Consider the following 254,405-nt stretch of genomic DNA (forward strand, 5'->3'; position numbering starts at 1 on the left):
TGAAATTAATATTAAATTTAGAAACAATGCGTTAATTTTTATGTAATCGAATTTTATGTAATGTAAACAAATATTTTAAATGGAATTTATAAAAAATAAAATTTTCAAATGAATTACACGGTGTTTACCAAACTGAAAGAATTCCCATTCATTAACTTAAATAAATAAATATAGACTAACGGTTAGCTGGTAAACAATCGTTAAATAACTATTTACCGTATTTCGAAAGAACTATTAGTATTTTTTATTAGTATTAGTAACGGCCGTATGGTGCAAGAAAGCCTATGGCTTATGCTGCACCAGCCAAAAAAAAAAAAAAAAAAAAAAAATCCGAACAAAACAATGATAAAAACAAAAATTAAATAAATAAATATTAATAATTAATAAAGAAATAAAAATAATAAAATGAAATTAAAAATTAAATAAAAAGGAAATTAATCCTATCATCCTATGCGCTTCCCTTACCCGAAAGTACTATCCAGATGACCTTTGAATTTCCCCAAACTGTCGGCCTCTACCACCCATGAAGGCAACTTATTCCAGTAATTTATAACTCGCTGGCTAAAATAAAACTTCCTGCAGTCCAATCTAAACATTTCCCCGCGTAACTTGAATTTATGTCCCCTAGTTCTAGCATCATTTATAATCTTGAAAATTTTGTCCTCATTCAGTTTACTGATGCCTCTCAGAGCCTTAAACACCTCAATCAAATCTCCTCTAAGGTGTCTAGTTTCCAAACTCTGCAACCCACATATTCGAAGTCTTTCTTCATAAGGACGCCCTTTTGCCGATCTCACCAGGCGAGTTACCCTTCTTTGCACCCTTTCAAGAAGCTCGATGTCTTTCTTTAGGTGCGGTCTCCATACTTGAACACAGTATTCCAAGTGTGGTCTAACATAGGCCTTATATAATGGGATTATCACGTCCCTATCTCTACTTGCAAAAGTTCGATAGATCATCGATAGGACACCATGGGCCTTCCTTGCAACCTGTTTACAATGCTCAGAGAATTTCATGTCTGACCGTATCGTAACACCCAAGTCCCTTTCCTCCAGTACTGGGTTTAGTTGAACTCCACCAAGTGAATAAGTTATTTTGGGATTACTGTTTCCCAGGTGTAATACCTTACACTTTGTTGGATTAAAGCACAGCTGCCATTTTTCTGACCATTCTTGAAGTCTATCTAGGTCTCTCTGAAGAAGCTCAGCTTGACAGTGATCATTAACTACTCTACCAATTTTAACATCATCTGCAAATTTAGACATCACGCCCTCTATCCCTTCATCAATGTCGTTTATGAAAATTAAAAACAACAGTGGTCCTAATACTGATCCTTGGGGAACCCCACTTCTTACATCAACCCAATCTGAGGAATAGCCATTTATCACAACCCTCTGCCTCCTGCCCTGAAGCCATCCTTCTATCCATCTAAGGATTTTCCCAGTGATTCCGACCTGTTCCAGCTTATAAAGCAACCGCTCATGTGGGACTGAGTCAAAAGCTTTGCTGAAATCTAAATAAACAATGTCGAAATTATTCCCTAAATCCAGCTCGTGAGTGACCCTTTCGAAATAGCGAACCAGATTTGTTAAACATGATTTTCCCTTTACAAAACCATGCTGAGTATCCTTGAGAATTTCAATTCTATCCAAATGATCCTGAATTCCACCCTTGATCAATGCCTCCATGATTTTCCCTACTACTGAAGTCAGACTGACAGGTCGATAATTTCCCACTTCACTTTTGGAGCCACCCTTATGTATGGGTGATACATTTGCACTTTTCCAATCCAAGGGAATCTCCCCAGAGTCTAGTGATGCTCGCATAACCAGCCTCAGTGGTTCAATGCACTCGCTTGCCGCCTCTCTCAAGATTATAGGGATCAACTATATCAACTATATTGGCTATTCACAAGTTTATTTTTTATAGCAGTATAAAATATTTATAAAATTGTCGATTTGATGCCAGTAGTGATAGAAGTGCCGTGTGCAAGAATCCCTCACAATCAGATGTAAGACTGGACAAATTCAGCTTGATTTTGACTAAAGATTCCTACAGTGTAATTCAATTTAGAATAAAAAGAATAGTGCAGAAATCTTAGAAGTGCCTCATAAAAACTAGAAATCTAACGGTCCTGAGAAAAATCTTGTTTGAAGATTTTTCTCGAAATTTCAAAATTTCAGAGGTATCAAAGGAATACTTTATTGACTTTTAGAGTTAGTAGACAGTAACTTGAAAACAAAAGAAAGAAAGAAAGGATCAATAACGTGCTTCGTGGTTGCGATTTTTGCAATCAATATTATTGATATGAAAGTTTAAGCGATAGTTTTGAAACAGTGGAGTATGAAATTAACACCAGATTTTAAAAAAATAGTAATAATAATAATAATAATAATAATAATAATAGTTATAATAATAAATTTAATAAAATAAGTAATAAATAAATTACTCTTTGTGGAGTCATTCATGGAATTATCTGTGTTAACTCGTGTTAATGATCCACGTTAGTATAGTGGAGTATACTGAATGGAGCGAGAAATAATTAATTCAAACAATACATACTCTTTGAAATGAAAATAATATATTTCGTTAAACCATGGGTAGTTCGAAGGGTGAAGTTGGTACTGTACCTAGAAACCTGTGAGTTTGATCTCTGTGTCATGTAAAATAATGGACTCAATAGTTAAAGAAGTAATGCAAGGTCATCTTGATAGGAGTGGAGCTATAAGGCGATCCCAGTGGGTTAGTTATAGCTAAATCGTGCCTGATCAATTTTATTAACTACTATGAGGTAGTCACAAAAGAACTAGATGCAAAGGGTAATTCTAACATTATAGATTTAAGTAAAGCTTTGACTGCGCCAAATGTACGATTGTTGTATAAATTAGAGCAATATGAAATTAGGGAAAAGAATCTATTGTGGAAAAATGGATCGTTAAATGGTAGGATACAAAGAGTTGTTTTAAATGGTCACTTGTCTTCATGGACTAATATGATGAGTGGTGTGCGACAGATGTTGGTGTTGCGTCTCTTGCTCTTTTTTTTAATATTTATTAATGATATTTAATATTTATGCATGTATTTCAAGTTTGATATCTAAATTTGCTGACAATACAAAGGTGGGCAGAATTTTTAATGACAGTAATCAGATATTACTTCAAAACGATCTGAATATACTTGGTAGATAGGCTGAAAAATGGCAATTAAAGTTTAACAATGCATTTGGGTAGAAGTAACTCCAGAATAACCTATCATTTCGTTAGCATTAAACTCAAGGTAGTTGTTAAGGAAAAAGACCTAGGGGTAATTGTACAGTGCGGTATGACATTCTCTAACCAGTGAAAACAGACAGCCGATGGCGTTCGGTCAATGATATACAAGAAGCTTCACATCATCCCATTATATAAGGCAATGGTTAGGCAGCATCTGGAATACTGCATACAAGTTTAGAAACTTCATTTTAGAAAGGATTTAGATCTGTCAGAAAAGGTGCAGAAATGAGCAGCAAGAATAAGACACAAAATTATATTCTTACCAAGAAAGACTGGGATTCTGTAAATTGCAAACTTTAGTAAATAGGCACCTGCGTGGTAACCTAGTTCTGAGGTGCGAAGTCTTTGAAAGGGCTGAGTAGATTAAATGATGATACATCTTTGCTCTTTCTCAGATTACGCACACAAGGGGACATAAATTAAAATTAAGAATGAATGTTTGCAGGATAGATGTACGGAAATTTGCATTCAGCCAGAGAGTAATTGATTTTGGAATAAACTCCCTCCTAGTATGGTGGAAGTAGGTGGTTTGAATAGGTTGAAAGACGGTGTGGACAAAGTATGCGAAGGAATAGGCAAATGAAGTTTATTTTTTAGGCTTTACTTCCTTACACCTTGTTGCCACTACTAATACTAATACGAATTTGCTTTGTAAATTCCCTCTACAATTTATGTGCAGCAGAGTGAAAGTAACTGAAAGATTGTGTTTATTCTAAAATTAAGCATCTCAATTAGTATATACTGAAAGCTAAGGAGGATTTTTGATGTGAAAACATCTTTGGGGGGGGGGGGTACCTACTAAATTTCGGACTTAAGTAAAACCAATTTGTCACGATTTTGCTACACGGAAATGAAGTCATTTGGAGTCACTTCCCGTTCGGCGATCAAATTGGCAAACCAGAAATGACGATTTTGCGACACGGAATGACGTGTAGAAAAATCGTGACAATTGACATAATTTCTAATTTTCTATCATTGACACCTCTCGTTTGTCCGGTGTTATTTTCTTGTAAAATGTGAATGTATGTTTGTGAGTTTGAAATGACGTGTCGCAAAATTGTGACAGAATAGTGAATTCCAAGGGGATGAAAGAGGTGTTAATAACGGAAAAAACGTCATTTGACTGTATTTACGATCTGCCACTACAAATCGCAAACCGGAAATAATGATTTTGAATGGAAATGATGTCAATTTTGCGACACGGAAATGACGAATAAATCGTGACATAATAGTGAATTCCATGGGGACGAAAGAGGCGTCAATGAGGAAAATTGCGTAATTTGGCACCATTTTCGGGTTTGGAAATGACGTGCCACAAAATTGTGTCGACACAATTTTGCCGATTTTAAGCACCATTCATGCGACAAAGCATGAATGGTGCTTCAAATCGACACGTCTGTCATTTATCTGACAGTATTTTCTCGTAATAGATGCTTCACAGAACCTATCAGGGTGTATCCTAAATTTATTGAAGATTCGAAGACAATTGGCTGGAAACATGTCCCTCAGGGAATCAATGCTTGACAGCGTAAGACGCAGAGCGAGACAAGAGTCGAGGTGTCCCCTCTTGCCTTCTTCGGGCCAGAGATTACTGTGGATACCGATTGATGCTCCGTCGGTATCCACATTAACTCTGGCTCGAAATTAATCTCCCAAAAGAACTGGCCCGAATTGCTGAGTCGATTCAACAAAGTACTAGGGAAATGGAGATGAGTGTGCGCTACAGCTTCATTGAGAGGGAGAGTGCTTGTTGTCAACCAGATGGCAGCAAAGCGTTCTCTGGCACACCTTCAAAGTTCTCACTCCACCTATTGAGTTCCTTCACCAAATCCAAGCATCTATCCGAAGCTTCCTATGGAAGAAAACTAACTGAATGTCCTGCTCTAAACTCTGCCAGCCGCTCACTCACGGGGGACAGGGGTTGATCTCTCTCTTGATGACAAAATAAATTCCTTCCGGATCAAAACAACTAACTTCCGAATTCTATCAACAATATTAAGAATGGGCATGGCGCCAGCACCACTCAAACTATCCTCCTTCTATAGAGACGCATTGCATCACTGGAGGAGGCTTAACCTTCACCACACTCTTCAGGGACCGTCACTTCCCACAATACTTTCAGAACGGCTCTTCTACTTTAAGAAGATGACAGAGCCTGCAACTAATGATAATCTCCTCTTTCCTACGTGGAACTGGCTGGAATAAGAACCATAGGCGACCTCCTGCCCACTAAAACCATAAATGCAAAGCACCAACACAGACGTCTAAAATCAGCGATCGCACAAGCTTTTCCAGACATCACTACAGCTAAAGGATTGGAAATGTCACCGGATTCTCACCTGCACTGTAAAGCATATTCGTGTCTGAAGGCACCAAGGGTGTCTCCCATCTCCGCGTTGCTTTCATTGTGAGTGTAACAGTTCACTGCAAAGGCCAGAGATTTAAAACTGTATGGATTTTTTAACTGTAGTGTTATTGTATTGTTGTTCTTCTGGCCATTTAGCCACTAGATCCCTGCTGGGGCCCAACGTTTCCCACACTCACTTGGCCTCATGGAGGCAGACCAGGTATACAGTAGTTTGAAATTTTTACTATGGCGGGCCCTGCCACCTAGTTTCCTGGAATTTCAGTGGCTAGGGCCTTAAAAAAAAAAGCATCGTGTGGGTAGACACTAGATTCTGTAAGGCCTAAAAGTTTGCGTACTTAGTCTAATTTAGACTATTGTAAGAGTTTTACAGTGTGGGACATGCGCAGGCGTATAGATAGAGCAAGGGGCTGAAGGCTTGGGGGTGAAAGGTAGAAGTATGGGGACGATAGAGAAGGCGTCCCCAGATTGCCAGTGAGGCAGGCCCATTCCTCACCAGGCGAAGAACGGGGAGGCAGCGGGGGAGGGAGGAGACCGCGGAAACTATCTCCTCCCCCTGCCAGGGGGAGAAAAAAGATAGGACCACACAAGGGAGCACGGTCAGGAAAGCCAATTTGGCCATGCAGGCGCAGATGTGGGAAACCACAGGTGGCACCTGACCCTAACACTATGCACAGCAACGCTACTTCTCTCTTTTGCTGTTATGTTATTCCTATCCGGGTCACCAGAATTTCATGGGAACAGATTCCCGTTCGGTGTGGTCAGGACCGTATAGGCCCTGGTTGCACTTGTGGTGCAGTCTCATCCATTTTCCATTTGTAGGTGGAGTCATCTTCATCTGGGAGGTTCTTTGTTCTCATGTTGGTTTCCCGCCCCAATCCGGTTGTCAATTGAGAGTGGGTGGAGGTCAGAGCTCTGATATAGTTCAGTGAAAGACAAAGTTCAGTGAGAGTCAGTCTTGCGGTCGCTCGTGCGACCTTTGTCTTTTCAGTTGGTTGGTGTATTGTCAACGAGGTGGGTACACTTTAATCCTTAGTCCTTGGGTTTATAGTTCTGCTTTGTGGTTCTCTGCGTCATCAGGTAGCAGCTTTTGTCAGCTCCGCAGTTCTGTCTCCTTTACTTGACTGTGTCCGTCCGTGTGCTGGTAGTGCATTCCGCGTGTTGTTTTACGAAGCCGCTCGCTATCTTCTTCTTGCAAATAGTTTTTGTGCATATTTTCTGAAGGCTTTATATTCATCCTCGGATTCAAGGAGTTAGTGTTTCCGGTTTTTAGGAAAATACATGATTTGCGTAATAAATATACATCTTAGGTGGCTGTATGGTGTGCATTCGTACATCAAGTGTTTCCATGATTCTTCTTCGCCGCAGGTGCATGCCCCATCGTCAATAATAATCCCAAGCGCTGTAAGTTTGGCCTTTATAGGTCTGTGCCCCGTCAGCAAGAAAGTTGCATTTAACCCTGAGGAAAACCAGGATCTGCAAGGCGTGCGTGCTCACTGTTCTGCAGGCTCTTGTTTTGGTAAGGAGTATGTTCACTGTCAAGAAGTTTTCTATTAACCACTGTGATCACTTTCTTGTACTAGATGGGTGCTCCATAGGATATTGGTGGTGGACTCTATCCATTGTCTTCGTTATTGTGCCTTGCGGCGTCTTCGTAGCATTGTTCACCCCCCTGGGAACTTGTTCGTGGTGATTTTGTACACCATTCTCCACAGATCAGTGTTGCCTGTTGTGGAGACAAGATTCTCCCAGGATTGCTACTTATTTCTCTCGATTTTTTCAGTGTATGCATTTCCCTTTTCTCGGTAGCTAGCGCTGTCGCATCACTCACATTCATTATTATTTTTTAATATACAATGATAATGATACATAAAGGCTATTTACAATGATAATAATACATAAAGGCTATTTACAATGATAATGATACATAAAGGCTATTTACAATGATAACGATACAAAATAAATACTGGGCTTCGCAGTCCAGCAGACTGATCAATACATCAGGTAAGAGAATCAAAAAACGAAAACACCTACACCAACCTTCGTCATTACATCACCAGAAGACACGGTACTTCTCTCTCCTGCACCCCCCCAAAAAAGTCTATCAACTAATCACGTCTCCCACGACGCAGCCACGATTTTCCCGTCATCCACCTGCCAAGCGGTCCCTGTATCCTTCTCTACTCACCACAAGTCACCATCTAACTTTCAATAGAACCTTCAGTACAGAACTAAATGTTCCAAATCGGACGCAGACATCCAGTGGAGACTGTGACACAACATCCTTCCTATCCCAGTCAAGCTGCAAATCTTCGGTTACGCACCTCAAACTACTGCCTCTTCTGCGCCATTCCAGGTACCCTGGAACACACACACACGTACCTGGCGTGCCCCGTGAACCAGGAACTGATCAAATACGCTTTTGATGCAGCAAAGCTTGCCTGCAACTACGCCCATACTCCGGAAGGCTACTGGTACCTGTTCCACTCAGAACAGACCGCACACACACCACCACTTGCAACTTCTTATTTATTGCCGCCAAGGCCTTCATTTACAACTTCTACTTGAAGAACACAAGAAGCAGGGACGAAGTGCCTCCTGTCGACACGTCAGCGCAACATCTCAAGTGGAGCCTACTGCGGAAGTTGCAGAGCAGACTTCTACTACTGGATCATCTCAACAGCGAATGGAACAGTGGCGGTCGCATCTTCACCATCACTAAAGAGTCCATCACCTTCAACTTGTGAAATATAAGACTGATCCAATGCCAAGAATCTGTGTTCTTAATTCTTGAAGTTGAAATGTTGAAACGTTTTTTTTTTTTTCCCTCTCCAAAGTTTCTTTATTTCTCCTTTTTTCCCTTTTGTACATAGAATATAAACAGTTTTCGTTGAAAATGTATCCATTGTCCATGTTTAAATAAAAACAAATATATCTATCTATCCATCGGCCCTGGTTTCTATATCAAGTCACCTGTACAAATAAGAAATGGCAACTGTAATGGATTAATCCTAATCCTAGTAAGATATTTTATGGTGTGTTCATCACTCTTAGAAGGGAACAATGTAACCTTGAAAGTGCAAGACGAATGTTTCCAATGAAACTATGGCTGGTTGCCAAGGCAATTAATTGGATAATAGCTCCCGCCTGCTACCGCTATCTTCCATTTGACATACGCAGTCATCAAATGTTCCATGTCTTTTTGCTACTGGACTGCAGAAACATAAAGGATACATTTTTTGTGTGTGATGATTAATACTGTTTGTTTCCACATCACTCACTGCTATAAATTATTTTCCGCAGACAGAACGACTTCGTCTGTAATTATTTATTCTATAAGAAATGAATAATTGTAGTTCATAGTTTTAAAAAAATCAAATTTACAAAAATACAAAGCATCGTGGAAGTAAAGTAATAAAATAATTGTTTCTCTAGATAATTTAAAGAGTTAGAATAGCTTAACAAGTAGTGGGTCTCAGGCGAGGGTAGCATGGTTTTTCTCCCGGAAACTCGGACTTTTCATCCAGTAAACAGAAAATCGACCTTGCAAATTACAGACAGTATATACGGAGCAATATGGCCTTAGTTGCTGATGCTCCTAACACCCAACAACAATCCCTCTTTTTCTCAATGCTGTGTATTATCGTGTGTCTTTATCAAAACTCATTCGTAAATATAAACATCTTTACTTTTTTATCACATGTGTTTCACCTTGAACTGGAGATCAGATACCATACCATAATAAACACGTGATAGAAGCACAGCCAAGATGCGTAGTATCCTTTTACGCCTCATCCCTTGTGTTGATCGTAATGCCGAAGAATTACAATATTCCGATATAACTTGGACAGCAATGTAATTCTTAGTTATGGTCATTATATGAACGTTACAGCGAACTTTGGCATTCGCATCAGCGCATCTATAAAGCTTAAACTACATGCCATCGGATCCTTTGCTTCTTCTCCCCACCCCGGCTCAAAGGATATTTCATAGTGAATTAACTCCTTTGTTCATCTAATTACTTCAACATGACCACAACTGGAATTTAGGAGCTGCGCATTGTGCCACCCGTCGTAAATTAACTAAAGAGCACGTTTGTCGAATACTTGGCTTTGTGATGAAGCCGTGGTCTAGTTTACTACGGATCCCTGTCTCTCAGGGAACTATTGTCCATAATAGTCTCGCAGTTCAATTATCCAGTAACGAATTCTATTGAATAAATGATTAGATTGTGCTATTATCACCTCAGAGGTCATAATGATCTGGAATGCCAGCTTTTATTGGTGATAAACCAGTAAAAAAGTAGCCCCTGATCTTCAGACATGAAGTCATATCATTTTAGAAACCTTATTTATTAAGAATATTTGTAGTGTCTTAGTTAAATATGCACATTTATTTTGTAAATACGTAAAGAACACTTTAAAATTATATATGGAGAAGGTTATTAAATGCGTGTGTTATTTATTTGTTAAAAAAATTTCTGTGTTCACAGCAAAAAATTATTTGTTTCCTTTTGTCATTAACTTGATTAACAACATACTTAAAATTAGCACGTGTGTATGCCACATCTCAAAGAAATATTTTTATAATATATTTATGAAATTTGTGTGTAAAATTTTTCTGAAAGAAATATGTCATTTTCTTAAACATATATGTTACTGTTTCTTTATAAATTATTTCTGTTATGCTTTTGCAAATGATTATTATAATATAATTATTAAATACTTCTATTTCTTTAGTAAGTACTGTTGTAATATTTTTGTCAAATGCTTTTGTTATATTTTTGTTACGTATATTTATTATTATTTAATTAAATATTTACGCTCTTTATTTGTTAAAAATATTTGTTACTACTGTGTTAAGTATTTTTATAATTTTTATGTAAAATGTTTATGTTATGTCTTTGTTAAGTATTATTGTTATTTATTTGTTAAATACTTTTGTTCTGTTTTTGTTAAATACTTTTGTTCTGTTTTTGTTAAATATTTTTGTTCTGTTTTTGTTAAATATTTTTGTTATTTCTTTGTAAAATATATTTCTTATTTTATTGTTAAATATTTTTGTTACTTATTTGTAAATTACTATTGTCATTACTTTGTTAATTATTTTTGCTATTTTATTGTCAAATACTACCCTCGTTACTTTAAGTATTTCTGCTGTTTCCTTTTTAAGTACTACTGTTATTATTTTGTTAAATATGCACCTTACTTATTCGTCAAGTACTGTTATTTATTCGCTACGTATATTTCTTACTTTTACGTTAAGTGCTGTTATTTGTTTGTTGACTGCTATTTATTTATGTGTTAAATATTTTTGTTAGCCTTGTTGTTAAATATGATTGTCATTTTATTGTCGATTGGATTTCGTTGGAAAAAGCGCTTACGAATAAAAAGTTATCAAACTAGAGCCAGAATGAGAAAGCTATTCAGAATTGTAAACTCTTCCATTTACTAACTATATCATACAGTAACTGATCAAATAATTAGACACCTTTTGTAATTGGCATCAACATATAATTGAACGTACGGTATGAAAATGTAAATTATCACATGGTATGACCACAAGTTCTAGGTATCCTTGGTAAATCCTGTATGATTTCTTGGGTCTTCTTGATCGATCCGGTCAAGAAACAGGTGGTCATCCCGATTTTCCAGAAAGGTGTTATTGTTGGAGAACTTTTATCAGGAGTCACAAATGAGAAAATAAGGAAATCACCGGAGTGTCGGAAGCAACCATCTTAAAGTATATTGATATGAAGTATATACAATGAATGGAAGACGAAATTAAATGCAGCCAATAGTCCGTATTCCAAGAATGAGACCGCAGGAATTTAAAGTGAATGTGTAGCAACTAGATTGGTGAAGTGCAAGAGTACAATTCACCAATCTAGTTACCTTCTATGCACCCGTTCTTGTCCTTCCTAAAATGAAGACTGCAGATCTGTATGCGGTACTTAAGATATGATCTAACCATTGTCTTGCATAATGGAACGAACAATCACCTCATTCCTGCTAACAAAATTCCTGTATATCATTGACAAAAACCCCATGACCTGACTACATTGCTCAGAAAACTTCATATCTGACTGCATAATTATCCCCAGATATTTTTTATTTTTCAACACCCTGAGTGTAGTATCAAATGGTGGGTATGTTAATCTGGGGCTACTGTTATCCGTATGAATTTCTCGTCCCAGCTGGCTCATTTTTCGAGAATTCGTTGCAAGAGCACATCTTGATTACCATTGTTAACCACCCTGCCAACCTTCGTATCATGTGCAAACTTAGTCATCTTCAACAATAATATTAATAAATATAGAAAGCAACAATGGGCCAGCACTGAAACCTAAAGGACTCCAATACTAACATTAGTCCGTGAAGAGCAGTGTTCATTAACAACCACCCCCTGTCTTCTCCTTCTCAACCATCCCTTTATCCATAGCAGTAACTTTCCTTAAGGCCCCACTGTTCCAATTTGTACAGCAGCCTTTTATGAGCAGCAAACAAAAGCTTTCTTGAAACCCAAGTATATCATATCGAATTAATTTTTCATCCACTTCCTTTGTGACTGCATCATAGTATCCAATTGGTCAGACGAGATCTCCCCTAAATAAATCTATGCTGCGACAGCAGTATAATTGCATTCCTTCCTAGATGGTCCTGCGTTACTTCCTTAACCAGTGACTGTATTATTTTCCCTGGAACAGAAGTCAAGATAACATTCTGTAATTACTGACGTCACCCTTTGAATTGGGGATGCAGTTGCACATCTCTGGTCTACAGAGACCTCCCTGAATTCAAAGTAGGGGTAATTGTGCCGTCAGATATGAAATTCTCTGAGCGGTGCAGACATGCTACTAGAACAGCTCATGGAATTTTGTCAGTGACATACAGAAACTTTGCTAGTAGGGATAAGGAGGTGATTATTCCTTTGTACAAATGTCATGATTATGCCGCATCGTGAGTATTGGGTCTGGAGGCCTCACTTGAGGAAGGATGTAGATCTGCTGAAACGGGTGCAGAGAAGGGAAACCAGATTGGCAAGGGGAACAAAAGGGTGCACCTACCAAGAAAAGTTTCGGTTCTGCAAATCGCAGAGCTTGGATACTAGGCACCTACGGCGTGATCTGACTGAAGTGTTTAAAGCCATGAATGAATTGAGTAAACTGAATGTGAATGGCATTCTTCTCTTACTGAGTCTACATACATGAATTACTTTCGACCACACAGCAAACTGGACTCCTAGTATCTACGGTAGGGACACTGTCCCAAGATTGACATCCACATGACAAAGTGACAGCAGAATTTTCTGCACAAGCCTGATTAGCAATCTGAGCCGGCGATCTTGCCTGGCGCACCTTTCTTTCCCTCTCCCCGGCGGGGGGGGGGGGAGACGGTCTCCCCTTTTTCTTCTCCTTCTCGCCACCCCCAAGTTTCCTCTTGGAGGGGCATAAGCATGCACCACTGACACCAAACTGGGGTTGCCTTCCCTATTGACCCCATACTTCTGTCTCTCTTCCCCCAGTCTTCAGTCTTCCCCCTCTCTATCTGCATACTAGCGAATGCCTCACACATCTAAATTTAAATTTCCAAATTATGATTTTGTCCACTCTTTCGGCCTTTCAAATTCAAGAGACGCTCCTTCCCATGCCATGCAATCGATCAACAAAGTGTGTGTTGTTTTTTTTTTTTTTTTGGTTCTAGCCACCGAAATCCTAGGAAACTTAGTTGCAGAACCTGCCGGAGTAAAATTCAAACTACTGGGTACCAGGTCTGCCTCCACGGGGCGAAGTGTGGGCAACGTCGGGCCTCAGCAGTGATCTGGCGGCTAAACGGCCAGAAGAACAACGGCACACGACATTACACCTCTCAAGATCCATACATTTTTAAATCTCTAGCCTTTACAGCGAACTGTATCAATCACAATGAAAACTACGCAGAGATCGAGGAAACCCCTGGTGCCGTTTGACCCTAAACAGACTTTACATTTTACTTTACACATGAGAGGCAAGAATAAATTTAGGTTGAAGAAGGATGGTAGCTTTAGTTTGCTTTAGCCAGCGGGTGGTTGATTGTTGTAATAGGCTTCCATCTACTGTTGTGGAAGTCGATGGTGGTTTGAATAAATTCAAGGAAGAACCAGACAAATTCTTGGTGGGTATGGATGGGAGAAGTGGTTTTTTTTTGGCTGATGCTATTTAATATTGCTCTCTTGCATCATTTGCCACTACGACTACTACTACTACTACTTCCTTTGTGACTTGATTATTCATATTTACCGTAGGCTTCTGTATTAACTGATAATTTGTATGATTGCATTTTTCGTCTCTACCATGAACGAATCTCGTTATTCATCTTACATCCATCTTAAATAGTAACGCGCTTGTTTCGAAGGCGCCTCCGTAGCCAGGTGGGCAGGAGCAGTAGTGCGTAGCACTCGCTTCTTGATTAGACCGGGGTTCGAGCCCGTGACCACCAAATACGGAGGATGCGGAAAGGTCAGGAGCAATATGGCCTTAGTTGCTAATGCTCCTACAACAACAAACAGCTTGTTTCGATCGACAAGAGCATGCTCATGTCGTTTGATATGGGGAGGCTCTGTTTTTTTGCCACCACAGTCATCTACTTCCGGTGGTGATCATTTTAAGAACCTAGTAAGATACTGAAGTCTAAAATAATCTTGTATAGTTAACTATCTCAAAGTTATAGAGGGACACTATATAAAAGGATATTCGTATTTGTATAGTGTAGTTTGCATGGTGTAGTTTATTAAATCATTAAGCTACTATGGTGATTGCTCACATAAAATGCCAATTAACTCTCAATTTCTTTTTTTATAATGGGCCAGTATAATGAATTATCTAACGATGGACAATCGGAAAGCAAGCCAAAGTCTGATAAGTTCGCGCTAATTCGGCAAAGTTCTTGCCAGCCCATTCCTGCCACCAAGTAACGATGTTAATTGCCATCAAGGCTGTATTTACTGCGATGCAGTTGCTCTAGAGCCCAAGGTCTCAGGGAGTATCGAACCAACGCAAATACTGTTGGTCCAGGAGACAACTCCCACCAGCGACCACCTTATTTTTAGGAACTTCCAAAAAATATGTGTGCCACAGCCCCAGACTACCTAAATCCATTATTGCCGGCGGAAAGGGAAACTTTAACAGGAAACTTTTGACAATTCACGACCTGAGGTGCCAATTATTTAACAAAAGTTTGGAAATAATACTTATAAATTTCCTATTTTCCATTCTGTATTTAACTGTTACTATTTTTGCTTCTGTCTTTGGGTGTTAAAGCGTTACACATTGTTCCTCCTTTACTTCAGTAGGTTGTCCTCTAAATATTAACTGGAAGTTCACTTTAGCGATGCGTTTATGGCCGTCAACATCATTAACTAATGCCATTTACTTGTAGCTAAGTAAATTATCGTGCCATGCATTAAACCCTTGCCAGTTTTGACAATAGCTTGCGCTCGTTTGACTCCTTCCTTCCTTCTCTCTCCCAAAGGGCTGAAATCCGTTTTAACGACCACTCCACAATTAGATTACATTTGTGTCTAAATTATCGTTTCTCTTACAACTGCATTTTCGCTACTTAGTTAAATCATTAAAAAAAATACCAATAAAGAAAAAACACAATTTAGTTCTTCCAGATTCTTAGCAGATGGCTTCTTTAATATGTTTTTATACGTCAATCCACGCTCTTCTATTTTTCCTAGTCTTGACCATATCATTATAATTATTTTTTTTCTTTTGAAGTAATTAAAAAATGTAATTAGGTGTTTAATAATATCGGTTTAATCTATCTTTACTAGAATGGCGACATCTGGTGAGAAATATGGATATCTTAAAAGACTAATGTAGTCATTGGCGATTATGAAATTCCTGACAATATTTAAATAAAATTTTGGTTTACTTATATTTGCCCTCTGTTGTATTTATTAATAAGGATATTAAGATTATATTAGTCCAGCTTAATTCAAGTTTTATATACAATGTTTTTCAATAAAAAAATTTTAATTTTGAAGAGTAGTAATGAAAGTGAAAGGTTTTTACTGAATAAACATAGAGGCAAATGAGATATTTATGTTATTACGCATTATAGATGTTTCTCTAAAAATGCTTCCTGAACTGAACAGAAAACTTAAAAAAAAGAAAAAAAAAAACATAGGTGATAAGAAGATAATTGAAGTTCAACTTGCTGCAGTCAAGATAAGGCACGAGAATTTGCTACGTGTATCAAATGGAACCCCTGTTTATCATAAACTTATGGGAAATAGCAGCTGTTGAGGCAGACTACACTTCATTATAAGCAAAGGATAACTTTTGAAGGTTTAAACGAGACTGAAGGTTATTTTGAAATATGTAAGAAAAGTGATCTCGCTCTCTCTTTTTTTTAATGTACACACAACACACATGCATGCACACGTACACACTCTTACATTGAGCGGAAAAGCTTAGGTTCGAACCCTGACAAGACGAGATGAATTTTATGGGTCTTTTCTTTCCATAGCTGAGTTAGTCGGTCTCTGAAGGATATTTCGCGATTCTCCCTAGGTTTTAGTCCGACAAAACTCGAAAATAAATGCAATTCACAGTCACAATACACTAGTCCCTCACAGCCTTAGTTTCCTTGGCACAAAAGACAATAAAAGTAACAAACACGCGTACAACGCTACAACTTCTCTATAAATCGTTTTATGCTTAAAACAGAGGAAAATACGAAGTGGGAATCAGTAAGCAAGTCACAAACATGCAACAGAACACGACGTAGCCGAGTGGTCAAGAGCGCTAGTGCAGTAACACACGCTCTTTGGGTGGACCGGGGTCCAAGCCCGTGACTGCTAAATACGAATTAAAATTCGTATTGATTTATTGCAAACTCCATTGACATTTTTTTTTTTTAATTCTACGGTGACAAAAAGGCACTACTTTGTCAGTAAACCATTAGTAAGAGTGAAGGTAACGGTGTGTCTCATCCACAGGTGCCTCATCCACCGTCTCATCCACAGGTGCTCAATTAAATTGAGATCTGGTGATTGGGGAGGCCTCTGTACTAGATTGAATTCACTCTCTTGTTCTTGGTATAAGTTCTGTACCATTCTATCCTCGTGACGTGAGTCGTTATCCTGTTGGAGGAATCTATTCACAGATGGATGCACCGCAGTCACGAAGGGCAAACACTCATCACACCATTATACCACCACCATTGTTGACACATGGCAAGATGGGTCCATTGACTGTATATTCCAGGATATAAATCCGACAGCAAAATGTTGCAACCAAAACATAAAGAAACTGCACACATAAAACATCCCTACGTATTATCTGCCCACCTGCTTTAAGGTGGTTGCAACTAATAAAGTAACCACTCAGTGTAAATAACGAGATAAAAAAACGTCATGTAGTGTACGTGTGCGTTCCCATTCGTTAAAAACATTTAATGGAACACTTGTAAACTTCTTGAGGCACAAAGGGGTGCCGCGGCATCCCTGTGAAAATACACTTTTCTAACGACAGGGAATTCCATCGTTGAATCATCACGAACATAAGAACAGGCTACTAGAAAAATCAACTATTTTAATATCATAAAAAACAAATTTATTTCATTTTATAAATAAATTTAAATTTTTTTAAAAAGTACTGTTTTTGAACCTGGAGAGATTTGGGATTTTTACGTAATACGAAACATTAAAATACATCTATACTGTTCTCCACTGGGAAATTCTGTATATGGGCCTACCGTCAAATACGAGAATCCTTTGAAGGTCGCTATGGGAGGTGACGCTCTCGTAAACCTAGGTAAAATGGGTCAAGTTTGCGTTGTTCCAGGTCGCAAGTGACGAACTCAAGGACGTGCAGCACCCTTTTAGGTCACGAGGGTAACTCTGTGTTAAACGGGCACAGTTTTTCTGCGGAAAGTATCGACCTTCGTTAGAAACACGTACATTTCCACAAGTTAACCTTGACCATGACCCAATTGTCGGGGTTTGCAGCTAGTAGAAACTGGGTAGCGGTGAGGGAGGCTAATGAAGGTTGCTTGATGTCGCACAGGAGCACCCAACCAAAGCCTCTCTATGAAACACGTGGATAAAAACGCCTGACGCTCGCTCGATACTCATACATCGATAGTTACTCCGGAAATAACAGTCATACAGCGAAAATATTGCAAAACTATATACCCGGAATTATCCAAGCTGCATTTCGTTGCTATGGAAATTAAAACATTCGGATTAAAGCATTATCGGTGATAAGCACACTAGCTGGCTAAGCCTAAATCGGATAAACGTTAGATTAATAGGAGGTTTGGCAATTTCATCGAGTCTAAGAGGAAATTTTAAAAATATCAAAAACATCCTCATAGTCAAGAATATTGCAATATAGTAAAACGTTTTTGTTTAATAATAAAAACAAAAAAAAAACATTGTATTTGTTTACATATATTAACTACTAACTGCTTTTCTTGTAAATCTAATGCCATTGTAATATACAAAGAGAGACATCATGTTCGTTTTTATTAATTTATTTTTATAAATTAAAAATATTTTGTAATCTTTAATTTAATTTTTGCTCTTCCTAAATTTATTAGTTAATAAATTCAAATTTATTTAAACACCTTATAACACAATGAAGTATTTTTTTTTAAATAAGAAAAATATAGTGAATAAAGTCATTTGCCGCTCAGCATAATTACCGTCTTACCCACAAGGTATGGAAAAGGCCTGACCTAGAACTCTGCCACTAAAGCGAACTAAAGCGAGTAATTTTTATGGACTCTTTTCACAACGGCTGAGTTTGTTGGTCCCAGGTGAGAGTTGCAAGTTTTTTTTTTTTTCTAACCAGCTCAGTTTTCCTTTCAGCAAACTGGAAAATAGACCTGAGAATACAAGCAATTTACAGCCACAAAAAACAGTGATGCCTCACAGCCTTAGTTTCTTTGGCCTTTAACGCACAGTCAAACAATAATGAAGTTGATTTGATTGAATAACCTGATATATATGCAAAGTTATTCAATTAAGTTCGTTATCCTAGACGTTGATAGAAATGGAAAATGGGATATTGACAAAAAAAAAAAATATACACAAATATATTTGTGTATTTTCAATTTGAATTAATTTTTTTAATTTTATTCAAAATACATGTGAATTAAAAGCAATAGAAAATGCTGATCTGTGATTATAGCATTTTGTCCTATTAGACAGGGAGCAAAGTCTGACGGAAAGCAGGATGTGTACTTGGCTTCTATATTGCATTACAACGACCTTGGCTTGCTAACCTAGGTTGGACAGTGCTGACTACTCTTGAGGTGGGGAAGACATACCCTGTGCCCAACCCCTCAGTGCCTCTTGATGGCATCTTCCTACCACCTCTGAACAGTGAAAGCTTCGGGTGTTCACCTCCATAGCTCGCCTGTAACACTTAAATGTGGAGCAGAATACCGTGTAATTGTATTCATTGACATCTGTAGTAAGCAAGATCGTTGTACCAAAGTGGTATTTAGTTCGTTGACGTTTTCTTTGTCCTCCGCATAACCTGACCTTCTTCGCTATTGCGCAATTACTGAGGGTTGGGCGAAAGTTAATGCCACGCCATCTTATGCAACGTAGGTTAGTTACTTGTTCCACTGGATGTTTATTTTGCTTCCCAGTCGTGCACCGCGTGCCCTTGACAAGTCTGTAATGATCAGAAGCTGTCTTCTTGTGACCTGAGATGTCTCGCTAGCCTTTCGTTCACCTGGTCACGACCCTATGAAATGTCCTTCACCTGCAATTGAACTGGGCGGACATTAAACTGAAAACAGCTGACATTAACTTGAACTGAGTTATAAACTTAAATACATGAATGAAAACTTACTCTAGAATGCTTCGTAAATGAAGAAAATAAATTAAATCATTTCCAATTAATATTCATTTAATTTATTATTTTTTTATTACAAAATTAATTTTATAATTTCTAAAAAATATAATTAGAAACCGAATATCACAGTTTAAGTAAAATTCAAGTTATTAAAGGCAGCTATTTCTAGTTATATTTCTATGTATACACTGCATTAACAAAATAATGATAACCCATATGTTTAACGAAAAGGAATAAGTCCTTGTTTTTCATGGTTCGTAACTGTAAGGAATTCTCGTGTGAAAATTCGGCCGGTCATGCCCAAATGTCGATCACTCCAAACTAGAGTGAAAGAATGTGTAGAAAACTGGCACAGATTCGTTATCTGGGCCATCTGTAGGCCACGAATGGGTCGTCAAGGATACACTGAAGGGATATATATGTCGGCATGGTGCCATTCGGCATGAGAAGTGGGACTTTTAGGGTCGATAGAGACACTTGGAGGACAAACAGGGGCCTACATGCCAGATTCATCAAAAGCAGGTCATTGATGCGAAAAGCAGCAAGCCATTGACCTTAACCCACTCGTAATGATAGCAATATGAATAGAGAGAAAGAGAGATGGGTATTTTGATACACTAACCTAATTAGCAAAACTCTAACAGCTGACGTACTTATGGAGTGAACGGACAACCTGTTTTCTGCTTGGTTACATCTGTGTGAAAATATGCCAAAAGAAGATTGCTAAACGCATGACAAAATTACTAAACTTATGAAATATTTTAGTTATCCTTAATTACTCCACTTTCTCAAGAAATTAACCTCTTTGGTTAACATGCCACGATAATTGTGCCTTCTATATATGACACGATTTAATAATAGATCTCAACCGATAAAAATATGGCTAAAGTTGTTGAAATAAACGGAGAGAATGAATGTATAGATGGATGTTTGGTGAGGAGTATTATCAAGCAAGGGATTCTGATTCGTGATATCCACAAAACGGCAACGCCTCCTTAATCATTGGTCTGTAAATAGAGAACTAACTTGTGAGAAGCACAGCCTCCAATTATGTTGCTTTTTATTTACATATTTGTTATTCGTCAGGAAAAGGGACCCGAAACAGATGGGAATAGTTTAATGGCTCTGTTTCTAGCGTTTCTTAGCCTTAAGCATGTTACAAATATCGCTACATCACTCTGACAGTCTTTCTTTAACAATAGCGACGTTTCGAACTCAACTTTTGAGTTCATTATCAAGTCTAGAAGTAAAAGAGAAGCAAACAATGAAATTAACTGTTCGGGAAGTTTGAGTTTTTTAACGTTTTTATAACTGAAGATGCGTATGCCGAAAGTGAAAGAAAAAAATCTTAATAGTATTTGGTGAAAATAATTATTTGATTTCGAATTTAGGGCTTCTTGAAAACAAGAAAAAAAATTGAGTTAATGTACTTTGATAAAATTGTATACTGGTGCTCGATAAATTTACTTGATGGGTATGAGGCTATTTCAATATTAAGGTATAAACCCCTCCAAAATAAGGTATACCCCACCCCAAAAATAATATAAACTCCTCCGTTCTAAAATTCTATTTAATTAAATAAAAAAAATTTAAATTTAAATTTAAATTTAACCTTTCAGAAAATCGTCTTTGAAATCTTTGATTTTCGACTCTTTTTTTTTTTTTTTTTTTCGAAAAACCTTTTTTGTTTTTGAAAACCAAAACCTTTGGAAAAAGCCAGTTTTTTCTTGAAGCTGGCACGTACCTGGTTGGAAAATATGAATGAAAAAATGTTCTCTAATTATTTTTACGAAGTACTTTTAAGTAAAAAAAAAAATACTTTCCGTGTGAAGCATCTTAAGTTAAAGAAACATCACAACACTCATAATTCCTCAGCTTTTAATTTAATTTTAAATTCTTTATTTTTCTTTTTCTTCAGCACTTGATGACCACCAACTCTTGGTGGTCATCAGGTGCTGAAGAAAACGTTGTCACTGTTAAAGAAAAGTTATCAGAATGGCTAAATCTGCTTTATTTAAATTAATAAAATTTCTGTTTATACTGTGGGATGGTACATAGGGTGAGAAGAATGCACAGGATAGAGAGAATACAATAACAGCACTGTGTTTAGCAGTCACGACAACTATGGTCAATTCAAATGCGTGTACTACTGCACCCTCGCATTTGACCACTCCATTACGGCGGTTTATTAAAGCTATAATTAGTAACCGAAATTTTATTAAAGCACCATTTAGTATTTTTAAGATAATCTATATAATAGAATATTCATATGTTGGAAATAAGGGATGAAATTAATCAAGATCAGGTAGTTTGAGAAGATGACGTAATCATTTTCTTTTGTTTCACATTCACTTATATTAGTGTGTCTTTTTAAAGTTTCGTCTTTCATTTTGCCTCTCCTGACAGGCGCGCGCGCGCATACCAACTTTCAAAGAGGGATCAGATGCCTGCCAACGACAGTGTGCACAGCTGTTTACATTTGTAATTTAATTGTTGGCCTCCTGAGCAGCGCGTGATGTGACGCATGTCTGCATCTGCACCAGTTTCACGAGGCCTTGTAGCTAAGGAGGCGCGCAAGGCAGTAACGTACACCTGCTCGTACGGCTAGTACTGAGCCTCCAAAAGGCCTCCACTAGCTGGGTAAAGAGGTAAAGGGTCCATTTTCACGTGCACTTGAAGGTCGTCTGTAGGTCGAACGAGGGATAACTGGGTCAACAGATGTCACCTTACTCCTTCTCCCCAAGTCTGTTACAACTTCAGGGTCACAGAGGAAGTTTCAAGGACGAAGTGGATTCATCCTTTAACTCACCTATGTAAACGACCTTGCTACACGAAAGGCTTCTCCTAGCTACGATCGTTGACCTTCAATTTTGTTTTTGTTAGTTGGTTTTTGTGGTAAGAACGCACGACAGAGGAAGAGAGCGGTTCCTTGCTAAGAAGTAAAATTTTGTATGTTGACACAAGCGGAAGTAATTTCGCAGTTACTCAGGAAACCAAACAAATAGTTCCTTAACACATTCACAAAGAGGCTTTTACACACTTCCTGTTTAGCCAAATGAAATATGCACTACATTAAAACGATTTTTTAAAATTAACAATGGTACATACATTTATTTAAAAAATAAACAAACTTTCCTGTAAATAATAGTTTATTTTTATATAAAAAAGCTGGAATATTTAAATTAATTTTGAATTTCTAAATTTAAATTAAATTTATATTATAAGTAAGGAAATTTAATGTAAATTTATTCGGACACCTTTTAGAATTTTTAAGAAAATTCACGTTATTACCGTATTTGCTGGACAATAGGATGCATTTTTTTTTTTTTTTCTTAAATCCAGAAATATGTTGCTTAACAATCCCCTACGTCTGAAGGAGTTCTGGGTGCACGTGAGTTTCTGTTCTTTAATTTCATTTCCAGTTTTGGATTTTTTATAAGTATTTCTAGGGAAAAAAACCAAAAAGCTAGCTCTTTTAGGGTGTGACCATTTTAGGTTAGACATAACAGAGTCAGCAGGCCTTATCCAAATCAGCCACTGGGAATCTTAATTAATAAATCCTTTAAAAAGGATTCATGCATGAAAACTGGACAGAAGCACAAAATCATGATTTGACAGGACGATTAAAGCGACCACTTCGCTCTGTGTTGACATTTGAATCAGTAAGCACTTTTTAATTTGTGTTTCAGTTATATGTAAAAATAATAAATTTTTATCCAAAATTTGTATTGGATTTCTAAAATAGGTGCGTCCTATCGTCAGAGAAATACGGTAATTGTACAGTTTTTCTAGTGAGGGCTGGATACTGGAGACAGTACACTAATAACACTACGCTTGCATTATTTGTTTTGATGCATTCTAAAGAACATGTCTGGTTCTTTAAATCATTGAAAACATTTTTATATTCTTAAATAATTAATTAATAAATACAAATTTATTCAGCTACTTTTTACTATTTACAAGAAAAATTATACTAATTAATAGTTATATAATTTAAAAATAATCTGCTAATTAAGAGCATAAGACGATTTTGGTTTTCAAATTGTTTATTTTTAAAAAAAATATTTTACAGTTTTTGTTTATTACGAGACTGTGATTCGTTGGTGTTTTTGGCACCATTTGCTTCCTTCATACTTCCTTCTGTGATATTTTCTTAGATAAATCTTTATACTGTTATTCTGAATCAACAATTTTACGTACTTTTCCTTTCTACTTAAGAAACACAAATTCCTTTCAGGGTACCCATATGAGGGTAAGTACGTGTGTGTGAGATATAAGAGGCCATCTGGCCTGGTTCACACACGCTTCAAGACTAAAGTAATGTTTCTTGCACAAAAGTATTCGCTTAAGAGATTTTTAAGGATTACATCTTTCACTGGGTACTATAAGGCACATTTAAAACACGCATTGTATTTATATTCTTTGTGGAAGATGGTAACCTGTTCTAGCTGATCGCTGACTTTGATTCAACAATGTTTCTTCGGCAGAAAATAGGATTAAAAAAAGGAAGAAGAAAAAGAAAGAAAGAAATCAATGCCAAGGAAAGAAAGCTCACCGTAGGGATTTATTTCTGAAATTCCTATTTTTGGAACCACAATAGTCACAAAAGAAATTTGTGTTTCTTAGAAAAGAAAAATAAGTAAAATTTGCTGTAATATACAAGGGACATTTTTCATGAACTACAATTTGCGCGAGTGAACTACCGTTATTTGTGGCACAAGTACCAACTGTTCATTTTAATCAATAACGCGGGTAAATCGTACATTTTCACAGACAATTGTTTCTTCAAGTGACACGAAGCGCAGTTAAACAAATGTTCATGGTCATGTATTTATACATAAATAAATAAATCTTGCATACATGACCATGTTCGCAGCTATTTTCAGGATTAACAAGTTCTTTTAAGAAAAAAAAAATCAACATATTTACTGAGTTGTAACAGAGGGCGTTTCCAAGGGTCATTCATCCTGAGGCACCTCATGTGGAATATTGTACTTAATGACTGGTGATTGCCTTTTGTTTTCGAAATCAAATATTTAGGTAATTTCAAGACACATCTTAACAATCTATCTATCAAGACCAAAAGTTTTACTCATGCCTTAATGAAGATCCCATGTCACGACAGAGGTTTGTCTTTTACTCGATGACAACTTTCAGCGCTGGTGGTTGGTTTCGTTGACCAGTTAACAAGAAATTTCAGTAAAGCTATTCTCCCTCCAACTCAATACGTTCTTAGTTTCCATCACAGCCTGCAGGACATTTTCAACAGCTGCTCTACATATGCTCTTTGGTACATTACCTCTGGACTCACATGTGGTCTTTAGAGGATTCTGTTACAAGCTGCGCGAAAAAATTTCAACGAAATTTCTTGGTATCAGAATTAATTTACACAATGATATTAAAAAGGAGAAGCAAATAATCTGGAATGAATGTTGGCAGACAAGATGGGACATGTTATGAGGTCTTTTATTCCCGATGTCATCTTCCTGCTCGAAAAGAAAATCTTGGTACTCCCTCGATCTATATATTTCATTTATTTTAACGGAACATGGCCCGATTAACAACAAACTGTTCACCATACGGATTTATGTTCATGTGGAGCTAAAGAAGACTGGAAGCACATTTTATACAACTGCAGCTTATACAGTGATTTAAGAACATCGTTAAGCTACTCGATTGCAAACTTTGCTCCTGGTAACGAAGTATCTCTTCTTGCCAACTACCTTCCTTTAAGATTGTACAACAAATATTCTCAACCGACGAAGTACTCTACAGACTACAAATCAGCGAAGTACTTCAACTGCTTAAATACAGTACTTCATGAATAATATTTCTGGCCATTCCATTTGCATTACTCCACTTATAAAATTAAAGCAATCCCTACTAGACTGGACTCACGAACTGACCTTCATGAATTCAACAAACTTTTATGGTCTGCTAGTCGTTACTGGGTTAGCTTTTCTGGACGACTGGACTTGTCTACCTTTATACTTTGTTGTGTCGTTCTTTTCTGCGCTTGACCCGACAGGTTTGCCTTATGAAGTTCCTGCTGTTCTTAGCAGAACATGTCCTCTTACCTTCTACATTTTTTCCCCACTTCTGCTAGTTCTCGAGATTGGAGTCTCTAGGTGCGAGACTCCAATCTCGATTCCAGTGGATGCGGAATTTATCATTATTATTTACTTCAAAATTATTTATTTATTTATTATTATTGTTTTATTTATTTTTTTAAAATTTAATTTAAAAAGTTTAATTAATTTATTGTTTATTTTATTTTATTATATAGAATGATCCCAAACATTTTGGACATTCCTTATGTTTCCAAGACCACGATCCAAAGAACCCTCCTTGGTATGAGCCATTGGAGTAGCACCTGGTCAAGGTACCCATGCTTACGGCCACCCATCGCCAACGACGCCTAAAGTTTACATCTGAGAGGCGACATTGGACCAATGACGACTGGAAAATAAATTGCCTTTCCGATGAGTCACGTTTCGTGTGTACAGTAGACGGAGAGTACGACGACAAACTACCGAGAGGAATCATTCCGATGTCCTGGTCCAACAGAAACAGGCAGTGTGGCGGCACCCTTATACCGCACCCTGAATGCTAAAAGACAGCACCCCTTCATGGTGACTGTCTTCGCAGCTGGCACACGGGCGTTTCGGCACATGTCCAGCATGTAAGGCGGCTCCTAAACGTTAGTTCAACTCCATCGTGGTTCTCTCTGGTGATATACAAAACTCTGTACAATTTCCAGAAATGAATGCCGTGCTATTTTTGTGCACTGTGTGTTGTTTATGGCCACTTTTCTACTAGGAAGGCGGCCTCCCAGAGCCCGTCCGCACCACCAGGAGGCGGGCCACAACTATGCGCAATATATTATTACTAGCACCCATAGGAAGATGCGCGCAGTGGTCTCCTATATTCACATACGGTGGTGAAGACCACAAAGAATCTCGAATCCACTGGAGATAGTGTAATACGAGCAGTTCGTGTAGCCATGAAGCCCAAATCTGGGTACGATCAGATTAAATCCTGTCTCTAATAAACTACAAACCAGAGAATCCTGCCTCCGAAGGGGATAATATTAAAATAAAATAATAATAACAAATAAGAAAATAATAATTAATAAAAGAAACCGTGTCCCCAAAGGAACTAGCATAATTAGCAATTAATTTTGAATTAAAAAATATTTAAATAGATAAAATAATAATAATAATTATTATTATTAAAGAAAAAGAAATAAAAGTAATTAAGAAAAAAAAAAAAAGAAAAGGAGAGAGATAATAATAAAGCTTAACACTACCCTAAGATAAGAATGAAGTCCGTGTAAATAAAGCTGAACTTCAAAACCGGAGGGTTTTCAAGTCAGAGTAGTTTTGTTGAGTACAGAAGTCAATTCAGTAATCCTCGTCGTCTGCTAAAAGCCTGTGGAGAAGGCATTTTGATTTGCAATAAGATATCTTTCATTTCCAGGAGAAACATTATGTACAGTACTAGATAATGTTTGTCTTAAATCTTGGTAAGCTGGGCAAAAGAATAAGACATGACTCCAATCTTCAGAGGCGCCACAGAAACATCTGACTTAGCTAGATTGAATTTAAGAAGATGAGCCTTCAAAGAACCACGGCCAGTTAAAATGTATAATGTAAGAAGGTTTGGGTAGAACCAAAGCTGATTACTTTTTGAAGTAGTGAATTTAATATCAGATCTAAAACATTTGGTCACTGCTCCATTCGTCGAAGAATTCCACCCCACTTGGCATCTTTTATGTAGCTCAGTCCAACATTTCACTCTTTCATTCTTTGAATCTGCAGTTGGGTTGTAGTTCAAATCAGAAAGAGTTAGAGGATATCCTTTACGAATATAGTAAGCAAAACCTTTGTAAGTGAGATATAGATCCAGAGTTCGCCGGATATGAATCCCATAGAAGATCTCTGGGATTAAGTGGATCAACAAGTCGTGCGATTGGATCCTCCACCACAGACTATCACAGGTCTACGGGATGTAATTCTGGCGACATGGTACAACAAACTCCCTTCAACATTGAGAGTTCTTAGAGTCCATATCTCGCCGTGTGGGGCTGTACTGGAGGAGAGGACATATCCACTATTAGGTAGGTGGTCATAATGTTTTGACCAGAGAGTATATATTGAAAACAAAATCTTTCATTTGAAGATCGATTATCTATTGTGTAAAAAGAAATAATTATTTTATGAAATCATTAGTCGAAATCATCAGTTTGTATTCTTACCTCTACGTATTAATTTCGAAAACGCAGTGTATACGTCTGCAAAAGACATGTCGTTTGTAGACATATATACACTCCTTCCTAAAAGTTTGGAATCATAATTAATTTTTTTTAATTTTCAAATTATTAAAATAGAACCAGCTTTACCAATGTTTATTGAAATATTATCTATATATATAAAAATCAAAAAACTTAAAAATAATATTTAAGAAATTTCTAGAACATTCGAGAAAGGTGTAGCTGATGAATGTGACAGAGAATTGCAGAAGATTCTTGAACGTTGTAGATGATTCCAGAATATTCTGAAAAGTGGACGTATTGTTTCAATATTATAGAAGATTGTAGATGATCTCGAGTATTTTTCAATAATATAAATTGAGGAGTAAGAACTGTAATTTATAAAATAGAACACTTACCTGTAATTTAGAAAGAGTGTTTTATGCGTTTTTCGTGAAAAACATGGCAAGAAACAAGGAACTGAGCATTGAAAAAAATAAGTGCTGTTATATATCTGTGTGTAAAAAAGATTTTTCATGAGAAGTATTGACAGAAAACTAGGTGTTTCTTTTTGGTATACAAACTACCATTCGACGAGTCAAAGAGACTGGTATTTTAAAGGACAAACTACGATTAGGACGACAATGGAAGTTCAAGATAAGACCATAACACTAATTTCCAAACGCAATCGATGACACTGCTCCTGAAATCCGAGCTCAGTTCATTACGAACAGAGAAACTCCACTGTAAAACTTCCTCTTAAACAAGCAAGTTTTCATGGTCGTTTAGCGTTCCGACCCTTATTAAAACTGGAAAATCGAAAGAAAAGGTTGGTTTCGGCTAAGAGCCATCAACGTTGGACAATTAAAGTGGACTGACGAATCCAAATTAGAAATTTTTGGATGCTAGCGTAGAGTTTATATGAGATGATCAACTGAAGGAAAAATGGTGCCACATTGTTTAGTGATTGCAGCCAAGCATAGTGGTGGTTCCATTACTATCTGGGGTTGCTTGTCTTTTTCTGGAGTGGGTGACATTGTCTGAATTGAAGGAATTTTAAGAAAAGAAGGCTGTAAAAACATTCCTAAACATAATGCAATATCCTCTGGACTTCGACTTTGTGGAAGAAATTTTATATTACAACAAGATAATGATCCGAAGCACAGCTCTAAGCTGTGCAGGGACTTTCTAGCAACTAAACAACAGGAAGGGATATTGAAAATTATGGTATGGCCACCTTCCCAATCGCCTGACTTAAACGCAATAGAGCTTTTATGGGATCATCTAGACCGTCAAGTTCGCCCATCTTCACAAAATTTATGGGGAAACCTTGCAGATCGCTTGGAATAATGTTAGTGAAAGCACTATTATAAAATTAATAGCCAGAGTGCCAAGTCTGCGTAAGGCAGTGATAAAATCTCGTGGAGGATATATTGATGAAAACCCGGTATGATTTTTATCTTGTCCTTTCATGTGTTTTTGCTGGAAACAGGATTTAAACTATATGGATAATGCAATGGTCTTAATTTCCAAAGAAGAACAAACTTTCCTTTGTAATGAGTTGCCTGGTATTGAACTACTTTCAACGGAAAGAGAAGTAGAAGGGAATCAACAAGAAAGATGATATCCAGCTCAGGACCCTGGGTGTGCCAAGCCCATACTCACCAGATGTGAGCCCCTGGGATATTGATACAATGGAAGAAACAAATTGTAAGTTTAATGAATTAATTTTGATATGTATTATTTGACTGTATTATATGATTTTATTCTGAGTTTCTATACGTTAATTTAGAAATTTTAAATACGCTAACTACTAACCCTTGTTAAACTTTTGGAAATTATCCGAACCCTTTGTTAAAAATATAGTTTTATAAAATGCAAGAGACTGTTTTAATCGGGAATGATTCTTATCTGAAATTCTTCTTGAACGAGCCCTTGTTAACAAACTGATAGCACACCTCTACCTCCAGCATATTCTGTTTAAATTTTTTTACAATTTTCCAAGTTAAACTTTTAATTATTTAAACTTTAAATTGCTTCCATTGCTTTTAGTAAAATAATTTCACACGCTAAAGTATACTTTTCGTGAAATTTCCGAGAAAATTTGCTGATTCCCATATATCTGCAGACTTCCAAGTTAAGAAATTCTTAAGGAGATGACATTAAACAATGCCCCTTTTCATTTTCAAATTGTTCATGTAAAAAAAAAATTAACTGCTTTCACTCCAAAAAACATAAAATAAAGATAATCGATTTTAAAGCTTTTTATCTTGCATATCTAAATGAGCTAAACGACACCGCTTCACTGAAAATTGCATTTCAATAGATCTATTTCAACTTTTCAAAAATATCTGACACACTCATTCATTTTTAATGAATCGATTAGAAAAAACTTATGATTATCTATTCGACAGATTTTTCCTTCAGTTTTCAGAATATGATTGAAGTACATACAATAGTATCGCAAAACTTGCAATATGGCTACAAACCACGATCGACTGACACTACGCTTTCACGCACTGTGTATGTTCACTTCTAATCTACATTTTAAATAAAGTGAAAAATCTAACCCAAAAGCCTATCGCAATATATACGTTATTACTCATATCATAAAGGGGATAAAACGTAAGTTTCTACAACTTTTGAACAGCAGCGTATACATCTAAAACGGTAACATTGACTTCATTTATTAAGACTGTTTAGCTCTCTTTATAAACCGATCGGATTGCGTTAATTTTTACACGAAGAGAACAAAACATAAAAAAGCACTCAGTTATAAAAGTGTTCCTTCTATTCGATCGAAAAGACTAACTTTTAAAAGTATTAGAAGTATGGAGTATGGTAAAGAGGAACAAAAAAATAGAAAAAGCCACGTCCCGTACACATTTCAGCCTTAATGAAAGGAGGTCTTGGTTCTCTCATTCAATTACGCCTCGCAGCGATTGGAATAAAGTCTATGCAGCACCTAGTAATAGCTGCGAATACCAGACAAAGACGAAAGAGGGGGGGAAAGATGTAACAGAATCTATTGAACAAAGAACTGAACCTCTTTGTAACGTCAGAGACATAGTCAAGGAAAAGAGAATTGATCTGAGCGTAAGAGAGGTTCCGGTTGGGTTCTCATTAATTAAATATCAAAAACTTCCTTTCCTAGGTAGGAAGTAAAGATATCTTTCGAAAGAAAACAATTCTTTTATCACCCAAGTAAAATGTTCAATGCAAATATAAAAACTGTTTTGTGAACATTCATTATTTTATAGTACTACTGGCTTAATATTGTTTAGTGTTATTTTACAGTATTAATTTTTGAAAATATTGCAATTTTGAGATATAACGTATCCCTGCAAGTAAATAAATCTCGTTTTCATGTGGCTCATCCACCTAGTTTATTGCTCCATTAACCGTGGATCGATCTTCCAAGATGTATTTTTATGGATATCCGAACTTTTAGATTATCATCCATCATAACAATCTTCTGAAAGATTCTTTTGCAATATTTTTGTTAACGAAAAGCTGTGTTACTTACAGCAACGAAAAAAACTAAGTTGCCGCAGGAGCCTTTGAAGATCTAGTCAGTGGAATCAATAAATGGTAATGTAGTGAATCGGTCGACTTTAGAAATTTGCCTAAGTTCTTTTGACTACTGGATTTCGACTTCTCGTTCATACAATAGCAAATAATCGAATCTCTCTGAGTCTCAAGTGTCGTATAGCTAATGAAGAACTTGCAGGAGAATGCTTTTAGGAGAAAATATCAATAAAATTAGATTTGCACTTGCTTCGAATTAGGAAAAAGACTAGTAAATGTGAATCTTGTATTCATCACGAGGATTGCTACAAAGAAAAATGCTGGCTTTCAAGAAAAAAATTTACATTTTGATGTTAGGTTTAGAACTAAAAATTTTAGTAAAAGAAAACAAATATAATTAAGGCACTGTAATCGTATTTTTATTTTAGATGCCTGTATAAATCCTCACGTTCTAAAATTTATTAAAATGTTTTTAATGTTATCTCAAAAACAACTGTAGGTTTACATTTGTTTAAAATGCATATGCCATTGTCAAATTCTATAAATTGACAGAAGCTTTCTCCATTATCTAAAATACATTTAAAATTATTTAATAGTTTAATCTTATTTAATGAAATTTATTTTAAAAAACTAAATTTTAAAACCCTGAAATATTTAATATTAAAATACATTGTTTGATTTATAAATAAGAATAAAAAGGAAAAAATAAAGAATGAAAGAATAAAATTAATATATTACTTAGAAGTGCAATTATTATTAAATTATAGTGCGTTTTAAAAAAGATTTTTTTATTATTAAAGAAAGGAAAAGTGTTTGCTATAACAAAAGCTTTATAAAGGCAACCTTTATAACAAAATCTTAATAAAGGTAACCTATATAACAAAACTTTTAAAACATAAAGGTAATCTTTATAACAAAACCTTTAAAAACAATTATAAAGGTAACCTTTATAATAAAATCTTTATAAAGTTATTAAAAGATATTTCAAATACATTTTTAACGTAATTCTTACATTTCGAAATTATTTTTATTTTCTACATTAGTTATTATAAACGTTTGTAGTTTTCATTTAACACCTACAGACTTTTTAATAATAATTTAATAACTATAAAGTAAAATAGCTAATGCTATAAACAATTAAGAGAATTATCCTATCCTATGTTTTGATTTACTGCTAGTAGGATTTAAAGTGCCCACTTAATATTCGCAGAAGAACATTTGCCTTCACAACGAGTTGCCCTAGTACTGCACGGCTTTCAAACATATATTTTTGATATTATAGGATTGCAGGATTTGAAATCAAATAAATTTTGGATGTCGTTCTGTATTAGGTATACGATGTCATTTAGCCATTGCTTCATCTTTTAAAATAAATGGCTAATTAACCTTTTGGCTATGTTATTTACTTAAAAGTAGTGCAATATCGAGGCAACTTGTTGTGAAGCCAAAATTTTTCTGCTATGAGAATTAAAAGACTATTTCATTAACTAAATAATCTAAATCTGCTGGCCACAGTGAAAAAAAAAAAACAAAAAACAGAGAACTAGCCATCCAAAATACAAATAATAAATTTATAATATAAATAAGTTAATTATTATTATTATTATTTAATTTTGTACACCTTTTGTTATATCTTTCGAATATTGTCTCTGTTGAAGCCTTTTAGGTTTTGCAGGATTAAAATGATCTCCATAGCTACCGATAGATGTCTCTTCCTTCCATAGGTTTTTTTTTAATTAATGAAGGTTGTTTATTTGTTTTGTTTGAATTATAACGCATATCTTTTAAAAAACTATATCTTTTAAATTTTTAATTTGGAGTAAATGTTCCTTAAAATATACCATAACTCTGCTTGATGAAATTGGTTCTAAGTAGGAGTCTGCGCTGGTTTAAAATATGAAAACTTTTCAAACGTTTCTTTGAGGAATAAAAGGGAAATGAACCATTATTAAATCCACTATGAAGGCCATTTTATGGAACGTTAGGTAGACTGGCGTGAACGTAGCTACACCATTGAGAAATTAATGTATGAGTGAGACAGGATACGTGCATCATGTATCATAAGCTGCTGAGAGATCGTTTATCTTCCCCTTTTCTACAAGATTAAGGGAAAACTAATTCTCCAGGCATGTGATTCTTAAGCGCATAGAGATGGTGTATTGTAGCAAAGCCATCTGTTGGTCCACAGTTCTCTTTTGTTAGTTAAAATGGCTAATACACAGCGACATTAATGTCTATTTAACACCAACGTTCTGCTGTCCAATGCTTAGCCAAGCAAGACTCGTTCTATGAGGAATATTTGTTAAAATTATAAACGTACTAGGCTATTGTGTAATAAAAGCTAATTCACTATAATTAAGAAACAAATATTGGGCGCCAATACTGAGTTGTTGGAAACAAACGCAATTGTCATCTAGAAAATATTTGGCCAAAGAACATTGGACGATTTCCAGATCTGTTTTCGATAGCCCTGCCAAATTGAAATCACAGATGCAAGAGAAGAAACTGTGATGTAAAATACACAGACGAAGTCCCTGCCAAAATACACTGCTTTGACAATCAGTTTCGAAAGTTATTACGTACTACGTGCAAGATTTCTGTTAGATAGAAATATATTTCATATAATATCATATCCAGATTACATTTCAAAAATCTCTACTTGTAACCATTGCATAAATACCGTTTAGTATATACAACTTTCTACAAAATTAATAGAATACGTAGAAAACGTTGTGTAACTCGTGCAGCTTGCGATGAAGAGGACAAATTTTGGTATGGTGGTGTACCATAGAATAACGATGAAATCAGGAGACAGTGAGAAACTTCGGACAGGTATAAGCGACATTTACAGGGGTTGTATAAGAATTACCAAAAAGGTCACATTATAGGTGGATGGAGGATGCTCGAAAATATGATCACATGACATCAGTACTGCGTATGAACTCCTCAAACGGCGAAACAGGTCTGACAGTGGTGAACCATGCTCAATATAAGGGTATCTATAAGATTCTGTGGTAACAAATCCCATTCTTCCACCAGCTCAGACCTTAGCTCACTAAGTGACCGAGGAGTTTTCTGTCGGCGTGCAATGCGATGTCCAAGGGTGTCCTGCACATGTTTCCTCGGATTTAAGTGTGGTGATCGTCTGGCCATGGCAGTAGTTCAATATCTTCGGTTTAAAGATATTCCTCCACCACTTCAGTTCTATGTGCAGTGGCGTTGTCTTGCATGAAAAGAAAATCTGGGCCAACCACACCCTAAAAAGTCGCACATAAGGTTCGAGGATCTGTTCTCGGTACCTCTGCGCAGTTATGGTACTCCCTATCAAAAATATGAAGAGGGATTCGGCCGATTCCGCCCCACACGAGAACCCCGTGAACAGTGTCTTCTGCGACACTGTTCACAATAAAATATTCATGAAAAATATTTTTTTCTGTTAATTTTGTTGAGAAGTGTAGTATATATCTTTTTTTTTTTTGTGAATGGATCAAGTTGTACTCTATTGTTCTGTAAACTATGGAACTTTGAGAGTGCTGAATTTTTATTAAGTTCTCCGGTAATGTACAGAAACATAATAGAAAAAAAAAATACTAAACTTTTATTATTTAACAAACTCAAAAGAAATTTTATGGCCATTTAGAGAAGTATTTAAAATTCAAAACTGCTGTCCTTTAACTCAAATGCATGACAGCAGTCTTTTTGGCAAACTTTTGAACATAGCATCACCAGTTTTAGCGAATTTGCAATTATGACTGTTTTTAGGTTCTCTACGGAAAAAAAAATGGCACAACAATCCTTTCAGAGCAACATCTGGTGAGTTTAATTAGATATTAAGTTTGGATATTAAAGAGATTTTCGATTTGAATATTAAGGTTCTCAGCTGTTTGGGCTAGCATGTCCATTGACCATTAAAATCTCATCAAGTCCTTCCTGACAGCATGTAGTGGTTTTGCCATTTTTCGCTCGTTTGGAGGTCTAGGTTCGAATCCAGTCCGAGATCGGCGGAATTCTTAAAGTCTCCTTCAGTCAGGACTGTAGTTAATCAATAATAGTCTGAGAGAGTAGGGTCTCTGCCATGAGTTATTCGGCATGTACAGTTGTTAGTTCGTCAAGAACACACATTTATATAAACATGTTTTGTCTGAACATTGTCACTAAACACTACCTCCTATCTGATGAGGCACCAGTTAGTCCTGAAATAAGCTGTTATAGCAGTTTATCTTTTAAAGTTTAAACAAATGGCCACTTGACCTTTTATAGAAGCTATCTGTTTGAAATTAGTGCAATACCAAGGCAACTCTTTGCAAAAGCAAATTTGAATTATGACCTTTCGTTATCTGTGCAGCTTAAACCGCGCTAGCTGCAAAAACAGATGAAAGAATAAGATAGTTCTGCAAACATCTTATGTTTCTGATATAGCTTTAGCTATAACTTTCAATTTCTCTCTTTTATTACAAACATTCAAGTGTCTATGTGTAATAAAGTTGCACTAAAAAATTGCTGTTTCTACCATGATCTATAAAAAAACTTTACCTCCTTCCAGCCACAAAAAGCAAAAATGTTCATCATTAGAAATTTAAATCAAAAGATGCAAAAAATTCAGAAAGGCGTACAGAGCGAAACAATTTATAAAACAATACACTTTATATTTATTTTAATTATTATTAGAATTATTAAGGTAAAATACTAACATACTTTTGTATTTTAAGAAAAAAATCTCCAATAAACTCAAATGTTGCTGTTTGAAAGGAATTTAAAAATACTAAAAAGTCATTATAAAATAGTAATAAACAATATACAGTAATATATATGTCATAAATTTACATAACATGCAATAAAATGAACAAGTTTATAACGAAGATTTAATATAAAAATAAATTTTTATATTAAATGAAATGTTTGCTAGTACTTACCTAGCAAACAGTTATTAAGTGAACAGTTCATTAAAGAAGAACAGGTTTATAACGAAGGATTCAATAAAAAATAACAGGTTTGATAGCAAACAGTTATAAACTGAACAGTCATTAAAAAAGAACAGGTTTGATAGCAAACAGTTCATTAAAAGAGAACAGGTTTGACAACGAACAGTTCATTAAAAAAGAACAGGTTTGATAAGGAACAGTTCAATAAAAAGAACAGGTTTGAAAACTTCTTATTGTATATATCTGATCTTTTAATATTTTACCTGAAAAGAAAATAATGACAGATTGTTGCAGGAATAGCTTTTATTGCGTGTACATAATTTGTAAACAGCTATGTTACTCTAATCGAATTTTTTATCAATTACTTAAATGGAGAGTGCTCCAAAAGATCCAGTGATTTGATAGCACGTAAGAAAAAAAAATTCCACAATAACATACGAATTTTTCGAGATGAATGCACGCTATAATGTAGTTTATATTAAAAAAAATCATAATTATTCATGACTTACGTCAAAAGATGAAGTTCCTGGACTCATTGTATGTAATATTAAAATGTCATCTATCATGTCGTACTAGAACACATAAATAATGGATGGTCGCATGATATTCATATTTTCGACATTAGTGTCCTTCAAAACATCAACTATGCTAAAAGAAAAAAAAATCCAGGAGCATAAAATGGATAGGCCACATTGTTATTTTTTACATAGAAGAATATCGTTGTTCCTTTGTGGGGGAAAGGGCAACCGGCCTTCACAAGGGATGTGGCGAAAAATCACACCGTTGTTATGGACATTTTTCAAAGGGATGAGGGGCATGGTATATTCGAATAATGTCTCCCTCATTTAAAATATGCACTACTTAAAAAAGGACCAAAATGAAATATAAGTGTAGTTTTCAAAAGAGAGCAAAACATAAACGAGTTTGATGCAAACAGAATTCGAAACATCAACAAACGTTTTCTCAGTCCATAAATAAATTTTCATATAAACGAAAGTGTAAAATTTATTTTAGCCTTGATTGCCCTCTGTTTCAGAAATACAGAATAATTGAGGTGTTGACATTAATTTTGCATCATTGGTATGGTATGGGACATGTTCTGTTAGTGTACGGACTGGGCCCGCTCCTACCTTTAGAAGATGTCACTACCAACAACACCTGTCATATCAAACCAACTTCAGCCTGGAATGCATTATTTTTACCTAGATTGGGATGGATCCTTTCAAGACGACAACGCAACCATCCCTCGTACAAAAATTGTATCTGAATGGTTCGAGGAGCATTCCCAAGATTTCCAACATCTACCCTGGCCGCCTAATTATCTAAATCTGAATCCAATTGAGAAAGTCTGCGATATGTTGGAAAGAGAAGTTCGACTTCGCAGTTCTCCACCGACCACAATATAGCAGCTGACAAATATCTATGGAATAATGGTGAAATCTGAAGTTAGATTCCCTCAGACACCTAATGTAGTCCATGCCACCAAGTGTGCGCGCTATAATTCGGGCAAAAGGTGGGCATATACTATATATTAAATAGAGGTTTCTAATTTTATGGCCAGTGAGTATATATTACGTCCATAAGTCTATGAACTGGAAAAGTCGACTTCGAATTACAAAGAATTTATAAAGTATTTTGTTGCCTTGGAAGTAACTCGAAACATTTGAACCTCAACTCCAACAATTCCCTTAATGTGATATTTAAAATTAGGTTTAGTGTGGGAATATTTTTGTGCAATTCGGGTACGCTGAATAAAATGCTAAGTGCAAAGTAAACTCTTCTCTAGAGTTCATTTCTTAATAAAATTAAAGGTCTTCATGCGAATTTTTCAACCTTAAGATTTAGGAACTTTTAGTTTTAGACCATTTACTTGTTTACTTTGTAGTTTAAGTTCTCAACAGAATTTCTATTTTTAACTTAAGGATGTTTACTTAGGTCTTCACTAAGTTGTTATACGTGTCAGTCATTACTAATTCTAAATTAAATTCAAGGTTCAGTTAGGTTATCATCAATACCTGTTTGAAGAAATGAATTTCAAAATTCAAATGATAATGCTGTAGTTTCTGGCAGGATTATTATATTCAGTCTAAGGATACTTTGATAGCTTGTAAAGAAACATATAAGTAAAAATTATGGGCTCCAAGCTAGAAGCAAGTTTGAAGAACGTTTATATCTCCATTACTCTATTAAATACGTGAACTTGGTGGCTAAAGGGGAAGAGCGAATTTTTTTAAAATTCCAAACTATGTAGAAGAAGTCGCTATCTGTAATTAGTGGAAACTGGACTGATGAAAGAACTTTTTGTACCTGAATCGAGTATCCTGAACTTTAACGGAGTAATTTGCACCTAAATTAACACGCGCATGTAATTAGCACCTTACGGATACAGCAACCGTTCACACCTTTAACCCGATAATGTTAAAATCGATGTCCTTTTTTTTTTTCTTTTTTTTTGGTTTGTGTAATGGGAGCAAGTGTCTACATCTGGGCACATTAGGGGTTTGTCGAGATTAATTGGACTCGTTTAAGACATCTTCGACAGTATGGGGAATGATGTTCGTCTGTAAGAGTAAAAATTTATTAGTAGAAGATGAAAGTGGAAAACAATTCTGGGGAGAACATTTCTATTACTTACCTAGAAAACCAGATTTGAAATAAAATTGCTCATTTCCAAGGAAGTGATATTTGATATTAAAAACGTTTTCCGCTTTATAACTGCTTTTAATAAGAAAAAGGGTAAGTTATATTGAGTATTTCATGCTAAAGGGTAGCTTTTTTACAATGCTACACTAACATACATTAATGCCCTACTCTCAGGAGGCAATTTATACATATACTGTACTGATAGTCAATTGCTGTGTTCTCTCTCTCTTTCTCTCTCTCTCTCTCGCGCTTTGAAACCACATTTCATTAAATATAAACCACAAACAACTGAATTTATTTGCATCTCTAGGCATTTATAATGATTATTTTATTGTTTAATCTGTGTTTTAAAGGCCAGAAAATTTCAACCATATGGATAATACAATAGCTTTAATTCTCGCAGCAGAAGAAACTTGCTTTGTAAAGAGTTGCATCGGTATTGTACTGCTTCCAAAATATGATATATTACAACTTTGAAAACTGATTTCATCTACCTCATGGCAGCTCACATCAAACAACTTCTTTACAACTATTTTGTCTGCTTGTCACTTTAGTGGCCATTCGCTATCTGATTAGAAACCAGTTAGTCCTGAAATAGTCTCATAGTAGCCTGATCTTCTAAACAAATGGCCAGTTAAACTGTTCGAGAGGCTATGTATTCGAAAGTAGTGCGATACCAAGGCAACTCATTGCAAAGGCAAGCTTCTTCTGCTGTGAGGATTAAGACCAATGGATTATCTATGTATACTGGTCGACAAAATTAACAGAACACGTAGAAAACGTGATGTAACTCGTGCAGCTTGCGATGAAGCGAGACAAAATTTGGTATGGTGGTGTACCATAGAATGATGATGAAATGAGGAGATAGTAAGAAACTTCGAACAGGTATAAGGGACATTTATAGGGGCTGTATAAGAATTACCAAAAAAGGTCACGTTACAGAAGTCGATATAAGATGCTCGAAATATGATCACATGACATCATTACTGCGCATGAACCCCTCCAACGGCGAAACAGGTCTGACAGTGGTGAACCATGCTCAATATAAAGGTGTCTATAAGATTCTATGGTAACAAATGCCATTCTTCCAGGTATTTCAAAGACTATTGAAGCGCATTTCCCGTGTTAGGCTGCAATTTTGAGAGAAAGGCAGCCGGTTATTGTTCCACGACAATGCCCCCACCATTCCGCACTTGTTATGAAGACATTTCTGAAGAAATATGTTATTATACTGATCAACCATCGACCTACTCTCTCGATCTAGCGCCAGAAGACTTCGTCTTCTTTTCCAAGGTGAAAACTGTTCTCAAAAGAAAGAGATTTCAGGATGTTGAGAACTTAAAGGAGACCATAACTGCCGAACTGAAGATTTTTTTTTGTTAGTTGTTGGCGCATCAGCTTCTGTGGCCATAATGCACCTCCCAAGGTTTTTGCATTTTACTGTGATCCAAGCCCGAGGCGGGATTCGAACCCGCGACCAAGCTGTTTGGTTTCGGACTCGTTGAGGACCCAAACTGTATTTGTGGGGAAAGCGAAAGCTGGAGCCACATAGTCTATGATTGTGAACACTATGAAGACCTCAGAGGGCTACTAATAACAAGGTTGAGATACTTCCCAAAAGGACTGGAGCACCACTTCCTGGACACTGAGGATGAATATAGGGCACTCTCCCAGTATGCGCAAGACCTATTCACCAGGAGAAAAACACTAATAGCTATCTACAGCAACGTACACAGAGATTGACAAAAATCGCGCCAAATGTGACAGAAAACTGAAACCCCGCAGAGGACCAGTACTTGGACAAGAAGAGTGCTGATCACACGGAAAAGAAAAGCAAGGAAGGGGCTCGCCCCATGTGTGACAAAACAGAACAGAATGCAGCACAGACAGTAGAGAACAGACTAAACGCAGCACAGCTGCAAACAGCCTGATGGCGATTTGAAGAGGACACCCTAGCCCTCTTCACCTATTATTCCCATTCCTTGGGGGGGGACGTTTTTTGTTTCCTCTCCTCCACCCCCAAACTTCTACTCTGGTGGGCATGGGCATGCCCCACTGAAAACTGGGGCTATCTACTCTATTGGCCCCATATTTCTGTCTTTTCCCCCCAATCTCCAGTCTTCCTCCCCTCTCTACCTTTATCATAGCGAAAGTCCCACATCAAAAACTTAACATGATAAAATTACCTTACGCCCAAAACTCGGCCTAACAAACCAAAGCGATATTACCCCTACGATAGCGCAGATTTTTCACTTATTCATATTTTTCCTTTCTTTATTTATTTTATTTTTATATATTTTTTATTTTATTTATTTATTTATTTTTATTTTTTTAAATTTTTTATTTTATTTATTTGTTTTTATTATTATTTATTATTATTATTTATTTATTAGTATTTTTTTTAATTTTTTTATTTATTTATTTTTTTAAGGTCCTAGCCGCCGAAATCCCAGGAAATTAAGCGGCAGGCAGGACCTGCCAGAGTGAATCTACAGCTACTGAGTTTCTGGTCTGCCTCCACGGGGCGTAAGTGGGACAACGTTGGGCCTCAATAGTGGTCCAACGGCTAAATGACCAGATGAACAACGGTACAGAACACAATATGCACATGAACACATGAACAATTCCCACACACTTTTAAATCTCTGGCATTTTCCAGTGAACTGGTTCACCACAATGAAAGCAACGCGGAGATGGGGGAAACCCCTGGTGCCGTAAGACAACAACACACACTTACACTTACCTTTGGGTTGCCAGGCAGGCACTTTACCCACCTGGCTAGTCCGGTCGGCACAACTGAAGATCATTTCTTTGAACTCCTTCACTAATAAATGCATTCAATCAAGTGGGTTTATTTTGAATTAAAATAAAACTACTTTGAGCTCCTTTTTGTTCTTTTTTTTTTTACATTAGTCCTGGAACTTAATTGGAATAACATAAATAAATACCAGCTTAACATACGTGTCACATGTACCATGAGTATCTAAGAGGTATTTATCCTCTTCTGTTTGTCCTACCAGCTTTTACAAGTTGTCATTCTAAGAGAGGTCTAGATTTAAATTCTGTCAGAAGAAATGGTTAGATGCATCTTCACTAGCGATCATAGATAGTTGATCTTATTGAGTAGGGATTGGAACCAAAGTTGCTTAGTTTCTGGGAAACTCGAGTTTTTCATTCCACAATACCTTGTTGATATAGAATACAGGAAATTTCGGTAATATATTGACGTCCCATGGCCTTAGTTACCTTGGCGGAAATTCAAAATACTACCTTATCCTTCTTGTGTCTGCAAATAACCATTTAGAATTTGGCAGTCTGTGAAATGAATCAAAATTTCCAATTATTCCAGAGGAATGAAATCTGGGTCATAAGCTTCCTAAAAAAAAAAATGATATGCAAATGAATTGATTTATTTGGAACATCTACAGATAATTTTTCCTCAAATGCTAATATTGAAATATTATTTTTTTATATAACGAAATTTTGAGACCGCCGCTAAAATCCGAAGAAGAAATTTAAAATATATCGAATTCTAATATTTTTCGGTAACTATAATTTTTTATGCAGCAATATGTATGAGAATATAATTAAATTGTTAATCTTTAATATCATTTTTCATTTAAAAAACGGAATAATTCAAGATCTAAGTAAATTTCTCTTTTCCCCGGCAGGTGGCAGTAAGTGTCATTCTAAGTGATGGAATTGCGCGATATCTTATAACTAATATGTTACTATCGAATTCTGTGTTTATATCGATGTTTAACATCGAAATAAATGCCTAAAAAATATTTTTTAGCAACGAATAATAAATTAGATTATTTATCGCAATTACTAAAGTTTATTAAAATCAAAAACACGAAATTTAAATCTCTGGAAAGCTTGTGTGAAATGAACATTAAAGGAAACTCGCGGGATGTGACGTAATCTCTCGAGCAAACAACAATTAACTACCACAATGCAGTCTATTATTACGTGCTGACACGTGAAGGAAATTTACAAGATAGTCACGTGATTTAAAATTCAAATTGATGCACATTTCATAAGTGCGCCATATTTTACAGGCAGTTAACGCAGTTTCCAAATACTGTAAATAAATATTTTAAATCCAAATAGGACAAGGGAAAATATGAATTAATTATTTTAATTAATGTATTTATTTCTCCCCTGCATAGGCTGTTTTACCGCTTATATTAAATCGTTGAAAAAAAAATTCATAATTTATAACACTATAACTGATGTTTACGATGCATATTTTTTATTCTATTGCCGAAATAACTTCGAAACTGGGTTGTTAATGTCAAAGAAACTGCTGGTTACCTCCAGGACATAGAAAGTATCTGCCATCGATCAAATAAGAAATTTTTCCTCCGTTCGAAAGGCATGTAGAATGCTTGCTTCCGGCTGTTGAATAAAAAAAAAAAAAAAAAAAAACTACGTTGAAATAGATACAGAGAGAGGGAGTGAAAGAACGACTGAAAGAATTTCTTCGTTTATTCTACTGGAGACGTAATTTCCACGCCAAATTAAACCGACACTTCTCGAAGCGTCGACTGGTTCTCGACAATTTCAGTAATGTTGTCAGTCTTTTTTGGTTGATAGCTAATCGATCTTAGGATGAAAAGTTTTTGCCACCATCTGTCACATCCAGTCAGCTCTTGTGAATTCCAATCCAAGAAAGAAACAACAAGAACCGTAAAAGTACCGCATCCTCGATTATCAGTAGAGATTTCGATTTCTAATGGCATGATGTACTTTGACTGGAAAACTTCATTCGCCTATGGTGTCTACACTTATTTGAATTTACTAAAATTTCAACTCTGACCAACGAGTAAGATGTTTTTATTCTGCTTATTTTTAATTGTTGCCCTGTGTCGCAGAGTATCTTACGAATTCATAATTGTTTTCATAAGTGCGTTCTAAAGATTGGTTTGTCAGTTTTGCGAGGAGAAAAAATATAGATGGAAAACCTTTTTTAGTAACATTCCTTCTGGGTGTTTTTACACAAGTTTTCCACCTATATTTTAAAACAAGCAATGCTTTTAAACTGAATAATAATTATTTATTTTTTTTTATTTTTGTGGTAAAAGATAAAAAAATATTACGGTTTACATTTTTTTATGTACCGTTATTATGCAAATTATGGTACTGACAGTTCGAAATCTCTTATTCGTGGATCTAAGTTATAAGAGATTTTTTAAAAATTATTTAAAAAATATAAAAGTTTTTCTATCGGAATATTTGTACATTATACATATTTTTAAAAGTATGTAATTTACGTGGTATTTAAGAAATATTTCTTATTAAAAATACCTTTAATTAAAAGATATTTTAATAAATATTTCAATTTACATATTTTAAATATGTGAATTAATAGGAGATTTACGATTAAGAGATTTAAAAAAATGTAAAGGTAATTTAAAAGTTTATTTTTTATTTTTTTTTTATAAAAGACCATTAAAATAACCATTTCTTCCTCTGAAAAACAAAATTCGCGTAGTGGACGTCAATCACAGGTAGATAAAAGAAAACTCTCCTTGTATAGACAATGTAATTATAAATTAAACTTTCGAATTTCGTAGAAACACCATCCTTTTCATCTTTAAGTTAACGTCTGAAGCATAATCTTTATCATTTAATGTCTTCATCGATCCAATGAAGCATGTCAAATTAGAATTTCATCGTCCGCTGCCTTACATTCCCCTGCCGCTTCGATTAAAGCTAACATCATCTCAGTAATTTTTCTCAAACAACCCTCCACCTCACAAAAAAAAAGGGATTTTCCTCATTTAGTCTTTACTAACAGAGACACACACGTGACAAAGTAGCACACTTCATCTTTATCACCCTTTAAAAGATTTAAAGAGACAGAATTTCATCCCGCTAGGTGGCGAGTGAAGTGTGCAAACCGAAGAGTGAGAAAGAGAGAGAGCGAGAGAGAAAGAGTGAGAGAGCGAGCGGGATAGACAGAGAGAAAGAGAGATGCGTCCGTTCTCTCTCTACGTTCCCAGGATGTGTAGTGGATGTTGCAGGAGCCGAGAACACGCTCCTTGTATTGGTCATTAAAATTCTCACTACAAAACGTACGGCACCTATGGAAAGATGCGAAGGATGGATTTGCTTAGCATCGAAAGGAGGTTGTGAGTTGTAGGACTTTTATTTCTTCTATTTGGATTTATTATCGCTCCACATGAAGACTGGGATCGGCGTTTATTCCTTTATTATGACCTTGGGTCAAGAGAATACGGTTGAAAGAAGTGTCAGCGTAGTGCACGGATGAAACACAAAGGTAAGTGGATTTTTTTAAGACACTAAAGCAGTATACGCATAAAGAATGAGTAACGTGTTAAAGTAATGAGTTTGGTTGGACGCATATGCAGATAAACGGGACCACTAGCTCATATCCATTATTGTCAATACGGTATTAACTTACATTAGATTACATAACCTAAATTATCCAGTAGTAAGCGGTTACGAAATCTCGTTGGATATTCTTGAATATGACTAATAGTTAGCATGGTTCTTTGTGAAGAAGTTTTCCGAAGTTTGAGAACTAAGGTAAGATCCTAATAGTAAGTTTGGTACAAATTCTTCTTGTTTTGATGCCGTCTCCTATTGGAGGTTGGCGATCACCACGCTGTACTTCTCTCTGTCTTGGGCGACATGAAAAAGATCCTCAGCTGATCTGCTAGTCCAGTTGCAGACCTAGCCACATTTGCCAGTTTCTTAGCTTCGTATTAGGTTCTAACGTTCCATGGTACAAATAAATAGTTCAAAAACTGAAATTCCAGCTAGCGAATTGATGAAATATGCTTACAAAGTATTCAATCTGAAATACTTCGGACGCTTTAATGATAAAAATTGCGTCAATAGTTTAGTCCGGTACTAGATCCGCTTACAATGGATGCATTTGCGATACCCAAAAAATAGATATTTTTACTTCTTTTATCATTTGTCCTTGTTAAATTCGATACTAGATCTGTACGAAATAAAAATGGAGAACTCAGAAAAAATCGACCTCTAATCCATTCATCAGTGTCAACGTTTTAAATATAGGGCTTGTTTTTCTTTCTTTTTGACATTTGCGAAAAGGATGTTCGGAATTTTTAAAAAGAAAGTTCGGCCTGTCGTTGTATTTTTTTCTAGAATTTATTTTTACATGTTTATCGTCTTTAAATTTAAAATGTTACAGTGTAGCATTTATAGCTGTAATTATACAGTAACATTTTCGATAAATAATCTTGGTTACCAAAATATTTCTAGATCCTTATCGGTGCTTTTGTATTTTTGAAAACAAATAGAAGTCACTGGGATTTAGATCGGAAAATAAGAGTCGAATCAGTTCAATTGTTTTTGCAAATGACAATAGTGAATATTTCTTAAGTAAGATATTGTTTGATATCTCATATAACTAGAAAGATGGAGATCAAGATTATACTCGTTTCGGTAACTAATTCTAGTACCAAATAGGCAAGCAATAAATTTATGATTAATTGCAAGTGATCAAACGGTGACATCCTTGTATCAGCAATGGTTCCATGTCATAAAAAGGAATCGTTCGTTCCACCCCACAAGACATCAACTACACGTTCAGGGGTTCTTCAGTTTGATTGATGTAATCTTCTCTACGTAGTGCTTGCACTAACACAAAGAAACTTCAACTTAAAGGACGTACTTGACCCCTTTTGTTCGCACTCCACTACTACGACAGAAAGCAGATCGTGCGCTACATTGTCCCCCACCAGTTATTCGATCTTGCAGGAGATGTGACAAGAACAATCGATTTAATAATAAAATTTTACTCTTGTGCTAAAGTTAATGTTTCCATTCACCAACAGTGACTGGAAGGATCGCATAAAATTTCTGATGTTAAGCACTAAAATGTTTCTTAGGGCGTAAATTTGTATTGTTTGTCTCTTCCCCTCCCTACTTTCAATGTGTCTGGGATTTATGTGAGTCCATTGACTAAAAATAAAAACTTTTGATTTCACCAACACAAGTAATACAAAGCAGCATAATAAACAGCCACACCAGCTCCATCTAGTGTCACATTAGCCGACAGCATATTGAAATAAAAATAATAAATTATTAAATATATTATATTACGATCGCGAAAAGAAAGATAATTTCAGAGGAAAATAACTGGAAATACTTTTATCAAGACAATATTTAAGATAAGCATAGTACGTCAAACATCTAATTACTTTATTGAGTTTAGAAATTAAGCCTTTTAATTTCTATGTGAGTCCATTCATTAAAGATAAAAACTTTTGATTTCACCAGAACAAGGAATACAAAGCAGCATAATAAACAGCAACACTAGCTCCATCTAGTGGCACATTATCCGACATCATATTGAAATAAAAATAATAAATTATTAAATGTATATTTTTTATATTACGATCGCGAAAAGAAAGATAATTTCAGAGAAAAATAACTGGAAATACTTTTATCAAGACAATATTTAAGATAAGCATAGTACGCCAAATATCTAATTACTTCATTGAGTTTAGAAATTAAACCTTTTAATTTCTATGTGAGTCCATTCATTAAAGATAAAAACTTTTGATTTCACCAGAACATGAAATACACAGCAGCATAATAAACAGCAACACCAGCTCCATCTAGTGTCACATTATCCGACATCATATTGAAATAAAAATAATAAATTATTAAATGTATATTATATTACGATCGCGAAAAGAAAGATAATTTCAGAGGAAAATAACTAGAAATACTTTTATCTAAGACAATATTTAAGATAAGCATAGATTGAGTTTATAAATTAAATCTTTAATTTAATGGCAAATAAAATAAGTTGGTTGTTGGTTGGGAAATTCTTTTAGACACGTCACATCTTTTTCCTGATATTCACCCTAATCTATTGACTTGCAGTTTATGGCCGCCTGCTTTTAGATGACAGAAAATCAATAGTGCAGGACTCAAACTTATTTCTTAGAGGGATACGCTCATGGCTTGACTTCTTGATTTGAAATCTGCACACATACACAACGAGTTCTCTCCCAATCTTTTCATTTCCCTTGTTTTCCCTTGCGATGGGAAGATCAGATACAAACTTTGAAATAAAAAGTAATCTGGAGGTTCTTTTCCACTTGTATTATTAAAAAACAAAACAAAACGACACTTATGGTATTCTTTTAAGCAAGAATTCTTCGGAGAATCTGTAAGAATGCAGAAAGGGATAAATAAAAATGGAGAATATCTATTTTTACAATTTTGTCAGTCGAAATTTCTTGATAAAGTTCCAAAGCGAAGAGTTTTCGTAGTAAATGATGACATTATATGATATATTACAGTCCACAGCTATAATTGATGTTGGTCTTCATAAAAACTCTATGGATGAGCTTGATTCAGGCAGAATTAATGACACTGTCGAAAGAAAGATATATGATGTTATTTCAACTAAAAAGCACTGTATCCAAATGACAGTCTTTTCCGGACAAAATCTTTAGGAGCATTAGCAACTAAGGCCATATCGCTCCGTGTATACTGTCTGTAAATTGCGCATGTGTTTTCTGTGGTCGATTTTCTGTTTGCTGGATGAAAAACCCGAGTTTGAGGGAGAGAAAACCATGCCGCCCTTGCTTGAGACCGATTAGCTCATCCACGTTGTGAAAAAGACCAATAAAAATTCCTCACGTCATCGAGGGGACTCGAACTCAGGTCTTTTTCCAGCTGCTGTGGGGAGGACGGTGATCCTACCAACTATGCTACCCACGAGGACCTTTGCTACCGCTTGTAAATCATTAATTAAAGTAATAAAATCCCTAAGATGCAATTAATTATTTCGTTTGGTGTCCATCCATGCCAAAGTTTCATTCGTTTTATCAACCCCTTAGAAAGCAACAAAAAATTGAAAAGTTTGAAAATTTCTTTCTATTACATTAACTTTAATTATGTCTTATGTAATTAAAATCTTTCATTAATATATTTTGAAAAATGCGGTAACTTAATGCCTAATTATATTGATTAGTTAGCTCTGTAGGAAGGAAGATGATTTCGGGTTTTTTGTGTTTCCATCTTTGGGAGGTAACTTTTCTGATTTAATAAAGAATTTGTTGTCTCTAACGAAGGTTTAACATTTTTCTGTAGGATTACGGGACATTTAGATCTTAATTGGAGTTGACTTGCAATATTTAAACGTGTATTCAAACAAAATTACCGTTTTGTTTTTTGTACGTCAGAAAGCGCTGGTGATCTTTATTGTACACTATATTACCAAACGTATTGGGACATTAAGTTAGCATCCGATGTAAGTTGAGGTCTTTTGTAACATTTTTTGGCTTTTAATTTTGTATTAAAGCTATTTATAATGAAATACTGATGAAATTTATGAAAGCAATTATTCTTTTGTTAAGAAGAATCAAAAACTTGTTTTGGTAAAATTGTTATAATGTAACAATGATTTTTTCAAAAATCATCGTTACAATTGTCCCCACGTGTGGGTTAATTGTAATACCTAACGAGGTGTGTGAATTGAGCGCCGAAGCAAATAAGAATATGAGGCGTTAGTATATAATCTGTAATTTCGTGTATTCTTCGGTCTGTTAGTTGTTTGCTAGACGAAAAACTCAAGTTTTCAGGAGGGGATAACCATGCGACTCTCGACTGAGACCAACTAACTCAGCTACGTTGTGAAAAAGCCATAAAATTTCCTCACGTCACTGACAGGATTCTAACCCAGGCGCTTCCCACCCAGTGTGAGAAGACGATAATTATATCCACTGTGCTAACCGCTAGGGCAATAATAAATACCTAAGAGGGAAAATTGAAACATGATTATGAGGGTCGATTTAACAGACATAAACGGATGAGAAAATTAATAGACCACGCAGATTTTGTTAGTATAACATATGTATTTTTTAAAGGATTCTTGTTGTAGAATTTTAGGTGCATCAACTACTTACACCATAGTACGCAGTACATATTTTGCCTATAAATTGCATGCGTTCTATGGTCGATTTTTCTGTTTGCTGGATGAAAAACTCGAGTTTCCGGAGGAGGGAGGAACCATGCTTAAGATAGACTAATTTAGCCACGTTTAAAAAAGACCCATAAAACTTTTTCGCGTCATTGATGATATTCTAGTTCAGGTCTTTTCCACCCAGGATGGGAAGGATAGTGCTTATATCCACTGCGCTACTCGCGAGGACCGAAGGATTTTGCAATTGGAGCAACAGCAGAATCATGTCAGCGCTCAATATTCTACTGTTCTGATGCCACCTACCTGCTACCTCCTTTTACAAGAAATGTAATTTTTTCTCTTCCTGTTCTAACCATTTTGGTCAACTATTTTCTTCATTGTAGTTGTTATCTGGTTCATGCTCATATATTTCCGCTTTATCAAAAAGGGAGGTAGAACTTCCCCATTAGTTACCACTCCATGACAGTATTCAACACTATTGCCAAAACCATTAAAATCTTAATTTCACTCTGTTCATCCCTATTTCTGTTTATGGTATATGTTTCTCTTTCTTGAATAGTAATCATCATTTATCTGTTGCTAATAGTGAAAATTCAATTTTACTGTATTACACGGTGTCCCACAAGGTTCTTCTTTAGGCTGCCATCTGTTTATACTATATCTAATTGATCTGGCAACAGTATTGCAGTCTGATTGCATCGAGTAACTGTTGACACATCATCTGAATCTTTACGAAGTTATTAATTCATTCCTTGAATTTAACATAAAACCAATTTAAATTGCTAAGTATTTAAAGAGAAAAAAATTGCGCGTGTACCAAAAAGAAGTGAAACTTCTTTTGACTGCAACAATACATATGTCTGCATTGTTGCAGTCATATGGCAAATATTTGTATTGTTGCAATTATACTATTCAACAAATGGCTACAATTAAATAGGCTATTGGCTTGGATTTCGCTAACCACTTCCTAAGGATATCGTACCGGTCATGAAAAATGCGTCACGCATTCTAATCCTACTACTAGTGAATGCTCTGCACAGAGTAGTGGTGGGAGCATGGGAAACATCTCTGGAGGAAGCCGCTGTTGATGACGTCACTTCCGTTACTCATTTTTTCGTGACCAATCAGGTTTATTGGCTTGATGCCCCCAAGGACGTTTCCCCTCAATAAATTCAACATGTTTTTATGTAATGGGAAAATAAACTTTTTTTTTTTTTTAGGGAAATCTACAAGTTTAGTTAAACAAACAGACAAGAGTATTGTTACGTAATCATGTCGCTTGGTACTTAACTGCATTCTGTCAATTGCACTAAGCAAGGTTTTAATTGTTGACTTAGGCTCAGATTGGATGTGTACAGTTTCCACAAAGCTAATAATGTTTACTTTAATGTAGCGACTGCAAGCGTTTCACTTATCTGTCTTTCTCTCGTAGTATTGAAACAAGCTTTACGTAATTAACCTTAAGCAAAATCCAATAGAAAACAAATGTTTTATATTATCTTACACTCTGCAAGCAGATGGAAAATTAAGATTGGTTTTATATCATACTATTGACTGAAAGAACGAAAAATATTTAATACACTTGAATGGAGAAGTGATGTTGGTTTTTAGACTGCGTTAAAGACAGTTAAAGACTTTTAGAGACAAAAATAAGGAAAGCGAAGGACATTTGGTGTATACAGATGTCTGTGGTGCTCTATTGACACTTTTATAGCTGCTTCTACCTTTCTGTATACCTTCACTCGGGGTGTCCGATACTTTTAAGAGTGCAGTGTATCCTCTATGTCAGACAGCCATCCTATAAAAAGAAAATATTTGTATAATGTGACGTCATACGTGTCAAGTATGACGTCATATCATTGTCGCGTTATAGAACCGTCAGAGGATCGAAAGCAAATGCATACTTTTCCATTAAGCGCTCGAATATCCCCCTTCTTCACCCCCTTAAAAGTGAAAGAGAAAAGTGAAGTGTTTATTCTCTAACCATACGACCGGAAATTTAATCCCACTGTTATTACTCAAGGAAAACCAATCTGTCAGCGGTATAATTAGGTCCACGTGTTCACTAAAGACCCCCCAAGAGCCAAATGAGATTTGCGTGTTCATAGATAAGGCACAGACTCGACCCGAAACCATCAATCCATCAAAGTATTCGAACCATTTCACTGCATCACTTCAAAACAACCCACGCTTTGTGAACTACACCACATTACTAATAATTCAGATTCCCCTCCCCCTAAATAATCCGAATTATTGGTAATGTGGAGGTGGTGTGAGTGTTCCAAATTAAGAAATTTTTGGTGAGTACATTCTGAATTCTTGCTTCTGTCAAATGCTAAAGAAAACTAAAACTGATCGGGACATGCGCATATTTCAACAAACTCTAAAGCCTTGGACCCCTTTCACCTAAACATCTTGCATCGATTATAAATACTTCCGAAGGGATGTTGAACGATGTGGCTAAACATAGGAACACTCATGGTGGCTTCATCGGCTGCGTATACGTACAAGGTCACTGTTGTCACACTACTATAACAGCGTCCGTCAAGACGCAACTGACACGTGAAGAAAAAGAAGCACAATGTGTCAAAGGAAGTCAGAAACAAAACCAAAAAAGAAAAGAAAAGGAAACAAGTTAGTTAAGGTGTTCAGTAAGCTACATTTCAGGCGCGTTAGCAAATAGTAATAATTCATGATTCGTTTCTGAGCATTCGCCACATTACCCATTCATTCTTCCAACAGTAACAAACATCCAGGTCTTATGGGTAGCCTATGTGATATGCATGAAAAAAAAAAATAATAATAAACAGCGGATTTCTATTGATTAATTAAATTTGGAATAGTATTCTTTTTTATGAGGCCCAAATGTAAAATTTCATGAAAATCCATTCACTAGGAACCGAGTTATTACATGCGAACGGACGGACGGACGAACAGAGAAGACAATAGAGTTAAAAAGACAAAAATGAGATTTTCTCCACAGCAGCGAAGTAATGTGGAGGGAATATAGATTATTTTTTAAAAAGTTTTTTTACACTAATTTCTACAGTTCTTTTCTTCTGAAAAAACCCTTGCAGTATACAATGAGCTATTTGTAATACTAACACTAAAGTGTTTTGTTCTTTAAGTGCTTTTATATGGTTGTCACTGCCGGTTCAACTGTGAATAGCGCAAGCCATTAGATTTTTATCCCGATTTCTATTCTCTGTCTCTTTTTTAAGAGCTGATTTTGCATACATTTAATGGATTTGTTCAGTATGACAAGAAAACAAAATAAAAAAAACTAAACACAACACCGAAACGTCATTCCAAAACAGTTGGCAAAACGCCAGAATGCAAAAATGGCGACTTTGAAAAGATATTTGTGGTTAGGTTGATGAATCCGATGAAAAGTATGTTTGTAGTGAAAAATTACAATTCACCTTTCGTATGTGAGTGTGTGTGAACGTTAGTAACGTTCACTGAAGACGTAGATCGCTACTGTCTGCAACATTCCTCCTAGTTCTGTAATTGCAAGTCGCCTAGAGGAACAACACGTCCTGGTCCAATAAAAAATTTACCATTATCATTTCTACGTCTCCAATTGCAATAAGTAACTCTCTGCACTATTTAGCTCGTTCGAAGAGAAATTCCCATGTCACGTGACCAAAAAAACCCCCCGACAGAAAGTAGCCGAGCAAACGATATTTTCTCTCTAAAACTTTTCTCCATAAAAACAAACCTCTTTATAGTTGTATTCCCATAACGATAAACTTTCAAACTGAACTGAGCCGTGAACGAAATCTTTTATTTTCTGGTTTATATATTTGTCTTTCCAAAATGTGCTTCAGTATAAACTGTATGAACAATGCCATAAGTTTAGAGAAGTCAGAGGTGAGATCTGCTGAAGAATCTAAACGAAAAACAAACTTCATCGTGAAAGTTTAGAATTCAATGTGTATTCGAACCACGCATGTGTATATTTGAACTTAAAAGACTTGACAGTTTGCAATGTAGTGGGTATTATTGTCATCTGTCGATCCACTCCAATATTTTGGTCCCAATCAAGATTTGGCTCAATCATCCACAAAATGAAAAATAAAAAATGCACTAAAATATTGCCAAACACATTGACTCTCTTCGGATTTGGTAAAAATGAACCATGTTGAATCAAAATGAACAATCCAAGTCAAGAATAGATATAAAAGTAACCGAGTTCATTCTATTAGACAGCAGATCAACGAATTACAGTAGATGGATCAAATCCGACGGGGAGTCATCAAAGGATGCCATATCAGCAATCAGTCTGTTGGTGCTATTGGAGTAAACTTGCAAGATCCTAGATGAATGGTGGCAGGGAACTCAGTAGTACATTGACATTCTGATCTTTGTATACTACAGTATGGAAAGTCCCTTTTCTGTTTTAACACAGCCTGTAGGGGTCTTTTGACGACGGTAAAAACATGCAGGTGTCCGGTTACTCGTGGCAATATACACTTAAGGCCAAAAAAATCAGAAACTTTTTCAAGTGGCGTCAACAGATAATTCAAAATATGCCATGCAAATATAAATGCCACATGGTATCATAAATGTACGCTTTTCTGGGATTTCTTAAGCCACGGGGAAAGACGGGTGATGTTTCCGATTTTCAGAAAGGTGTTGTTGTTAGAGCATGTTTAGCAGGAGCCACAATTGAAAAGCAAAGGAAATCGCTGGTGAATTTGCAACCAGACAGCCTATTGGACAATCTCTCTACCACTCTATTGGGGAAAGTAAGTTTGAACTACAACATACCACCTCCGTTTATTTTCAAACTCGGAACATGACCGCAACAGTGCTAGTCTGGGAACTTTATTGACACACCTCGTATGATAAATTGGTAGGCAGTGTATAAATGGCATATTACAGTTTTTTATTTGTTCCTGAATTGTTTTAGACAGCGTATTATCTACCTTACACAGAAAATCTTAAAAGAATGGCACGGCTTTAACTTATACGCAACTTCCCGAAGCTCCCATTTCATCTGTGGATGTGATTATCTTTTCGGAAGTGTTTACCGACATCTCTTCCGATTGCTTGCTATTCGCCCGATGTTGTCATGGTGATCAGAAAAATAAATCACCCCACACGCGAGCACTAACTTCTAAACAAGGCCTAGAAATAGAGAGCGGATCTTGGAGAGCGAAAACAATCCCAGAGGATGTTAGCGAGACACTCTTTACAAGGTTGACCAACTTTTACAGCAGAAATCATGGCCGTGTTATAACTCACCTTTCACAGTTGATTTTGAAAGAACAATGCGAATTTTATAGCCCGCATCTTAGGAATTTCTAAATTATGAGTAAGTTTAATCACAGGCCGATACGTCTTTGCTTTTTTTCTTCCTTTCTTTCTTTTTTAAACTTCCAGCAAATTTAAGATTCGGGAAATTCAACTCTGCTATAATTAGGCAGCTACACGCCTTCGAATGTAAACTGGAAGCGAACACCCCAGGGCTTTTTGTAATCAAATCTGAAACCAAAGAAGCTAGCAAGGTGACACCAAACATTAGCCCTAGGGATTATACGCGTATAGAATTGTTCCACCCTCTACCAACGAATCAAATTAGATTTTGCTACCAAGCACTAAAAAGAAAACTCTACACCAGGGACGTGGAAGCGAGTTTAATTGTTTTTAATGTTGGCGCTTGGAAGTAATAGAAAATCCACAGGGGACGTTGAAGAAATATATATTTTTTTCAGATTTCAGGGACTGACATCAGATCCTTATTCGGAATTACATGTGGAGAATACGAACGCTTTAGTATCGTTTCTGAGAATTAGAAAGGTGTGGAGAGGGGGGAATCTTCAGTTCATGCAAAAAGTTTGATATACAAACCACACCACTAAAGAATACGAGATACTCGTACTTATGAATCAATGCATTTGTTTCCTACCACGCAATATGACCTTTCGATAGAGCGTTGAATTTTTTTTGGCTCATCCCTTCGTACTTCCAGAAAGGACCAATCTATTCGTCCCTTAACTTTCGCTCTAGACCATCTTGGAAAGCAGTCAAGGATGATCATTTATAAGAACCCTTTGCCTCGTGATCTTCACTATCCTTCAATTTCCCATCACTCTCAATCTTTCTTCTATTTTATTAAGCTCCATAAATCCTCTTTCATCCATCTTGGTGTCTTTCTTATCTCCTTAATAGAATAAATGCACTCATGGTTTCGATTTTAGTTGTCTTGAAAGGTTCCCTCTTGTATAATTCGTTCCAATCGATACAAAATCAGAAACAAAAGTCCAAGAAAGGCCTTAGTCCACAATAATCAGTTTCAACATATTTGTGTTCTCGTAGGTAGCCCAGTTGGTATAGTCATCGTTCTCCCCACACCGGGTGGAAAAGACCTGCGTTTGGATCCCGTTGATGACGCGAGGACTTTTTATGGGTCTTTTTTCACAACGTGGCTGAGTTAGTTGGTCTCGGGCGAAGGTAGCATGGCTTTTCCTCCCGAAAACTGTGATTTTTCGGGAGGAAAAATCGATTTTGCAAACAGAAAATCGACCACAGAACAATTTACAGACATGTTATATTCGGCGCAATATGGCCTGATGCTGATGTGCCTAATAACCTTACAACCAACCAACCATCATATTTGCGATATTACCCGGATCGCTAGCGAGGATCCAATCAAAGATTTCATATATCCAGACTACTGAAAGATTGGGAGTACATGTACAAATGACAATACCTAACCTTTTTTCCAGTAGCAGGAATGGTTGCTGTAGGGTTTTAGGCGCATCAGCAACTTAGGCTATATTGCGTTTGTTCTATGGTCGATTTGCTATTCGCTGGACAAAAAAACCCAAGTTTCAGGGAGAAAAAACCACGTTACCCTCGCCTGAGACCGACTAACTCAGCCTCGAAGTCAGGTCTTTTCCATCCCTCTGCGGAGAAGACGGTGGTTATACCAACTGCGCTACCCATGAGGGCAGCAGGTATGCATCCAATTCTTTCCTTATAGCATTAAAGTTTGAATATTCTGGCAACATTATATACATATACTATAATTAAGTACGTACAATAACGGGTACCACAATAATTTGTTCTTTTTTTTTAAAAAATCAAAAGTTTTATTAAAAACTTTTTGTGACATAGAATATTGTCGCGTTGAAAAGTGTAAGGCCTCTTTATACACTGCCCTACCATTAATAGGTGGTCATTGGGTAGCACTGGTACCGTGCTACCCAATGACCACCTATCAGACAACACAACTGTAAATATGCTCGTAGGTCTTCGAGAAGATATTACGATTGTGAATGCAAGATGCCGTGATCGACGCAGTCACCAGACTTTCTGCGCAGAAAGATAATAGGGTGCCACACAAGCAATCTATTTGTAGATGACATTTCAACGGTACTAAAGATCCATAGGTTGACAGTTGATGTGATTTGCAAATGGAAGCTGTCGATACTGAAATTGTCCCAGCAAACGACCCAGAAAACCTCTGAAGCTGATGGAACGTGACAGGAGAGCCTTGCAAAAAATCAACCGCTCGGAACGCAGGTCCATGTTGTCGCAGCACACACACAGGTCATTGGTGAAATGATTGGGACAGATGTTAGCACCAGTACTGTGTGCAGGGCGCTGCATGGCTTTGCAGCTGTCCACAAGTCACAAATCACCCCGACTAAATCTAGACGCGTTTAGCGTAAATCCGCCTGCCATTCTTTAGAGTGATGAATCACGGTATATGCTCGGCCAGTCTGACAGTCGTGTCTGGGTGTGGCTGACGCTTAAAGCTACCTGCCGGACTGTATCGTCCCAACAATGGAGTTTGTAGAGTCAGCGTGATGGTTGGAGGCTGTTTTTCATGGTTTACCTGACACTATTGTTGTTTTGGACAAAACCATCTGAAACTGCCATGCTCAGAGCACTGACCTCAATCCTATGGAAACCCTTTGGGATGAATTGGGTTGTTGAGTGTATGTGAGGAAAATGCTGAAGTTTTCAGCACACGTTCTTATTTTCTCTGTAAATAAAGATTACTTTTAGATGTGCGGGTGCCTGATATTAATGGTAGGGTAGTGTACCTTCGCAACTCTGCTACAGTACAACTAACAGTCCTGTCTACATATCCACCGTTCAATATTACTAATAATAGAGTCTATAGACTGAAGGCAGCCTAGTTCAATCTCGTGAATGTCAGTTAGCTGATTTTTATCTGATTCGCGACAGTTTCTTATCCAAATAACCCAAAAATGGGTTTGCAACATGCTGAAGTTCCATCATCTTTCCAAAACAGTAATCTTATTTATAATGGGTGTTTATTTTGCCATTTGTCAATGCGCGTTTCTTTCCTTTAGTAATACACTCGACTTAATCCCTTCAGAGGAAACTAAACAGTTCAGAAAATACAGTCAGCATCAATGGGGTATCTCAAGAGTGCTCAGATAACGGGGGAGAAGTAAAAGGACAAATGAATATCTTTCATGATACGACAAAACGCAGTAGATAAATATAGTGAACCGATTGCCTGCCTTGTCACCTGGGAAATGAGCTAATGCTGATATGATGTGGTTGCCATGACACCTACTTTTATCGATACCATAGTTTTGGGACATAATGTTTCGTCCTATACCTAGGAGAAGTCAGCCATTAATGGAAATCCGGACATTTAGATGTTAAGATAAAAATAAACGAAGCTGTCATTAATGCCCACTCGAGATAATTAAATTAATAAACGAAACTTTCACGTGTAACATTTGATTAACTTATAATGGCATCCCCGGATGCCAAAGTAGTGACACATTGGTTAATTAAATTAACCAATTTACCAATTAAAAATCAACCAATTGGTTAAAAAATTAACTTTTTAAAGCTGAAGCCTTGATTTTCGTCCAACGGAAGTTATTACACTCCGTGAAATTGAAATTGCAGCACCCTGAAGGAGCAGGAATACAGAGAGGACACTTAAAGTAATGAGAGCCTAGCAGTTAAGGACCACGTGATGAAGATTGCAGACACCAACGTGTGCTTGATCACATTTAATGACGCAAAATGGTGCTCACAATGGACAGATCGAGTTAGGAGACAAACAAGATGACATTGGCCACCTTCCCAACTCTCACTTTCAGGTGGGACAATTTTGGTGACAAGCAGTGTACACTAATGTTAAACTTCTATTGAAATGAGTTTGGTGGTTGGTAAAAGCATAATTGCTGATGCTTCGAAGTTAACAGGAGGTCTTATTAAAAAAGTTACCGTTGCATAAAATTAGTTTAGAGATTAGTTTGCGTAAAAAATTAGAATTTTGTAATATTCTTACTGGCAGGGAAAATTAACGTTGCATAATAAGTAAGGGCAATCGATCCTATCTAGAAGTCATACGTTTAAAATTCTCAAGGTTAACGGATTAAATTTCAAACACCAATGATTATATTAGTTGAATATTAATCTTTGTATATCTTCCTACATAAATATTTAATCAAGTTCTGCACGTTTTCCAATGGTTTAATATAAAGTCTTTGTCGAATAATTTAGTCGAATCCGACTTTGTTATTAAGGAAATGAAGATGCCTACTGAGAAACTCCTAAGTTCATTATATTAGATTTCTAAATTGTTTTTCTTGGGAATTTTTGCCTCATTAGCTATCAAGCCATGTTGTCTAGAATCCATAGATTATAGAGTCTATCTATTTCGGATTTCGCAATTTGAGCAGAATTATTATACACTACCTTGCCACATTGTTAGGACCACTGATGTTTGGGCTGCATGTAACAATCTGTTAAAAAATATGTAAATCAGAGAGGTTACACGATATAAAGGACAGCGCTATAAACCCGTATGACTCAACAAGTGCCCAAACCAGTTCAACAGCAATGGGAAAAAAGTATGATGGATGATTGCTGCTTATGTAGTGATCATCCAGTATGGTCCAATTATCCAAACATATTTCTCCCTTGTCTAAATTAACTGGGGAGACGGATACAAATATGCTACAGGTCGGGTATAAATATGCTACGGGAAATGTTTAAGGGATTTATCTCCAAGCCACAAAATAATTCCTAGTAGTGGTCAAATTCTATAAACGTAAAATGCCAAAATGGATGATCGCTAAGGTTAAGAGGACATGGGACAGTTATGAACAATCACATGAATCTGAGTTGCATACGCATTATAAGGGAATATTTCACAAAGTCATTGACGGGGTTAGACAGGCTAGAGCTCATTGCCAGACAGCACTAGCAAAGAGAGCTAACAACCGGAATATGGAGTTCTCATTTGTGAATACAAAAAAAGAAGAGACTAAATCAAACAGGTCCCTTAGCTGGTCTCAGTGTAAGGTTCAGAGAAAATCCAGCAAAAATGGCTGACGAGTTGAACACACTCATGGATCACTGAATTACGCCACCCCATGCATAATGGACTATGCCACATAACTCGCAGTATAAAAAATCGAACAGCTTCAACGCTACAGCAATAGTAATTTGCATCTGGTCGTGCAAGTCAAAGTGATAAAAGTAGCAGTTTCAAAAGGGCATGATTGAGGGAGCTCGTGCATCATCTGCTTCTCATCGTCGACGGGGATTGCTGTGGTCTCAACAACACGCTGGTTGGACACTGGAAACGAGTGTGCTCGTCGGATGGGTCCAAATACCTGGTGCAGCATTCCAATGGATGCCTTCGTGTGTGACTCAAGCAACATGAGTTCCATGGAGCCCGCTATCCTGGCAGGTAGCGGTGGTTGCTTAATATGGGACATGTTTTGCTGGCAAGAACTAGGACTCCTGGTGCGTATGAACCAATGTTTCACTGGTGAGCTCTATCGCCCCTCTTAGGAGACCATGTGCACCCTACCAAGTTGCATTTTTTTTCAAACAGGGGTCTTCCAAGCCGTGTCAGCGGGCCCACGCTGTGCATACGAGTAGTTCGAGGAACACAGTAATGTATTCTGACACTATGGAAATCCTTAGAGGCAGCATGGCTGCAGATCCCTACAGACGTTTTCAGACATCTAGTGGAGTCAATGCCTAGGCGAATACAGCTGTTATCCATGTGAACGGTGGTCCAACACGGTATTAGGCAGGTGGCCATATTTCAGTGATCACTCAGTGTAGATGTTTTGATTCAATCTTACATACAATTATCGATGTAGTGTAAATAGGCAGCTAAGAAGGCACACGATGTCCTGTCCATGATTTGTAAGCCTTCTGTGATAGAGAGAAGGATGTCATTATCCCTCTATACAAAAAAAGTAATATTATCAATTCTAAAACTAATTGTTTTCAACAAAATCTATTTTTCTAAACAATTTTTAATAGTTAAATATCGATGGTAGAAGAGTAATACCATAAAAGGTCTTTAATTCGAAAATTTGGTTATGGTTCCATCGTCTAATGTTTCTCACACAAAAAAGTTCGAATTTACATTGCTTCTAGTGCTTAATGGAGACTTCGTTATTTTAACTCAACCATACCAAAAACGCCATTTAGAGAGCCTTAATTAGAGGGTTTAATATTACTGAAGTTAACACTGTAGCATGGACAAGCGAGATTCTACGATATTGTTTGCCATTTAAGTTTCTTCAATTACAATTCGCTGAAAATTCCGTTCCATCTCCAACACAAGAGAGAACTGCACCAAGTTCAACATTAAGATAAGCTGCTTCATTAAACAGAACACTCTACACTTGGAATAAATGGAAATTACCCACCATCTTCGTATCTATATAGAGTTACAAAGTATGCCAAGGCGGCTCTCTAGATAGCGTGATTTCACTATCATTTTCTCTTTCTTTTCTTGTATTCTATCTTTCTCTTCATAATGTTTTAATTTGCTTTAAATATCAAAGGTTAATATGGTCAGTGGAAATAATACGTTTGAATGTTTCAACGCGTTTAGGGAAAACGAGGGGTTAAACATCACCGAGAATGTTTTCCAATGAACATTTGTTTAATAATCCAAAACTAATTCTCTTATGGGCAATAAAATAACCAGCATTTCGAATTTCGCATTATCCAAAGGCTGCAATTATAATTGATCAATTTTAGAGACAAAGTTGGTTGCTAAGATACGTGAAAACGATCCAAGTGATGCATTTTTCTGTTTCTACGGTAACTGAATGGTTAAAATTCATCCCCCACCCTCTCTGATGCACAAAAACCTATTTGACGAAGAGAATTTATATTTTCGTAGAGACGATGCAAACGAGAATTATACATAAAGTTCCAAAGTTCACCACCAGGGGACACAACAAACACCCTGGTGTTGACCTTTGGAACTATCTTTTTCCAGCAATTGTCTGAACCTTCTTAAAATGTTTTTATCTCTTTTATGAGTTTCATTTTCTGGATATCAACAATGAAAAATAATTATGAGATTTTTAAAATATATTCCAGATGGCCATGTCCTTAGATCGATTTCAATAACTTTGAAATTTTCAAAAATAAAAACTAAAAGCAAAGTTGTTGTCGGCTTACTGGACTGCGTGAAAATAAAACGTTCAGCTTGAACAAAGCTGAGAGGTAATTAACGTACTGTTGTTGCCACTGTTGGATTGTTAACATTATAGAAAGATGAACAAAATTGGATTTTTAATGAGAAATACAAGAGAATTTTTATATTTCAACACGTTGGGAGAGGAAGAAAAATCGGAGTTAAAAAAAATCTTGAAGATTGATAAAGTTGCGTGCGAGACACGCTTAGAAATAATGAAAAAGAAAAAGTAAAGTAGGGATAATATTGAAGCAAAAATAAAGTGGCGATAAGCAAGAAGATTCCAGAAAGACGCCAATCTTCTATACTTAATCACATAACGTTTTTATAAAGTCTAAATAAATTTCGAAAATTATAGATTGCGTTCTTTTTTTTCGAAGAAGCCCTCCTATTGAGAAAATTAATCCAAGAAATTCCTAACAGTTGTGTAAACTTCTTGAAATTTAACCAGGAAACAAACGGATGATCCACTGGGGGGTAAGAGGTTAGTATATTGGATCTCTCTTAATTGAGCAATATCAATTTTCTTTACGTTTCTTTGCGCGGATTCCTTCCATGGAGTGCGGTGAAATCTCTCTTCTTAGTTGAAGTCTACCATATAGCTTTTCCAGTTTTATTTCGAGAACAGTTCTCTGTTATTGCTGAAGGAAATTACCACAACAGCAATAGGAACCAGGGACACTGTCTAACTGGCCTGTTACTCATCTTCTGGATCAACTTCTGTCATATGAACACGCTCGACGAGAGATAAGCTAAACTTTCTCTAATAATGCACTTCGGAACTCTTCACTACATGGACTCTCCTAGAACTGAATCCCGAACTACAACAGCAACCACTCTTTTTGCGCGAAAACCTTATTTATTTTCTTCCTTTCTCCACACTCCTTTTCTCCACCTATCCAACTCAATCACGGTGTTGTTCTTTAAACTCACTCTTCCCATACGTCAGTAACTGACATTCTGTTTTTACCACACAACGGAACTCTGTCATCTTTGACTGCTCCATACCGACGCCCTTCCCCAAAATGTACTGTGTCGCGTCCTCAAGTGGTGGTAGGGATTGAACTATTGTTTTGTTTACCATATTCCTCAAGTACCCTCCCTCAAGGCCTATGCCCACTAATGGAAATAGTTTTGTAATGATGTTTTCTTTGTTCCTTAAGTGCTTTACTTCCACTTTCTATTCTAACTAAGAGAAATATATTTTTAAGACTGTCTTGCAGTACCTCCTGATCATTTAATTGTAGGTTTTCTGGAGGTTGCCAGTCGGCTGCTGCTATGGCGATAAGGTAAGTAGCCATTTCCTTCTTGTCGATGAAGGTTGTGTCTGATCTGTTGTGCGTCATCGTCTTGTCGGTTATTATGGCACGATCCCAGTATAATTTGTGAGGTGGGGATTCTCTAGTGCAGCCTGGAGTTCATACTTGTAATACTGTACGCTTTCTTTGATCAACTGGTATTTTTTCTCTAACTTCTGATGTATTATCCTGTCTACCTGGTGGTGTCTACGTGTATACTCCGTCTGGGTAATCACCCTACGTCCATCGGCGATGTGCAGGATCGTTTCTGGGGCAATGTGGCATCGACGTGTCATTCGTTACTCAGGGGTTCTTGGCGATGTATTTCCTGGGGTTGATTACCTGGTATTCGATGGCGAGCATGAATTGGCTCTCGAGCACGAATTCTTGCCGTTCGTTAGAAGCCATCTCACCTTTGTAGTCTTGGTGGGGTCATTGTAGTATCTACCATGGAGTGCCTTCTTTGCCCATCTTTTTGTCCTTGTTTCTTCTGCCTTTGTGAGTTGGGTCTCCTTGTTAAGGTTGAGTGTTGTGTGCAGTTTGTCTATCTTTCTTGGTAGATTGGTGCTGTGTTTTCCTGGATAAAATCTTGCAGGTTCTTAATCGCCCTTCTTCTGTTGTTCAGTTAGGTCAGTTAGTCCCTTCCCTCCTTTCCAGACTATGGTCAGTCTCTTGATGTCGCCTTCGGGTGCTGTTTTCGGCTCTTCATCATCATCTTGGTCCATATCATAAACTCCTCCACTTGGTGTCAGTCCCATCCCGAATGAGTACTATTATTATTATTCCGTTTATTTATTATATTATTGTTATTTATTATTTTGTCATCCCCCTACTGCTCAAACAGAAGGGACCAAAAAGATTAAATTTGAAACTTTGACAGGATTCCTTTTAGAATTTTGTGATGGGAACCCAAACATCAAAGTTGTGTCTCTAAATTGGATGCGCATGATGCTTAATAAACAAATGAAAATATGTCCATCCCCATTGAAGATATAGAGGTTTCACATCTCTAAAATCATTTGAAAATATCGGAGTTCAAATATTATCGAAGGGCAGAAAGAATTTTTTTTAAAGGTCGCTTCACTCAGGGCTCTTATTGGTCTGTTTCAGAAGAGGTGTACCTTAGTTTTTCTAGAAGTATATACAGTGTATATAGAATGAAACTAGTTCCAGATAAACGAGATAAGAGTGGCTTCGAAAAGGTTACTGATGTCTTTTAAAGCTCATGGCATCATACTCGATATTGGAGTATCGATATTGTATATATAACATATAAGTTTATTGATAATCAAAAATCGAATAATTCCTGCCACAAAGAGAATTTTCTTCATTAATGAGGGGAAAAAAAATAAATAAATAAAAAGAAAACCGCTCTAAATCGTAGATAAATAAACCTACAGAAAGTTTGTTAAATTGGACCTTTAACCAAATACATGAATCCTATTTCCAACACCATTTGCTTAGCCCGTCCTTAATTACATAAACGAATGCTCATCTCTACAGGGTAATTTAATAGGCTTTCGGATGTGCATAATATATCGTGTAACAACTCCCAAATTCGCTAATGATAATCGATAGACACCGAGACCTTTACAATCAAGGTCATGTGACTTCTATCGTCTAACAGGCCCTTAGGAATCTAGGCTGGCGAATAGCCAAAATCGGAAAGAACATCGTGTTATTAACTAAGTGCGAAGTTTGGCTGTTGCCTTTTTTCGACAAATAACTTTCTTGGTTTTTCAATCGATAAATAACTCTTCCATCCCTTTTATAGTCGAGTAAGTTTAAGATTAATTTTTAGATTACCGAATTGAACCACGGTCAATTCAAACGCGTGTACTGGTGCGCTCTTGCTTGACCTATTCGTCTAGGTTTACTGGTTGTGAATTAAATTTTGGTAGATAAGAATTTAATTAATATTAAATTAATAATGCGTTAAATAAAGTAAATTTATTACATTATTATAATTTAGTGATTTCATTCGTATTTAACGTTATTGTTATGATTAAATACGACAAATGTGTTTATTATATTGACACCCTACAAATGTAACGTCTTTGAAGTTGGGGGATGGCCCAGTTCTGCAGCCTTCTTTTATTATGCATGGCCAGTAGTCTATAACGTGGCATCTGTGCGCGACAGAACTTCGAAGATGAAATTGTGTAAATAATGTTTGGAAAGTTGCCAAAAATGTCAGCAGCTCTGCGAAGTTTAACTTTAATTCCAGAAAGGATACACATCACTGCCTTCGATGAATTATGAACCACACTGGCAGCTAAGCCAGCAACACTTTGAAACTGCTGGAAACATCTAAATGCTTAGCTTCTTGACAGAAAGTTCGATTCATTACGTATTTTTAAAAGCTGTTTGAATTTTATTCCACATTTTGGCTATTCTCATATGATTCCACATTTCGGCTATTGTTATTTGATTCCACATTTTGGCTATTGTTATTTGATTCCACATTTTGGCTATTGTCATTTGATTCCACATTTTGGCTATTGTCATTTGATTCCACATTTTGGCTATTGTTATTTGATTCCACATTTTGGCTGTTTTGCAATGTAAGTGGATAGTTTTCGATACTCAACAAATACGCTAAAGCCAACAAGAAAATGTCCATCGCTCTTGTAACGGGAGACTCCATTTTAGTATGGGAGGGGAGGGATTAATGAAGTTGTGTTTCTAATTAAAGTGTGTGCTCTCTGCCAAGCTTACTGAACCGCAGACATTAATTCCATTGACGATTTATTAATTAAGACCAGCATAATTCTCGACTAATATTACTTAGTTCACTTATTAGTTGTCAAAGCCGACAGTTAATGAGACTAAGAGACGGGGTGGTCTGTTCGAGTGAGTTAAAATATTCTCTCTTTCCCGATATTGCTTAATTCGTTGTTTAATTAAGAAAAATGCTACTAGTAAAATTTGCTTACAAGAAATTAAGTGTGTAATGCATCTTATTTGGTAAAGTAGTCAGTCGGTCTTAAGCTATAAATGGCCAGAGAATTTGCAACATTATCTTTAATGATATTCTGCAGCATTTGTCGGTAATATACGCTGTACACTGTGTGACAACTTTATTGGGCAAGTTACCCTTTTCATGAAACGTTGCGCTCTTTCGGAAAGAGTATCACGTGTTTGCACCATGCAATATAAAGAAATTGGGCAGATACATATGGATGTTGTATATGTGTAGTTTAGTGGGAGAATAGGCAGGACGAGAGATTTAAGTGATTTTGAACATGCCATGGTAGTCAACTCCAGAATAAGCATCTCAATATATTTAAATTGATCCAAAGACCAAATAACATTCAGCCAACGGTGATCCGGTGGTTCAGGAACATGTACATTAAAGTGAATTCGGCCTATTGTGGTGGCATTTACGGTGTTCACATCTCAATGCGATTGGTACTTTTAGGGCGAGGTGGAACATGGTATTCCGATTATAGATCGGCAATCATTCGATTTGTAACAACCTGAGGAAAGCAGTTGAGTCCAGCATTCCTGTAGTACGCTTTGGACATCTCGTTCAGTTCATGTTACCATGAATCCAGGCTGTTCTTAGGGCTGGTGGGACCTATCGCTATTAGGTAAGTGCCCCTAATAAAGTGGCCATAAATGTTTTATTATGTTGTTATTATTTTGTGTATTCTACTGCATTATTTTTTATGGGATCTGAAATATGGTGAATACTCTCTATTAATGGGATCGGTAACTCATTAAATGTGTGGGACACGTAGGGGAATTAAGCTTTTCTCAAGAATAAAACTTTCCAACGTAAACTTTGGATAGCAGTTTATTCTTTACACAGAGACTCAAAACAAAAACCTTTCGACGTGTATGAATTAACCCTTCATCAGTGTAACTAATGAACAATGAATTGGAAAATGAATCTTTGGATATTTCTTTTAAAAAATTTAAGAATATTAAACAAAATATAGTACCCAATAACGTACTAGTCATACAGTAAAGTGTTATACTCCGTTTTATTAGAACTATCAGACTAGATAGATTTGGTCGAAAATATATAAATGTATGAAAATCAGTTCACTTATAGCTAAAGATTATGTGGTATGTCTGCTTTGCTAGTAAAAGGATAGAAGAAAATACTTTTTTAATTTTTTGTTATAAAATAAGATGGAATAAAAGAAAACGCTATTTGGAAACTTAAACTTATTTTCATTTAATTTGAATTTTTAAGAAAAATATTTATTTCTATGAAACATCAAAAGTTATAATACATACTATACTTTGTTATAAACTTTTAGGCAGTCATGGCTGAATTTGTATTTCCTGAATTGATGATGTCACAGGATATAAAGGCAGTCATGGCTGAATTTGTATTTCCTGAATTGATGATGTCATAGGATATAAAGGCAGTCATGATTGTGTTTGTATTTCCTGAATTGATGATGTCATGGCAGTCATGATTGTGTTTGTATTTCCTGAATTGATGATGTCATAGAATATAAAAGCAGTCATGATTGTGTTTGTATTTCCTGAATTGATGATGTCATAGGATATAAAGGCAGTCATGGCTGTGTTTGTATTTCCTGAATTGATGATGTCATAGGATATAAAGGCAGTCATGGCTGTGTTTGTATTTCCTGAATTGATGATGTCATAGGATATAAAGGCAGTCATGGCTGTGTTTGAATTTCCTGAATTGATGATGCCATAGGATATAAAGGCAGTCATGGCTGTGTTTGTATTTCCTGAATTGATGATGTCATAGGATATAAAGGCAGTCATGGCTGTATTTGTATTTCCTGAATTGATGATGTCAACGGATATAAAGTGACATTTAAGGATTTCTTTCAAAATGAACTCAAAAAGAAGTTTCAAGAATTTGTGTATTTTTATTCTAAATTTCTTTAAAATAAAAATACACAAATTTCTGTTCATAATTGCCGTTATTCCTATTAATTATCTCAAAAACACAACTGCAATCATTCATAATTTTCAGTTTGATAACCAAGTTTTGAAAAACAATATATCAAAAGTGGGAAATAGATGGGGAAAAAAAGTTCCACTTCCAATCAGGATGTTATTTATAGAAACATCCTCTTAAAAAACCGTAAGGCAATTTCAACTAATCTCAGAGATAAATGAGATGGGGAAAAGATAGGCATTGGGCCATCTGTAAGTGCCAGATCCGTTCGCGAAAGATGTATGACATGACATTGGAAGCCAGGAGAAAACGCTTTTGACGAAAAAACGAAAAACAAAAGTGAAGCGCTGTTGAAATGGTTCAAAGAACATGCCACTTGGGTTAGCAATCAAAGGCGAGTGTTGGACATAGCACTAACCCAAAATTAAAGAATAGACATTACAGAGCATTCCGGAAATTTATGAGGAAATCCTAATCCTCCCTGAGCACATGTATCGGTGAACCCAGAAATATTCTGAAGAGAGAGAGAGAGAGAGATCATTACATTAAAACTAACGCTGCTGCAAAGCTTGTATAAACGTATTCAAATTTTTCTTGGGTATTGTCATATATATATTTTTTTCACTGTGTGTATATACAGGACCATCTTGGTAGGAGTGGTATCCTTAATGGGATCACAACATGAGTTTGTGAAGAGGGTATCTTTGTCTGACAATCTGGTTAGTTATGATGAAGTCATAAAATAATTGATGCTACAAATAACTTCGACATTAACTCATCTCAGTTAACTTTTGACGCTCCTTCCGCAGGAAGTCGTCTGCGTTACGGTGGGAATTGTGGGAAATTGAAATGGAGACTGCCCTAAATTGTCTGGATTTCGTATACATGGTGTCTCAAAAGTTACAGCGTATTTTAGTGAAATCCGGTGAATTGTAATCCTGAAATTTCTTGTGCTGCCTCCCAAATGTGTTGACTAAGATCAGGTAAATCTTTTATCTTCTTGCGATAAACCTTTGATTTTATGAAACCCCAAGCAAAAAAAATCCAAGGGAGTTTAATCCGGAGAACGCGCCGCCCAATGTCCTCCATGCCCGATCCACCGATTCGGAAAGCGCCTGTTGAGGTATTCCTGGACAGTTCGAGCGTAATGACATGGAGTTCCAAACTGCTGAAACACCACACTTGAAATAACACCATCATCAAGAAGTCTGGGTTCTTGATGATCGTGGATTTGATCGACAAGTTCTGCACACATTGCTGCTTGACATGGAAAATCTTCTTCATGCAACAGTTGGATGTGGTAGGGCTTTTTCATCAGTATCGAACGCAAAATTCTGTGGACAGAATGATGTTCAATCTTCGAGTTCCCTCCCTAACTGATAATTTTGAGTCCTCTTCGAGCATTTCTCGAATTGATTCAATGCTTTCACGTGCTGTCTTTGGACGTCCATATCTCTTCTCGTCACGCACAGACCCAGTTCTTTTACATTTATTCACCAGTGCACGAATCGCATTGTCTGTAGGACAGGAACTATGAAATCTTCTTGAAAATCTTTCCCTAATTTCACAAAACTTCATTCCTTTGATGCTGGATGTTACAATAAAAATTCGCTCTTCAACATTCATCACGAAATTGATTAAATTGTTATTATTGAAGATCCTGATTGAGTTTAAAGCCTCGCCATTCTCAAATAGTAAAAGTTAGGATGACAAAGTAAAGTGGCAGCCTTTCGTTGAAAGGAATAAGTTTGTTCAGACGTTTTTAAAAATAAAAAAGCCATTTTTAATTAAACTATTTGTATTTTAAATACAAAAAGCGATACCAAAATTTTTTTAATGTTATTTAATTAAACTGTATACATTTTCAAGTGTGCAGAAAGATGCCACAAAATTTTTGTAATAGTCTACAATTTCTGAAGGCGGAGGGAGGGATAGACAGAACATATGAGTAGGTTGTTCCATCGGGAATACTGTTAATACTATTCTTTGGGTCAGAAACTAAACGCTCATAGGAAAACCATTCCTCGGATGGAACCTCCAGTTCCTCTCCCACTAAAAACCAGAAAAGACAGAAGAAGCAGCCAGCACTTCGATGACTATGTTGATTCTGATCGGTTGCAGACAGATGGTCTGAAAATCTGCAGGTTCTAAATATTTTGCACCTGAGAAAAGAAATCCTGGAATTGTTTATAAACTAGAGAACTTTTAAAAGTGGTTCAAGACAAAACACATTTAGGGGTTATGATATAATCAGATATGAAATTTGCCATGCAATATACACAACTGGATAGCAAGCATGATGGTGTCCTGTCAATGATTTATAGGGCCTTTGTAAGTAGGAACAATGACTCCATTGTCCTGTATTAGACAATGGTAAGCCCCATTTGGGATAATGTATTCAGGTCTAGAGGCCAAACGACATGGAGCTTTTAGAGAGGTCACGGAAAAAGACGAACAGATTGGAATGGCTTAGAAGCTACGGACTACAAAGCTCGGCAACTACCAATCTTAGTGGATGTGGGAACCTGACTGAGGTATGTAATTTCGCTGATGGAAGAAACAACGACAGGGAGTACAAATATAGTTGTAAATCATTGTAATAAATTATATGCCAATGTGTCCAAGGCGGAGAATCCGGTTAAGTTCAAAGCAAATTTCAATAGCCACTTTCTGGCGATGGGGAAAGCATGAGCGTTTTTTTTTTTTAAATGCAGAAAAAGCCTCTTTCATGCTATATTTAGCCATTCTAATCCTAATAACACATCCAGACTTTTTTTTTTTTTTGCGTAGTTCACTGATCTGGTGTTTTCTGGTTAATACAATATTTACTCAGATTAATGACAGGATGGATTGGTTAATTTGCTTGCACTTCAGAGTAGGAAGACCACACATCACTGTTTACAATGTTTTGTCCATAAATTTGAACATCTATGCATCCCGAAAAGTAATTGCTTATTAAAAAAACTCTGCCAGGCTTTTATGTTGTTATTTGGTTTTTAGGAGCATTAGCAACTAAGGCCATATTGCTCGAGAATATGCGGTGGTCATTCCCTGACCTTTCCGCATTCTCCGTATTTGGTGGTGACGGGCTCGAACCCCGGTCTAATCAAGAAGAGTGTATTATGCACTGCTGCTGCTCCTCCTTCCCACCTGGCTACGGAGGCGCCTGCCAGGCTTTTAGATTCCATTCAAAAGTGGACAGTTAGGTTAATCAATGCTTTTTCTTTGAATTTTGTGAGTATTCTCTAAGCATGAAGAAATATTTTCTTTTGTAAATCTTTCTTGTAGACATGGTCAAGACAATGTTTCATACCAAGATATAATTCTCTCATCATCTGTCAATCATGACAATAACAGTGATTTGTTTTCGCAGCTCTGTGGAGGAACTAAATCATTCGTTTTTTTTTATTTGAGAAGAGCAGAGAATACCTCGCGCCCTATGTCTGTGTTTTGGAATACAAATGGAAATAAATAAAGACATAGTAACACTTCTCAATGCAAGGAAAGGATTTACTGGTGTCTGGCTACTCGTTGTTCATGTAGTTTCTTCCACAATGTACTTCAGAGATCAGTGAAGATGTATTTTCGAGTTGGCTTTGACTTCTTATGCGCCGCGTATCACTAGTTGATTTTAGCAGCGATTTTGCAGGGTTGTCTTAAAACTGCTTGCGTTATTTGGTTTGATAAATAAAATATCACGTGAGTAGAACTGTAGTTAGAGGCCATTTCCTTTTTTTAAAGTACGATTTAAATCAAAAATATGCAGTTTTAATGATATTTTACTTTTATTGGATCGTTTGTTTGAGCCGACTGCAGACTGCGTGTCTTTTCTTTTGATTTTGCCCTCATCTGTAAGAGGAATCGATTATAAATTAGAAACAACCGATGCAATTTTTTCCCTACGAAATAATGAATGGTACACCAACATTCAAAGCTTGTTATGAATACAGATAGTTCTTCTAACTTTTGGAAGAGTTTGTTTGTTTGTTATTTGGAGCATTAGCAACTAAGGCCATATTGCTCAGGGGATATGCAGTGGTAATTTCCTGACCTTTCCGCATCCTCCGTATTTGGTGGTCACGGGCTCGAACCCCGGTCGAATCAAGAAGCGTGTACTACGCACTGCTGCTCCTGGCTACGGAGGGACCCACTTTTGGAAGATTAATTAGGAATCCAACGTCTGTCGGAAAGTTATACAAACATCCATATATGCTTGTATAATTTGATTTTGAATATTACTTTTCCAACGAAGTTCCTTCGTTATCAACGAAGGAAGATAACTTCGTTGCCGAGTAGATCTCTCCAGCATATCCCACACATTCTCAATAGGATTGAGATCAGGTGAAGGTGGGGGCTAGAGAAAATGGTGAAAATCCGTGTCATGTTCTCCAAACCATTCTTGCACGATGCGCTGTTGCATTGTCATTCACAAAGTGGCCATCACCTTCGGGATTAAAAAGTGTAACATTGCGGGGTGCAGTAAATCTGATGCAAAATTCAGGTACAGCCTGGATGGTATTCGACCTTTACCGGTATCAACGGAACTCGTCCATTCCAACAAAATATTCCCCATACCATGATATTACCTCCAAATGCTTGGATTGTCTTAACAAAGCAAGCAGGGTCCATCGCTTCTCGAGGTTCTCACCACTCTCTCTGCCTACCATCAGTGCAGAACAAAGTGTATCGTGATTAGTCTGTCCACATGACTTGTTCCACTATAAAATCACAACGTTCAGATTGCCAATATCGAATTCTTCAATTCCCTGAGCGTGGTGCAGGTTGAAATAGGACAGTTCTGGACTTGGTTGAATTCAGATGTTATTTGCTGCACAGATTTTATTTGAAGTTTAAATTTATTAAAGCAATAAAATATGGACTAATAAAATCCACTTCCTTATTTTACAGTCAATTGCAAACTCAATTTTCATTCCATGCATCTCTTCATTGGTAAAGTTATGGTCTAGGCTTACATTTAACCCAACTGAAAAAGAAGTCGATTTTGGATTTTGCCAGATTATGATTACGTCTTAAACGAATTTATCATTATTAATAAGATTTGTTCACTACAGCAAATCGTATTGTGGATAAAAGTATTTTTTAACAAACCGTGTTGTATGAAGAGAAATATTTTCAGTATTTTGCAAAGTGTGTTCTAAGGCCGGTTGGTTTCTTTAGAGAGAGGAAAAAGAAGATTAATCATATCTGAGGTGTATGAGTGATGAATATTTTCTGTTGTTTATAACTGGAGCAATGCCTATCGCGGAGTCAGATTCTCTTTCGAAGTAATGACATCTGTCTTTAGCAAAATCCCCTGCGGGTAAGGCTGGTTCGTCTCGTCAAGTGTAGCTTCTTTAAAAGCTACACTTAACTCGTGAGTGTGTGTGTCTTAGCTTTTTGATCGAGATCAAAGCTGATGCTCCAAAAAAAACCGATTTTCTGGTCTGACTATCAAAGAGATGGAACATTCTTTTACACAATCCACTCTTGCACGATTTTCGCAGTATGAAAAGGGGCGATAGGCTGCCGGGAGAGAGTTTGTATTGCTGCATTGTCCAAAATTTTGACGTAGCCAGCAGCATTTAGAGTGCTCTTGAGGGAAAAATGTATGGAATCGGGCAGTTCTAGAAGATGAATCACTCCAAACCACAACAGATACATCGCTTGCTTTTAACTGTCTGCGCGATACATCGTTGATAGGGGTGGGGTCAAGCCTATAAATGAGGTCAACCCCGAGGCAGAGAGTAGAGATTGTCAGTTGATACTCTACAAAACAAGGGAATTTGCTGGTTTAAACGAAATGTCAAAGAAACAGCACGTAAAAGGTAGTACTTGGAACGCTACCAGCTAGTATAAACATTTGAAGGTGGACTGTCAGCAGGGCATTTTAATCAAAGAGGGATTTAAAGTAATAGTTTATAAACTTCTTGTCTTATATGCTAATCTTATCTACTCTGCAATGAACTTAACAAACTTGACTTTAGAGGGAATATTCTCCTTGAAGATTACGTTAATCTTCAAGGAGAATTCTCGCCTTCAAAAAGTATGCGGATGCACTTCACTTTTACATTGACGATGGATTCTTGCACGACATCTGAATAGTTCGCGGATCATTTCCAACATCTACATTGGCTGCCTGATTCTCCACACCTGAATCCAATTGAGAATGTCTGGGACATGCTGGAAATTTATTTTGGCTTTGCAGTTCTCTGTGGACCACAATGCAAAAAATGACAAATATTGTGATGGAAGAATGGTCAAATTTAGAGATAGAATCTCTAAGACATCTAGTGGAATCCTTGCCATGATATGTACGGGCTATAATTGGGTCAAAAGGTGACCCTACTAGATAAATGAAAAAAGGTTTCTAATTTTTTATAATGAATAAAGACTCGTGCACAGTTAGACAGTGGCTTGAAAAATGTAATGGTCTCTACCTGTTTGCTGTGGCATTCTAGAATAAGCTGGAATCAACTCCATGATTCTGCTCTTCAGTGCCAAAAAGAAAGACAACTTCAGCTACACAAAGAATGCTAGATGTACCAATCGTGTTACAGAAGTCGTTAGGCGAAGACTGAGTCGCACTCTTTCAACTGAATTGAGGATTACTGAGGAAGTTCGCAACTAGACAATGTGAAGAATGCAGAATGGGGAAAGAGAGCACCAGAAGATCATCAAATAAAGGCCCCAAAGCAAGAAAGATGCTGCTTCCGCTCTAATTATTGGGATTATAAAGTGAATCATTCCACCTTGTACTATAGGACTGGTTTGTTACGTACACCGCATGACAAAAATGATTAGAAACTCTATTCCAGTTTTGATTAGGAGCATTACTCAATAAAGCTTTAATTTTTGCTGAAATTAGTCAACTAACGATATTACTCTATTTCTGTAGCATTGGTAACGGCATTATCTAACATTATAACTTGGTTCGCTTAGGGAGATTTGCGAATTTAAAACTGTCAACTAAAATTTGCTGCGTGAGGTTTCTTCGAGAAGAATTCATCTACAGAATATTGCCCAGTACTTTGTCTTATATATTGTCTTAATTTTTGGTTTATTCTCCACTGATGCTATTCTGTCAGCACGCAGTATTTATTTCGGATGTGCACAGAGTGTTTCAAAGCCTTTTGATCATTTCCCCCCATCAATGATGCATTTTTAGTTTGGGCCCTGAATGGAGGAAGACGTAAACTGTAACTTCGATCAGTGCTAATGTATCGTCAGCAAAAGTGGTCATGCGGTCGTAAGATGCAGAAATTTTTGATGGGTTGATATTAGTATCGATTCCCGAAACACGAAGTCTTACTCAGCTCGCGACTGACATTTCGTATTTTGTGAAGTCAGCATTCGTCTTGTCGGTTGGATTTTGAAGCGGCTAACCCGAATTCGGTACCTTTGATTACGATGGGCTCTGAGGTTCTCAGATAAATCAGTGGTTCATTGTAAAATCTCTGTTGCATCTCTGTTTATTTTCGTCGCAGTCCCTGACTGTTTCTCGATGTGGTTCTACTTGTCTCTGTTTCTCTCTGTCTGCGTGCGTGTCTCAATCCCTGACTGTCTTTCTATTTCTTTCTGTCCCTGTCTGTATCTATCTCTGCCACTCTCTCTTTACGAGGGAGGGTAGGTTTAAAAAAAGATTTGCATTCATCCCGAAGTAGTTGCGATAAAAAGATTTTTTTTTTCGTTTGATACCTTGAAATCTTTATAGCAACCATACAGATTTTGGTTTTGATCCATCAATTCAATTTTTTTCTTTGCGGTGCTGAATGAAAGATCAGTGATCCGGTTCCCTTTTTTTTCTGCAAGGGAAAACACCCAAAACAATTCACGAAGAAATGGTCGCTGTTTATGGAGAAGATTGCCCAAATCTTCTCCATAAACAGCGACCATTGGTATGTTTATACCATAGATTGGTATAAACAACTTTAATGTGGAAGAACCTCGGTGCACGATGAAGAAATCTCAGGACGGCCATCAACTGCTGTAACAGAAGAGTGTTGAAAAAAAAATTGAGCCATTAATCCTGGAAGATCTCCGTTTCAGCGTCAAAGAACTATCTGCAGAACTCCAAATTAGTGTAGGGTCTGTGGAGAACATCCATCAACAGTTGCAGATGAGTACAGTGTTTGTTTGCTAGATGGGTTCCCAGACTTCTGACCCCTTACCAGAAGGAGGAAAGGGAACAATGGGGCAGGCCTAAACTAATGTTCTGAATACAGATTGCGGATTGACTAGTCATAACTCTAAATACTAAGTACTGAATGAATCTACAGAGTGCTTTAGACAACTCTATAGCAATTAACATCCTTTCAATCTCCAATGACTCCTCTCTGTTCAATCTCTTTAAGAATCAAGTTTTCAGTGAGTTGCATAAGTTCCTTCCTACCACGTACAGAGATTGTAATATTCTTAAGAATTTTCATTCTTGTAAATTATCCAAAAATATAATTTATACATTTTTGAAATGTTACCATTCGGATAACGGGTCTCTTGCTAGGGTTACAGCGCGAGGTGATTATAGATCAATCGAAAGCCAACAACTGGCGTAGAAGACAAATTTCAGTATTGAAGAGTCCATTCTCAAAAACTATTGAAAAAAAAAAGTGATTCGCGAATACGAATGGTAGGGTGTGCACATAAAGAGAAACTAAACTCCATCCAAAGAATCCAAAGAACAATCTTTTTACAGTTACCTGGGCGTGCCGCACAGTTAGCACCCCTGCACTTCAGGTCCTTGCAGACTGCCTGCCCCCTCCACTTGGAGGTTATCCGCAGAGGTCTCTTCCAATGCTTGAAGAGGGGCATTCCAACGACAATAGCTGATATTGCCCTTAGATAAATGCATGATCCCGGGCATGAAAAGAAGAAGAAAATCGTCGAAAACGTAACAGAATCTGGCAAGAGAGTTGGGAAAACTCTAACAAGGATATAATTAATTACCAGGAAATCCATCCCATCAATTGCATTTACTAGTCCTTAGTCTACAAGCTACCTTCCTCCTTAGAAGACATGGGCCTTTCAAGCTCAAACTGACAACGCTGGGAATTGAAAATGACCCTCTATGTAAATGTGGAAGTGAAGAAAGTTGGGACCACACAATATGTACACTTGTCCCATATACGAAGACCCCAATTCAGGTTAATAATCGAAATACAGGAAAATGAGCACCTCTTTCTGCAGGATGTGCATGCTATCTTGCCCATACTGAGTTTTCGAAATCAGTCTTTGAAATTAGACGACCCAACAGTCAAACAATTAAACCCTCCAATGATCTACCACGATCTGCTGACTCCTTTTGGAATTGGAATACTCTGGCCTTGCAAACTTTTACTGTCCCTAGGCTCGGGTGGAGTTTCCGGCCCAGGAGTGTCTAACCCTTCATGCCTTCCACATCTGGAGGACGCCTTCTTTCTTCGTCTTTCCATCTTCCTCCACGCTTTGACTCCCATTCTTCGACTATCACCTTTGCTCACCTTTTTCCCTTTTTTTTTTTTTAACTTGGACTTCGTCCAGAAGCTCAGGCGACCCTGGAGGAGTTCAGCTAGAGAATAATGGGCAGCCTGGCTTATCTCCTAGTAGTGGTGGGCAACGCATGGTTCCACTAGGGGTCCTACGGCCAAGAAACCAGAGAAACAACAGGACCCAACACAATACTATACACATACATGCCACACACACACTTTTGGCATTTACAGACTTCTGTGTACTTCATAAGAGTACTGATGGCGCAGTTGTGGGAGATCACCAGTGGCGTCTTACCCTAAATACTATGCCACTATGTGCATATAAGTATGTATAATCAAAACAAGAAGAAAAATCTGTTTTTTATAACCTGCATCTGACAGTATGGCGAAATTTACGGGGAAAACCCCACCCTCCAAATTATATATTAGGATCACCCTTAATCAATTAAATATACCCATATATGTACTTTGTCTGTAAATTGCGTGCGTTCTCTGGTCGATTTGCCTGTTTTGCTGGACGAAAAACCCCTTGATATTTACGCCTGAGACCGACTAACTCAGCCACGGAATGAAAAAAGCCCATTAAAGTTCCTCGCGCCATCGACGGGATTCGAACCCGGGCCTTTTCTACCCGATGAAGGGAGGACGGTGACAATACCACTGTACACCAGCACATGGATACAATACCACTGTACAACCACCAAAACCATTACCACCGAATTGTTTGCTCTAGAAGGCTCCCCCAAGGAGGTGTTCTCTCTGCCTTCCTCTTCGCTGCGTTTTTAGAACCCTTCCTCGAAAATCACGCAAACTTTACCTCGTACGCCGATGATTTAAAGTTTTTTATTGTCACAAAATGTCCCCAGGCTCTCCAGTGTACCATGTGACCTCCAACCGACAATTACAAGAACTTGAAAATTACCTCATTGGGCTCTCCATAAAGAGAAAACTGTTCAACTTGTCACCAAGAAGAGAAATATCAATGATGTGAATATCGTAATTGGGAACTCTCCAGTTAAAGTCAATCAGCATAAAGATTTGGGCATCACCTATGGCAGAAACCTTGCATTGTTCTTGCTTCATTTTAATTCCAGTCGAAAAAAACATTCAGCTATATGGGCTGTGAAACAGGAGATCTTCAACTTTCATAATCCGCATCTTATCAGCAACTATATTCTTCGCTGAATACTATCTATTCCCTTATATGCCTCTACTGTATGGTCCTCGGCACCCCATCATACCAAATCAGGTTCTTAATCCCTCGAATACTGGATTTTAAATGGCTGAATAAGATTGCAGGTCTATCACCTACTATTTCAAAATCTGTCATGCTCTCCGATCTAAATTTGCTACAATGGAGGTATCATTGGAACTAGGAACCTCGTTATCTTCACTCAGCTCCTGTCTGGAAAACTAAACTCGCCTGATATCTGAGAGATCATTGCCAGACTGCCAGGTCGGAATAGAAGCCTTACCAATGCACTCCCATACAGATATAAGCTGCGTAACATGACCTCCTTGGACTGTGTTTCCATTTAACCCTACTGAAATATTTAGTACGTTAGCCATAGACTTCCAGAAGCTGTGCAACGACAAAACCTACAGGTCTTCCACTCTCAAAGATATGTATGCCCTCATTGATAAGACTCTGTGCACCGTTCTGAATATCTGTTCACACTTCACGATAACCTTCACGCTCTCATGATATAATCACTGTTCTCCTACACCAGGTGAAAAAGACCAGAGGTCGAATCCCGGTTTGTAATTATTCGTTTCGTTCTTTGATCTCCCTTTGTGCATAGCAGGGACATTGCGAATCTCCAGTCTTCAGAGGCCAATCTTCCTTATATTCTTCTCATTATCTGCCTTAGCCTGTCTAGGGGCAGATTGAGAAGTTTGCTTTTTGGCCACATCTTGGATGTTTTGACAGTACTGTGACCTGCGCCTGTAGCTTGCGTTCACCATACATGACTGCCATAGCACGCACATGACGTTCTGTATCTTTTTGCATTAACGGTCAGAACTGATGAAGGATATTAGTAAAACTTTTGTCAGTGTTCACTGAAGGATTCCACTTATGTTATTAGTGGAGTCCTTTAGTGTCCGGTGCTGAACCCTGAGGGAATCCACTAATAACATTATTCCAAGAAGTATTTTTAAAGATATTTTTAACAGTACTGTACTTTTTATCCATATTGACGAAGGTATATTAAGTTTATAAATAAATATAATCTTTATTCTAAGGTTCAGAGGTATAAGCGGATGCCCTACATTTACAAACCCTTCACGGCCAGGAATTAACAAGCGGCAGAGATACTAGTCCAACAAGACCTAGACAAATTAGGCAGATGGGCTAAGAAATGACAATTAAGGTTTAACATTGGCAAATTCAAGGTTCTGCATATGGACAGCAGTAATCCCAGATTGGAAGCATTTGAAATGTGAACGTACAGATGGATGTTAAAGATACCATGGACAGCAAGGGTGACCAAAGAAAGTGTCAAAATATGCAATTCCACGGCTAATTATTGAGGGGAGATTGGAGAGAAGAAGGAAGCCTGGGAGAAGACCCATATCATGGCTAGATAATATCAAGATTTGGACGGGACTGAACACCAAGCAGCTGTTCAGAACTATCAGATCCAAAGAGACGTTTGCTGCGGTCGCCAACCTCCGTTAGAAGATGGCACACGGAGAATAAGAAGAAGAATGCTAGGTTAACGTACCAGCTATGTGGTACCGGATGCAGGGTAATGAAGAACGAAAGAGACCTGGTGATAATTGTGCAGTCAGATATGAAGTTCTTTGAGCAGTGCATACAGACTGCTAGAAGAGCTCATGGGATCTGTCAATGATATACATGAACTTTGCCAGCAGGGTTAAGGAGGTAATTACCCCATGTATAATACAATGGTCAGACCACATCTCGAGTACTGTATACAGGTCTGGAGGCCTCATTTTAAGACAGATGCAGATCATTTGCCACTACCTACTAATAATAATACATGGTATGAGACATGCAGATTCGTTTGAACTATTTTTCAAAGGGACTTCATGAAAAAAATACAGTGTTTTTTTCATACAGTATATATTTAAAGAACTTAATCCAATGCCGAGGCAACTCGTGGCAAAGTGCTTCCACGATATGACATCGATGCACTTGGTAGCAAACGTAGCTTGCTCAATGCTATGTACACTGATATTAGAAAAGTATAAGAAAGAGAAGATACTTAAACATCCACAGCTGGATTTGATCATAGTTACTGCCATGGATATAAGGATTGTTGAATGGCAGGAAACAGCAGATGGTTATAATTAGGTGTTGCTCTTCTTGGACTAAGATTATTTATTAGTGGAGTCCCTCAGTGTCCACCACAGTCTTGCGTGTATGTAATTCATTAAAAGGATATCATTCAGTCCATCTTATTTGCGAATTTTCGCAGGAACGTATCCATCGCGAAAACATAGGATACATTCCCTCTGTGTTCTTATGTTACCAAACCACTTACACCCTTCTGACATTATTGCAGCGCCAGAATCGTGGGTGATTTGCATAAGGTGGATGGCCGATTTTCACAACGTGGATACAAAAGGCATTATTCAGTATTGTAATTCCTTAATTAAAAATTAATCCGCTTAATTCTAGTTAATATCATAAACTCCATTGCTCGTCAAGACCTTTTGAATAATATGTGAATATTATATATCTTTGTAGATGCAAAAGTAGAGGACAAGATCGTGGACAAACATATAGTCAAGAACCTTTTTAATAAAGAATAATCCGAGATTTGAGAAAATGCTGTACCAAAATTGATACAAAGTAAATCGCTCCTATATTGCCTTTCCATAGGAAGAACGCTGCGTGAAACTACCATACCACAGAGGAGGAACGAGGAGGATGTCAATCTAGTTGAAGGGGGGGGGTCTTGTAGTTCATTCTTCCGCCTCTGGTGGAAGGAGAATTTATGATGTACACTTATAATACAAGTCAAACACATGATGGCATATATTACATATACACTGTCCAGTCAAAACATTATGACAACCCCCGTGTTTTAACGATGGCACACGTGTGACAATGAGAACCCGTAAATGTGATACTGCAAGTTCGTGGTATGCGGTCTTTACGAAGTACTTAATCGACATGGGCTAAGGATGTAATCTGGCTGACTTCAAAAAGGGACGATAGTCAGTACTGGTTGAAGGGTGGTAAGCCAACTGGAAATCTTATGTGCCACCTCAAACAACAACAGCTACTAACAATGCAAAAAGGCTCCCACGACTTTCCGAACTTAATTAACTCTTAGATGCTAGTCATCACTGTGAAAATGGTCATGGGGGTTAATCGCTGCCCAATCCATGGGATGCTGCTTGAAAATTCCTCTCCCAGCTTTGCCATCTACTCCATGATTGAGCCACCTTCTCCAACCATCCTACGCTCACCTAACGGATCATTTCCTCCCGTTTAAAATGTTGTAGATCTATAACCTTGATGCTGATCTTAACAAGTTTGCTATTGAGAAAAACTACAGAAACAAAGTGCTATGTACGCTGAGACCACACGTTATTAGCACCACAGTAGCCTGCGCCATCCCAATATGCGATGTGGTTGTTGCAGACCAACATGTGTATCGTATATATTCACAAAGTGTAATATTATTTGAATACCCATAGAGATTTGTTCCTTTGCTGTTTGCTCTATTAAGGCTATTTTTTTACATCCCTCGTGACATCGTTTCCACTAGACCGCAGACAGAGTCCTCAGGTATCCTGGACCAGCTAGACAGGAGGAAGTCCGGAGTTCGGCAAAAGAGCTAAGCGCTGGCGAATGATGCGCTCCACTGCATCCCACAAACGTTCGATGCGATTGATTGGTTAATTTTGGCGGCCTGAAAACACACGAATGCTTGGACATGATCCTCGAACCTTTCCTGTACAATGCGGACGTGACACGGGGTGTTCTCTTGTTGAAAGAGACCAATGCCATCTGGATACACGATCATCATGTAGGGCAAAACTTGATCCGAAACAATGCCGAGGTAGGATGCAGCGGTGAGGATGTGTTCAATGGGAATGAGGGGATCCAGCGCTGTTGTTGTTGTAAGGTTTCAGGCGCATTAGAACTTAGGACATATTTCACCGTATATTTTATGGCTATAAATTGCATATTTCTGTGGTTGATTTACTGTTTCCTGGACGAGAAACCCCGAGTTTTCGGAAAAGAGAACCATACCACCTTCGCCTGAGACCTATTAACTTGGCCACGTTGTGAAAAAGCCCATAAAAATTCCTCGCGTCATTGATGGGATGAACTCTGGTATTTTCCACCTGCTGTGAGGAGGACGGTGATTATACCAACTGTGTCAAGAGGGCAGGATCCAGCGATGTCCATGAAAACATTCCTTTCCTCACACTATGGTACCACTGCTGCCCGCCTGTTTTCGTCCAACCGTGCAGTCTTGTGGCAACTGTTCATCTGCTCCAGGTCGAATACGTCAAAAGAGTCGCCCAGGCGACTCTTTTACAGTCGTCTAGGAAGGGTGCTTCCTCCCCGGTTTAGGTGTCGATGAGGGTTGGTCAGCATGGGCACATAAACAGGTCGCCTGCTCTGTAGGCATATCCGCAAGTGTTTCCTCTGGATGGCGTGCTCGGAAACGTGTCTCTATGTACCCTGATAGTTGTCTGATGTTAATTGAGGGATCGTCTGTTGTCCAGGATGGAACGTTGGGTAGTTGTGTGTCCCTCTTTGGACCATTCAGCCGCCCATTTACTACTGCAGCTCTCGAAGAGTCGACAATGCCTGCAGTTGCTCAGATGCTTGCCCCTCCTTCGTAGCGCTGCAAATCATTCTCTGCCGAAATTCGGCAATTATATTTGTTACCACAACGTACGCTGATGGATTTCCTCTAAAGGCTTAAAGCCCTTACTCCCAAATGTTGACACTCCCTTACAGGGAAGTGTCAACATTTGGCAAAAGAACAATGTTTGATCAAGCCAAATTAGAAGAATGGGGAGGAGGTCACATGTCCCGGAAAAAAAAAAAAAAAACAGGTCCTTTCTATTTTGAGATTTGGCCGTCTTCTTTATATTCTCAAATATCAAAAGTTCTCTGAACCTTTTGACATATTTTGCGTCTTTGGAGTGAGTCTAATCAGCATTCGTTAAAGGCATTAAAACCTCGACTGGAAGGTCATTGAACTCGTGGTATAAGAGAATGGCTTCACGTAGAAGTTCCCAATTTTGAACAACAACAAAAACAAACTAGTAAGTTCAATTGTAACTTATTGAAGTGATTCCTGGAACTTTCTAGCCACGCCTCTTTAAGTGGAATGATCGTTGCTATAGTTACTATTAGAGTAGTTACTCAATCATTTATATGGCCAACACGTAAAATCGCAGTTTATGCATAATGGATTTTAGTGTTAGTAAGAGCACTTCTGAGAATCTTGAAAAATATTTATGACGATCCATAAGTGCTTAAAAGGTCCACGGCCTTATTATCCAATGGAGTGTGAAAAATAAAAAGAACCAGGAATTAAGAATTTATTTAATATGAGCTCAGTAAACAAGTTAAAAAATCTTAGAAAAAACGAATTCAATCACAGAAGCTTTTATATTTAAAAAGATTAATTTTGTTTATAAAATAAATCAATTTTTATTTAAAAAATTGAGTATTAATATTTAAATTTCATTTTTTTGAGATCATACATGTATTTTTAATGTAGTATTTTAAATAAATATAAATTTATTTAGATACCTTTCTTTTTCTCTCTCTCTCTTTCTCTCTGGATTAACTCTTTTAAGAGGAACTGTAAGAATGATTTTGTTTTTTTCCCTCTTCCTCCATCAGAACAGTTCTGTTGATTGATTGATCGATCTCCAGTTAGATTTTATTATTTTAATTTTATTATTTTAAGGGAGTTATAAAAGAAAGTCTGGGGTGGGAAAACACTTTCGTTTCATTGATGGTGTCATCATGTTAATGGAGATGATTTTTTTTTTTGTTTGCTAGGCTTTCAGTGGTGGGGGGGATAATTTATCTGAAGATATATCGTATTCGTGGTCGTAATGATTGCATTAAGCCTCAAGAACATTAAATTCTCTTTCACTTTTTCTCTAGATTATCAGCCCTACTTGTTCTTGCAAGGAAAGCTTTCGTGTTTCAAATCCATTCAAGGCGTTTGCCACTTTTCTTAAAGATTTATCGGACATCAATAAATATGCTATTACAGATCCGAACAGTGAATCATTTGATCATTGCCAATAGAACGATATAATCTTCGCTATTGGACCGTGAGAGGGAAACTGTGCCAGGCACGTCCATGGTTATCTGAATTTTGTTCTTCAGTTTCACTGTTTTAAAAAATATGATCGATTGCGCAATCTATAAAAAAAGCAAAGTATTCAGTGCATAAAAAACAGTATCAGTACACTGTAGTCTCATTCGACTTTTAATACAATTTGGGAACTACGTTGGTGATAATTTAGGAAGTGATATGATAAAAATGATCGATATATAACTGGGGCACACCCAAAAACAAGCGGACTGATCTTCTTGCCACCAGGAAAATATTCTCATTAATTTCCAGACACCTGCATATCTATGGTATCCGATTCAAATGGATTAAACTATGCTTAGGTTTCAGAGCAAAATATGAGCTTCTCTTCGCATGCAGTGTGTCATGTATTTTTAAGATTACAATGGGTATCATGAGGAGATCAAATCTTCCTTACACTTCGAGGATGCAACTTTAAACCGGTTTTTTCCGGTGGACCACTAGATAGTTTACCAAACCCTATTGGTACGCTTTAAGAGGCATCGAGATCAGCTTTGCTGCCTCTACTCCACCAGCTGTCACTTTAAGGAGTCTGAGTAGTGTTCATATATTACAAAATTTCTTAGATTCATACATTTTTCTCTTCCCTTCCGAACTTTTACATAATCTACACTATGAATAGTTCTAAAATAAAAGATTTAAACCTCTCAAAAAGTTCCTAATTCATTTCGCAAATATACACGTTCTCAGTTACAATCTCAATAATGTCCATTTGCACTTAGTTTGACAAGCTACACTTATTTTTTTTTTTGGCAGAATCCTAATTATGTTGCCTCAAGCACTACTGATCTCAGTTACCCTAATTATTCGCTCTATGAGTCCTTTCACTTCAAAGGACTCATAGAGCGTGAGTGTTAGTTACATTCTAAGGTATGAAGCGGACCCCATGAGCAAAAGGTTACAAAGTCCATGGGATGTTCACCCTGAAAGGTTGAATACAGAATTTCAAGAGTAATAATGATTTTATAATAGAATATTTAAAATTTTGATATCTTAGGTTGACATCTATATAGTTAAAAGGGATCAAAATTAAATGCAGGTTTGAGCCGAGTGGCTGTACACTACAGTTGCACAAGATGATAGGAGTCGGAAAAGACTTTCTATCTGTAGGCTTTTTCGTTACAGAACTTTTCCGGTTCAATTCTTAGTTGATTGAAGAGTTCTACTGTGTTTGCTGGAAAAAGCGACTTAGCTGTCCAGGTTTTTTAAGTTGCTTTGAAGAGAATGTCTTGTTTCAGCATTCCTGGTGGCTTCTCGACGAGAGTGAAACAAGCCGTCAATACTGGGAGCGTCTAATCCATCCTCCTGTTAGCAGTTGGGCTAATGTGAAAATGTTTCTTGTGTTAATTGTCTGCTTCCAGGGAGGAATGCTGAGATTGGAAAGTAGGATGGCTCTAGGGATAGTAAATGGGTGATCCTGTTCAGCCCTCTCAAGAGCCAGTATTCAATACTAAGGAAAGCTTTCAGGTTGCTCGATGGGGCAGAGAACCAAATCTGTGAAATATACAGTGGGATAGGAAGTATAAATGTCAAGATAGACTTTTTAACAAGATCTGGGTTTCTAATGCCAATTAACTCCTATTTGGCAGCCCAGAGCGCTGCATATGTTTTAGTTTTGATGTAATCAAAGTGCTCGGAGAATGTTAGTCTCTCATCCCATTTTCGGCCAAGGTCTACGTACGATTTAACCTTTGGAACTTCGCATCCGCTTACCAGCATAGAGATATTGTTCCTGCTCTTTTCCTTTGTAATTTTCATCTGGGCAGATTTGCTTGGGTTTAAGTGTAGTCCAATACAGTCGAGGTAATGCTCCAGTGGCTTGCTTAACTTATTGTAGATCTTTAGATTTCACGAAGAATTTCAGGTCATCACCATATTATCTTCCATAATATGCTGAAGACGGAATGTAGGTGCAGAGGTTTTTTTTTTTTTTTTTTGATTTGGTAGTTGTTGGCGCATCGGCTTCTGTGGCCATATTGCACCTCTCAAGGTTTTTGCAGTACTTTGATCCAAGCCCAAGGCGAGAATCGAACCCGCGACCTTTGGGTTGCCGGGCAGGTACTTTACCCACTCGGCTAGCCCGGTCGGCAGGTGCAGAGGACGATGCCCGAAGCAGTGTTGGATGAGGACTGAGAGAAGGGTCTTCTCAAAAATTTTTCAAGATGGTGCAACTTATGGCTATGGGTCTAAAGTCTTTGGCGTTTTTTGGTTTCTTTATTTTGGGAATGGGCCTGACTATGTATCTTGGAATATTTGGAATCTCATCTGGCTTAAAATCTCTTTACCTCATTCTGTCAAATTCATCTGTTGCCTCCATCGTTTCCCCAGTTCCACTAATCACTTAGAACCCTTTTACTTCCTCTCTTTCAAAATATACTTTCCTAACAGTGAAGTAATTTCCCTTGGTGATTTTAATGTTCACAACTCCAGCTGGCTTCTGTTTTATAGTTACAACCAAGCCGATCTCGAAGCTGAAGCTTTTGCAATTATGTCCTCACACAGCTTGCTCATCTACTTACCAGAATACCAGACAGTCCTAACCACACACACAACACCCTTTGTTTCTCTCTCTCCAACAACCCCTCAAAGTACACGATCAATGTCAGTGGTCAAGATCATACATTGACGATGGTCTCTTCTCCAGTGGAGTCTTTCTCTCTCTGTAACGGCCATTTTCATCCTCGTGTCGTCCGATATTACAGAAATGCTAAATGGAATGAGATGAGCGATTCCTATTTCTCTTTTCCTTGGTTGGATTACTGTTAAATTTTCCAATCATAATGCCTGCTAAGATCATGTTAATGTAGCTAATCTTGTAAGGACGAAGTCCTTTATTCCTCAATCCACCCTGAAATTTCGTCTTTTATCTAAACTTTGGTTTTCGAAGATAAGAATATAGTATATCGCAACTAGCTTCTATCCAAATCGCCTCCTTCATTTTAGTAAACTTGCAGAAATTATAACACAATTATTAATAAATCCAAACTCGATTTTGAACGGGATAAGAGAAAGCAATTTTCTTCTTATCTGAATGGTAGTCGATATTTGTAGCGTCTGGTCGAAACTTCTGTCCATCCATACTTCCACCAATATTACACCCTAATAATTCTATCTCTCTCATCTTCTCATCTAAAGATAAAACTGACTTCTTAGCATTCTACTTTTCCTCCAATTCCTGCATTGATGATCTTGGCAAATCTCCTCCTACCAAACAAAACATATTTCGTTCAATGTCTTCCTTGGTCTACCGACAGAAAGGCACTAGAATAATCCTAAACAATCTTGATGTCCAGGAACTGATTGGTATTTCTCCACTTTTTAAAACTTGGACTCCAGAGTCAACTTCTGTTTTGTGTTGCCTTTTTATACTCTTCCCGCTGTCATTGTCCCTACTGCGTAAATATTTGTCTATATGTTCATATCGATTTGTCTATATCGATGATCTATCGAACTTTTGCAAGTAGAGATAGGGACGTGATAATCCCATTATATAAGGCTTTTGTTAGACTACACTTGGAATACTGTGTTCAAGTATGGAGACCGCACCTAAAGAAAGATATCGAGCTTCTTGAAAGGGTGCGAAGATGGGTAACTCGCCTGGTGAGATCGGCAAAAGGATGTCCTTATGAAGAAAGACTTCGAATATGTGTGGGTTGCAGAGTTTGGAAACTAGACACCTTAGAGGAGATTTCATTGAGGTGTTTAAGGCTCTGAGAGGCATCAGTAAAATGAATGAGGACGAAATTTTCAAGATTATAAATGATGCCAAAACTAGGGGATAAAAATTCAAGTTACGGGGGGGGGAGATGTTTAGATTGGACTGCAGGAAGTTTTATTTTAGCCAGCGAGTTATAAATAACTGGAATAAGTTGCCTACAAGGGTGGTAGAGGCTGGCAGTTTGGGGAAATTCAAAGGTCATCTGGATGATAGGTTTAATTTCCGTTTCTTTTATTAATTATTAGATTTTTTATAATTGTTTTATTCAGTTTTTTTGGCTGGTGCAGCATAAGCCATAGGCTTTCTTGCATCATGCGGCTATTACTAATACTATATCCAGTCAATTCCAAGAAGGTTGACAATTCCACTTCTTCCAACTATCATCCTCGTGCCCTTAAAAACTTATTCTAAAGTAATGTAATGGTAACCCTAAACAGCTGTTCTCGTCGGTAGATCAGTTGGTAGAATTATCATCCTACCCACGCCGGGTGGAAAAGACCTGAGTTCGAGTCCCATCGATGACATAAGGAATTTGTATGGGCCTTTTTGATCATGTGGCTGTGTTGGTCTCAGGCAAGAGTAGCATGGTTTTTTTCTTCCGGAAACTTGGGTTTTTCGTCCAGCAAACAGAAAATCGACCACAGAACGCACAATTTACTAACATTTCCCCATTTATCCTTTCTACGTCCTTTATCTGCGATAGGTCTTCTTAACCATCACTCCACTCAAGTTACTGGAATCGATTGAAATACCTTTCCTTCTTTGGGATAACCAAAAGTATGAAAAGCTGTTTTTATATACATTTTCCTGATTAAAATCGGAAGTAAGAAAGACAGTTCGTTAAAGAATAACGCCTCGGAAATACGTGTTTTAACGCTCTTCTGCACTTTTAAGTGATTTCTTGGCAAGATTCCAATCACAATGCCAGCAGTCCATCCAGTTGCTCCCTACCTATTGTGGTACCATCAACGAACCTCTACGTGATAAAACTAATTTGAATAATCGAAGGGAAAAAGATCGATAGCAATGGATTGTATATTGTACAACAAAAATAATCATAAACTGCATATATATCCCGGTTTCGGTGCTTACTAGCTGTTTTCCACCCTTTTTTTCCCCTTCTTTTTCTCTTCCCCTCCTTCTCTTGCCGTTTTCTTACATAAAACATCCGTCAAGAAGTTATTTAAATCATTTTCCATCCTCGCATTCCTGTAATGACTCTCCCTACACTAACCCAAGAGCGGTGAGCAAATGAACGGGTAACATCCAGATGGTGGAGGTGGTGTTGATTTTTATATCCCATGCCAAGGCAACTGTAAATGTGGCAAAAAACGATGTTTTGACCTGGAAGATATTTACTGGGGTTATTCAAGTGTTTTCAAAGAAACTCATCTTCGAGCGATAGATTAGAAAGGAGAGTGAAATATATTGCTGTCACTACAGTTACGATGCATTTCCACTTAGAATATTGATTTGTTTGCATTAGATTTTAGTGGTTAACACGCATCGTGTTTTTCTCTTTCGATCAGTGTGGCAACTTATTAGAAAATTCGTTTTAAATCGACATCAGCTTAACAATAAAAATCGGTATTAGGATTTATTTTCATGTGCCTTTCCAGCAGCCTGTTTACACTGCATAGTGATAAATTTCGTATCTGATTGTATCATAATTACTAAGTCTTTTGTATGCGTTATCTGAGGATATTGTACGAGTGTAGTGTTATGTATCGTTGTTCTTCTGGCCATTTAGCCGATAGACCCCTGCTGGGGCCCAACGTTGTCCACACTATGCCTCTTGGAGGCAGACCAGGTACCCAGTAATTTTAAATTTTCACTCTGGCAGGTCCTGCCACCTAATTTCATGAGATTTCAGTGGCTAGGACCTTAAAAAAAATTAAAAAAATATATATATAATAAAATAATAATAAAAAAATGGGGGCAAAAAACACTGGAAAAGTAAGGCGGTTTAATTGTGGACGTTGTTGAATTTTGACATTGTGTGGGGTGTACGCTGACAGTTTAGGCAGAGTGGGGAGGGGAGGGTGAAGACTGGGGGGAAAGACAGAAGTATGAGGACGATAGAGAAGGCGACTCCAAAAAGTCAGTGGGGCAGGCCCAGGCCACACCAGGAGAAGAAGGGGGGAGGAGACTGAAACCCGTATCCTCCCCCCGACCTAGGGAAGGGGATTTATAGGGAACTAGGTTAGGCACCTAGTTCGAATCGCCAGATGGGATTTGAGTGTCAGTTTCCTTATCTTCTGCTGTGCGTTAATGGAACTTCTCTCTCAATCAAAGCTTCAGTCAGTGATTCAAAGCTGCGTCGTGAGTTGTGGGTGGTACTGTACAGTTTTCAAGATTGTGTCCGTGGAAGCGCCCTACGTCGGGTGAACAATTCTTGAGCAAAGTGCGTGAAGGCAATGTAGTCTTTGGCGTTATCAAGGACGTGCTGTTTCCGGCCTTTTGGAAGACAGTGGATTACATCTTAAGTCCTCATAGAGTTCACAGTCATACATTAAGTGGCTCCAGCTTTCCGAGGAACCAGAGTGGCATAGGGGGTCATCAATTATGCTTAGTGCTTGTGATTTCCCTTTGATGGGCCCCATGGCCGGTTAAGAAGAACGTGGCATGGAGGCCGGGAGAGAACCATTTCGGCATTTCCGGATAAACCCTAGTAGTGTCGGGAATGAACTTTCTCGTAATCTCTCCTTTAGAGGAGTTGGTCCACCTGGATTGCCAGGTTTGTTGTAGGTAGTGGGCTAAGCGTTTTTTCTCTGCTTTAGCTGTGGTAGCTGGATCTGTTGTGTAATCCATGATTGATACTGCTTTGCCCTTAGAGAGGTGATATAGCAACCCACATCTGACGACCTCAAGGTCCAGGGGTAGCACACCGGCCAGCACCTGAATGGCGTGGGTGCTAACCGTGCACATCGCCCTGGTGATGGTCAGTTGCATTGCTCGTTGTATTGTTTCAAGCTTTCTGTAGTTGACTGCTGTTATGGCCTTCGTGAACCTGATTCCTGCTGCGTATGTGATTATTGGTACGAAGATGGCTCTGTAGTATATGGAAAGAGTTCGTTTCTTCAATCCCCAGTCGCAGCGAGAGACTCTGTTTACTAGTGAGGTGTAGTTACGGATCTTTTTACGTAGATACGTCAGATGAGGGGTAAAGGATAGATTCTTTGCAGGATTATGCCTAGATACTTCATTTCGGTGGCAAGCTTGACAGTTCTACCCTGTATTTTTAGTTGTGGAGGTCTCCGGATATCCAGCGTTCCTTTAAGAAGTATGGAGCAGGTTTTGCCCTGTGAGATCTGGAGGTTGTGCTCATTAGCCCAGTTCTGTGGGGTGGCAAGTGCTCTGTTTCCTATATCTTCAAGCTGTGCTCTGTTATCGGCTTCCAGGGTAAGGACCAGGTCATCTGCATACGCCTGAGTATTGACGTTTGCTAGAGAGGAATTCGTCTAGGATGATGTTCCAGAAGAGGGGCCCCAGCATGAACTCCTGCGGGCAGCCCCTGTAGATCGGTCGGGTGATCTGGTTGTATGGTGTTCTGACAGTTATGCTGCGGTTCGAGAGATAGCTGTGGATGCAAAGATATAGGTTTTGGAGCAGGTTTGTGGCTCATATTAAGGAACCACCGCCGCCTGCCTGGATAGTGGGCACCATGCTTGATGGATCCATGGACTCGTGTTGCTTGCGCCACACATTAAGGCGCCCGTAGGCGTATTGCATCACGTATTTGGGCTCGTCCGACTAGCACACTCGTTTCCAGTTCTCTAGTGTCCAACCAGTGTGTTGGTGACACCTCAGCATTCGCCGTCGATTGTGATCAGCGGTGAGGAGAGGATGCCTCTTGGGTCTTCCACTGTGGAACCACAGTGGAAGACCCAGGACTGAGTGTGTGGCGCTCATCTTGCATTCTCCATACTGTATTGCGATGTCAACTCGACAACCACAGTAATCAATAAATTCTTAATTCGGTAATTCTTAAATTCAGTAAGGCAAAATACAATTAAAATAGAAAAGATTAGTCCGAGTAATATCGTCCATTAGTGCAAAATGATGGAAATAATTTAACAACAGCGAACTTGATGAGAAAGAGAAACTTCAGCTGTATCCATTAAGGATTTAAACTGATGAAATGATATCTACCTTTGCAGCAGTGGTTTCCAGTGAGAGTAATATTCCCCAGTGAGGATATTTTATCGATTTTTTGAGAAGATGACTGTGTTGGTTTACCGTGTTTCGAGAGGAATGAGTTGTCTTCAAATACACTTCTATTTCTTTTAGCTTTTTCCCACCTTTGTTCATTTCGCACTGGTAGGTCTCGTACCTGCAGTTGTGAGATATCCCAGTGGAAGCCCCGGTTTTCCAATCACCAAAAAAGGCATTCCTGACCTGACAACAGCGAAAGCGATTGAACAGCGTCACTGATAACGAAAAATAGTTCAGATAATTGGAATGTAGAAATTAGTTCAGTTTATCTTTATAATAATGATAATAATAATATAATAATAATGATAAGATAAACATAATGTTGAGATAAATTTTTATAAAAGGACCCTTATAAAATCGGTAACTCGCCATTTGCTTCTCAAATGACCATTTTTCCAATTTTTTGGTAATGTACCATCTTGAACTGTACCATTTTTTTAACAAGTAGTTTTATATGACAACTTTAAAAATTGATTTCGTATATTGCGTGTCAACTTACTTAGAAGTCATCTGCTATGTGATGAGGGACCAGTTACTGCTGAAACTAGCTCTTATGGCAGGCTCATTTTCGTTTAAAAAAATGTTACATTTAACTTTTTGAAGAGCCATCTGTTTGAAAGTGGTTCAATACCAGACAACTGATTACAAAGGCTAGTTTGTTTTTCTGTGAGAATTAAGACTTTAAGTTTAAATCCTGTTGGTCGCAAAAACAGATCAATGGATAGAATAGCACAGCAAGCATTCTATAAAGGAAGAAATATTTCTTAATAGGATTGTAATGCCAGATTTTACTCTAATTATAAAATTACATTCTATGAAGTTATGAGGACTGTTCTGTCCTTCCTTATATATTTTTTCTTCTATCAGGATTTAAACTGCTTAATTAATATAATTGTTTTAATTCTAATACTAGAACAAACTTTGCCTCCGAAACGAGTTTCGACGGTATTGCACTATTTTCAACAAATGACATTACCAATATCTTAAATCTGCCATTTATTTAAAATTTTAAAAGCTAAGAATCTTAATTTTTAAAAGTTAAGATTGCTAAATGGCAGATTAACCTTTTTAATGATATTATGATATCGCTAAAAGGCTAATCTGCTGACTGTATTACTTTCGCTCTAAACGAGTCAAGAAAAACAAAATAATAATAACGTTATTTTAAGAAAAAATTTTTCTTAAAATAATAGAGATTGAACATTTATTCCAAAGTTGGTGTGTTAAATACATAATTTATTTCAAATAAATGTGTTCGAAAGTAGTACAATACCAGGGCAACTCGTTGTGAAGGCATAATTTGTTTATATAGAAATAAAGCAGTTGCAAAAAAATCTAACATTCTATGCGATATTGTATTAATAGAAGGTGAAAAGTTAGTATATTTGAAAGTTGTGGAAAAGAAAAATCTATCTTTTAATAGAAGACTAAAATTAATAAAGGGATTAATATTATGTTAACTGTTATTGTAATTTACAATGGAAGATTAACGAACTTAAGAAATATGTATTAACAGCAGTAGCGTACCTTGGGGGGTTCAGGGGGAGTATATACTCCCCTGCAACATTTTTGCCTTAAATGGCGCCTATGGAAGGGTGCACAATTTCTTAACAGGTAAATAGATCATATTACAAACAGACAATAAAAGAGTCTGTTTTGTCACCTTTGCTCCTCCTCAAGGAAAAACCTGGGTACTACACTGATTAACAGTGTATCCTTTAATATCTTTAATATTAGTAGAGGCATATGATACAAGAAAACAAGCTTATACTACATCAGCCAAAAAATAAAAAAACACACTTCCCATTTCACCCATCCATTTGCTCCAAAACTTTGTCTAGTTCTTTCTTGAATTTATTTAAGCTATCGACTTCCATAGCGACAGATGGAAGTTTGTTCCAGCAATCAACTACCCGCTGGCTAAAGGCAAACTTTCGCACATCTATTCTACAACTGTCTTTCCTCAATTTGAATTTGTTCCCTCAGGTTTGTAATCTGAGCAAAAGGAAGAATCCCATTAGCATTCAGCTTGCTCAAGTCGTTCAAGGCCTTAAACACCTCAATCAGATCACCTCTCAAGTGCCTAGTCTCCAGAGGCTGCGATTTGCAGAACTTAGTCCTTTCTTGGTAAAAGCACTCCTTCGTTTCCCTCACCAATCTTGTTGCCCTTCTCTGTACTCGCTCAAGCAACTCTACATCCTTCCTCAAATAAGACTTACAGACCTGTACGCAGTACTCAAAGCGTGGCCTGACCATTGCCTTTTACAAAGGGATAATCGCCTCCTTTTCCCTACTATCAAAATTCTTGTATATCATTGACAATATCCCCCATGATGCGCTCTGGCAGTCCGTCTGCACTGCTCAGAAAACTTCATATCTTACTGCACAATTATTCCCACGTCTTTGACATTCTCTACCACTCTGAGCGTAGTACCACCAAGTTGATACGTTACTCTGGAGTTACTGCTACCCATATGTAGTACTTTGCATTTGTCAATGTTAAACTTCAGTTGCCATTTCTCAGCCCATCTACCCAACTTTTCCAGATCCTGTTGCAGCAGCGTACTGTCATTACTGTAATACAAAGGTTGTTGTTAATTAACTGCTAACTTCGACATTAAGCCTGATAAATCTTCATCAATATCATTGATAAATACAGAAAACAACAATGGACCCAACACCGAACCCTGGGGGACTTCACTAATAACATCAGCCACGAAGAGCAGTGTCTATTGATTACCACTCTGCCTTTTTTCCACTCAACCATCCCTTTATCCATTGTAGCAACTTGCCCTTAATTGCTCTAACTTCTACAGTAGTCTTCCATGCGCAACCATATCAAAAGCTTTCCTGAAATCCAAGTTCATGTGTCAATTTTTTTTTTTTTTTTTTTGTATCATGTTCCAGTGTTTTATTAAACACATAGGGGCTATTTCTTAAAAAGTAAACTTAAATGTATAAAAAATTAATATACAATATTAAGATATATTAAGTATTTATATATTAAAATAGGAAATTATAAGTCACATCTTTAATATCTCTTATTGCTTTATGGTTCATGCCAATAAAGGAAAAATACACACCAAATTAATTCTAATATAAAATTAAAATCTGCTTTCTTTAAATTGAAATTATTCAAATAGCGAAAAAAATTATTTTCTTCTCGATATTATAATTATCCTTTCTGATGTTTCTTTTAAAATTATTATCCTTTAATCGTCCCTTTGTTGCATTACTGAATTTTTCCCCTATATACATTAAATTCTATACTATTATGAAATAAAATTAAATTATTCACTTCGAGTAATATTTTCAGCTGACGCACGCCATGTTCCACAAATAAATTGAATTTCATGCTTGTAAGAACATTCTAAGTAGTGACACAAAAGAGTGAGAAGTTCGCAAAACGGGAAAGTGAATAAATTTAATTACCTTGGAGTTTTTAATTGCCCCCTCAGGCAGTCCCTACACTTTTCTTAACGTAACTGAATTTGCTGTCGATTTTTAGCAACATCAAACGAACTTTACTTCTGCTGAGCAGTATCAAATTAACTTTCTTCATCTTTGAATTACACCCATTTTGCGAATATTCTTTTAAACCATAAATCTAATCCTGTCTTACGTATTTAGGAGGGGTGATCATTTAATTCGCGAAGTGGTGCAAGATTTTATGTTTACCGCACGAGCTTTCCATAACTGCCGTTGGAGGCGCTCTCTCTGATCGCTATTGAGCAGACTCTGTGTGAGCATGCCAGTACTTGTCAAGCAAGTGTTGCGTGAAGAGTTTTTAGCCGTGTGTCATTGACGATTGTTTTGAAGCAAATATCATGTCGGACATACAGATTGAACAGCGATAAGTGATTCGTTATTGTGTCAGACGGGGCTTAAATGCATCGGAAACAGTTAGAGATGAATATGGTAATGGTAATGAGCGTATGGTAATGAGCGTCTTGATGGGGTGGCCATAGTATAATCCGGTGTGAAGTGGTTTCTCCTTAAAGACAATGCCAGGCCCCATACGGCTAATATTGTGCGGGCAGTGATCACTGTCATAGGTTCCGAGGGTCTGCCACCTCCCCCTTATTCACCGGACTTATCTCCATGCGATTTCTTCATGTTTCCACGTCTGAAGAAAGTTCTGAAAGGCAAGCGTTTCGCGTCCGACACAACGATACTCCCAGAGCCACTTCAGTCTTTGAAGGTGGAAGATCTTGCACCAATCCGAGAATTAAATGATCACCCTCGTATATTACCATACACGTGAAAGTTGCAAAACGCATGCGCAGTTTCTACATTTAATCAGTGCTTTTTTCGAACAGAAGAGAACTGAACGCTCCCATTTTAATGTTTAGCTTTGTGTGTTCATAGCAATCGCTCATTTCGAAAACTCAAGGCACTTCCTTGTTTTATTTTATTCTTATTCATTTTTAATGATGGAACGTGTCCGACTGATAGGTGACGTTATCCTGTTAAAAGCAATATTAGTTGTTTGATTATGTGGGCAATTGTAATCGTTTCTAAAGAGCTGAAGTCCGAGCGCTGCTCTAGACGGTCGAGTGAAAGCCAGAGTGCAAAGAAGCGTTATTGGTGAAGCTATTTCAAAAACTCGAAATGGGGTGCTGCCTGCATTGAGGCAGCACCCCCTTTCTTAATATATTATAACATATTCATTCTGTTTGCTCTTTGTTGCGGTTGTGCGTATAATTTTTCGTGTGGCATTTCTAATGGTGCATTTGGCAGGAAAAAAAATTAAGGAACTTCATCAGGTATTTACAACTTTGTTTCTCAAAACGAGACGAACTATTTTTATGCTCAGAACAATACAGGAAAGAATTGAATTTTTTTTTCTGCTGTTAATTTAAATGCATCACATTAAAATGTGATAGATTTTTATTAATTTAATTTATAATAATTCTAAAAGCAAAGCGAATGTTTGTTGTCATTGATCCGCTACTATGTGTGCTCGCTAGGAAGTTGTGTCAGTGCTGAACTCGGGGTTAGCGACGAAGAGAAAGAGCACGTTTCGTGCTCATTGCAAGTCAATGTCTGAACAACCAAAATTTCCTCCGTGGAGCACACAGGTCAGATTACGTTCCGAGGTACTTAAACAGTAGCGTGACCTAGGCACTAGTGTGAGACGTACACAAGAGCAATAATGAAGCATCCAACGCATCCCAAAGTCGCTGCACTGATTCACCTGGATGCAGCAAAAGGTAATACACGAGAACAGGCTCGCGTGTCCCCTAATTAAAGGGGTTGGAATGTTCGCACAGAATCTGAGCGAATAGTGATTTTCTGAATGTAAGAAAAATAAAAAAATTGAGCAATAAAAACGTATTTTAAGCAGGAACGGAATAAGAAGAGAATTTTCTCTTCATTTGTCATTGCGTAATAACGATGATTTTATTTAAACGTTGAAGGTAAAGAGACTTAAAAAAAAAAAAAAAAAAAGGTTAAAAATGGCAGATACACCTTTTATGAAAGAAAAAAGGTTAATCCAATTTAAACGTTAAATTTTATGAAACTCGCCTGAATCTGTGTGTTGTTGTTTAAAAGAAACATTTAAAATTAGGGACTGTCCATATATTACCAGTCTTCCCCCTCGCTAAAGGGGAAGGTTGGTGAAGATATTGTGACAACCTACAAGCTGGAGGGGAATGAAGTCTGTGACGTCACAGTTGGAAAAGTGAAAATTCAAAATATAAAAAAATCGGCATTTTTCTTAATTTAATGAAATTAATGAGTCCATTTTTATTTCTTAAATTAACTGACTTTCTTCTTTTTCTGTGATTGAAAGAAGTGAAAAGTGAATAACTAATTATCTTATTACTAATTAATTAATAATATATAAAAGTAAATGTTTCCGCTTCAGCGCAAATAATATCCACTTCAAGTTCTTATGGATTTTAATAACAACTGAAATATAATAAATATTTAATGTTTCTGTTGTGATTAATAAATAATAATAATTTATGTATTTAGTAAACTGATAACAAAAATCTAGCAAAAAGTTATTTTCACCCGCAACCAAAAACATTTCGTTTCTGCGCATCTACTATATTTCTCATTCATTCCTCCAATGAGCACATAGCAATAAACATAATATGCAGTGCTTCAGCTACAATGTACGGTAGATGGGGATAGCTTATGTGATGCGTGAAAAAAAACAAGATATAATTGCTGGGTTCCTTTTTCCGAATTTAATGAAATTGGGATGTCTCGACAACTCTTTCTAAAAAAGTTAAATATAAAATTTCATAAAAATCTGTCCATTATAAGTCAAGTTATTACATGCGGACGGACAGAAGGAATGGTGAAAAACTATTTCACATATAATTATAATAAAACTATAATTCCATGAAATCATTCAGTTTTCCTTACTTATTTCAAAAATTCTGTTTTGATAAACAGAATTTTTTAAATTAGTAAAGAAATTTTGACAAATAATGTATAAAGGTATCAAACTTTCGTTATGGTTCAAAGAAAATTGAAAAAAGACCAATTGGTCAGAACTTTTGTTAGTCTGGATAGCAAAAGATATTTTTGTTCTGATGACATTTTCATTTATCCTCGATATATCAGGCTAGGGTGTTTATATATATAAAGTAGCGACGAATGAGATGGCGCATTGTCATGGTGGAGCAACCAGTGTTTGTAGTTACACTTTTTCGGTATTTTATTCAAACTACGTCACGAAGGCGTCTCGGAACTTCAACGTAGAACTGCTTATTGATTGTTTATCCTTCCGGAGTGGACTCGTTGAACAATGTCTTCATCAAAAATGCTTGCAACATGGTTCTCGTTTTGTTGTGCACTCCCGCGTTTTTGAGTTAGGGGAGGAGCTTCCGCTGGAATGACTGCTGTTTGTTGTTAGACTCGTGCCCATAAGCCTACATAGTCGCCTCTAGTTATGATACGTTTCATAAATATGGGCTAAGTTGCTGATGTGCTTGAAAGCCCACAACAACCAATTTCATGAACAGTTCAACTTCCGTCATTTCATAACAAAGTTCGCAATTGCTTCCATGCGACCTTATCCATGGTGTACTACACCGAAAGTTAGTTAGTAAGGCTAAATGTTCAAAATCCTTTGAGCTTAGTCAGACTCACTGCCTTTGCCATTGTTGGGAGGCAATTATTCCAGTGTCCGACAGCCCACTGTCCGTAGGTGTGCTCCTGAGGTCCGGTCTTCTATTATTCTTTGAGATTTCACATTTGTGGCCCTTCGTTCTTGCCTTACCTATGGGACGGGGAGAGAGAGAGAGAGAGAGAGAGAGAGAGAGAGAGAGAGAGAGAGAGAGAGCAAGCATCAGTAACAGATCTTCCTTTCCTAATTCGTTTCACTCAATCCTTTCACCGCTTTTCTATACGCTTCAGTCAGTTCGATCCTTCGATGTCTGGTTGTCCAACTTTGCCGTTCACACCTCTTCAGCTGTTCTTCGTATGTACATTGATTTGCACTCATCACTAATCTGGTCTGCCTTCTTTGAAGCCTCTCCTTAAGTTGTATGTCGTTTTAAATGCATTTTCCAGATTCAAATACAACGTTCCAAATGTGGTCTAACCATAGTCTTGTATATAGGAACAATGGTGGTCTTCTCCTCACCTGGCAAAGTCCTGCAAATCAAGGACAGGACACTTCTACCTAGCCACCTGCTTATAATGAATGTAAATTTTCATGTCTGAATCACAAATCCGAAGTCCCGTTTCGTCATGAACCACTTAACTTCTCCTCAGCTTATAAGTGAGTTCAGAATTTCTGCTCACTAAATGCACAACCTTACATTTAGAAGCAATAAACTTTAGTTGCCATTTTTCAGATCATATATTCAACTGATTGAAGTCTTGTTTTTGGAGCAACATTGCTTGGCTCGATTTGTTTGTCAATATCATTTATGAAAATTCGAAATAGGAAGGGGACCCAACATTGATTCCTAAGGGATCTTACTTGTTACACTGATCCACTGAAGACTGCCATTTTATGACAACGCGTTGTCTAACTTGCGATACAGCGTGGGATCTTGCCATAACTTCAACTTCTTCCAGTTTATATGGCAACCTTCCATGCTGAACGGTATCAAATAGTAATTTAACACATTAGTCAGGAACGACATCTTCTTAACCCATGCTGGGATTTATTCAAAATTCCATTCTTGGTAAGATTTTCCTGAATCGCATCCTTAACCAAAGACTTAATGATCTTCCCTGCCACAGAAGTCAAACTCATTGGCGTATAGTCATCCAACTGCTCTTTGGCACAACTTTTTTGGATTGGGAAGAAGTTAGCATCACTCCAACTGAAGGCAATGTTCCCACAACCTAATGATACTTGCTCTCTTTTAATCTCAGGGGTCTTTCTAATAAACCCTTCTCTCTGATCATTATTTTGTACGGACATATGATAACTGCCTATCCCCGTTCTTGGCTCTTTCCATTTTTTTTTCTTTTTATAATAATCTTTTCATATTTATAGCTATTTCTCGTAATCCTCTTATAATTCTTTTAAAAATCGGAATCATAAGATTGCCTGTAACCGTCCCATGCTGTTTCTTTTGCTCAATTTAACTCGTAATCTCACTTGTTATCCATTTTTGGCATCGTACATTTGCGGAACTTGACCACTGATATGAATATGTTTATGTCTCCCAAGATAAATCCTTTGAGTTTACAGTCTACAAGTATAAGAAGCAGACATGAGACAATCGTGCTTACCAGCCCATTCAATCTGCCTAAAGAGAACTTTTCCTAATCCTCAGAGTCATTGGAATATGGTTGGTTATGGATATACCCAAAGGAAACCTGTACACAAGCAATCTATCAGAAAATCGGAAAGAGAAAAATCCATACCAATCGATCATCACCTGTTATTCTTGTTTCAATTCTTATTGATGTAGTGGAAAAATCCATCAGAGTTCCTTAACTATTCTGAAGCCTCTGCTTAACGATTAACAATACCTATCCGGTTTATTGATCCACTGTTAATATTCTAAGCTTATGGCTTCTATTGCCTGTTTCTGGCAGTAGAAGAAAAAAGGATCTTTGAAAAAATTCGGAGGAAATCAAGTAGTTGTCCCGACATCTCAAAGCCTTCGATCGATTGGGTATAGCACAAAGGCCTTCTTTGTAAGCTTACTTCCTTTGGTTTACATTCTTTTTTTTTTTTGTCTTGTTTTTGATGGCCAATTTCTTTTCGGCTACCCACCATCAATGATGGGAGTGAGGCCCTATTCTCAAACTTCCAAACTAACGCTGGAGTACCACAAGGCTTTATTCTTTCTCATAATCCTTTCCTTTGATATATCGATCTTAATGAAGATAATCAAGTTGGATCCTCATATTGGCTAAATAGCAGCTTAACCTTTTCCAAGTTAATCTTTAATCAATATTTCATCTTTTAAATAAATGGCATCATAAAAGATAACTGTTATTTATCCGAAAGTAGTGCAATATCAGCGCAACTCGTAGTAAAGGCATAATCTTAGCTGCCTCTATGCAATTTATAAACAAACAATCCAGTCCTTTGGTACATCAATGATCTTCTACTCTGGCTTCTGGGGAACACTGTAGTAGAGACGTCATTCTTGTGTAGTTTCATAGTTGTTCCATCTTTATTCTTTTCTTCTGTTGATAATAAATATTGTTTTTTCTATTTATACTCCTGGATACCTATAACAAGATCAAATAAGTTTACAAAATAGAGAGAACACAGCTAGTATTAATAGTGGCATATGATGGAAGAAAGCAAGCTCATAAAGCAGCAACCAAAAAAAAAAAAACTTTCGACATCACCTGTCCATTCCCTCCAGTAATAATTTGTTCCTTGAATTAATTCAAACTCCCAGCTTCCACAACAGATGGAAGCTGGTTCCAACAAGCAACCCCCCCATTGGCTGAGGGCAAACTTCCACACATCTATCCTACAGTCATTCCTCCTCAACTTGAATTTCTTCCCCTCCTCATGCGTGTAGCCTGAGCAGGATGAAAATCCCATCAGCACTGAGCTTACTCAATCCATTCATGGCCTTAAACCCTACAGTCAGATCTCCAGACGCTGCAATTTGCAGAACTGAAACCTTTCTTGGTAAGGCTGCCCTTTCGTTCTCTTCACCAGTCTCTTTTCCCTTATCTGCACCAGTTCCTGCAGATCTACATCCTTCCTAAAATGAATGACTTGTCTGCAGTACTCAAGATGCACCCTAACCATTGCCTTGTACGTGGGACTATCACTTCCTTATCCCTGCTAGCAAAGTTCCTGTATATCATTTACAAAACCCCATGAGCTATCCTAGCAGCCTGTCTGCACTACTCACAGAACTTTTAAAATTTCTTTTAAAAATAAAAAAAATACCTTATTCCTGTTTAGTAATAATAAAATGCAATATAATACTGCATTTTATAAAGTTATTTAGTTAAAATAACACCTTTTTTATTTTTCCTAAATAACTTTATAAAAATAAAATAAGTAAAAAGGCCCGGCACCGATGAAAACGGCTCCCTAATACTATCAATTAGGGCATTTCATCGAGCTTATACGGTCAGAGGGAAAACTAGGAATAGAATATTTTGCTAGAGGATTTCTACTTCTTACTCTTTTTTTTCTTATATCCCGGGACGACCACCAGATCTGAGGAGTTTACAATAAACTGTGAATACAATCGTTAATCGTATTTAGCAGTCACGTGAACTTGAACCATGGTTCACTCAAAGAGCGTGTACTACTGCACATATGGAGTATCATTTTGCAGCTTACACAAGTATATATAGCAGGTCACTGACCAGCTAATACGTAGTAGAAAGTCATGAGTGACATTTAGCCGCCTACATCTTTTCTCTCTACTTTATCGCAAAATAGTGGTTTGCATCAAAACCGTTTGATTGCCAAAGTTCTGGAGTACACCATCTGCCATTTTTTTTTATCTTCATCATACACGCCTAATCAGCTGAAGAGACTTTAGCAGGACCGCAAAAACTATAATTAAATTCACTTTCAATAGATTTTCAATATGTTACGTATTCTTTTTCTCTCTTTTCTCTTCATAGAAGGAACGTGAAATCCAAATTTCACTAAAAGCGAAAATGCCTTCCTGACCTATTTTTGTTGAAAAACCACTTGTGTGTTATGCGCATGCGTGTTCTTACGCTGTTATCTGCTAACACAAAACTAATATTTGAAGTGTGAAAAAGGATTTATTTGCGCTTTTAAATTTTGAAATCCATTTTAGAAAAGTTTAGCAACAAAAACATTTTTTTTCTCTCTCTCCCACATCCTGGGTCGAGAGCAAGAGTCTCTTTTCCTCGCGCATGCGCCGTCTGAAAATGTTAATCATTTTTGAAGTTTTGTTGGCAATTTTGACGTTACTTTAGCCTTTTAGAAGTGTCAAAAAAGAATTTATTTTTGAAATAAATGCGTAAAGGGTTAGACACAGAGTACTTATGTAAATAATGATTTCCTTTTTAACAAATAGATTAGAGTAAGGCTCACTGTTACGTCCTCAGTGTCAAAAAAAAAAAAAAAGACAATATTTAATGTCAATAAATAACTCCAGCACATGTGTTGGAGATTACCTTAAAGTGCCCCCTGGTGTAAATTCTTTCGTCAATGAATTGGACAAAATAAAGTTTGTAATTAAATAGTTTACTTTATATTTTGTAGCTTTGAAAATAAAATAATTTGTATTTAAACGTCACAATTGTAAAATTTCAGAGAGCATCTTTGATATAAACAATTACAGTTCTTTAGAAACGTGTTTAAAATTTACTTCGTTAAAAAGTGTGAACTTTATAAAAATAAGAATATTTTTTATCAAAATTAATAACCTAACGAAGCTGGTGCTTAAAAGTAAAGGAACAAAAGCGAAAACATTTTTTAAATAAAAATAGAACTGAATATTCGTTTTTTTTTTTTATATATATATATATAAAAAGAAACAACTGTCTAACCCTATACACGCAATCGCACAAAACCCATTACATGGAATCACTGTCATATACAGATGTACATATGTTCCCGTGAAGAATTCTCACAGCTTAAGTTAGTATCAAGATGAGATCCATGATTCTTATGGCGCCATTTTTCAAGAGCAGTTGGTGCAGACTTTCTTGTAAAGGACTGTAAGGCACTTCCTCACAGAATCCTCCTGGTAAATCACTACCTGCAAATGAAGGTAGGGAATCACCATTCAGATCACCCCAACAGAGCTTGCCTGGAATGCTCTTAGTGGGAAGGTTGCTGGTCACTGCCCCATCAGAGACCTCGCTGAGCTTACTCCAACCCTTACGCAGGATTGGGAGTTGATAGATCCAATACTAAGTTTTCTTAGGAACTCAACGTTATTCCTATATTTCCACCCACGGAGATCATAAGCCTTATTAGGATATGTTACGTTATGGATTATCGACGCGCCAGTTTTGGCTGCTGATGGACTCAATCGAATAACTTGTAACTTCAGATCTTAATTTTTCCAGCCCTTGGACATTATTATAACATATTAGAACGAATGTTCTAATGTGATTGAATATTTGGGAAATAAAGAATCTTACTTGTTATTCGGATGGATCTCCTTCCTTGGCACTCTATACACGGATTCACACGCTTCTGCAACTTAATACTGTACAGTATTTCCTGTACCGTGTTCTGAATGATTTTCTCAGTCGTTGCAGATACGTAACTGTTCAAGGGGACGTTATTCTTGGAAAACAAAAAATATCACAGAGTGCTAAATCTGATGAGTATGGCTGATGATGAGGGACTACAGTGATGGAGTGTTTCACAAGAAAATCTCAACAACAATTAATCTTCTGTATACCCTCTTCAAGGTACAAGAGGTTCTTAGCAACAGATCCAGGTTGACGTTACCTTCCTGGACATGAAGTCGGTACATGACAGCATACTGCCAACATAAAATCGGCATGTTGCCAGCTATTTTCACCATACCCAAATTCTACTTCAGTTTTTCAGATACCATACCGCAAATTTTGGAGTCAGTCATACTTTCAAGACAGCTGGTAGTTTCCCACAAAAACTTCCAGGTAATTTCGACATCATGAGAGGAATTCACGCAGGGAATATATCAGAATCCTTTATGCAGCAATTATAGAGCCACTCTTAGGTGGTTGGTTGTTGTAGGGGATTTTAGGCGCGTCGGTAACTTTGGCATATTTCAACATATATAATATGTCTGTAAATTGTCTTTGTTTTGTGGTCGGTTTGCTGGATGAAAAACCCGCCTTTCCGGGAGAAAGAAACCACTCTACCCTTGCCTGAGATCGAGGACGGGATTCGAATTCGGGTGTTTCCACTCGGTTTGGGAAGGACGATTATTATACCAACTGTACTATCCACGAGAGCTGAAGTTGCTCTTCTGCGTGATATTGTCGTATCTACTTTCCTGCTACCTGAACGGGGTTCGAGCCCGTCACCACCAAATACGGAGTATGCGGAAAGGGCAAGGAATGACCACCGCATATCCCGGAGCAATATGGCCTTAGTTGCTAATGCTCCTAAAAACCAAATAACAATAACAAACAAGCTACCTGAAAGGATTTTTATGTTGATTGTTATTATTACCATATTCTATCAGTGTTTGTGTGCGTGCAATTTCACTTATGAATTTACACCTGAAAGACTTGTCAGGTATCTTGATGTTGGTACTAACCTGTCAGGTCTCAGGTTCTCTTTTGTTTTGTGACACCCCTGGCCAAGATGGCCGTGAAGGGTATGTTAAAGGAGTATTTATTATCTCTGTGATAAAGAATATTTGTTAAAATCATCAACAAATTAAGTTTGCAACTGGATGTTCTTTTAACATTCAGTGGATTTCCTTTGCGCTTTTTCCTAATTTTAAATAAAATTTGATAAATTCGCTGCTCAGTAAAATCCCTCAGTTTTTAAACTGAGGGATAAAATGCAACCAAACACATAAAACACCTATTCAACCGCGTTAATTCAGATTGACTGTAGATAAACTTGTGATTCACGCGTTATACGAGGTCTAGCTCAGTTACCGAACATGTTCCGACAAGTCGCAACTCTCAAAGCCTTCTCAATTTCATGATAGAGGTCAGTCCCCGAACTTTTGCACCACACCTCGTACATGAATATACCGACTTCTTTCAAAACTACAGTGTAGATTTTAAAACTAATAAAGGTAGACTTATAAGACACATCCATTAGAAAAACTAAATCGGAATCAGTATCTTATAATATTTTTTGGCTGTACTGTTTGTGAATACTAAGGCTGGATGCAAAGATGAATCTACGTATATTGGTCCTATAATTATGTGCTGCTTAGATAGTTTGGGCATCCTGGGTTATTTTTGCAGACTGCCCCTACACATCAGTCACACGGACCCTTCGCCGGATGCCTTTCTTTTCACTTCATTGATCCGAAGACTTATAAACTGTGGTGTAATGTGCGATTTCGTCATGGGGTTGCTAAAGCATTTCTCGATATTGCTTGCGCGAGCATCAAAACGTTCCCAATTTCGTATCATTACCGAGATACCTCTGGCCTGACTCCTTGAAGAAAATAGTCTCTGTCATCCCTCGTGTCATACCACGGCCTCATTAGCGTGAGGTACGGACAACTGCTCAAGGCCACACCGTTTACTACAGGAAAGAAGGAAGGAAAAAACTGTGGTAAACAAAGCGGAAAGAGAAGAAGTGATCTTATTGATATTGAGACTTTTCTTATGGAAAGTTGCACGCGCAGCTGTTCAATTGTTTATTAGTTAAATTAAGCTTTTTTATACGGCTCACTTGCATATGTTTTCTTTCTTCGAAGGTGGTGGTAGACATAAGTAGTCCGTTTCATTTTGGTAAACAAAATTATAAATACCTGGCAAAATTCGTATATTTATTCCTGTTTTGAAGCATGGTAGTGGCCAAGAAAAAATGGAGTTTTTCTTGTTTATTTAAACCCTAAAATCGGACCTCTTGTGGATGTTTACATCTCATTACTAACACTTAATTATTCCTAAGTTCAGAAGGTTATAACTTAGTTATATCCTTCTGTCATGATAATTGAGTTGTTAGATTTTAAACTCTTAGTGCGCTGACAAAACAGGACATGAACTTGAAATGGTATAATTTCTTTGACAACTAAGTTTGACCTCGCAGGAAGAGGCGCTGTTTGTGGATACCTCGCTGGTCAAAAATGTGTTTGCTTAATGGTTGTCGTAGTCTCCTAGCGAACAATACCATTCAACCAAGCAAAGAGTCATCAAATACTTCGGGAGTTAGATTCTCATTTTTCTTCCCAGGTAGTTCCATTCCTATTTTTATGTACAATTCACACCTTCCTTCTCTCAATTCACCATTTCAGCTTGTGATAACTTTAAGCTGGTAAAGGATACATCCCGTCTTACAATCATTTTATGCACACATGATTTGATTCATAAAAGAAGATTCTCATAGTATAAACTGTTCTTGAAATAGGCTTATACTGAAATAAGTATAAAGAGTTATTGGATCTTTTTCTGATTTAAGACACATTATAAGAGAAGGAACGTCTAATTGGGTGCTTTGATCTCTAAAGACAATCCGTGAGGGAGAAGTATGATTTTATCTTTTCGTGGGCGTAAAGTTTCTGTTTCTGCCAAGAATATAAGAGCAGCTGCCCTTATCCGCAGTGCACATAAAATGGATCATAGCCTTTACAGTGTCATAAATATGCTGGTATTGCAGGCACGTAGTTTCAGGGTTGATCCATTTACTGGATTTACAAGTTTTAATTAAAATTTATTGGTGCTTCTGTCTGAAAATTATTCCTTTTCTTCGTCTCTTTTCCTTTTGCCATTTTTATATACAGTATGATCCAAAATACTGAAAGTTTTATTTGTGACAAACGAGAGTTTCTTGTCCATAGAATTTTAGAAACAAATAGCAATCGAAGCTGAAGATGGCCAGCATTGTCTTGTTAAATATTACTTTTCAACTGTATCTTAACTCCAAGAAGTATGAATGAAATAAATGACAATCTCTGGAATCATGGCGCTATCTTAGAATATCGTCAATGGTTGGATAATCATTGACCGTATTTGAACTCAGGTCTTTTCCAGCCGGTGTGGGAGGACAGTGCAATGTCTGAGATTATCTCATTGTTTCTATATCTCAGAAAAATCGTGACTTCCATGACTTTCCTGGGTTAAGGAGATTATCGTTTGGGCTATTTCTGTGGCTTATATTTTAAAAGTTTCTAAACTACGTTTCCCGTTTTTATAAAAAGTTGTGCACGTCATACATATCATATTGGATAATTAAACGTTTTGGTTTATGGACTCGTGGATAATTCGCTATGATTTTTTGTAACTTTGAGGAGTTGGGCACCTTTCCCACCTCCAACAACCGTATGTCACAGCACTCCCCTTAAAACATTCTTAACAAAGGAAAAAAAAAAACTTTAGTTTTACATTTGAGTGGCCTTCCGAAGAAGTTACATACAGTACGTTGCTCTAGTAATCTAGTACATGATTTGAAGAATCAGCATAATAATACGCAGGATGTTTTTCGTTAGTTGTACAAGCTTCCTGAATAAGGTATTCCCAAGTCCACGTAAATCCTAGTTCTCAAAATCAGTTATTATTATCTTTGTCTCTATGCAGCCTTGACGTTGCCACCCACTACGGGGTCTCCCCACGTCGGGTGAAAAGACCTCAGTTCGAATCCAATCAATGATGCGAGGATTTTTATGAGTCTTTTCACAACGTGGCTGAGTTAATCAGTCTCAGGAGAGGGTAGTATGGTTTTTTCTCCAGAAACTCGAGTCCTTTGTCCAGTAAATAGCCAATCGACCGCAGAGCACACAATTTACAAACATATTATATTATTATTATCCACCCACACCGGATGGAAAAAAATCCGAGTTCGAATCCAGTCAATAACGCAAAAAAAAATCTTAAGGGCTTCTTTCACAACGTGACTGAGTTAGTCGATCTCAGGGGAAGGTTTCATGTTCTTTCTCCCAGAAACTCTTAGTGAACAGCAAACTGTCGGAAGGATACATGCAATTACAGACCAATATATTGCCAATTCGTAGGCTTATTGGTTTCGGCTCTTAAGAAACCTAATTATAGGTGATTATGCACTTCGTAATAAGAGCTGTCATGATAAATTTCTTTTTGAGAAGTTTTTATTTTGTTTTAAAAATATTTTTGTAAACAAATCCCGATTGTCAGGCATATTGTTACATTGCCATATGTATAACTTTGTCAGGTATCTATAACTTTGTTTGAGATTGGATATTTTTGTCTGCATAATGAAGATATTTGAAAGAGTTGAGTCCCAAAATGTTTGCCGAACGAAAAAAATAAAATAAATAAAATAAACCAGCTTCATGGGCAATGTTCGTTTTGCTTGCTGAGTTTTTTACCGACTTCATTTTGCTAAATCAGTAGCTACATAGACAACAGCTGGACCGTTTTATCACTCCTATCAGCGATGCCAGCAGGAATTCACTGAAGAGATATCATACAGAAAAGCGATCTACACTGCGAGCTAAACGCCTGTGAACGGTCACGACAGTGCCTACTCAGTCAGAACTGAAAAGAAATAAAAAGAAACCTTTCTCTGTGTCGGTTGATGAAGAGTCGCATACATCCCATGAAGTGAATCAAAAGAAACAAGCTGTTCACGAAAGGAGACATCATCCGAGAGAAATGGCTGGAGCTTTTCTACTCGATAAAAACTGGGGATGAAAATACATCAGGCGATTACTTTCAACTTTTATAAATTTCTCTAATAATTCACTTAATACGTTAAAAATCAATAAAGGTCTCATTGAAATTGAATTACACTAATACAAACATTTTAAATAGCAAAACATCAGCTATATTTTGTTTAAATTGTGAAAAACAAGGTAAAAAAGGCTTAATTAAAAATAAACACAGATATTAACACGTGAAAGGCGACATCTGGTATTTATTACCATCATTAATTAAATGCTCTTTTGGTGATCTTTCATATTAGAATTATTTTTTTTACCGATAACAGCTATTTTATTTTTCTAAAAAAAAAAATCTGAGCACAGTTTAGGCACTCTCTTTCATCTTTACATCATTATTTTTCCTGTTCATAAGTCATTTGATCATTTTCCAGTCTATCTACCTGAAAAAGGAAATAATAAAATTAAATTCAGATTTGTACGTGGGATACGTATTTCTCTCAACTTCGTATATCAATACGAAATAACTTTTACTTCCATTATATAATAATTTTTTTATTCAAAATGAGTTATTCTTTAATTGAGTGTAATAATTTTCTTTTATTATGTAAATCTGAAATTATTAAATAAAAAATTTTAATAATTTCATATTTATTGAGTCATCTTTTTCTTTTTTTCTGATCTTAAAGATTTAAATTTAGGGTTAGACATCTAACTGTCATATGTGAATGTGTTACATCATGGCGATGTTTGCACCATAAAAGGCTAGAAGACAAATGATTGCTTATGCATCTGCGCTCTCCCTTGAAAACCAAGGCTGTGGAGTTCCTTTGGTAGTGTCGTACTGATCATGACACCTTAAATTCCTGGTTGATGATTTTCAGGGGCGTCTGACAAGATACTAACCTTCTGAGTACCCGATGTTTGTGGGGAATTGAATTTTTTGTATAATGTTCTTTCCTTTATTTAATATTAATTTAATATTCTTTGTTTCTATTCTTATTTTGTTTTTTTCCCTTTATCTTATTTCCCCCACTTACGCATCTGACATTTCTTCACAGGAAAATTCCAGAATCAAGGGAACGTCTCAATTATTTATAATTCCCTTCGGAAAGACTGAGTGTTCAAGAATGACAAACAACACACACATTAATATATAACATAACATAGTTTATTTACACTTATATAAACAACATGAAAATTATCAACTCTCAGGCACATACTATTATTATTCAATTTTTTTTTTTTGTAATATCAGTTATATATATGCAATTACGTACATTGGTTTACTCTAGCAAGGTTATCCCCTTTTATACAACACAATCAATATCATTACAGAAAATTGCTACAGTTTCTTCTTCTTTACACATGATCCATAAATACTTAAGAGGTTTAGTTAACATCCTTTTTTAAATCAAATTCTTACCCTGTATTGATTTAGGAATTTCGCCCTTCTGATTTATTTAGTGCCCCTTTTTGTTTCGGGGATTATAATATCACAAACTTCTCTAATTAGGACAAATCATACATTTGATATAAATTTCTGGACTAATGCTTGTCCCAGCTACATTTAGAAGGCTATCTCTTACTCTGTGTTTCTTTACCCTTCCTTTCCAAAATATATCATACATATATGTCACACAATAACTTAATAACAAATGTCCAATTTCTCTCCTTTGCCTTCCTACATATGTCTAATTATACAATAATCAAAGTCATTACTATCATTAAACACCCGTATTTTCTCAATTTACTTAATTATACCTGTCAAATTACAATTATTATCTAACTTATCTTTACTTTATGTGTATAAATTGTACATATATATATATATCTCACAGTATCTTTCTAAACTTCCACTAATCTACTATTAGGGTTCCTACAGTCCTTTAGGGGTAAATGAGAATACTATATGCTAGGCACTTACTTAATTCTTTGAATCGAGCTCCTCTGTCTTGGGGGTTTCAGCTCCTTGTTGGGACTGGCATCATCATATGTCAAGGGCATTCATCTCCGGACTTCTAGCGGAATTTTCGTGCGGGTCACAATTCTGGTACTCTGCTGATCTTACTGTTCTATCTGGACTGGACTGGCACTTAGCGGTACGATCATACTCCGTCGTTTCGGGGACTGCTATCTTTCCTTCTGCGGCCTTTCTCCACCTTATACAGCCCACTTTCCATTCGCTGCTTCCTTCTTTATCATCGAGCTGCTAATTCCTCATTTTCGCTCCTTCTCTCTCCACCTTATTAAAACTTATTCACAAAAAGAAAACTCACAGGGCATCTCACACTAACTCCTTCTCTACTCCACTTTTTACAGCTCATCCACAAGGAGATAGCTCATAGGGTGCCACCCTCGCTTCCTCGCTCCACCTATTAAGAACTTTTTATTAAATTAAGAAATATTTCCCAGCGCTCGTTGCATTCGGGTCACTACCCTTGCCTGCCTTCCTTCCAATGTGGATTAGACTATAGTATACGGCCACTGTTCTTGCCTTCCAATGACGGACAGGCTTATTCTCCTTACACTCCATAATTTTCTACCATGGCCAAACACTCAACTGTCCATGTTACTAACTCATTTTACTTACACTGACTAAGAAACTCAACTGTCCTTCCTTACTCAAACCCCGACAAGAATCTCCACTTTGTCATTCTTAACTCATTTTTCCAAACGCCGACAAGAATCTCAACTTTGTCTCCCCCTAACTCATTTCCATACACACCCACATAACTCAACTCAGGGATCTGACTCTCTCTCCCTGTTCACTCACTTTTTTCATCTCAATTACGTACAGCCCCTATGTGTCAGGCCTGTCCCTATTTTTCAGCTTTAACCAATCTTCTTCTTTTTATCAACTTTCATTCTGTCCTATTCGTCCTTTAACTTTTTTCAAGCTGTATCTACAATGTACGATTCAACCTCTTATTTTAATAAATCGTAATTTTCCCAGGTTGTCTGTACCTTTGAAGTGCGCGGTCATCTTCGCCACCCCTGGTTAAACTTATTGGATTTATTTCACACGATCTACCAAACTTGCCATCGCCGACAGCCAGACGCCAGTCCTAGTTCTAATCCGTGCATTTGACCCGTATTTACTACCTGTCCCATCTCCAGGTGTCACGATCAAAGAAATGTCCAACAATATTCAGCCTACTGCCCTTTGTTCTTTCAGAGCCTTAATTATTCACACATACTCGCCAGTAGTCGCTGCTACCGTTCCCGTTGTTTTGGTGTTATCCTGGGAGCTCACCCCTTATTGCCTTTGTCAAGCTTACCGCTCCCTTTCTATAATTTAACCTTGTCTAATTTTAATCCCTAGCGAGTGCCTTAGTAATATTAGTGACTGGTAATGTTTTGCTGTCCCATATTGTTATTTCATAAGCTTTACTTTATATTAATCTCACTTTTTATAAAATATTATACTTGTAAGATTTTACATCTTACAGGTTATCTGGAGTAAGCTTGTGGGGGGGGGAGGTTTGTGGAGGATGTTAATAATGGATAATACTTTTTCTTTTATTTTTTTAGACCTTATTTTAATCTATCCCTTTGCTATTTCTTTCCCCCTTTTCCTTGGAACCATAAAGGCTGTTGTTGTTATTTTCTTTATTCCTTTAAACAGGGGGGGTCCTCACTTCCTTCCAAGGCCCACATGCTACCTGCTGCATAATATATATTATCCATTAATTTTATCAGAAGATCCAAGTTCTAAGGACTTTATTTTATTATTTTTCTCTTTACTCTAGCTTCCCAGCTTAGATAGTTCGTACCACTAATTGTTAATAGTTGGTGTCAATATCACACATAAGCTCAAGATAAAACAACAAACTAGATTTATTTTACACAAGATATTTACACACACTTTATAATTCATAATATCGAAATTTTACAACAATCAACTATTACTATACATGTTATGATGTCTACACTCATCTTTGTTCTTCTAACCATAATTGTAACTTCCTCATCTACTATACAGAATGCTAATAACTAACCAATACAATCATTTGAGGTTAACACAATCATTTGAGCCTTTTCAGGCTTAATAACTTTCCTTGTTTCTCAGACACTTCAAATCACAGATGAGTAACACACACTTTCTTTCTCTCTTTCTCCCAAGTTATTGGCTCTACTTCCTATCTCTTACAATATATTCTGTTCCCCTGGTCTCAGTTCTTTACAAAATGTCCTGTCCATTACCTTTTCTTTCGTTTATTTATTTCTAACACCGTTTCCGTTAATAATTATTCTACATAAACTTACTTGCTTTCCTTTTCTACCACCTGGATGAGTTTTCCTGCTTTGCTTCTTCAGCTATTTCCTCGCTGGACTTGGCCACCGCAAACTCGCTAGATGTGCTCCCGGCTCGACCTCAGACGTTCCTATTGCGCACAGGATCTTCCTCCAGGACTGTTGCTTTTTTTCCTCAGTGGATAACTCGAACGACCTTCCTTACTCTGACCCTTCCGTTTCTTTCTGCTATTATTCTACCCACTAACTTCCATTTTTTCGGAACTTTCTATATGCGCTTCCCGCACTCCCAAAAATATCTTTCCGCCACTCTCACGCCTCTCCCCGGAATTTCCTCCGGATCCTCCTTCCAGGCTTCGGGACTCTGACCTTCGGGCTCTCTCCCGTCTTCTTCCTGCATTCCAGTTTTGTTTCCAACTCTCCCTTATTTTTCGTCCAATCATATTTTTCTCTCTCTCTTCATCTTTAATTTCATTCGCTTATTTTTTTTTCTCGTCGCCTAGACCGCGTCTGGTAGGTCCATCTCCCTTCTTTGTGTTGACAACATTCGGGCTCTAACCAATCTCAAAAACTATCTTTGGGATGCCCCCAGCCACTTACCTCTTCCTTCACGCTTCCTTCCAAGACACCGTCTGTGAAATTGGTGAGAGTGCCTCCCGTGTTGGCCTGTTTGTACTTTGTTTACAGCTCGAACACGGAGAACTCTCTGATCTGGGTCTTCCCTTTGGATGGGGTAACGAAACCACTTTTGGGGTGTGGGCGTTCTTTTGTCTCCCGTTACCGTCAGTAGGCGACAGCCGCTTTTCTGTACGCAAGAACTGTGTCAAACTGGCCTACCCATTGTATCACAGTTCGGTCAGCATCCCTCCTGCTGCTACGCTAATCTCTCTCTTTCGAAGTGTAAACAGACCAGCAATGCTGCTGAGTGCTTGACTGTTTTTAACTTAGTTATTTATTAAAATTTGATAATTTAAAAAAAATTCCTAAAAATAAGTGTAAGAATAGATCTTACAAGCTTCCATGGTCTTTCTGTGAGTTGCTGTCCATAATATCACCGATGGTCGACTTTGAATAATGTAGGCTGTCAGCAGCTGCACGAATCGACAAGACAGCAATATGGCACTGACAATAACCTCCCCCCACCCCCTAGAAACAAGTCGGTTCAGTTCTACGTGCCAGCCGCAAACAGTTAGCTCGTGTGGCGCATGCGCCTTTCTTATATACCAGTTTGAGTTATTCGTTTAGTCAGTAAAGTCCAATGGACTATGAAAACATGGGTATCCTGTTTCATTCAATTTTTCAGGTAGTATATTCAAGTATATTACATCCATTTCGATGGACGACGTTGACGAGTTGAGAAATGGACCGGTTCCTGTCCGTGTATGAAGAAGCCCATTTGCCTTCTCGGTTCCATATGAAAATACAGAAAGAGCATCTTTCGTTCCTCGTGTAGATAAGAAACCTTTTGTAGTGGGCGACTTCCTGTTCTTTGCAAGAAGTGAAGTTGCTTTTCATATCTATCTCGCGTGCTCTTTGACTTACTGGCTTTTCTGCAGTGTTTCCTGAAAGTTCGTTCGTATGGAGAATCACTTTTTTTATTATTCGGAGACTCTTCTAATCCTCTAGATTCCTATTAGTTTTTTTTATTTTGATGGCTCATACTTCAGAAAACTTCACACTAAAATCTGGTGCTGCATAGTGAAAGACTTCAAAAAATGGACTATACGCTCGTGAATCTATGAAAAATAGGTGCTGTGAAGGAGGATTTTTAGTTAGGATGTTTGTATATACCTTCGTTGCATGAGGCTGGTCATTCAATTTAAACTCAAATATTTCATTTTTAATAAAATAAAAAACTAAATAAATTTAATTTTTCAAGTTTTAATAGAAAAATTATTGAAGACATCCGTATGTTACCAATTATCGTAGTTTTTCAAATACCCCACTTTTTGAATAAGCTGTCCATCCCATTTTTAAGACATGAAAAAGAGAGAAAAGTGGATTTATTTTTTATTAGTTGCACGATTTTTCAATTTTTGTGCCTTTTTGAATTGCGTTTTCTTGAATGTGACTTAGCTAATTTAAGAATATAAAGCCTTGGGTTTGTGTGCCCTCCCATCATCAGTGTGATGCCCCCATACATTTCTAAAATGCTTCTTAGGGGGCAATGTCCAAGTCATTTCAGATCCTCGTTATCCTCGTCTACTTTCCACATAATAATGATAAGAGATGTCACACAAATTAATTAATAAAAAGGGAAGAAACAGATTTTTATTTAATAACTGCAGAGTGGTCTCTATACATGATTAAAACTCTCTGAAGAATGCAATTATCTTAATGCTTATAGAAGGACGAACTTCACTCAGGTATTACGCTACTTACAAATGAAATGACCGAAAGATAGCTTGCTATTTATTTAAAATATGACACTATTATGAAAAGCTCTTTCAGGGAATAGGCATTCCTCATCAGATAGATAGCAGATAGTAATATTAACCTTTTTGGTGCAATACCAAGGCATCTTGTGATAAAAGCGAAGTTATGAATACGAGCATTGAATTTACTAAACAGTTTAAACCGTGCCGACCACGAGAAAATCCTCCACCTTTTCATAATAAAAAGTATTATTATTAAGAATATATTGATTTAGCTAGAAATATTTATTAATCGGTTTTTACAGCTCAGGCGAAAAGTTTCTATCAAAACAAAAACTACAAATGAATCAACTTGATAAAATACTAAATCTGAAATATTTAATGTCACGTAAAATAAAAAGGTTTAATATATTCATGATTGTTTTTTTTGACAGGCGTATTAAATATTGGTTTTCACTCTGCTTGATTCGCCATACCGAGTTATGCATAAAACTATTAATAGAGACCTAGTGCTTTGACTTTAATAAAAATTCTAGTAATATCACGTTTTTAATGTTTGTAAACATGAGATTATCTTAAATAAATATAATCTTTAAATATTTTGTTTAACAAAAAAGAAAGCTGCAAACAAGTTTCTTTGCTTATAAATAAAATGTGTTTTCACTGTACACCAATCTGAATTGCACTTATTGAAGCAATTGTAAAAGAATAGCCAAATTGTAATAGAATAGTCAAAGGAAAAGCCAGTTGTAAAAGAATAGTTTTGCCCATATAAGGATTGCTCATATGCTGACGCCATATATAAATTTCCCGAAGTGCAACGCGATATTTGATTTTCCATATTGAGTTATGCATAAAACTATAAATAGAGATCTGGTGCTATGACTTTAAAATTCTATTAATCTTACATTTTTAAAGTTTGTAGACGTGAAATTATTTTAAAGAAAATTAATCGATAAATATTTTGTTTAACAAAAAAGAAAGCTCTAAACAAGTTTCCTTGCTTATAAATAAAATATGCAATGTTTTCATTGTACACCAATCTGAATTCCACTTATTAAAGCAGTTGTAAAATAATAGCCAAATTGTAAGAGAATAGTTAAAGAAGCCAATTGTAAAAGAATTGTTTTGTCCATATAAGGGTTGCCCATATGCTTGACGCCATATATAAATTTCCCGAAGTGCAACGCGATACTAAACTAAAATTCAACCTCTAAACAGAACTGTGCAATAACTTTCATCAGGCTTTTGTACTTCTTGGTCATTGTGACGAATGACGCAACAAATTGTGAATGATGACTGACGATATTCAAAACTACAAGAGAGAGAGAGAGAGAGAGATAAAAGAATAAATTCAAGGAAATTTTCGCGAAGAAGGATGATTTATTTACGTCAACAAAAATAAAGTATTCCAGTTTCCTGCGATAGTAACTTCGCCTTAATGAGGGAAAATCGCCTCAAGGAAAAAAGGGGTAACCAGAACTACTTTTAAGTAAAATAAAAAGCTTATAAATAAAATCGGTGTGTTATGAAACCGATTTCACTTATAAACATGTCCAGGAGTCCCCAAAAATTTTTATACAATATTATTTCTGCAGTTCCAGTCTATTTTAACAACATGATGGTTGATATTGTACCTCATAAGATTCACGTAACCGCAAATTTTGTATAAAGTGCTCATTTCAGAATATCCATCCGTCTGTCCACACATAATAATTGTACTCCTATTGAACGGATTTTCCTTAAATTATATATTTGGCTCTTTTGGAAAGATTTATCGAGATATACCAATCGTCTAAAATCAGAAACCACTCAGATCTCTGGTTAGATAACCCGAGATCTGCGTGGTGTGGCTCCCTAAATTTTAAGTTATTAAACCTGAGAAACAATTAGAATTACCAAAGTGCGCCGAATCAATATTTAAAAACTTCTCTTCTTATTGTGTGCTTCTAATTCTAATAAATTCGAGTGTTTGATTTTGTATAGCTTTTAAGAAACTCTTTTAGCCAAACTTTCAGTAGTTTTAAAATAAAAAGAACCATATTCCAGCAAAATGGAAAGGTGGTACTGTTTACGATTTTTAGTTTACACCTGGCATATCTTTCTCCTGTTTTATAACATCCTGGTATAAAACAGGAGAAAGATATATCTTTCTCAAGTTACTGTAAGAGTGAGTAGTAAGTCCTATCGACAACTAGGACTTGTGGAGAGCTGATCCAGCTGAGCTTATAAAGTTGCGAATTACAGAAGCATTTCTCCCGTTCAGAGAACGAATGGAAAATACATTTTCCATGATAGATCCCCAAAAGGATTTCTGGTAGATACTGATTTGAGATTTCAAAATGTGATTTTTACTGATATCTCCATTTGGTTGACATTGAGATGTCTTTTACTGCATCAAAAGAGTACAGCAGCAAGTTGATGTCACTACTCTTTTATATCATCTTTGGTGCAACTGAAGCAGACCTGTGACCCATGTGTGACGTTCGTTTAGTCACGGAGCCAAGATAAATAACGCTTGAGGGTCATTTTTACAAAAACTATTCCATGGTCACAAGGTGTTAATGTTGTCATTCGTTCTTGGCGCGGTGTGTTTTGAATCCAAAATCTTGAGATGATTGTGTATGAAGCGTGAAGGTACTTAATGTCGCTGCTTGTAAACCTTGACCATACGCTAAGAAGAGGGGGGAAAGACTTCTCCTTGATCCGTTGCCATGGTTGCTAATCCTTTGCTAGACTCCAGGGAGTAGCTGGTCAGGTGTTGCTGGACAAAAGATGTTGCCATAGCTCATATTGGAGTTCACCTAACGTAATCTTTTCAAACTTCAGAACTGTCTTTGTATTTGCTAATAAACTCGGAATTTCAGAGAACGCTTATACAAACAAACAAATCCCTTCGCGTACAATAATTACTTAAATTCTAACTTAACAAAATAGCGTGTAAACAAGATGCCCTTGTTCATATTAGCGATTCGGTGGTTTTGGTGCCTCATCGGTGGGTCGATAGGTATCGTGAACGAATTAAAATAAACGAAGTTTCAGTGCCTGTCTTGGTTTGATAGTTCACTATTAAAATTTAATATAAAGGTTTAACAATGTAAATTAATTATATAACTAATAAAAACTATGCTTTATTGGATCATAAAAGTGACATTTTTCCAATAATTATCCTAACTCCACTATACCTATGGCCTATATGACCATGTTTTGGATTTCTACTGCGGAACTTTACCTTTGAGAAGGGATGGGGGATGCCTGCGTCTCTGATTAAATTTTTTCGTTAATAAAACTATTACTGTATAAGTTTCTTAAATTAAATTTATTTATTTTTATTTGTTATAATTAATACATTACTCGAAATTTGTACCTCCTAGGAAAACATATTTATTTTCATCGATTCATTAAATCACTTAAATTAAAATATATTTTAAAACATCCCTTTTTTTGGATAACAAATCTAATTCAAGATGGCACAAACAGACATTTTAAATATTTTCCGAATACTTATTAGTTCCAAAGAAATATCATGCCAAATTTAAATATTTAATTTATTGAAAAATTTATTTTTACAAATTTAAGATTTAAGGAATAAATATTTTTTATAAATATATATGTACGTTTATTGCATTTATACTTAAAAATAAAATCCGTAATGGTCTCTTCATTTCAGGGAGGAAAGAAACTTGAGGGTGAAAGGTCGGGATAATAAGATTGGTGCTGCACATTTTCAAAGCTACACCTGATTGCAAAGTCCACTATGAGATCAGCTAAGAGGCAGACACCTTTGGATAACTTCCCGCATCTCTTCAACTTGATAACCTCTCTTATATTTCGCAGGAGGTTTCTTTAGTACTCCCCAATGAATGCTGTTGCCTTTTATGAGGTAATCAGTAGGAGTGATACCTTTTAGAATCTTAGAAGACTGACATGTCGTCAGTCATTGAATCTTGACTTTTTTTGGAGAGTGGTGAAGATGGATGTTTCTGTTGTTTGTTCATCCGTTTTGTTTATGGATCATAGTGATGTACCCAGCATTGATCCATCGTAACAATTCGATCAAAGAACCTTCAATCTTCCCTCTACAAAGCTCCAACAATTGTGCGGAAATCTCTTTCCTGTGGAGCTTTTGAGGAGGTGTCAACAATCTCAGGATTCATCAGGCTGTCACCTTATACATGCATAGGAACTGATGAATTATGGTGAAAACAGACCCATGGCTAATGTTCAATTCACATTCATACGTTTGCCTTCAAAGACGATGTTCCACTTTAGCCACAATGGCAAAGCTGAAATGGGTCCTCCGTCTCTTGGGTCATCGAGTACACTGCTTTGCACACGCCTAAACTGTCTTTTCCAGTTTTTCAGTCTCATATGATGGACAATCCTCCCCACATACAGCTTTCATCTCAGCATGGATGTTTTGCTTTTGTCTTGCAAATGAAGAAATTTTATAACTGATTGAACCTCAAACTTTTCCAGCATACCACCAAGAAGTGGTATGGTGGAAACCGCCTCATGGCTCTAATTCAGTAACCGATGGAGACAGAAAAACACATAAATATATATTAACTTGTGATACTTAGTAGTATATACATAATATCAATCCCTAATTTAAATATTTCTAGATGAGGGTAAATATTTATTGATAGTCCCTCGATCAATAAATAAATTTAAATAAATCGGCCTGACTGTGGGTTACTGAGTTCGATCATGCACGGATATTAAGCATGCTTCCACCAAACTTTAGCAAGGGATGGCAGCACATCAGCCTAAAAAACCCATAACTTACTACACTATTGTAGGTATCAAAGTATTCAAAATCCATGTTGATGACCTTGGGGTTGGGGAGGAAGAAGTTATTTCTGGTAAATTTCAATATTACTATGTATTACTAAGTTCTAAAGTCTCGTGGATTGCTTTCAACGCAGTGTCAATGCCATTGTGCAAATGATTAATTTTGCTAGATGCGTCTATTATTCTGTCCACCATCTATATATACGCGTAATATTAGCCCGATTTACAATTTATAGATACAAATACGAAATAGTACAAAAGGTTAGTTTTCAATCCAAAGACGCCTTTCTATATTTGCAAAGATCCGCAGATTTGTGCTTAAATTTTCACCCGAAAAGCTTGCATTTGAAAATTATTGTAATATTCTGAATGAGATCTCGACAGATCGAATTTAGATGCAGATGTATGCAACTCTTGTCAGCTACTTTCTCACTTTCGATTGGTCTAGTTTTAAATGAAAACCGAACAAACTCCAACCGGAATTTCCGAAGGAAGCTTTATAGGAGGATTTTCTTGATGAATCTCTACGTTCATCCGTACAGTAATATATTCACTTATTCCGGTGTTTAAAATACAGCTGTTTCGAGATAACACGGAACGTTCCATAATTCATTATGGGTAAGCCCTAACTTCATAAAAAAATCTGCTATAGACTGGTAGATATGCAGAGAATATGCTCTGTTTCAGATGGTCGGAAACTTTACATAACAAATGCAAGATAAATAATTGAATATTCTGAGATGTGCCCCTTACTTTTGCAAGAAAGTGTATGGGATCTATACATCATGACCAATAAAACTGTTTTATTTTATGGGCTTGTTTACGTATCTTCTCTGAATATAATCAGAATGTACCTATATTTTTGGTAGATAATATACGCACAGCCTGGATAGAAGTATTCTCTACAGTGAGCTTAAAGCGTTATAGTCTCTGTAGTCTTCTCAGTGTAGGAATGTTTTCTTTGAAGACGTATTCCTAAGAAGTCCATTAACTCTTTAATTCCGCGCATTATTTATGCAAATTAATGCATCATTCTGGTAGGCATTGGACTTAAAAAGGATACGCAAATAATTTGCCAAAGAGTTAATTTTCTAGAGGAAACACGTTAAAGATTCTATTTCGCCTTAAGCGAATACACTACTCAAAACAGTTAAAGGAAACCAAGATCGAACTGACTCTAGACAGTCGATGTTGCTGTTCTTCAGACGTCGTTAGGCTAATTTTCAGGCAAATGTTTGGAATTAAAGGACGTATTTCACTCACTGATGTCTGTTGCTGATCCACTCATGCTCAGTCAGGTTAAAGTTAGAAGAGCAAAATGGTAATCCATGGGAAAAATACTCTTCTCATTCACGGTGTTATCAACCATGACAATGAATCCTTTATCTAATTGCGATGGAGCTTGGAAAGACTAATCGCATCGCACCTCAGTACTGTTGTTCTGAATTCCATATAGTCATCTATGCTTTGACACCTTCAGAGACCACCAGTCCATCCCTCCCACGAAGATGATGATATTACTGGTGAAAAGATTTATTGCGGGTTTCATGTTTTTCCAGATAAGGAGTCGCCAAGAATTACACTGCTGGCTGAACATAGATCCATCTGCGAAGAGAACGTAGCCATTGGTTCAACTTGGGTATTTGTAAGTTCAGTCTGTGCTGATACAACTGTGAGTTATGGTCTCTTCTCAGTTCACTCTTGGTTATACAATACATTTATTGAGTCCCATCTCATATCCCACTAAACCAATTGGTAGGTGCGCAAACCAATCCGCTCTTTAGGGACAAAAAGGTTTCGTATGGTCTGAGCTGATATTGTATGTCTTTCCATACAACTCAATTTGAAAACTCGTATTGAGTTGCATGGAATTCAACTCGTTCCATCGAAGAATTAAAACAGACAGTGCCCATTTCACGGCAAAGGATGGTTGACCAGGCTTTTGCACCGTTTCTTGTCTACTGATGACGGTTTCTAACATCATGTACAAGATATTGCTATTCGAACAGCTTTCTGTCACTGATATTGCGATAACCCCCAACCCTCCAACTTTTTTTTGATCAGTGTTATTATGAAAGCAGCGCAGAGAGATGGTTTTTATAATTTCATCAACAGCTTAGAAAAATGTTATTGTGCCTTACATTTCAGGCCTTTAAATGATCAGTCCGATAATCCAGCTATAAATTAGAAATGCCGATCGACAGATTTAAACTGAAAGAATTAAAAAACGTTTCAGGTAAAATATATAAGTGCACATTTTAAACCGAGTTATGAAATCTGTCTTCAAAACAGATAATATTGCCTCTTTGCAGTATCCTTTAAATAATCGGTGAAACACAGAAAGGAAAAAGGAAGAAAGTGTCTAAAACTTAGGGCTTACAAGGGCTCTTGTATAACTTGGAATTTTCTGTAAATCGAGAACATTTCATGTATGATGTATTTGAAGTTGTCATTCCTCTTTGAATGCCTTTTAAAATTCGTGGCACGCCCAGGAGTGATTGGTTGCTTCTTAAAGGAAGAGCTTTGGTGCATTCTTAAGTTGCGCCTTTGATGTGTCTACCTTAAAACTTCTCTTTTGAACAGAAGAAATATCGCACCAAGCAGATACATATCTAAAACCTCTAGTGTGGATATACACTGCCCTACCATTAATATCCGGACACCTGCCTTTAGACAAAAAAAAAAAAAAAAAAAAAAAAAGAGCTTTTATTGTGTCATTTAATATTTTGCTTTTATGATGGCCGTCAATCTTCGCGACATACTCTCAACCAGTTTTTATAAATGTCAGGTGATATGATCCTACACTCGGCCTTTAACGCAGCCACCAGTTCGGACTTGTTAATCAGCAAGGCCGATTAACATGGTGTAAGGAGCGCGAATCCTGGACTGTATAGCAGTGGAAAACAGTCCTATGAACAGAAGAGTCGAGGTGCGCACTCTACCAGTCTGATGGCCGTTCCTGGGTGTGGCGAATGCCTCTGGAACAGTTCCTTCCTGATTGTATCCTCCCAACAATAAAGTTTGGTGGAGGCAATGTCATGGTTTGGCTTGGGCCCATTAGTTGTTATCGATAAAACCATGAATGCTGTGCAATACCAGGCCATCCTGGACAATTATGCACTTCCAACATTATGGCAATACTTCGGGGAAGGCCTTTATCAACAAGACAACGCGCCATGTCATACTGCTCGGGTCGTAACAGAGTGCTTTGAGGACACGGGTGTGGAAGAGTTGGATTGGCCAGCTGAGAGGCGTGATCTGAACCCTATTGAGCACCTTTGGAATGTATTGGATCGTCGGGTACGTGCACGTCCAATCGCACAAAGAACAAGCCCGAGTGGAGGAACATATCACCTGACATTTATGAAAAGCTGGTTGAGCGTATTCCGCGAAGATGGAAGGCCATCATAAAAACAAAAGGTTTCAGCACAAAATATTAAATGATACAATAAAGGATATTAATGATAGGAAAGTGTATATAGTTGTATTATTATTTTGGCAGTTCGAAAATTGTTACTGCTCCAACAAAATCTTAAGCATGACCTTGTTAAAAGTGAAGCTAGATTTGGTCAAAGGTTCATCTAACACATGCAAGCATACACCAATTCTCTTCCACGATTCATTAAGAATCTTTTCAAATTGCAATGATCATTTAAATATTTTTGAAGGCAAAGAAAAAAAGTGGAAGTTAAACAACCGAATCAGCATTTCAGTGCGTTCCGGTCCATTTAAAGTACTGGGTTTTTGGTTTTATTACTGCAGGAAAAGTATCCCTTCTTAAACCATCAACAGTTCTTTCATATTTAAAAGTATCTGTGACCATTAGCAACTTCAAAAATCCTTATATATCCATGAACGAAGAGAAAATGCACTTTAGAATCAAATGGCTATTCATGGAAATCATAAACTTTATTTATAGGAACCGGCTGCATTCGTATTTAGTAAAAAAAATTTATGAAAAAATGTTGGGAGGACCTCGAAGTGCCTGCTTATTAGAGATGTATGGTTCTCTAATCTTTTGATAGGGCAGTGTAGTCCTTGCAATTCTTTTACATAATGCTGCGTTTCCCTAACTTTCTCTCCAACCGAATTAAATCGGTATCTTTTGTTCATCCACTTTTTTTTTAAATCAAAAATCTTTATATAAATACGAAGTTTTTTTATAAAATGAGCTGTTATTTATTTTATTCTAAAGGTTCTGACCCGGGGGAGGGAAATAACAGAAGACTGAATTCTATCTTCTTTTACCAATAGATAAACTTAAACCCCAAAAAAGAGAAGAGAAAGCAGATACAACGATGTTCTTTGTTTCAAGTATACTTTTTTTTTTCCTGTGGCCAAAACACAACCAGTAGCTCGCTCAGATAATTGCGTGTCAAGCAAAAACAAGTAACCCTGGCCTGAAAAATTTTTGTTCGAGTATATGTAGCTTCGCCTAGAGAAATCAAAGCTTGCTTTGGCTTACTGAGGTTTTTTTTTTCCCCCTTTGTTACCACACAACTCGTGGCAAAGTGTGGCAATAGTCTCTTCAGCAGAGCATCGATCGGTTTGACCTCAGTGAAAAGGGAAATGATCTCTGGAAGCGTGTGTAAAACACGAATACATGCATGTTGTGACGAGGGAAAATGAAGGAAATACTTCATTATTTCAAATGAATGTTTAAATAGGTTACAAAGGAAATCCGCTGTCTTGGCAAAATCGGGTGCATGCGCAGATGGATTTTTGGCTTCATATAGATTTTATGCTCAACAGAAAACGTTGCTCCAGTTCAGAGTGGTTCGTGGAGTTCAAATAATTCTTATTTGATGGTATTTTGTGAAGTTACATTGTTTTTGAATAGGTAGAAATTTTAAATTAACCACAAATGACAAATATTAAAACAAATACGTGTAATTAATATAAATTATCGATGCGTACAATTGTATAACTTTATATTAATAATTTCTATAAATTATGTTTGCTATTTTTAAAATAATTTTAATTAATCACATTGAAGTTTATTTTTTTTAATACTTATTGTTAGAAAGAAAATTTATTTCGACACCTTTTTCTTTAATAACTTTAATAAAATAATAAAGCCAAAACAGTAGTAATTTGTTGTTGTTTTTGAGAAATATTTTTCAAATTTTTTTTCGTCTTGCATTCGTGTGCTGTCCATCAACATTACCCTTCAAAAAGTATACGTACACCCTTGTTTACCTTTTGATGACTGATTTCGAGAGGGGAGGTTATTGTCATGTTGCGTTGTTACAGCCTACACCATTCAAACGTCGACTGTTGGCACCACTATTGCCCAAAAATGGAAGACCATGGAAGCTCACCCCCCCACGTGATCATATGGTACTGAGAAGAGCAGTACGACCACTCCAATGCTAACAGGCGACCACACACAGCACCCTCGCTTATCCTTCCTCCCCCTTTTGCTTGGTGGCGCCAATGTGTCACCAATAACTGGTGGGAAGGGAATGCCTTCATTTACGTCCTCTCACTCTTACCCTTCTCCCCCATTTTCTCTCTCTTTTTTTTTGTGTGTACATCCTGCACTCCCCCAAGGCTCTACCTATTCACACAACACTTTTTTTTCTAGCTTCCATCGGTGGTGCCTCCTTCCAAACACTATACTGTATACACGAGAGACCGGTGGCTCATAAGCTAAACATCATCAACCGCAATCAGCGGTCCTCTTGCTTTTCATGACACAACGAAGACCGTATTTGACCCATAGAGCAGCAGGAATCGTTCTGTGCAGAAGAATGTCATACATTCTGCATGCTCACCATTACTGCACCCATTCTGATCAGATGGTCAACTGTGGGTGTGCAGAACATCTGCTGCCACAGTACATTCATTGGGCCATTAATGAAGTTCGGTATGGCAAACTACCCTGGACAAAAAAAAATTGTTTAGATATTTGGTCCACTGGTTTTCATCAATGAAATCATGGATGTAGTGTCTGGTCAACGATATGTCTATAGCTCAATGAAATCCACTGTCCTAGTTGCTGATTTCTGTTCCAAGATCACTACCAACCTGTAAGCGGGCCTTGACCTTTCAGAAGCCTTTCACTCCATCAATCATTAACTGTTCTATCTGGACCTGACCAGCAGGTTTAACAGAGAATATCAACCGACTATTAAGCAATTACCTATCTGATCGTGCCTTCGTCGTTAAAATCAACTGTTTCCTCACTAATACCGGTAAATCTTACAGAGGAGTAAGACTGGGACTTTTGGGACAGTTTCTTTTAATTTTTTTTTTCATCAACGAGCTTCTACACATTCTTACACTAACTCCCTTAGTTGCAGACGCAGATTCTGCAACTCAATTCAATTCTGCAACTCAACCTACTTCAAATCAAAACTGCAGTTTTCACCATGCTGGAGGCATGGTGAAAACTCAATGTCAATGGCTCAATAAAGTCAGTTTATTCTCAGTTCCAGAAAACCAAATAAAATTATCTCTAGGACGAGAAAGAAACCATCAGACTTTACTTCAAAATAAGTTACAAATGAAATACAGTAATCTGTAAATAGGCAGGGATAAAAATATTCTTGGGAATCTGGCTTGACTGCAACTAGCCTGGGACAAACAAATAATCTCATCAGAAACAAAACCATATCGGCCATTCAGCAGTCTGGATAAACTCGATTCTCTTTAGAGAAGTCTTTTTGATCCTGATTCAACCACATCTCATCTATGGTATTCTCGAATTACAACAACAAGCCAGAAGAATATTGCTAGGATTAGTACTAACTTACATCGTGAGCTCACTCCATTGTACATCTTCCTTTGAATGCGTCCATTTCCACAAGGTATAATGAGGCAAAACGCTTTAATATTCACTATCTGTTAGTGAAATCTGAGGCTATCATTTTGAGGAAAGAATCGAACTTTGAAGATACCATTTTACAGAAAATCAGTTGGCTATAAACGCTTTAAGTTTCAAGGGGTGAAAAGTTGGAACAATCTTCTTCCTCAGATAAGACCCACAAAATCTCTGAACGACTTCAAGAGACTTTTGAAGCTCTCCTGGGGTAGCACAGTTGGTAGAATCGCCATCCTCCCCACACCGGGTGGAAAAGACCTCAGAATCCTATCAATGATGCGAGAAACTTTTATGGGTCTTTTTACAACGTGGCTGACTTAGTTGGTCTCAGGCGAGGGTAGCATGGTTTCTTCTCCCAGAAGCTCAGGTTTTGCGTTTAGCAAAGAGCAAATCGACCACAGAACACATGCAATTTACAGACATATTATATGCGGCCCAATGTGGCTAAAAGACCTGAACTGACGGTGGAGAAGACCCGAGTTCGAATCCCGTTAATTACGCGAGGTATTTTTATGTGCTTATTTCGCAACGTGACTCAGGGTAGCATGTCCCTCCCAGAAACTTGGGTTATTCGTTCAGCAAACAGAAAATCGACCTCAGAACACGCGCAATTTACAGACATAGTACAGAGCATATGGCCTTAGTCGCTGATGCTTCTAAAATCCTACCACAACGACAACATTTCTCCCTGATGGGGGTTCCACCCCATGACAGGTACTGGTACCAAGTGTACAAGGTGGTTGTTATGTTTGCTGTTACTGTTGGATGAGGAACTCGGACTGTCCTACAGGTGTTCAGGATTGCGACTTTCAAGAGTTCCTTGCAGGTATTCTCTGGGAGGCCTATTGCTGCTAGGCTCTTCTGTAGGGTATTTGGCACCATGCTGCTGGTTGACGGTGATTGAGATGGTCGTTACTTGTTCCACATGCTACATCTCTTGGTCCTCCTTGTCTTAAAGTCTGTGTACTTCCTGATCCTTTCCTCGTAGGTTTTCTGGGGGTTGCCAGTGTTGGGCACTGCTATCAGACAGGCAGCCTTTTCCTTCCTTCCTTCTTGTGGGATCGTCTTGTCCGTGATTCAAGCGTCAGTACAGCTTGTTGGTTGGGGCTTCTAGTACAACTCTGGGTTCGTACTTCTAATACGTAACACTTTCTGTAATCAACGTATTTTTGTGCTAGCTTCTGATGTGTTATCCTGGCTACCTGGTCTTTTCTGAGTGTACTCCGTCTGGGAGATGACCCGACTCCTGTGGTAATGTATTGAATCGTTTCTGAGGCCAAATGGTATCGTCAACATGTGTCATCTGTCACCCCGGGTTCCTTAGCGATGTATTTCTATAATTTCTTGTACTGATTACCTGGTCTTGGACAGTGAGAATGAATTCTTCGGTCTCGGGGAAGAGCTTCCCGATCGTGAGCCATGCACTGGAAGCGTTTTATCTATGTGGTCTTAATGGAATTCATTATAGTGTCTGCCCTGGAGTATTTTATTTGCCCATCTTTATGTCCTCTTTTCTTCCTTCTGGGCCGGACGGGATTCCTTGCTTAGGCTGAGTGGCGTATGCGACTGAAAACACACGCTATTTATGCACATAATACACTTTGGTGGATGAGTTTTGTTCTCTCCTCGGATAACCCTAATTATATAAAAAAAATACATTTTATTTCAATCCTTTAGGAACAGGCCATATTTCTGTAAGCATGATGATGATGTCGGTCCAACACCTGTACCTCGCGAGGGTACAGGTGTTGGACCGACATCATCAGAAAGATTCTGTAGAATTCAATACTGTGGTCAAGCAGATGGTCATAATTCCAGCTATAACGTGCAACCAACTCCTGTCATGGCGCAGAGTGGAACGGTTGGCAGCAGTGGCAGAGGGTAATGTGGCAAAAAAATAAATACTAAATTTCGTCACCTGTGATAATATTCTCTAAAACCACGCCATGATATGAATGTAACAAACACGACTAGAAATATGCTATTCATAGATGTTATGGATGCAATTTCCTTCAGAAGGACACTTTTGGAATCAAGTACTACAGCTCCTTCAAACGCTTTCTTAGCAAATAGAAAACTTCGTACTCTCATACTATATCTGACTTGATCTTGTCATGACGAAATCGAAATATCAGTGTAAGTGTTGCTTTTCTGCGGAGAGTCTGTAAATGTGACACTCACAGATTGGGCAACGTAGCTGTCACTTTCTCTCCAAGACATCGTAAAACTACTCGGATCTCAGACAGCTAAAATGAAAATCTTTCAAAGGCCCTTCGAAAAATATTAAATATTTCAATGGGGTTTCCACAATGCAACAATCTGATACGAGGGGACGTTCTAAGGACATCTGATATTTCTTTAGGTTGTTGAATAACCTCAATATAAATTATAGAAATTGGATAACTTGTTAACAAGATCTTCTACATTTTCTGTTATTTCTAAGTTGTGAAAAAAGGCCCATAAAACTCCTGACGTTACTGACGGGATTTGATCTCAGATGTTTTACACCCGTAGTAGGGGATCTATGAATCCCTCAGTGAAAATATATAAATAAATGATTCAATTTTTTTAATGTTAACATAACAATTCTTTATGATGTTATGTTTATAAAGTGTCTGATTTAGTCTCGGGCTCTTGACCTCACTCGACCAGTCTACGCACTGCATTACACTTGCATTCATACTTTTCCCACAGTTTTCGGCGTGCAGTGATGGTTAATATGGTTAGCTCTTATCCAACCGATGTCCGTGATTTTACGCAGTACTATCTTATGTTTTCTGCTTGCAAAACGGGAAAGAAGCAGCATAAAGAGATAATGGAATACCTTCTTCTGGCCATGCGTTTATTGCTGCACGATTTTCCAGTTGACAATAACCAATTTTAGATCCTTGACACAGTCTGCACCGATACACGTGTCACCTCCACTGTTGCCACCGACTTCACTCACTCAAGCACCGATAACAGCACCTCATGATCACACCTGCTCTTCTTATAACAATGCATTAATGATTGCTTTGAGACAGACTATGGATTTCAATTATAATAAACTTATTGCTGCATTGTGCGAAAATTCGTTTGCGGATCTAATGTTTTTAATTAAATGAATATGATTAAAAAGTATAAATAAAATATAATTAGAAAATATAAATAAATGAATTTACGAATCTAAATGAAATAACCCGTCTAGGTGATGGTTTATTCCGCCTGGAATCGAAAGTAAGTCCAATTTTCTAATATTTTTGTATGGTAGCGTATTACAGAAATATGCTCACCAGAATGCACTCACTGGCAAAAAAAAAAAAAATAAAAATAAATAAATAAATAAATAGAAACCTTAATCAATATCTGGTAGGTTCACTTTTTGTCCTAACTGCAGCCAGTATACATCGTGGCATGGATTCCATTAGGTATCTCGGGAGTCTAGCTCCAAATTTGACCATTCTTTCATCAGGATAGTTGTTAGTTGCTGGATAGTTGTTAGTTGCTGGATAGTTGTTAGTTGTCGTAGAGAAATGCAAAACCGAACTGCCCTTTTCAACATATCCCAGACATTCTTAATTGAAGTCAGATCTGGAGAAAGATGCGGCCAAGGTAGACGTTGGAAACCCTCGGATTGTTTCTTGAACCATTCGGACAATTTTTGCGTGGTGGATAGCTGCGTTGTCGTCTTAAAAGAATCCGGGTAAAAATGAAACATTGCAGGGTGAAGTTGGTCGACAGAATGATATTAATTGGAGTTAACATGACTGTCTAACGGTACGAGCGGACCAGTCAGTACCAAAAGACATACCCCATACCATTATTATTATTATTATTATTATTACTAGCCATATAGTGCAAGGAAGCCTGAGGCTTATGCTGCACCAGCTAAAAAAAAAAAAAAAAATTTCCAAGTTACCCAGAGAGAGAGAGAGAGAGAGAGAGAGAGAAGTAGAAGGGAATCACCAAGAAGAGAAGAATGATGGTATCCAGCTCAGGACCCTGGGTGTGCCAAGCCCATACTCACCAGATGTGAGCCCCTGGGGTTAATGATTCCACATCCAGCCAGCCGCTTGTGTGGTTGCTGGATGCATGGCTTCATGAGGTTCACGCCACACTTCCGCCTTACTAGTGGTACAAAACAGTATAAATCACGACTCGTCAGACCATATAATCATTTTCCAGTCCGATCCTAGCTTTGGTGGCACTACTCCTATCGAAGCTTTCGATTTTTATAGAAAGAAGGGGCTTTAGTAGCACACGACTACCATACCCCAGATTCTTAACTCCCACCAATAGTTCGGTTGGAAATGGTCTTTCTTTGCCTAAATTGAATTTTTCAGTCATTTGCTGCACACTATACTTTCTATCCTGACACACAATTTGCTTTAAATTCCTGAATTCTCCTTCTTGAAGTACGTACTTTCAGCTGCATATCTTCCTTTTAGAACTGCTTTCTCCTTTCGTCTTCCACTCATTATATACTTTGAGACGATTTCTTTAGACATACCAGTGATTTCCTTTGTTTTCTCAATTGTGACTCCTGCTAAACATGCTCCAACACCTTTCTGAAAATCGGAAAGATCGCCTATCTTCTCCATGACCCGATCGACTAAGAAGCCCCAAGAAAGCGTACAGTATTTTTCTGACACCAAGGAACTTATGATTATACCATGTCACAACTTATATTTGCATAATGTACGTTTTAATTATCGGCTGACACCAATTGCAAAAGGTTTCTAATTTTTTAGCCAGTTAGTGTATATATGCAAATACATAGGTACAGAACATACTCCATACCATACATTATATATAAAGAAATTCATATATGTACTGTAGCTAGCGCATATATATTCATATATGCATGTGCGCTCGCATATGTATTCGTACAAATGCATAGATATATGCACTTGCACACATGAGTAGGTGTGCGCATGTAGCGACTAGCGCATTCACAGTAGAGGGTTGTTTCTTTTCGAGCCCTCCGACACATTCACTACAATTAGACCTATAAAAGATCCTCCAGTGATCCGAGACCAGATCAGCGTCTAATAATCTACTCCATATCAGAGCTAATACGAAAATACAGGAGCACGAGGAAGCCGAAGAGACAGAAAGAGAGAGAGAGAGAGAGTACGACGCTCTTTCACGGCAACAAATGATCGATAAACCGTAGCTCTTACGGTCCCACCCACCTCCTCTAGTGAATGCTCGAAGCACATGGAAGGATGAGTGTAACATTCCTGAATACTAAAGTTGATAGCAATCTCCACCTTGCAATTCTTTTTCTCATCAGCCCCCTTCTTGATGGAGGAGAACCCTTATTGCATCTAGATGTTCGTCAGGTGTCGTAGAAATATTTATTGTGCTGAGAACACACCTACCGTTTCTGACTATCGCTTGGATCCATCCTTGGACTGTTTGTGTGTCGTAAGTAAGCTTTGTTGACCTCTGTTTTTTGTGGTTTTTCTTTCTGTCTATGCACTCTTGTTTGCTCTATATTGGTAAGATAGCTAACAAAATGGTTGTTGAATTTAAATCATCGAGACAACCCAAATAATCATAGAAGGATAATAACTCATTAGACAAGCGTATTATTAGATACAAGTTCATCGCACTGCGGTTGCATTCAAAGATAGACAGAGAGGGAAGGTAGGAGGAAAGAGAGACTTTAAAATATTCTTCAGGTTTTTATTATATTTCCAAAAGAATTATAAAAAAAAATTCATCCAATCTTTAATGATCGTGATTGAAATTGTTCTTGGGAAAAATACATTTAGTGGTTTAGCAATGCGTGTTAATTTATGTTCAGGTACGACTAACATTGTGACCCAGTCACTATTTACGCTGCTTGTTTCTGCTAAGCTAACGGCCTTCGTTGCCATGGATACGAATGGTTATATGGCTGTTACACGAACATATAATTCGGTAGACTGAGTTCCTAAAAAGTGTCAAGTATTTGAAGATATTTCAGGTATTCATTTCTCATTTGTAATTCATTGGTTTATAGTTTAAGTATAATTCTGTAAATTCACGATTTATTGGTTGCTAAAATAATATTTTTTTATCTATAAGAAATAGCGATTATGGGTTAGAGATTTAAAGATTTAGCCTCGTATTTTTTTTTATCTATTATAGGCGCGCTACCTTGTGGAAATCACTAAAAACATAAATATTTTTTCTTCCAATGTATAGATCGCTCTATGGATGTATATATCAAGAATTTTAATTAAAATAATAAATTAGTTAATTACAATATAAAAATAGAAAAAATGAAAATAGTAAACTTAAGTTTAATAAAATTTTTCGAAAAAATAAAATGTTATAAAAAGCTTAATGTACACACCAATTTTATTTTAAAATATTATTTTTGAGTTTAAAATTTTTTTAAATTTAAATATTTGTTTATTTAAAGATAGAAATCAATGGAGTGCTCTGAAAACGTGCATCAACCACTAAAAGTCATTCAAATGAAAAATTCATGATTCAGGCGCGGTCTACGCGAGATGATCTGTGACTATTAGAGAAATTCCGATCTGAATTCCGAAGTTGTTATTGCCTGGGGAACCAAACTGCAGGAATTTTTGGGAGTAAACGACAACCACATTCCATGATGGAATTTCTGTAATTAACCATTTTACATTTGAATCACTTTAGTCTACTCTTATTGCCTCAAATGTACGATATAGAGAAAGGTAAACACCCAGTGATGCTAATAAATATTAATGTGTAGCTACATTGCTGTGATAAGAGGACTCACTGCAATAAGAATATGCACTGGATATAAAAGTTCACTTAAAGGATAAATAAATGTCTAATAAAGTGCTTTCTCCAAAGAGCAAATAACTGCCCCTGTTTCCTTATGTAACTGTATCTTTATAACCGCCTTTACCAGACAGCCTCCGCGCAGGTAAATCTCCTCTATTTATCGATTTAAACAAACGCATGCTCACTCCACGTTTTACCCAAAAGTTCAAAGTGAAATTTTGATGTTCATGGCGTTTTTGGATTAGAAAATTTTTCTCTTAAGTTTTCGTACACAGATTTCTAATTTAAAGACGTTTATGATGCCTTTCTGTGTAATGAAATTAATGCTAAGAACGGTTTGGGAGTTTTTGAGAGTTGGTTTAATTAGTAGGCTAACTAGGCGGTTAGTAGAACGTTAGGGGAAGGCAAAAACTGGACGAATTATTCATGGAATTTATAAGTCGATATATAGTTGATGAATAATTATTTTCTATAGAACATAAAATTTAAGAAAACAAAACCTGTAAAGATTTTTCTACTTTTTTTAATATTGAAAATAAGGAAATGAATAAAATAAAAATAATAAAATAAAAAATTTATTGAGAAAATAGTTAAAATTATTAAATATGATTTTTAGAAAATAATTTATTTAAGTTTTAGTAAATACACCACTATTTTTTTTTAATAATGCGATGAAAGCAAAATTCAATACGTATGTTTTCAAAATCATGCAATCATGCTAATTCTCTAAAGTTCTTTCATTATGTTCTTTTGCCGAAAAAAAAAAAAAATACTAATAATAATAAAACAAAATAAAATAGAAATAAAGAAAGAAAAAATAGACATCAAGGTTGTTGAGGGTAGGGATAGCATACTAACGCAAACATTAATTTTCAATGGTTAGTGAAGGAATGACAAAAGATTGACTATTTGGGACATCATATTTCACTGTCCCAAGATGTATATCTAATTCTCTCTTTCTCTCTCTCGCGCGCACACACGCGCGCACACACACACACACAAACAAAAGTCACTTAATCTTACTTACCAAGGACATATTTATCATTTAGAGAATGGCTTGTGGAAACCTAGGCAAAAACAAAAAATGTCAAATGATTTCGAAAGAGATAAACAAAATAAACTATTGTAAAGATTTTTCCTTTATAATTGCATGTATTTAACAACGAGCCAGCTTGTTAGTCTGACAATACACGCACAATGCTAAGTAAAATTTAATCTCATTAGCGTTCTGAGTCCATTGTGTGAATCTGGCATGCTTTCGAAGTTAACGCAATACAAACAATCCTGGTTGTCTGTCAAGAACTGCTTCCGAGCAGAACCTCGATCCTCTCCATATGTCCCTTTTTGTTGTTGTTAATTAAAGGATACCGTAATCACCAGTTAAGGAATGATTTCTAGGTAAAATTTGTTTAGTCTGAATCATGATAATAAGACCATAACGAGGAGTTAAAAATTTCTGGAAAAAAAAAACACACACACACACACACACACGTAAGAACGGGAGTTTAAAATTGACCAAAGTTAAAAAATAAAATAAAAATTCGTAGCAGCAGCTCTACACGCATGATTTATCTTCTAATGTACATCATTATACACTGCTGTACCATTAATATCCGGACACCCCTCTGTTGATAGTTGGTAACGTCTTTACCCAAGCACCAGGTTTCAGACACAACTATAAATATGCTTGTAGGCCTTTGAGGATACAGAGTACCATTGTGAATACAAGATGTCGAGGAAAACCTCCAAGGCTGACGGAAAGTGAAAGGAGAGTCCTGCAAAGAATCGTCCGATCGGAAGGCAGGTCGACATTGTCGCAGCACACAAGTCCTCGGTGAAACGATTGGGATACATGTTAGCATCAGTACAGTGCGCAGAACTCTGCATGCAGATATTTATACGCTACTAAGCATCCTGGCTAATGTCAGACGCCCTCTAGCTTTATATAATACCCACCTTTCTTGGACTGTAGGCCAATGTAAATCTGGACTTTGGAGTGACGAATAGCGGTACGTCTACCAGAAAGATGGTTGTAAAGCTACCTCCCCCAATAATGAACTTTGGCGGAGGCAAAAATGATGGTGTTTTTTGTTCATGGTATGGTATGGTCTCGGACCATTGGTTGTTTTGGACAAACCACGAATGCTGAGGTCTATCTAGATGGCCTGGACCAAATTGCGTTACTTACATTGTGACAGCGCGTCGAGGAAGGCCGATATTTTAACAAGACCACTCGATGATTTGAGGGACTGGTCATGTTTTCATGGTCTAGTTTGACCACATGAGCGTCGAAAAGTTGTATTGGCCAGCCCAGTTGCCTGACCTGAATCCTGAAGAGAACCTCTGGGATGAATTGGATCGTCAGGTGTATGTGAGGAGAGATTGCCCAATACATTGAACTAGTGTCTGAAGGAGGACTGGTGGAAAATATCGAAGGACATTTACAAACAAGTTATTTAATGTTAGCGAATAGTAATAATTCATGATTTATAACAAAAATAAGTCAACCCATCGACATGAAAATTTTGTAAAAAGATCCCCCTAAGCATTGAAATTTTGAAGTGGATCAGAGTTCATGTTCCAAATTTATAGTAACATCATTTCTGAAGGAAAACTGGGGAGGGAATGCTATGGAATCGGAATTGAATTTAGAACCATTCTGGGATCATCTAAATAAATCTAATAAATCTTCCAGCCTTCAACAGGAGTTGAACCCGGACCTCTCTATATGAATGATAAAGAGCGAAACCACAATGGAGATCATATATTGAATGCATTGCACCTCCAATGTTTGCATTTAATTTAATAGATGTCCGCAGGCAACTTCTCAAAGATATCAACTTCTTGAATCCCTTTTCAATCCTCTTTTGACCTACAATTCTCCCCGTGTTTTTTTGTTTTTCACCTCTTTGTAAGTTTTTTTTTTGGTTGGGTTGCACCGAAGGGCTGAATACTTTTAATAGGGTAGCGTGAGCTCGAACTACCATCAAGTCTAACGCGTGTACCACTGTACTGACCATTTCGAAACGTCTCCAAAATTGTCTTTAAATGTTTGGGTTATGGGAATGGTTTCCTAAAGTTTTCTTTCCATCTGATTTCTCGACTCTATATTCTACACTTTATAAAATGGATTTCATAAAGTGTAGAATAATAAAATACCAGTTTTTCAGCACAAAAACGAAATTAATCAAGCCAGACCAGCATATGGGAATAATTTCCCCTGACTTTAGGGCAATAAAGTCCTGAAATAGGGTTTAAATGTATAAATAAATTATATACCAGGTTATATAAATGTCTTATAAAAAAATTTGCATGTTAGTGTCATATACAATTTCTAAGATTTAATTTTGTACGTTGGTTGATGGAAGAAGAATGAATATCCAGCAAATCGAGCATTTCAGTAATCAAATATTTGACCAAACGGAGCAGAAACGTTAAAGAAACCCGTGAAAGATGAGTAGAATATTTGAAGTATCACTCAGTTATCCAAACATTCTACTCATCTTTCACTTTACCTCTCCTTTATCTAAACCTTGAATTTCCAAATGTGCTAAGGCTGTTCAAGAGAATAATGTCGCATATCGTAATTGGCTTGTATCCAAATCTCCAGGTTCATTTTTTGCCTACACCAAATCTCGCAACAATTGTAAAGCAGTTATTAATCAGTCCAAACTAGATATCAAACAGGCGAAGAGTAGAAAACTTGTTTCTTGTCCAAATGGTAGTCGAGCATTCTGGTCTCTTGCCAAAGCTATTGGCCGCAAATTTTTCCCATCTCTGTTTTCCCACCTCTATCGAAACCAGATGGTTCTATTGCCACTTTTCGGCCAAAGATAAAGCTGACCTGCTAGCATCCTATTTTCTTCCAAAAATTGATGATCTTGGTAAACCACCTCCCACCATTCCCAGCACACGCTATTCAATGCGTCCTCTGATCTTCCGCCAAATGGATGTCAGAAGGATTTTGAGCAATCTTGATGCTAAGAAAGCTCAAGGTCCTGATGATATTTCCTCACTTGTTCTCAAAACGTGTGCTCACTCCTCTTCTGCATCGCTTTTTTACACTTTCTTATTCCACTATTGTGTTTCCTTCTGCTTGGAAATTTGTTCATATCCAGCCAATTCTAAAAAGCGCGACAAATCCTTCCCATCCAATTATTGTTTGAATGCACATTCCTATTCTTTCTAAAGTAATGGGGACATACATCAACTGCCAACTCCTAAACTATCTAGAAACCTTCCATCTGCTCAGTGACTGCCAGTATGGATTTCGTTAGTGTCCATCCACTGGCTAACGCCCATCTATGGACAAATTCAGTGGGAAAGTTTGGTGAAACTCAAACAGTTCCTCTTAACTTTTCAAAGGCATTTGATCATGTACATAAAGGTCTTCTAAATAAGCTTCCATCTTATAGTTTTCCCAACTGTTTTTTGTAATTGGGTATCCAGTTTTCTCTCTGACCGCTCACTGAGGGTAGATGGCTCTCTGTCTTAACTTTCCCACTAAAGCTGGTGTTCTCCAAAAGAATCTACCGATTTTCTATCCATAGGTTTGGTGATGACAAAAAATTGCATTCCACCTTCCAGTTTAAGAAACCTTGCCTGCACAAACAGCTTCAACTTCTTGGATATCCGCTACTAAACCATTTAGGCCTAAATGGTTATCAAATGAATTAATGAGACTCGTGGCAGAAGAAAAATGCATGGAATGCATATAAATTATCAAGTCACTAAGAAGCCTATGGCAGATATAAGCTAGTCTGTAATCAGGTCGCAAAGGAGGTTAGGCAAGCGAAGGCAGATTACGAGAAATCTTTGGCAAAGGATGCTAAGAAAAACAGCAAAGATTTATTTACTTATATAAACTCTAAAAGGAAGAGGATGAATTGATTGGTCCACTTGACATCGATGGTTCGACTGTTGATGATCCTGCTCAGATAGCAAACAAACTGAGTATTTTGCATCTACATTCACACGTGAGGAATTATTAAGGTTTGAAAATGGCAGAAGGTTATCAAATTGTAGCAGGGTGCTTAATGATCTTGTAATAACTGAGAGCAAAGTGGAAGAGAAATTGTTGAAGTTAAACGTAAGAAAAGCACCTGGGATGGATGGGATCTATCCAGTTATATTAAAGGAGGCAGCAAAGCAACTAAGCAAACCCTTAGCCATAATTATGAGAGCATCCTTGGACTCAGGGGAGGTTCCCACGGACTGGAGATGTGCAAATGTATTCCCAATTCACAAAGGGGGATCGAAGGGTGACACGAGTAATTACAGACCAGTTAGTTTAACTTCTGTTCCGGGTAAAATAATGGAGTCACTGGTTAAAAATGCATTGCAGGATCATCTAGACAAGACTGCAGCAGTAATTCAGACACAGCATGGGTTTGTTAAGGGAAAGTCTTGTCTGACAAATTTGATAGGATATTATGATGTAGTTACAAGGGAACTGGATGCAAAAAATAATTTTGATATCATATATTTGGAGTTCAGGAAAGCTTTTGACACTGTTGCGCAAGAAAGACTATTGTACAGATTGGAGCAGAATGGTATTAAGGGTAAGTTGCTACAATGGATAAAAGGATGGTTGAGTGGGAGAAGACGGAGGGTGGTAATCAATGGGTGCTGCTCTTCGTGGACTAATGTTATTAGTGGAGTCCCACAGGGTTCGGTGTTAGGTCCACTGTTGTTTTGTATATTTATCAGTGATATTGATGAAGGTATATCAGGCTTAGTGTCGAAGTTTGCAGATGATACAAAGGTTGGCAGGGTTGTTAATGACAGTAATAGCAGTGTGTTACTGCAACAGGATCTAGAAATTTTGGGCAGATGGGCTGAGAAGTAGCAACTGAAGTTAAACATTGACAAATGCGAAGTATTGCATATGGGTAGAAGTAACCCCCGGAGAAACGTACCAACTGTGTGGTACTACACTTAAGGTGGTAGAAAATGAAAAAGGCCTGGGAGTAATTGTGCAGTCAGATATGAAGTTTTTGTCAATGATATATAGGAATTTTGCTAGCAGGGAAAAGGAGGTGATTGTCCCTCTGTATAAGGCAATGGTCAGGCCACGCCTTGAGTACTGCGTACAGGTCTGGAGGCCTCATTTTAGGAAGGATGTAGATTTGCTTGAGCGTGTACAGAGAAGGGCAACAAGATTGGTGAGGGGAATGAAGGGATCTTCTTACCAAGAGAGGCTTAAGTTCAGCAAATTGCAGTGGCTGGAGATTAGGCATCTGCGCGGTGATCTGATTGAGGTGTATAAGGCCTTGAATGGGTTGAGCACGCTGAATAATGATGGGATCCTTCCACTTGTTCAGATTACGAACCTAAGGGGGCATAAATTCAAATTAAGAAAAGACAGATGTAGAATAGATGTGCGGAAATTTGCCTTTAGCCAGCGGGTGGTTCATTGCTGGAACAAACTTCGGTCTGTCGTTGTGGAAGTTGATAGGTTGAATAAATTTAAGGAGGAACTGGACAGGCATTTGGAGGGATAATGGTGTTTTTTTTTTTTTTTTTTTTTTTTTGGCTGATGCTGCATAAGCTAATATACTTGCTTTCTTGCATCACATGCCACTACTACTACTAATTTCTTAAATGCTAATGTCCAGGGAATTCTTCAGTGGCGCAAAAATATAACTTAGTTGATTTCAAACCTTCTTAAACTCAGTTCTGTCTTATATCTCGCAAAGATAATTCTTCTGGTCCAATGCTTATTTTCGATGACACTCTGGTTTGGCTTCTAGGCAAGATCATATATATCTATTGGGGATTACCCTGACTTCTAATCTCTCTTGGCACAAGCACATTACAAATATTGTTTCTTCTGCATCTAAAAAGTGGGGTTTTTTCTTTCGCTCTAGGCGCTACTTTTCTTCAAAACAGCTGTTCACGCTGTACAAATCGCAAATCCGCCCTACCATTGAATATTGTTCCCACATATAGGGCGGTGTTCCCAACCCCTTTCTCAGGCTTCTAGATTCCATTCAGAAGAGGGCAGTTAGGTTAATGTATGACTCATCTCTAACAGAGTCTCTCCACTCTGTGTCATAGACGTACTGTTTCTGCTGCACGACTTTTCTATAGATACTTCCATGGGCACTCTTCTTCTGAATTGGCTTCTATAATTCCCACTCTCTGTTCCGAAGCAGTCAGAACAAGTGTTGTAAACCAGTCAACATTCGTTTACTGTCCAACTTCAAACTCACAGAACCAACTTTTCTTCTTTCTCATTTATTCATTCAACTTCCGTTTTCTGGAACGACCTTCCTTCACACGTGCTTACTGAAAATTACAATCTTCAGAAGTTCAAGTCTAATGTCAACAACTATCTTCTTTCATCTTTTCAACCTTCAACCCATGCATGGTCTTAAGTACCATAGGTTCTAATACCTCTGGGTTCGGAGTTTAGTTTTCATTTAAAAAAAAAATTCTGGAAGCATTTTAACAATAATATGTGAGCATTTGGGCATGTCCAAAGTTTATGTAAAATGGGCGCCCAAAAACCTTTGATTCCTGACGAAAATCGGAGGGTAGAGTTATCAAAGGAGAATTTCAAATTAATTTTTGCTAATCCAGATGGATTTTTATTTCGTTTGATTACTGGTGATGAAACTTGGCTACATTTTTGTGATCTTGAATTCAAATTAGAAAGCATACAGTGGGAAGCACAAAGAATCTCCATACATCAGCCGGATGTTTGGAGATTCATTGTTCTTCCACTGGAACACAAAAGGATTATTGTTAATTGATTACCGAATCTAAACTCTCGTGGATAGCGCAGTTGGTGAAATCGCTGTCCTCCCCAAACGGGGTGGAAAAGACCTGAGTTCGAGTCCCGTCGATGACGTCGAAGACGCGCCCATCCACTTCCACAACAGATGTAAGCCTGTTTCAGCAATCAACCACCTGTTGGCTGAGGGCAAACTTCCAGACATCTATCCTGCAACCATCCTTTCTCAACTTAAATTTATGGTCGCTCATATGCGTAGTCTCAGCAAGAGTTGAAATGCCATTCACATTCATCCATTCAAACCTTCAAACATCTCAATTAGATCACCTCTCTGTGCCTAGTCTCCGAAAGCTGCAATTTACAGAAGTGAAGCCTTTCTAGGTAACAGCACCCTTGTTTCCCTTCACCATTCTGGTTGCTCTTCTCTGCACCCGTTCCAACAGTTCTACATCCTTCCCAAAGTGAGCCTTCCAGACCTGTATACAGCACTCAAGATGCGGCTGCGGCCTAATCATAGCCTTGTACAAATTAATAATAACCTTCTTATCCCTGTTAGCAAAGTTTCTGTGTATCTTTTGCAAAACCCCGTGAGCTGTCCTGGCAGCATGTCTGCACTGTTCAGAGAATTTCATATCTGACAGCACAATTACCCCAGGTCTTTTTGATTCTCCACTACCTTGAGTATAGTAGCACACAGTTGATAAGTTACACTGACACTACTAATGCCTTGTATTTGTCAATGTTAAACTTAAACTGGCGTTTCTTAGCCAGTCGACCCAATTTGCCAAGATCTTGTTGCAGTAGACCACCCTGATGACAATCGTTAACCACCCTGCCAACATTTGTATCATCCGCAAACTTGGACATTAAGCCTTATATATCTTCATCAATATCGTTAATAAATACAGGAAACAACAATGGGCCCAAAACTAAACCCTGGGAGACTCCACTAATAACATTAATCCAAGAAGAGCAGTGCCCATTGATAACCACTCTCTGTCTTCTTCCACTTAACCATCCCTTTATCCATAGCAGCAAGTTACCCTTAATGCCACATTGCTACAGTTTGTACAGCAGTTTTTTTTTATTGGGTAGGTCACAACTATTTTTTTCCTGATCAGTATGGCTGCTTATGAGCTTCTTCCATCCATAAGATGTTAGGGGGAAATATATTGATAACATTTCTGTCATTATACTGAAATAGTTCTACCCATTCCAGATTATTGCATGCTATATATACTGTAGATGTTTTTATATTGGGGAAAAGACGTTGTAGTAAGGTTTTAGGAGCATCAGGGACTAAGGCCATAATGCTCCTTATGTACTCTGTAAATTGGATGTGTTCTGTGGTCGATTTTCTGTTTGCTGGACGAAAAAACCAGAGTTTCCGGGAGAAAAAAATCATGATACCCTTGCCTGAGACCAACTAACTCAGCCACGTTATGAGAAAGCCCTTAAAAATTCCTCACGTCATCGACGGGACTCGAACTCAGGTCTTTTCCACCCGGTGTGGGGATGACAGCGATTCTATAAACTTTGCTACCCACGAGAGCGTGAAACGACATGCAGATAGGCTGCATTTTATTCAGGTGTTTTACCTCTTAGAGGTTGCCCTCATGTGAAAGAGTTAATTGAATTTTTTTATATATTTGTGGTCGTTGATTGAATTTGTAGCAAGGAAATTAAGGCGACGAGACATAAGCGTGTTGTATCAGTAAATTGCGTATGCTTCGGTAGGTTTCCGAAGTCTTTTCCACACGATGTGGATGGACAATGATCATAAATACCATGCTTGCCACAAGAACCCATCCATATTAATAATAATAAACCACAGTAGATCCCATCGTTAGAAACGACAGTTGTCTACGTAGTCAACCTAAAGTAACTAATATTCCTGTCTACGAAAACAGCTTGAATTTGTATATTTATTTATCGCAGAGAGAGAGAGAGAGAGTTGTAGAGCAACAAGAGAAATATAACAAGATTTACTATGTATGCATTTTTTTTTCTTTGCAGGTAGGTCAAAGGTGATTCGGCGAGCCATGTAGAAGTGAAATACGCCATTTACAACCTACTAAATGGACGAAGAAACCGGGGATTGTGACCCGTACGATGGCGACTGTCTAATCAACCACGCCTCCAAGGTCCCCCCAAAGATGGATACAGAAGTGCCTCCTTCTCGAACCGAGGGGCAACTCTCGTCGGAGGAGAAAAAGTTTTTGTTGTCTGTCGAAAGAGGCGACCTTGCGTCTGCTAGAAGGTAAGATCTTAATTCTATAAACTTCTAAATTTGTGTGCTATATGTGTACCCCAAAAAGAAAGGTGAAATAAGTAATTAAAAGGTAATGGAGATTACAGAATACTCATTAAAGAGCGCAATTTTAATAACAATTTGGGCATTCCCACAATCACGAGGATTTAATATATACACATTGTTCTTCCATTAATATATCCGAACATCTCCATATCTACAAATAACCCTTATTACCAGGTATGCCTTCCTTGAGGGCTGCCACAAAGCAGGTTGTACAGTATTGTCCAGGATTTCTATTTAGACCTCGGCATTCATAGTTTTATTAAAATAACCAATGGCCCCAGGCACGACCATGAAAAAAAAACAGCCCGAGACCATCAAGCTGCTTTCGCCAAACTTCATTTTCGGGACGATACAGACGATATAGTTCAGCAGATAGCTTTCTCCGGGCATCCGCCACACCAAGTCACGACGGTAGACCATGTACCACGACCACTTGAAAGCTCAGCTTTTCCATTGTCCTACAGTCCAAGAAAGGTGGTCCTTACACCAGGCTAGACTGCGTCTGGCATTAGTCGAGGTGCTTAGTGGCTTGTGGACAGCTGCATCACCATGGTAGCCCATATGTAAAACGTCCAAAGCACTGTACTGATGCTGACATATGTCCCAATCGTCTCACTGAGGAACTGTGTGGGCGTATTGCGACAACGTCGACCTACGCTCAGAGTGGACAATTCTTTGCAAGGCCTTTCTGTTTCGTTTCGTCAGCTTCGGGGGTTTTACGGGTCGTTTCATAACTGTTTGGCACCAGTCAGCTTCCATTTGCGGATCACATCACCAATCATCAACCTAGGAATCTTCAACACCGTTGAAATGTGACGTACAGACCGATTGCTTACGTAAGCAATTGGCACCCTATTATCATTCCGCGCTGGAAGTCTTCTAACTCCATCAATCGCAGCATCTTCCATTCATAATCGTACTACTGTCTCCTGCGAGCATATTTATAGTTGTATCTAACGCGTGGTGCGTGGGTAAGACATGGCCATCTATCGGTAGAGGAGTGTTCGGATATTATTAGCAGGGCATTATATATAAAGTTGTGCTCCAATGAAGAAGCATGGTGCTTCTCCACCATTCTCCGTGGCGCATTATAGCCGTAGTTGCCAATGCGCCAAAAAAACCCAAACAAACAAACAAACAAACCATTCTCCGTATCCGAGTTGCGACCCTGCTCTTTTGGGTAAAATCAGTGTAATTACAGTGGGCACTGTAAATGAATGACCTAGTGAAGATTCATAATACAGTATGTGAGAAGTTTATTGAAGATAGTTGATGGTGTACTTCTTTATTCAAGCGGGTATATCATTAGAGCACCAACTCAACTCGCGATTGCTCAATGCTTTATATAGACTAAGCTATGCCCTACTTGTACAATTATGTTTATAACTCTTTTAGGCCTTTTTCCTAAATTTATTGAGCTCTTAAAACTTTCTAGATTGCGCAAGACGAAAGAATTAAAATTTTAAACGTGACTTGGCAATCAGGACCAGTCTTCAGAGTATCAGTATCTTTCAAACCGCAACTCTGCTACTCTTTTCATGTACAACTGTGTCTCGGGTCGTCCAGATTGGTACAAATAACCAAATAGCATCAAGCAATTACGATTCTGTGGTCAGAAATGTTGATTGATGCGAGAGGACAGGACTTGTGCAGAGTAACAGCCCAGTGCAACAGTGATAACCAAAGAGGGATTTTAGAAGGCGTTGTACCTTGTGACAGATAGGATGTCACAGCCGACGAACGAACCTGTCATCAAAAAACAAGGTGTGATCACAGTGGACCAAGGAATACCAACAGTGGATGATTGGAAGAACGTTTCCTGGTCTGATGAATCTCGCTTTCTGCTGCTTTTCACTGATGGGAGCACTAGAATACGGCGAAAACGAGTCCATGGGCCCCTCTCTCTCCAGGTGTCAGCAATTCAACTGGTGGTAGTGGGATGCACTGGTGTGGGGAGTGGTTTCTGGTGCACATTAGCCCCTCGACACTGGTGGGTCAGTATTTGGATGCTGCAGATTTATCTGGAAATTGTTTCTGACTGATCAGTATCGAAAAAGCAGTATCATGGCTGCAGTGCCTCCATCTTCGAATGGGTTCCTCCAAGAAGATAATACGCAATGTGACAAGGCCAGAGTTGCACAGAACTGGTTCACAAATTTAGCCTAATGTGATTGCTCCCTAAGTCACCAGATCTCGATCCAGTTGACAACTTCTCGGATTGCGTGGAACAAATTCTTCAAGGTAGAGATCCGCACCCATCCACTTTGCCACAGCTGTAAGAAGCTGAGTCAACTTGTATCTACATCTCTGTGGCATGCATTGAACACCTCGCAGAGTCCATACTACATTTCCTTTATTACCACTGAAATTCTGCTCTAAATAGGGCAATACCAAGGCAACTCGTAGTGCAGGTAAGAAGTGTTATAATGGTGATTCTTCTAATGATGGTGATAGATGTTCCCTGAAATGAGATCTCTGTTTTATTCCCAAGTAGTTTTATTCAGTAGGCTATAACTTCGCTTTGGTATATATATCTTCGGAAATAAAGATTTATTTATTTCTTTTAATATCTTCCAGCAATAGTCGTATTAGTGCTATCCATTGATACCAGTTGCCCAATGTAATGTCAGTCGCGCGTCACTACAATAAGTTTCCCAGAATTTCTGGTGTTTTAACAACTTTCTTATTAGATCTCAAGTTACCGTTGTAAGACAAACTGATATTCCAAACCCAGTCTAGATGCTGTTGCCGACTTGAAACATCTGTCTGCTATGTCTGCTATTAAGATAACATGAACATGTGGATGAAAAAAAAAAAAAAAAAAAAAAACCTTGGCTGGAAGCCAAATTACTTCGAGCAAACCTAATAAGAGAAAAGAAGCAATGAGGTGGGTGAAGAAGTGATAAATAAACCTTTGTGCTAAGGGCTTCACCGAAGGCAACAAAACACACAGAGTTGTGCGAAATTGGAATTTCATCATTTCGACATCTTCCGTGCGATGGGAGATGAAGAAAATTTAATTTACCGCAGTACAGACTGCATAAATACTAAAGAAACAGAACATAAATAGAAATGATTAAGAATATAGAAAGAAACTCGTTTGCATATACGTTTGAGATAATTAATTTATGTCGAATTATGAATCAACTCCTTTACATTAACTGCCTTTTTATTTAATACCATTTATAAACTTATTTAGATTTATTTTGATTAAAAATTGATAAATATGTTCGTTGTAATGTATGCATTCGATGCTGTTTACAGTCCATTTTCATTAATTCGAATGTTTACCTCGCGAATAATTACAATGTTTCGGAATTTATCTTTTAAATGAAAATAATTTTGATAGTTAAAGCATTAAGAACTTTTGTTTACATTTTATATAAAAATAGAGCAGTTGTGGGAAACTACAGGTGGCGCCCCCTCCCAAAACACTATAATATTGAAAATAAAGCAGTTGTAGGAAATTACAGGTGGCGCCCCCTCCCGAAATATGAAAATAAACATTTTTTTAAAAATTAGTTTAAAAACTGTTTGTAATCAAAAGCCACCATTTTATAAATAAGAGTAACTCATTAATTAATATATGTGAGGTTTTAGCCAGATAATTAATTCGAAATTAATTTATTATTAATTAACTCGATGTTGCAATCTGATAGCTGATTTTTTTTTTAATTATTTTATCTAATGAAACCTTTTAATTCGCTTTTCTCCTGTAATTATTTTTCATTTAAGAAATTAACTTTTAGTTAGAAATTAATCTAAAAAATTTATTTTATGCGATAAATATTCAGGATAATTTTGAGTAATAAATTATTGATTTGATTGTATTTATTGAAAGGTCGGTAAGTAGTAATATATCCCTGGTACTACCAAAGTAATTCCAGGAAATTCAATAGATGTAATGAATTTCTCTGGACCCTTCGTGGTACTTCTATTAGGTTAAATAGCTTGCTACCATAAATTTCATAGTTTTGGTGGTAAGTTTAAATGCCAGACCATCGGGTATTGTCAGTAACAGACAGGAATTTTGCTAGCAGGGATAAAGAGGTGATTGTCCCCTTGTATAAGGCAATGGTCAAGCCACACCTTGAGTACTTTGGTGAGGGGAAAAAAGGGGGTGCTTTTACCAAGAAAGGCTTAATTAAGTTCTGCAAAAAATTGCAGCGCCTGGATACTAGGCACCTACCAGGTGATCTGATTGACTTGTATACGGCTTTGAATGGTTTGAGCAAACTCAATGCTGATGGGATGCTTCCTCTTGCTCAGATTACGCATCTGAGGAGGCATGAATTCAAATTGAGAAAAGACAGTTGTAGAATGCATGTTCGGTAATTTGCCTTTAGCCAGCGGGTGGTTGATTGCTGGAACAAACTTCCATCTGTCGTTGTGGAAGTTTGGTTGCTTAAATAAAATCAAAGAACTGGACAAACTTTTGGAGGGAATGGATAAGTGAAATAGGAAGGGTTTTTTTCGCTGATGCTTATATGCCTATGCTAATGCACCATCCTAAACTTGTACAGTGAGAGACAAAAAAGAAAAATAAATAAATAAATAAAAAACCAGAAATCAAAGGAAACAATTTTCACGTTTAAATGTCAGCTGATAAACAGCGCTTTAATTCTGTGAAAAACTACATTATCGCATTGATATTCCGAATCTTCAAAAAATATTTCAGACAAATTGAATAACGCTTAGAGAGAGAGCTAGAAAGGTCAAATTTAACACTCGAGTGAAGATAAGTTCAATGCGGGTTATGGCTGGAACGGAAGCTTCACGTAATTCAAATAAACAAACGGGAACCTCACTGACGAAATCCGCTTCACGTTTTCAAGAACTTTATCTTTGAAGATCTCATCTTTTTGTAGTGATCACTCTTGACTTTTGATTACCGATTTAGTTTTTAATGCTCTTTAAAAATTTTGTTCCCTATTATATGCGAGCAATTTTAATGAAAACATTTTAACATAGAAGGAATTTTGAATTGGTAATTTCATTTATTTAACATTGATGAAATTGGTACTGATTTCCTCTATTTAAAATTGCGGTAACTACATGAGGACGGACTGGCGGACATGAAGAATATAGTAGACGCATTAAATAATTAGTAAAATTAACATTAACTGAATTGTCTAACTTATATGGAACTGAAATTATAAGACCTATAAGAAGGATTTATATAAAATCAGTTTCCACTGTATAGTAGATAAATGTACAGCACATCATTTTTAGCAGGTTAATCTATATGCATAAAGAACCTGTTACATTCACAATGTCCGTCCGCATGTAATAACTTCACTTTGATGGAATTTCATAAAAAGAGTTGTTGAACTATTCAAAATTTAATTAAAATTGGACCAATTGAAACCCGACAATTATTATTTATATGTAACTGCCTGATCGTCCATCCGCATGTAATAGTTCCACTCCCAGGGATTTGCATTAAATTTCGTATTTGGTTCTTTAAGATTTTTCGAGGTTTTATAAATTAATATTTATATTTTCATGCATATCATATACGCTATCCATGTACCGTATGTTGTAGCTGAAGCACTGGATATTATCTGTATCCCGTGTTTCAGCTGCAATATACGGTATGTGGATAACCCACGTGATATGAAAAAGAAATAATAATTTCCCGATTTCTATTGGTCCAATTTAAATAAAATTATGGAAGTCTCCACAAATCTTTCTAAATGAGTCAAATATAAAATTTTATGAAAATCCATGCTTTCGGAGTCGAGTTATTACATGAGGACGGACGGACAGACATGGAAAATACGATAGGCACGTTAAATAATTAGTAAAATTAAAATAATTAAACGTAATTATCTAAAATAAAATAACACAAATATTTAAATTAAAAATAAAACTCCTAAGGAGCTAAACAATTAATAAGCTCTGGGAGTAAAGGAGTTAATAGGTTTTAAGACTAGAATAGCTCTTATTGTTATTTTAGGAACAATAGTATGTTGTTATATTATTTCTCTCTACAAATGAATAGCAATGTACCACTCTTTAGGCGAAGTTAGAAGCTCCTTAGGAGAAGTGCTTTTTATTTTGAGTGCATGACCGAGGAATCTCTTGGTAATTTGATTCACACTATGAGATTTACGTGAATTTGAGCAAACCTGCCATTTTATTTGACTGCGTACTTTTTATTAGCATTTATGCCTAATGAGCTTATTGTCTGTCCGTCCGTCCGCATGGAATAACTCAACTCCTAGTAGAATTTTTACGAAATTTTAAATTTAGACTTTTTAGCAACATTTGTCAAACCGTATCAAATTTTTAATTAAAATCAGACCAATAGAAATGCGATCATTTCTTTTCTTCCCGTCTGCATGTCACAACTCGACTCCCAATGGTTGGATTTTCATGAGATTTTATACTCCCAAATTTCATTGCAATTGGACCAACAGAAATCCGGCATTTATTTCTTTATTTTATTTTTTTTAATACATATCACACAGGCTATCCATATTGTAGCTGAAGCACTGGATGTTTGCAGCCATGCTCTGATTGGAGGAAGGAACAGGCTAAAAATACAATACAAAATAAATACAAAGTCAAATATTTCAATCTTATGTTTTTTTTTTTAATGAAACCTCACTGAATTCTTATTCAATAATAGTTGTAGAGAGAAGGATAAAGGTTTAATTAAATTCAAGTAGAAGAATCTTCTAGCCAGCCACCTTTAGCTGTAGGCCTGGAGATTGTGTGATCAGTGATCTCTTGAAAATTCTTCGCAGGCCTCCTTTAGCTCTCTGATGTCTTTGCTGTGATAGGTTCTTAGCGTCGTGTTACAATGCCAGCGTTTATCAGTCACAACCATCTGGCGGTGCACCACTGACAGCCAGTATTAATTTCCCCTACGTTCTTTTGCTCCAACACCACCACTTAGCAAGCAGCTGGGGCGATAAAAAGAAACAAATTTATTTGTTGGAACAAATTGCTTCTTTTTTGTTTTAAATGTTTTGTAAACACCACGTGAGACAAGAATCCTTTTAACATACGCCATACGTTTCCAGGAATTGCTATTTAAAATTATTCTTTTCTGCCAGAATTCACCTCTTACATTCTGCAGATAAAGGGTAGAACTTTAAATTGATTCTTTGTAACAGATACAATAACTTTATCTTTCGTTCAATAATCTCTGAATAGTTGACCACAAAATATTGGGACAGACACAGAAATCTCTAAAACATCGTATAATTAAGAAATCGCACTAAGTAAATAGCTATCTGAACTTTCTTATGTAGTAGTGCTGTTTATGTGAAGTGCAATACCGAGGAAACTCGTGGTGGCTTATTCCTCAATATGAGATCGATGCATTTCGTATGTACACGAATTTTGTAACAGCTGTAAGAAACTCGAAAAATGACGAGGTGATTTTTAAAGAAGATTAACTTAAAAATCAACCTTCTCTACAAGACGAGACAATTTCGTGTTCTATTTCCAGTTGAGAAAGAGAGAAAAATAGATGGAGAGATGCTCGGAAGAAAGAAGATATAAAGACAGGCAGAAAGTTATTTATCTGCCCCTTAGGGACAAGTCAGTCGACAACACAGAGAAACTCGCGCACCTTTTATACATCGAAATCCCTGCCGGAATATCTTTGCAACTCCCTTGTGTATCTGTTACTGTATACTGCGTTTTCCTTTGTGGTTCTTAACCCAATAACTACTGGAAGTGTTCTGTCGTTGACGTGTGACGTCTTTAAAAGCGTCTTAGAAATGCGAAGACATCGCAGTGCAGGAAAATACGAAGGAAGTAAAGAAATAATGCAGAATAGATTTGGAGCATTTCTCCATGGGTGGTGCCACCGTTTCCCTAATTAGCAGACCATTTTTGTCTTTCTTTCCGCGTTTACTTTTGTTATCCATTAAATCCGAATATTTTTCTCTCTATTAAGTTTGCTAATCTTTTCGTTTTATAAACAGCCTCCACCCGTAGCAAATACGCCCGACAGAAACGGATAAAGTCCTTTGAAACCACCTTAAATATTTATTCTCGAAGATTCACTCTGAATTTTGAAGGGTTTTTTAGAAGTTAGCGAGTCTTTTATAGTTGAAGTGGAGCAGTTTAGTATTGCTATGCAAACAAATCATGATAGATGAGAAGAGTGGCGAGAGCCTTTGCCCATTCAAATTCCATCCACGCTTCTGGTGGATACTTAAATATTCGAACCTCACTTGACATGCACGTGTTGAGCTAAAATAACTTTAGGGTTCTCCATTTCCGGTGAGAAAGGCTCGATACACTATGTTTTTATTATGATGGCGCCAGGCAAACGGCTGACTGTCAATAAGTTGATCAGAAGGGATATTTTGGTTAACGTTTTGGATATGGCTAGGTAAAAGGCTAACGTATGTCATGATTTGGGTAAATGCTACTATATATAGTGGCTGACAGCAACTGTCAATGGCTGGCATCACAGGGAGAGAATGAAAAATCAAAAAAAGAATACCTAATGTCCAGAGATTGGAATAAAATGAAGTCATGCAGTTTTTGGGCAGGGGTCCTTGCTATCTTCTCCTGAGACCGACAACCAAGGAATGAAAAAAAATCCCATAAAAGTTTCACGCATCATTGACGAGACTCGAAACGGGTTCTTTCCACCATTGAGGAGAACGGTTATCCAAAACGAATTCTTTCAATTGTGAATACAGTTAAAATCCGCCATAAGCTAGATGCGAACTTGCCAGCATCTTCCTTGAGAACTTACTCGAATATGAGTTTTGGTGTTTATCCTAAAGTTATCTTAACTTCCTTCGTTTTAAAACTCAGAGGCAACACCTAGGTAGAAGTTGCTGAACAATTGATACAGAGATTGACGTAGGGAATGTGTCACGAGTGAAACGCGATAAAGACAGAAAGAGCGAATGGATGAAGGCGAGAGAATGAGGATTCCACACAGAGAACACAGCAGTGGTGTTTCAGTGGTTACTATGTCAACATCATCAGTACTTAAAGGTAATGGAAACGCATCCCTCCTGAGTAAATGATGAAGGATAGCTTCCTTTATAAGTGCCTTAATGTCACACGACTCCATTACTAATTACCCGTTACCCAGGTAACGGGTGATCATGTGTGACAGCTATATGCACCAAGGGGGAGGGGGTACAGATGTAGTGGAAAAGTGGTAGTATCCGTAGTCTTCTCTGAGGTTTTTCAATATATTACAAGCTAAATCGCTGAAGAAGATTATGACAGTAAATGGCCTATCATCCTCCATCATCAAGAACTTTCTCATTTTAATAGGTCCCTAACCTGTGACTTTCTTGTAATAAACCGTTAAAAAGCATTTTGTGATTTTTTTAAAACTCTTTTTGACTTTCCGGTTTAAAACAGTTGCTTTTCTCTCCACCTGTTCCATTTTCTGTCCCTCTTAAAACCGACCAAATACGCATTAGCTGTAATGGCTGTGGTTTGAAAATACCCAGAACATTAGAGTCTCCATATCTTAAGCAACTTCTCGTTAACAAATAGGGTATCTGGTTGTTCTCCTGTTCTCGCTTTATCATAGCCACCGCGCAAAGATTATTCTGAGTGCTTCCTTCGTATAAATGTCAAGCAAAAGAAGGTTAGCATGTGATTAACTACAAATGCACTACTTTACTAGTTCTAATCTTTAAACTTCCTCTTCTTATACGAGTATATTTGCTTTACTCACTTCGTTTATTTGCAAAGATTTCTTAAAAGTTGGTTCACCCAGATCGTTCTAAGAAAGACAGAGGTATTTATATAACGGAGTACCTGGTTAAAAATTGCCCCACGTTGACTTTAAAGTTAGCAGTACCTAAGGAGAGAAGAATTTCAGTCTATTTATCTGCGCGCAGTTGGTTAAAACCACTTATATCAACGGTGTTCTTCAAAAACTGCTAACAAGATGACGGAAGCCAAAGTATAATAGATATTTATAGCCATGGATTGCTTTCAAAATGGACCAGCCATCTTTCGCTGTTGGAATTCAAAACATTCTTGTGTGATACTTCAACCCAAGTAACTTTACGCTTCTAAATACAATTAATGTGACTTTTTCATTTAGAAATAATTTTCTCCAAAGTTATTCACACAAACTTTTATTCCAAACTTTTTACACTTCGGTGTATTAAGTAACTTATTCGTCCCCATGAGTGTTACCTTTAAGATTTCTACGTAACAAGAACTTTTCTAAATATCAAGTTCAGTTCCGGGTGAAATGAGCTGTGACCAGTTGTTCCTTCAGGGGAATTCTTAGTTAATTAGCATTTCAGTGTGCACATTGCAGACTGAGATGCTAATTATTGACTATACCTAATGTCCAGAGATTGGAATAAAATGAAGTCATGCAGTTTTTGGGCAGGGGTCCTTGCTATCTTCTCCTGAGACCGACAACCAAGGAATGAAAAAAAATCCCATAAAAGTTTCACGCATCATTGAGACTCGAATTCAATTTCAGGTAATTGAAAATTACACTTGAGAGCAGAGATGACATTGGGAAACATGGCTTGAATTTTCTTGAGCAACAAATATGCCCTACGGTTGCTCAGTTTCTTAAAATGATCATTATCTAATTAGCTCTTACAGTTCCTAATGAGAATCACACGACCATTATGCTGGAATCGTTAAAGAGGAAAAAGAAAAGCAGCAACAAAAAACAGACATTAAAATTCAGTCTCTTAGCAATTGTTTTAATAATTTTCGCACAAAATATAAAATGAAAAACAAACAAAAAAACTCCATCGAAATCAAGTTTGCTTAAAATTATAAAATTAATTAAATCCCGAAATATTCTATAAACCAGGTTTCTTTTGTTAGGAATTCTAGTACCTATTTAATGGTTTTAAGAGAGACCAATATTTTATAAAACAAGAAATTACCGCCCATGCGTACAAAAATAATCAAATCTGCACTAATAATATAATCGTATAGATTTCAATCAAATTTTTTATCAAAATCAAATCGTAATATGGGTTATCAAGGTGTGCAGAAGGCAGTGCAGAGGCAGTGTGATGGTCTAGTGCTGTGCTTCGGTTTGGCTTGAGACCGGTAGTTGTTTTCGACAAAACCATAAGTGCTGAGCTCTATCTAGAAGTCCTGAACAATAATGCTTTACCTACGTTGTAGCAGTACATCGGGGAAGGCCCATACCTGTATCAGCAGTACAACGCTCCATGTCATACTTATTGAGTTGTGACAGATTGGTTTAAGGACATAAGCGTCGAAAAGTAGAATTGGCCAGCCTAGAGCCCTAACCTGAAAGCTATAGAGAACTTCTGGGATGAATTCGATTGTCGGCTGAGTGTGAGGAGAGGCTGCCCAAAAAAACAGAGCTGAACGTTTGAAGGACGAATGGTGGAAAATATTGGAGAATATTTACAAAAATTGATGGAGAGGATCCCATGGGGACTAGAGGTTGTCATAAAGGCTGAAGGTTTCAGCACAAGTTATTCAGTTTTCCTGTTAAAATAAAGATTATTTGTAGATATGTAGTTTTCTGGATATTAATGTTAAGGCAGTGCATATCCATACAGATGATTTTGTTCTCAACAGATTTGTCAGCGTGTTCTATGCAATGATGCGTATCAGGCAATTCATAAGAATAGGCCAGGGAAATTTCCAAAGAAAATTATACTGCATGACTACCTACGATCGTATACAGCAACTTTACAAATGATATTGGTAATCTTGGACTGGGAAGTCATGAATCATCGTCCTTACAGGCCGGACTTGTCCCCGATATAGCAACGTGAGCAGCCAGCATCGATGCCTTGCCAAGACGATAGAATTTGTCATTTTGCGGCCAGAATGTCCTGAAGATGTGTAACAGTATGGGTTGTAGGTCATGAGCACTGATCGCCCACTACAGTACAAAAAAGCAACAAACAAAGCGAGTTTAATGAAGCAAATTTGTCATTCTGCGCCATTATAGTGGATTACAGTGCAAATATAAACTACAAAAGAATGCAGTCAACAACTTTAGAATGTTAATACTTCCCACAGCAGTTTGGATAATTTGGCCATTTTTAACTCCCTTTAGTAAGTTTTGTAAACAAGTTTTGCAAATAGAACACAAGTTAGAGTACAAACGCTAATTCTCAGACATGAAAGAATTCCTAGAAGTCTTAAACATGGACGATAAAGAGAGTGAAACAAATGTATAGATGTGATGGTTAGGACACCATTAAAGACATGATATGCACTGGGGAAAAACATTCTGACTCTCATGTTAATCTAATGAAGTGGATAAGTTAACAAAAGTATGCCAAACCATCAAGGCAAAGCATGTTTACCCTTCTTTATGCGGTCTACATGACATCGCTGGCCATAGACGTTTAGGGGGAAATATCATGCATCCCCTTAATGCATACTAATTTAGTGAATGGGAGGCAAAAACCACGCGACATTTACTTGACGGTTATATGGAGTGGGCACTTGTTCTTAGACAGTTAAGAAGAAGCAGGAGCATTTTTCCGTTGCTATCATGTACTGATTCTGAGATCAGTCCGTGTAAGAAACACCATCTGCTGCCAGATTCGCTGCTACAGATTTTCTTCTTGTGACGAAACCTGTCAATTCTTCTGCTTCTATGAAAGCGTGATGCGGACATATGAAACTCAATCCAGGTTTCTGGTATAGTTACCCTTTTTATTTCTTTTTCCTTCCTTTCAAGAACGTATTTCTGTTGTCAAATATTCCTGGAATATGAGATTAAAATACTTCTTGTAATGAAATGAAAATTTCATCTTTTCTGCTATTTTATACACTCACGCGCAAGAGTTAAGAAGTCAGAAAGCAGAAAATCCCATTCTCAAAAAACCTCAAATCACCTGAAACGTTAGTGGTACGGTGGCATTACCATTCTGCGAATTAAAAGATCAGCCTATGTACTTCCTACATTGTACAGTCCTGCAAAAGAAAACCTCTTAGTTCCCTTTTAGGCAGGATGCTGAGTACTGATTAAATCAACCTTGCCATGCCTAAACGGTTATCCCTCATATATATATATATATAAACTTAATTATTTTTAGATAAGTAGGATAAGCTTGGTCTAATTGCAAAATTGAAAAAATACGTGATTTTTATCTTCCGAAAAATTGTTATTACTTTTGTTAATTATGCGACTAGCACAGGATTAGCATTAGAATTAGCAGTGGCAAAAAAGTGCAACAAAGCAAGCTTATACAGCATCAGTCGGGAAAAAAAAAAAACCACGACACCTCCCATATCACATATTCATTCCCTCCAATAGTTTGTCTAGTTTTTCCTTGAATTTATTTAACTATCAACTTCCACAACGACAGAAGGAATTTTGTTCCAGCAATCAACCACCACCCTCTGGCTAAAGGCAAACTTCCGCACATCTATTCTGCAACCGTCCTTCCTCATTTTTATAGTCTCACAAGAGGACGAACACCATTAACATTCATACTCAATCCATTCAAAGCCTCAAACACCTCTACCAGATTACCTTGCAGGTGCCTAGTCTCTATACGCTGCAATTTGCAGAACTGAACCCTTTCTTTGTAAGAATACCCCTTTGTTCCCCTCAATAATCTTGTTGCCCTTCTCTGTACTCGTTCCAGCATCTGTACATCCTTCCTAAAATGAGGCTTCTAGACCTGTACGCAGTACTCAAGATGCACCCTAACCATTGTCATGTACAATCGGATGATCACCTCCTTTCTTTTCCCTGCTAGCAAAATTCCTGTATATCACTGACAAACACTCTGAACTGTCTGGATTGCTCAGAGAACTTCATATCTGACTGCACAATTACCGCCAAGTCTTTCTCATTTTCTACTACCCTGCGTGTAGTACCACACAGTTGGTACGTTACTGCGGCAATAATGCTACCTATATGCAGTGCTTTGCATTTGTCAATATTAAAATTCAATTGTGATTTCTCAGCCCATCGCCTAACTTTTTTAGATCCCGTTGCAGTAGCATACTGTCATTAACAACCCTGCAAACTTGGACATTAAGCCTGATATGCCTTCCTCAATATCATTGATAAATATATAAAACAACAATGGACTCAACACCGAACCCTGGGGGACTCCACTAATAATAGTAGTCCATGAAGAGCAATGTCCATTGATTATCGCTCTCCGTCTTCTCCCACTCAACCATCCCTTTATCCATTGTAGCAACTTGCCCTTAATGATATACTGCTGCAATTTTGAGCAGTAGTCTTCCATGTGCAACAGTATCAAAAGCTTTCTTGAAATCCAAGTATATGATATCAAAATTATTTTTTGAATTCAGTTCCTTTGTGGCCACATCGTAGTAACCAAATCGAATTAGTCAAACAAGATTTCCTCTTAACAAACCCATGCTGTGTTTGAAGTATAATTGGAGCCTTGTCTAGATGATCTTGCATTACTTATTTTATAGTGAACCATTATTTTCCCTGAAACAAAAGTTAAACTAAGAAGTCTGTAATTAATCGTGTCCCCCCTGCTTTATTGGGGATACATTCGTACATCTTCGCGGGGCCTTCCTGAATACAAGGATGCTTTCATAATTATGGCTAAGGGTTTGCTTACTTCCTTCGCTGCCTCCCTTAATATACCTGGATATATCTCATCCACCCCAGGTGCCTTTCTTATGATTAACTTCAACAGTTTCCCTTCCACTTTCCTCTCAGTTATTACAAAATCATTTAACTCCCTGTTATAGCTTCATATTGTCCTTTTCGGTATCTGTTACTATTTCTTTGTCTACTGGAAGCAAGAGATTACCTGTCCATCCATCGATGAGGGGCCAACAAGCTTTAAAACGGCCACCAGAGGATGTTGTCCGGAGTTTCTGAGAATAGGTAACAATAGCTTTCTCTACTGGGGAAGCGTTGCCTATTCGAGGAGTTTATGAGTGGTGAGTTGAAGGAGTTACTGTCCCTTTCATTCTTCTACACCGTTTCTTTTCTTCTTCCTCTACTACGATTACTTTCCTTTACTTTGCTTTCTAAGTCTAATAGGGACTGGGTAACAGAGCTATTGTCCCACACAATTCACTAGTATTAATCAAAAGTTCTTATGATGATGTTCATCGTTAGAAAATTTATACGAATGAAAAATCAACAGTTGCATCTTTAAACTGCTGACCGCAAAAGCAGATGAAAGGATAAGGTATTGCTCCAAACATTTTATATTCTCTGTAGCCATATAGTTTTAGCTGTTAACTCTCAGTTTCTCTCTTTTAATGCTATCCCTTATTCAGTAAACTTCGTAACTTAGTGTGAACTATTCATGCAAAACTATGTGGCTAGGCATACAGCGCTCGCATTAGCTGTTGATTAGTTCGAACACTTTAGGACAGCTGTGAGCGAAAAGAAGCAGATAATAGTGTAGGCATAGCTGGGAAAAACGTCAGCTTGATTAAATCTATGGTTAATCTCTTCCATAAACACGTTGAGTTACTGACGCGTACAAACAGTGGATTAATTACTATTTTTATGATTTTTCTCCTTAAGGGATTTTTCCACCTCGTGACGAATACTGGTAGCAAGTCAAGTGCAAGGGGTGGTTGGTTGGTTGTGTCCCGTTCTGTAAGATTCTGTAGCAACAAATCCCATTCTTCCACCAGCGCATACCTTAGCTCACCAAGTAACGGAGGCGTTAACTGTCGGCGTGCAATGCGTCACACACATGTTCGATCGGATTTAAGTTTTCGTGTTGGCCACAGTAGTCTTTGGACATCTTCAGTTGGAAGATATTCCTCCACCACTTGAGCTCTATGTGCAGTGGTGTTGCTGTGCATGAAAAGAAAATCTGAGAGCCTTATGAATCCCAATCAAGTTCATTTTAAGGTGCCGATCTCACCATCCAATTGCTGTCTTTGGACCCTTTCAAGAAGCCCAATTTCTCCTTTCAATTGCGTTGTTACAATCGCCTTATGCAGTGAGTTTGTAACCTTCATATTTCTACAGGATACTGTTCATTAAATCATCGATAGAACACCATGGGCTTTCCAGGCTGCCTGTTTACACTGCTCAGAGAACTTCATATCTGTCCATATAGTAACTCCTAGATCTCTTTCTTCCTCTACTGTTTTTAATTCAACCCCTCCAAGTGTATAAGTTATTTTGCGGCTGCTGTTCCTTAAGTGCATTTTGCTTCATTAAAACATAACTGCCAATTTTCTGACAATTCTTGAAGCCTATTCAAGTCATCGTGAAGGAGCTCTGCTTGACACTGATCATTAATGATCCTCCCAGTCGTTAAAACTTCTGCAAATTTTGACATTGGTCCAAGAACCGATCCTTGGGGGACCCACTTCTGATATTAAACCAATTCAAAGAGTATCCATTAATCGCAACACTCTGCCTTCTACCCTTCAGCCACTTTGTTATCCACCTTAGAATCCTTCCAGTAATCTCAACACGTTCCAGCTCATGCAGTAAGTTCTCATGGAGTACTGAGTCAAATGCCTTGCTAAAATCCAAATAAACTGTCGAAATTGTTCACTACATCCAACCCATGAGTAACTGTATCAAAATAGATAATGGGTTAATTAAACATGATTTTCCCTTAACAAAACCATATTGTGTGTCCTTCTGAATGCCATTTCTGTCTAGATGTGCCTGGATTGCATTCTTAGATGCCCTCGTGGGTAGAACAGTTGGTAGGATCGCCGTCCTCTCCACACCTGGTGGAGAAGACCTGAGTTCGAATCCCGTCGATGAAAGGAGGAATTTTATGGGTCTTTTTTACAACGTGTCTGAGCTAGTCGGTCTCAGGTGAGGGTAGCATAGTTTTTTCTCCCGGAAACTCGGGTTTTTCGTTCAGCAAACAGAAATTACAGATATATTATATACGGTGCAGTATGGCCAAAATCACTGATGCTCCGAAAACCTTTCTACAAGAACAACTGAAGAGAGCCATCAGAAGCAAACGGACACAGAAATTATCCCTTCGATTGTAGGTATGTAAGCATCAGTATAAGAGCTGACAAATATTTCCATAATATTAATGTGTCTAATATACTAAAATATAGAAAAGTACAGTAATTTGATCCAGAACATATTCTACCTTTGTTATATTATTTTCTATGGAAAAATTATTTTCGAAATACGCGTTTTCGTCTTGCGCGACGATAGTTTTCAGAAGCACAGTCGTAAAACTCGAGGGATGCTTGTACTTTCTTCCCATGCAGACACATTAAAAAGTTTACAACTAGCGCCTGCCCGAGTTTACAGGAGTTTAATAAGAAAAAGATCACTGATTGCTAATGGGCAAAAGGTAAGTAACATTTCATTGCTAATATAGCTGGGGAAGTACGTTACGTGGTGATTTTCCATAGAATTATACTTTTAATAATGACTACTTTTATACTACGTGAATATTAAGATAAAACAGCATGAAATAGCACTTCAGTTAATAACTAAATTCCTATACATTACGGTGAAGATTCGGGAATCTTACCGGAACCTAAACTATCTTAATATTCACGTGGTATAAGAGTGGTCATTACTAAAAGTATAATTCTAATTTCATCGCTAGTTTAACAATCCCTCTCCATATTAGGCAGTTCTCTGTACCTGTAGATGTATGAGAATTATACTGTAAACTTTATACAATAAGGTGACGCTTTTTTTATCTTTTACGTGTACAGACACTTGGAGAGCGCTCAGGAGACGGGCAACCTTAACATCAACTGTGTGGATCCTCTGGGTAGATCGGCCCTTCTGATGGCAATAGACAATGAGAATTTGGAAATGGTTGAGTTCCTCATCAACAACAAAGTGGAGACCAAAGATGCATTGCTACACGCTATCAGCGAAGAGTATGTGGAAGCTGTAGAACTACTTCTCGAGCACGAAGCAGCTCATCACAAACTAGGGGAACCTCATGTAAGCAACCATTTAACTTTTATTTTGCCAAGATTGTTCAATTAATACACGTTGAAACCTAATCTTTGTGTATAAATAACACCATATATAAATAACGCAGTGCTTCTTTATGCAACCATTCTGGATTATTGGATTTATTAAAATAATTTTATATTAATTTTAATATATAAAAATATAAATGGTAGATTTATTAAATTAAAGCTAGTAAGCGTAGCAATTTATCCATTACTTATTTTTAAAAACTTTCTCGTTTATAAAAAAGTGTTCTAATTTTGTCCTCTACTAATTTAGTGCCTTTGGCTACACAGTGCCCCTCCTTTCTTTGTCATGCATTGGTTAGTAAACCCAAAATGTCAAAGAGCGATCAATGAATCTTCTCTTTCAGTATGTATGCCAGCATGAAATAGCACTGTGTTACAACCTAGGTCGATACCTTCCCTACAAGAGCTTTTACTCTGTCTGCTACTTAGCTGTTCTCCTTTCAAACAAGCCGGGGCTCCACTAATGCGCCCGTATCTGTCCTCAGAAGGCGATAATAACGAGAGAATACCGATTAGGTGTGTCAGGATTCTAGCAAAGTTGATTACATAGCTAAACTTATATACTGAAATGCCGAGCGTTGCTCAGATAAACTTGTATCGCTGTCTGTATATAACAAAGGAACTCACATTCTCCAAGTGCTGCGCCGACATGTTCCAATCATGTTCATCCTTGTTGAAAGACCATCGGGAAGAGTTTGTAGATACTGGCTGGAATAAAAATTTATTACAATAAACTGCACTCTATTTTTCAGTTTCGTGAAAAATTACTGTTAGCGACTGGTCAATAAAACATTTTTGTAATTCAGTAAAAATATTCTGCTTGGAGAACATTTTTCTCGCAATGGAATTTGTCACAAAGATTTAATATTTAATTAATTATGTTTAATCAATACTTCGAACATTTTATTCAGCAATAATGGTATCGCCTTGAATCGTTAGATTTATTTAAAAATTTATCTCAACATTACCTTATAATAGTGCCCTTTACAAGGAATATATTACAATTCATTTTTACACTGTTTTTTCCTCTAATATATTCCTCTGTGCTCTATCGAGAATGTTTTATAATCTCTCCGCTAGAGGCCGCATATGTTCCAATAGTAAACTTCAGTCAAGCAACAATAATAAACAAACAAAATTAACATATTTATTTGATAAACAGTTTAATAGTAATATTTCTTTTGTAAAATTGTTAGATTTATTTTAATATTCATCGGAACATTACTTTATAATAATGCCCTTTACAAGGAATATATTACCATCCATTTTTCACTCTAACATTTTTTCCTATAATATATTCCTCTATCGAGAATGTTTTCTAATCTTTCCACTAGAGGCCGCATTTGTTCTAATATTAAACTTCAGTCAAGCAACAATAATAAACAAAAATATTAACATATTTATTTGATAAACAATTTAATAGTAATATTTCTTTTGTAAAATTGTTAGATTTATTTTAAAATTCATCTGAACATTACTTTATAATAGTGCCCTTTGCAAGGAATATATTACCATCCATTTTTCACTCTAATATACAGTATTCCCCTATGCTCTATCGAGAATGTTTTCTAATCTCTCCGCTAGAGGCCGCATGTATTCTAATATTAAACTTCAGTCAAGCAACAATAATAAACAAAAAAAATTAACATATTTATTCGATAAACAATTTAATATTAATATTTCTTTGTAAAATTGTTAGATTTATTTTAAAATTCATCTGAACATTACTTTATAATAGTGCCCTTTACAAGGAATATATTACCATCCATTTTTCACTCTAACATTTTTTCCTATAATATATTCCTCTATCGAGAATGTTTTCTAATCTCTCCACTAGAGGCCGCATATATTTTGATATTAAACTTCAGTCAAGCAACAATAATAAACCAAAAAATGAACATATTCATTTGATAAACAATTTTATAGTAATATTTCTTTTGTAAAAAGTTGCAAAAATATGTTTCAGTCGTTTAAAATCAATTCCTAGCTGTTAACTCTTTCTTTTAGCAGTTATTTTTCCTTTTCTGCTTTTGAATTACTACTAAATTACCCTAGTCTCACATAACAAATGGTGATGGCCCCAGAGTATTTTTATGGAATACATTTTGCCAAATGCATCTGCCTTTTCGTAATAAAATAGATTCTACATCACGTTAGCAATGCTGCGAATATGTCATAATTTTATTCGTTCATTCTAAAGTACAAAAATTGACCCAAGAAAACAATTGTAAGTTCCGGTTGTTATTTAAATTATCCATCTGGGAAGTTAGGAAATTCCAGTATACCTTTACCAATTGTCACCGATAATGCCACCAATAAACCATTTTAACATAAAAAAAATTCGTATCACATAGCCGGAAGAAATAGTCCATCATATACACAAGGCTGTCAAATATTTCAGATATAAGGATATTTTCTTTTTGCATAAAAAATAATCCACAAAGTCGTAAATATAATATGATTCGTTAGAACGGCGTTTTTAAACACATCAATTGAAAAGCAAAACAATTTGTTTAACGAGAAATTTAAGTCATATAGTAATTGTGTTTTATAAATACATGGTGTTTCAGTTCTTTGTGAAGTGTAGGGAAGCAACGATTATATTTATTTCATTAAACATATAATTTTTAATTATTTATTTAATAATTTATTTCTTGTTCTTTCTGGTCCATTAACCTGTACGCATTATTACTCTTATTGATGTATAACCTGTCAAAAGTGACGGGAAAATAATGCAAATAAAAAGGAGTTAGAGAAAAAAAAGACTGCAACTGACTCTGAGTCATTGCTTTCTTGTATAAACTATTATGTAAACCTGGAGTTTCTGTAATGGTTCGATTTACTTCGGCTTATTTTCAAAATTAAATTTGGTGCTCTCTTCGCAATTTAAGATGATTTCAGTTGCAGTCTTTTTTTTCTCTAACTCCTTTTTATTTATATTATTTTCCCGTCACTTTTGACAGGTTATACATCAATAAGAGTAATAATGCGTACAGGTTAATGAACCAGAAAGCCAGAAGAATGTGTTCTCAAGCCGCTTTTCATGTTTAATAGGAAAGTAAAATTATCTAGCTCAAGCTGGGACATGCTAACTACTGGCTATGAGTGGAAACACCTTTAAGAAATTCCTAGATTGGTTCGAATACAATTAGTTACAGGATTTTACAATGGTGCATTTTAAAAAATTCCATTATGAAATTCAAGTCTAGGACGCTACTCTCATATTTTACATTATTTCTAATGTATATTTGTTTAACGCGTTTTTCTTTTGCGCAACACAAAATCAAGAACTAATCTATCTCATTAAGCAAATGACTATTGTACATTTTCTGTTCAATAGTCCCAGACCCAAATTAAAATATTCTGCGTGCCTCTTTTGCGCCTTAACTTCCGCTGTGTAGTGCGTATCCAGTAATAAATTAATCTCTTGTAAGATTAAAAAAAATCTGACTTTAAAAATGAGGTTAGAATAGAGATATAAACATTTGTTTGTTTTATGAAATCTGTAAATTACAATCCTCAGAGGCAAAAAGTATACGCGGTCATCTTTGCAATAAATCTTTCTTTAATATCCACTGGGGCTGTGCCAAATTTTATCACTACTACAAGTATGCACTTCTAGACTTGTGGTTCTTTTATGTTTTTTTTTATTAAACTTTCAGTATTTGTTCTCTTATCTGACAAAGCTCTTTGTCTTATCTTAATTTCTCCGTCTCAGTGGTATCATTGTTCATTTCCCCAGATTCCATTAATTTCTTTCAAATATATTTTTGCTGTTTCATTTACATGTGGCCGATTTCTCATCTGATGCACATCATTCTCCCTGTCTTAAGTATATTAAGGTGGATATTAAAATTCTCTTCTTTGCATTTATGACAATGAAACACTAGACATTAACACCAAACTGGAGTTCTTATCTTTATCACATTGCTTTAGGAAAGCATCTAGAATAAGAAACAAGAGGTCAGGAAGAATTTGACTAGTAATGAATGGCAGCATTGATTTCTGAAAATATTTTAAGAATAGCCAAAGATGCTAAGATTAAGTAACTGTTCTGGTTCTTTCGGATTAAGAAAGTCAGAAAGATGCAGTCGTTGCAATGAGGTACAAAGCACTACAACGTTAAGTACATGTAAAAATGAATATGCAGTGGGAGGAATGTCTGTAATGTAGATTATAGATAATTTTACAATAAATCAAGACATGTTGTTTACTACAGATGCACTATTATATAGGGACAACTAATAGCTTTAGTATCACTATAAAAATTAATACAGACATTGCCTGAGGTTGAAACTGTCTCAGTAGTATATGACTTCTATTTCTAACTTATATTATACAGTGATCTGGAATTATCATGCCACTGCAACTGTTTCATTCTTTCATTCAAGAAAACAAATGCGATAATTGTTTTGCAGAAATAATATGTTAGAATTAAATCTTATCATTTATATAAATGAATCCCCACAAACAACTGCTTTCTCTTGAGTGTAGAATGACCAGACGTCCCAGGTTTTCGGATTTGTCCCGGTGTTCCTTTTCTGCAGTCATTAATTTCCTGTTTTGCGAAATTTTAGACATAATGGTTCAGTCAACGGCCTTTATTATCTTTATTTTAAACGATTTAAACGTTTTAAACGATTTTTACTACTTCTATAAAAGGCATTCATATTTATAGTGCTGTAAACTCCACTTATGCTTGTCCGTTCTTCAAGAGCTCATTCAAAGGAAATAAGGATGGAAGCTGGGCATATATTATCCTTCTCTTCTATCTATAAAAAGTCTTATTGGTGCAGGTTTTGAATGCACTAGTTGTGCCATCCTGCAGAACATTCTCCTATGGGTTAAAAGGTGGAATTTCACGTAGACAATGGATAGATAATCTGCATTGTGTGATGGAACAACTTGCCTTGCATCTTCATTGATCTTGCTCAAGGATGCAATGTTATTTTCAATATTAATTATGTCGAATTTTGTAATTCTGAGAATCTTGTTCTTAATAAGATGTACAATAAGCTAGTGGCACATTTAAAAATTCGCTGGTTATACCAAGCGATCTGTCAAGTATTAACAATTTTCGAATGCTAAAGGCACATTTATTCTTGCCGAAGAAAATGCATTTATCAATGCAGATTAAATCTTATTGCTTACAAAAACAAATGAAAGAACAAGATAGTCATTATAAACGCTTACAGATGTAAATAAGTTCTGTTGTTTATGCATTGAAAACTGCTCAACCACTACGTGTACCATTCGAAATCCAGCACCTCTAGGAGATTGAGAAGTACTAAATTTGTGTTGTTATCGTGATAGCCAGCCTTGATTATAAGCATTGAAATTGTAGTGTAATATTTAAGATTCATATTTAACTGCGAATATACCAAAGTTAATAACAGAATTATTTGAAGTTTCCAGTGGCAACCAATTTTAATTAAAAATTTGTAACATTAAAAAAAAAAGCGAGATATCAAAATTTTGATATTTGTTACAGTATTTGTAAAAAGAAATCCTTTTTTTATAATTTTTTAAATATTGATTTCTTTCAGAGCTGGGAAGCAATTGACAGAGACACGGCAACTTTTACCCCTGATATTACTCCCCTTATTTTAGCAGCCCACCGAGATAATTACGAAATCATTAAAATTTTGTTAGACCGCGGAGCTGTCATTCCCTGTCCTCATTATGGTCATTGCGGATGCAAGGAATGTGCGAAAAACAGTTCCGAGGATAGTCTTCGACATTCGAGGTCGCGTATTAATTCTTACCGAGCCTTGGCATCACCATCCTTGATGGCGCTGTCCAGTAAAGACCCCATTCTTTCTGCCTTCGAATTGAGTTGGGAGCTTCGAAGATTAAGCTTCATGGAAAATGAGTTCAAGAACGAATACCAAGTAAGAAAAAATTCTGAATTCCTCTTAAAAATTAACTTTTTTATGAATCTTAAAAGTTTCATTTCTGTTTCAATTTGCTGTAAATGAATTAAAAGATATTCTAATTAATTAATTACTCCGATTAATTAATTAGAATTCAACTTTTATACAATAAATTAAAAAAAATAATTTATTATCTAAATTAATTTTTATACAGTTTAATATGAAAGTTTAATAAATTCATGTTTATTACTTTGTGCATTTTTAATTTATTTGCATTAAAAGAAGTTTCAAATATTAAGCCTCCAGTTTACTTTCATTTGAATCATAAATCAAATATTAATTTTATTTCGTTAAAAGAAAGCGTATTTCTGTTTAAATAAAAATTTAAACAGAAATACGCTGGAAATTATTTGTTGGATAGTATATACTATATTAAACCATGATTTTATTTCTATTAAAAAAAAAAAAAAGACATATTCGCATAAATATTTTGGGGAGTGTGTTGATTAAAATCAATAACTGCTACATAAACTCAATTTCCTAAGACGTTTTAATTTCTATTTAAATTTTAAAAAAATTTTAAACAGAAATATTCTTGAAATTATTTGTTGGACAATACATACTGTATTAAATCATATTTCGATTTTTGTTTTAGAATAATTTAACATATTCGCTTACATATTTTGGGGAGTGTGTTTATTAAAATCAATAACTGCAACATAAACTTGATTTCTAGCCTGTTCAAAATCCACCTTGGACACAAATTGCTGTCTTCGTACACAAAAATGAAGAAGTACTTTTTGTTATCGCCTTGTGCATTCCAATTTTCATGTATCTGCTAATAATTCTTCTATAAACATAAGATATCAGAAGGGGTTTTTCTTTTACCAGTAGCTGATGGTTTGGCAACCGAAGAACTGTTAAGAGTTGACGTAATTCAATCAAAGGCCAATTCTTTCCTTCTTTCCGCACTGTTTACTTTAGCACATCGTATAAATCAAATTTCTTTGTATTCTATTAGATTGTTGTGTTTCTTACAGTAACACAAAATTAGATTACATCAACCTAAAATGGTTACCATCTCAGAAATTGGTTTATACAGAGATAATTCAATGTCTTCCTTAATAAGCCCAATTAGAAACAAAAGAAATCCATCAGAATTTTTCCTAACAGACATCAGCATGTTGTTCGATCTCAAATCTACCTTTTTTTTTTTTTGTATTATTTGCCAACGAAATGCAAAGCAAATAAAATGCGACAAATATTTTCTCAAAATGATTCATTAATGTAAAAAGATAATTAAAAAAATTAATGTAATATACACTGTCCTACTAAAATATCGGAGATTGTGCTGAACAACACATAATCCTGTACTGACCCATGAGTGGTTCACGGATTGCCATGCAACTGCATTGTCCGGCTGGCTTCCTCTGTTTGTGGAAAGATTTTAATGAATTTATAGGTCTGTAGTATCACGTGACGTATGCTTTATATGCTTTCTAAAGCACAATGATCTTAAAGCATCAAAACGGAAGGAATATCTTATTACGCTTAAATCTTAATTTTATATTGCATTTGCTTATAAGGTTACTCTTTGTAATTTGAGGACGGGTCAAATATGGATGAGAACTTTTTATAAAACTCTTGTAGTTTTTATAAAATTTTCGTTAATCATATTTTCGTTGGGCAAAAACTTTACTGCAGTGCTCTGAGCAACAAAACTTAGTACTTCCCTTTCAAACACGAAGTTGAATAAACTACTGCTCGACAAAATTAACAGAACACGTAGAAAATGTGGTGTAACTTGTGCACCTTGCAATGAAGCGGGACAAAATTTGGTGGTATGGTGGTGTACCATAGAATAACGATGAAATGAGGAGACGGCGAGAAACTTCGGACAGGTATAAAGACATTTCTGGGTTTGTATAAGAATTATCAAAAAAGTTACAGAAGCCGATAAAAGATGCTCGAAAATATAATCATATGACATTAATACTGCGTATGATCACCTCCAACGGCTAAACAAGCCTGACAGCGATGAACCATGCTCAATATAAGGGTATCTATAAGATTCGGTGGCAACAAATCCCATTCTTCCACCAACGCAGACCTTAGCTTACCAAGTGACCAAGGAGTTGGCTGTCGGCGTGCAATGCGACTCCCAATGGCGTCTCACACGTGTTCGATCGGATTCGAGTCTAGTGATCGTGCTGGCCACGGTAGTCGTTGGATACCTTCATTTCAAGAGATTCCTCCACCACTTGAGCTCTATCTTCAATTGTATTATAATGCATGAAAAGAAAATCTGGCCAACTGCACCCCTAAAAAGTCTCACATAGGGTTCGACAACCTGTTCTCTGTAACTCTACTCAGTTACAGTACCTCTATCAAAAACATGAAGAGGGGTGCAACTGTTTATCTATATTCCGCCCCACACGAGAATGTCGCCTCTATCGTAAGTGTCCCTTTCTCTGACGTTGGAGGGATGGTATCTCAATCTTCATTGTCTCCAGATCACATAACGTGTAAAATCTGTTTGTAGGCTAAAACGGACCAGAACAGAACTGTACCCCATTTGTTGGGGCTCCAATTTACATGTTCATGGCACCAGTTTCGACGAGCTCTGCGGTGGTTTTGGGTTCATGGGATCACTGACTTCCTTGCATACAGTCCACTTGAATTGAGCCTTCATGACACAGTTCAGTTGGAAATGTTTTCAAACTGTTCCCGCAGCAACCTCAAGAGACAATTTATGACAGGACAGGATATTGTAGGCTTGTTGTTAGAGCCAGATAGCAGTTTGTTCTAGTTGACGTAACCCTACGGCGACCTTGGCTAGCTCTTCTTGTAATGGTTCTATCTCCGTAAATTGCTTCCGTAGTGCCGAGACGACACTGCGTGGCGGGGAAAGGGTACAAAGGGTAACTTCCCACACAGACCTAGGCCTCACCTTCCAGCCTCACTTTGTCAGAATGAGACAGAAGACATGCGGTACTTTGGGCAGTGCTTCAGGAACTCGTTGGTGTGCATCAGCCAGCGCTGCTTTGTCGGTACATCCTGAGGTGCATCTAAAATTGTGGTCATCTGCTCCTGCCTCTCACCTAAAAAATTACCTCAGTCTGGAATGCTGGTTGCTCAGATGGATGGACAGGATGGTGGGTCACCCTTTTACTATCTCCAGATCCATCCTCCAAGCTAATCTAGGGACCACTCCCTGGAGACTTCTCATCACGACAAGAAATGCACTCACCCTAGCACGGCTTATCACGGGCCGAACTGATGCTCCATCTGTATCCCCGTTAATCTCTGGCCCAAAGAAGACAAGAGGTGAACGCCGCGACTCCTGCTACCCTCTGCGGTTTACGCTTACAAATATTGATTCCCTTGGGGACATGTTTCAGGCCAGCTGCCTCCAAATCTACAATAAACTGGGCATTAACCCTAATAAGTTCTGTGAGGACAAGCTCTACAGAAAGGAATGCCTCAAGAACTGCTACCAACTCTTGAATCTCTGACGATCACCGACACCTGGTGTTTTTGCCTGCTGCATTTTTTTTCTCCTTCTGATGTTTATTGCTATAAACTTTGTTTTTATTTCAAGCGTATGTAAGTTCAATTATGTAAATATCTCGGGTCGAGAACGTATGTACTCTTGTACATTGTACATGTGGTTCCTCGCACCTCAATATGTAAATCTCACACCCTCCTGGCACACTGCCGTCCCAGGGTGACCTACAGTTTCTTGTGGTTAATAAACGGATAATAATAATAATAATTAAGCCAACGCGCCATCTCCGTCTGCGACTGCTCGGCTTCAAGTCCCACCATCTCAAAAAATCATCTAAACGATGACGACTTGCCATCCTGAGTGCTGGAGATGTGTCTAACCCACTGTGCAAGCCAAAAAAAGGGAATGAAGTAATGTGGTTGCAACCCGTGTTTTTATAGGCACGAATAATTGATATAATGTGCGGCTCTGCAAGGGTGGTTGATTGATTTCTATTGGATACTCGGAATTTGCATGTCAGGATGCCTATTATATCAAATATTTGTTCTGTTAATTTTGTTGAGTAGTGTAGGTTATCAAACACGATAATGTCGTGGCAGCTGCTTCGCTTCTACGTGTTTCTTAACATTTATTAAAATATCTTTTTACAAATTTCGATTGACAAATTAAATGGATATTTCCAATACAGGCATTCGAAAGCCTTAATTCTTTATATGAGGACCCACATGATGAAGTAATCTACCAAACCAAGAAGATAACCAAAATATATGGACATACAACTTCTAATTGAAAATGTGAAGAATATTTTTACTTCACAGATGACATTCTAAAGTACTAAAAGCTACGCCATCTTCCAGTCCTGGTCTCGTGAATAAACTTATGGAGTTTTCTGTATTAGTATCTTCTTCTACTATGCAAATAACTCGTTAAAATTTTTCCCATTAACTGTTTGTTGTGCAATAAATGTTTAGTAAACGTATATACAAAGAAAATAATTTTCAATGAGATGGAAAGAATTTTACACGACGTGGTTTGCAATAAATAACAAATCAAAAGTGTCAGAACTGGATTTATCTTATTTGTACTAAAAGAAATAAATGCCTGTGATTCTCCCAATTCTTTTGATTGTAGAGATGTTATCCACATCACGAACTCGCTTTCTGAGGGAAAAAAAACTACAAAGCGTAAATCATTTCTTTTCTTTTCTTCGTACATTGTGTTACCATAGTAACAGAACAACACACAACATATGCCAAAGACGAGGTTTGAATAAAACCAAGATTTTATGTTTGGAAGGAATACCATAAACAGTGGATCGGTTTACATTCAAGTAACAACTTTAGACTCGTAAATTTTACTCAGATTTTTATTCCTGTAATGTGCAAATGAAGACTTCAGTCTCACTATTTGTATTATCTTCTCGTTTAACTAAACTGGTGTATAAAAGTTAAGTTACAATCATTAAATGACATATTAACAAAAATACGTACTGCATAATTCTGGTTTTTAAAGAAATTATAATATATTTGCAGGACTACTCCTTTGATTTGTTTTTGCAGTCAACAGGATTTAAAGTCTATAGATAATGCAATGTTCTTAGTTCTCACAGAATTAACCTGCCTTTGTGATGAGTTTCCATGGTATTGCGCTAATTTCAAACAGATGGACTTCCCAAAATGTTAATCGACCATTTCTTTAAAAGATACGACTGTTTCATACTAATTGATCCTTCATCAGATAGCAGGTGGTCTATAGCAACAACTCAGACACTACAACTTCGAAAATTTGATTTCGTATATCGCGTGGGTGCTTACTTAACGAGTTCTTTACAACTGTTTTGTCTGAGTGGTGCCACTAGAAACCACCTGCTATCTGGTGGAGAATTAGTCCTGAAATAGGCTGTATAACAGTTTCATCTTTTAAACAATTGATCGCGTAACCTTTTGGCGAAACCATTCTTTTTAAACTAGTGCAAAACCAGGACAACTCATTAAAGGTAAACTTGTTCTGTTATGAGAACTGAGACCACTGCATTATCTATTTAATTTAAATCGTTGCTGTCCGCATAAATACAGGTGTCCATCCACTTTGTCTATGAATTACCTTATCTATTACCTAGTGGATTATGATTAACTCCTAACATGATTCTGGTTTTTTCCCCTCATACATTCGACAGAAAATAAACTTCTCTATTAAATTTCGGTCGTCCATTCATCTAACTGGCTTTCGTTTCTTTGACCGACTGAATCGATTTTCAATATCCTAGCAATGGCAGCAGCATCTTTTATGTTTCTACTGTTATTGCAAAGTAAATTGGGTTGTACACGTCTGTGCTTTTCAAACATTAATAAACCCGGTCACCAGTCGGTTGTCTGCCTCGTTTCCACCTACGAGATCTTCATCAAGAACACTCTGTGGGCAGGCATAGCGGGAATAATGTATATATGCATTGCTCTCTACATAAATCTGCAGTTTTCTCGGGTCTGGAATGTGTCTACAGTGATGTACGCAATTTACACATATGCTGGATGCTCTGTATAAGTTGTGTATGTTAGAAAAAGACAATATAAAGTTGCTGGAATTGGGGATTGTTTGCTTAGTAATAAGAAGAGGACAATGGAGCAAAAAAAAGCATGCTACATTGCACTGAACTTGATGAAATAGTTCCTGGATATTTTCACGCGTTGGGTGCTGTTCTTTTATTCATATTTTTGGCAATAATCCAAGTAGCAATGTTTTAGATGAATCCCTAGTCCTGCAGAGAGTCACCCCTTGTCGGTCTTTTACTTTATCCTGCGTCCCTTCCTCTCATCTCTTCCTCCTCCTCCTCTGTATCCGCCATTTTTATAAAATAAATACACGTGATCTCTTTGCACACAATGAACTGCTAATGCAAATGTTTCATACTGTATATCATATCGTATAGTATGCTTTGCCGCATAGTAAACGTCTTAAAACCTTATCTAAACAGATACTGGAAATTATCTGAATAATTATAATTTTTTCTAAAAGAGAAGAGGAAACTATAATATTTTTTATAATTTTGAAAAGGCCAAAATAGTATTAGTTATTTTGTAGTTTCGAAGTTTAAATATTCTTTAATTTGAATATTAATATTCAAATAAATTATAATATAAATATTCGTTTATTTGAAACTACAGTTCATTCTGTTTTGTAAAAATGAGATTAATTCTGGGAAGATTTAAACCAAACATGAGCATAAATCATCAAAAAATGGCTCTCATCAGTTTGATTCTGCGCACTTTGGTTTTGTAACGTCATAGTGACGTCGTAGTGACGTAATTTTCAATAATTAAAATTCCACTTTCTCGAAACATGAATAGAATGTCCTTTTTCAGATTAAAAGGTATTTCTGAAATATTGTAGACATCGTAGAAAATAAAAAGACTAAACTTTAGAATTTTATCCTTTTCTCCAAGGACCAATTCATTAAGATCTGATGTTCCCAAAACACGATATAATGTATTTTTAACGAAGTCCACTGAAGAAAAGTAATAAAAAGTTGTATCGATTTCCTTCCTTACTTACGGTTTCTAAATAAACCTTTGTTGATGAGGTTCTAAAAAAGAATTCTAGTGGATTAAGTTTCTGAATTGTCTACAAAAAAAATTTAATCCCATTTAATTTAGTACCGCAAAAAAAAAATAAAAAAATAAGAGGCTAATCTAGAGCAACACATTAAAGAAACTTAGCATTCTTTTTAATCCAGTATTATTTTTTTTTACTCTCTCAAAATTATTACAGCGTGTTAAAATGAAGATAAAAAAATTCTCTTTTATTTCAGGAACTGCGTAGACAGTGTCAAAATTTTGCCACAGCACTTCTAGATCATACTCGGAGTTCCTATGAGCTGGAGGTGCTGTTGAACTACGATCCCACCGGGCCTGCCTTTGAACATGGAGACCGAATGCATCTAAGTAGGCTGAAGTTAGCTATTAAATATAAACAAAAAAAGGTAATTAGTTATAGCGTGTTGATTTAATAACTTCGTAATATAAAGTGTATGATTTTCTAACATTTATTTTTAAGATTTTTTATTAATATATAATTGCGTGGGCACTTCAGCACGAGTTGCCTTATATTGCACTACTCTGAATAGAAAGCATTGCTGCTATGGATTGTTTTTTTATTTAAAATTATTTATTTAAAATATTAATTTTTTAATTAAATAAATAAATAATTCATTTATTTAAAATTATTTTAATTAAATTGTATTTCTTTTTAGGTGTATATTTCGTTTATTTAAAGTGGCATGTACTTTTAAAAAACCAATATACGTGTCTAATTAATTGTAATTGTATATTAGTAAAAATAGTTTAAAAAATAAAAATTAATTATAAAAAATAAATAAAATGCAATTTTTCTTCAATGCATGCATTTATCTGAGTTAAATAATTCCAGTCTTCAGTAGATCGACAAAAAAGCCTACTTAAAATAGTAATTTGGCACCTCAAGATGGTTTTGTTTTCAGTTTAATGGCTCACTTGAAAACACAGAAAAGCTTTAGTTGTGGTTGTTGTATTAGGGTTTTAGGAGTATATCAGCAACTGAGGCCATGTTACTCCGTATATACTTCTCTAAATTGTGTGTTCTGTGGTAGATTTTCTGTTTACTGGATGAAAAACTCAAGTTTAAGGGAGGAAAAACCACGCTACTGTCGTCTGAGACCGACTAACTCGGCCACGTTGCTAAAAAGCCCATGAAATTCATCACGTCATCGATGGGACTCGAACTCATGTCTTTTTCACCCATTATGGGGGAAGGACGGCGGTTCTACCAACTGTGCTACCCACGAGGGCAGATGTTTAGTACAGACAGCTGTTCTTATATCGGAAACTGATTGGTACCTCTCCCATAAAGAGTTTGTCCTATTCCAAAATGAAAGGATACATGACCTATAGATTTGATTTCCTTGTGTAAATACTTCTGTTGAATACGTTAATTTACAATACCTCCTCTTGAAAATACATATTTACTTTTATTATTAATTAACTGAACATATAAATAGTTAAATTTATTTTCGCTAATTGCAAAGCAAATGAAATCAATGGCAGAGAAGTAAAAAGCGTATCAAATATCACAAATTTTTAATTTATTTTTTTAATTCTTTCTCTAGTTTTGTGCCCATCCTAACGTCCAGCAACTTTTAGCCTCTATTTGGTACGAAGGCCTGCCAGGGTTCCGAAGAAAGAACATTATATTTCAAACGATGCAAATCTTTAAAATTGGAGTCCTTTTTCCAGCATATTCCGTTGCCTACGTTCTAGCACCTCATTCGCCTCTAGGAAAGACACTCAGGAAGCCTTTTATTAAATTTATTTGTCATTCGGCTTCGTACGTCACGTTCTTGTGTAAGTATATGCAAAGCTTTTTATCTTAGTTTTAAAGCAACCATATTCAATTCACCTTACAAAATGCATAAAAAACAATAGTATATTTAAATCTTTTGTGCTTTATTTTGCAAATTTACAAGTCCGCTTAAGTTTTTCTGTTATGGTTTCATATTCCAATAATATTAGAGATTCGAGATTAGGAAAATAATTTAATTATTTAGTATAACTTGTTTCAATTAGATTGTGAGATTAAAATGAATTTTAAAGCTTAAATTATAGTATTTCATTTCAAATTTATACTTTATTTATTATTCTCTTTCGTGTTTTCTTTTCTAACAGAAAATTCTTCAGGAAATAAAATTCGTATGATATTTTTTTAACTTTTTAATAACGTTGTATAGGAAATTTATGTTAATTCTGCATATTATTAAATAAAATTTTAAGATTATTCTTTTGATACTACATAAAAATAACGCTGATTATAGTCCTTTTATAGATTTCGTATATCAAAATTCTCCTTATTGATATTTTCGGATCAATTAGCATTTCAGTTTGAAAATAAAGTCCTTGGGCGTGATTTTTATTATTATTTTTTCTGATCTGATGGAACTATACTCGCTCTAGAAAGGTTTTATCGCGACCCAGACTCCTTGATTCTCAGTTGTTCCACTGAATACCTATTCAATAAGACAGTTGAATTGCTTCGACTTGGGTCTCGCAGTTAACACAGAGCGCAGTATCGGTAATGATTTTCTATAGAACGAACACAATAGAAAATAAAAGCGGTAGGACGTTCGAACTCAGCATCGAGTTTGCAAAGAAGCCAAAAAGAAACTGGGAGAAATATGCTCTTGGCGGTAAAAAGGAGATAGCAACCAAGAGCACGCGCCATTCTTAATTGCTCCCCTAAATGCGTTTCACAGCAAAAGGAGTTTTGAATCTTTAACTGCAAAAGTTTGCATTTTCTTAAGCTTCAGCTACGGCTTTTGTCACGCTGTTGAATATGAAAGAGGAAATGGAAAAAGACGAGAGGGGTTATCATGGAGTGTCTATTGGAGACAACTCTAAGAGGAATAAATGAACTTAAAATAGTCAATTGTTTTTTGGTTGAAAAGATTCAAAATAAATATTTCTTTAAGTTTAATTTTTTTTAACACTGCAGATGATAAATAAATCAGATTTAAAGTTTGTCTGTTATTAATCTCGATATGAAAATATAACTAATATAATATGCAAATTCTATTGAAAATTCTCGTGTTCTTATTACAGTACTTCTAATATTGGCGTCCCAGAGGATAGAAACCGTACTTGTAGAAATATTCGGAACCGAAGAAATGAAAGAAAAAATGAGAACCGACATTACAACGAAGCGCGGAGCACCACCCAGTGTCGTCGAATGGATGATTCTAGCATGGGTAATGGGTATGTTATAGATCTTTCTCTGGCGTATACTATAATGCAATGAAAGAAATTTCCCTGAGATATATAAAATAATATTTCGCGCTTGCCATTTTTTACATCAAATTCTCTTGATGATGATGATGAAGTATTGATTATTAGATATTCATGGATCAAATTCAGTTAAAATGGCAATTTTTTAAAAAATTATTGTATATTTGTTTGGTCAAAATGATAATGCTGCTTATTTTGTTTTGAGAATTTGCATAATTTGTGTGTTGTATGTGTGTTTGATTATCTCTACTCTGATTTGCTTCGATAAGCGCTTGGAAGTTATCCTGATTGATTATATAATGCACTAAAATCTGCTAAAATGTTTGGTATTATCAATTACAGGGTTAATATGGAGCGAGATCAAGCAATTGTGGGAAAGCGGCCTTATGGAATACATTAATGATATGTGGAACATCATAGACTTCATTACTAACTCCCTGTACGTAGCAACAGTTGCACTGAGGATGGTGGCTTATTTCCAGGTTGGTAACGGAAAACTACTGCATGCCTATTGCAAATTATGTAAATCAGATTTTATATGACTTTTCAGTATTTTGTAATGTATGCTCAGTATCTTTGGAGAGAGAACAACAGTTGTGAAAATTAGCTAAAATTTTACCCACGCCTCCAAACAGTTAAACTAATCACTGATTCCCGAAGATATTATTAGAAAGTTTTACTTTTGCAATCTTATTAATGAGTAGAACAGTCTTGCTCTCAAGCACTAACCAATAATAATGCAACTTATTGGAAACTTGCGGGGTGTCCAATATTTTGTACATGTACCATACAATACATAGTTGCTTTAGAAAGTTTAAGAAATAATAATAGCAGTAACTCATTATAGAAACGGTATTGCATTGTTTGTAATGACCGACCAGTTTATTGATTGAGTCACAATACTCAATTTATTGATCTTATCAAATTTCTTACAAAATAATCCGAAATTGGAAAATTTCTGAACACAGTACAGTACAATAGGAAGCTATTGGAGGAGCACCTTAAGAACGTAGAAAACGCCATTAAATATAATGACGATAATTTACAAATCGATCAAGATCTTATAGTATTAAATAAAAGCTTCCAGAGAAATTTCCCATAAATGCAAACTCTCGAAAAGATTAAAGATATTAGGTTGTCAAAAAGAATGAAGTCATAACTTCTTGTTAAAGTAAAAGTGTAGTCTTTCTCTCGTTGATTCTATCCAGAAGCATTTCGATAACCCACATTTGGGCCTAGGAATTCAGAACAGGAATAAAAAGTAGGAAAGAAATTACCATAGTTCGGTTAAAGAGATTATCAAAAACAGTCAACGTTCATTCCATTTCTTCATTAAAGGTAAACAAAAAGCAATTCGAGTATTATAGACAAGAAATAATTGATATATAATGTGGTCGGATAAATACCTCTTTTTTTTTTTCTCTTTTACGGATTACTTTTCTGCTTCTGAACTACCTCACTATCAGAACAGCTGTTTGCTTTCTGTTGGAAGGTCATTATTTTGTCTCTCGCTTGTGACGAGCATTATATGCAGTTCCCTGAAGATGAACTTTGACCTTATAGCAACGAACCTTAGTGTTAGCGAGAGTTGTTAGGCTACGATTTTCTTTTGTTTCTTATTGTTCTATTGACTTATGAGATGATATTTATCGGATTCGTACAAATCTCTTTTTTGGTTCTTCGATTTCCAATACCCTTCAGATGTTTTATCAGTATGTGTTTTTTTTTTTTTTTTTTGCAGTCGATATTATAAAAATATTCGTTAAGAAAACATTTTGATCTTTATTTTCTCTTATTCAGAAATTTCCTGCAGTTGTTATTTATTTATTTATTTTTAATTTCATGGATAATGAACAAATATTTTATTGGAAAGGTTTTCAAATACAGTAATTATATATTTTCTGTAAATTTGGACGCCATTAACATTAACCACTGTAGCGCCATCCAGCGGGAACTGAACAAATCATGCAAATTAATAATTTATCGCGTAATTTAATATTTAAAAAATATCTGATTGTTACCATGGCAACCAGAAATCATCGAAATGTCTATTTTCAGAGACATCTAGCTTCAAAAGAAAAAATTCATTATACGAGAGAGAGATCTGCTTGCATTTTATCTCATTAATGTGTTAGGATTAAAATTTCACACTGAATGAACATCTTTGTTAATTCTCTTAATTTTAAAAGCTCAGAAACTTGACTGTCCTTTCACCAAATGCTGATTTGCTGCGTGGTAAAGCAAGTTCATGATTCCAGTTAGGTGAGCATTAATGTAGTTTTGATTTCGGATTAAATATTTGTTATCCATTTAGATGGAATAATCCTTGAGAGCTTAGTAAAGCATCCGTTATGTGTATTCTCTATCTATCAGAAGAAAGGCGTATGAAAATTTAGATTAGAAAAGATCTGTTTCGAAACAAAAAAAAAAATGGGTGAGGGATTAAATAATGATATGTCAAAACAAATGATTAAACATCCATTTACTTTAAATCTTTATAATTTTCTAATATGTAAAGTTTTAACAACATTTGAAAGCAAGTGTGGAAATCCGATTTTAAAAAACATTTTCCATATTTGTCTTACACAAAATAAATATTTAAAAAAATATATATAAAGTGCGTAATGCAGTACTGGGACAACTCGTGATGAAGTGGCTCTAATATGGGATCTGTGCTCTTAGTAGCACACTGTAAAATTGTTTTATAGCTGTAATAGCATGAGGCCTCTGATCAGCTTATAAAAAAATAAGTTAACATACTTTTCAATGGAAAAATACCCTGAATTTCCTTAATTCTTCGTTCTTTATTATCTAAATAGGTTCAGAAAGAGATAGCCTTGAACACGGGTACAGCACATCTCCCACGTGAGAGGTGGGATGCCTGGGACCCTATTCTGATTGCTGAAGGACTTTTCGCCGCTGCCAATGTATTCAGGTACGCTCTCTTGTTGATGTTTTGCTCATTTTAAGAATTTGGTAAAGGAGTATTAGCAGTGTTTTCGACTAGAACTGAAGAACCTAGCGTGTCCAAAGTAAAATTGAAAAAAAGATAGAAAGTTATCCAAACGTTTATGGTATGTACGAAGGTTTTGTGAGAAAGGCTAAGAAAAAATATATTTTTTAAAGATCTTGAACTTATTCAAGGTTGCTGTCTGTTTAGTACTTCTTTGATGTTCATATGAAGAACGAATTAGAAAATGCAGTTTGTAAAGCTTGGAAACTATGATGCAACTTAGACCACTTAGGGGGGGGGGAGAAGAGGAGGATTATTGAGGTATATAAGGCCCTACAGGAGATCGTTAAAATAAGCGAAGAAAGTATAATTTCACTGGTAGGAAAAGCAAATAGGCATAAATATAAAGTCTTGGAGTTTAAAAGAAGGATAGATCTCATAAACTTTGCCTTTGGGCAGCGTATTGTAAATCACCGAAATTTTTGAAGAAGCAGAAAAATTCTGCTTCTTCAAAAATCATTTAGTCATTTTAGTAGTAATACTTATACTATCTGGTCTACCGTATGAAACAAAAGGCCCATAAAAATTGCTCACGTTCACAAGGGAAAGGCCTGAATTCGCATTTAGGCCTTTTCCATGCGATGTGGTACAATAATGATTTATTATTATGCTAGCCCCGAAGACTGAAACGCAGCTTCAGTCCTTGGGGCTGAAACATTGTGTTTGAAGCCAAGAAACTGGATTACAGTATTCTAAATATGAGATCTTATATTTCCTTGGTGAAGTTTCATTCACTTTTAAGTTGAAGTAGGTTTTTTTATGCCCATAAAGTCAGCTGATTGTCTGACAGTCAACTATCTTCACACAAAAATGATTATAGCTGTGACAGATTGTATGTTTTGTCGCATTTTAAAATGAGTGGTTTTACTGAGCAATGAATATATATATCACATTTTGTTTCAAATTAGGGAAGGGTGCAACAGAAGCCTACGATGACATAGCTGAGTGGTCAGGAGTGAGAGTGTATAGCACGCGTTCCTTGAATGGACCGGGGTTCAAGCCCGTGACTACTAAATACGATAAATATTTGTATTGACGATTTATTGTAATGTATTTGATGGAGTATAAACAGAAAAAGAAATGTTAAAAACAGCTCTTGGAGGGAGAATATTCTTTTCCTCCATCAACGTGATCTCCATCTGCCATACCTCCCCGATGGTGATTTTTGATCCGTGATGTTTTTTTCTTGACTAAAATTAATGGAGGGTCGTGATGCTGTTCGAAGAAAACAGTCGGGAAAGTTGGCTTCAAAGAATTGGCGTTTACAACATGAAAACGCCCCTGCACCTGCGGAGCTTTCCAGTTTCTTGCAAAGAACCCGCCATACTCTCGTATTTAGCTCCCTATGATTTTTTTTATTTCCCGAGCTTAATGAAAGGTCACAGATTTGTACCACACAAGAACTATTGCCATTTACAAAATAACCCAATCAGGAATGCTTCTAGAAGGTTGCAGAAGCGTTGAAATTGGTGGATACATTCAAGTTTGGTTGTCGTATGGTTTATGCGCATCAGCAACTTAGACCACGTTTGCATAGTATATAATGTTTGTAAATTGCGTGTGTTCCATTATTTCTATTTTCCTGACAAAAAAAAACCCAGAGTTTCGGGAGAAAAAGCCATGCTACCCTCGCCTTGAGACCAACTAACTCAGCCTCGTTGCGAAAATGGCCTATAAAAATCCCTTGCGTCATTGCCGGGATTCGAACTGAGGTCTTTTCCACCTGGTGTGGGGAACATGATGATTATACCAATTGGATACAGTCAACAAGTAGTATAAGATATAAAATAAAGGATACATACAGTCAAGGAGATTACTTTAAAGGAGATAGGTCGAAATAGCCGTTACGCTTCATCATTTCCCAAAGTTCAGTCCTCGAACTTTTTGATCACGCCCTTTACAAAGTAGATAAAATTATTAACATTATCGCGCGATTCGATTTTGCTTTTGAGGGCATAATTTTTCCTTCTTTCTTTATATAATAAATGTATGAGAGAAGACTTGAAGAGAACAAAATCAAAAGTCAATTTGGCATGGCGCTGGGAGTCCTAATAGTCCTCTTTCATCTTCCCTCCCTTAGTACATTATAAAACCACAACTCCACCCTGACGTTACATCTCGTTTAATGACCTCCCAAGAGGAAAATAATCTGTAAACTTCCTCGTGCCAATAACCTACCCCGGTGTCGAGTATAAAGTTAATTATACTTCACCAGAACTGTCGCGCCTTCCGACGATCGGCGTTTTCTCGGCAGCTTCAGCAATCCAGTAATAAAGCAACATCCGTGATATGCTCCGAGTAATTTATGCTCCCTCTGCTGGAGAAACGAACTCTACAGACAGAGTACACAAATAGTTCGTTCCTTCTGAGCCACGTGCACGATCTTCTTCTCTGCTCCCTCCTCCCCATTTCCTCCAGAGCTGAAGGATAAAATGACCAAATGGTACACAGCGCTGCAGCGGGCCATCAAGCTCTGGATTGCTTTAATAGTCTATCACGCTTTTATGGCTAGTACTTTAGAGGCAGGTCTAGCTGCTCTATGAGTTACTTTACTGTTTCAGGGGCTTCATGTAAATGAACGTCTCCCTTGTTTCGGTATACAAACAAACGGGGTTCGAATCAGAAACATCCCCTGGAGTCTTCTCCAATATCGACCAGTTTCCTGCATTTTGTTCAGTGAAAATTATACAAGTTGGACTGAAATTTCTTTTTCCACCAAGTGCACCGCTCTCTTTTTCTCCTTGAATGGATAGAGCGAGAGTATTATTCTTGGCAGCATTACTTAGAAATCTGTTGGACTGTTTGACGTAGGAATTTCAGAAATGGATAACTAACATATACAATTTTGTTTCGACAATTAAAAGGCGCCACCAGGTGGCGATATTTTAGGTAACCATAACAACAAATATTATTGAATCGAAAGTATTTTAGTATCTTGTATGGGTTGAGAATTGAGAAGACAGAAGATACTTATTGCCACTGGATTTTAATTTCTACATAGAATTTTTAGGAAATACATAAGGAGGAAAGTTGTTTCTTATAAAAAGTAGTAGCAGATATAAATGAAGAAAAACAAAACTTAATTCAATATCAATATTAAAAAGTCAGAAAAATACAAGGAAGCAAACCCCTCGCTGGTATCACAGTGGATATAATCACCGCCCTTACCACACCGGGTGGAAAAGACCAGACCTGTTTCGAATCCCATCAATCACGCAAAGAATTTTTATGGGTATTGTAATGGCCAGTATTTATTTAGAATCAGTAATGGCCGCTGAGTTAGTATTAGTAATGGAAGCCTAAAGCTTATGCTGCACCAGCCAAAAATAATAATAAAATAAAATAAAATAAATAAATAATAATAAGAGAAAAGGAAATAGACAACCAATGCGTTTCCCTCCTCCCGTCGGTAACTATCCAGCTGACCTTTGAATTTCCCCAAACTCTCAGCCTCAATCACCCATGTAGGTAACTTATTCTAGTAATTTATAACTCGCTGGCTAAAAAAAAAAAAAAAAAAAATCCTGCAATCCAGTCTAAACATCTCCCCCCGTAACTTGAATTTATGGCTACTAGGTCTAGAATCATTTATAAAGTCTTTTTGTAGCCATGCTACCTGCAAGGCTTTCCACAGTGTCAGTATAGATGATGGTTTCGTGTCCATCACTTGCCATTCCAAAACATCCCATAGACGTTCAATTGGAGTGAGGTTAGGCGAATTTGGAGGACAATCAAGATGAACGATATCTTCAGTGTATTCCTCGAACCACTCGTATGCACAGTGAAGACCCGATGACACAGCGCATTATCGTCTTGAAAGAATCCTTTCTGTCTTGGAAAAATACAATATAGCAAGATGCACAAGAGCTGCCTGTACAGCTCAGCAGTGAAACGTTAGTAGAACCAGGGCCCCTAGTTCTGGCCAGCAAAGCGTGCCCCATATTAAGCAACTACCGCCACCTGCCTGGTTAATGGGAACCATGAACGATGGGTCCGTGGACTCGTGTTGCTTGCACCACATATGAAGGAGTCTAGTAGGCGCGTTGCACCAGATTTCTGAACTCATCAGACCAGCACACTCGTTTACAGTCCTCCAGTATCCAACTAGCGTGATGTTGACACCTCACTATTTGCTGTCGACAATGGTCAGCGGTGAGGAGAGGATGTCTCTTGGGTCTTCTGTTGTGGAACCCCATAATAACTCAATTCTGAGTGTGCGGCGCTCGGAATTTCGGTTATTGTTCTTGTATTTCCCATATTGTATGTCGATGTCAACTGTCGCACAGTAACCTAGATTTCAGCCCGTACAACACGCTGCATCCACCTTTGCCTAATCCTTTACAGTTCTGTCGGTGGGAGGTGGCTTGACCCGTCCAACACCATTCTTTTTACTCCTTAATCACAGTGGGCCGTGAACAACCGACAAGACGTACCGTTTCCGATATGAAAGCATCCAACGCACGAGTTCCCACAAGCATGCCCCTTTGAAACTCCGTGATGTCTTTATTACGTCTCATAACTGTTACTTCATCACTTAGACTTGCACGACCATTTACAAAGTACCACTGCTCTAGCGTATGAAGCTGTTTGGCTTCTTATACTGAGGGCTAAGCGACATAGTCCATTTTGGATGGGGTGATCATAATTCAGTGATCACTGAGTGTATGTTAAAATATCATCAAGGATCTTTTAACATACATGGAAGTTCTGTTTGTTTACGCTGTTTAAATGAACCAGATTGAGAAAATATTTGAGACCAATTAAAAGTAAACTTCAGGAAACTTTCCCTCTTTTTACTTGAAACAATTTTGCATTTTCTCCTTTCATGTTCCAGTGCGTTGATTGCTCTCTTTATTTCCCTCTAGTATAATTCCATTGACTTCTCAATTCTGCTGCGTAAAATGGTCTTCCTTTAATATTTTCTACCATCCGTTCCCAAGGCAACTCCATAAAGTTGACTTCACGACACTGATGGATAAAAGCAATGCAGGATAACCTAATGAAAAAGTTAAACTATAAAGGGGAAAATTGTTTTTTATTCGCGAATAAACTTTTAGATAAAAGTCCTTATAGTAAGGAAGTTTTTTCTTTTAAGAAATACAGATGATCGATCCGTTTTGCAATGGGAAATTTCAGCTTCATTTTAAGATGAGATTCAGAATATACAGGGTGTATTTGAATACAGGTGTATTCAACAGAGTACGACAAAGCATGGAACGCAGGCTCAGAGGATGCATCGAAGCAGGAGGAGACCATTTTGAACAATTATTGTAACGAAATATTTGACATCGATTTAAATACACCCCGTAGAAGTTAAAACGGCGAAAAAAGTCTTATGACAAATTGAACAGCTATAAATAAGCGAGATAAAAGCCATATTTCAAATGTCCTCCTGATTTTAAAAATTTGTTATGATTATTAAGGTTAATTAATAATCATAACGTTCTGCGCTGGAACTGATTGTGCACTCTTTGAAACGACGTCTCAACATTCGAAAGTGTTTTGTGTACTCGCGTATCATAAAACAAAGCCTGTTATTACTGTTCAAAGAGAATTTCTTAAGAAGCATCAAAGAATCACCAAGTTCGTGAGTAGTATCAGAAGTGGATATCAGATATGGGCTACCACAGTCCTGCAGTTGTCCACAAGCTACTGATTACCACGACTAAGCCAGACGCTGTCTAGCTTAGTGTATGGCCAACCGTTCTTTGACAGTAGACCAATGGAAAGCTGTACTTTAGAGCGACAAGTCACGGTACATGGTCTACGAGTCTGACGGTCGTGACTGTGTTTGGCGGTTTCCGGGAGAAAGCTACTTATTGAACTGTATCGTCCCGACAAAGAAGTTTGACAGAGGAACTGTGATGGTCTGCTGCTGTTTTTCAAGGTTTGGCCTGCGACCATTGGTTGTTTTGGACAAAACTATTGATGCTAAGGCTATCTAGACATCTTGGACAATGAGTTACCTGTGTTTTGGTTGCACGTCGGTGATGGCCCATACCTCTATCAGCTCCATGATAGAGGTATGAGCTCCATGTCATACTGCTCGCGTTGTTCGCGAATGTTGTTTTCGTCAAATTCTGAGCCTTTCATTAACATGATGCACCAGGAACTTCGACTCGTCAGACCAAGCAACTGTTTTCCAATCCTCGATAGTCCAGTGCTGGTGCTGCTGTGCCCACAGGAGGCGTGCTCTCTTGTTCTTCATTGATAACAACGGTACGCGGTGTGGCCGTTGGCTGTTGTAGCTCATTCGCGACAAAGTGCGACTAGTGGTCCGTTGCGATATTTTGTTCTGCGCACCAAGGTTGTATTCTGACGTTTTAATGTGCGACATTGTGGCCCGTCTGTTTGCTTGCACAATTCTAACCATCCTCCTCCGACCTCTCTCATCAACAAGCGTTTTTCTTCCACAAGAGTGCCGTCGAGAGGATGTTTTCTGTTCGTTGCACCATTCTCGATACACCCTTGAAACTGTGGTGCGTGAAGAGTTCAGGAGAACTACCGTTTCAGAGATGCTTTGTCAGGTTTTGCACCTACTACCATACCACGTTCGATGTCCGTTAGATCACTCCTTTTCCCCATTCTTGCTACGGTTTGTACGCCTAACTGATACTAGAAAGGTTGTTCTGCTGCATATCCCCAACTTGGTCATGTGACTTGAACGTTGTGGGACAAACCATTTGTGTGTACAGCAGTGGTGTACCTAATAAAGTGGCAGACAGTGTACGTAGATATCCGGATGTTAATGGTAGGACAGTGTATGTACGATGCAAGTCGTTGATGCGCCTAAAATTCTACAAGAACAATAGTTCTTGCAATATGGCCCATATGAACAGCAATATGTCGTATGGACCACCAGTTTCCTACAACAATAATATCCATTCACTCAAATTTTAGTCAGGGTTTGCAAGAAGTCTCTGAGCATAATCTAAAGGCTTCTCCTAGCAAAACACAGTGTTTTCAACTTTTACTTTTCTTGCACGCGCAATGTCTGAAACGTCGAATAAATATTAACTTAGGCCTACCACACAGATAAGGTGATCAATTGGGACTGTTAGAAGCCTCGCTGCTGTTCAGGGGAATTTCAGTCTTACGGCTGACATTGATTTCAATGCCAATTATCAAAAATAAAATAGATAAAAGAATATAAAAACATCTGTTTAAATTGAATAAATAGATCGACTTTACTAACTAAAAAGACAAGAATAATTTCATACTTTTAATAACTATATATTTTTTTTTAGTTCCCTGAAGTTGGTATACATTTTCTCCGTAAATCCGCACTTAGGACCTCTACAGATCTCTCTAGGCAGAATGGTTATCGATATTGTGAAATTTTTTTTCGTCTACACGCTTGTACTGTTTGCCTTTGCTTGCGGTATGAACCAACTCCTTTGGTACTACGCCGACATGGAAAAGCAGATCTGCTTTGGTCCTCGTGATAATCAAGAAGCTAAGTCCGACCATGGAGCCTGCTTGACGTGGAGGAGGTTTTCAAAGTATGCAATAGTTTATTCACTTCTTTCTGTAGTAGTTTTATTTGTTCTGAATAATATAATATTTGAGAAAAATTTTAACATTAATCTTTTTAATAGACCTTGGTATTCATTCCAATTCTAAAATAATAACCGGGAATGTAGCTTAAAATAAGAACTCCATGTTCAGTGTTCGGAAGACAATTCCTGAAAACTCGGATCCTTAATCCTGCGAAAGAAGCAAATCGACCATAGAATATTGCGTTTTGTATCTTCACTATGAGACAATTGGCTCAATGATCAATTTGCCTCTATTCTGCAATCTTGCAAAACAATTAGTTGAGAAACTGGTGCAGTTAAAACAATTTTTAGTTCCTAATTTAGTCCTTGGAGGGTAGTATTATAGAGATAATAACTAGTTAAATTCACATACTATTATCCTCCTTCTTGCCTGGTTGTGCAAGTCCACGCTGATCACACAAGATATCAAATGAAACCGAAACAATAAAAAAGGTGTCATGTACTGGAGAAGCCGGTTTCAAATTACATTATGGTCATAAAGAAGAAGTCAGATAAGAGTGTGGCGACTGATATCATGATGTCATCTAAAGATCACGTTTTATGCGCTGTAAATGGCTTCAATGGTGGCTGATTTGTCGTCAGAAGAACTTAAATGGCCTTAGGAGCTGTTGATAGATATGCATTGTAGAGAAATTACTATATGAGAAGCTGGAGGGTGATAAATCTGTCAGGGAATTTTCTTCCAATTTAGAGATATGAAGCTTTTCATAGCTCTAAATTGAAAGTTGTTGGTGTCATAGATCACTGGTTTCCTGGATAAATTTTCCTCCATCATTTAGGCCTTAACACGGATAACTTTCTTTCCTTTGCCCTTAAAAATGGATAAACAAGCGATTGAGAACTTTACCTTAAAATCAATACCATGGACTCTTCGTGATAACACGTGCAGATGAAAGTTAACGCCTGTCTATGATATTACTGATTCATATGACCAACTGGAACACATCTTAAATCGATGTTTCCGCAACCATTATCCTCCAAACCGTGCCAAAAAACTATCTAGAACCATCGACAGCTTCTTCCAAGAAAACAGACCTCCTACGCTGCATCATCCCTCCATATTGTGATAGCTGGAATTAGCAATAAAATTTTGCCAAATCGTCTTTAGAATTAAAAAAAAAAAGTTATTTACCACTCCTACCTTCCTAACTAAATCTACGGCGTATAAATGTGATAAGGTTTTACCCCTCTCGAATTGTTCCATTATAAACTGAAATAAAACCTTGCAGTTACTGCACAGAGAAGATTAAGAAAGTGTGAATTGAGAAACCACTTCTGGGAAGAAGACTGTAGAATACCTTTCCATCAACCAAAAATCCTGGGAGGATATAAAGACGAAGACTAAAGAATACAAAGAAGACTTCTTCGTCAGAACATTCAATAGCCAAGCTCTGAACCAGAATACAATGAACCACCAGGAATCCTGAATGATTTGATATCTTGAAACAGATCCACACAAGGAAATGCCATATCAACAACCCTCAAATTGAAGAACGTCCCTCCCAACAGTGACAACAACAAATACACTGGTCGATTATTCAGTTAACAAATACTCTCAACAACAAATACCCTCCTCGATTATTCAGCCCCTAGCTTCTCTTACATTAGTACCTCTACACGAAGCTTAAGAACATGGACATGAAAGACGTTTTAAGGTCCACTAGTCCTTACCCCGTGTTCCACGAACGAATAGTAAACTGATTCTACTTTTAAAAAAATATATAGTTTTATTTATTATTGTAACAAACATATTTCCGTTTTTCAATGTGTTCAAATCTGTGGTAATAATAATAATCCATAATAATAAATTACGAATTATATTATTTTAATAAAATCAAAAATATGTAAAACGTTGTGGTCTGCGTTAAGTTTATTCAATTGAAAGATGGTATATAGTAGCAGACAAGTTAAGAATTTTTTGATATTCCCTCTGCCGAAAATCGACAGAAATGTGCAATGTCTTTCCAAATACCTTCCAAAATAGTCCTGATGAAAAATCAGCCACCGATGAGATCATTCACAATGTGTGCTGCAAATGCCATTACTCTTTACGTCTAACTGCGTGTTCCAGACTCACAATTAATCTCAAACCTGCTTTCCTAGTACATTCATTCCATCGTATATGTGTCTAGAGAAAGAATTGTAGTATAATCCTGAAACATCTTCCCTTAGAAATTAAGTATCGAATGTATTCTGTTTTATCAACGAGTTATTGGTAGATTAAATTAGCCCATTTTAGTATAATCTGAATTCTACACCAGAAGGCATTAATTTAAAATGCGAACAGAGGGAGAGAGAGAGAGAGAGAGAGAGAGAGAGAGAGAGAGAGTGGAGATTATTGGATGCCGATCGGATGGCTGAGAAATTCAATGCGTGCTGGAAAGGTCATCTGTCATCTGAAATTGCTGGATTCTTCTTGTAAAGGAATTTTGCATTCAAAGGTCAAGGCCCTGGTCATTTCATTTTACATTTCGAATATCTTGAATTTAACCCTCTTAACTAATAAATCCTATGCCGAATGATACCGCATTTGTTGTGAAGTTTATTTAATCTTCTGATGCTCATCCATAACGAATCCCAATAAGCAACTAATACCAATAAATCTCTTTGCCCTTCTAAAGTGATTAGGGAAATTCTTTAAAGGGAATTCTATTTAAAATGGCTGTTTCTTTCTTGATATTCTCTTCAGAGTTGAACAGCCAGTTTATAGAGTTCAATCAAGATAAAATTGTTCCTTTTCTGATTAAAGTTGATGTATAGTCACTAGCATTGCTAATTTATTTTAATCTCAGGATATAAACGACTATTAAAATGCTTGTTCTGCTTAAAACGTAAATTAGTTGTTTAAATAATTGGAAATACCAATTTCAGTGTAAATAAAATTAAATTATCATACATTGGTGTGCAAAACTTTAGGACCAGTCAGGTTTTCACCTATAGCTTCTCATAGGAGTGGCCTGGATATGGGAAAAGCATACCAAAGGAACCTCGTGAGGTACAGAAATGATGAAGGAAACACCACCGACACAACAATGCAAACAAAACGGTACAGAGGGACTTTATTAAAAAATGGCAACATAGCACTGGCTGCCATGATACAGATGCATCACTGCCAAAGATGGAACAAAGGGGAGAGGTGGTTTTCAGTAGGAGATATGGCCACCCCTAATGTCGATGCAGGCTTTGCACTGCCTCTCATACTTAGAACAATGTTGTTGATAAGTTCTTGCGGTAACATCGCCCATTCCTCTGTCAGCGCCATCTTCAGCTGAGGAACATTTTCTGGGGTGTGGACGTGCCACTAGGCGTCTCCCCAGAGCGTCCGATATGTGTTCGATGGGATTTAGATCGACGGAAACGGGTAGGCCAATCCATCGAACAATGTCCTCACTTTCCAAAAGCATATCAACAGCTGCAGTGCGATGGGGGTGTGGTGTTATCATCCATAAACACGAAGTCGGAGCCAATGGCACCTCGGAACAGACGCGCATTGGGAAGGATTACCTCAGTACAGTAGCGTGCACCGGTTACAGTATCTGGAGTTGTGTACGTCCATCCAAGATAACGCCTCCCCAGACGAGAACACCTCGATCGCCATATCGATCCCTTTCAGTGATGTTTGCTGGGTCATACCGTGTGCCAACCTCTCGCCAGATTAGCTGACGTCCAGAATCGCTGCTGAGACTGAATCTACTCTCATCAGTAAAGAGTGCCTTAAGTAAAGATTTTGTGGTTGCAATCTTTAGAAATAGTGTTGGTTCTTAAGTTTTGCACACCAGTGTAAATAAAACACCCATTCTTAAGGCGCGTTAGCATATATACGAAGGGGGTTCAAAAAAGATTTGTATTCCCAGAAGTAGTTGTGATATAACGTTAATATAAACACCATGCATTACACTTTTTCAAAATATTCACCAGACAATGTTACACATTCCTGCCACCTTTCATTACATTTCTGCAGGCCAGTTTTGTAGCAGTCCTCTGAGTATCCTTTAAACCACGAATCGACAGCAGAAATCACCTCATCATCAGCGGGAAAAGTGTTTTCTACGAAGAAAGGACTTCAGGGAAAGAAAGAGTAAGATTGAGGGTGCAAGGTTGTGGGAATAAGTAGGAGCGACAATATTTCAAACCCGCATTCGTGGAACACCTCACTGCAGCATGTGAGGAATGAAGAGGGACATTATCGTGGAGAAGAGGCACACCTTTTGATAGCTTTCCTTGTCTTTTTTATTTTAAATGAGAAAGTAGCTTTATGAGAAGATTGGAATAATACTTCACCATCACAGTACAGACCTTTTCAAGGCAATCTGTTAGTATTACACCACGTTGATCACAAAAAATTGACAGCATTACCTTTCCAGTACTTGGTTGCACCTTTGCCTTTTTAGGGGGGGTGGTGATTCTGCATGCTTCCATTGTTTGACATTTATTTAGTTTTGGGATCATAATGATGGATCCAAGTTTCATCCCTAGTGGCTAGTCGTGAAAAAACTTCTCTTGGTTTTCCTGGCACATCGACAACATTTCACGTGCACATTGCCATTTCCTACTGGAAAAAGGAACTAGAGGACTGGGAACCGATCCAGCAGACACTTTATACAATTGTACATATCATCTGTTAACAGTTGCAATATATGCAACTGCTAATGGATGATATCCTCCACAGACCATACACTAATTTGGCGCTCTGCAGCTAGTTCTTTGACGCTAATACGGCGACCTTCCAGGATTAATGCCTCAAATTTTGCAACACTCTCTTCTGTTATAGCAGTTTCTGGAATCCTGGGATTTCTTCCACATTTGAATTGTTTACACCAATATGCAATAACACTGTAACCTGGGCAGCCTTCTCCATAAACAGCGACTATTTCTTCATGGATTGTTTTAGGTGTTGTCCCTTGCAGAAAGAGAAACTATCACTGATCTATATTCCACTTTATCCATTAATTCTCACTATTTTAATTTATGATTATCAGATTTCACCGGAAGTTCCTGTGCTCACATAATATATGAACATATCTGCAAAAGTACTGTAGATTTTTATTGGTAATAAATTTTTGGACTTTTATTATTTTTGCCATGACGTCATCTCATGATTTGATTCTATTGTTCGTATGACATCTGCTCGAGATTGACCAGACTCAAGCATTCCAGTGGCTCCAACTTAAACATTCAGGTTGGTTCCTTATAGAAATTCTTAGCATTGGGAACTTTTGAAGTGATTGGTTAATTCAAGAAAAATAATAAGCTCAGTGCTACGTCAGTGACAACGTTATCGAGGAGTCGGGTCATGATATTTGCATGTGGTATATGAACATTGCAAAATCAGTGCAAAATGAATAAAAAAACTTAATTTTGGTTAATTTATTTCCTGAATGAGTTCGTTGGAGTGTAATATACCTTTTTAGCATAATTTCACAAAATGAATTCGCATCAGATGAAATCAGGACTCCTGTCTAGTAACTATAAGTCCACGTAGCTCGATATGTCCTGTGGTAATTGGACAACAAAACAATTATGAATTCCACTGAAAAGCGCTGGAGCATAAAATTGATGTTTCATGTTTTCTTATTGCTTAATATTTAGGAGAGCAAAGTTTGAATCAATTTCAAGTATTGGAAATGCTCAGTTTGTTCCTGTGTTTTGGCGAATTGTGACCTCACACTTCACAAGGCCTTGAGACTAGATTGTGACCTCCATCCCTTGCCAAGCCTTGTCAATAAATCCCTTGCCTTGTATTGAACAAATCAGGAATGAAAATGAATTGGAAGACAAGATGATGAACGCAACTGATAGTGGAACCAGGCCCAGTTCCTAGTGCCAGGAATGATAACCAAATGATTGCAGGTTCTGCAGTTATCTGGGCTAAGAGACCAGTCACTCAATACGAGCAACATAACCCCAACACTACATTGAGTGGACGGAAAAGTCACACGGCGAGGCATTGAGTCCACTAGTTCACGAAAGCGTTCCACAGATATTTCCATCCATGCTTGCTGCACTGCTGTCCATAATTCCATCACACTCCTGGGTGGAGAATCCAAAGCTAGAACGGACCTTTCCACAGCATTCCAAAAATGCTCCATAGGGTTCATGTCCGGTGAAAGGAGAAGCTATTCCATGGTGGTAAAATCTGCAGAATGCTCTTCGAGCTATGTTCTAGTCACCGCGGCTCTGTGGGGAAGCGCATTGTCCTGCTGGAAGAGTGCATTGCCCAGTTGGTGCACGATGACCATGAAGAGTTGCAGATGGTCTGCAAGGATGGACACAACCTGAACCGTTCAGAGATGCGTCTAGACGTACCAGAGGTCTCAACGTATGCCAGTTGAACACTCCCTAGACCAGTACCGACCCGTCCACCTGTCTGAACAGTTCCTTGTTGACATGACGAGTGCATAGCTTCGTGTGGTTTCCGCCAGATATGCACCCTCTCGTCCGCTCGAAATAACTGGAAACGGGACTCATCGGACGAGGAGACCGTCTCCAATTATTCAAGGTCCAATGGGGAGGTTCTTTCAACCAGTTGGGGCGTAGAATCCCTTGTCGTGGTGTTAGCAGTGGGTTGGCGGCTCCCATAACCTATTGCGGCTAATGGTGGAGACGTTTCTGGCACATCCCTTGTTGAAGTCGGCAGTGATTTGTGCCACTGTTGCTCTCTGGTTGGCTGAAACAATGCGAGACAGACTTCGACGGCCACGTTCATCCACCACCTTTCTAGCTCACAGCGCTCTCCACGATGAGATGTTATTCCGGAAATGGCGTATTCCCATACTCTTGATGCTGTCGAACAGGGATAGTACAATTTCTGTACTACCTCCGCGATAGAGTGACCATGCGTCGGGCAACCCCTATCATCCCTCTTTCAAAGTCAGTTAACTCACAACGTTTATCCATACTGACATCGAATTACCGTCTACGTGAATGCAGTGTACCTATATACTTGCCAAGCGGTGGGTTCGTCCACTAGCGGGAGGTGTTACAGCGTCGCATTGCCCAGGAAGCAGGTATCCCATGAGTTCTTTCAGTGTCCTTTCAGTGTACACTCGAGTACGTACATGAACGCCACTACACTGTTTGCCCTTTATCTACTACGGTATGTACACAATATACACTATGGAGTTCCCATAGTTTGGCTGGAAGTCGCAACACATTAAATAAATAAATATGAATGTGCCCAATTCGTGGACTTGATGCTTTCAAAAACTCTGGACATCATGGAAGCTGATTAATCGGTATTAATTTTAAGTCTGACTATATAATTCTTTGTGCTGCATAGGAGTAAATCTGTAAATTGTAAATTTTTATCTGTATAATAATCTCTGTATGATATTGTAAATATATATTGCCAAAGGATGGCTGAAACCACCTGATTCAATAAATAAAAAAATATCGTTTATGGAGTATGTAAGGTTCAGTTAACGGTTTAGGTTATTAAGTCACTTCATTAGATCATTTTAGGGCCTTCAAATTGCCTGAACTGTAAGATAACTTATTACACTCTCTCTCTCTCTCACCACTTATTTTATTGACCTCTTTGAGTTATTTACGGACACGTCTCGTATTCAGTCAATATTTTCTGGTGGTTGCACTAGATCAGGGGTGGGCAACCTGCGGCCTTCTAAGATCTTATGTGCGACCTTTGTGCCACAAAGATGAAATAAAATCATTAAATAATCCTACTACTTTTAAACTAATATTTTTTAAAATTAAATATTCAAAACGTTTTAATAATAAAAAGCTTTATATATTTTTTTCACAATATAGAAACATTATTCAGATAATTAAAAAAGGAAAATACAAATTTTTTGATCTAAAAAGTAAAATATATAGTGTTTAACTCTTTCTATTTATTTAAAAATCGTTTTTATGTACCACAAATGATAAAAAACGAAAGCTATTTAATAAAAGAAAAATTCTAATCCTCTCTTAAGTTTGTTAAAATTAAATAGCGTTAGATGAAACCACGGATAGAAATGACTCTGCTCAAATATTATATTTTATTCGTGCTATAACTGAAGATTTTTATTGTTACGAGGAACTACTGGCTTTGGGTACGCTCACTGGAAGGACTCGTGGAATTGATATTTTTAACAACTTTAAAGAAATGTGTCTTGAGAGAGGACCTTGGTAACCTGGTGAGTGTATGCACGGACGGTGCACCTTCTATGAGAGGAAAGCGAGAAGGATTCGTTTCATTGTTAAAAAAAGAAAAGCCCAATTTAGAAAAGTTCATTCCACTGTATATTACACCAACCAAAACCTTTGTGATAAATCCTCCACATTGAGCAATACTTTGGACAAAATTATTGAAATTGTTAACTTTATTCGATAAGACATCGCCAATTTCGAAGCTTGCTTATATTGGATGATGAGACATATCATGTGGACTTGCCACATTATTGTAAAGTGCGCTGCCCTGGTTATCAAAAGGACAAATTTTAGTAAAAGTTTTGGCTTTGCGAGAACAAATTAAAAAACATAATTTAGAAATGAAATTGGCGTATGAGCCACATTTAGTTGATATCCTGACGGCACCCACGGAACTACAAATGGAATTAATTGAATTAGGAGAAGATAATATAATAAAGACTTTTTTGATACAAAAAAAAATCCTATTGAAATATGGAAAAATGCAGTTGAATACCCACGTTTACGTCAACATGCTCGTCGACTGCTGTCTTGCTTTGCAACTACGTATTGTCGCGAATCAACTTTTTCATACCTTACACAAATTAAAAGTCATTTAAGGACTCAGATATCTGATATTCATTTAGAAGACCAACTCAAGTTGCGTACAACTAACATGGAACCTAATATTCAGTTGTTATCTAATAAAAAACAAACCCAAAAATCTCATTAGTTAATTATCAAAAAAGATGTTTCGGCTGAAACCAATGCATTCTGATGAGTTTAGCTCATTAAAAATGTGCAATCGAAGTGGTTTCAGCCGAGACATCTTTTTTTGGTAAACAACTCAACCACCAAAGCATCAAATCTTCAACTCATTAGTTAACTCTTATTTTAATTTTTTTTTACAATAGTACAGTTTTTTCTAATTATTCTTGTAAAATACACAGAGAGAATGTTAAATAATTGCTATAAAAATTTTCATTTGAATAACAATTTAGAAAATAATTTATCTTTATAATTATATTTTTTTTAATTTTGTGTTCGTATAAAATGTAGGTGGATGTATTATGATGAGAATATTGTATGTTTTATTGAAATTTATTTGCCTTTTCTATAGTTATATGTAATAAAATTTAACACTGATAATTAAGTATGTTTTACTTCGTAAGTAGTGGTTCGAAGGATCAGTGCGGCCTTTCCACTATTTGCGAAAATGAATATGCCTTTTATTCAAAAAAGGTTGCCCACTCACTAGATCATCTAATAAACAGTAACTTAATTATCGATAATCTTGTAGAATTGTTAGGAAGGAAACTCATTACAGTCATTTGAAAACTTATGCTAAAAAATTAAATAACATTTAATTCCTTAATATCTAATAAACCATGTAGACAGAATCACGTTTCCAAACTTTGCTCAGATATTGATCTCAGAGTGGAATCTTTTTAGATTCCGTATGCGGTCCTTCTAACAATGAGCGACACTTATGTATATTTCGTTCCGGCTCAGGCCCTAACAGACAGCAGCATTCACTTGGGTGACTAATGACAAATGTGGCTAAGCTTGTACGATGCCACCAGAATACTTAACGTTGCTCTGGTGATAGATACACATGATAAATGATTTCGTGAGAAATCCCATACTGCTGTGATTTGTTGTGTAACGCTTTTTCTTCATTCTATAGTGTAACCTTCTTTCACCAAAGACCAAAACAGTTCTGGAACCGAACTTTGTTCCATTAGTTACACCCAAAGTTTCAAAGTCATATCACTTTTTTAAGTTCGACATTCGGTTTACAATAATGACGCCACAGGAACCCGCCAGATGTTCTGTCGGTGTTTTGATAAATTCGCTAATGGCGATTGTGAACATCCATTGGTATGTCATGGTCAGATATCCTTCGCCTCTATCGCAATATTGTGTGTTAGGTTGTGAACTTTGACCTTAACATCTATTCAAAGCCTACTGAGATATCGATAATCTAACTAATGGGAGGTAGTTCATGCATAAAATTAGTGTTTGAAACTGCGTTAAATGCAATTATAAGGATAAAATGGTCATGAAAGCATTTCCCGATGTTTACTAAATCAGAATACAGTCGAATTACGCACATAGTAAATACTGTATTTATATTTGCTAAACTGACAATGCATTCTTGGAAGATTATTATTATTTAAAAAATATTTTTAGCTTGTTTAAAGCATCCAAGACTTTATTTACATCAATTTTTGTTATTTATTTACATTTCCTGCTTTAATCATCCGAAACGTTATTTTTGGCTAGTTTTGGGCTAATTTTTGATATTTTATATATTTTCCAGCTTGTTCGAGTCGTCGCAAACGTTATTTTGGGCGAGTTTTGGGCTGATAGACCTAGATAGCTTTGAGCTATCAGGAATACAAAGTTATACCAGGTTCTGGGGTCTGCTGATGTTTGGCTCTTATTGCGTCATCAATGTGGTCGTTTTACTCAACTTGCTGATTGCAATGATGAACCATTCGTATCAGATGATATCAGTAAGTAGGCCCTCTATGAACAATCAACCGAAGCTTCCAACAATTATAAATATGAATTATAAACAAGTTTTATATGCAGTGCTGTTATGATAGTGGAAGAAACATTTTTTGTTACTGCAAGTAAAACATAAATTTTATTAATCATAACGAAAATTTGCAGATTTCTGTTTTGAACAATAATACATTTTCAACTAAATTGCTTTTTTTTTTTTACTCTTACAGAAAGAAATTAAAAATAAAGAAGTGTTATTTTTATTTCTAAGCTGACCCTTCCAATAATTTCTAAATATAATATTATTTGCTATAGGAGCATGCAGATGTTGAATGGAAATTTGCTAGATGTAAGCTATGGATGAGTTATTTTGAAGATGGCGGAACTGTGCCTCCTCCCTTCAACATTATTCCCACTCCAAAAAGCTGCTATTATCTTATGCAGTGGACTTATAGAAAATTCTGTAGCAATTCCAGGACACTGAAAAAAGAACATCAAAAAACTATACGGGTAAGTTTTATATCGTTACAATAATGATATAATAATAACCAATTTAACATAGAGATAATTAAATGCAAAATGATATATTCTCTCTCTCTATCAGGGTAACTCCGGGAATTTTTTTTTTTTTTTTTTGGCTGGTGCAGCGTAAGCGTCAGGCTTCCTTGCACCATGGCTAATAATAATAATAATAAACCGCTTAAAAATGCACTGCTAGACTAACCTTCTATTTATGTTTTTCTATTCCTTTTCTTTTCTTTTTATTTATGTTTTCCCTTTTCATTTTTTTGCCTTCTTTTTCTGTTTTTTTCTTGTTTTCTTTTTCTATTTTTATTTATATTTATTTTATTTATCTTTTTTTAATTTAATTTTTTTACTTTATTTTCTTTCCTTTTTTTTTTTTTTTTTTTTTTTGCTGATACCAAGTTTGGGCAGCTGTGGGTACGGGATTTGCTGGCACTCACTGGGATAGCACTACCCCCAGTGGGTGCAGTTTTCGTCCTTCCTAGGACAGACAAAGATTGTAAGGCCCACCTCCAGGTGGTTAGGGATACAATTAGTTGTGGCCCTCCTCCCAGTAGTGTAGACGAACATCGGACAGGCTTTCCAGGTGATCGCCCTCCTGGTGACAAAAGTGGCCAGAAACAAAACACACACATACATCTGGTAAGTGTGTGTTGTTAGTTCAACATAGCAGAGTTGAACAAACGTCCCAGAGCCGCAGTACATGAGATACCATACTTGTCTACACTTTTACAGTACATTTCTATCATCGCAAATCAAGTACACCCCTTCATGATGATAGTACATTCAGACAACTCCAGCGTCTATCAACCAACGCCCAATGCCACAACCCCAGCATGGTGCCAATTGGTTTCAGGAACATGACAATGAATTCTCCATCCTCCCATGGCTGCTCATTTCAACAGATCTCAATTCAACTGATCATGTTTGGAACCTACAGGAAAAGGACATTCGATGCTACATCTTGCAATACCTTGTGGAGTCATACATGGGCTGTATTACGGTATAAAATATGGCCCTGCAAGGTATCAAGTTTAATTCGCGGACTGGTGCAAGATCTTATTTTAATTGTCATCATCTGAATCTTCTGCGGATTTCTCCTTCTCTCCCTCCCTTGAACTTTACACACTTTCGCCACCCTCCCACCCACGCATTAAATACTTCTTGCAAGCCATTTTTTGAAAGACTACGAATTGCTTCCTTTGTGGCTCTGCGAGCATCGTTGTATTGTACTCGAAACGCTTGCCTTTCAGAGCTTTCTTCAGACGTGAAAACAGGAAGAAATCACACCGGGCTCAGTCCGACTAATAAGGGGGATGTGGCAAAACCTCGGATCCTATGGCAGTGATCACTGCCTTCAAAGTATTTGCCATATGGGGCCTGGAATTGTCTTGATGGAGAAACCACTTCACACCGGAATATGGTCGTCCTACCAAGACACTCATTACCATATGCTTCATTCATTTCTTTAACTGTTTCAGATGCATTTAAGCCCTGTCTAACACAAAACCATATTTATTGTTTTATTTCAATAAAAATTTAAATAATTAAATAATAAATATTTAATAAGTATATATAAATGTTTATGTTTAATTAATTTAAATAATTAAAGAAAATAATTATTTTATTGCAACTGAAATCACAATTATATTCTATTTCCACAGCGGAAAGCTAAACAAGCCAGTGCAAGAGATATTAGGTATCAGGTATGTGACTGCTGTTATTATTACATTTAGGAAATTTAGGAAAAAAGGCTTCATGCTACGAGAGCTATAAAACAATATCGCACAAGTAGGATGTACCTTCATTTTGTAATTAAATATGAGCAAACGAGATTTGCTACTTAGTGCATCGATCTCATATTGTGAATACCCTTCGCCACGAGTTACCAATCTTAATGAAAATCACCAATCAGTTCATTACCCATACCGTGGTCTGGATAATACTATACACTTCAAATAAATGTACTTTTCTATCGAGCAGTGCTTTTTATTTAGAGTAGTGCAATACCGAAGCAGGTCGTGGCGAAGGGCCTGCCCTAAATGAGAAAGATTCAATAAGAAACAAACCTGGTTTGTTCAATTTTACATGCAAAATGAGGCAATGCCCTACATGTACAATACTGTTATTGTATTTAAATCAATTACTGTCTTCTTAAATCAATAATTTATTTTTGAAATTTAAATTTTTTTTAATAAAAGTGTGGGACCGTTTCAAGCGCGATGTGTTCACTATTTAAAAAGCTTAAATACAACGCTGTTTTTTGCATTAACTTTTTTCGATCAACCGTCAGGGGACGCTGTGGTCTATCCAGTAACGATGGCATTGTTGAGATTTAGAAACAACTACAAACGAATCTTGAAACGTAGTCGATCTAAAGTAACTAATATCGGATGTAATCGGATCCATTAGGCGAATCCCTTATCCATTAATAACTCTAGCCACTGTTGTGATCAGTTTCGGAAGTTATTGGTTCCATGATCCATGATCCATCATCAGATAACCCAGTTAGCAACCTTGTACAGTGGTCAACTGTCACGGGACAAACCACAGCGACCCCTGAAGGTTGATTGAAAAAGTTAGCGCTGAGAAGCGTTATATTTAAGTTGCTTCAAATATTGCAGTACCCTGCTTTTGGAACGGTCTTCTTTTCATTAAAGCATTAGTTTCGCGCATTCTATGACATAATTACGTTATCGTAACTTACACTCAACAGCCAAGTTACGACCACCTACAGAATAGCGTGTTGAGCCACCTTTCCCCGTGATGACTACTGGCATCTGGCGTGGCATCGAATCCACGAGACGCAGAAGGTATCCTTAGGTCTCCTGGACCAGCTGGACAGAAGGTCGACTTGTCGCGAGGCATTGGCGGATCTGTTCCACTGCATCCACATCCCACAAATGTTCAATGGGATTGATGTCGGCGATTGTTGTTGTAGGGTTTTAGGAGCATCAGCAACTAAGGCCTATTGCACCGTATATTGGCTGTAAACTGCGTGTGTTCTGAGGTCGATTTTCTGTTTGATGGACGAAAAATCCGAGTTTCCGGGATGTCGTGGGGGGGGGGATTTTTGGCAGCCAGGGGAGCACACGAAATTCCTGACCAAATATATGATCTTCAACTATTCTTCACAGTGTGGGCCTTGTGACAAGGAGCGTTGTCTTGTTGAAAGAGCCCAGCACCATCTGGATACACGGTCACCAGGACAAAATTTGGTCCGAAACAATGCCGAGGTGGGATCTGGCAGTGAGGGTGTTAAATCGGGATTAGGAACCTAGCGATGTCCATAAAAACATCCCCAAACCATGATACCACCACCGTTGACTTGTTTTTGTCTAACCGTTGTAGCTGTTCACCCTCATCATGATGGAGCTGGGACTTGATTCATCACACCAGGTGACTCTTTTCCTTTCTTCCTTGAACAGGTTGCCTACTTCGTAGGCCCATCCGAAAGAGCGCCCGCTGGATGGTGTACTCGGAAACGTTTCTCTGTGCGCCCTGGTTGTAGTCAGCCGTTAATTGAGGGATAGTTATCAGGCTGTTTTCCTGGACAGCATGTGTCAACCGCCGTTCCTCAACTGTCAATCATTGGTGGTCTCCCTGTCCCAACATGTTGGGTGGTAGTGTGTCCCTCTTCGGACCATTCCGGCCACACCTTCTCTACCGCATTTTATGAAGAGCCGACAATGCCTGCAGTTGCTCAGATGCTGGTTCCTGCCTTCCTAGCACCTCAAATCATTCTCCCTCTCCCTTTAAAATCCATCAGGTCCTTCCCTTTCTCCATTGCTCGGCTTTGTAATGGTGAACTGACATGCGCCATCCATGCTGATACTATACATGCTGAGCCGATCGGCGACATCACTCCTAGGTATTGTGGGATGCGTCCACTCGTGTTGACAAGGTCAGTCATGTTTTGGCTGATGAGTGTATGTTACGTGGATGTTAATCGTATAACATCTACCACTTGGATGCTCGTTTGGATGTTATGCATCCATTTACCAATCGATACAAGGTTGTTAATACACAGCTACCTTGCTGTCTGTTGATTGAACTAATAAATTCCGAGACCAGTACCTCGAGTTTTTGATTGATAACGGTTTTGCCTAGGTGATGTGATGTTGCCCGATTAAAAACGATATTGGTTTAGACAGACTACATGGGTATTGTCGTCGTTTCTAAAAGAGCATTAGTTTGAGAACTGGAGACACCACAGCCTTCCCTAACGATTGTCGTTTTATTTAAACTTTTTCAATATATATCAACTGTTTTTCTTCGAAAGAATTAACATACGAGGTGTCAAGTTTCCAGATTGGCGTAATAAAATGATGAAGCTCAAATTGGTTTATTTTTATTTAATGTCACCACCACCTGCTTGAATACCCTTATTAAACCGATCTAAAAGTTTTTTGAAAAGAGGAAGCTAAAATGTCCAAAGAGATGCTGAGTTCGGCATTTCTTTATGTTCTTTATGTCCTCAACATCCATTACGTTTTCTTTATGTCCGGAACATCCAGAATTATCTTTCCTTTGAGAGCAATTTCACCTTGGGATAGAGGAAGAGGTGTGCTGGATTGGGAGAGTATATTGGATGGTTAATCAGTACAGCGCCACGTTTAAATGTCTTCACAACAAATACGAAATTGATGGGCAGAATTGACATACAACAAGAACCAACAATTTTTCTCTCGAAATTGTGGCCTCACCCGAGAAATGTTTTTCAATAGTCTTTAAAGCACCTGTACATAGAACGCAGAATTAACTCTATCCCCTTAAATACAAAGTCCTTATGAATCACGCCCTGTTTTTTCGAAAAACATGATCAGCATCGACTTGATCATGGACTTCTGTAAACAAAACGTTTTGGGCCATGCTGATGATTTCTAAGTCCACTTCATGCTCTGACGCTTCTTCTCTGGATCGTACTGAAACACCCAGCACTCATCTCCAGTGACAATACAATCAAGGAAATTTGGATGGTGTTGACAAGCCTGGATTGAATCTTCATATGATGACACTTTTATTGCTTCTATTCACCCGTGAGGCATTGCGCCGCAAATTTTGCGCGGACCTTTCTTTTCCCTAAATCTTCATGTACAATTTGACGAATCGACTCCGTCAACTCATCAGCCATCATTCTGAAGGCCAAACGACAACCTTTTGCCACTCTGTCCTTATTTCAAGAGGTTGATGTACGCCCACCTCTCGGATGAACGCGATCATCCTTACATTCTTCTTTGAACCACTTATACTTGCAAAATAATGACACGGGACGTTAACGCTACTAATGAAACTGGTTGTTACTTGCAACTTGTCAGCCTACTGGACAGTCTCTGTACCACCATCTGTTGGAGGAAGTTTGAACTACAAAATACCACTTCTTTTTATTTTCAAACTCATCGAACCTGACAGCAACAGCACTAGTTCGGGAAATTTGTTGCCACATTTTGTATTTTCAAGAAAATTTCGTACTGCCACACTTCAGGAGCTTGTTGAGAAATTAATTCATAATTATGGACTCTGGTACAATGGCGCCTTCTTTATAAAATTCCTTATATTTTTTCTGGTTCAAACAAGAAGCATACAAACTTTATCACTCCTTTTTTTCCTTTGTAACAAATATTTCATATATTCCACATATCAGCATTTCCAATGTCTTTTGTAAATATTCTTTGTAAAAAAGAAATGCAACTAATAAAAAAAATTCAACCCTCTCCTGAAGTTTCGCAAGATAGTTCTGAATAAATCAATAGTTTAGTATAAATCTAAGACTTAAAACGTTCTCATTTTATTTTATTCGAGTGATGTAAATAAACCTGAAACATTAAATCCTAATGGAGATTTGAAGCTGTCATAGATAAATTATCTATACAGTAACTTTTTACTAAACTATGTACTTTATCAATCAGTAATCTAAAACATTTTATACCCACAGACGATAATGAGAAATCTGGTTAGAAGATACATAACAAAAGAGCAGAGAAAGGCAGATAATCAGGGTGTTACAGAAGATGACGTCAATGAAATTAAGCAAGATATCTCTTCATTCAGATATGAACTCATAGAAATATTGAAGACAAATGGTTACAACACGTCTTCTGCTGCCGATCCTACGCAAGGTAAAAAAATATTGCCTTCTATTTAGGTTTTTGTTTTGATTTTGGTAAAATGCATCGTCCTGTTTGAAAGGTGCCATCACTGTTGGGACAGTGATGACCACGCCATGCCAATGACTACGCCATCACTAGTCCTTGCTTGCTGTCTCAGTCATACATGTCCAGTCAATTATCTCAAGTTATTTTTGCCACACACCGCATCTGTCATCGGCATGGTGGTGAAAAGAGAAAGGTAATTCGTCAGGCGAGTACACATTTTTCTAGTCTTCGACTATTGAGTCACGATGTACATCTGTTGTTTATATCCCGACCAGTGCCAAGTTAAACGATTTCTTGGGTGAGCGTTGCATAGATTTTCCTCCAGAAAACTCGGATTTTTCATCCCGAAAAACAATGAAAAATACATAAATACTTTTCTCCAGATGATGAATTTGGAGGTTCAGTCTACAATCAGATTCTCAAATCTGTTTCATCTGTCAAACCAGCTTCCATCCCACTGACGTCGTAAAACAGACACATTTTAGGGTTGTAATTCAAAGGTGTTGGCTGTAATCACTTCATAATAACATGGACCTACATGTGTCTCTGCAAGAAAATCTCACGACTGTTTTAAGATGAGATCATTGATCCCCATGTTCGCCTATGGCGAACATGAGGGTTAACTTGATTATTAAGAAATCCTCACTGCAATTGATCCAGATTTTCTTTTAGTCGGCAACAATCAGGAATAGAAATGGAAAATTTTACGAAATGGAACGCTACTTAATGCCTTATTATTATTTTTTAATAATTAAGCATGTTGTACGTGACATCACTGATGTGCATGACGAACTAGTGTGTTCCGATGCACTACGGTCCGTTCCCAATCCCGATAATAACGCACGTGTTCTCACGGAACTCTACAAATGAATCAATACCTTCTGTGGACAAGTACAGCACTGCAGAATAACTAGCCATATTCCTAAACCTCATTTCAATAGACCATGCCTGGAATGCTCTGGACAGGAGTGCTTCTAGTCAGTGAATTTGCTTCGGGCTTTCCTCAAGAATATCGATTGATACCCGTCCTTAATTAAGTCTCGTTCTCAAAATGAGCACGTATGTATGTTATGTTTGGGCGGCACCTGGAATGTTAGTTCAACTCCGCGGTCGATATTACGCCTATACTGCTACAGAAATCACATTCTTTACTAGGGTATGTTTCCATGGATTCTGGACACAATACACTGACCACAAATTTGCATATCTCTAATTAGACGTTGAAATTTGGTCACATTTTAGACATTAAAGAGGTTAAAATAAGCCGGGCTTTTGTTAGTTAATGACAAATCTAATTTATTGTAATTTAATAATAGGTTTTTGATTTATTTACCTTTTTTGTGTTTTCACTTCCCTCATGAGTAGCTGGTATAATCACCATCCTCCACGCACTGGGTGGAAAAGAACTCAGTTCGAATCTTATGAATGACACCTGAAATTTTTATGGGTCATTTTCACAACACGGTTGAGTTAGTCGGTCTCACGTGAGGGTATCATGGTTTTCCCTCCGGGAAACTGGGGTTTTCCGTCCAGCACACAGCAAATCGACCACAGAACACACGCAATTTATAGACATATTATATATGGTTCAATATGGCCTAAGTTGGTTACTAATGCTCCTAAAATCCTACAACAGACCAAAACCATGTAATTGCCCTTAATTTTTGAATACCAGTGTAGTTCACATAGCATGCAATGAATTGGTAATGTGTAAACTACACTGGTACTCAGCTGTTCTAAGGTCGCTTAACTTCTTTATTACATTGGAATGGTTTATACGGCATCATGGTGGCTGATTTAAATGAGCACCCACTGCCCATTGAAATATAATCTTTTCCATTGTACTGAGTGGCCACTTTATCAGACACACCTACTTAATAGCCAGTATGTTGCCTTTAGTGCTCAAAACAGCCTGAATTCGCGTGATACGGGCTCAACGAGGTGTTGAAAGCATGCTACAGGGATGTTGGTCCATGTTGACTCAATTACTTCTCACAGTTGTTGTAAATTAGATGGCTGCAAATCTCTACTTCGTTCCTCCTGAATGGGTAAGCCACCGAAGAAGGTTGCATTCAATCTTATGCTCGTGGAACCCAATTCTGTATAATTCTCGATTTGTGATATTGGGATACCAGGTGTTTATAATTTGAATGAGGCATTTAAAGTAAAGTACAATTAATATAATATTATGATGATGCGTAACTAAAATATGACAACAAAAAACATAATATAAATGGAATTCTTCGATATTCCTGGGGGGTTGCATTTATGGTATTCGTAACGTGTAGGAGATTATCTTCAGGAATGATTTGTTAAGAGCTTGAGATCATCTGCATACCTGACTGTATTATCATTGGATGAGGCGAGTGGTGCTATTACTGCGATGAAATGGACGCCTGACAAGACTCCTCTCTAAGAAACACCTGTGGTAATTTTTCGAGAGAGGGTATTATTGGCTTGTAGCTCAACTGTTGTGTCCTGCAGCAAGGCACCTTGGAATCAAAGCATACCTACCCAATATTGCGGAAATGCCATAATAGGTGAAGTAAAGCTGTAACGGAAATGTATCAAAAGCTGCATGGATCTCGAGGTATGTGATGGCCAACTTTGCCTTTTGTTCAAGTGCTAAAAAAGATGGAAGCGTGGTTGCTGCTAAGTTTTTGGTAGTTGATTTTCTAGAGATTACGTAATGAGTATTGACTGGCTTCTGCGGGAGAATCTGATTTGTTACAGTTGGCATTGAGTCCTTTTCCAAAATCTTTAAGAGGCTTGATGCACCGGAAACAGGCCTGAATTGGTCGATTTTAGATGAGGGTTGCTTTTTAGGGACAGGGGGACCTTGTATCTGTGCCAAAGTGGAGGAAAGAACTGCTGTTCAGGAAAATGATTATAGAAGCAGAGAAATGGTCTATGATGAATGGGCTGAGACATTTCACCTGAATTGTGGTATTTCATCATCATTAGCAGTGGCTGTGGCAAGGAGGGCATTAATAGCTTGAATGAGTTGTTGCTTAGTTATCCGTGCCTTTGCAAGAACATCAGAGGGATGATCGTAGGCGAGTTGTGATGGCATTATGAGGACAGGAGTTTGATTAGAAAACCTAGTTATATGTTCAAGCCATAGGTCAGGACCAAAGCCGATATCACTATTCTTGGTTTTGGAGAATTGTTTACCCCTTTTGAGAGCAGATTCCATGCAATGGCTCTAGAGCGGGAGAACTCTATCCACGATATCGCTAGAGGATTTCGATTTTCTATGAAAGGACTGCTTAGTTTTAAACAACGTTGTGAACTCAGATGTCCACCATGCTTAGAACGAGAGGTGACGCTTAGAGTTTTAGTGGCTCCATAGTCAGAGACAGTCTTAATCCAGGTCATGAGAAGGGTAATAGCAAGGCTGATATCACAGTCAGCAAGCAGTTGCCAAGGAATTGAGAGGCAGCCTCCTGGCAGCGCTGTGGGTTGAGATATTTCTGAACTGTTAGCGTTCTTATGGCTCTGCTCATTGGGATGTGAAAGTCGAAAATTCGTGGAAACATACAGAGAGAGAGAGAGAGAGATGGGAGAGTGGTCAGATTGGAGGCAATCACATCCATCTTCATGAGGGAGGCAAGGCACTGAGGAGAATGCAAGGTCAAGCAAATTTTGTCCTCTTGTGGGTATGTGATTAGCTCGAGTCGTTTCGAATGACTTGAAGAGACTTTACATTGAAGGTAATCCAGGGTTGGAGGCAGATTGAAGTTTTCACATACTAGGTGCTGAACTGTTGGATGTAGGTGATTGACTAGGCAATGCGTGAACTCATCAACAGTTTGGCGAGATGGTCCAGGTGGTGTTTAGACAGATACAACAACTATGAGAATAAACTGTTACTTTAGGCACACGAGAGTTTCAAAGGATGGAGAACTGCTTGTAGCCGACAGCCGACTGGACAAAGGAGAACGATGTGGTATCAAAAGTAATTTTGAAAGGCTCAAATATAAATTTTCATGAAAATTGGTCTACTGGGAGTCGAGTCGTTACATACGGACGGACATGGTGAAGACAATAGGTGTATTATGCCTTGCTCTCAGTGTTGAGCAAGGTCTTTGAGCAACTCCTCTGAGAAAGGATAGAGAAGTATTACAACTTGGCACAACTTCCAGCGCCAAACCAATATGGTTTCAGAGCACAAAGAAGCACAACCGACGCACTAGAAAACATTGCTCTGGAACTTCAAAACTGTCAGGACAAATATTTGCTGCTTATCTCAGTTGATTTCGCTGGGGCGTTCGACACCCTTTGGTAGCCGAGCGTCCTAGCACGGCTGAGGAGGGCGGAACTTCCACAAAACCTATATATTTGCATCAAAAGCTACCTCTCAAATAGAAGAGTTGTCGTTAAAACACTCCTTTGCCAAACTTGGACGACAAATACATAGGGGTTGCCCGCAGGGCTCTGTGCTTGGAACTCTCCCCTGGATGAATTTCTGTCCATAGATCTGGGGGATGTCCGAGCGCAGGCGTTTGCGGATGATCTCACCTTGCTCATAGCTGGAAACTCTAGGGCGCAGACTGAAACTGCTGTCAACAACGCCCTGACTGTTCTGCAAAACTGGACCATGCTATATCGTCTACAAATATCACTGATCACAACTCAACTGATCAAAACTACAAATATCACTTGCCCCAACGAGACCACCGCTAATCAAAATACAGGACAAAACCATTAAACTAACGACCGAGCTAAAATACCTGGGCATCACCCTGGACAGAAGCCTCACATTCCCACCACACCTAAAAAATCTACAGAAGAAAATGAAAACAAACGCAGCGACGATAAATAGAGTGGCAAGAAAAGACTGTGAGCTGAAGAGGCGCACCCTTGCCCTCTTATACAAAGCTGTATTCATCCCTGCGGTGACTTATGCCTCTGGAGTCTGGTACAACAAAGCCACGACTGTGGTAAATTCTAGACAGATTCTCACCATTCAAAGACCAGTGCTACTCACCCTGTCACACAGTCTCCACCCAAGCACTACAAATGATGACAGGAAGCTTGCCCCTTGACCTGGAGGTAGTTTGAGCTGGGAAGAATTTCCAGCTTGGTCGGGACAAAAGTACCACGTACAAAGAGTTCACCACAGATCCTGCAAGCAACAGAGCAAATGAAAAGAAGCGGCTTCTAGCTTATCTCCATGGGACATGGCAACAGCGCTGGTCCCAAACAACATAGGGACAAATAACAAAAAAAATTATCCCTGAGATAAATACAGTCTACCCAACCCTACCAGCCTGGTTTCCCCTATATCTTCATGTTACCTATCTGATGACAGGACATTGCGCTATCAGAAGTAAAACTGGCCACCTTCCTACTAGTGGACAACCCCCTGCGTGCCAGCGGGTCCACTGAGACCTGGGACCACATGGTGCACGAATGCCAACTAGTGTTGGCATTCGTGCACCATGTGGACCTCAGATTAGTATTAATCACCAAAATTCAATTCATCCCGAGAAATAATAAACACCACCTTCTGGAGAGTGTCGAGACATGCAGAGCCTTCTCAGACTTTGCCCACACCGTATATGCCAATCGACAAACTTTACCACAACCACCAAACCCCAACTAGGAAAGTGGCGAGATAAATGACAACAAAAGGAATTACCAACATAGGAGAAAGTGCAAACAACAAAATGACACAACCACGCTAGGGGAAGAAAGAATTGAGACCCTAAGATCTTATCGCCGCACAGGTCAAGGAAGCTTAAGCTCTTGATAAAGTGGCTACCTTTTGCGACAAACAGGAAAACCGCAAGTTTGTGACCTCGAAACAGGGACCACAAACAGCTTCCTTTCAACCCAACAGTTGACTCAACAACCACAACTGACAACCACAAGAATCAGTGACAACCGGCACTGCACACCTGTCTTAAACCAGAGATGAGACAAAAGGAAATTGATCAAGTATGAAACAATCATACTTGATCAAACACATGGATGTGACAAACTGACCAGCAGCACAAGAAAAGGACAACCAAGGTATTGGAATAAAGACCAGGACTGTAGCTGATCGCTGCCTAAGCCATACAGCAACCCAGGCTGGACACCTAGCCCAGCCTGCTTCCAACCCCTATCTCTGGCAGGGGGAAATAACTTTTCATCGCCTCCCCCACTTGCCATCCAAACTTCCCTCTGGTGTGGCATGGGCATGCCACACTGCCTAGCAGGAGTCATCTCTTCTATCGACCCCTTACTTCTACCCCACAGTCTTCAGCTTCCCCTCCCTCCCACTATCATCTTTCATCTAGCATATAGCCCCACACGTCTAAATTTAATAACATCAAAATTTTGACCGACATTTTAACACATCTCTCTAGCGTTCAAACGTGTGAAAATTTTTTTATAGGTCCTAGCCATTGAAATCCCTGGAAACTAGGTGGCAGGGCCTGCCAGAGCAACTTGTTGTGATACTGGACGCACCCGGCTAGCCTCCAGATGGCGAGGTATGGGCAACGTGGGCCCCACTCTTATTAAGAGATGAGAGAAACCCCAGGTGCGTTCTGACACGAACATACCTTATATGCATATATGCTATCACGCGCAATAAAAGCTGATTTTTCTCATTCTTCGATTTTAATGAAATTTCTGATGAAGAAATCTTTCTAAAAGACCCAAATATAAATTTTCATCGAAATTACTTATATTCAGTAGCTTAAAACAACTTAGATAAACCACTAAAAGAATCATGATTTTACTTTTCTAAAAATAACAAAATAAACAATTTTATCTGGATAAAAACACTGACATAAAAACAAAGAGTAGTTACCACTCTGTCTAAAAACAAAATGAACGGTTGTGGAACTACCACTTCTAATTTCAGTAAAACTTACGAGCATAAAAAAAGCTGTTTAAAATATTTAAATTTATTACAAAAAAGAACATAAAAAATGGACTTAGATTCCAGTAATTAAAAATATTTTAAATAATTTATATTGTATTATAAAAGCTATCACGAAAGAAAAATGAAAGTTTGCATATATGATTAATGCACTTGTCGTTTTCGCCTTCCTTCCACATTTTCTTGATAAAATTTTATATTTGGACCTTTCGCGGTGTATCAGTTTTTCACAAATTTCATTAAAATCGGACAAATAGAAATCTGGCAATTATTATTTCTTTTTTAGGCTCGTTAGCATATACACTGTGCTCCCACTTAGGTACACCCCTGCTGTGCACACAAATGGTTTTTCCCCACAATGTTGCAAGTCACATGACCACAGTTGTGGATATAAATGCAGCAGCAAAACAACCATTCTAGTATCGCTTAAGCGTACAACCCGTAGCAAGAATAGGGAAAAGGAGTGATCTAACGGACTTCGAAAGTGGAATGGTAGTAGGTGCAAGGCGTGCTGGACAAAGCATTTCTGAAACGGCAGTTCTCCTGAACTTTTCACGCACCACAGTTTCAAGGGTGTATCGAGAATGGTGCAACGAACAGAAAACATCCTCTCAACGGCACTCCTGTGGAAGAAAATCGCTTGTTGATGAGAGAGTTCAGAGGAGGATGGATAGAACTGTGCAAGCAAACAGACGGGCCACTTTGTTGCGAATGGGCTACAACAATGGGCTACCACATCGCGTACCTTTGTTATCAACGAAGAACAAGAGAGCACGCTCCTGTGGGCACAGCAAAACCAGCACTGGACTATCGACGATTGGAAAACAGTTGCTTGGTCTGACGAGTCGAAGTTCCTGGTGCATCATGTTGATGGAAGGCTCAGAATTTGGCGAAAACAACATGAATCCATGGACCTGTCATGTCTGACGACTACTGTGCAAGGTGGTGGGGGCAGTGTTATGGTGTGGGGAATGTTTTCTTGGCACACATTGGGTCCATTGATACCCATAGATTCACGTCTGAATGCCACATCGTACCTAAACATCATTGCTGACCAAATGCATCCGTTCATGTTGACAGTTTATCCTCAGTCAGATGGTTACTTCCAGCATTCTAATGCGCCGGTGCACAAAGCTCGAATCACTATGAAATCGTTCCAGGAACGTGACAATGACTTTTCTTTGCTGCAGTGGCCCGCTCATTCCACGGATCTCAATCCTATTGAACATCTTTGGGATGAGCTGGCAAGGGCTGTTCGCTGCAGGCCTACACCTCCGTCGAATCTCCAGGAACTGCATGACACCCTCATGTCTGCATGGTACTCCATTCCTGCACAACGTTTTCAGAATCTTGTTCAATCCATGCCTAGACGAATTCAGGCTGTTTTGAAGACTAAAGGAGGCTCAACACGCTACTAGGTAGGTGTACCTAATAAAGTAGCAGCACAGTGTATATGCATGTGTCTATTGTCCTCACGATGTCCATCTGTCTGTCCGTCCGCATCTAATGACTCGATTCCCACTGGACGGATTTTCATGAAATTTTATAGTTGGGTCTGCAAAGATCTGCAGAGCCAAAGTTTATATTTTAAATTTATAATTTTTTGCGTTTTTCTTTTCTTTTATTTCGATTATTATTTCTTCTACCGGTAACTAAACTTCCTGTTCACTTCTTTCTTGTACTTATGATTTTGATATTTGAACCTATTTTAATGGTTTGTTTGACTTTTAGTATAGTGGAATACTCTCTTATTATCAACTCTGTTCATTGTTCTGCTATCTGATACACTGTTAATGATTACCTGCTGTGTATCTTGTTATGAACAAAACAAAATAAAATAAATCTGACAGTTATTTTTTTTTTTGTCCGTCCGGCCGCATGTAATAACCCGACTCTCAGCGAATGGATTTTCATGAAATTTTAGATTTCACTCTAAATTTTTTTTTTCTTTTATTTGTCGACTCTATCCAAATTTTATTTCAGCAATTATTATATATTTAATCCAGTAATTAATAAATATCACATCCAGTAATTATTATATATTTCTTGTTTATGCGTATTCCATAGCTGTCCATATACCTTAATTGTAGCTGAAGCATTAGATATTCTATCTATTGCCATGCTTTGGTTGGAGGAATGAATGGACAAAGTGAGAAACGCGAAAAATGAAATTTTCTTGGTTCGTGCATAAAAGTTGTTGCTCTCTTCTCTTTTTTTGTTTTTTTAATAGTATTATTCATGGATTATTAGTCATATAATGCAGGGGTTCTCAAGCCTTACTATATTTCCCTTAATATGTCAAATAAATAACAGAACTTTATAATTCAAAAATAAATCTGTTTAATTGGAAATACACAATCAAATTTAAAACTCGAAGCAAAATTTAGAAAAGAACATTATGACCCCTTTCTAGAGGACCCGGAGTATCAAGAAGTCTCAATTCACAGTTTGAGAACCTCCGATATAATGATTTACCATGATTCAAAATTAATTACTGATTATTCGACTGATTTTCTCTCTCTTTCTTTCTTTTTTAAGGTCCTGGTGGAAAGAAAGGCCGACAGAAGGAGAGAAGGCTGATGAAGGGTTTTAACATAGGACTCGTAGAAGGTTCCATGCAAACAATTCCAGAGTCTGACATCGAAACTTCCAAGAAGTCGCCAACAAGTCGCTTTGCTCGATTGGCTCGTCTAGCAAGCGGCAAAAAGAAAGCAAAGAAAGGTCGATGGACTTACATCATTGACGCCACTAAAAATGCTCGCGATGCCTTCTCCCGTAGCAAAAGTATGGATTCCATCAGCAGTCATGTGAGCTCAGAACAGCACAGTCCTCGGGAGACCTCATCTGCTAGTGGTTCAAGCCTTAGCCTTGGGGAATCCCAAGGGAACGTCAGTGAGGAGGAGACGACAAAGAGAGACAGGGGCACTAATACAGAAACCCCTGCCCTTAAGTGGTCCCGAATCACTAGAAAACTTGGTGTCTTGACATTCCCAGCCAGATTTCGACATGCCTTCCACGACAACGATAAAACTGATTCAAGTCAGACGAACTCTGGCAACAAAAGCAACTCACGAAAGGCCAAAGCACGTCGAACAGTCAGTGCACCAGCGCCATCTGGCCAGAAACTCCAACCTTTAGAACCCGTTCCGACCAAACAACCTTATTTGTCAATACCCTCTGTTAGTGTTACCATGCAAGAACCTGACATATCAACACCCCCCGCCAATGAAGAAAATTCGGATCATCAGTCCAGGGAAGGATCTCCCACAGATATGAATCCCACAGAAATCATTATTCCCACAAGTGTCATTCAAGAAAATGAAGAGTCGAACTCGCCAGTGCAAGAAACTGTGCCAAAAGTAAACCCTACTCGGGAAACCCCTTTCACAATTAATGTTCAGAACAATATTTCCGCTGTGAGCAGTCCTGACAGTGCCGCATCCGAAGCTTCCGGCTACGTATCCTCTCGCGAACCCCTTGTTTCTACTGAAAAGTCTAGTAACGGGACCCTTGGACTTATTTCTACTGTTTATGGCATTGAACCTGTAAACAAAGAAATGAGATCGGGATGGATATAAACAACATATTCTCAGCATCTGGCTTGCCAAGTGACTTATTTACAGACGAATTTTTTTTTTCTCCTCACATTCCATACGTAAATTCTTTACGTACATCTACTTATATGGATTAATAGAGGAAATAGGACAGATAGCTAGACCCGATAGATTTTTATACTAAAAATAGTTCTAAGAGCCTTCGACAATACACAAAATAATGAAATCGTATTGATTTAGGAAAGATGGAAAAACTTTTCATTTGTCTCTTCCTTATGTAAAATAATTATGGTTTTAAGAATAGGTTGAGAAAACAGAAAAATTATGGACTCAATGTTTTTGTCATTTATCAATATTCTATTTGGATACGCACTTTTTCACTGGAATTTAACGACATCAATGTTATCATATGAAATAATGCATCTAAAGACTCCAAAATGGACAGTTCTTATCCAATTCCAATCGCAAACAAAAAATGTTACATTGGAAATAAAGTCGCATAAGTAATAAACCCATGTATACAGAGGAAGCTGGCTAACTGAATCATATGCCAATTACTCCTAATGATCGATCAAGGTTAGATTTATAATGGATATGACTTAGTCCTGGATGCTGGATTAAGATCTTCTGAGACCCACAAACACAATCACTTCAGAGTCTACAATATACACAGAGCAATGTAGCCTCAGTGGCTGATGCTCCTACATCCCAACAACAACAGTACCACTGCAGACATCGAAAACAGGTTCGCAGATGAGATTGCTGAATAATTGCTGCATATCAATTTACTTTTATCAGCAATCTTATATTATACTTAATGTCATTATTTTTTCGAAACATAGGGCGAGGGTCCAAGAACAGGACCCCCAGTCACATGCCCATTTACCTATTGGGTAATCCAGCAGTGTGTCGTTCGCATATATTAGTGGTGTGTAACCAAAATCGTGGCCAAGTTAGTCGCCCTGAGGAATGGTTTTTCTGTTGAATATTTTTTTTGCTGCAGGAAAGTCGGATGTTTTTACCTCTTAAATAAATACAAAATACATGCAATTTGCAGACACATTACGCTCATTCCTCATAGGCTAGTTTCTTTTCTGAATATTCTAAAACTGTAGTTCCCACCATTTTGTTACTGTTTTTTCTCGACACTTCATGTTTCTTTAACGGTTTCATTTCCTCATCAAACCGTATGTGTTTACTCCTTTTTACAGTTTTTACTATGAATTAGAATGCATAAAATAAAATGGAAATAAATCAAATAAAATAAGAGAATCTGATGAACCTGATTATAGACAATCTGATGTTTTTCAAGCATTCAATAAACTCATGAAATAGCAAAAATAAGAGAAAAATGAAGAAAACAAATCTTGCATGGATAATCAACAAATTGTATAATCTGCACGCGGATAACTGGAAGTGTAAGGTTTTTAAAATAGTTAACGGACTTCCAGTGCTACCTATGAGGACAACAGGATCTAAAACAGGGTATTTCAAGAACTGGAATTGCTGTAAAAATTAGCACTTAAAACTGTGTAGATTGCAATCTGCCTTTAATTTCTTAAAGAACGACAGATCCTTTACTTAAAGAGTTACTAACACCGGGTTGGGTCGTCTGCTGTGTTGGGACACCATTCTTACAGATAACAGCCGCTATTCGCCTGGGCATAGACTCCAATAGGTGTCTAAAGACACTAGTAGGTATCTGCAGCCATGCTACCTACAAGGCTCTCCACAGTGGAATAGATGCCAGTTGCGTGTCCACACCCCTCATTTCCAGTTCCGAAACATCCCACAGGTGTTCAATTAGACTGAGGTCAGGCGAATCTGTAAGCCAATAAAGATGGGTGATAACTTCACTGTGTTTCTCGAACCACTTGGTTACAGTACGGACATAATAACACGGCGCATTATCGTCTTGATAGATCCCTTATCTGTCCGCGAAAAATGCAACGTGGAAGGGTGTTGAACGTTTCGCTGGTGACCTCACCAATGAAACGTTGGTGCATACGAATCAGGGGTCCTAGTTCTAGCCAGCAAAACATGCCCCATATTAAACAATCACTGCCTCCTGCATGGATAGTAGGAACCATGCACGATAGTGCTATGGTCTCGTGTTGCTTGAGCCACACACGGTGTCCGTCAATGTGTTGTACCAAGTATTTGGACTCATCCAACCTGCACACTCATTTCTAGTCCGCCAGTGTCCAGCAAGCTTGTTGTTGATACCACAGCATTCACCATCGACGATGATGAGCAGTAAGTACGAAGTGTCTCATGGGTCGTCTGCTGTGGAACCCCATACGTCTAGGTGTGCGGCGCATCGTCATTTGTAATATTGTTCTTACATTTTTCATATTGTATTGCAATGTCAACTATTGCACAGTGACCTGCCGTTGAGTCCATATAACGCACTGCACCCTTCCCTCGCCACGAACATCCACTTTGCGTAATCCTTTACATGTCTGTCGGCAGGAGGTGGTTTGACCCGTTCGATACCGTTCTTTGTACCCCTTAAACACAGTGAGCAACCGACAAGACGTGCCGTTTCCAATATGAATGCACCTGATGCACGAGCTCCAACACTCATGTTCTTTTGGAATTCCGTGATATCCATACTACGTCCCATTACTGCTACTTTTTCACTTTGACTTGTAGGACCAGATGCAAATTACCACTGCTCTAGTGTAACCAGCTTTTCGGCTTTTTTATGCTTTGAGCAATGCGGCATAGTCCATTACAGATTGGGTGGTCATAATTCAGTTATTGCTGGATTTTAATGATTATAATACTAAACGAATTTGGGGAGATGACTGTACTGGTTGCTAAGGCTAACCTGTAGTTATCCAACGGAACAAATGAAGGAAATTGAAGATAAGAATATGAGAAACGCTGATTCAAAATTTGCAGCTATGGATGGCAGTCAGAACGAAACGTTAAGGATCTTAGCGTTTTATTCAGAGAGCGCGAGGAGAAAGAATGGAACTGGAGAAAACTAGAGAGAAAGAGAGACTATAGTCTTTTCCATAAAAATAATTTTGTCCTTTATAGATCGTGCAAACACAGCGCTGCTGCAACACAAAACATCTTTTTGAGAAAACGGCGCGTAGCAGACATACGCGCTATGGCACACACTTTTTCATATAACAGCCAGGGATAGGTTCCATAAAAGATGTAAATTGCCAATACTTGTGCCATTTTCAAACTGATTTTTATCAATACATATTATGCCCTCGTGTATACCACAGTGGATATATTCACTGTCGTCCCACACCGCGTGGAAAACGCTCGGGTTCGAATCACGTCAATGATGCGAGGAACTTTTATGGGCGTTTTTCTCGAGTGACCAAGTTCAGGTGAGGACAGCAAACTTTTTCTCCCGGAAACTAGGGCATCTGATCCAGAAAAATAGGCAATCAAAGAACGCATCCAATTTATTGACGTAATACATATGGGCTGATGAGGTTGTTCATAGGTAACACTAATATTGACAGTTGTTGTTCTTGATTTGCTGCACTATTAATTTTATTGTCGCGACTGATTTCTTTTAATGGGCTTATACTTACTCATTGGGATGAAAACCAAATTATTGCACATTCTGTTCTCATTTGCGCTAAGAAGTCAATCACTGCACCGGTTGGCCTTTATCTAATATGATACAACACAATTTATATACGGAGTAGTTGCCATGGACTCTAGGACAACCTTAACTCAATAAATAAAAATAAGTTCAATTGTATAATATAATATAAATCAAAATGTTCTTGGGGAGGCTTTAGCAGTTAAGTCCCTATCCTGGGTGTACCTATGAATTACCATACCCGAAAGAAACTCCAGAATTGCGTTATTTTCCTGCATTTCCAGGAACAAAAATCTGTGAAACTTTCCAGAACCCGACTAACTCAGCCAAAATATGAAAAAGTTCATCATATTCCTCCCACATTTATTAGGATTCGGACCGTAATTCGAACAGGCAAGTCGACACAGATCAGACCAATTCAACACTGTCTTTCGAGAGATCGATTATAACCTGTGCTACCATTGGGAACACCTTAATGAACTCAAGATGTGGTCCTTATAATAATAATATGACTCAATTAATATTATCGCTATAACCCATCACTGATCTGTAGTTATTCCCTACTTAAAAACTCAGTTTGGGTGAGGGAGATTCATTTTCACATTTCCAATTTTCTAGAATTTCATTTGAGTCTATGATCGTTCATTATTACACGATATATAATGGTTTGAGCGAACTCCTTGTCCACTTCTCATTAACTCAACAAATTCCATCAATATCTCGCATTTATTCATGCGATTTATTTATGCATTTATGTTTCGCCCTCGTGAGTAGCACAGTTGTTATAATTAATGTTTAATATCAATAATTTATAATAATTTTATGATTCGATTGCTCATTATTATTCTATAGTTATAAATATGATTATGTAATTTATAAAATTATGATTATATTATATTTTTCAAATTATATTTATATAATTATATCATTGTTAAATTTGTATATAAAATTTTATAATTACGTAATTTAAAATTAGATTAATTATTATTATTAAAATTTAGGAGACAAATGCAAAAGTCGACAAAAATTCCTACACGTCATTGACGTGATTCGAAACCCTGGCCTTTTCCACCGATGTGTTAGGAAGGTGCTCCTTCCCCTCAGAAAATCCTGGGATCGCTACTTTAAGTGTAAATACAGGGTGTTTCAGTTAAACGTTTCAGAACTTCTAAGAGGGGTAGGGTACATCCTGACAACTCGAAATCATATAGCAATGTGGGGTCGGAAATGCTTTCCTGAAGCGGTGTTGTACACAGAAGCACCATAAAGAAAACAGACCGTAAGTGAGAAATCGTTTTAATAATACATGAAAAGAAGCAAAAGGTACATGGATTAAAGTAAGTGTTCGAAGTTTCTTCCACGGGCTACAATGCACGCCTCACATCTCCGACGCATGGACATCCGAACATTCTGGAATACTCCAGGCGAATTTCGCATTTCTTCGGCAGCTACTGCGATTCTTGCAACCAGCTCCTCAGCATTGTCAACAGGGGTGTCATAAACTAGCGATTTCATATGACCCCAGAAATAAAAATCAAGACATGATAGGTCGGGTGACCGAGCAGGCCAACGCACGGGACCACCACGTCCGATCCACTGTTGACCAAATGTGACATCCAGGTAGTTACGAACATCTCCGCTATAATGGGCAGGGGCTCCATCGTGTTGGAACCACATTGTGTGTTGCGTCGATGCAGAAATCTGTTCATCTCTCAAAAGTTGTGGCAATACTTGCTGCAGAAAGATCAAGTAGATAGGTCCGGTTAGACGACACGGTAACAGGTAAGGTCCGATGAGGTGATCTCCCATAATACCGGCCCATACATTGACCGAAAATCGAATCTGTGCTGCACGACGTCGCACGACGACTTCTGTGTACAACACCGCTTCAGGAAAGCATTTCCGACCCCACATTGCTATATGATTTCGAGTTGTCAGGATGTACCCTACCCCTCTTAGAAGTTCTGAAACGTTTAACTGAAACACCCTGTATACTAGTAATTGGATAATAATTAAACATGGGAGATGTTGATACTAAAATGGAGATGCCATTAGCCAACTGGGAGTAATATTGGAATGTTAATGAGCACAGTGGGTGAGTTCTCTGATTTATCATTAGCCACAAGTGTTAGCAGTAAATCACATAGTGGTCAACCAAAGAGCTAAATTTTTATGATTCTCAGTGGTTTGAAGCAATGGCAAGTAGCACAGTGGTTGAAATCATCGTCCCGCTATACCGTGTGGAAAGATTTCTGGTTTCGAATCTCTTTAATGACGCGAAGAACTTTCATCGGCTTTCTATCCCAACGTAACGTAGTCAGTCTCAGAAGAACAACGCGTGGGTGTATCTTCTGAAAACTCCAGTTCTTTATCCAGGGAACAGGCAAGTCGACCGCAGAATACACGCAATTTATAGATATGCTAATGCCTCGGAGCATTAGCTGCGTTAGTTCTTAAAACACACGTATTTTCTCGAACATTATCAAGTGTGTCTGTATGTTAACTGCCACTATTGTGATTGTAACTTCATGTATTCTACGGTTACTTTATGGCTTGCTAGACGAAAAACCCAGTTACTAGTTGAAAAAAAAAAAAAAAAAATACAACTATGGGTAGTACCATATTTTGGAATTTTGTATCTTGTTGGTTCTCTGTTTTGTTCAAACATCTGCGCATTCACTACCCTAGCATTTTATTCGAGAATAAAGTGTTCAGATATCTGCACACCTGCTTCTGTATGCCAATACTGATCTGCTAGGATAACGTGGCACAGTAAGCCAATGTTAACAGTTGCAGTGCTTCGGTTAAGTCATTAAAAAGGTACCGTAGAAGCAGTAGGAGACATCAGTGACTTCGCAAGAAGAGGAATCACAGGTACTTATGCAACTATTGAGTTCATCCATCTACTGACGCACAGTTTCTAGGTTTTTCAATGTTTCGTATGTACGGGACAAAACCAGACACAGGAAGAACTGGTCCAGCTGGAAAATGAAACCCAGTGGCCTGGAATGCAGTTGATGTGCCATGTATGATAATAGAATGGCGTCATCAGAGACAATTAGCGAAACCTTCAACACATTTGAAGGTTTTTTTCTCTTTAATGATTCAATCAAGGCATTGGAACTGTTAATATTGGCCTACTGTACCCCGTGACCTAGCATATTTTCATACAAACGAAGGTGTGTAGATATTGAAACACTGAAATGTATTCCTACCATCAGACCATATAGAGAGCAGGACACTTCTCTCGAGCTGTACGACAAGCCTTCGTGGGTTCCATATTTGATATAATCGCCCCACCCCTGCCGTATCGGATAGAAAAGACATGAGGTTTTTTGGATAATTTCACAATATGGCTTAGGGTAGCATGGTTTCTTCTCCCAGAAGTTCGGGAAAACAGGAATCGATTACAGAACGCACGCAATTCACAGATACTTATATACGGCGCAATATAGCCTATCTTGCTGATGCACGTAAACCCCTACAACACGAACAACAATCCAAGAGAAAAAATTCACAATTCTTTGTTTAGTTGAATCCATGCCATACACGAAGAAATGCATCCCGAATTCCTCTATACTGTGTGTAAAACCGAAAAAGGTAGCACAGTGATTATAATCACCATCCTCCCAACAACGGGTGGAGAAGGTCAGGGTTCGAATCCCGTCAGTGAGGCGAGGAATTCGTGGGCTTTTTTCGGTTCGCGGCTGAGTTAATCGATCTCAGTCGTGGAGAGAAAAGTCCCTTCACCGAAAACTCAGGTATTTTGTCCAGAAACAGGCAAATCGACCACAGAACACACGCAGCGGTGTTCTTTGGTTATTATGGACATATTACGCATGGGCAAATGAATTAGTTTTTGGGTAGCCCTAATGCGACATTTTATGTGCATGGAGCACAACGGAATGGACATACTATGTGCAAGAGTTGCAGCATAATGTAGGTAGTGCTTTCTGTGATGAGTCAAGATTAAAATATACCCTGGAATTGGAAGAAAAGGGACAAATTAATTTCCTAAACCTCACTACATACAGAAGCGATACAACACTAGAAACAAGAATTTTCAGAAAAAATACTCACACGGGCAAATACTTACACTTTGAATCACATCATCTCCCTCAACACAAAAAGAGCAGTCCTTTATAATCAAATCTACAATGCTATAAAACACAGTTCCACACATTTTGACCTTAATAATGAACTACAATATCTTACAAGTAAATTCATATCTAGGAAATATCCTATTCAATTAATCAAACAAACTATTATCACAGTCCAAAATAATATCAACAACCCACCAAAATGCATGTCCAATAATAATCCACGTATTATCCTCCCTTACCGTAGTAATTTTGCCAACCAATTCCGCCGTTTATTCAAAAGTACTGATATCGCCCTTACATTCTCATCTTACAATAAACTAGGTTTATTATTCAACTCATATAAAGATACACAAAATTACCACATTAGTGACATGAATAATATCATCTACTTAATAAAATGTCAAGATAACGGTAACGCTTGCTACATTGGAAGCACCACCACAAAATACGGTTCTACCAAATCATCAAACACACGTACTTACTACCACTACAATAGCTTTAGGACGGGACAGTACAATAGCGAATTAGCAACACATGTTCCATCCCACAACCACACCCCCTTAGTAGATTCAGCCATTCCTATTATCAAATTAAAATCCAGCTTTAAAATTTTCCAATATGAAGCCCTAGTTATAGAATGGTTTCGCCGCCATTCCACTCTCCAATTATTAAATTCCAAACTACCCTATAACATAGCACCGGTCTGGAATCTCATGCACCTGAGATTCCCACGTGTATCCAGGAGCATCACGGGAACTTAGTCTTCTTAAATACACGCGTTTACTCTCATTCTACCATTGCCAACTGAAGACGTGTAAAACGAAAGCCACTTGTTATGGCTATTGGCCTTCTGTTTCCAACCGTATAACTTAAATCGTTTCAAATTTCAACATTGACAACGAAGACGTGCACTTCTACTTCCTTGAGCACATTTTAATTCTGTTTTTAAATCCTAACTCATTCATGCTAACTTAAATTTAAAATTATCATCCAATGTATTCCAACATCAATGCAGATTATAAAAAGGTGAGTATCTTAATAAATTAAATTAAGCTACGCTATTATATTGCCTCTACAGTCACTTCATATTCCGGCACCTCTAAACAACCAACAAGTCGCAACCCTATTGCCCTATCAATGAGTACGATAATCTGTGTCTGTGAGATATCACTTACAGTTTATTTTAATTTATTATTTAAACTACTGTAGGAGTAATTATAATATTAAACGATAAATGTATTTACCAGTTTGGCTTTTCTTGATGATTGTAAACATAAAGCTATTTTTGCAGGGCTAGTTCTCGGAAAGGCCCGATGCCAGAATTAATATTTGGTTGTTGCAGGGTTTAAGGCACATCAGCAACTTAAGTCATATTATATCTATAAATCCGTGTGTTCTGTAGTCGATTTGCTGTTGTTAGACGAAACACTCGAGTTTCCGGAAGAAAAAAAACACAAGCTCCCTCCCCAAAAGACCAACTAACTGAGCCGCGTTGTGGAAAAAGACCCATAAATTTACCTCGCGTCATTGACAGGATTCAAACTCAGTTCGTTTCCACTCGCTGTGGGGTGGAAAGTAATTATACTAACTGTGCTACCCATGGGGACTAAATGTTTGGAGAAAGACAGCAAAAAGAGTTATCCTTGCTGGATTGAAACCTTATCGGAATAAAGGCGCTGCACCTTTCTCTCGCCACGAATTATCTACCTTGTATAATCTTTTCCAGTTCTGTCGGCGGGAGTTGCTTTCACTTGTTCCACCTCACCCTACGTATACCTTAACTACAGTGGGCCATGAGCAACCGACAAAATGTGCTCTTTCCGATTTTAAAGAAACCGACGCAAAAGCTCCCACAATCATGCCCTTTTGAAACACCGTGATATCTTTACTACGTTCAATAGCTGCTACTTTATCATTTTGACTTTCACTGCCTGATGCAAATTTCCACTGCTCTAGTGAACGAGGCTGTTTGGCTTTTCATAACGCAGGCTATGCGGTAGAGTCCATAATCAATGGGATGATCGCAATTCAGTAATCACTGAGTGTAAATGTCCTTGGATTTCTTTATTATTATTATTTTTTAGGCCGCTCGAATAACTAAATTCATCTGCCGTGCGTTGTGTATTATTTCCGTAAATTGCATGTGCTCTGTGGTCGATTTGCCTGTTTTGCTGGACGAAAAACCCGAGTTTCGGGGGGGGGGGGAAACCTTGCTACCTATGTCTGAGATCGACTAACTCAGCTGAGTGAAAAAAACCCATTAAAATTCCCCGCGTCATCGACGGGATTCGAACCTGGGCCTTTTCCACCCGGTGTAGGGAGGACGGTGACGATACGATTCTGGTAGGACAGTGGTATCGCGCAGACAATGTCCCTGGATTAAAGTGTAAAGTGTGTTAGCTGTCTGATGACACTAGGGGTGTCCCCCATCTTCGCATTGTATACTCTGTTTGTGTATCAGAGTATTCTGTGGTAGCCAGATATTTAAAAGTGTGTGGGGAATGGAATGTCGTGTAGTGTTATGTTCTGTTGTTCTTCTGACTATTTAGCCGTTGGACTCTTAATGGGACCCACCATTGCCCAAATGTTTCCACAAAGAGGCAGGCCAAGCACCCAGTAGATTTTCAAGTACTCTGGCAACCCTGCCACATGGTTTCTGAATATTTCAATGGCAAGATAAAAAAAAGGAAAAAAAGGGGAGCATTTCGGTGAATTTATATCAGAATTTGGATCTATGTTTAAGTGAGATAGGTTAAATTTTGAGGTAGTTCAATTAAATTACTTTATGGGCATATTCGGTAAGGTAAGTTTGAGTAGGGGGGGAGAGAATGAAGGCTGAGGGAACAGATAGAGATAAGGGGACAATAGGGAAGGCATTCTCGTGAAGATCAGTGTAAAGTGTAAAGTGTGTTCGTGTCAAACGGCACCAGGGGTTCCCCATCTCCGCGTGGTTTTCTTTGTGGGTGTAACAGATCACTGTTAAGGCCAGAGATTTAAAAGTGTATGGGATTTGGAAGTATTGTGTTGTGTATCGTTGTTCCTCTGGCCATTTAGCCGCCAGACCCCTGCTGGGGCCCGACGTTGCCCACACTCAGCCCCGTGGAGGCAGCCAGGTACACCCAGCATAATTATTTACTCTGGCAGGCCCTGCCACCTAATTTCCTGAGATTTCAGTGGCTAGGGCCTAAAAAAAAAAAAAATAAAATAATAATAAAAATATAAATAAATTTAAAAAAATAATAAATAAATAAAAAAATAAAAATAAAATAAAATAAAAAATAATAAATAAATAAAAAAATAAAAAATAAAAAAATAATAAATAAATAAAAATAAAATAAAATAAAAAATAATAAATAAATAAAAAAAAAATAATAATAAATAAATAAAAATAAAATAAAATAAAAAATAATAAATAAATAAAAAAAATAAAAAAATAATAAATAAAATAAAAATAAAAATAATAACGCGATTTTAAGGGGTGGTTCGCTAATGAGGTTAAGTTTCGGAATTGATGCACGATTTGGCTGTTATAATTTGGAAGTTTATTTAAGTTTTTGTCGTGTGGGGTGTACACTGTGATGTATAGAGAGAGTGGGGGGAAAGACTGAAGACTGGAGGGGAAAGACAAGTATGAGGCCAATAGGGTAGACGACCCCAGATATCAGTGTGGCATGCCCATGCCGCACCAGGAGAAGTAAACGGGGGCCGGTGGGGAGGGGACGGTCCCGGCCCCTCCCCACCAGGATATGGAGAGAAAGTGGGCCAGGCTAGGTGTCCAACCCAGATCGCCAAAAGGCGAGGCAACAGCGTAGCTGCGGTCACAGTCATGGTTTTTGGATGTTCAGTTCAGTGTCACTTCAGGTAGGTCACAGTCTTGGTTCAGTCTCACTTGTCTCGTGTTTGTCTTATGGGGTCAGGAAGACCAGAGTCATCAGGAAGTGATGACTCTGGTCAGTTTGTAGTACTGCTTTGAGGTCAATTCAGGTAGTCATATTCGTTGAGAGCATCAGTCCTGGCCATTTGCACCAGGTCATGAATGGAGAGTTATCTTTGTTGGTAATTTCTTCTGATCGGTTGTAGTCATGCGGTATGTTCATGCTATAGTCTTGAATGTCTCCTCCTTGGTTAGTTTCAATGGAGTTCTTCTATTCAGATGTTTCCATATTGTTGCGGATAGCGATTTCTGTTTTCCTTCTGTTAAAGATGTCCTGGGCGTAGCGGCTGAACGCGGTGTACTCGTCTTCCGAATCCAGGAGGTGATGCTCATTGTCTTTTGGTACAAACTTTATACTGGTGATGAATACTGATCTTTGTTCCTCATAGCATTCACATTTGTGCATGATATGTTGCCACGTCTCCATATTGCCACAGGTGCAAGTTGGGTCCTCGGTCAGTCCGAGTGAATTCAGTTTTGCGTTAAAGGGCCCATGGCCCGTCAGGAGGCAAGTGGTGTTCAGTCCTGGGTAGAACCATTTGGGGGCTTTTGGATAGGTCTTGTCTACGTAAGGTATAAATTTCCGTGTGACTTCACCCTTGGTCGTCTCTTGCCATCTCCTCTGCCAAGTTTCTTTCAGGTGTTCCATGATTTTCTGTTTTTCCGTTCGGTGGTTGTTTGTAGGGTCCAGTGTAAAAGTGTCAAACGTGGTCGGTGTTCCCTTTGCCAGGTAGTACATCAACCCACATCTCGCCACCTCCAGGTCCAGAGGGAGAGTTCCCGCCAGGACCTGCAGCGCACAGGAACTCACAGTGTTACACGCCCTGGTGATGGTGAGGAGTATTTTTCGCTGTATTGTTTCGAGATTCTTTTATTTACTGCAGTTCTTGCTTTGGCGTACCATATTGGGGTTCCATAAGTAATTGCTGGGACGAAAATCGCTTTATAGTAGAGGGATAATGTTCTTTTGTTTAGTCCCCAGTCTCTGCGTGTTACTGGAATCACATCTATTGGACTCACTTGAGGAATACAGGGAGCTAAAGGAATATGCCCAAAAACTATTTGGTAGGCGTAAAACATTGATAGCCATCTACGGAAGGTAAAAAAAAAAAAAAAAAAAAAACACAGAACATGCGTGGAGAGGACTCAAGGAGAACCTCGCCCAGGAACCTGCTTACTACTAATCATTTAAAACCAGCGATCGCAAGAATAACCCCATGGAGCTGCGGATCTTCCCATGATGAAGAGTACCACAGCTATAGCTAACAGACCAACAATGGACCTGACCAGTGTTCATAGCTAAGGAAAAATATGGCTACCAATGACAGAGAAGACCAACGAAGATAGAGAAACTCCAAGTTGCTGCCTCAACGGAGCCATATTGGCTCTATGCTCTGCACTCTCTTGTGCAGTGCAATTCTTTTACTCCCACACCCGGCAGGGGAGGGAGGTGACGGCTTGCTGTCGCCCCTCTTCCCTGCCACACCATTTCTTCCCTCTGGTGGGGCATGGGCATGCCTCACTGAAAAATTGGGGGTCACCTACCCTATCGACCCTCTTCTTCCTATTTCACCCACCAGCCTTCATTCTCCCCTCCCAGCACTTTTCTTGCACAGCGTATAGCCCTACACGTCCAAATTTAAATACACCAAAAAATTTCGCCCAACCTTTTAGGAACTTCAGAAACAGGCTTTCAGCGTCAAACCCCATATTAGTGCTTTAATGTAAGTGATTTAAATCAACCGCGGTCGTTCCAATTTTATTTTAGGTCCTAGCCACTAAAATCCCAGGAAAGTAAGTGGCAGGACCTGCCAGAGTACAATTGACTCAATGGTAACACCCGGCTAGCCTCCACGTGGCGAGGTATGGACAACGTCTGGTCCCATTAGGGGCCTGGCGGCCAATAAGCCGGATAAACAATGGGCACAACATATAACACTACTCATGACCCACACACTTCTAAATCTCTGGCTTTGACAGGGTACTGTCACCGATACATAGAACATTCGCGGAGATGGGAGAAATCCCAGGAGCCGCTAGACCCTCAATATACCTCATACCTCATCTCTGCGTGTTACTCTGACTATTAGTGCTGCGTATTTTCTCAGCTTCTCCTTCAGATATAAGAGGTGTTGTTTAAAGGACAGGTTGGAATCTAGGATAATGCCTAGGTATTTCATCTGTTTTGCCAGTTTGATTGTGCTTCCCCTTACTTTTATCTGGGGCGGCCGTCTGATGTTGAGTGTTCCTCTCAGTAGAATTGAGTTCGTTTTGGTCGGGGAAATCTCCAGTGTATGCAGGTTTGCCCAGTCCTGGAGCACTTGCAGTGCATGGTTTGCACGGGCTTCTAACTGTGATCTAGAGCTCGCTGCCACCGTTAGGACGAGATCATCCGTGAAAGCTTGTGCGTTGACATCACCCAAGTCGAGTGCCAGGAATTCATCAAAAACAATATTCCACAGGAGTGGCCCCAGGACAGATCACTGCGGGCAGCCCCTACGGACTGATCTTGTCAGGCTCCGGAACGGTGCCATTACCCTGATTTTTCTATCTGAGAGGTAGGATCTAATGCAATTATATAAATTCATGGGGATTTTTGCCTTGCGGAGTCTGCCCAGGACGCTCGGCCACCAGAGGGTGTCCAACGCCCCGGCGAAGTCGACCGCAATTACCAGGAAGTACTTTTCAATACATTGTGCTGCGCTTTCTAGGAGGTTCCGAATTGCTTCAATCGTGGAGAGTCCGGGTTTGAAACCATATTCTAACCTAGAGTCTGGGTGACTCTAGGTTAGCTTCTTTGTAGTGGCTGAGTATTCTTCAATGTAGTATTCTCTCCAGGAGTTTACTTAGTGTTGATAGCAGCGCTATGGGACGGTAAGAATTTGGTTGTTCAGGTGGTTTAGTTGGGTTTTTCAAGATGAGCTTGAGATGTGCTGTTTTCCAGTTAGTTGGGAAATGGCCCACTCTGAGGCAGCAGTTGAAGAGGTGCAGCAGGGGTTCCGGTATGTGCTCCACCACCCTCTTAACGAGTTCTGGGTCCAAGAGGTCAGGGCCAGAGCATTTCTTGTTGCGCATTTGTGTTGCGGCTTCCTGTAGCTCATCCATGGTAATTGGCGGCTCCATTTGTTGGGTGTTATTGGTCTCGTTTGCCTGTATGATAGCTTGTTGGCCTTCCGCGACTCGGGCCACCGAGTCGTTCCATGTTGTGGTGAGGGTGCGTTGCGGCGTTATAGTTGCTGTGGTTATTTCCCCCCTGGGGAGTTTATTTGTTGTGATCTTGTAGACCACTCCCCAGGGATTCTCATTACCTTTAGTTGAGACTAGTCGTTCCCAGGAGGACTTTTTACTTTTCTTTATACTCTCGGTATAAGTATTTCTCAGTACTGTATATTGGCGGCGCAGGTAAGTGACCTCAGCGGGCGGCCACGACCTCCGTGCTCTCTGATATTCCTTCCTTTTTTGTTGGACTAATCTCCTTTGTCGTTGCAGCTCTGGGGTCCACCAGGGCATGGTCTTGCTTGAAAGCGTTTTTCTTTTTATGGCAACTTCAGCTGCCTTGGTTATAATGTTTGTTATTATTTGTTGCAGTTCGTCTGGGTCCTCTCTTATTTCTTGGCCATCCTGTCTGGTTTGCCCAATTCTATCATGTTGGGCTCTACTAATAAGCTGTTCTCGGTAGAGTTCCCAATTGGCTTTGGAGATTGCAAATCTGTTTAGCATCGTCCTTTCTGTTGCGGTTCTTGCTGTGGTTCTCTGTATCCGGTAGGTGATGGCACGGTGATCCGACGTGGTCCAAGCATTTTGTTCCGTCCAGTCGGTCACGTGGGAATCGATATTTCTTGTGGTTAGGGTGATGTCAATGGTCGCCTCCCAAAGTGTATTACAGAAGGTTGGGAGGCAGAAAGGTTGATTTTTAACCGTCAATATTGGGTTAGCCAGGAACTCTTCCAGCCTTTGGCCATTTCTGGTGCCTTGCCGGTCTGGCGTGGCGCTGTGCCAGACTGGGGATCGGCAGTTGAAGATCTCGTGAAGATCAGTGGGGACAGGCCGCACCAGAAGAAGAGAAGGGGGCAGGGGAGGCAGTGCGCTCTAAACCAGGTCAGGGCACCCTGTTTAGAGCGCCAAATGGTGGAAGGTCAGATTCAGGATGCAGTTCCCAACACTCCGGCTGAGGGACTTGATGGTCATTCCATATTTTGGTATTTGTCGTCCTTCAGTTGTATTTCCAGTTCTTCCATTTGCTAGTTTTGGTTTTGGTGAGGAATCTTTTCCCTGGATTACACTCTTGAGCATTACCTCTAAGATTTTCCTACAACTGAAGTCAGACTAACCAGTCTGTAGTTACCAACTTCAATGTGGGAACCGTCTTTATGTATTGGCAGTACGATGGCTCTTCTCCAATCCAAAGGAATGTCTCTCAGGTTGAAAGATGCCCTCATAAATAACAGCAGTGGTTCAGTACACTCACTAGCCGTCTTCCTCAAAACTACTGGATATATGCCATGAACTGCAAGAGCCTTACTTGCCTTTAAACTCAATAGTTTTTCTAATAAACAGTCATCTGTATTTATGACATTACTAATTTCATATGGCTCAGCTTCATTCGCACAGCCTCTCCTTAGCATAAGGGATCATTTGTCAGTAAAGACCGATGCGAAGTACATATTCAATTCATCAGCAACATCGATAGGTGTGGGAAGGTCTTAGATAACCCAGCACACAAGTGTTCGATTCGATTAGTTTTCTTCTTTGTATTCATATAACATGAAAACTCATTGTCCCCATTCTTTGCTCTCTTAGTCAGTGCTTTTTCATACTCACCTTCCCTAACGTTATCTGTGGTACTATTACAAACAAAAAAAAAAACTGTTATATTTAGGCCACCCGAATAATTAAATTCATCTGCTGTGGTGTGTCTTATGTCTGTTAATTGCGTGTGTTCTATGGTCGATTTATCTGTTTATTGAACAAAAAATCCCCAACTTTTCAGCGAAAAAACTTTGCCATCTACGACTGAGACCGACTAACTCGGCCACGGAGAGAAAAAAGCCCATTAAAGTTCTTCGCGTCATCGACGGGATTCGTACCCGGACCTTTTCCATCCGGTGTGGGGAGGACGGTGACGATACCACTGTGCTACCCGCGCAGACTGTGGTACTATTACAGTTAAACTTGTAGCTGTTGTACACTTTAGTACTTTTCATCGTTCTGTAACTTTCCCACTCAGCATTTTTCTTCTCTATTAGAATAGCCAGCTCATTAGTCACCCGTCCCGGGATCCTCCTCCTCGTGTTGTATTTTCTTACTGGTGTTCTCAAATTAGTTCGCCTAACCTGGTGGACGAATATACTTGTATTTAGGACAAAAGAGATTGTTAACCTCTGTTAAGACCAATTTAGAACAATTTGAAAAAGCCTATAGCAGTTTCTCTCGTCATTGACGGGGTCAACCCCAGGACATTTTCACATAGTGTTCTTAGGACCCAATCCCGTAAAGCCAGTGTAGATAATGATCGGAGGTTAAACTTTAAATTCTGAGCCCTCCTGAGTGATTTACGAACAACCTCGCGTAGGGGCGATCACAGGATTTTCTAAAGGAAACGGAGCTGAAGCAGTATTCTGTGGAATCATCAAGTTTTAATTATCATGTAGCAGTAAAAAATTCCATTATAATATTTGTTTATAAAGGGGAGATATAGCCCCTTTTTAGGCCTGACGTAGCCCAGTGGTCAGGACCGAGAGTGCATAGCACGCGTTCCTTGAGTGGACCGGGGTTCAAGCCCGTGACTACTAAATACGATAAATATTTGTATTGACGATTTATTGTAAACTCTACTGACTTGGTTGTCGTGCCGGAGTATAAACAGAAAATTTATTTATAGTATCTGGGACCATTACCTTTGGCCTTACGTGAACTTTAACACCCATACCAAATTAGTCGATGGACTCCTTCCTCAGTAGCGAACCTGCCAGTGTGGTAATTTTGCCACTAATGCTCAGATATAGCGTGGTCTATTATCTGGTATTTACTATATCTTCTAATTATATGGTAGAGAAATTGATTATTATTGCCTAAAGGTTGGAGCGGTTCAAAAATGTTCACTAAGGAATGACCTGCTCTGTGCTGTTCTGCAACCCTTTGTGAAAAATATTTTTCATTTTCAGCCCTTTCACTTATTTTCAAGAGGTATTTGGCCTAATAATGCCTGATATATTTTTCACGGCCTATACAACTAAATTATATAACGATAGCGTCACTTGAGCTAAGCTTTTACTTTCGAATTCAAACACCCCAGGGGTGCGCTCGCCGTAATACTACACTACAGTGACGTCACCCATTCTCCTGAGCGGACAAGAATGTTGATCGAATGCAAAGGTCCGAAGAACGGTGAATTGTATATGAGTAGAAATTACAGAACAAGACACAGCAGGTCTTGCATAACAAGACCTTTATAAAGATATTAATTGTCACTACGACGCCGTGCATGGTACAGTATCCATTTAATTCTTCCCCCCCCCACATAGTTGACTCGTGAGAATAAGACAATTCTTAGGGAGCGCAGTTGAGGGGATGCGGAGATATATATTGGAAAAGGGGAAGAGAGACGGACACACAGACACAGTGATCTTTGTGCAAGACATGACTGAAGAAAGATCAGTGATAGTTTTGGCCGATTTTTGTCATTATGTGAAGAAGAGGTAAATTAATAATTAATAGGAAAAGATGAGAAAAGAATCGTATTGATGTCTGAATACAGATTCCCCCCCCCCCCCGAGGCGTTGCAGAATATTTTCGGGTAAGTCAACCCCTATTGTTTGATAACAAACAGTATTAAATCACCCAAAAGCCGAATCCATTACCTGCATACGTTTAATGCATTTATAAGACATCATTCCTCACATAAATATATATAAATATACCCCGACAATTGTATTATTTTCTTAGTATTCAGTTTTAATGGAAAATGCGACTTATTAATTTAATTGTCAATTACTAATCACACTATTAAGATAATATAATTACCTGTTTCATATTTTGAACAGTGGTATGCTCTGACAAACACTAATTATTTTGCACTTGCTAAGGAATTAGTGGAAAAACCATATGAAGAATATTACAACATTGTAATATAGCTAACAGCAAGATAATGCTTGCATTCAATTAATTTGTCTAACAATTAAATACCAATTAATCTAACTTATTTACCAGTTATATTGTACTCACTTGTATACATATATGTTAAATAAACCTTATTTTGTTTGTTAATATTTTGCGTTCTGATCATTCTTCCTAAATTACATACAATTCACTGAACAATAATTATTTTTAAGAATCATTTATGGCGGCATTTCGAACCAGCCTTTAGCTAAGAGTTGTTTCGGGATGAAAAACACAACGCAATTCTGTCGCTGCGAGTACGCTCACTGTGACATGTTGAGTGAGACTTGAGGGCGCAGGATTTTGTCCTAATTTGAACCACTAGATAGATCATTCGAAACCCAGGCTTTTCTGGAATTCACATGATATTGTGCTGACTTGCTATAGCGAGGATTCACGAGTATATTGATAGGCAAGAGCATAATATGACGGAAAAGCCTGTGGAACACTGGTTGCTAATCGTGACCAGGATGAAATGTGCTTTTGCGGGATGAAAAACCTTTTTTTTTATATATGAAAGCTTGTGAGTTATGAGGATTACTGTAAACTGAAGAGCAAAGCACAACAAGAGTAACTGTGAATAGAAGACAAATAAGGGATTAATGTGGTAATAGAATAAAAGGGAAACGTCTAACACTAGTGATTTTGTGTGTATACAGAGAATGGTTAGAGACATTTTATTATTATTTTTTTTTCTTTTTCAGCAATACAAATAACATAGTCCTCAAGTACATACACAGTAGTAATACATACAACTAGAAGCATTTAGTAGTAGTTAATTGATTTGTCAAAACAAATAATAATAATAAATTACAAAAAAAAAATTTTTGGTTGCTATATGTGTTAGAAACTCATTTGATCTTAGCATTGCTCAGTACTAACAGTTTAGTTCTATTTCAGCTACGTAAAGGTAAGTACACTGTTTTGGAGGGACCTTCCCACCCCGAATTTTACTCAAATATTAATAGAGTCACCTAATTTAACATAGACACTTATAAATCCAACATGGAAGAACAAATCCCACAAACTTCAACCGACCTTTCTGCCCCATTGTTTGATACGCAACAAACGCAATCCCCTCCCGGATCTGACAGACTGCGTGTGGCTAATATCTCAGGTTTTCTTGGCCTTGTGCCTACTTTTTTTGGTACAGATGAAGGTCCATCTGCCCAATATTTTTTTGAAACTTTAGAAAGCGTAGGGGAACTAGCATATTGGCGTGATTCCGAACTCATCTCGATTTGTCGAGCGAAATTTCGTTCTTTGGCCGCGGAATTTCTAGCACAATCCATTGAATTACGTAAGGAAAAAAATTATAACGTGTTCAAAAATGCTTTCTTAGCTCACTTTGAAAAAACGGAACCCATAGTCACTTGTTTAAGTGAATTCGCTAATACTGTGCAAAAACCTGACGAAAATGTCACCAGCTTTGGAGCCCGAATTCAAAACCTGGCAAGAAAGGCGTTTAAGATACAGAATGAAACCCCTGAAGCAAAGTCGATTTTAGATCAGGCAATGTTAGCCCAGTTTCTTAGGGGTGTTTCAAATAAAATTAAAAGGATAGTCTTGTCACAAAACCCCCTCACTTTCCATCAAGCAATTATTATTTCGAAACGAGAGGAAGCAAATGAATTTATTACAGAAACAAAACATAAACCAGTTAATGCCATATATTGTCAATCTAATAATGAAGTCGATAGCCAGCAGGAAAATTATTTCGAAAAATTTATTAAACCTTTACAAGATCAAATACTAGATTTACAACAATCGTTTAAAGCCTTAGCTGTAAGTAACGCGACTTGTAATAATTTACAAACGCCAATTTACGAAACGGAACGATGTCAAAATTTTGATACTGCGGCTTATCCATATTTTTCACCCTACAATAATAGAGCGTCCAGTTATACGTGTTCGCGGTCTGACGAACGAAGAGACGCTATGCCCTCAGGTGTCAGTAGCAATGAACTCGCCCAAAGTGAGAGACGCGTTCCTGCTCCGTGCTATGCTGGGAAGCATGTATACTGTAACCCTACGTACGAAGCAAGACAGGCAGTAAGACGCTATGCCGCTTGCCGTCGTCCGAGCAGCTCCCGACCGACGCCAACTTATTCTAACCGTCCGTGCCCGAGTCGCGGAGCGCGTGAATACACTGCGTTACCAAAATATCGGACGCCTTATGTTAATACACAAAGTTGCAATTTTAATGGAAATGGGGTGAAAAATGCAAACCAAATGTATTATAATAATCGAAATAGGACAGATATGAACTCTTACACGGGGGCAACAAAAGAAATACCTAGAAATAAGTTTAATCAGGGAGAAACTCACCCTAAAGCGATTTTTGGTAGGCAAATTAACCAGGTAGATAATGTAAGTTACAGACAAGATAGAGATAGGTATTTCTGACATAAACGGATGTCTGAAGGAAATAGAAGGGACTATCAGCGTCATAGAAATGTGTTACCAGGTCAAAATTGTTATAGAGGAGCTAAATCGTATGCCAACCACAAAAATGTGCAACATGGAGTTTATATCTTAGATAACGATTCTCAATTGCCGTTGATCATGGGATCAGTTCAAAATGTTGAGGCTAAATTTTTGGTAGACTCAGGCGCTAGCGTAACTTTAATTAATACAGACTTATTTAATAAAATTAAACATGATAAGTCTCTAAATCCAAGAACTCCAAACTTGACGGTAACGGGTGTTTCTGGATATGTAGTACCGATCCATACTGAAATTACAGTAAACATTAAACTGGATAATGCATGTTTTCAAGATAATGTTTTGGTAGCTAATGGAAATTTCACCGGACAATATAATGTTATATTAGGATTGAATGTTTTGAGACGTTTTTCGTTCATAATTGACTTAGGTAAAAAAATGGTTCGCTCAATCCCATTGAATATTTGTTTAAGAGAAGTAGGTGTTAGGGAACAAATTATGAGTTCTAAACCTGTGGTAGCTAAACTCACATGTAAACATGTGCTACCTGGATATTCCGAAAGGGTGGTGACAGCCTATTGTAACCAGCTTGCTGTTTCCACAGAACAACTTGTGTTAACAGAGCCTAATTATAACCTTGGTCGTGAGGACTTAGCTGTCCGTTGTTCAGTGGACAAAGTACAGGCCGATGGATTAGTATCAGTCCTGGTGGCAAATTTGTCAACTGAGCCTTTATATCTTCCAAAGGGGATGGGTATTGCTAGTTTGGAAAGGGTTGAAATTAATCCAGTTACTCTTGCAGGTAAGGAAGTAGAAGACAATAAGACATCTCCTGTGACTTTAAGTGATTTTAATCTGGATCATTTGACTGGTGATCAGAAACGTAAACTATCAGACTTGTTGTATGAATATAGAGACATTTTTGCCAAGTGTCCAGCTCAGCTAGGAAATTCAAAGGTATATAAACATAGAATTAAATTGACGGACAGCATACCGGTTAAGCAGACAGCTTATAGAGTTCCTTTCTTGTTGAAAGATGAAGTTCGAAGGCAGGTAAATGAACTTTTGGAATCCAACATCATACAACCAAGCCACTCCCCATATTCAGCGCCAATTGTTTTGGTGCGCAAAAAGGACCAATCATATAGGCTGTGTATTGATTTTCGGAGATTGAATGCGAAAACGGTTTCAGATGCATATCCTGTCCCAGATTTAAATGAAATTCTCCAACTTTTAGGGAAAGCGCGCTACTTCTCTTCACTTGATTTGCGAAGTGGATTCCATCAAATTGAGGTGCACCCAGCTGATCGTCACAAAACCGCCTTCACTACTGGAGAAGCCTTATTTGAGTTTTCTCGAATGCCACATGGATTAAAAAATGGATTTTCGTCATTCTTGAAAGCCTTATCATTAGTGCTTCATGGTCTCAGGGAAGAATCGATTTTCGCTTACCTTGATCATATAATTATTGCATCGCCCAACCTTAATGAGCATCTCTTGAGGTTGCGAAAGGTTTTCCAGCGTCTGAGAGAATACGACCTTAAGCTAAAACCTAAGAAATGTGAGTTCCTGAAAGAACAGTTTAAATATGTTGGGCATTTAGTTAGTTCTGAAGGCATCCGTCCGGATCGAGAAAACTTAGTCGCCGTTCGAGACGCACGCCCCCCCCGGTCCGTAAAACAAGTCCGATCATTTCTTGGAATGGCAGGTTTCTATAGGAAATTTATTCCCAATTATGCAGAGATAGCAAGACCTCTCACTTCGCTAACAAAAAAAGAAAAACCTTTTGTTTGGGACTGTTCCACGCAGCACGCTTTCGATCAACTGAAAACTGCCTTGACAACTGAACCTCTGTTGGTTTTTCCTGACTTTACAAAACCATTTCTCTTATCTACTGATGCCTCAGCGTACTGTGTAGGGGCCTGTCTCGAGCTTCAGATGGATGAAGATACAAGACAGCCAGTTGCCTATGCTTCTAGGCTATTAAAGGAGTCAGAATTGAATTATAGTACGACAGAGAAAGAAGCTTTGGCTATTGTTTTCGCAGTCACAAAGTTCAGACCTTTTTTAGTGTCCAATCATTTCACCCTGATAACAGATCACCAACCCTTGAGTTATTTGCTCAATCTGAAGAATCCTTCTCCCCGCTTAGCGAGATGGAGTATGCTTTTACAAGAATACGACTTCCAAATTCAGTACCGTCCTGGTAAAGTACATTCGAACGCAGACTTTCTTTCAAGGCCAGTGTTAGAAGAGGATGAAAAGAAAAAAGGGCTAAGAAAGGCTAAAACAACTGAGTTAGTAGCTCCCATATCAGCTGATTTAACCATGGAGTCATTGGTGATGCCCCAGCAACAAACCAGAAATTTAATTAAAACCCTGCAAAGAGAAGATCCAATTTTGCAAAACTTAATTGAACAATTGGAAGGAATACCCCAGGCATCAGCAAAAATCCCAGATTCCTTCTATTTATCGAAAGAGGGAATACTATATCATTACACTTTATCTGACCCTGGAGCGACAAGAGAAGAGCCAACAGAACAATTAGTGGTCCCCGTTGGCCTAAAGACAGAAGTATTGAAAGCATCCCACGAGAACGCTCTTTCTGGCGGCCATCTTGGGCTACAGAAGACGTTGGAGAAACTCAGAAAGAATTTTTTCTGGATTGGGATTTACAGCGACATTAAGAATTATATTGAGTCATGTCCATCGTGTTTGGAACGAAAAGGATACAATCCGAAAGCCAAAGCAGCTCTGATGAGAGTTCCCAGTGAAAATTCACCTTGGGTGCGAGTATCATTAGATATCCTAGGACCACTTCCTATGTCCTTGAGAGGACACAAATATTTATTGTTAGCAGTGGATAATTTCACGCGTTATGTTGAAGCAGTTCCACTCAAAACCCAGAAGGCAGATGAAGTAGCCACAGCATTTATAAACAATGTGATAGCGAGACATGGAATTCCTAAATACATACTCACAGATCAAGGTACAAATTTCATGTCCTCATTATTGCGACAAGTGTGTGAGAAGTTGAGCATTCATCAACTACATACATCTAGCTTCCATGCACAAGCAAACGGAAAAGTCGAACGTATAAATCGTACCTTAGCGAACATATTATCCCATGTCATAAATCAGACTCAGACTGACTGGGACGAAATGATTCCATTGGCTGTGGCTGTATATCATGCTGCAACTCACAGTTCTACTCAAGAAACACCCAACTTTTTAATCTATGGCAGAGATTTAGTGTTACCTTCAGATTTATGGCATGCAAAATTAAGGCCAAGTTACGCATCCTTAGAGAACTATTCAGAAGAAATGTGTGCACGACTCCGTAGAGCTTATGAAATGGTCTCTGAACATTTAGAAGAAGCAGTGCAGAAACAAGAACAACGTAGAGCAGCAGTGGCTGTGGATAAGAATATTCGAGTAGGAAACCTTGTTTACCTTTTTACTCCCAAGGTGAAAGCCGGTACCACGAAGAAACTGGCTCGATTGAGTACAGGACCTTACCGTGTGATCAATCAGACCTCTCCAGTCAATTTTGAAATACAGAATATAAAGAAACCTAAGGACAAGCAGTTAGTGCATGTTGACAGATTGACAAAGGTGGTAAATAGGAAAGTGTTTCCTGAACTTAGAGTAGAAGAGTCAGAAGAATCAGAAGATGGTGAAATACAAGATCAATCTGGTACAGAGACGGTGCCAAAAGTGCCAAAAGAAACATGGATCTTTGATGACCCCATAATAGAAGAATGTGATTTAATCCCACCCATAGACCCCCAACCTGTGTATTTGCAGCCAACCAGAACTGCACCTATTCCAGAACCTTTGACGACATCTTCAAATGAGAACCAAAATAGGCCGTCAGTGATAAAACAGTCTGAAGAGACAGTTGAATCTACCCATAAGCCAGCACAGACACATGACTATAATTTGCGCAGTCGTAGTCGTGTAACTCACACACCATATGTGGTAACCCTCAATCCACCGTCACAAAATGAAGTGAGAATTCACGAATCAGCTTCTGACAGTAGAGTAGGAACAGAACATGGAAGCTCCTCTCATGAAACAGAGATGCAGAGAGGCGAATCTTCTGATCAAAATACAGAAGAACATGGAAGTGCTGATCACGCTGATCAACCCAGTGGATTAGATAGGACTATTCAGTGGATGTTGGGAAGTCCACTTACCGCGAGGTTAAATACACCAAATGATGACAGAGGCCTTGATTTGGCAGGTCTTATAAGAGATGCGTGGAGAGATTAAAACTATAAAGAAGCAAAATTGAAATTTGTGAGAAAGAGAAAACAGTATGAGGAAAAGTTTGTTATTGTGTTTCCTCCATCTATAAAGAAAAGAAGTCAGTTCTTGGAGAGGGAAAGTTATATAAGAATAATGATTCCAGTATCATGCTAAATTGATGCATAGTGTCATGAGATGAATATTGCATTCGGTTGAAGATGATTTGATTATAAGCTAAGAGATACATTAAATGAAGTTTCTGATTAATTAGAGTATCAGACCCATGAAGTTTTTACTTATAAAGGGAACAGAAAGGTTAGTTCTCATCAAACTCTATCATTGTGTTTATCAGCAGTTATGTTAGGGATGATGTAGTGAGCACAGAGAATTAAAGGATACAGGTAGAGAACATGGAAAGAGAATCTGGAATTCAAATAAAAACAAGAGTTATTTTCAGGAGTTGTTTTAAAAAAAAAAAAAAAAAAAAAAAGAGAAGGTAAAAGAAGATAAATACTAGAACTCTTATTCAAATTTGACCATTGAAGAAAATATTTTCTTATGGAACCTATATTATCACCCTCATCCCACAAAACATGTTGCAATTGTATAGGCCAATTTTGAGAGGAAGGTTGCAGTGGATACTAGGGCCTTTTGGGTGCACCCCCTAGTTTCTTTTGTTTTCTTCTCTCTCATTGCCTGACTAAAATTTCACTACAAGAGAAAAGATTCTGGAAAAAAATATAAATATGTCTATATATATATTTAGGCTTTTTCTTTTGAAGATCGGATGAAATAAGTGGCCTGAGGACGGCTGGTTCCGCCCAGTTACTGCTTGTTTTGTCGTTCCTCCGAAGAGAAGAGTAGAGTGTAATAAATAGTAACACCTGTGTTTCTAGATGAAGATAGGAGAATCTTTCCTTGTAGCATTTTGAAAAAGAATACTCAGCCTCATCCGGAGCTAAAGTTTTGATACCATATAAATCAGAGTTCTAGTTCCACAAATATTTTTTTTTTGGAAAGAAATTTATCCACCAATTGGAACTTTATCATGTATGACATTAGAAAGGTTAATGATATTGTATTAATGTAAAGAGAGTTTGGATGGTATGCATATTTAGACTATATCAACTGCAATAATGAAAAGGGAACAGTAAGCAAACTGTTGAAGTATCAATCTTGTGCTCTTGCCTTTGATAATCCAAATAGCTGATGATTAAAATAGTGCACTGATTGAGCAGATCAGAGCTCATTTTCAAGTTTAGAGATTGGTTACCAATTCCTTTTATGGGAATCTTGTTTATCTGGCATGAGTGACTTGTGTGTTTCTGTTTTGAAAATAGAGAGAAAAACCCATTTTTTAAAAAGAAATGAAAGGAAATAAGGAGGTGACAGTTTTGGAAAGTGAACAAGTACAAGAAAAGTGAGTGGAAAGTCTATAGATGAAGGGTAAATGGCATGAGACCTCACCCCCTCTCCTACAAGTCAAAACAAATCTGAAAAGATGAATAAAGTTTGTGAACCTCTCAGTTGAACAAATTGTCCAGGAAAAAAAAAAAGAAAGACAAAAAGAGAAAATGAGATCCACTTAACATTTTACTATCTTCTTGCTCAGTTGCTTAGAGGATATTTTTTTTAGGATGTCTCAGTTTTATGTGCATGATGGTTGTCCTTCCTCTGAAGGCATGCAAAAAAGTTCTCCCATTCAGAACTGTAGTGAACATTTAGTCTTTCTCATGCTCTGACATGGTGTTCCAGTTAATAGTGAAGGACTATCTCCATGAAATCACTCAAGGAATATGATGCAGTCTTCACAGCTGACAAGTGTACTCAGTGGCCTTAAACTTTAAGGATTTGTGAACCCAAGAACTCTCTCTATGTCTGGAGAGTTAGTGAGATATTCTCCACAGATGATGGTTGCACCATCAGAAGGTGCTGAACAGTTAAAACTATACAATTGGTCAGTTGATATAACTGCCTAAATTTTTACAGTTCAGTTTGTAGTCTTATAACATTGCAAGTATAAGTTGGAACTTGCAGCCATATTTATTCAATGTATTCTTTGATTTTTTTGTTCTTATTGCAAATTCTGTATATTAGTTGCAGGAATTTAATTATATGTGAGGATTTATATTATATAATCATTTAATGTTTGATGTTTGCTATATTTTCCTTTAAAAAAAAAATAAATAAAATAGAATAAGTAAAAAAATGTTCACATGTTAGAAGAATATTTTTTTTTGCTGTTTGCTTGATATATTTTAAATACATTCATTATAAAAGGATGTCTTATGTATTGAATATTTGTGTTGTCTCAGTTGTTAATTGTCATAATGAATAGTATATCTACTGTCATATTATACTAATTATGTTAAAAGGAATAGATACTGATTCTTTGATTTTTTTTTGTTGCATGTAATACTATTGTGTTGAGCAATGGTGATAAAGGAAATGTGACCAAAGAATTCTTTGAGAAGAAGTTTCAGTATTTTTCCCTGACCAACAATGAACAATCCTATCAGTATTCCAGTGCTTCAAACGTCCAGTTCAGACGTTGTGTAGAGAACATTCAGTGCAACATACTACAACAATTTGTGTTAATACAAAAATAAACATTGCTACAATATAGACATTGCATATATGATAAACACCTCTTGTGAAAATTTACTTGCTAATATGGGATTTTGTTTAAGGTCTGTGGAGACCAAGTTGCGGATCAACCAAGGTAGGGTTGTTGAATGTGAAAATTTACATAAAGTTATCGTTGTTGTTATTAGAGGACTCAGAAGATTTTGAAAAGTGTATGTAGACACATTATTTCTTTTTGTTTGGGGTACCATTTATCATAGTGGAGAACAATCCGAATTCTGTAAGAGGAAAGATGTCTGTCACTTCATTTTTTTTTACACCGGTAGAATTCATGTTACACGTTTTTTTTTAAAAAAAAAAAAAAAAAAAAACTTGAGAAATTTTGAGCTTGTGAAATTCTCGGCGCTCAGAATTTCTTATCCGTAGGGGGAAGGTGTGTGAAAAATATTTTTCATTTTCAGCCCTTTCACTTATTTTCAAGAGGTATTTGGCCTAATAATGCCTGATATATTTTTCACGGCCTATACAACTAAATTATATAACGATAGCGTCACTTGAGCTAAGCTTTTACTTTCGAATTCAAACACCCCAGGGGTGCGCTCGCCGTAATACTACACTACAGTGACGTCACCCGTTCTCCTGAGCGGACAAGAATGTTGATCGAATGCAAAGGTCCGAAGAACGGTGAATTGTATATGAGTAGAAATTACAGAACAAGACACAGCAGGTCTTGCATAACAAGACCTTTATAAAGATATTAATTGTCACTACGACGCCGTGCATGGTACAGTATCCATTTAATTCTTCCCCCCCCCACATAGTTGACTCGTGAGAATAAGACAATTCTTAGGGAGCGCAGTTGAGGGGATGCGGAGATATATATTGGAAAAGGGGAAGAGAGACGGACACACAGACACAGTGATCTTTGTGCAAGACATGACTGAAGAAAGATCAGTGATAGTTTTGGCCGATTTTTGTCATTATGTGAAGAAGAGGTAAATTAATAATTAATAGGAAAAGATGAGAAAAGAATCGTATTGATGTCTGAATACAGATTCCCCCCCCCCCCGAGGCGTTGCAGAATATTTTCGGGTAAGTCAACCCCTATTGTTTGATAACAAACAGTATTAAATCACCCAAAAGCCGAATCCATTACCTGCATACGTTTAATGCATTTATAAGACATCATTCCTCACATAAATATATATAAATATACCCCGACAATTGTATTATTTTCTTAGTATTCAGTTTTAATGGAAAATGCGACTTATTAATTTAATTGTCAATTACTAATCACACTATTAAGATAATATAATTACCTGTTTCATATTTTGAACAGTGGTATGCTCTGACAAACACTAATTATTTTGCACTTGCTAAGGAATTAGTGGAAAAACCATATGAAGAATATTACAACATTGTAATATAGCTAACAGCAAGATAATGCTTGCATTCAATTAATTTGTCTAACAATTAAATACCAATTAATCTAACTTATTTACCAGTTATATTGTACTCACTTGTATACATATATGTTAAATAAACCTTATTTTGTTTGTTAATATTTTGCGTTCTGATCATTCTTCCTAAATTACATACAATTCACTGAACAATAATTATTTTTAAGAATCATTTATGGCGGCATTTCGAACCAGCCTTTAGCTAAGAGTTGTTTCGGGATGAAAAACACAACGCAATTCTGTCGCTGCGAGTACGCTCACTGTGACATGTTGAGTGAGACTTGAGGGCGCAGGATTTTGTCCTAATTTGAACCACTAGATAGATCATTCGAAACCCAGGCTTTTCTGGAATTCACATGATATTGTGCTGACTTGCTATAGCGAGGATTCACGAGTATATTGATAGGCAAGAGCATAATATGACGGAAAAGCCTGTGGAACACCTTTCTCAAATTTTCTTTGTCATATTACTCCCTGTTTACCTCCAGAAAGCAACCAACATGATTATCTACTACTAATTATTTTGGTATATATCACATAAAATATATAGTGAATACTGCAGTTGTAATTTAGTTTTTGTTTTGTTATTTTTGCTCAAACTGTACATCACAGTATAAGCTATAGGTTCCCAAACTTTTTCGGGTCACTGCCCACTTTGCAAGACATAAATTTTGTAACGCCCCCCATTATAACAGTTTTCCGCGTTCAAGCCGTTTGATATTTTCAACGTAAATAGCAACTAATGATACATTACTGCTTATGCCGTTAAATTATTGAAAAAGTAGTGGCCAATATGTGCTTCATCTTGAACACAATTATTGCTATACCAATTTTGATGAAACATAGCCCATATGTAAAGATTGTAAAGTGTATGCTCGAATAACATTATGCACAGTTTCATACAATGGTTTAAATATGAAAATTCGGAATACATATTAAGAGATTGCAAATGCATTAATAAGAATCTTATTGTAATAATTAAAACACCATTAAATATATTACAAAATTGTTTATTTCAAACTTATAAAGTAAAAATACAAAGCAAAAATAACAAATTAATGTGAAGTTTCATACAATGGTTTAAATATGAAAATTCGGAATACATATTAGGAGATTGTATTACATTAGTAAAAATCTTATTGTAATGATTAAAACACCATCAAATGGTATTAGAAAATTGTTTATTTCGAACTTACAAAGTAAAAATACAAAGAAAAATTAACAAATTAATGTGAAGGATGAGCCTGATGCATTTTTAAAAGTTTGTTAATATCGGGTTCAACTTTCGTTAAAAACAGTCGTAAATCACCACGCTCAGTTATATGCAATCGGTTCCTTTTCTTAGATAGTAAATTTGCTACAGCACTAAACCCACGCTCAGCCAAATAAGATGGAAATGCAATTAAAAATTTCTTCACTCTTTCCCATAATCCAGGGTACAGTGTCGGTATTGATTTCTGAAGCCAGAACTCTTGGTATCCACTTTTGAATTTTATTTTTAGTTCTTCATTTGTTGTGAGTTCTATGAGTTCCTCTTCTAAATTTGATGATCCTGCTGTGTTTACATGTGAGAAAGGATCTAGAACCCAATTTGGTATATTCATGTTTAGAATATCCTTGAATCGCTCATTAAAATCAGCATGGAGAACCTCCAAGTGTTGGCAGTATGTAAGTAAATCTTCCTTTTTGAGAGACACTGCTGATAAATTTGAAAAGTGGCTATATTCCCCTCGGCCTAGATTCCGCTTGAACAGAAGAAGTTTCCCCACAAAAGCGGCAATAACGTTTTTTGTTTTAATTAAATTAAATTCATCACCTTGTAATTGTAGATTGACTTCATTAAATATTTTACAGAGGTCTGTCAAATAAGCGATGTCATTTTTGGATGTAATCAGGTTGGCCCGCGATCCGTCGTCTCTGTTTTCTAGGAAGTCTAGTACTGAATCAAACAAATTGTAAAATCGATTCAGACAAATACCTTTTGAAAGCCAACGAACTTCTGTGTGAAGCAGCAAATGATTAAAATCTTCATCGTTTTCACTACAAAGTTGGCTAAACAATCTGTCAATCAATGAATTGCTTCTAATCTTGTTGACTGCTCTAATAACGTAATAGAGCGACGTATGCAGGCGTTCACTTAAATTCTTCGCAACCAAATGTTGGCGATGAAGAACACAATGTATAGCAAGTACATTTGGTACTGCTTGTTTCAAATGCGCTATGAAACCCTTGTGGCACCCTGTCATTGCTGGAGCACCATCAGTAGCAGCAGACAAAATATTACGAATTGGAATGTCTTTCTCTTGAAAAAGCTTATTCATGGTATTAAATATAGATTCTCCCTTTGTATCCGCTTCCAAATTTTTAGCAAATAATAATTCTTGACAAACTTTTTCTTTTTTTATGAATCGTACGTATGTAAGAGTAGTGCTTCATTATTTGGGAGAGTTGATTCATCGAGTTGAATGGAAAATTGGTATGTCTTAAAATAATCGCACAATGATTTTTCAACGTCTTCAGCCATTTCATCGATTCTTCTTTGCACTGAATTATTGCTCAAAGGAATTTTCCTGATATCTGATGCTGGCTTATGAAGCACAGTGTTTATTACTTCTTTTACTGCCGGCAAGATTAATTCCTCACCAATTGTGTGTGGTTTTCCCACTTTTGCGATTAATAATGAAATATTATAAGAAGCTTGTAATCCGTCATTATCTTGTTTAGTGGACGACGCAAAAAGTTTTGATATAGTTGGACGTTTAAAATATTTTTCTTGTAGTACTTGAAAATAGGACAAATCTTTATCCTTTTCATCAGCATGCATTTTAGTCAAATGCTCTTGTAGCCTAGAAGGCTTCGTTGCTTCATTTGAAAATACTTTTTGGCAAATCAAGCACATAGGTAATAATTGGTTCGTAGGAGACTGAATAAAACCATATTTCAAATACTCAATACTGTACTGTCGACATTTCTTCTTAGATTCAGACATAATGAAGTAATAAAATTTGCAACAGTATTCACAAAATAAAAGATTTAAGTTACACTTTATACGACTCCACTTATCTATCACACTTTCGACTGATGATTGTTGGCAAAGCACACAAAAAATAATGAAACTTATTCCTAAACAGCAAAAATGTACGATCACATATCAATTCAACTAATGCCGCTACGGCATTAGTTTAAAATTCGTGCTTAATCTGTCTCAAACGAATCAACAGACGCGAAGATATAATTGACTGGTCAAGCTTACGTCATTAGCATTACAGTTGTTGCTACTGTTTTGCTTTATTGCTTCTTATGTCAATTCACAGTAGCTCGCGCTGTCGCATTTCAAAGGCCCTAGGCTAATTAGGGTGGGTTTAGAAAAATAACAGAAAAAAGCCTAAAAAAATACACACTTGATGTCACATTCTTGTCATTTGCGTGAAATTCAATAGAAGGTTTTGAAAATTGAAGTGGGAAAATCGAAGAAAACAGTTCTGGCTTCACCTATAGCGAATTTCAGCTGTGTCCATAGAGTAAAAATTATAGAATTTATTAGATGACCTTTGAACTGGGTCCACTGGAGATAAAAATATGGATAAAGAGCCACCGACCCCTAGACGGCCTGAACGCCCCCCAATTGCTTCTGAACCCACCATCACCCCCCCCCCCCTAGAAGGCTTCAGCGCCCACTGGGGGGCGGTACCGCCCACTTTGGGAACCTATGGTATAAGCAATGAAACTAGTTTTTCGCTTCGTGTTTATGATAGCACTCTACATAAATTTTAGACATTTTTAAAAGGCGAATACAGGAAGTAACAGCAATAATTATCTCCTTTTCCCAAGGTTATTCCAAAAGCATGTTTTTGCCTAGTCTGCCTGTGCATTAACAGAATATGTTTCCTTCATTGTTATCTCTTTACTACAATTATGAAAGCTGAAAGAGCAAATGGCAACATGCAATAATTTCTTAATTAAATGTGACATTTGTCCTACTGTGTAGACAATACACTATACACAGTGTGTAATAATAACAGTAATAGAGGCATGTGATGCAAGAAAGTAATCGTATAAGCTCATAGTAGCATCAGCCAAAAAAAAAAAAAAAAAAATGTGTACTGCTCTCTCTCTATCTCTCCCATAATTTTGGAAAGGCCTTAATTAAAGTTCCATCTTTGGATCAGAGGGAGGAAACCATAGTCACAAAATGGGGAATTCTTGTGGGCTTTTTTTACACCACGGCCAAGTTGAACAGGTTTTTCATCCCGTAATATATTGAACCCGACCACACAAAAAAAAATAATAATAAAGCCATGACTTACTGATACCTCATGTGTTGCCTTTGGAAAATATCTTAAAAAAACTAAGCAAGTCTCTTTTGTTTCGTTTTTATGCCGTGATATATTGAAACCGACCATAGGGTTAAAAAAAAAAAAAAAAAAAAAACACTTTAAAGACATGACATACTGGTATCTCATGTGTTGCCTTTGGAAAATATCATAAAAAACTAAACAAGTCTCTCTTTCTCTCAAAATTTACATGATTTGGATAATATAAACTTAGATTAAAAGCAAATGCTTTTTATTACAGTCTTAGGATAGCATGTTAACTTAAACCTCCATTTTAATCGTTTAAATATTAGCTAATTATAGGAGTATGCAATAGAGGGCGCCGCTTCTACACTACTCATGCGTAAATTGCAATAACCAATAGAAATCATAGTTTTGTTTCGCGTCTAATACGAATTTCAGAGTTGTTAGTTATTTAGTCCTTTATTTACAAAACGTAATATAAAGTGTAAATTAACAAAAAATAAAATTATCAAATTTTTTTTTATCTAATGTAAGTATTGCTTTAACTATACTTCTACCATGCGTTAATAATTTACTAGATTTTATTGGTGTTTTAATTGATCCTTACTTTAAAACCGAATTGTACCTTGCTTTAAACGAATATCGATTTTTTAAATTAAACAAAAGGATGTTTAAGTGTATGAATAAAAAATTACTGATCACATAGAGCTGTAGTGAAGCCAAGTATGAGATCTGTTTATTTACCTTTAAATCAGTTTCAATATTTATAATTATAATGAACTAAAGTGCCACGTTTACAACTAAGGCTGTACGCAGGATCTCAGGCTATGGTAGCATGTTTTTTCTTCCTGAAACTCGGGTTTTTGTCCAGAAAACTGACAACAGTACACAAGCAATTTACAGACATTATATACGGCACAATATTATTATTAACCATAGGGTGCAAGGAAGCCTGAGGGTTATATGGCCTAAGATGCTGATGCCCCTAAAAACCCAACAACAATAGTCATAGGGAGTGGTAATTTCATTTAGTTTCTGGCACAGAATAACACATTTTGTTCATTATTATATTTTATTTTCGTTTTTCTTAATTAATGGGGATTCCAAACACGACAAATAAGGCAATTGAAACCATTACTGTGGAAGGTAAAGGAAAAGAAATTTGTTGACTTTGATCTTGAATTGCTATAATAGTTTTCAATCAGGGTTGACTTTGGCATATACAGCCTGACTAAGTACCATGTCTCAGTGACAGCTGCTGGTCAAGTCTGTTTTTTTTTTTTTTAAATACTTTCTCCATCATTGTGAGGGGCAACAATATTAGATTTTTCCCATGCAGCAAAAATAACTTTGGTAGCTACTGGTTGTAACATTCAGGAAAATGAAAGTAGAAAAAATGGATTTTTGTTGTTTTATTTAGTTTTTTGTCAAAGCAACTAAGGCTGTGAAGCCAGAAACATCAGTGTGTGCTGTGGCGCCTCCTTAGCCAGGTGGGAAGGAGCAGCAGTGCGTAGCACACTCTTCTTGATTAGACCGGGGTTCGAGCCCGTCACCACCAAATACAGAGGATGCGGAAAGGTCAGGGAATGACCACTGCATATCCCGAAGCAATATGGCCTTAGTTGCTAATGCTCCTAAAAACCAAATAACAAACAAACAAAAAATAACAGTGTGTGCTGTAAGTTACATGTATTCAGTTGTTGATTTGTCTGTATTGCTGAATGAAAAACTGCAATTTTTGAGGTAGGGGAAACCATGAAGCCTTTGCCCAAAACCAACTAATTTAAAAATGAAAAAATCTATCAACCTTGATGGGATGCAAACCCATCATAGGTTGGATGTCTGTCAAAGAACAGTAGTTTTAACCACAAAGGTTGAACAAAGAAAATGAAAAATAAAAACATGAACCTCTTTTTACAATTAGACTACTTTGCAATTTACTATTCTGCAAGTGAAAAAAGATTATCTTTTAATTTTTTCAGCAGTCACTGAACTGAAGCACTTAAAGAATCAATATCAGATTCAATGCTACATCATTAAAACTCATTTTTTTATATTATTCATTCAGTTGATAGTAGTTTGTTTTAGTTAGTTGTCAGAAAAAAAGTAATCTCTTCTTCATACTTTTGGCATTTCAGTAAAGAAAAGTACCTCTTTTTTAAGTTCATAATTATATTTTGATTGTCTCTTGACAGTAGCCAAAAGAGTAATACTGCTAAGCAGCATTAACAATGGTTTGATGGACAGCAATTAAAGTGACTTTCACAAAGCGCAGTTTGTCATTAATCTTCTTTTGTTGTTCAAAAAAATAT

General features: G+C 37.4%; 1 protein-coding gene across 1 annotated transcript; it reads left to right on the top strand.

Moving 5' to 3' along the window:
* Positions 1–44,801: 44,801 nt before the first annotated feature.
* On the top strand, positions 44,802–218,362 carry Trpgamma (Transient receptor potential cation channel gamma). Its single transcript, XM_090380001.1, has 15 exons — positions 44,802–45,125; positions 145,590–145,833; positions 163,492–163,729; positions 169,317–169,661; positions 176,957–177,127; positions 178,289–178,523; positions 179,775–179,927; positions 180,300–180,439; positions 182,777–182,892; positions 190,218–190,472; positions 200,983–201,178; positions 201,486–201,680; positions 203,360–203,401; positions 207,631–207,814; positions 217,266–218,362. The coding sequence occupies exons 2-15, from the start codon at positions 145,652–145,654 to the stop codon at positions 218,303–218,305; spliced, it is 3,492 nt and encodes a 1,163-aa protein (XP_090236127.1). The 5' UTR covers positions 44,802–45,125; positions 145,590–145,651; the 3' UTR covers positions 218,306–218,362.
* The last annotated feature ends 36,043 nt before the right edge of the window (positions 218,363–254,405 follow it).

Source organism: Mastigoproctus giganteus, chromosome 8, assembly GCF_048544385.1.
Source record: "Mastigoproctus giganteus isolate SK-2022 chromosome 8, ASM4854438v1, whole genome shotgun sequence".
NCBI lineage: Eukaryota > Metazoa > Arthropoda > Arachnida > Uropygi > Thelyphonidae > Mastigoproctus > Mastigoproctus giganteus.

Excerpts from the sequence above, each read along its gene's own strand:
- Trpgamma (XM_090380001.1), top strand. The coding sequence starts at position 145,652 with ATGGACGAAGAAACCGGGGATTGTGACCCGTACGATGGCGACTGTCTA. Across the intron at positions 163,730-169,316 it reads ACAAACTAGGGGAACCTCAT|AGCTGGGAAGCAATTGACAG; the intron begins GTAAGCAACCAT and ends GATTTCTTTCAG. Across the intron at positions 178,524-179,774 it reads TTCGTACGTCACGTTCTTGT|TACTTCTAATATTGGCGTCC; the intron begins GTAAGTATATGC and ends TTCTTATTACAG.